Source organism: Paroedura picta, chromosome 9 (assembly GCF_049243985.1).
Source record: "Paroedura picta isolate Pp20150507F chromosome 9, Ppicta_v3.0, whole genome shotgun sequence".
Lineage (NCBI taxonomy): Eukaryota > Metazoa > Chordata > Lepidosauria > Squamata > Gekkonidae > Paroedura > Paroedura picta.
In genome coordinates this window covers 60,038,029-60,291,243 of record NC_135377.1, presented here as the reverse complement: position 1 = coordinate 60,291,243, position 253,215 = coordinate 60,038,029, and the positions used below count along the sequence as shown (strand labels likewise).

The window sequence follows — 253,215 nt, the reverse complement described above, 5'->3', positions numbered from 1 at the left end:
CTTCTAAGTAAATGCCATGCACAATATCTTATATATGAAAACGACATCATAATTGTAAGAACAAATGAAAAAACCCCGATGCAACGTAAGTATAAAAACTACAACATCATTAGCTAGTACACACCATCTACTATGTGATTTAAAAGTTATTTTGTTTTACAAATCACAATATAGCAAAACTTTGATACTGCGTGCAAAACCAAATTACACTTATCCTCCAGAGATATTTAAACACCTCTGAACATCTCATCTTGAAAACCTTATGGAGTCTCCATAAGTCAGCTGTGACTTGATAGCACTTTCCTCGACTACCACCAGGGACATAAAAAGAGAATAAAACTGTCCATAAAACAGATGTCAGACCAGAAGACCATAAAACAGCTGGAATAATAAATAACTAATTTAATTAATTGATAAGCCTCAATTAAAAACCCCAATAAAAAGATATATTTTCCTTGCACATAAAAGACAGTAAAGTAGGCACTTAGCCAGGCTCAGAGGGCATTCCAAAGGTGAAGGGCCACCATAGAAAATGCCTTTATTTCTGCTTTTTACCTTTGAATAGGGTTGCCCAGTTGAATTGGGCTTCCAGGGGTGATGGGGACACATTCTAGGAGCTCCCTGACAGGCTGAAGTCACCTGGAAGTGACATCATCCTGTCAGAGACATGGGGAAGCATGCTCTGGCTTTCTGACAAAACTCTATGGTAGTATTTGCTTCAAACCATAGAGTTTTGCCCCAAAACCAGAGATCGCTATTGTGTAGCAGTATATTATGCAGATAATAGACACTTACCATCTTTTGGGGGATGTTTTGCAATTGATTCCTTGTCTCTGTTGCTCTCCTATAATGCTAGAGTTCAGGGGCACTCAATGATGTTTATGAGCAGTCAGTTCAAGATGAACAAAAGGCTGTACTTTCTTACTCAAGGAGGCATGTAATTATGGAATTCACGCCAGAGGATGTAAGGATGGCCACAAGCATCATGTGGAAATCAGTGGCTACTGTCCATGGTGAGTGATGGAACCCTCCAAACAAGAGGCTGCAAATCACTGCAAGGGGGCAAAATTAAAGTCGTGGCCCACCAGGATGACTGCTTTGGCCACTGTGTGAAACAAGTTGCTGGACTAGATAGACCACCTACCTGATCCATCAGGGCCCTTCTTATGTCTCAGAGCTGATGGAATTCGCTATATTCAAAATGATTTAGCAATTTAATGTCCTTATCAGCAGGGATGTAAGACATCATATCCTCTTCAACAAATTAGTACTCTTGATTGTGATGTCCCAATGGTAAAATCAAAGAGTTCTTAATTGAAAGAAGTACATGTATTTGCTAATGTCAGCTTCATGTGTCCCTAGATTTCCTTTCCTTTTGTATTATAACGACAGAAACCCTCTTTTATCATGACTTGCAAGCCATACTTAGCCATCTCATGAAGATTTTGCATTGTAGTTAGCTGCCAGTTTGTTTGTTACAGACTAATTTTGAGGTCTAGAAATGAGAGATGTTCCTTCTAATTAGGATAAGCCTACCAATGTCCAAATCCATAGTATTTTTGGCCTAGACAATGTGATCTTAAAACAGAACTAGTTTTAAAATAGAGTTAAAGGGTAGATAGATACTCTTCATATTGACCTCTTCATATTTGCAGGTAAAAAATATACAGAAATGTATACAGAAAGCAGAGTCAATGCAGAAAATGGAGCTTCCAATCTTTTGAGAGCCAGCTTAATTTAGTGATTAAGAGCAGCAGACTCTAAACTGGAGAACTGGGTTTGATTCCTCACCCCTCTTCCACATGCAGCCTGCTGGGCGACCTTGGGCTAGTCACAGTTCCCTTCAGGCTGTTCTCGCAGACTAGCTCTGTCAGAGGTCTCTCAGCCCCACCTACCTCACATGTATCCATTATCCTTCAGCTAATGAAAAGCAGAGTATTAAAAAAAATAAAGCTCTTCTTCTCATTACTTAGCTTTGAGCAAGTCATTAGTTCCCAGTGTAACCACAGCATCGCTGAAAGTCTAAGACACCATTGTGAGCATCTTGGTTTTATGCAGTAAGTGAAGCATTTGTATACACAACACAGTTTAGAAATCTTCAGACTTTAACTCTGGACTGTGAATTAATCTCCTTTGATGCCTCCTTTTCTTTAATACACGTGCACTTGTCTTCCATCAACAGTTTTACTTTCTTCTATTTCCTTCTTTGCAGTTTTGTTTCCATCTCACAACAGCAGCTGAAGCCTCTATTATAAGGTTCCCAGTTAAAATGAGAGACAAAACTTCAGTCATCTAGCCGTTCCAATTCAGCAGAACAATAGCAGGAAGAAGTCGTTATCAAATTTTAAAAACAGCATAGAAAGAGAAAGGTTGTTTCTCTCCAAATTACATGGACAATGTCATTACTCTCCTTGGTATCCGGTTCCTTTCTACCTGCCACTGATAGAACTGGAACTCTTCCAGCATTAAGGGTTCCAGACCTTTAAAATGACAGTTAGCGGCCAGCGGCCCCTTTGTGTAACGTAACTGGCTCCTAACCCCCATGGATTCAGTGCCAATTTGCCAACCCATGTCAGTGAATCAATGCTGTATTCGTTGGGCTTGGTTGAAAGAATAGTTAAACAATCAGCATTCCATGAAGAAGCTATGCACCAGCATTTGGCCATGGCAGGGGGGAGAGAAGTGCCGCTCACGGCACTATTAGTGTTAAATGCAGCAATTAGAAACAGGTGGCAAAGATCAAATGGAAGAGGAAGTTGTCCTGCATATGGAGAAGCATGTCCTGAGCTTCAATGAGGTGTGGAGTGAATGTTGATGTTCTCGTTAAAATTGGCAAGATCTGTAGTGTGCATGATTCAAAGGTGTATGAAGAATATCCTGCAGGGAGCCTTGAAGATGTGTATTTAGCATAGTTAGAACAGGAATTTCCTGGTGTTCTTCAACTAATCTCCTCCAGTGTCTTGGTTGGCTCAATAGGGGGCTTCCTGCTCCTTTGAGCACACGCTTGACTCCACAATGGAATGAATACAGAAGAACAGTTAGCAAGTTAGGATTACTCCGTCTCTCTCTCTCTCTCTCTCTCTCTCTCTCCTTTCTATTCAAAGTTTGTTTCTCTCCTTAATGAAACAATTTTATTATTTTAAGCAGCTTGGCGGTCTGCCCCTCTTTGTATGTTTAAACTGTCAACAGTTCTGATACGGAGAAATTCAGTCGGATCTCAACAGATTGCTGCCCTCATACATTACATCATCCACACAACAGCCTGGGGAAGAGTGCCTGTGTCACTACCAGACACAACACAGCACTAGCAAGGGGCAATTAGTGCTTCCAACAGGCCGGGGGGGGGGGTATGTGGGGGGGGGGATATCCTATTCCTTTACATAGAGGTTTGATTTGCAGAAATGGGCAGCTGAAGCTTTTCATCACATGGGATGAAATGAACATCACTTGCTGCAGATCAAAGTGATATTTAAACAGCTAGTTTAAACACTGACAACTCTGGTGATAAAATGAGAACTAAGGGAGGAAACTGAGGGGGATACATGCAATGGAAACACAGAGAGTGGCTCTTCCTCCATCTCTGACTGCAGTTAAGAGTTAATGCCATACAGCACAAGACAAGACCAAGGACAGTGCAGTTTTGTGGGGAGGAATTGCATCACGAAGGACATTTGGATTCACAACAGGAACTGGCTTTCACAGGTTGCTATGGAAATGGAGAAACGCCATTCCGATGGTTATGAGGTATTTGGGAAATGGTTCCTTTTCAGTGGGAAGTCCCCAACTTCCTAAGAGGGATGGGCATGAATGGGTTATATGACCCACGGGCCAGAATGGGCCTTTCCAGGTCTACCTTTGCCTCCTTCTTCCAACATGGGACCCGTTTGGGTCCATTTGGTTTAGGGTCCAATTTGTAGGCTGCCCCAAACCCAAGACCACCCTTTTTAGGTTTGTGCCCATCCCTAGTCACTAATCCCTTTTTACTTCTTCTGCTTATAAAAGCCAAGACGTTTGTAGCACTGCTTCTGTAAGAATTTGTGGGCAAATATTCACAAGTTAATTCCACTGTCTGGCTTAAGAGTACAAAACATTCCAACAGCCGGGAGTCAGGAATGATTACATGCTCTGCTCCAGCCTCCCATTACAGATGGGCAGAGAACAGAATCTGACGGAATAAAAAGTCACCTAAATCACTTGAGAGGCAAATTGCAACCTAAGAGAGGTATCAATAGTATCTGCGGCCCAAAATTAAAAGCAGGGCTACGGCACTAACACTTCTGCATAAAGTTGCAGGCTGCCCTGACATTCCTAATTTTTCTCTCTGGAGAGATTTAATATTTTTATCACTACCACCACCCCCTTGTGTTGCTTGAATTTAGCGAACTGGCAAACACATTTAATCAATCTAGCTTTCTTTGTATTCGTGAAACAAGACTGGTAATAGAGGAAATAAAACATATTTCCATGAAAAGAACAAGAGAGGTGTTTCTAAATTAAGAAATCTAATCCTTGCTCACCGGAAGAGCCCCTTCTCATCTTCAAACATAGCTTTACCATGATTGGATGCCTCACAAATCTGAGAGCCCAAATTGTAAACATGGGCGTAATGTTAATGTTTTGTTGTTGAGTTTGCTTGGGAGAGCCTCTTGTGAGGCTCTTGTGGCGCAGAGTGGTAAGGCAGCTGTCTGAAAGCTTTGCCCATGAGGCTGGGAGTTCAATCCCAGCAGCCGGCTCAAGGTTGACTCAGCCTTCCATCCTTCCGAGGTCGGTAAAATGAGTACCCAGCTTGCTGGGGGGTAAACGGTAATGACTGGGGAAGGCACTGGCAAACCACCCCGTACTGAGTTTGCCATGAAAACGCTAGAGGGCGTCACCCCAAGGGTCAGACATGACCCGGTGCTTGCACAGGGGATACCTTTACCTTGCTTGGGATGTCCTCAGGGGCACTTTTTTACACACGGACTGTGGAAAGGTCCTGGCTGGGACAGAATGCACATGGCCTATTGTACATAGCTTCCTTGGCTGTTACTGTTTTAGTAGAGCACTCATACATATCATGTAGACTCTGGAAGTATTAGCTGCACTCTCACTATTCTTATCCGTGTAGATGGCACATAATGCTACTCAAGCTGAGACAGAAGTCTTATTAACCAATTTACATCTCAATATAGAGCTTTCATGCTGCCTCCAATTTGTGATGTGCAAAGTAAGGTGAAGTACAATATAGTCTGCAATACACAAATAAGGCATAGCTTGATACTTTATTGTGATACAGCGAAGTCATCATTAGATAATTTTTGAATATGTTTCACCTACTGAATGTTTTGTTTGCATGTCCTGATACCAAGGACTTTTATGTTATGCACCTGGATTGGCGGCAGTTCGCCTGCCGTGACAATTAACAGCTCTCACCATGAAGACGCTTGGATATATGCAGTGTGCAAAACAGACACAACATATTCAGCCTAAATTACCTTCACCGTATCAGGGTATAAATACACAAAACAGAGTGGTTGCAAATAGCAATATTCCTTCAAATGTACCAATAGGACTTCATGGAAATTATTTTGTTGTCTAGTACACAGTTTTATGATTATACTAGCAAGAAAGCCTAATGCAACCAAGAATGCAATGGGCACTGGGCCGCAGGGGACACCAGGAGGTGCAGATCTCTCTGTGTCTCTTGGTGTGCTGCACAGCAGGAGGCATAGCAGGTAATCAGTGCTGCTTTGTAGGAGGGAAGCAGGGCTGGTGTGCAGTTTGGAGCAGCTCTCTGTCTGTCTCTCCCTCCCTCCATCGCACCAGGGGGGGCTCTCTCTGTGTGTCTCTCTCTCCATGGCAGTAGGAGCCATAGCAGGTAATAGTGCTCATTCTTAGGAGGGAAGCAGGGCTGATCAGCAGCTTGGGGCAGCTCCCTCTGTGTCTCTCTCTGCCTCCCTCACAGCAGGAGTGATTGAGGGCTCGTGTTCGGTCTGGCAGAGCTCTGTGTGTCTGTCTCTGGCACAGCTGAGAAGAACGTGGCTAGTGTCCAGGGAGGGAGCTGTAGGGGCAGGGCCAATCAGGGTGCAGCCATTGTTGCTGGCTGCACCCTGATTGGCCCAATTCCAATTTGGACAGCCGGACACGTTCCACCCGCCAGGCTGTTTCACAAATTTATAGAAGAACCATGGATAAGGATATAAAATCATGATTTTTTTTCAAGTTTCAGGGAGTTTAATGCAATGCATCACCCCCAAACTGTATATGCTGGAGCCACAAACACACAGGAGAGAAAAATGGGTTTCTATGCTGGGGGGGGGGGGACTACTCCAGTGACATCACCTTGTGTTTCCAACAGAATATAGACATTATTTTCATAATGTAGCCAAAGAAAGTGATGCTGAAAGAACTTTTAAACTGTTGTTTAATCAGAAATGTATGACTAGTAAAGGCACATTTGAGAACGTATTTTAAGGAAAGTTGTAAAGAGCAAGCCTAAATATGTCATTGGAACAAATCCACTTGTCATTAATGTTCTTGAGAATAAACAGCTGGTGGAATCCCATCACTGGATCATCATCCACCTACAGTGAAAGGAGGGAAAAAGTATTATTAGTTATTTATTATATATTTATAATAAATGGCATGCCAGCTCGTGGCGAGTTTCAACACGACTGTCCAGATGGACAAAGTCAGCTGACCAAATAACAATATATCACTCGGCCTCTTGTGGAAGCTATTGATCAGCTGGAAATTTGGCCACTGAGATTTTTTTTTTTTTTACTAGTAGGCTGCAGAGTTAACCATTTGGTTTCAAAGCCTGATATTAAGCATGATGACAGATGTTGTGATCCCTCTGGGGATTCTGTTGTTGAAACCTTGGGTGCAGCTTCCCCTTTCAATTTGGAGTAGGTGGTGACTGAAATGGTCACTGAGCATACAAATAGGATTGCTGCTGAAAAGGATGTTGGAACGGTTGTTGGCCCTGACAGAAGGAGATGTCGGCATTGTGAGAAGCACCACTGGGTAGCTGCCCCGGAAGAGAAGATGTTCAGAGACCTTGCAGTCTGCCAGTCCTTAATATTGGTTAGAAACTCATCAAATGGGAGGAGAGAGCAGAATCTTCGAACAGTAGGTCTTCTACTCTGCTCCGTGTTTATATAGGCAAAACTGTGCCCCTCGGCCTTCTCAATACAACCCCAGAGGCCATGGATCTCGCTGCCAGAAGAATGCCAGCCAGCATTAATTTCACGTTTAGAAAGTATGATGGCTTCAGGCTGAACCAGCTTAGCAAGGGATTTCTGTTTGCCAGGCAACTTATCCAGATACTGACAATGGTTCTACCTGAGGCATAATTGGTAGCGCCCCATGATGGTTTGGTTGTTAGTGATGCAGAAGTTTAAAGCGGATGATGAATAAAACTTCTGTCCTATAGTGTCAAAGCGATGACAACCAGCAGGGTGTGATGGATGGGGTGCTGCAATAACATGGAGGGATTGTACGAATCTTGTTGCAGTCTGAACAGATTCTCAATCTTTCTCGGTGTAGATTGCACTGATGGTAGTTTCGCCCATAATGGAACTGTAAGCTCTAACATTTCCTCTAGCACTGGGAAGGTAACAATTTCCAGCATACCAGAATACAAAAGTCTAAAGATTGTATATTTTGGTCCTTTGTCCGATGTAGCCATATCAATATCTAATGCCTTCACCATCCTCGGCATTTGTTCCCTATGTATAACCTGAAATCATCACTCATGGATACCATGAGTCCCTATGGTATTGTCAGGCTATGGTTCCAAAGCTGACTTGCAACTGCATTGGGATCTCAGAAAACACTCATCTGGTTCATGGTAATGAGATGCAAGATGGACCATCTCTGGTTGGTTCTCTATAAAGTCCCCTGGACTTTGTCCCCAACCCATGAAGATCTGGGGGTAATGTTCTGTCCATCTGCTGAGGTAGGAAGAGGACATGGTATTGCTGTGGAGGGTCAGCTGGATGCCAGCTTAAAGGCAGAAGAAGCTGAGCTCCAAGCCAGTTTGGGTGGGGCCGAGGCCAACAAGGTCTTATCCCAGAGAGCAGCCAACAAGGTCTTATCCCAAAGCTCTATCAGAGCCAGACTTTGGCATGAATTTTCAGCCAACTTCACATGCGCCAGTGTCATGGGCTTCACTCGAGTACAAAAGACAGACGCTGTGCTCATCAAAGTTCAGCATTGTGGTCCCGCCTTTGGAACACTTTTTAAAGAGTCTTGGATGCCATAACAAGGGACCACAAGCCAAAAGTAAAATCTCCAACTTTAGCTGTAGGAGAAGAAGCTCGTACAAGGAGATTTACCAACGAAGAAGAAATAAACACCCACGCAGGAATAAACACAGTAGACGCAGTCCAAAGTGTCTAAATAATGGAGCAAACACAAGAAACTTCCTAATGTTGCAGAGGCGAAAAAGGAACTGAAGGGAACGGGTGGTCTATCTTCAGAGTACATGACACCAATGGTCGGAAAAATCACAAATGCACCAGCTCTAAAGGGACAGGGCGCCCCATTTTGGAGGTTTCTTTCTAGCTAGAACTAAAATGCCTGCAGTCAGCCTGCGCAAGCATAGACCCAGTGTGTGGCTGGATCAGAAGACGGAAGATGAACAAAAGCTGATGCCTGCTAGCATTTAAGTGCCCCAAGAGTAATTTTGTTTTTCCCAGGACAGAAAAGCTTTGTGCTCATCGTATGGACCAAAGATACAATTGTCAGTTCTTACCTTCAACTGACCGACAACCATGCTAAGGATACAATTATCAGGAGTCGGCTGATGATCCTGGGAGGTTATATTGTGCTGAATCTTTTGGAAAGGAAGTCTCTGTTTAAAGAAGAAAATTGTATTAAATGTGCTTCTTCAGTGGACAACACTACAGCCATACCGCACAACAATGAGAGAATAAGGTGTAGTGGCCACAGGGTCAGACTGGGTCTGAATCTCCACTCTGTCACAGATGCTCGTTGAGTGACTTTGGACTAGGTTTGTGCAGTCTGGCGGCCATTCAAACCGGAGGTGGCCAGCGCCATTCCAAAGCAGTCAAAGCACGCCGGAGCACACTACCCTACCTTGGACCCATCACTCTCCCAACCTAACCTGCCTAACAGGGTGAGGGTAAATGATGTAATAAGCTGCTTTGGGTCACTACTAAGGAAGAAAGGGGGTATATGCCTTTTTTAAATTAAAAAATGAGCCCAAGAGTTCTCGGATCACTTCCCCAGAGTAATTTCTTTTGTAATTAGTTCCGTAGGGCCTGCAAGCCAGAGCTGTCCCACCAGGCCTATTGTTGAGGCCAGAAATAACCTCAAGAAGATGCTGGCCTCCAAAAATCAATCCGCAGGCACTACTCCAAGCACTCCGCCTGGCCCCAGTCAGTAATCCCTCTGAATTGCTTAGGCCAAGGAGAAGCAGCCAGAGATTTTTTTATAATCGAACAGACTGCATTTTAAACGTGAAACCAGATTTTAAAATGACATTATGCTTATTACTGGAATCCACTTTGTTGGAATCCACTTTGAGCCCACTGGGGAATGGCGGGGTAAATATATATATAGGTAGGGGTAGTCAAACTGCGGCCCTCCAGATGTCTATGGACTACAATTCCCATGAGCCCCTGTGTTCTATGGCAGGGGCTCATGAGAATTGTAGTCCATGGACATCTGGAGGGCCACAGTTTGACTACCTCTGATATATGGCATTAAAAAACAAGGTAATTGTCTCAAACAAACAATATAACAGCAATTTCTAAGACAGGGTTTCTCAACCAGGGTTTCATAAAACCCTAGGGTTTCTTGACCAGCCTGGAATGGTTTCCTCAATGGGTAGGAGTGAATTAATTTTAAATAAATTTAAAAAATGTGCTAAGTTTTTATCGGGTGATATGACCATATATGGTCATGTCAATCTACCTACCCCTCCCCAAATGGTCAATAAGTGGCCTGGAGAGGCCAGTAAGGGAGGGCCTCTGGGTGGGCATATCCACAACTATGCTTCCCAATCATATTCTACAAGATTGCACCACTTCTGGGGTTTCTCGAAGCCTGAAAAATGTTTCAGGGGTTTCTCAATGGTAAAAAAGTTGAGAGCGGTTAAATACCATCAGTTTTTCCATAATGGCTGTTTTTCCCTGGAATTGCTGGCCTTCCCATGATAAGCAGGAAGCATCTGTCTTTGAAAAAAAAGAGAGAGAAATGCTAATAATATACTTTAAAAATATTGAAGTAAAATGCAAATGAATAATCCCTGGCCAAGGCAGGATACCTTAACAGTGAATCCTTCCCATGTGATCCCAACTTAGCTTCTCATTACTTCTTGTATCCCAGCAGCAGGGAAATATGCCAAGTGCTGAGAGTCAGGATAGTGTGCTGAACCAGGATCTAGGAGACCCCACACGCTCTCAGACTAACCTACCTCAAAGGGTTGTTGTAGGGATAATGATGGAGTAGGGGTAAAATAATATTTTCTTAATTATTGTTCTGGAAAAGAGAAGCTTGGTGTACCAGACTGTTTCGTAACAGAAGGCCCAGAAACTTGTTTTTGACTGTATTTTGAAATGTTACCAAGGCTAATATGTTCTATTCTCAAGGCCGGATGCAATTGTTTATATTAACAAGAGAACTTTTGTAACCTTTTCCCGGTGACTTAGCACAATGGCAATGGGTGGTCCTGTGAGATGTACAAGGGGGTGGAGACCCCAGGTTATTGGTTTGACCTGAAAAGCATAATCTTTCCCTGCCTTCAATGGAATATTATAAAGTATCATGCAATCCTTTGTTCTGTAAACAGGCTTTTTCGGGACCAACCCCCCTGTGTCATTTTGTTCATCTGCAGTTGAATAATATCATAAAAGGTTTTCCAGTCTAGTGGTCATTCTATTTGGGTCTGCACAATAGGCAAACAATCCTAAAAGGCCTCGACCAGGCCCTGGGCCATCAATAAGATGGAGGAGAGGAGAATGATACAAGTAGCTTTAGATACCCACTGGAGAAAAAGGCAAGGTATATAAGTAGCAAATAAATAAATAACCAGACATGAAACTAAGGTGGCAGGGCATCATAAAAACTCACATTATTTATACCTGAATAATCAGAAATTTCAAATAATTCTAAATAGCAATCACCAACAATTAAAAAAGGAATTTGAACTGGCAAAGGAAAATAATAAGATTAATGAGACACGAAGAGCAAACAAACCTGAAACACATTCTAATTTTTGAAGCTTTAAGTTAGTGGTTCCCAAAATTTTGGGGCTGCTGCCCCCTTGGCTCCCAGGCCACATCCCTAGTGCCCCCCCCCCACATCCATACAAACACACACCTCTTTCCTGGTGTTTGGTCTACTGCAAATTCAAAACACACGGGACAGCCTTCTTTTTTGGTTGTTGTGCAGCGGCCATATTTTGAAAGTCATTTGTAAACACCACTCTGGGTCCTCATCAGGGAGAAAGACACAGGGAAAGAGGGGGTGGGGGGAAGCAAGCAATGGAAAATCCCATGACCAGTAACAAGCAGCAGAAGGCTTTTCCAGACTCCCAAAGATGGAGACAGTTGGATAAGGGTTGCCAAGCCTGAGTTAAGAAATTCCTGGACGTCTGGGATGGAGCCTGGGAAGGACAGAATCTGAGGAGGGGAAGAAGCTCAGCAGGAATATGTTCCCATCCAGACCATCTTCTGAAGCTGTTGTTTTCTTCAGGAAGCTAAGCTATGTCGGCCCTGGTCAGGGAGACCACCAAGGAAGTCCAGGGTTGCTACCACCCAGAGTCAGGAACATCTCTTGCTAGGAAAATGGAGCCACAGCAGGAAGACTGCTGCCCCCAATTTCTTCACCACCACCCTGGATCCTTCCACCACCCTCAGAAGGGGCATACTGCCCACCTTGGGAACCCCTACTTTAAGTCAGCAACTGATCTGTTACAGCAATATGGAAATAACAGTTTAAAACAAAGATGATTTGATGCTTACATAAAAGGCTCCTAGTTGTTCCCTACTGGTATCAAACTGCTGATAATACAACTGTATAAAACTTGTTCCGATCTGCTCCCAAATAGGTCTTTCGGCCATTTTACACAACTGCAAAGAAAACAAAATGTCATGGAGTTTTTGCAGCACAAAAATGCGAATCCCAATGGCAAATTACTACCTCACCCATACTGAAGCAAGATCTGCTCAGCTTGCCAGTACAGCCCCCCTGAAAGGGGAGTATATATAGGAATGTACATGAACAAGCATGAACTCAATAACCAAACTGTGGTGCAGCAGTTCAAGAGTTGGGCTTTTGGGAATATGCAAGATATGTAGTGTGCATCATTCAAAAAGATATGAAAAATATCCTACGGGGGCATTGGAGAAGATGTATATTTAGCATAGCTCAGTTAGGAACTTCCCAATATTTTTATTTATTTTATTTAATTATTATTTAGATGGATTACCCACCACTATTGAAAAATCATCCTGCAGCAAGTTATAACACAAAAAGATAAAAACCCTTACAAGTGAAAACATTAAAAACCCCTGAATACTCGGGAGGTAAGAAAATAATAGAAACCCAGCCTCCTCCTTCTCCACCTATGTCGTGATTGGAGACTCGGATTTGAACGAAGCATAAATATTATTTGTTATTTTTGTCTATCAACATGACAGAAAAGGCTGGGATCTACATGCCTAAAGGCTGATTCTGTACTCAGATACCCCATAATAGACCCATCAACCAATTGTGCTCTCCACCAACTTAAGTCCTATCCTATACCTTGGTATTGCCCTAGAACAGAGGTAGTCAACCTGTTGTCCTCCAGATGTTCATGGACTACAATTCCCATGAGCCCCTGTCAGCTGGCAGGGGCTCATGGGAATTGTAGTCCATGAACATCTGGAGGACCACAGGTTGACTACCCCTGCCCTAGAATACACCCGCTCTTCTTCACCTGTAGCTTCTTCCAGGGTTGCAGAAGAGAGCCTGAGGAAGCACTGGGGAAACTATTGCTACCCAGAACTGATGCAAGCCAGTTACAGGTGTGCCTTCTCCCCATCTGCTGTCACTGCTTGGGACGGAGGTCCAGTTATGCATGTTTGGGAGGCCGGGGGAGGAGGGCAATGCAAATGCCAAGCAAGACGGGCTGAGAGGTTTTATACCCCACTTTTCATTGTCCGAAGGCGTCTCAAAGCGGCTTACAATCGCCTCCCCATTCCTCTCCCTCTCCCCAACAGACCCCCTGGGAAGTGGGAGAGGCCGAGAGAGCTCCGACTGGCCCGAGGTGACCCCGCGCCTCCGAGACCGGGCTGACCCATAAACGGATCGCTCTAAGAGCTCCTGCGAACCGGATCTGCCCAAGAGAGCGGGACGAGCCCGAGATGACGGCTGACCCCGGCTTCCCACGGCCGGCGGCAACTGACCGCTTCGCCCCGTCCCAATCCCGCGCCGAGCATGCCGCGATGCCAACCGGAGCAAGAGCCCGGGAAGCGCGCCGCAGAAGGACCGGGAGACCCCGCCGGGAAGGGGCACCGCCACCCCCCGGCCCTCCAAGGGCGCCCCCCTCAGTTGCTCTCCCCCCGGCGCACCCCAACCCCCACGCCCCCTAAGGCGCTGCCCTGCCGCCGGCAGCCGTTTCCGGGTAAGGGGAGAGGAGCGCGAAAGGCACCGAGGCGAGGCGAGGCGAGGCGAGGCGAGGGAAGCCGGCGCGGCTGGAGCTCCAGGACAGGCGACTTCCAAGGCGGCGACTACCTCTTCCCCGGGGTTTGCAGCGCAGCCAGCCCACGTGGGGGAGGACGAATCCTCTCGACAACAACCGCCAGCTCCGAATTTGGCGCCACTCGACGAGTCCCGGGCGAAACTTGCCCACTTCCTCTGCGGCGGATCACCGGCAGGTGGCGCCCGGACTGCGCAGGGACGTCGCCCCTCCCTCGGCCATAGTCGCCTGTGGGTCGTCCTGAGGCAGCGCGTCCCGGGAGGGCGAGGCGCTGGGGGCAGCACGGCTCTGCTGAACCAGGAGGGATGCCAATCCCCCGGTGGGACCTGAGGATCCCCTGGAGGAAATGGCTGCGTGGGAAGGGAGCTCCATTGCATTGTGCTCCAGTGAGGTCCGGCGGCTCCACCCCCGGGGTCTCCAGGTATTTCCCAACCCAGGGCTGGCGACCCTAGCTGAATGCGTCCAAGTCTTTGCCCATGGACATTAGACAGGAGTGGGGACCCGCAAGAAACTTGCAGGGTGGAGGTTTTCCCAGCCCCCCAAGTTGGCTTCCTCCTCTCCCCCTGCCTCTCTCATATTCCTCCTCCCCTCATTCTTCCTCAGCCATGCCTGTCTCTTCTTCCTGCCCCCCCTTCCATCACTCTTCCACCTCCCCCACTCCCCGCAGTGGCCAGCAGGCGGAATCACAATGGGTGACTAGGGAAGTCAGTTCTCCTTAGAGCCTCCTGGAGGCTTGGGGGTGGAGCCTTGGGTGGCAAGCAACCTCAGTAACCATTTTCTCCAGAACTGATCTGATCTAATATCCGGCAAGCAGCCCTCATCTGGAGGTTGGCCCATGAGGGAAATGGCTACTTTGGAGGTTGTGGGGGGAGGGGGTGGTCTGTAGCATTAAACCTATTTCAAGGTCCCTTCATCAGGGTTCCACTCCCCAAATCTCCAGGAATTTCCCAACGGAGTTGACAACCCTATCTCCTTCCCACCCAGCAGCCAGCCTACCTTTATCTGGATCCCTGTAGCAAGCTGCCAGCCGTAGTTCAGTCATGCAAGTCAGGTGATAGCAAGTCACTCAGAGGGTTGTAACAGGCCCAGGGTTGCCAATCTCCAGTTGGGGCCTGGAGACCCTCCAAAATTACAACTGAACTCCAGACTAGATCTGCTCCCTGGATGATTTTTAATTTTTATTTCTTTGCATTATATTCAGCTGAGGCCTCTCCCTGCCCCAAACGCCACCATAAGAATTCCCCAGCCTTGAGCTGGTAACCCTAGTCAAGCCTGGCCCCAATGAACCCTCCCTGAAAGGCCAAAATAGGCTGGACCCTGCCCCCCTCCCTTTTTACTCACAAAAATCCAGCCTGGAACACTCTGGTTGCCTAGCATCAGCCACAGAGGGAATCTGTTTCTTAAAGTTACAAGTGCTTTAAAAAATTATTTTCAGTTTTTAAAAATTCCTGTGTATTTTTTTACAAGAAAGATTTCATTTTCCTGCTCATGTTTCCTGTTTCAGTGTTTGTGGAAAGGTCCATCGTGCTCGTTCACAGCTTGAGTCACCAGATTTAAGTATCCAAAGATATGCCAACTTCACTATTAAAATATAAGACAGGTGAACAAACTGTTTTTATCCACCTGCACATTGTTGGATATTGTTGGGGTCTATCCTTGTCCTTGACTTGGAAACTGCAACTGGTGCAGAATGCAGCTGCTCGGGTCCTCACTAAGTAATCTTGGAGGGCCCATGCCCAGCCGCTGCTGAGACAGCTGAGCTGGTTGCCGGTTTGCTTCCAAATCAAGTTCAAGGTATTGGTATTGACCTTTAAGGCTATATGCGGCCTGGGTCCTGTCTACCTGCAGGACCACTTACTTCCTTATGCCCCCTGCAGGGCATTGCACTTTATGGGCATGAATTTGTTGAGGATCACGGGCCCTTGGGAAGCACGCCAGGCCTCGACCAGGGCCAGGGCTTTTTTAGTCCTGGCCCCTACCTGGTGGAATGAGCTCCCGGAAGAGCTGAGGGCCCCGTCAGAGCTATCTGGGTTCTGCAGGGCCTGCAAGATGGAGCTCTTCCACCAGGCTTTTGGTTGAGGCTGGGTTGAACACTGGGCTAATAAGATCAGGTTCTCCCCTGCCTTTGTAGCATATGGATTCGCCCCAGCTTTACACCTGACTGATACTGCTGGGAACGGGTGAGTGAGAAATATGGGTCTAGCAAGGGATTGTTGTGCTTGCCCTCTTTGCTCATTTTAACTTGTGGTTACTGTACTGTATTTTTATCATTTGTCTTTATTCTGTTGTGAACCGCTGCAATCATTCGCAACTGGATTTCCTTGCATGGATAATACAGCCCAGCTGTCTATGACAGAGAGTGCTGAAATCCAGTGAGTGGATGCTACTCAGGTTATGTCCATCTGAGGAAGTACGGACACTGGTAAGGAAAATGAATGCTGTAATGAGCAAGTTTTTAATGCACTTCAAGACTTCTTGGCAAGAAGCGTACAGTCGTTCTTCCAGAATGGTAAAGTTCTCTGGACAGTCAACTGCCACAATTCATGGCAGAATTCCCTAAAATTCTCACCACCTTGAGACTTTTGCTTGCAAATAAATTCCAACTGCTGCCATGTTTACAAGGTGCAGAACTTCTTCAGAGGACTCCTTTCTATAGCTGATCCAGCTGCACTGCAATCAAACACTTTGCACATGGAATGGACCACTAAACACCAGTAGTTTTGCAACACAATTGCTGAGTCATCATTTATTTCTACACGTACCATCCATTTCCCTGCTTTGTACAGCAAGACAAATGCCTGCATTCCAGAAACCAAACAAAGCGTAAATCATTTATCAGATTTGGGGGGGGGGGGGAGACCTGGGATTTGAACAAAGTCATTTTTCCAAATTTACTTAAGTTTTGTGTTTCTACTATCTGTCTCCAGATCGTTTTCGATTTCCTGTAACTGATATTCCAGTTCACTTTGTTGGTGTAATTCACTTTCCCTGTCCCAGTCTTCATCGTATTTTTCCAATAAATATTTCTCAGGTGTGATATCATCAAAGGCTTTCTTGGCTTTCTTCCTTCTGAGCTTCTTTTGCTTCTGTATCTCAGCCAGTTGCTGCTGCTGCTGCTCTGACAGTCCAACCCCTTTTGTTTCCTTCTCCTTTCTCAATGTTTTGTATTCCAGGATCTTCTGATTTAATTCCTCATGATCAATTCCAAACAGGTTAGAAAGCACAGGGGGATCTGAGAGGTCCAGAGGTTCATCAGTCTCAGAGCCTTCTCTGCTGCAAGAAAGGGGCAAAGCCTGATTATGAATGTATTTATTTATATAATTCAAAATTCATATTCACTATCACATAACATTTGATATTCTGTGAGTAAACCCAAAACGGCATGCAGCTCTGCTAAGACGTAATGCAAAGCTAGCTTTCATATTTCATCCAGTTTTCAAATCTTAAATAGATATAGTCTCGGCAAGTCCCGTTCGTTTCAAGGGGGTGAGAGAATGCCACAGGCTTAGATCTCTACCAATCAGCGGGCACTGAAAGTGCTTAGTTTTGGCTGTAGCCATGCCCTAATGCTAAGGCCTGAAATTTGACATACACATAAAATTGACAATACCCCAAACAGATAACAAAAATTAAATCCAATAGGACCTTTAAGACCAACAAAGATTTATTCAAGGTGTGAGATTTTGAGTGCATAGTCAAATAGTCAAATCACTGTTTTATATTTTATAGTGCAACGAATGAGACAAGCTACAACTCTCAAAAACATTTTCTGGAATAAACTGAGTTTAACTCCTTTAAGGAGTTACTGGACTCCTGATTAATAGCATGAAATTGGGCTTATTAGGCAAGCATATTTTAAAGCAAATGAGTCCTAAGAAATATTTAAGACTAATCTTGAAAGGTAATGAATTGGGAGAAGATGCAATTCAAAAGTACACTTCAAACTATTTTAAACTCACCCCACACCAAACAAAAGCAATTATACAGGATCAGTATTGTTTTTTAAACCTACCTGAATTCATTTTGCTCCAATTCATTTTCTTCTTCTGCAGGCCCAAAATCTGCAATTGCCAATAACCGCTCAATCTGCAATAAAGTCAACACAAACTCCAGAAATGTCCATTTTGATGAAATCTAGATGAGAACACATATTCCCAGGAACCCCTGCTCTGCAAATTATGAATGCATACAACAGTAAATCTGAAAACTTTTTCTGTGATTATCAAGTGATCTGGAATTCTCGCAATAACACAAGTTAGCTAAGGAATCTTTAATCTTCCTCTGAGGTTAAAAAAAATTAAGGACACATTTACTTGGAAAGTAGACAAACATGTCCCATCCCAGGAATAGCATAAAGGCATCTACAATTGGCCTTTCCTTGACTGTTTGTACTTTTCCAAATAAACTACTGAGATTCTAGCCAGAGCTTCGAGTTTGCTTCTTTTGGGGAGATTTGCCATGGAACATGACACTAGAATGGGAGAGCAAAAGAGAAATCTCCCCATATCCCATCTAGGCTAATCTACCCTAGAAACCTACCAAGCACTGTAACACAGTTGTTATAAACAGTTGTAACACATGCTGTTATAAATCTATCTCCAGTACTCTTAGCAGATAATCTATTAGATTTAGTTCTGTTAAGTGAAGCATCTTGCTCTACTGGAAGACTCCTCGCTTGAAGAAATCACTGAGTCTAGGCCAGTGTTTACCTGCTTTCTTCCTTACCTCTTGTACTGCAACATCCGTTTTGTCTCTAACAAATACTATTGGAGGAACATTTCCCATGACCTGATTTGAAATCAGATAATGCCTGCAAAAGCAAAAAAAATCTTTTTAAACCACCGTGTTTTCAAACTATTGTCTTTAAATCCATTGAAATGTTCAACAATGTTTTCAAACTATTGTCTTTAAATCCATTGAAATGTTCAACAATGTCTGAATAGGAAATGACAACAGGATGAAAGCTCCCCCTTCTGAAAAAAGAACAAAACGCAATTCACCCAAGTCATCTTTTGAGGGTTCTGAAAGTGTAAGATGGACCCATTCTAATTCCGATCTGTGCCCATCCCCAATCCACGGGGCTATATCAGCTCAAGTGGGCTTCTGACAAGCCACTCCCCTCTTGTTCATTCTATACCTCTTCACTTCTATACCTCTTAACCTGCATGAAAGTATGCAAATGACAGCAGCCCTCTATTTGTGTGGGTATGACAAAATGAATTTCTGTGCAGTGTCACAGTGAATATTATGGAAACGTGCATATGCTGCTTACAGATCTGGGGGAAAGAGGTATGTATGTACAGAAATACACAGCATTTATCTGGGTGACACAGCAAGCCAGTTCTCAAGCCCTTAGAAAGTAGGTATCAATGGTCTCCAGAGAATATTCAAAGCTGCCCTATGAAGAATTGAAGCACTCATCCTATACTGTCCTGTACTGTCTCCTCTGATGGGTAGCACCTTTCCAGCAACTTTCCACTGCTGACTGCTTAAGCTAGAAGTGCCAGGGATTCGTCCTGGGACCTTCTGCATACAAAGCAAGTTCCCTTCCCAAAGTCTTTCCCTTTCCCATCTCTGCGAAATAGTACCTTATACGTGGAGCACGCTGCTGCAGAATCTTATTAATATGGTCATCCTGTTCTATATTCCCAGTAGTCTTCCAATATATACGACACACTGAAAAATCAGGTGCAAGGGATCCCTAAGGAATTCAAAACACTTGTTACAAATACATATTTTACATGGTAAACAGTTTTGAAGGGCTGAGAGAACAGTCCTGTTCTAGGTAATTACCAGGGAAATGAAGAAGTGGATATCACCTAGAAAGACACAGTTTGGAGAGGAGTTGGGTTTAAAGTTCATTAATATATGAAATGACCATAAACAGAGAAACAGCTAGATTAAAGAACTCTGATACAACAAATTGAAGATACAACAAATTGAAGCTGCATTGCTGTCAACAACCAAAGTTATTTTCATTGTAATACAATTAGCCTCTATTTCAGCAGGAACTAGGATTGTTTAAGATTATGTGTCATGAAGACCTTTTGAACCAGAAACTTTGAAGACTGGGACAGAATCATAGAATCATAGAGCTGGAAGGGATCTCCTGGGTCATCTAGTCCAACCCCCTCCACTATGCAGGACACTCACAACTAGGTTTGTGCGCTTTGGCTGCTTTAGTGGCCGTTCAAGCCTGAAGCGGCCAGCGCCACAGCTTGGAGGGACGGTGCCACTCCAGGCTTGAACAGCCGCCGAAGCAGCTAAAGTGCACAAGTCTACTCACAACTCTATTGCTCATCTACTGTAACCTGCCACCCCTGAAAGACTGGGATATAATCCAACTTATCTAAATTGGCTGGACCTTTTGTACTTACTTTAGACAGTTCTATGCGGAGATTGTAAAGTTCCTCACTGGCCTCAGAAGTATCCAGAATTTCTCTCACAGCTTTAAACAGCAGAACATCCAAAGTTTTCTTGCGTATGCTGTCTTCTTTTTTAACTTTTAACGAGGGAAGATTTAAAGCACTGTTCCAGTCAGAAGGCTTACGCACCTTTAAAAAAAAACAGACTGCATAAGGAGGAAAAAGGCACTGCATGGTCACAGCCAACTTCCAAAAATAGTTCAGGGTATGAAAAAATGACGGCACTGCTGCTGCCGCCTGTTGCCCAGGAAAGGGTTGCTTAAAGTATTGTACCAAGATGTAATTGGCATTCACTTTTATTTCTTACCATTCTTTGCATGGACGAACAGGCCCTTCAACCTTTCCTAATCAGTGTAGTGAGCACATGACATCAAGAGTCATAGGACTGAAGAGGGGAAACCAGAGTTATGGCTTCACCCATGTCAAGGTGATGAGCCACAGCAGTGGTCCCCAACCTTTCTGAGGCTGGGGACTGGCAGGGTATCGGGCCGCGCCCGCGCATCGGGCCGCGCCCATACGGCCGCGCGGCCCGGCCCTGATTCCCTCTCCCCGCCCTCCCGCAGTAAGAAGCTTCCCGGGCCGCAAGCTTGCGGCCTGGGAAGTTTTTTACTGCGGGGGGGGGGGGGGCGGGGAGAGGGAGCCGCGGCACCGGGCCACGGCCCGCAGGTTGGGGACCACTGAGCCACAGGGAAGCCATTTTTATTTTCAGTTTACATTAATTTTAGGCGGTTGCAGAAACTTTTGGCAAAAATCAGCACACACAACAGTAGGTATCAACTTAGCACGGTAAGAGACTAGAAACCGTTGCTCCTGGCTAGGCAGGACACAATGAAGGCTGCAATAGCTGCTTGATGGTAGCCAAAATGGTAACTATCATGGGTGTAGGGAAACATGCAAGGAAAGGTGAACCAGCACGTGGGAACTGGGCGACATATCAAAAGGCTATTGTGTGAGAAGCAAACAAGCCATTTCTGGCTTTAGTGCAATGAATGATTTATTTTACATAGAAGACCCACATGTAGATTATTTGAGAAAGTAATTAGCATATTCATGCACTGATTTGGGTGGACCTCTTGGCACTTGGCTGAGGCCACCCTTTGTTAGAATAAAAAAAAATCACTCTGCTTAAATGGAATTTCCCTGTTGTCTATTCATGGGAGGCCACGCCACATTTGGTCTCCAAAGGCAGAGCCTGCCGGCAGCCTAAGAAAGTGTTCTGGGCACATGAAATACAAGCCGAGAAACAAGAAGAGTGCCGTACTGAGGAACGAGCAAGTGGTCAGAGCCATGGAGAGCTCCACCCATCTTGTTTCCTGCCACGCTTCTCATGATGTGTGCAAAAGGAAGCAGGAGCCCTGGCACCCTTGCCTGCTATACAACCACATTAGCAGATCATTCCAAAAGCTGGGGGGGGGGCTCTAGAGCGGTGGTTCTCAACCTTCTTAATGCCCCAACCCTTTCATACAGTTCCTCCTGTTGTGGTGACCCAACCATAAAACTATGCAAGTGTTGTTTCTGACCAATGGTGTGAAGATCCATTGTTCATGATTGTATATAAATTGTTTTTCCCCCCTGGGGTTTCTCAGTTCAGTTCTGCCTCCTCTTGTCCCACCATGCCGATCTCGCTCTTTTCCGCTGCTCCAGACAGATGAACCCCGCAAGGCTGTTGTGTGGATAGCGCCCCACCCTGGCCAAGCTGCTTGCCCTCCCACGACCCCTGTGAAAGGGTCGTTCTACCCCCAAAGGGGTCCCAATCCCCAGGTTGAGAACCACTGCTCTAGAGGGACTACCAACCCAGCAGGTGGGGATCCGTGACCTACTTGAGGGTCCTGACTCATAAATGGAGGACCACTGTTTTAAAGTATATGGACAGCTTGCAGTCACTACAGGTTCTTTTAAAATTTAAACTCTGCGTGTTCTTACCAGAAAGGATCCTAGGGTAGGTGCATCATACCAAAACTTCTTCCTTTTGAAGAAAGAAAGACAGAAAAAATATTTTATTACTGTCTGTGTGTGTATATATATATACACATATAACACACATACACATATAAATAACTGTACACTTTATGCATTTAAGAACTGCCAAAGCACACTTCATAAAATACCCTTTCAAATAATAAATAACACAGTGTTCATGTTTCAATGAGGACATTTCAGAAGCATATTAATATTCCACGTATATTAATATTCCACGTATTTGGGTGGAAGGCAGGCTCAGTTGGTTGAAAAACTGTTTTATTCCTATCATTCCCAAACAATTCGTTTTATTCTGGATTGGCTATGAGAATATTCTGAGGAAGATATGGTAACTCAGATAAAGGAATACCCCACCGGGGATAAAAAGGAGGGTATAACTGAAACAAATATATAAATAAAAATAGTATTTTTGTATCTGAGGAAGTAGGTTACAAAAGCTCATATTGATAATGCAATAAGATGACTTTGTTTACAAATGGGATTTTTTTTCCTAGGTGTGATAATTTGAAGCTTTGCCAGATCCATGCTGGGAAACTTTGGGGAGATGGGGAGGGCAGGGATCTCAGTGCAGTCTGATGCCATACAGTCCTCTCTCCAAAGCATCCCCATTCTCTGGAAGAACTGATCTCTGTACACCGGTTGTAAATCTAGGAGCCCCCCAGCTAGGATGCGAGCCTCCAGGTGGGACCCGGGGGTCCCCCCGGAATTACAGGTCGTCTCCAGACCAGAGTTTAGTTCCGCTAGACAAAACGGGTGCGTGGGGGGGGGGTCTGCATTGTGCCCCCACAGAGGTCCCCGCCCTGCCCAGGCTCCATTCTCACACCTCCAGGAGGAGTTCCTCGCCTCGGATCGGGCCTGCTCCCCAGGTCCCCCTGGAGGCTGGCACTCCTGCAGTTGCCACTCTCGAGTGGGTCGGGCCAAGCCAAGCCAAGCCAAGCCAAGCCGCCCGCCCCTTCTCCACGGCCTCAGCGTGCCCCACTTACTTCTTTTTATAGAGCAACTTTTTCAGGAGGTTCTTGGAGCCGCAGAGGGGGGCGGAGGCGTGCAGGGCGCGGCACCCGGGGCAGCCCGGCACAAACAGGCCTTCCTCCACGGAATCCTGCCGCCGCCCTCCCGCAGCGGCCGCGGCCATCCCGGGCGTCCGCACTGCCCGGCCTCTGGCAAGAGCCGCGGCTCTGGGGAGGCGTCCCGCGCCCCACATCGGGGCGAAGGAGCCCGAACGCGCCGGGTTCTAGATCGGCCTCCAGGCCCCTGGTTCCGCCCGCCACGCCTGCCCGGAGAGGCTCGCCAGGGGGAGGAGCAGGGGCGACATAGTGCCCCTAGCGGTCGCGAGACGCACTTCACGCAATGCGGCCTTGGCCTTCTGCCGTTCCCGGTTGGGAAATACCTGGAGACTTTGGGGGTGGAGACGGCAGGGGAAGGGCTTCAGTGGAGTATACGGCTATGGAGTCCACCCTTCAAAGCCCGCATTTTCTCCAGGGGGACTGATCTCGGTTGCTTGGAAATTAGCTATAATGCATCTCTAGAAGTTTTAACACCAGAAATGAAACCATCTTGGAGCGGTGGGTTAGAGCAGTACTTTGGAGCACCAGGTTGGATTTCCCCAGTCCGCCTCCACATGCAGCCAGATGGGTGATCATGGGGGAGGCACAGTTCCCTCAGAGCTCTCTCAGCTTCACCCATCTCACAGGATGTCTGTTGCGGGGAGAAGAAGGGAAGACGATTGTAAACTGCTTGAGATTCCATCGTGTAGTAAAAAGCGGGGTACAAAACTCCCACCTCTTTTCCTCTTAAAAAAAGATCCCTGCATGATGATGATCTCAAAGGCTTGCACACTCTGTGCATGCTCCTCGTTGATCCTAATGAAAGCTAACCCATGATTTTTGTTCTTCCTTTGAGCCACCTGCAAGCTCTTGGCTGCCAATCAACTCATCTTCCTCCGTCTTACTATTTTACAGTTGCCTGGTCCCCTCTGACATACATCCATGCATCCATCCATCTATTTTATTTATATACCGCCCTCCCCGAAGGCTCAGGGCGGTTTACATGAAACAACAAAACGGTACAGGTAACATCATTCTGGTAACAATAAGGTGGTAACAACAATAATGTTAACATAATAACAATAACAACAATAACAATTAAAGGGTAGTGAAACTGCAAAGAGCCTTAGCTCAACAAGCAGGAGGGAGGGGGCTAAACTTGCCAGCTCTAGGTTGGGAAACTCCTGGAGATTGGGGGTGGAGCCTGGGAAGGAAAGGGACCTCACTGGAATAACACTGAACTGTTATGGAGATCACCCTCCACATCATCCATTTTCTCCAGGGGAGCTGCTCTCTGTAGTCTGGAGATGAGATGTAATTCCTGGAGAACCCCAGGTTCCACCTGGAGGCTAGCATCCCAATGAACTATTTAGAATTTCGTAGAGTTCAGTGGAGCCAGCTTCCCATCCTATACAAGTTTTCAACATGGGCTACCATCTTGGGTGCTTTTGGTGGGAGATATAGCCCACTGAATTCCCTGCATTTTACCTCTCAGAAAACATGCATAGGACAATGGCCCTCAGAAAACTCCTATGCTTTGTAGGGTTTAACAGGTACCAGCAAAAAGCAATTTCTCCTGCTACTGTGAGGGCAAAAGCTGCCCAGTGCCTTCTGTGTAGCTCTTAAAAACTAAAGAGAGCACAGAAGAGCTTTAAAATCCTGCAATTAAACTCTTGGCACGTGCACTAAGAATGCCAGCCTCAAGGGGGGACCTGGGGATCTCCCAGAATGATAGCATATCTCCAGACTAGAAAAAGTACGTAGTTCCTGTGGAGAAAAAGGTAGATTTGTGTGTGTGTGGGGGGACTCTATGGCATTGTACTCCATTGTTTCTCTGTCCTCCCCAGGCTCCATTCCTATATTTCTAAGCCTTTCCCAACTTGAACCTGACAACCCTACCTACACGTCTCCCCCTGGTGGCCAGGGGGGACCTGGCACCCCAAATATGCAAACATTTCAGGAGCTCCGTAATTTCACTCTTGCAGTTAAAAGTTGGGACCTATAAACAGGTCCATAAAAGATGGGAAAGTGGAACAATTTCCAGCCACCTGAAATGCAAAAAAGGAAAAACCAGTTCCCCTAACCCACATTAACACCCCAAAATTCAGAGCTGACCAGAATGCTAAATTTAAAGTCTGTTATTTCCCCAGACTTTTACATTTTTCAGTGTCCCCACTGGAAGAGATAAGCTATGTGTACATATTTACTGCGAGGTATGTTCATTTTATTTATTAAAACCATTTGTACTGTGCACTCACCTGCCCCATGCCCACCCCACAAGGTAGATCTCAGTGAAACTTCTTATTTACCATGCAAGCTTGGGAAACAGGTGGACTATCATTCTGAATTTTGTTTTCTCCAGCATCCCCAAACCCTCAATTTCAGCTTTCATTTTAGGTGAGTACATTTTGGCCTACCATGGTTGTGCAGAAAATACAGCTGTAGTTGGTGACTGTTAAATTCAAGCCATTAAAATGGGTCCCCATGATGCCTGCCAATAACTTTTCTGGCACCCAAGTGTTTAGAGGAAGTGGGTGGGGTAATGTAGGGCTTCTATTTTATTTATGATATATATTTATATACCACCCTCCCTTGCAGCTCAATAACTCAGTAAATAGGTATTACAATTCCAATAACATTTCCTTATAGCAGTTCCAACACTAATGGTGACAATGTTAACCTATTAACTATGGTCCCATAAATTGGTCGGTTTGGGATTCAGTTCATGGAGATGGGTTTCTGGGGGCCCATTGAGTGTTGTTGGTTCAGCTGACCCCAACCAAATGCCTGGCAGAAGAGTTCCTTTTTTCAGGCCCTACAGAACTGTGGTTGCTTAGGTAGGGTCCTGATCTTTTCAGGGAGCTCGTTCCACTAGGTGGGGGGACAGGACTGTGAAAGCTCTGGCCCTGAGTGAGGTGAGATGAGCTCCTTTGGAGTGAGGGATCACCAGCGAGTTGGAAGTGGCAGAGCATAGAGGTCTTTGGGGAGCATAGACAGCTAGGCAGTCACTCAGGTACACTGGGTCCAGACTGTATAGGGCCTTAAAGGTGATTACCAAGACTTTTAAGTCTGATCTGGAATTCAACTGGTAACCAGTGCAGATGTGGGACCCCCACAGTGTTCCTGTGAGGACCCTGGTCAATGCATTCTGGACCAGCTATAGTTTCTGGACCAAGGTTAAGGGTAGGCCTGCGTAGAGTGAGTTGCAGAAGTCCAGTCTAGAGGTAACTGTCGCATGGATCACTGTGGCGATGTATTCTGGAGCCAAGTAGGGTGCTAGTAGTTTGGCTTGGTAGAATGCCAGCTGCACTATTGTGACCTGTGTCCATAGAGGAGGAGGCATCAAGGATCACCCCCAAGTTCTGGTGGAGTGAGCCACTGATAGCTGTACCCTGTCCAGGTTGGGCAAATGCGCTTCCTGGCTTGGACCCTTCCTGCCCAACCATAGGACCTCTGCCATTGAAGAGCTGAGTCTCAGGTGACTCTGGTTGAGCCACCTCGTCACTGCTTCCAGACATCTGGCCAAGGCTTTTTTGGCAAGTATCAGGGCAGCCATCCATTAGGAGAAAGAGCTGGGTGTCATCTGCATATTTATGACATCCCAGCCTGAACCTCCCCACGAGCTGAGCAAGAGGGAGCATGAAGATGTTAAATAAGATTAGAGAGAGGACCCCTTCCTGTTGGATTCCACATGTGAACTGGTAGTGGCATGATTGTCTCTCTCCAATTGCCACCCTCTATCCCCGATCTTGGAGAAAGGAGATCAGCCATTGGAGGGCTGTCCTCCATATCCCAGCGTATGCCCAACATGGCTTCTGATTGGCTGTTGCTTTATAGGCGGCTGCTGCCATGGCACAAGGATCTGCATTGTGTTACTAAAGAAGCTATGGCAATCATTTTGTGGCTGGTTCCACCTCCTGTGGAAGCCAGTTTGTTGAAGTCCCCACAGTATCAGAATTCCACATGTGTCTGCAGGCTGAATAAATGTCGAGGACCTGTGTGCTGAAAGATCATTACCCTCTGTTGTTGCTTGTACAAGCAAATGCTGTATTGTGCTGTCGAAGTATATTGTTTTGTACCTGAGAAAATGCATTACTCTCCACAGACGGAAAGCACATGCCTTACATCTGTATGTAGCATATGGAACGCAATGGCACAAATATCTTCATGGGACTATTACAGCCTTGCACTAAGCATGATGAAATCTATGTGTCATGTCTCTAGGCCTGCCGGGAACTGGGTTTGAGGTCCAAGGAAAGATTATCAGTCTGCACTCCTAATGCATGGCTAGATCCCGACTGCAGGATCCAGTCAGTTTAAAAGTGAAACTGACCAATAGAGGGCACTGGCAGAAAGATCCTTTTGTCTGTGCATGAATATGTTGGGGTTTTTTTTTGGGGGGGAGGGGGGTTACTCTTCAGTTTTTACTCTTGAACCATCATGCTGGGGTCACAATAAATAGCTGACTACCCTCCCAGTGTCCTGGCTTCCTTTGAACCTACAGATCTAACATTATGAGACTACTGCTGCTGTTAAAAAGAGTTCTGTTTTGCAAATGACTTACACTCTGAAGGATGCAAAGACAAGGAAAGTATAGATATTTTATTATCTTGTTTAAAACACCACAGGAATACACATGTAGATTCTGCTTTATAGTGAAACTAAAAATCAAGGATCACTTTTTTCCCATTAATATTGTGAGAAAAGGTACAGAATAATAAGGTGGGGATGGATCCCATCAAAAATATTTGAATGTGGAAGGGGGGGGCAATTCTCCCCTCTTATGGCAGCCCTCAAGCGCTCTCCCATATTGTTCCTGGAGTTGCTGTGGGAAGGGGAGTCATACTTCCATGCACAAAATTCAGATGACATCCTACCCATAGAATTGCTGTTTTCCCAGCAAGAGATGCAGCACTTTCTACACATGTACTTCATTAGGGATGGAAAGACCCTTGACACCAAGAAGGATGCTCTCCACCATGCTCCTCATCATCAGTTGGCGTGACTTGACAGTGGCACTTCCAAGATGAGGCGTTATTAAGACGTTCTTTAACTTTAACAAAGGATGGTCTCTGGAAGGGGGAGATGGCAGAAATGTACGCAGCTTTTTAGTAGACCCTTTCACCTTTTAAAGTTTTCAAAATTCACAAGAGAGATGAGATTCATATAGGTTTTTATGACAGGTTGTCTTAAAGTTGCCTTAGAGACTGGAGAAACAGTGTACAGGGCTGCTTTAGCAAAAGCCGTTAAGTACTTTATCTCCTTATAGTGTCTGGAGATATTTTGCATTCCCACGACATCTGAGAAGTTCTTTCCAGGATCCTTTAGGGCAGTGGTCCCCAACCTGTGGCCCGCGGCCCGGTGCCAGGCCGCGAAGGCCATGGCGCCGGGCCACGGCTCCCTCTCCCCGCCCCCCCCCCACAGTAAAAAACTTCCCAGGCTGCAAGCTTGCAGCCCGGGAAGCTTCTTACTGCGGGAGGGGGAGGGAGAGAGAATCAGGGCCCCGCCTGCGCATTGCGTATGCACGCTGGGGCGCGTATGTGCGTATGCGCTGCACTTTTGCACATGCGCAATTTCGGCCGTGCATGGCACATGTGCGGCCCGGCACGCATGCGCGATGAGCAGGCGCGGCCGCGTGTGTGCGGCATGCACGGGCAGGCAGTTGCCCTGCCGGTCCCCAGCCTCAAAAAGTTTGGGGACCACTGCTTTAGGGATACTTGTGAAGGGGTAAGGAATTTGTGCATTCTCCACATGGAATGTGCTTCCCTTCAGTGGCACCACTACAGATATCACTCTTCCATAGAGCCTGTTGGATTGTGTGTGCATTGGTCTGACTTTGTCTGAACCAACTGCTGTAATTGAGCTCTATGGCAAGCGGGCTGGTAAATCCTCTTTTTAAAATGGCCAATTGACAGGTGGCCTACAGTATCCCTCCTTTTATGCATAAATGACACCTACAAATCAGATCCAAGTCTTAAAACGAGTTTTGGAATACGTGTATCTCAGTGTGTATGTGAGCCACATGTTGGCAAGTCACATATTACAACTTTTATTTATGCTCCATTTCTATCCTAACCTTGTTTTAAGAGTTTAGAGCTAAGTACACGGGAATGGAACTATATCAGGCACTTTCAGGAAATTCAGCGCTTATGGAGAAGGTACAAGCAATATTCACTAAATTCAAGAAAACAACATATGAATCAGATTTCAACCTAAGTAGCCCGTATGGTTATTTATATTTTATTTATTATTTAACTTTTTTCAGCCCTCTCTCAGCAGACTCTAGGCAGGTCTCATAATAAAAATCACATACTCAAAAATGGGATATAAAATCTAATTAGGTGATTTTTGTGATTTTTTCAGCAAATTGTGAATAAACCTAGTGTGTTTGATCCAAAAATGTTTTATTTATTATAACACAAGGATTCTCAACCAGAGGTCCAGGGGAGAAATTCAGGTGGCCACTGACATCACTAGATGTCACTGGAGCCCCAGCCCCTGTTTCTGCACAGGCCAAGTCTCCTTCTCCACAAGGGAAATGCTAAATGATGATTGACTGGCTGGCTCCTGCATCTTACTTCTGTGCCCGCTTCTCTGAAGGGGCAGCTCACCACTCCTGGAGTTCCTGAATGCCTGAAAAATATTTCAGGGATTCATCCATAGTCAAAAGGCTGCAAAAGACTGGCATAACAGCCAAGGGAATGGGATTACTTTTTGCATGAGGGGCCATTTTTGCCAATCTCCTCCCGCTGCAAATCCCACCTTTATCCTTCCTGTGTGCTGTCTATGAGGATCCTGTGATTCCTAGGGGCAGAATGGGAGGGGGGGCTCAGTGGGCTCTACTGGGAGGAGGATACAGGAAAGTCCCATTTCAGGAGCATCACTCTACATGCGGTACTTTGGATCCATCCCATAACAAATAATCCTAGATGAATCACAGAAGAGAGAAAATGTTTGGGATAGATTATGCCCCAAACAGGGTAATCTGAGCCAAAAGTACACATGGAACTATGGATTCTGAATTCAGGTCAAGCATGTTTTGTTTAATCATTTGTACCTCGGTAACGGCTCAGGATAGGTCACGTCCAAGGCTGCAGCTTTAATAACTCCGTTTTGGAGTGCATCCACCAAGGCATCTTGATCAACCACCTGACCTAAGTTGGGAAGAGAGGAAGAGAGGAAGTGAACTGTAACACTGACTTAATGAGTAACAGCATGCAAGAAAACAAGGATTTTAAAATTCCAGCAATTGAGATGCCCCCCCCCCGCAATTTGTGTCAAAAAGGTCAAGCCACAATGAACACACAAAAACTATTATGATATATTGTGCACATGTAAAACTAAAGACATTGGGGTCTGTACATTTTACAGACATTCCTGATGGATGAATATGTCCTATGAACCACATTAAACCAGATGTAATTCAGCTTCTACAGCCTTCCTCAGTGTTTACAAATACATTAAATATACACATGCATGCAGAGAATATTTTATATTTTTCACAATCATGTGTTGTTATCTCCTATGTGTGCTTAGGCAAGCTTTGTTCTTACAATAAGGAATGAGGCATTTTTGCTATACCTCTGCAGATGTTGATGAGTGTAGCAGTGGGTTTCATGAGCTCTAGCTCCTTTTTCCCGATCAAGTTGCGTGTTTGTGGTGTTAGAGTCACAGTCAGCATCACAAAGTCAGACTGCTGGAGTAAGTCTTCCTTCTTTTGACAGTAAACAGCGCCAACTGCCTGTTCTTCATCCACTGGTCTAAAAGAGAACAGCTTTGGTTAGCTCGTTAGTGAGTTGATGGGTATAATGATAAATGTCATTTTCTGAAGAGCTTTACATAGTTACTTTAAAGGTAAAGGTATCCCCTGTGCAAGCACCGGGTCATGTCTGACCCTTGGGGTGACGCCCTCTAGCATTTTCATGGCAGACTCAATACGGGGTGGTTTGCCAGTGCCTTCCCCAGTCATTACCGTTTACCCCCCAGCAAGCTGGGTACTCATTTTACCGACCTCGGAAGGATGGAAGACTCATGGGCAGCCTCATGGGCAGACAGCATTTCTGCTGCCTTACCATCCTGCTCCACAAGAGGCTTGTTACTTTAGAAATCTCTTATTTCTGAAAACATTTTGTAGTACGATTATATAAGTATGACCTGAAGATTCCACATGACTCAGACAAGTTGCAAAGCAGTGACTGGATCCAAACCATAGTCATCTGCCAAAATGTTATGCCAATGATAGATTTTAGAAATTGACAACATATCTCCAGTTCACTGTGGGGTTAAGAACAAAGCAAAGGAAGTGTGGGAAAATATTATTTTATGTATTATCCTGCTCTCACTGCATTTTTTCCTGCTTATACATAGCATTTCTGCCTTGTGTAACATGCCACGCCCACTACGTATTCTGTGTTCCAAGTTTCTGTGATCTTAGTCCTATTACCTTGCTTATTAAGAAGAAGAGTTGGTTCTTATATGCTGCTTTTCTCCACCCAAATGAGTTTCTAAGCGGCTTACATTCGCCTTCCCTTTCCTCTCCCCACAACAGACCCCCTGTGAGATAGGTGAGGCAGAGAGAGCCCTGATATTACGGCTCGGTCAGAACAGCTGTATCAGTGCTGTGGCTAGCCGAAGGTCACCCAGCTGCCTGCATGTGGGGGAGCGCGGATCAAACCCAGCTCACCAGATTAGAAATCCATGCTCCTAACCACTACACCAGGATGTCTCACCCAATGTATTGCATTGATTTACACGAATCTCAGTGAGAAAGGTGACTATAATGGAAATAAGCATACGTTCCAGGCATAAGGTGGACTAATTAAATCATAATGCCTTTGTGTGCTTGTTGACGATACAGAAATGAACAATTATTAACATTAACCCATGAATACGAGTACAAACTGGTTGTACATTTACAATCTGATCAAAGAAATGTTTACCTCTGGTTCCGATTATGGTAAAGAATGTTCATTTCAAAAGCTTTGGCTCTCTGAGCTACTTTATACCCAATTTGTCCCATTCCAATGATACCCAGAGTTGCGCCATTGATTTCGTCGCCCAGCCAGTCAGCATTAAAATATTTGGTCTCAGGAGAAACTGCAGTCTGATAACCTAGGAATTATAATATACAAAAGCGAGAAATGGTTGGAAGTATTTTTGGAGATCAGTTCCAAAAGTCTAGTATCAGCATGGAGATCAGCATGGAATATAGATTTACATTAACAGGAACTGATCTGCATTCCCAAGGAACAAGTGTCCATCCATGGCTGAATTCGTAGAATCAAGGTGTAAAGGCCCACATCTACCCAGAGGGCATGCACTCCCAGACTCAAAGCCCTTCCTCTGATCTCCAAGATATGTGGATATTTTCTACAGTCACTTAGTGATTAAGAAGAGATACTAAGCACATGCTCAAAAACACTGTTATTTCATCAATTCCAAACTCAGAGGCTGTGACCTGGCTCAAATTAAACCATGCCAGGAGTCTGTGTGAGATTTTTCCTCTCCTGTCATCAATGTCAGTGTTGGAATATACAAGATCTGCAATGAGCATGATGGAGCGGAAGACAGAGAGTGTCCTGTAGGGGGCATCAGAAGAGAGCTGTATTTAGCATAGTTAAATCAGGAACTTCCTGATATTTTTCAAATTATCTCCTCCAGTGTCCTGATTGAGGCCAGAAATGACTCTGAAATTCTAGCCTCCCTGCCCAAAATATCAGCAAAACAACAATCTGATTTTAGAATGTTTTAAAATGATAATTATTATTTTCTGTATATATGTCATTACATATAGAAGGCTGATGGATCACAAATATATTATTATTATTAGTTCAATGGAGACTTCCTGCTCCTATTTATTTATTTGTTTGTTTGTTTGGATTTATATAACTCCCGCTCTCAGCGAACTGGCTTGTGGCCTTTACAGGTATGTGAAATACAGATCCAATTCATAAAATAACGATGTCAACAGTATACAATGTCAACTCAGAGAGCTCCATCAGGGACCGCAGCTCTTATGCGGGGGGCATAAGGAGGTAAGCGGTCCCTTATGTAGGGCCAAGCCACATATAGACTTAAAGGTTAAAACCGAAACCTTGTACTTAATACAGAAACAGGCAGGTAACCAATGCAGTTGCCTCCGCAGAGGCTGGACATGGGTCTTCCCTGCTTGCCTCCAGAACCAACAGACAGGATGACTGCAGACAACCGTTAGAGAGCTAAACAGGGCTCTCTTCTCCTTTCTATACAAAGTTGCTTCCTCAAATAAAAACTATTTTATTCCTTTTAAGCAGCTTGGTGCTCTGCTCCTCTTTGCAGATTCAAACTCTACCAACAATCAAATCCTTTCAGGATGGAAGCAGGAGAGAGGACACATCTTCCCTCCCATGGAACTGGGCCTCTGCACTGCAAGAGATGATAATCTGCACTGTAAACCCTGTAATTGAAGTAATACAGAGCAAGATAACCCAGATGTTTCCCCGTGAACCCCAGGTCAGTGCAAGACACATACACAAGAAATATGGACGGTAGTTTGAGCCACATCAGGTTCTTCTATCTGTATGTAAGTGGGCCTCCATGCACATGACTGCTTTCTTTTTCTAGGCCAGGTCATGAAGTAGTTATACAACTTGTATATGAAGACGTTTCTTCCCAAAGCAGACTGCAAAATCCAAGAGACTGTCCCTCAGTTTTTGATGTGGAACACATCTACTGGCATGACACCCATAGCCCCGCCCCAGGGAGTGTGCCAGTAGACGGTGGCTGGTGAGGTCCAGCGTTGAGCCCCTCACTGTGCCGCTGCCCTCTTCCAAGGCCCTTCCCACCCTCAGGAGAGCCTTGGAAGACAGGCGGTGGTGACACCGCTGCCATCAGGGATCGAAGCCGGGCCTCAACAGCCACCACCTTGACCATTATGTGGGATGCATTCCACATAATAGCCGAGAATCTTGTTGGAAGATTTTTTTTAAGACAAGTAGATAACAAGCTGACTCTTCTTTCTGATCATTGTGTGATTCTTTTTTTTAAACCATATTAATAGATGAACAGTGGTTTATTATTATGGCTTTATATTTCCACTGGCACAATGAGGATTAATCTGAAATCAACTTTCTCACCTCCCTTCTTCTGTTGCAGCTCAAAATATCCTCCCCCCCCCCCAATGCTGCCCATGGAGGACAGTGGACTTCCAGGAACTGAAGTGTGGGATAAGGGGCTACAGTGAGAAGAGAGAAGTGAGACACTCGTGCTCACCGGGTGGAAATCAATCATTCCCTCTGTGGAAACACTGCATTGGATCTGAGCTGTGAAACTCGAATGTATTTTGAACGGGAAGCTGAATGGGAAACTCTCTTGTACCTTCCACAATCCTCCTAGCAGATGCCATCAGCAGAGCCATCCCAAGGTCAGCTGTAGGACTGGCAACTTCACACGGAGTGGTTGCCACTTTCACGCCGAAGCTGGAGATCAATTTCAGATCCAGGTGATCCACTCCCACACCAGAGTTTGCAATCACCTTCAAGTTGGGCAAACTTTGCAGGAGCTCCCGGGTAGCTTCTGGTTTTTTAAACCACATATAAATTGCTTGGATTTTTTTACTGAGATCTTGCTGATTGTCAAGGAATTCTTGCATGGTGATGAGCTTAAGGTGTTTCTCCAGGTACTCGACATGGTTTTCATAGACTCCATCCACACCTCCTATAACATTGATTAGTGTATATGGGCAGTCTTGCTTTGCCATGGCCTAGAAAACACAAACCAGTACCCCAAATTGTCAACTTTGATTGACTAATGTTGAAATATTATTTCTGTCAAGGCAGAAATGCATTTTACCATAAAGGCTTGGGAACTGCATTTTGAAAACCAAAAGAACAGTGTTATTAAAGAGTGTTATGGAACATTTTTCTTTTTATATATGTAAAATATACTTGCTGTAATTATAATTTAAAGGGAAGGTTTTAATTTAAAAGGAAGGTTCCTAACCCTTTTCCTTTGAACTGTTTTCTGCTTGAAATGGTTCCCTTCTGTTGACTTCCAGGAAGAAAAAGGGTTACAAACTTTCTCTCCTCTTGGGCCAGTCTCCCCAGTAAAGTCATAATTCCAGGGACTGCAGCCTTGTAAAAAATAGAAAAGCGTTGATTGAAAGAATCAAGGAACTCTTAACAAGTTGCTCCACTTTTATTCATGGTCATTATCAGGATAGTAACTTTTTATCATTTGAAGAGGCCCGATCCAAAAATGCTACTTGACTTGTTATTATTATTATTACTTGGATTTATATCCTGCCACTCCTCTAAGGCTCGTGGTGAGTAACAACATATAAAACCCTTAAAACCCCTAATACATTAAAACATCCTACAAAAACAAATACACCGTCCAACCCAAACAAACCCGACAGCGGCGGCATTCCCAGGGAGGGGATCAGGGAGCACTGCATATATAGCCCTGAGAGGGGAAGGGGGGAAGGGGGGCCCGATCTTACAAGGAGGCGCTGGCTTCAACCATAGGCCTGGTGGAAGAGCTCCGTTTTGCAGGCTCTGCGGAAAGCTGGTAAATCCTGCAGGGCTCGTAGCTCTTCCAGGAGCTCATTCCACCAGGTAGGGGCCAGGACTGAGAAGGCCCGGGCCCTAGTTGAGGCCAGACGCGCCTCCTAAGGGCCGGGAATCACCAACAAGTTTGTCCCGCAGAGTGTAAGGCCCTGCGGGGGGCATAGGGCAGGTCATGTTGTTTTTGTTGTTGTTGTTGTTGTTGTTGTTGTTGTTGTTAGGTGCGAAGTCGTGTCCGACCCATTGTGATCCCATGGACAATGATCCTCCAGGCCTTCCTGTCCTCTACCATACCTCGAAGTCCATTTAAGTTTGCACCAACTGCTTCAGTGATTCCATCCAGCTACTTGACTAGGGTTGCCATATTGCTGATCTTTTAGCTAAAGTTGCCAACTGACTGGAGAAAAACCACATGACTACAGGATGCCCTATGTACTGCCATAGCAAACACACCCATGCAATTATAAAAATCTTGTGAAATTTGTACTTCACTGTGCTTTCCAGCCTGTCTTGGGTGATCCCTTGCATAAGGTCAGGAGCAAAGGGACAGAATAAATTCAAGGCAGGATTCCAATCAGTAACTGCAATCCAATGCAAAGTAGAGTTAGCAACCTGGTAAACACACTACAGGTGTTAGGCTGCAAGCATGCAGAAGGTGTGCAGGGCAGGATGGGTGTGGTCAGTTTGACCAGCCTCAGCAGACTCCAAATCCACCTGACTCTTCTTATTCAGACAGGATGCATATTTTGGCATGCATTCATACTCTAACTGTATCAATAATTAATACATTCCTAAAAGAAGGGGGAAATAGGAGCGCTCTGAGTTGCTGTAGCATACTACATGCAACATATTAAGCAGGAGAATGAAAGGTTCTGTAGTACAGCGAACTTGAGTAAAAGCGGCTTAGGAATCGCCTTTAGGTCTGAAGCAGCAATACAAAGTTTGAGCCCCGAAGCACCTTGAAGACCAACAAAGCTTTAATCAGTAACTGAAGGAGATGGCATCTGCTGGTACCCAGAGTTGAAGTTTGTTGCCCTTGGGGCTGCCACTGGCCCCAAACCTATTCTCATATCTGTTCATTAACTCTTGCATTTGTGTACTTATTAGCAGCAATTCACAGATCGCGATCACTGCCTTAAAGCAACTTCAGCTATTAGCTTTATTCTAGCCAGCCCATCTTGGCCATTAAACCCCCCACCCCTGCCACCCCCGCCACCCCCGCCACCCCCCTCCGTACCGCTGCGTAATGGCTGAGGTTGTTCTACTGCGCTGTACCTGACCACGTGTGCTGTGCAGACGGAATCTTCTACTTGGAATAAAAGGTGCCGCCGGATGAGCCTTATTCAGAAAACACCTTTGCAGTTCTCCTCTCAGTCCTCTCCAGTTTGGCAAACATAAATCTAGAGCAGCACAGCTTTGGGGGCAAGAGAGATTCAGGCGGGTCTGAAGCAGCAGAACAAAATTTGGGTCCAGGGGCACCCTGAGGACCAACCAAGTTTTATTCATGGGGTGAGCTTTCATGAAGAGGTGCGCAGGGGGGCAAAAGCTTATTCCGGTGCTCAAGGGGCCACTGGAGTCATGCTTCGGTTTGGGGCTTCTCTCTCTCACCGCCTTGTGTGGGAAAGTAAGACGCTGCCCCTGCAGGACTGCGAGGAAACGCCGCTGCTGCCGCCCCGACTACTTGAAATCCTATTGGTGGGAACGAGTCTTTCGTCAACGAGAGTGACGGGGGAGAGGGAAGGTTGCAACTCTGTCCCTTTCCCAGCGCGCAAACGCCCAAGAGTTTAGGGTGGCGGCGTTTGCAGCCGGAGACTCAGCCCCCCCCCCCCCCGGACAAACCGCAGCACCCTTCCAAAGGGGGAGACCTCGCGGGCCCTTTCCCTCCCGCCCCCCCCCCCCCCCCAAGAATTCCAACTACCTGATTGATCCGGACCGTTTCGGATGCCGCCGCCGCCGCCCCCAGCAAGGAGGAGGACTTCGCTCCCAGGCCGTTGGCGACTCCGACTTGCTTCTGAAGCGCCGCTGCGGGAAATGGGCGGCAGAGCTCAAACCCCACGCTTGGCTCGGTGGCCGGAAGGCGTGAAGCGGGGAGAACTCTGTGCCTGGATTGCAAAGCCCAAATGGGTCACCTTTCACCTGGGAGGAGAGGAGGGAAGGGGGGTGGCCAGCTTGCCAGGTCCTTCACGACGGGGATGGAGCCTGAGGGGGACGGGGACGGGGACGGGGACGGGGACGGGGACGGGGACGGGGAAATAATGCCAAAACATCCTTCCAAGCCTTCTCAAACATCCACTTTCTGCAAGGGAACTGGTCTGTGTAGTCTGGAGACAGGGACTCCGACCTCCAGGGATCCCTCAGAATTACAGCTCATCTCCAGTTGATAGAGTTTAGTTCCCCTGGAGGGTGGACTCTATGGCATTGCACCCTACTGAGGTCTCTGTCCTCCCCAGGTTCCAACGACAAATCTCCAGGAGTTTCCCAACCAGGATCTAGCAACCCTGCCCCCTCATACCTCACTGTTGGGCGGGGGGGGGGGGGGGCTGGCAACCCTATCTGGAGATGACTTGTAATCCCAGGCGATCCCCAGGTTCCATCTGGAAGTGGACATCCGTGGAGGGAAGGCAGCTGGAAACTTGTTCTCTACTACAGACAAAAGATGGCAATGTTATCTGAATATGTAATGATGAAAAACTCCTAACAAGAAGAAGAGTTGGTTCTGATATGCTGCTTTTCTATACTAGAAAGAGTCTCAAAGCTGCTTACATTCACCTTCCCTTCCTTTCCCCACAACAGACACCCTGTGAGGTGGGTGAGGCGGGGAGAGCCCTGATATTACTGCTTAGTCAGAACAGCTTTATCAGTGCCGTGGACCCTGCTCGCCAGATTAGCTGTCTGCACTCCTAACCACAATACCAAATTGGCTTTCAAGACCAACAAAAACAACAAGTTTAACCCTGTGTTGATATTTAAGATCATTGTAGGGCATAGGGATGCCAGTGCCTAGGTGGGACCGGGGAATCCCTGGTTTTACAGTTCCCTTCCTGGTGACAGAGATCAGTTCCTCTAGAGAAAATTGGCTGCTTTGGAGGGTGGACTCCATAGCATTATACTCCATTGAGGCCCATCCCTGCCCCAGACCCCACCTACTCCCAGCTCCATCCCCAAAGTCTCCAGGTATTTCCCAACCCAGAGCTGCAATTCCAGTAAGGACATAAGGGCAAAAGTGGTTTCTGAGGTAGGTTAGAGCCAAATGACAAATGACAATATTCCTAATCCTGTACTAAAAGTATCCTAAATGGCTATCAGTGTTCATGGATATGATCTTTGCCTCTCTCTAATTTCTCCTGTCCTATTGAAATTTAGACTGTATGTTCCTTGAGGCAGGGATATAGCTTTTTCTTTTACTCTATGAAGGCCTATGTACATTGATGGCTGTTCAAATACTACTAAATAATAAATACGAAAATCATCAAAGCTACTGAGGGTTTTTCCACAGTGGCTAAAAAATTCATAGCAGCACCCATAACACTCTGCAGAATGTCATTACTTTCACACTGAAATCTGATTCAGGTGCAGAGAATCCTGAGAAAACTGAGGAAATTTACAGTAACCTAAAGTGGAAGCTTAAAAGTCACAGTGACTTCCTCCACTTTCCCATGTCAAAATGATGATGCTTGAGATCCGACCAACGCTGTGTCTCTGTCCACCTTCCTCCACTCCCTGCTGTATTTTTAAAAAGATTTTGAACAAGATTGCATTAAAACAGTTCCAATGGACAGAACATTTTGTCAATTTCATGAAAGGAAATATAGCTGTGGTCAGTTTCAGGCAGGGAGGCTACAAATGTTAATTTCATCCAGCAGTCTTTAGTGACTTTCCCCAAGTACAAAAAAAGAGAATCTTCTTTGTTTTACAACATAGGAGCATCCTAAAGTAATGACTGGATTTCCTTTTTTTTAAATGTAGGGGAGGGAATTGACAACATAGGATGCTTGCCTTATCAATCTTAAAACAAAGGTGCAAGAAGTCACCATTTTTCCCAAGCTGTCTTTAAATTTGCATTACTCCCGAGAAAGCGGTGCGTGTGTGTGTGTGTGTGTGGGGGGAATGAGCCACACAGCATATGGAAAAGAGGAGCACTTGGGAACTTTTCCCAAGGGGGAGGAAGGTCGGAGAGAGGGAGGTTGGTGATGAGACCAAGACACAAGAAAAAGGGGGGTTATGCCATTACATTATTGCACATGCTCAGACTTTTTTAAAAAGAGGCAATGTAGGAGCCAGGACAGAAGTGTAAAATGGAAGCTGTGAATGGACTCCTGGATGGCACTGGGGAGACCCACAAATGTAGAATGCCAGGCGCCAAATTGGGGTCAGCATCCAGAAGTCAATGTGGCGAGAGTGCACTGGCAAATAACAATTGTGGAAAAGGCCTGAGGGTTTTATAGGTTGAAATACCTCAGTTATGGGTGATGGTTCCTGAGCAAGCCAGAGTTGTAAAGAACAACAAAGTGGAACTCGTGAAAGGTGAATTCAGGTGGGTAGTCCAGTGGCACCTTTAAGACCTTGCAAAGTTTTATTCAAGGTACAAGCTTTCATGTGTCACACACAAGCTTTCATCACACTTTGTCAGCTATCAAATCATGAAAGGTAAATCTAACAGATAGGTAAATTTACCTATTGCTACAGGCTGGTTTCTCAGGTGCAGCCATAGATCCAGTAGTATGTCAAAGTATTCAAAAATTCTTAGTACAATTAGTTGGGAAAGAAATGATAAATGTGTCTCAGTACTTTTCCTTTTGCAGTATTTTTTAGATTGTTTTTTAAAAGGGAATTGCACCTCTTATTCCTGGCACTTTCCCACTTGTTTCCTGTATGCAAAATAAGTTTCAGGCAATAGAGCCTGAGGGCATTCTCTGGTATGTTATCTAACTTGAATCTTCTTCATAAGCATTACAAGTTATTAAATGAACATGACAGCGAATGTGTTACCATTAACGGATGAGACTGATACGCCCCAAATTTTGCCACATTGTGATAGAATTTCAGTAAATCCACAGGTATATTTTCAAGTCTGTAGTTTTAATAATGCCTGGAAGTCATCCATTAATTTGAAATCCTTTTTAAAAACAAATACTTTGAAATCCCAGTCAAGTTAACTTTCATGAGGTTCACCCAACGAGAAAAACATGCATGTTGATGTATACCTGACATCAGTTAGGTCACAAATTATGTTGGCAGCAGTGCAACCATTCAAAAACAATAACAAGTTTGAGTATATCTATTTATTTGCTTATTCCTACCAGGAGGTCCCCAAGCAGCTCTTATTGTTCTTTCCTCACAACACTCTTGTGAAGTAGACTGGCCAATCTTCCATGGCAGAATGGGGATTTGAACCTGGGTCTTTCAGATCCCAGTCTAACAGCTGAGACAGACTAAATGCTGAGCTGAAAGGGGGGGGGGATTAGTTTATACCCAAAATTCGTTTCCTTTCCCTCCAGATGCAGGAATGAGTTGTTGAGTTTCTTTCAGAGGAATGCTCAGTGGGTAGGTGATAAAAGTACTCTGCTGATTGAGACCTTCATTTGTTTACTTTGGGGAGGGGGGTAAATTACAACTTACTTCTGACAATCCTGTGTGGTTTTCAAGGCAAGAGATTTGCCACTGCCTGCCTCTGTATCACTACCCTGGACTTCCCTGGTGGTCTCCCTTCCAAATACCGGCCATGGCCGACTGTGCTTAGTCTCCACCATCTGATGAGATCAGGGCCCATTCCTCACTCATTGGATAATGCACTTTCAATGCACCTTAGAAGTAGATTTTCCTGTTTAGCATGGGAAAATCCAGCAGCAAAAGAACTTTGAAAATGCATTATCCAACGTGTGTGGAAATGAGCCCTGGGCAGCCTAGTCTGCGTTATTTGGAGCAGGGGTAGTCAACCTGTGATCCTCCAGATGTTCATGGACTACATTGACTACCCCTGATTTGGGACACTCATTGAGTGCAGAGGAAGGGAGATCCATGAAGTCAGGTAAGGAAGACAGAAGACAGTTCCTCAGTGAAGGGGGATGAGAGTGTTTCATGGGGACCTGCCTGTTTCATCCTGAGATGGTTTTTACTTCTTGAACTGAATGGCCCTTTATTCTCTTCTTGATCTCCTGGTGTCATCCACAATGGAATCTGCCTACACCTATGGCTGCATAGGCCGTAGGTAATGTAAGGAGTTCTGGAGGTAACATAGTGTTTAAATTCTGATTATCGCAAGGAGTATCTGGCACAAAGAAAAGAACATACAGAAACTACAAAATGATTCTTCAATATCTTCAATCTAGAACTGACACAGTTTAAGGGCAGCTGATACTCAAATTGTTGACACAGCTTATTGTTGAGTGCTTATTGTTCTGTCCCATCTCCCTGCACATGTTTAGTCAGGGAAAACTTCACTAGGCATTGGGAGACCGCGAAGAGCAGCCAGTATATTATCTATTGCTTCCTCGGTTATCATACGGGTGGTTTTGTGTGTTCTGGAACCAAGATGAGGAGTTATGATCACATTCCTTAGTTTTAATAAGGGGTGGTCTCTGAAAAGGAGAGAATAAACAGGCAGGCAGTTAAGACGGATGGTTTCATTCATCCTAACAAAGGAAGTAGGTAGGGCTGTTCACCATATAAAGCAGGCATAGCCAACCTTCTGGGCCCATAAGTTGAAAAAGTAGGACACCTGTGTTCTCCCGCACTGCTGGTCCCACATACTGGGAGGGTGTCTACTCCGCCTTAAAGCTGTTTAGCCGATTAAACGGCAACAAATGTGCATATCACCAAAATTTCAACATCGGAAGCAGAAGATGAGACACCGGTGCAAGCACCAAAGAACTGGAGGAGGGGCCAGATCTTACTCAACTCTGAAATCTGAGTCCCCTAAGATAAGGCAGATAATAAATGCTACAACAAGAACAACAACAATAATATTACACAGGCATAGCTGTGGCACAAAAGTTGCTGTATACTGCAACCACAGGATTGCTATGCAAATTAGTAATACTGAATCTTGCAGACCTAACCTTCATTTAACAGCAACACACACTGTTTATTTTACTCCTTGTTTATTTCACTTTGGTTTTTGGTCTGGAGTAGAAGCATATAATACACTATTTGTATTATCTGGATTTGCTTCCTGTTGCAAGGTATGACAGAGGTCTGGGGTGCCAGACTCAGCTTCCATTCCCTGTTCTCTTCTGCATTTTTTGCACAGTGCTTGTGGTCATTTAAGTATTTAAACCTCTGAATAAACAGATGTTTACCTGGGCAGTGGTTCAGGATCAGTGACATCCAAAGCAGCACCCTTGATAACGCTGCTTTGAAGAGCTTCCACGAGTGCATCTTGATCTACAACTGATCCTGTGCCAAGTAAAAGGACATTTAATACAAATTAGTGTCCATCTAGTATAATATCCAATGAAGAGCTAATGCAAATGCTGCTTAAGACATCTAAATTTTGGGAGTCATTTGGGAGAAGCCTACAGTGCTTTTCCTACTACAATGAAGACTGTCAGATGACTCTTTGGAGAACTCTCCTAACATTATCACATCTATCTATCTATCTATCTATCTATCTATCTATCTATCTATCTATCTATCTATCTATCTATCTATCTATCTATCTATCTATCTATCTATCTATCTATCTATCTATCTATCTATCTATCTATCTATCTATCTATCTATCTATCTATCTGGTCTGTGACATGTAGCCAGGTGATCTGAGAATTGTCTGGTGTATTGGTTAAGAGTAGCAGCCTCTAATCCCGACTCCTCCACATGCAGCCGGCTGGGTGACCTTGGGTTAGTAACAGTTCTTTTAGCGCTCTCAGCCCCCACATACCTCACAGGGTGTCTATTGTGGGGAGAGGAAGGAAAAAGTGTTTGGAAGGTGCCTTGGAGTTGGAACTCCTTCAGGTACTGAATAATGGGGTATAAAAAAACAGCTCTTATAGTGTATTATTATTTTATAGGAAGAATTTTATTGTCCACCATCCTAGTGGACAATTAAACTTCTCTATCAACTTCTCAGTTTCATTCTGTCCTTTAATGCTTAATCCATGAAAATTTTGGAATTCTATTTTCATCAGTTCATCCTATAACTGTTGGATTTCTCAACAGAGGAACTTGCTTTGAATAGACAGTCCTTGTTCAATTAGAAATGAAATCTGGCCTAAAACACTCCATTAACAGATGTTGCATCTGTGTCTATTCTCAGTGACACTCTGGGAGTAATATTTATCTGTAAATATCTGTAATTAATTTGTAAAGGATAAGAAATAATCCTGCTAGTTCCTCAGCTTTTAAATCTATGCATCCCTATAACAGGATAACATAAATGGGCATTTTAATGTGACAAATTTTCAACTTATATTGCATTAATCAGCTTGTGTGAGACGTAGGGAGTAATCTGTGGTGCGAGCACATTTTTAAAGCAGCTGTTTCCTGACCTACCTCTAGAAATATTTATGAGAGTAGCTGTCGGTTTCATTAATTCGAGCTCCCTTTTCCCAATCAATTTGTATGTCTGAGGTGTTAAGTTGACGACAAGCATCACAAAGTCAGAGTGCTGGAGCAGATCTTCTATCTTCGCACAGTAGCAGGCACTCACAGCCAGTTCTTCATCTTCTTTCCTGACAGAAAATAATTGTTACACCCCCTTTGACAAGAACTCACTTATAGGAAAGCCAGATTTTTGCCACCGCCGGCTACTCCATTTCATTACAGCAATTGTGATAATTATCTAAGGACTTGTTCTAACAAGACACTTCCATCTGGATAGTGAGTTGTAGGTTACTAATTAATTGATTGATTGTGTTGGTCATTTTTGAGAAATTTCCATTCGGAAAAATGCAACATAGAGAGACATGCTGTGCAATTTGAGCATGTTTGTTTATTTATTTATTGCATTTATATACTGCCCTCCCCTGAGGCTCAGGGCAATTTATATAAAACACAGAAAACAGTACATGGAACTCAGCTTTTCACAATAACATTAACATTAACATTAAACTATAACATAGGTAACAGAGTATAATGATGCAAACAGGTCCAGAGAAGAACACATGGGTGGATTTCTGGGAGGGGGGGAGCAGGGGCCCTGTAGATGTTGCTGGTCACCTGGTCTCAACCAAATGCCTGGTGGAAGAGCTCCCTTATGCAGGCCCTGAGGAACTGTTTTTGCTCCGTCAGGGCCCTCATCTCCTCTGGGAGCTCATTCCACAAGGTGGGGGCCAGAACAGAGAAGGCTCTGGCCCTGGTTGAGGCCAGGCAGGCTTCTTTAGGGCCAGGGATCATTAGTCCGTTGGTGGTGGTGGAACACAAAGCTCTTTGAGGGGCATAGGCAGGGAGGTGATCCCTCAGGTACAGTGGGCCCTGACTGTATATGGCCTTAAAGGTAATTACCAGAACACTCAAAATAGGTGAGTATTCAGTGGGTCTTACACCCTGATAAGTGTGTTAAGGTGTGCAGACTTAAGCTTCTCCTTCCTTGCTACCAAAAAGAGGGAAAACAGAACAAATATTTAAATGTTCATATAAAATCTTATAATAATCTTAACTACATACTATATTCTTCAAGGAAACACATATGTAAGACACTAGATAGAAGCTTCAGTGCAATAGATGAGAATAATATTGCTGTTTACGCTGTACATTCTGACACTATACTAGCAAAGAATTTAATTAAGAGTCACTTGAAATGTGCAACTCTTAAGAAGCCAAATAATTTAAAGAGACAATTAATTGTCTTTCTACGGGGAAAGTGCCTCAAAACATAAAGGGGCTTAAAATAAGGCACACCTTGACTCATCAAAAGAGGAACCCTTGATTCTCTGTAGAGAATCAGCTTCAAGTAACAAAAAGCTGATTTTTTTTACTTATCTATACCTTTAAATGTCTAAGAAAGAATGGGGAGCTAGTTAGATCTGGTGCTAAAGGTCATCCACCTGGGTAAGTTTATTATTGTTTCCACTTTTTCTTTTTTTTAAATGACTGTGATAGATGTTAGCTTTCACCCTCCCTTTACAAAACTTCGCATCCTTTTCAGTTCAGCCAACACCCTGTAACCTATCCCCCTCTTCCTTGTTTGATTCAAGTCCTTCTGCGTTGCTCTTCCCTCCAAGGATTCACACACTGCATCAGAAGCAACGTGAACTAATCACAGGAAATTGTCACATGTCTTGATTCAACCGATATCTCGATTGTTACAGGGAGAGTGGTGTCGTCTTCATCTTGTATGAATTTAAGCTCTTCCTCAGTGCAATTCAGGCATTATTATACTTTAAAGTAATCTACAATTCATAGAATCATCGAATAATAGAGTTGGAAGGGACCTCCTGGGTCATCTAGTCCAACCCCTCTTTCATTTCTTTACTCACAACACAAAGCAAAAATCCAAATTAATAGAATGTTTAAATATTTTAAAAGTGCAGATACTGAAAATGGGTCCAGACATGTCTCTTTACCTTCTGTTCCTGTTGTGATAAAGGATTTTCATTTCAAATGCTCTGGCCCGCAGCGCAGTTTGGTAGCCAATGCTGCCCATTCCAATGATACCCAAAGTAGCCCCAGTGACATCATCTCCTATGATGTTACACGGGAAATATTCAGTGTGTGGGGAAGTAGCCACCTGGCAACCTAAGTGACAAAGGAATAAAGGAGGGGAGGGAGAGTTGTAGAAAGACAAGGTTGTAATTGAAGGGATTTCTGTTTATGTTCGCTCTGTTGCAGAACTTGTTGGGATGAGAACACCTGTTGAGAAGAGGATGGTGTTACCAACTTGACGAGTACAAATGTGCATATTGGGAGCCAGCATGATGTTGTGGTTAAGAGCGGCAACCTCTAATCTGGACAGTCAGGTTTGATTCCCTACTCCTCCTCCACAAGCAGCCTGTTTGAACCAGTCATAGTTTCTCTCAGAGCTCTCGCAGCCCCACCTACCCCACAGGGTGTCTGTTGTAGGGAGAGGGAGGGTAGGCGATTGAAAGCCACTTTGAGACTCCTGTCCCTAGGGATTTTCTCTAGAGTTGTTGGGGTTCTTTTGAGGAGGAGCAGTATTAGTGGCTGCTCTAGTAGCCTGTTTGGGTCCATTGTGTTGCACTTGCCCATCTGTAAACAAAGCAGCATTACAAAGACTCATTCAGGGGAGTCTTGTGTGCTTCCACACAAGTATTTTGCTCTGGCTTGCCTGTCTTACCATAGTACTGTTTTCAGAAGCATTCACATGATGCTGTCATGAAAGCCTAGGCACACTTACTGGACGGGGGTGTAAACTCCACTGAGTATAGTGGAACTTATGTAAACATACAAAGGAAAACTTGGGTGGCATTTACAACTTTGAGTCTTTTTGCCATGTTGACATCTTTGGCTTAGAAGCATGAAAACCAGTGGTTTATAAATGATCTTAGGTTCAAGTGATTAGCTATTACCCTTGAGAATATTAACTTGTTCCAGTTGTTACCAATGAAAGCCATAAATATAAGCTTATACCATACGAAGAAACATTGCATTCTCCTATTCACAACAATCGCTGAAGGAACAGTAATGGGATAGGACTGGAATATGAAGGACCAGGCACAGTGTCACCAGTGTTACCTTCCATGAGTCTTCTAGCAGCTGCCAGCAGCAGGGCCACCCCAATGTCTGCAGTGCAGGTGCGGACCCCCCAGGGGGCATTGGCGATTCTGACTCCGAATCCTGCAATCAGCTTCAGGTCCAGGTGGTCCACTCCTACACCTGAAGTTGCAACCACTTTTAAATTAGGCAGGGTCTTCAAAAGCTCTCGATCAACCACTGGTCTGCACCACCATACGTATATGGCTTCGACCTTGGCACTCAGACAGGCTTTGTTTTCAAGCAACTCCTTCATGGTGAGAAGGTGGAAGTGTTTCTTCAGAAGCGGCAGGTGTGCTTCTAAGACACCAAAGATCCCTCCCACTTCATCCACCAGCAGCACAGGTAGCTCTGGTTCTGCCATGATCTGCCGTGAAAAATGAAAGACAGCTTTTTTTTAAAACAGCAGACTAAAGGAGAGTTTTCCAGCCACAGGACTGTGTTACCATACAGTATCACGAAAGCTCCTCAATGGTACTGCAGCATGGGGTTTTTCAAAATGGCGGTTGGTGACAGCCGTTTGCTGTTTCCAGCAAAGAAGAAAGAAAAAGGTCTTAATTTTTTAAAATAAAAAAAGTATCCTCATTGGGACAGGATGACTAGCCCCCTTCTGAAGTGGACAATGATGGGACTGGAGAGAGTAGGAAAGGGAGGCACCCCAGCCATTTAAACATTTGCCAGCTAAGGATCCTCTCATTTATGGGGTGGGGAGCGCGTCAGGGAGGTGAGGCCAGCTGACCACTTCCTGAAATCTCGAAGCTTTAACAATATTTGAATGGTACTACCACAGTCAAAAGACTGAAAAAGGCTGGTCTAAGATGGAGGGTTGGGCACCACCAGCTGGTTCATTCAGTCACACCCAACTGGCCTCCTTACTGCAGCCTCCCATTCCTAATGACGTTTGTCCATGCGTTCCCAGAATCCTCACCATAGGATCACATAGGCCATCTAGTTCAACCCCCTGTTCAATACAGGATCAACCTAAAGCATAGCTTTTAGAGTGATTGAGGACCCCTCCCCAATAACAGCAATGGAAACGCTGTTTGTATCCAACTGTCTCTCCTCTAAAGCAGCTTTTTCAAACCCAAAGCATGTCCTTGACTTGTAGAACAGCACAAAGTAAAGCTGATATCTGTTATCATTCCTGCTAATCATCTAGATTCTAAACTGGCAATTTCAAGAGAAAGTTAACTGCCCAAAGGCTTTCACCCACGCACAGGAAAATGCTTCCTAATTGCTAATGAACTTCACCCAGACACAGGGAAAGCATTGCCTAGCTACAGCCCACCCCCTTGGAGACTCCCAGATAGGAACATGATGCACAAATAAAATATCCCACAACTGTTCACATGCTCCACACTTTGGCACAGAGAGATTCCCATCTTGCTGTGTCCTACCTCTGAAGGTGCCAGCCACAGTTCTTGGCAAAACGTCAGGGACTAAAACTACCAGACCACGGCCACACAGCCTGGAACACCCACAACAGAGTCAGTATTTTCCAGAGAAAATACTGACAATTTACCTGAGATCACCAAATGTGTTGAAGAGCTATTGAACAAAATGAGTCCCTCAAAAGAAAATAGGTGAGTGCTGAACTTTGAACATTGGAATGTATCAAGTTACTTTTTAAGCTGTTTAACTTTCCAGGAACTGAATCAAAATCTAAGTTCAATTTAGTCCATCAGGTCAGCATTAGGTCTATGCTTTTTCCACTGAAACCAGATAGAATTTAAAGTGACCGACTTAGCCTGGGTGGTGCCATTTGTCCTTTGGGAATTAAAAAACATTCCTGTGTTTTTGCTAAAGCCTATCCCTCTGGAAAATGAAAATAAATCTGACAGAATTAACTGCTGTGTGTATCTCTATCTGATATTACAAAGCTTCTTGTGGCACAGAGTGGTAAAGCAGTCAACATACTGTCTGAAGCTCTGACCATGAGGCTGGGAATTCAGTCCCAGCAGCTGGCTCAAGGTTGACTCAGCCTTCCAGCCTTCTGAGGTCAGTAAAATGAGTACCCAGATTGCTGGGGGGGTGGTGGTGGTGGTAAAACGGTAATGACTGGGGAAGGCACTGGCAAACCACCCCGTATTGATCTGCCAAGAAAACGCTAGAGGGCGTCACCCCAAGGGTCAGACATGACCCGGTGTTTGCACAGGGGAATACCTTTACCTTATTTGATATTAATGTCCAGCATTCTCTTAACAAAATCATTTAAATGCCTACTATATAAACAAAATATTTCCAACAGTAACCTTATTTGCTCAGTCTTTACTCACAATTTGTAGTAATAATACTGCAGTTCTGTAAACCAGAGTCTTGTTTGGGAATTTTTTAAGATATGCTTTTCCTTCTCTCCCTATAGGGCTGCCAACTCCAGGATGGAAAATTCCTGGAGATATAGGGCTGGAGCCTGTGGAGGGCAGTATTTGGGGAGGGGAGACTTCATTCAGGTCTAATGTCATAGAGTCTACCTTCTAATAGATATTTGCTGAAAAAAATGTTTAGTGTCTGTGTGGTCCCGACCCATAGATTAAGCTATCTGCAAATGGGGGTCACATAGAGTCCACCCTCCAAATCATCCTTTTTTGCCAAAGGAACTGTAGTGTGGAGGGAATTCTGTAATTCGAGGGAATCCCCAGCTCCTGCCAGGAGGCTGGCATCCCTAAGCCACATGTTGCTAAGCATATATGGATAATTTAAAAACTGCTCACTGGTCGAGGTGAGACCCGCCTCACCTGCAGACCTGCCTGTGAGCACCTTCCTGAAGGGTTGCAGGCATCCCAGTTTGGGGGTGAGCTTGTGGGGCTCAGGATGAAGCAGGAAATGACTAAAGGTTTCAGTTGACAAGATCGGTTTTGCTAAGGCTCTGGAGTCCAGGTACTGCTTTAGTTACCTGATGGAGCTTTGGCAATGGGGAGAACTATACTCAAAACAAATATTGACATCATAGATGGATCACTGAAAAAAATGTAATTGTAATTAACAAAGCCATTTTTGTTCACCCTCTTTCTTGAGCAGCTAACAAGCTCTGTTATTATGTTCCCTCCCCACTTTTATTCATTCAAAGGCTATCTTGAAGTAGTCCAAAAACAGCAAGAAATCTATTTTATACACATTTTTATTGTTGGGTTCTGTTGTTTCCTACTCATGAACCAAGGTTTGCCATCCAAATCTGTCTGCTGGCATCTTTTAAGTTTTTGTACGGTCAATCCAATTATGCTTTTGATTCTGTCAATTTCTTCTTCTTCTTCTGCAATTATGTGTCATTTGGTTAGTCCATACATGTTTTTAAAAAAATGAATGAATGAATGAGGGAGGGAGTGAAAGGAAGGAAGGCAGGAAAAGAAGAGAGAAAAAGGAAAAAGGAAGATGGGGAGAGAAAGAGAGAAAGAAAAATGAAGGAGAGGAAAGAAGAGAACGAGAGAAATGTGTAGAAAGAAAAAAATCCCCCTCTAGACATGATCAGGAGTCCACATCGATTCTGTGTATGTATAAAAACATGTCTTCCTGCGCATGCGTGCTACTTCCACGAAATGTTCTCCCTCGTGGAGGGAGCCGTTGGGGCGCTTTCAGTTTCTCACAGGTGAGGTGGTTGAGCCTGGAGGCAGAGATGACAGCCGTGACAATCGGGCCAGGTTAATCAACCGTCCTCTCCCTGTAGCCGTGCAGATTGGAAGACGCCGCAACAAGAGACGCTGCTATATAAAGGGGGGGGGGGGAAGAGACCGGGGCAGTCGACTAAAGTACCTCGCGACCGCCCGGCTTCTTCACAACGTTATTCTGGACTTCATAGACAGCCCCCTCAGCAGCTCTACCGCCACCTAGCCCCCCCTTCCTTTTTCAATAATGGACCAGTCCTCATTCTGACGTAGGGCATTCGTACTCCTAACGCTCGTTTCGCTCTCCGCCCGGGAACTCGATCTTCCCGGAAATGCCCTTACTCGCGACGGTCAAATGAGTTTCACTTCCTCCCGTGACGTCACTATGCGCCATAAGTGTGGGCTGTTTTTTCAAGGCCGCCCGCCATAGTCAGTTTTCTTTGGTCGCGCGCGCCCGCGTGCTGGTGGGTCTTTGAGGACTGTTGTAACGTGCGTTGGTCTACCTTTGGTAAGACCCGGGAATATTATTAGGGGGCGAGGAGGAGAATTACCTAGAAAGCCTGGGCTGGTCGGAAACAATGCGGCGGTGCCAGGGAGGGAAATGGGGTCCTTGTCGAGGGCGGCCGAGGAAGGGAGGGGACGTCGGAAGCTGCAGGGAGCAACGGGTTGGCTTGGGTCTGGCTTCAACGCCTTGGCCTTTGCTCCCGCGCTTGCTGGCCCCCTTGTGCCCGGTGCAATCAGGCTTCGGTCTCAGGAAACTGGACTAGCCATGAAAGTCGAGCGTTCGATAAGCATGGGCGAGGGAGCGCGTGCCGAAAGTTTGTAATGCCAGGAAAGAATAGTCCACACGTGATGATCATCCCTATATGCTGCTCAGTCAAGTTGACTTACTGCAAGGGCGAGGCGTGTCGCGTTTCTTTTATTTCTGCTCACTCGCTTTGCTAGCAAACACGTTCTGTCAGTTCTGGCCACCTGTTTCCACTCTAGGAATCACAACAGGCAGCTTGAATGGGTGTCATTCAAACCAGGGTTTTTTTATATGTAGCTCAGTCTTCTGATCACAGCCGGTGCCCTGGAGGAAAGGCCTTCAAGTTTGGAAGCTGTGATAGGCAGGCGATCTTCAGCTTTGACCCTTCATTCCTAAATCTGCATGAATTTGGCTTGTTGCTGGGCTTTCTTGTATTCTCATTCAGAGTGTGATAAAAAAAATGTTGTTTTAGAACTAGCTTTATATGTTAAATTAGCTGCCTCCCTGCCCCCAAGCACTCTAAAACAGGGTTTAATCCAGGTTTAGAATCCCATTGGAGGAACAGGGCGGTTCCAGTTAAGTGGCTGCATTAATGCAACTCAGGTAATTGTGGTTAATTTTAAGGCTTCCTGTGAAAAGGGAGGAAGAAGTGAGGTACCTGTGTAAACCAGACAACAAGCAAGGTGTGAATGCATATGGGCTTCACGTCCACTTAATGTGATGCCTGACAGCTGACATGTCACACACAGTGCCGTGTTAAGTCATCTGTTTGTATTGTTCTGCATCCTTATTCCGGAAGGTTTTATAATAGTATGGTATAAGTAGCAGCATCTTTGTATGTAAATCTGAAAGCAGTGCCTTGTGGCAACTGAAAACAAACATTTGGGGGGGCATGAAACATTAGCCACAATAAATTATATTACACGGCTAAAAGTTAAATTTCTATTTCTTCACAATCATAAATAGTATTAATAACACTTGACATGTGATTTATGGGTGTAGTGATAAAAGAAAGATCTGGTACTCAATCATAAAGGGGGAAGAACAGGAACTGACATCTGCACCCGAGGCCAGGAATTTGGGGGTCATCATCAATGCCTCGTAATCCATGGAGGCTTAGATCACCAAGGTAGCCCAGACAGCATTTTATAATCTATGCCAGGCCCGGCTACTAGTGTCCTACCTGTCTCCAGAACACCTAGCCACAGTGATCCATGCAACGGTCACTTCCAGGTTAGACTTCTGTAACTTGCTCTACGTGGGCTTACCCATGTCCTTGACCCGGAAATTACAGTTGGTACAGAATGCGGTGGTGCGGGTCCTTAACGAAGTCATCTTTGCGGACCGCCGGCTGCGCGCGACTGCCGGGGGCTCCCTTGCCTAGTGCCCGCTGTATTTTAATTACAGTGGGCTTGATTACTAGTACAAGCATAATGCAGTTATTTATGTGAATAAAATACAAATTTAATGAAATCTTGCCTTGATATTTGTTAAAAATTATCCCAGTTATGAATTCCTGCACTTTCTGTCCTTTTACAGGTCTTACATAAGTTTTGAAAATGTCGTATATGCTTCCTCATTTACACAATGGCTGGCAGGTGGACCAGGCCATTCTTTCAGAAGAAGACCGTGTAGTCGTTAATCGTTTTGGGCATGACTGGGATCCGACTTGTATGAAAATGGATGAAGTTTTGTATAGTATTGCTGAAAAGGTACATTGCTCTTTTGATATTGATATATAACCAGTTTTAATGTTGTTTGACTAATATACTTTCAAATACTGTGTAAATCCAGCTCAGAATCATAAAGGTAGGTTTCTTGTTAGTTCTTCTGTATACATTCATAAGAAGATTCTATTGTTATATTTTTGAGATAAGAGTTGGACAATACTTCAGGCCCAAGATGCTTTCTTTATGCGCAAGGACTTCCAGAAACATAAGGTAATTCAGTTTTAACTTATTTAGCCATTAGCCACAGTAGTCTGTGTAGAGTAAATTATGCAAATTCTTACTGAAAAAATAATATATTTATCTTATGTATCCAGAGTGTAGGATTTAATCAAGTTTATATAAGTTCTTTTATCCTAGTGGAAGCTAGAAAAGCTACTTTGAGCATATTGGCAAAAAGGAAATCTAAACTTTGTAAATTGTTAGTGTGATTTCAATTAGCCTTATACATTGAGATAAAGTGCAATAAAACAAATAGTATAACAGCCTTAACAGCCTTGACTGATGCTGCTGACATAATGCATTAATTTTTCGGATCGAATAATCTTCTAACTTGTTCAGGAGGGTAGCCAGGTTAGTCTGAAGCAGCAGAACAAATTTTTAGTCCAGTGGCACCTTTTAAGACCCACAAAGCTTTATTCTGAGTATAAGCTTTTGTGTGCATGCACACTTCAGATACAAGTTCTTCTAACTTGTGTTCATATTTTTCTTATGTGCCAGAATCAGCTTTCCTAATAGATTAAAACAATTTCACTAGTAGAAGGTTATACAAGAAAGTAAGTAAAACAAGGCAAATTTCATGGCATGACATAAAGGTAAAGGTATCCCCTGTGCAAGCACCGAGTCATGTCTGACCCTTGGGGTGATGCCCTCTAGCGTTTTCATGGCAGACTCAATACAGGGTGGTTTGCCATTCCCTTCTCCAGTCATTACCATTTTACCCCCCAGCAAGCTGCATATTGGTGTCTAATTGATGGCTTTTGAGCTTGTATGGTTATTATTGCTTTTAATGACCTCTTATTTTCTTTGAACTTTTTGTAGACTAGGTTTTCTAACTTTCCATAACACTGTAACAGTTGAGTCTTTTCCTTGGGTGCTGTGGCAGCCCTGCATTGCTATAGAACATTCTGGGCATGTTTTAAGAATTGCAGCCATTTTCCATGGTAGGCCTCTTGGGCCTCATGAGTAAAACTGAAGTAGCATCCAGCAGCACATCTAAAATTCCCGTGCAGCAGCATATTACATGGAAAAATTGGTAGTGATTTTCAAGCTACTCGGTGGTGGTTTTTAATTGACCTGCTATGGGGGAGCTTCTCATTGAATGTCCTCTGATGTGTTTGGAAAGCTTGGAACACAGTTTGAAAAACACTGAACGGAAAAGAGGATTCATTTACTAGAAAAGCATGGCTTTATTTTAAAGTAGATGAATGCTAAAAGTTGAATTATTGTGCCTAGTTTAGAGCTGCCAGATCTGGCTTAGGAAATACCAGGAGACTGATCTCTACCAATTGGAGATCAGTTATAATAGTGGGAGATCTCCAGCAACTGCCTGGAGGCTGGCAGTAGCCTAGTTTGGTACGTGTATCAAATAATAAATAGGAAGACGCTATAGTGTGGATCAGTTCAGTAATGCTGACATTACATAGTATGACTTTCATTATCTATTCATTGGTTAAAGTTCCAATCAGAGATGTAGATGCATTATAAATAGTCTTGGTAATATCTCCAGGGAAAACTGTAGTGCTAGTACTGTCATTAAGAACCTGCCTCGAGCTTCCGGGGGGAGGCAGGATATAAATTAAAGGATGATGATGATGATGATGATAATAATAATAAGTGAATGGGGTATTTCCTTCCCATTATCTGGTATCAGTAAGGCTACAGCACAAATAAAATGACAGTTAGGGGCTGCATTCCGTGGCTCCTTTCCATTTCTTAAGGTAATTTATGCACATGAAGAGGGGGACAGGAGGTATTTCCAGTCATTCCCCCTTCTTACTTCAGCATCCATTATGTTTTAGGGAGTCCATGGACCCACAGGACTCAACACTAGGGGACAAAATGGTTGCAGTAGGGGGGAAAGGGGGAATGACTGTCCATAATGTGCAGCTCCACTTGGGCAGTATTTTAATGAGCTTCTTTTGTAACCTAGGTGTAACGTCAGAACATTTTGTAAAATTCATAAAACAAAAACAATTAACTGACACATTAAAAGGCATTTAAAGCTGTCTATTTTGATTACCACAAGGTGTCAGAAAACAAAAATACGTTCCAAGATGTAAATAAACCCCATTATATTACATCGAAGCAGTGGTGAAACTAAATATAATAATTAAACAGGCAGCACCACTAGCTATGAAGCCAGTGAGATATTTAAGTACAGGCGAGAGATGTTTGCTAGGATGACCCTGTTTAACAATCTGACTGCCGGATGAAATTTCTAAATACTGCCAAGCCAGTCCATGACAGGATTTTAGTAAGACATGAATAACTGATAAGGCTCGTCTCTTTAGAAACCACGTGTTAAAGGTAATCTGAAAAGTTGCCTTTTGGAGCACTACAGGGGAATTTGATTAATTGCACTTTAAATACACGGGAATTTGATTAGTTGCACTTTAAAATCATTGGGGTAAGACAATTGAAACTTAATAAGTATTAACCTCTTTTGAAGTGTCAGCATCCTTACCCCTTGATTTAAGAAGTGGGGGAAAATTCATAAACATTACTTGAGTAATTATTTCCTTGCCAGTCAAAGGACAGAGTGTTCTTAGAAATTTTGTTGTAGGCAGACATATTGGCACATAATAAAGGGGGGAAAGAGCAATATAACTTTCTATTTAAAATCTCCCTCTGCAGAAATAGCAGATTAAAGAGGGTGATCGTTCGTCATCCTCTTGCTTACGAGTCCAGTTGGGATTTCGCTGCCATATAAAGTGAGTAAACAGTTCCCATTGTACCATGTATTCATAGTAAGATGTCATACAGAGCTGTTGTCATGATAGTTGGAAAACATACAGTAGACCTGAAGCATTAAAGTTGCTGGTTTCCATACTGGTCATGTTTTCCCCGTAAAAATTGCAGCTCTTTCCTCGACTGCGATATATGTCTTGTCTAATATGGGATTGGCATCCTGAGCTTTAAAGATGACAAAGTTTTGAAGCAAGCTTGACATTTTGTCCAGTTCATCGAGAAATATTTGCCAATATGTGCTCCTAAAGGGTAGCTAGGTTGTGTTTCATTTTGTGCAGGTTCACTTATATTAATGTATTGTGCCAGCAAAGCATGGTCCCATCTGAGGATATTTAAGTCCAGAGTGATGGGCATGGTAGGTCTTGTAGCACTTGTAGCTTTAGGAAAGTACTTGTAGCTTTAGGAAAACGATCCCCTCAGTGGCTGTTGCTTGGCAAGCACAAAAGTTTGCTGGGTGTGAAGCAGAGAAGGAAACAGAGAAAGGTGAGGATATGAGAGATGCTGGAATGAAGCAGGAGGAAATAGTGTTGGGAGGGGATGCGTGACAAAGTAAAGTTTCTCTTGCAAGTCCCTCTTATTGCAAATGGCACCATGCAACTGTTTTCCCGCGGTGAGGCTACCAGGGGCAAGTAAATCTGGGGGGGGGGGGAAGGTAGGCAAGGACAAGAGGGAATGAAGGAAAAGGGAATGAGGATGTAGCAAGAGAGGAGGAAATTAAATCCCCCCCCCCATCCTTGTAGTGCCATAATTTGTTTAATTTCTTTGTTCCTGCATTAGCAATTCCTTTGAGTTGCATATCTGTGTAGCTGACATTCCTTTTTTAAAAAGTTTTTGATTTCTTAGATCTGAGGATGGCCTTAAAAGCTGGAATAGTCCAGATTCCTGGCATTTTTTTAATGTCCAGTGTTCAAAATACAGATCAGTTCCTTGAAACGGGGAAAGCTGCAGCATCCTGCAGAAAAGGGCAGTGTAAGGGATACACAGATGGCTTACCTAATTGGTTGCACCTGCCTCCAACAGGTCACTGAAGAAATCTAGCTGCCCAGTCTGAAGCCTTTAGCAAGGGTCGCTGGGCATCATGTCAATACAGAGAGGAAGGAGGGTCTAACTTGGTAGCACGGGGTCATCTTGGGACTACTTAAGAAGGGTTTCACAGGGTTGAAAATTAAATGCTGATAACCATTGGGAGAAGTAGAAATGGACCTTTTATGTGGCAACGTACATTATACTGGATAAAGTTTCATTTTGGATGTCAAGATCTAGAACATGGACCCTGCGTTATCCTTATCTCTTTAAAATGCTTTTTTCATATTTGAAATTAAATGCTGAGTTCCTATTTCTTTGTGAGCTTGCAGTGCTTGGCTATGAATACTTAGTTACCATACTGTGCTCTAAATATTTTCTCTCCATAGGTGAAAAATTTTGCTGTTATTTACCTTGTGGATATCACAGAAGTACCAGACTTCAACAAGATGTATGAACTGTACGATCCCTGTACAGTCATGTTTTTCTTCAGGTATATTCCCCCCCACACATTTTACTATAACATATACTTTGATAAGCTGTGCAAACGTTATTACACAGTAACCTCTCTTATTGAACTGTATTGACTGTAATCAGTAGCTGACTCTTAGTCCATGCAAGCCATTCTGTTAAAAAGCTGCAGTCTTTAAAATTTAAGAGTAACCCTCTGAGTAGCTTGTGATATTTCTGAAAAATTTTTGCATTGCTAGTTCCAGAGTGGGTGGCTTTTCTGCAGAGCTTTGTACAAGAGAGGAACATCAAATAAACCTCCTAAATTGAATTATAAGTGTTGGGCCACTGGATCCAAGCAGTTGGTTTAAGCTACAGCAGTGCTATAGCTGTAAGAGGCAAAACCAGATGGCAGTGCCTTACTTACCTCCAGCTGTTTTCTTGCTATCTTTTTAATGTCAGCTTCTTTCACTCCTGGGGGCTAAAGCAACCATAAAAGATGCTACAAGAGGGTTTAAGATGAATAATCATGCTTTCGTTAGGCAAGCTGTTTCAGGGCAGCAACCAGAATGTTGGAAGTAATAAAGTGGTCCTGGGGATGGGCTGTGTCTCCATGCAAAGAACTGGAATATTACATATGATCTTATGAGTCACTGCTGTAGAGCTGGAGGTCCTAGATCAGGTTGGAAAGCTCTCAAAATTGCCACATGAAAAATGGACATGCATATTAGTGGCTTTTTAAAACTTCTAAGTGTGGGCTCTATTCAGGGTTAGAACTTTTAGATTAAATGTCATGCATGAGAAATGTAAAAAGGCAAAATTTGTTAGTTATTTTTGTGTGCTTTATATTTGGGAATTATATGAAAAAAATATTAGAACAGCTTTCTGTTTGACATTTGAATGAGTAGCTGCATCTTTGGGGTGGTTCATTATTTGAAACAAGACTGAAGATTAAAATAAGCCCCCAAGGTAACAATTTTGACTTACTCTAAAGCGTTATTATTATGTTAAACCTGTACAGCGGTGATAAGTGGAGAGGGACATGGACACAGCTACTAGTTATCTAAAATACGTAATAACTTAATTAATAAATAGATCATGTACTGATGCATTTCCCCTCTTTTCTTTTCTTAAAGAAACAAACACATAATGATTGATTTAGGAACAGGCAACAACAACAAAATTAATTGGGCGATGGAAGACAAGCAAGAGATGATTGACATAATAGAAACAGTTTATAGAGGTGCTCGTAAAGGTAGAGGTCTCGTCGTATCACCCAAAGACTACTCAACCAAATATAGATATTAATGCTTTACAGTTTTATAAAATCAATGTTTATACATAATATCTTGGCTCGTTTACATCTTTTCACTGTGAATATATTTGAACTACATAAGTATTTTCATGGCACAAGTGATGCTGTTAGCTGTCATATTTCAGAAATAAAGTATGGTCACACTGTTATATGTAAAGAGTTTTATTTCTCATTTTCCACCACAATCATTACAAGTAATGTTCACTGTAAACAAAATGAACTGTGATGAGCTGAGACATAATAGTAACAGTTCTGCAGGGTCCTTCACCATTTACCATCTGTTATTTACTAACGTGTATTTTCCATCAGTATATAAACCCCCAAATTGCATCCTGGCTGTAGGAAATATATAGGAAACACCTAAAAGGGTTGTTTTGCAGAGCTGCATTGTCACCAACACTTTAATATCTTAAATTAGCTTTAATCTGTTTTACTATTTTTATTGATTGTACTGTTATACCTAATGTACACCACCCTGAGATACCTCTGCTGGGAAGGTAGTATAAAAATTAAATAAACATGACAATAGAAGATTTCAGAATCATCCCTATATCTAAGTAAATGTGGCCTTGTTCATGGATACATAAATCTATAAACATCTTTTTACAAACCTGTGAAGACCCCCAGGTTTATGGAAAGATCCTAAAAGTTAGAAACATACCGTGTGTGAAATGTGTGCTGGCAGGGGCTCATGGGAATAGTAGTCCATGAACATCTGGAGGGCCGCAGTTGTGACTTAGCCCTGTTGCTGTCTTAAGAACTGCACTGTTTGTGTATTGTGGTTGGGGTTCAAAACTTAATACAGGAACTATTATCTATTTTTTAGCTAATCAGCTACTGTGGGAAGCCTAGAGGAATGCAAATCTCATGGAGGCTCAATAGTGAAGAATTTGCTTTGTATATAGAATGTCCCAGTTTCAGTCCCTAACAGTGCCGGTTAAAAGGACTGGGCACTCAGTGGTGTGAAAGGCTGAAATCCCAGAAAGCTGCTGCCACTCAAAGCAGACATTCAATAATCTGAATTTGTGTAAGGCAGCTTTATGTGCTCATGGATAAAATACTACAAAACAGCAAATTAACAAGGATTGGAAGTTTATTCACAGTATAATTAAGGAATTGAAACCTGGTTTTAAACCTTGTGCAAATGTGTTGGATAACAGTTTTCCTTCAGTGCAAGAATAAACTCTGGGGTTCTTCATAGTTTTTACTACAGCAAATACTGTGTACGAAGGTAGTTTATTCATCCATCATTGGCAGACTGTTTTTTAAAATAAATTTAAATATATTAAAATAAATTTAAATGTATAATCAGAGGGCATATTCAGACTGTAATTTTGAATACTATGATTTTTTTTCCCACTGTCTTGAGGTCTTCAGGGCTGTGCCAAAACAAGAATGGAACTGAATTAATATTGGGAAAGAAAAGTCACTTCGGCATATCGTTAGGCTTTCACAGGTTACACTCCAGCATTTTCATTCAGTTGGAATGTAATACAAATGGAAAAGAACAGTACATTTTTTCATTAATAAAGCTGCTACCCTTGCACTACAAACACACCAGCTGTCTTTCACTCAGATGCTAACTGGTGGCTTTTATCCAAAGGGCTTTGAGTACACCTTGGAACTTGTTTTGTAAACAACATCATTCATTTATGTTATTTATAGTCTGCTTTTCTCCGAGACTCAAGGTTGATTACAGAGCGTGAGTAAATATGATCAACAGGATGGGACATCCAGTAAACAATGCAACAGAAATCTGAAAACCAACAGAAATCCAATTAAGGCTGCAGACGCAGTCTGTGGTAACAGCTCTCCAAAGCTTGGGTTGGAGGGCTGGTTGGACATCTTTGCCGTGCCACTTGAAGGGATCATGTTAAGCTCAATATCATCTTTTTATTCATTTTTTTTTGTAAAAAGGAGTCCTCTTATATTTGAGCTCATCTTCCTTTCAAGTAAATACAGTAACATCATTTTACAAAGCAAAAGTCTTACCGTTAGTTCTTCACTGGCATTTTGTACTCCGGCTTGTGTCAACAGTCCATTAACATGTTTCTCAAGGTCATCTATATGCTCACCCATGTCTTCCAGTAAAAGGTTAAAAGAACATTCTAGTATTCTGTGTCTTTATAAATGTTCATAGTAATGTAAAAATGGGGAAAGGTCTGTTTCTTTCATCAGGCATGTTTTAATGTTCAATATTTTCATGAAAACCGAAGGTTCAGCAATCATAAGTTGGACTTGTACTGAAAAAATAGGTTGAATTGCTCATTTTAAATGATTATTAAAGTATATAAAATGGCAATTTAGTATACTGCCAAGTGTGCCCTGAAATAACTGTATTGCATAGAAAGTATATCATTACCAAATTGCAACTCCTTAATGTTGCAAAATCCCATTTAATATGAGACACCAATTTTCAGTGTCTGGAAACAGATGAAGTGGAATTTTAATGCAATTGTATTTCTCTCCCAATGTCTTTTTCATGGCCACATCAATTATACACGTGGAGCTATTTTAATGCTTAAATAAATTTTCTTAATGATTATGCAACACTTTGGTACAGATGTGGCTATAATCTGAAGACATTTACTCATTAGAGATAATTTGAAGGTGTCTAACAAAAAATCATCAGTATTTAGGGACACTGTTCATCATTTTTTGTTGCATAGTCCTAGTATTGACAATGGCATTAAAAGTGGCCTTTCTATACGAGTACAATGCTTTATGGGTCAAACAAAAGAGCTTTCAGGTCAGAATAAAAGTCTGCAATGGATAAGGTTTCAAGATAGGCTTGATGTGATTTTTCCCCTTATAAGACCAGCAAAGTTTTATTCAAGGTATGAACTTTTGTGTACATGCACACTACCTCATACACCCACTTGAATCTTTCTGCCTTTTGTTTCATCCTAGGTGTTAATAAATTAAATACAGAACAACAGCTGTACCCAGGCTTCTTTTATTGAGAAAATTCTAACAGGGGATCTTGTTTATATCTTACCCGTTAAGTCTTCATGATCCCTTCTAAGTTAGTGCAGTAATAGTATAATCCTTCTATACCCACTGACTTAAGAGTTGGTTCTTATATGCCGCTTTTCTCTATCAGAAGGAGTCTCAAAGCTGCTTACAATCGCCTTCCCTTTCCTCTCTCCACAACAGACACCCAGTGAGGCTGGGAGAGCCCTGATATTACTGCTCAGTCAGAACAGCTTTATCAGTGCTGTGGTGAGCCCAAGGTCACCCAGCTGGCTGCATGTGGGGGAGTGTGGAATCAAACCCGGCTCACCTGATTAGAAGTCCGCACTCATAACTACTACACCAAGCTGGCTCTTAAATGAGGCTGCATGGTAAAATACATTTTCCCCTCTTCCACAGATAAGACTGTTCAGGAACCTTGCTTCTGAATATAATATAGAGCAGGGGTAGTCAATATAATTTAGAGCAATATAATTTAGAGCAGGGGTAGTCAAACTGTGAGCCTCTTGTGGCGCAGAGTGGTAAGGCAGCCGTCTGAAAGCTTTGCCCATGAGGCTGGGAGTTCAATCCCAGCAGCCGGCTCAAGGTTGACTCAGCCTTCCATCCTTCCGAGGTCAGTAAAATGAGTACCCAGCTTGCTGGGGGGTAAACGGTAATGACTGGGGAAGGCACTGGCAAACCACCCCGTATTGAGTCTGCCATGAAAACGCTAGAGGGCGTCACCCCAAGGGTCAGACATGACTCAGTGCTTGCACAGGGGATACCTTTACCTTTACCTAGTCAAACTGTGGTCTTCCAGATGCCCATGCATTTGCTGGCAGGGGCTCATGGGAATTGTAGTCCACCTGGAGGACCACAGGTTGACTACCCCTGATTTAGAGTACACTATCCTTGCATTGTTTTTTGTATTTGTTTTTAATTTTATCATGACTTTGCCTAAGAAAATGATTATGTAAGATCTTTCAGAATGGATACTTTTTAAATGTGGTAATTATTAATCAAGTAAGTTCTTTACAAACAGCTTAATTAATACTGCAAAATTTGCACTACTAATTTAGTTGTGTAGAGATAACTGAAAAGGATATTTCGTAGAGTTAATTTGTCAGCCAGTGCCTGAAAGTTATCATGGACCTGTTGTAGTAGATTTTCTGCCTGGAAAAATTGAAAAACAATGATGAACAAATAATATTATGCTTCAGGAAAATCTCCATTGATTTGCTGTAATAATAAAATGGCATAAAGAAGTTCACCTATTTTCTTTTAATTGCTCTGAAACAGGAAGTAGTTTTTCTAGCACTGGTTATAGAAAGCTATTTAATTCACAGCAAAGAATGCACACTCATAGAGTTTTATTTCAAGCCGTAGTATATGAAAGGACACAGGAACCCCAGACCACCTAACAATAAAACACTCTTGTTAAAATGCCTGGTTATCTCAAAACATGAAGAGAGAAATAACATATCTAGTACAAAATTGAGAAAGTCTTCACAGGTTTATGATATATCCTCTCTTGATAACATCTATGGGGAAACCAAGCAGGCTAACATATTTTCTACAGGTTTGCCAGGTTGTATCAGTTTGTATATATTTGGATGCCAATGTGCTAATGTATTGTCCATAATCCACTTCAAAATAACTTGAGCTGGCTGTGCTAGTCACTACATTTGACATAGAATCATAGAGTTGGAAGGGACCTCCTGGGTCATCTAGTCCAACCCCCTGAACTATGCAGGACACTCGCATCCCAATCACACCACATGTAAGGTATATTACTGCATGATTTCAAGATGACCGTAAAATTTAAGGATGAACAAATTACTGGCATAATGCTCCCAGAGTAACCTCGGGAGATGAACATTTGTAAGATTCATCATTATTACATACAATTAATGAATCGCCTCATATAAAAATGTGGACACTGAAATTGATTTATTTAAAATATTGACAGGGGCCAGGCAGTGTTATTATAATGTACACACTTTTAAAAATTAAGACTTTTAAACAATATCCCCAAAGTCAGTTTAGTTTTGGTGTTAAGAATTAGAATTCATATGAGAATAATTGCGGTAAAAAACCAATCTATTCATAATCCTTAAAAGGGAAGAAATGAAATTATTATTAGGTTGTAATTATGAAATACTGTTGGAGTTTAATAAATATAAACCATGTAACAACATGTTGCTCTTATGTGATTCTCTAAGCTTTGTAGTCATTTACGGTAAGAAGACTTTACAGGAATGAGAAGTGGGCTGCATTATTTGGTGAGAAACCCACTGCTTTTTGTAAATGATGTAAAGCTCAAGATGGCAAAGCAACTAGCATCCTGTTGAATAAAAATATTTCAGGAGGACTGTCATGGAGTGTGTGAGATGTGGGCGGGTTCCTTTTCAAATAAAACCCTTTTTCCCCCTTGGGGAGACATCTGCATCCTTAACTAGCCCACCTGCAGTGATGGTTCATCCCCTCCCACCACTCTAGTTAAACTCGATGGGGTTTTTTTGCCTAGTGGGGCTTGTTAAGGGTCCACAGTCTGCCAGGCAAACCCAACTGATACCTGGCCATCCTTTTATGTGCATCTTTTCACCTAAGTAAGCAGCTCGAGAGCAGCTCGTCTTACTTGCAGCTCAGACGCCAAATGGCGCTGCTCAGTTACGAAGGGCTGAGGGTTCGCCTGCGGCCGTAGCGCCCTCTCCGCGCCCGCGGATCTGCTTTGTGAATTGCGCGCTTGAGGCATGCGCCAAGCACAAGGCAGGCGGTCCCGGGGCTGACCCCCCGCCCGCCCCGCACTCACAAACTGCGCGAGCTCCCGGGCGCTGTGCGGGTCGCCGTCCGCCATCGCTGGTCCTCCTGCCCTGTAGCCCGACGCCGCTTCCCCCTCGCCGACAGGCCCCGCCCCGCCTTCCGTGCCGCCTTCCAGGGGCGCCAAGCGAAGAGGCAACGAGGGAAGGCCCGGCCGCGAGCGGCGCCTCAAGTGCCGCGGCGGGAGACTCCCTGCCGCGGCGCGGCCGAAGCGGATGCCAGCCTCCAGGTGGGCCCTGGGGATCCCCAGGAGCTATAGCTCATCTCCAGGTGACAGAGACCCGCTCCCCTGGAGGAAAGGGCTGCTTTGGAGGGCGGCCTCCATGGCACAATATCACATTGAGGTCCTTGCTAAGGTTGCCAGCCTCCAGGTGGGCCCTGGGGATCCCCGGGAGCTATAGCTCTTCTCCAAGCGACAGAGACCAGCTCCCCTGGAGGAAAGGAATGCCTTGGAGGGTGGAGTCCATATCATTATGCTCCACTGAGGTCCCTCCCTGTCCCAAATCTTGCCCACTCCCTGCTCCACCCCTAAGGTCACCAGCTGTTTCTCTACCCAGGGCTGGAAACCCTGTGGCTGAAAGGGAGAGGCTTGTGGCAAGGCTCTCCCTCCCCATTTCCTCTCCACGTGCCAAGTAACCTGACAGACTGGTCTGCCTTCGGCTCTTTGGCGTTTCAGCTCTGAGTACAAAACTTGTTCTGCTCTCCCTCCCACGTACATGAGGTGAGATTTCGAAGGGACATGAGGATCATTTTGTTTGTGCTCCAGATTTAATGCTGGCCTCAGCTTTAAGGAAGGGAACTTGCCAATTAAGAAAAAGGTGGGAATGCTTCAGAGCAGGTGTGGAATGACTCTATAGCACTATCCAGCAACTCTGTAGGTGAGTGCTCAGTAGGCTGGGCAAGGGGTGCTAAGAATGCCAGACCCAGGATGGTAAATTCCTGGAGATTTGGGGATGAAGTTTGGAGAGGACCAAGTGGAGTGCAAGGCCATAGAGTCCCCCCTCCAAAGCGTCCATTTTCTCCAGGAGAATTTGTAGTCTGGATATGAGCTGAAATTCTGGGGGATCCCTAGGTCCTACCTGGAGGCTGGCATCCTTAGTGCTCAGTTATCTAGGGTTGCCAGCTCTGAGTTGGGAAATACTTGGATATTATGGGAAGGGCTGGGTTTGGGGAGGGGAAGGATATCAGTGGAGCATAATGCCTTGGGCCCCTTTTCCAAACCAGCTGTTTTCTCTCGGTGAACTGAGCTTCATCATCTGGAGATCAGCCACCACCTAGAAGCTGGCAACCCTGTGTAACATAGTTTTGAGGAAAGGGCTTCCAGACTCCAAGCTAATTTCTTCTCAAGACCCAAGTCTCAAGATCTCTTCTCTAAACATTATGCATTGTACAAATATGGTACGCACCAGTAGGAGACACCCTAGAAAACCACAGCTGTTGAGTCACAGGGTGATCTTATGCAAGCTGTTCTTTCAGCTTTGGAGCCTTGAAATACGCTTATGTTTCTTGCTGAAATTCACTTGGTTACACCATGACTTAATATGCAGAGAACATTTGAAGCACTTGCACTGTGTGTACGATGGGCTCAGTATATAAGGGAGAGGAATTCAAACATTGAAAGAGGAACAGCAAATATATTTGAACAATTTCCGCTTTGTACAGTTGAAGCGCTACAAGCCACTTTACGGGGATGTTTATTTGCATACTTCATTTATAATTAACCTTGAGATTCATGGTACATTACAGAGTTGGGATACAATACAATGAAACAGCATAATTTATACAGTAAACAGTGCAGTGAAAACAATATAATACATGAAGAGAAACCAGATACATATACACTGGAATTTTTTTTACAAAATTAGAAAACAATGCAATCAAACAGCATAATACATTTAATAAACAATGAATGAATAAATGAGCCTAACATTCCCCTAGACATTAAGCTAGAAACTTGTTCACTTTATTAAAATGGCTCCCTAACCATTTCTACTTTAATACAACCCTTTTGTAGAGGAGAAACAAGATGACATGTGTAAAGCTGTTGAATATCTAAGTTGCTACATATTTTTATATTGAAAACTCAGATGTGGTGGCATGTTAAAGAACCTTATTAGAACATAAAACTGGAGTCTACAATATTCCTTTCATCAAAAATAGCAGTTCAACTGAATCATGTGGGCCTTTAATCACTCTTTGCAGTAGCAAAAGTAGCAAAAGTAAAAGTATGTCTTAGCTTCCTGCTGATCATCACACCTGTTATATCTTCAAAGGCACCAGCCATCTTCATAGGTGTATATTTTAATATGCCCCTTGCTCACAAAATCTAACATATAGGTTTCAAATATTGCAGGTACAAAATGGCCTATGAGCCCTGGACCAAAAAACTAAGAGCATCCAAGAGGTGTATGATCAATAGTGCCATTTTTTTCCTAATTCGCAGACAAATAATCTGTCAGAGAACGATATGCCAAAGTACTTTCCTTTCATAAACGCTGAAGGAAAAGCATAGAAAGAGACCAACTTAACAGCCTTTCTATATGTCAGTACAGCCAAAGTCCAAAAATACGCTAGGATCTTCAGCAAGGGGTATATTCCAATAGCAAAAATTGAACAAATCTTACAAAATCTTATAACAGTACAGTTATAACCTACCTCTCTCAAATGCCTTTTTGGTAAGGTGATACAAATCCTGATTCCCTAGTACAGTGGTTCTCAAGGTGGAGGTTGTGACCCCTCGAGGGGTTGTTCGGCCCTTTCCCCATTGGTCGCAGCGGTGGCATGGCGTTGGCCTCCTCCACGCTACCTTGGAGCTCACTGAGGCTGCATGGAGGAGGCCAGCGCCATGACAAGCATTGAGGTGAGCAGGAGCGGCAGTGGCATGCGCCGCCACCGCCACCCTTGTGGTAGGGGTCGCAGCATTAGGGTGGTTAAGAATCTCTGCCCTAGTGTGTTTAACAGATCAGTAGTAAAGCTTTAGACATATTAATTTATCTTCCAATAGCCTGTCCCAATCAGATTTTAAACAGTCACTCTTAAAAGTCCGAGCAGCGGATTAGACCTCAAGATCTTTGTCTTTAACTTAAAAGCTCTTAGCAAGTGACTGTTCTCCTACTTCAGCACTCAATACCATCACAACTGTGCATTTTGGAGCACCCAGAATATTACAAAGGACTACACAATCTGTGGCTATGCTAATTCACACTGCCACCGCATATAACAGCTGGACAGATAATTTCGCATTAAATGCCCAAAAATGGCATCAGGGCATAGTGACCCCCAGTGGCTTTGGCTGAGCTAACTGCAGCCCTTATAGCAGAGTTGAGATTAAATTTCCATGACAGGATGCCCTAAAACTCTACCCCAGGATACCTGAATTGGTCAACCAGTTTAATGCTATGCCCAGCAAGCAACTGTTTTATTATGTTTGTTTTTTATGAAATAGCAATATTAAAAATACTTGGAACAATATTCTTCAAATGATTTTAGAAGCCTCCACATACATACCAGCAAGACTGTATCATCCATATACAGAAAAGTTAAAAGCTTCCAAGATGATAAATGTGGAGGGTGAAACTCAAAATTTCACTTATAAACAAACAAACTCATCTTGGGAGAGAATAGATAATTACTGAACAATGGTGCCAATATACTACCCTGTTCACGAATTTTCTTCATGGTTGGGTTTGTGCCCATCTCTAAGGTACATCCCTATATGTACCAACACTAAAATAAAGGACATCCTAGAGCTGCAGGACGTCTACAGCAATGGAGATCAGGACTAGGACTCCTGCAAGGAGTTTGCGCTACTAATCAGTGCAACTAATCAGTAATTTTAATTACTAGATTCCATGCGGCATCTCAAAGTACTCTCAGTTGCAAAAGTAGTGTGCCATTTGGCCTGGGGAGGGCTGTTGTTGTTCTATGAAAACTGGTTTGGCTAATTTCACAGGTTTTGGGATGCTGGCCATCACGTTCAGAAGTTCAGGACACTGCATTCTGTAGTGCTGTCATTCTCAAACGAGGAACTGTTAAAAATAAGAAGTTCCTGGCAACCATACTAAACTCTCTCTCTCTCACACACACACACACACTCAAATACATACTGTCTCTCAAACGCTCCTGTTCACTTGAGCACACAGATGGCGTGTACCCTGAGGAAAATGTGCCAGAGAGACTTGCAGAACAAGTTATACCAGTACTGTACATGGTAGCTACCTTTCTCTGAACTTTTTGAAGTTCCTTTGGATAATCAGAGGTTTGGGTAAACAAAGATGATATTTACCTTGGCTGTTTGTGCTCATTTAGGAAGGAGGAACTCCGTGGAGTAGGATTCTCAGGTTATTCATTATTGATTTTTTTTTGTATGCATGATGCTTACTATAGTAAACTTCACAATTGATTTAGATGTTCCATTCATCAACACCATTTCAGTTTCACAGACAGAAAGCTAAGAAAAGAATTACTTTTGCAAACTGGTTGATAAAATTCATGTCCAGATCCCAGTTCTCTTCTTAATACTATTCTTTAAAATGTATTATGCGCTGTAGTATGCTGAGGGCTGTGCTCAGAAGCGATAAAATCCCCTATCCAAATGGCTATTCCCGTGGATTGGACATATAAGATAAAAGATAAGGGAAGAGGTTAAGGATGCAAGTTGCCATTGGATGGTGTCCCACATCCTCCCACAACTAACTCGTATTAGTTGTGGGAGAATGTGGGACACCATCCAATGGCAACTTTTCAGAAATTTCCATCTAGCCCAGAATTTAAATGTTTTAAGCTTGTGCTGTTCATGGTGTGCAGTCCTACTGATGTTAGCTCAGCTGGATTTGATAGTCCTGAACAACTTTTTAATGAATAGTTGCATTGAGGAGGGTTTCCTGTTTGCTCCTGCATGATCCTATTTTTGTGTCCTGAGGGGAAACAGAATGCTGGCTGTGTGAAAGGCGTCGAAAATGTTTTCTTGGGAACACTTGTTGGACTGGGTTCCTTTTACAGTAAGGTTGCCTCTATGTTCTGAACTGTTTTGAGAATTCTGTAGATCCACATAGTAAAATATAAATCTCATATATGATTTAATATTAAATTACTTAGAAGTAAGCATGTAGATGATGAGGAAGAAGAAGAGTTGGTTCTTATATGCTGCTTTTCTCTACCCAAAGGAGTCTCAAAGCAGCTTACATTCACTTTCCCTTTCCTCTCCTCACAACAGACACTCGTAGGTGAGGCTGAGAGAGCCCTGATATTACTGCTCGGTCAGAACAGTTTTATCAGTGCTGTGGTGAGCCCAGGGTCACCCAGCTGGCTGCATGTGGGGGAGTGCAGAATCAAACCCAGCTCACCAGATTATCACAGAATCATAAAGTTGGAAGAGGCCATACAGGCCATCTAGTCCAGCCTCCTGCCCAACGCAGGATCAGCCCAAAGCATCCTAAAGCATCCAAGAAAAGTGTGTATCCAGCCTTTGCTTGAAGTCTGCCAGTGAGGGGGGGAGCTCACCACCTCCTTAGGCAGCCTATTCCACTGCTGAACTACTCTGACTGTGAAATTTTTTCCCCTGATATCTAGCCTATATCGTTGTACTTGTAGATTAAGTCCGCACTCCTAACCACCACATCAAACAGTCAGCGGGACTGTTTCCATAGCTAGGATGCCGCCATTAAATTAATTTTGTACAATGAGAAATGTGAATTGGCATTTATTTATAATTTAATTTCTAGCCCACCCATCCCCGCCAAAGTTCGCTCAGCTTTGCCAGGACTTCCTATTTGAAGTTAATCAGAGCTATTGTGTCCACAAGAAAAAGTGAACCTGATGTGGATCTGAAAAAAAGATATTACAAATATTGAAAATACGGACAGGAATTTTTGTGGTGATTCTAGGCACGGTGGGAAACAGCTGCCCTGAGCGCTACAAATTATTAATACGTAAGAGGGATATCAATTTTCAGAATAGGTCAAATTTAATAGTATGTAAAGTTGGAATGCTTACGGCACAGTCCTCTCCTCACTTGTGCTCTCCTCCTGCTTTCATGGTCAGATGCTGTTTTGGGTTGCTAGGGCATTTTGGGTTCCTGGAATTTCTCCTGGATTTGCAGAATCCTTTCTCCTAGTGCTATGTGGCCCCATTGTGTGATTATCATTTTATCTGCAAGGGAAGGTGCGCATGCCATTCAATATGTAGATCTAGCTGGTTCACATTTCTAGAGCAGTGATCCCCAACAATTTTATCACCAGGGACCAGTCAACGCTTGACAATTTTCCTGAGGCCTGGGGAGGGGTAGTCTTTTGCTGAGGGACGTTGCCTCCACCGCCTGAGCCCCCGGCTCTGCTTGCTTTCCTGCCGGCGCCCCTGACTTCCCGCCACCCGCTGGGGGTGCTGCCAGAAGCAGCTGCACAGTGCCACGCTGAGGGGGAGCCCCAGCCATGGTGACCATTGGAGAGCACCAAAGGTGAGCTGGCAGCAGAGTGGCAGGCCAGCCCCCGAGGCAGCAGCTGGGGAAGAGGACGAGGAGGAGCTGCGGCCCAGTACCGACTGATCCACGGACCCGTCCCGGTCTCTGGAATGGGGGTTGGGGACCACTGAGTGCTCTATAACATTGAGGCATTCGGGAGTGGGGGTGGGGTGGGAATTGAATCATACCCTGACCTGGATAGTTCAAGTTAGCTGATCTCATCAGATCTTGTGAGCTAAGCAGGGTCGGCTTTGGTAAGCATTTGGATGAAAGACCATTTTAAAAAGTCCAGGTCACCACTATAACTGGGACTTGACAACAAAAGCATACAGAACAAAACAACTTAGAATCACAGTTTATGAGGACTTTGTGCGGCATCATACTGATATTGAGGTATTTTAGTAGAAACAGTGCTGAAGAAAGTGGGACGTTGCTAGAGGAATCTGGTTTTCATGCTGTACTGTTAATCTCGCTGCTGCCCACAGCTTTACTATTGCTGTTAGGGCTCTGGTATAGCAAGAAGTTCCCTCGCTGTTCAGATATGTCTTGAGAAACAGAGACAAGAGGAAAAAGATAGTGGCTGAAGTCTGATTCCAACAGGGAGATCTTCAGTCTTTGACTGCAGTTTTCAGATTGATTCAGTGTACTTGGGCTGATATATGAGCAAGCATGAAAGAACAAGACACTTGATAAATGTCAGCTGAGATACACGATCTCTGTGTTGTTTGTTACTTAGATTAACATGTAAAACTATTTATAGAACAAATTCTCTTCCCCCCCCCCCAGCTATATCTCAGATCCAGTGAGAGTAATCCAGTATATAACTTGAACTGGGAAAAAAAAATCTGTATCCTAATCAGACCACATCAAATAATATTTAAGTGCAATACATGCCACTTCCCAGGTCATATTCAGATGCCTGGTATTAGTTTGTTATTAACATGCACACATTAGCAATGGACATACTGCATATTTAATACTCACTAACCGAGTTTCACCTCTGACTGATATAGCACTGTGCAAAGTGATTGAGGAATGAAGAACACAAATGAGCTTTCAAGGAGGTAAGGAGATATGGGAGCAATTCTAAGACGGTCTACCCAGAATCCTACCCAAGTGTTCTCTGTGGGGTTTACTCCCAGGAAAGGGTTGCACTATCAGTGTTCTTTCCTACATACATACAACAGACTTATTGCCTGATATATAAATGTTGATGTCTATCAACAGTTGATGAAACTTAAGCAGAGTAACGGAGGAAAAAGGAGATCCAGCAGTGTTTGAGGATTTAATTTCAAATATTTTGACCTCTAGGTATTGAAAATTAAGTTGAATTTTCCCAATATTGTTCCACAGACTGCTTAGGTGTGTTTATATATCTTTTCTCAGTTTTGTTGTCCATATCTTTTGCCAGAAAAGGAAGCAGAAGATAAAAAATTAAACACAGCTTTACATTGCTTGGCAAACTGAGGCCATTCCTTATCCTGCTCTACTTCTACCATCTCCTTTCACTACACAGTTTTGTGACACAACAGTTTTGTGTAATGCTGTGCTGATGCATCAGTTGATGAAAATTGTTCTCAGTTTCAAGTTGTGCTAATAAATAATACAGCAGGACATGCCAATGTGTTGGCCCAGGGAACGCTGTGTATCATTCCAAATACTTGTTTGCTGATGCAGCAGCTCACATGTTTAGCCTGTGAGTTATTTTAATGTGTCTTGCAATATTCAGCTGCTTACTAATTTTTTACTGATACATTTTACATGAAGAAGAAACTGGAATGAATTCTACTTTGGTTTCCTTTCAATAGCACTGTTTTCAGGAACATCAAGATGGCACTGTCTTCTTTTAGTCCTGATTATGTGTTTTCCCTAGCTTTGATTTGCTCTTTTCCAACTTTGGTTAGGCACCATTATTTTTTAAAATTGTGCTGTGAAAGTGCTTTGGATGCCTTGTGGTCAGGAAGGTTCCGTCTACATCTGCATCATTCTGTTTGTCTTAGCCCCTGCAGTTGCTATCTCTTCCTTCTACCAGAAATCTTTTTTTTTGGGGGGGGGTTAAAAATCAGGAATTGCTAGATCACTATAATGTAAAGGTATCCCCTGTGCAAGCACCGGGTCATGTCTGACCCTTGGGGTGACGCCCTCTAGTGTTTTTATGGCAGACTCAATACGGGGTGGTTTGCCAGTGCCTTCCCCAGTCATTACCGTTTACCCCCCAGCAAGCTGGGTACTCATTTTATGGACCTCGGAAGGATGAGTCAACCTTGAGCCGGCTGATGGGATTGAACTCCCAGCCTCATGGACAGAGCTTTCAGACTGCATGTCTGCTGCCTTACCACTCTGCGCCACAAGAGGCTCTGTATCATTATAATATTATTAAGGTCTATAACCACAATGTATTTGTTCCCAGCTTTGATTTGATAAAGGTGAGTCTCTAGTTCTGGGATTCCCAGCCACTGAAGTGACATGGTATGGAGATGATCTAGGCTGTCTTCTCAGCTCCTACTCTTCTGTCCAGCCTACATGAGGAAGAGCCGCCATAGTAGTAATAAAGGTGGGGAGAGAGAGCAAAAGAAGAGCTAAGGGTACGGGTAGTGATGGCACTTTCAGAGGCGTGGCCAGCTGACATCACATCTGGGTCTCCTTGAAGTTTGAAAAATTATTCAGGAGCACCCCCACCATCAAAAGGTTGAAGAAGGTTGCTCTAGCCCCTTTCATTGTGGATTTAGAAGTCAAAAGATGAAGGCTGATTTACTTAGACTTTAATGCTATATCTTTTTGGCTGAGGAAGGGAGCTGGAAGTTGGGAGGCAGGCTTTTGTTTTTTGTTTTCTTTTGAAGAGTTGGAAGTGCTTTGAAAGAGGGATTGTTGTTTGCAGTTGTTGCAGGTTTTTAAAAATAATTTCTGGTAATGCCGGCTGTATAAAGAGATTGCATTGTCCGCAGAATAAAAGCTTGATTATTTCGCTATAACTTCAATTGAAGTTATATCACAGTGTTGATTTTATTGCTTCCTGACAATATATCTACTGAATGACTGCCCTATGAGTATGAACTTAGAAGAGCCTTTTATCTCAGTTGGTTATGACAGTGAGAATGGGGATTTATTTATTATATTTATATACCGCCCTCCCCGAGGGCTCAGGGCAGTTTACAGGGCGGTTTACAAAAAAGGGATGGCACAGAAATGGACAGACCAACCGATGGTACATATGAGCGATGTAACTATATATGGACCTAGAAAGGATGGTCTGCTGCAAAATTGCTGACATTTTGTCCTGCAGAACACCTGCCTGATACAACCGCTGGACACATCATGGGGCAATCCTTGGCCCAACCAACCTGCTGGATCATGGTCAAATGTTACGTTAAGTGGTTAAATAGTTAATGGTTAAATGTTGAGTGTTATATTGGTTTACAGTTAAATGTTAAATGGTTGATGGTTATATATTTAATGATGTTGAGGCAGTTTACAGAGTCCAATTACAGAGTTTATGGTATGGGTTCATACTGGAGCATGTATACATTACGTACCTAAGCTGTAAGCCGCCCTGAACCTTATGGGAGGGCAGTATAAAAATGCAATAAATTGCCGATATTTAGAAATTGTTTGCACTGTTTTGGAATAGCCGTAAAGGTTGTCAAAATATGCAGGAACAGATATTCGAGTTTGTGAAAATATGGCAAAGTTTCTGTTTGTGAGGTTGCATATGTTAGAGATGCACTTATAGATTAGGACTTTCCCCCTCAATTTATTATTCAGTTTTTTTGAATTGAATTTTTTTTAAAGCTTAAATATTGATGGATTCTGTTTTTAACTATTATCAATTTCTTAGGTACCTAAAGTTCAGTTTGTGTGTGCATGTCTATGTACATATGTATTATTATTGTATTAAAATTAAATTTCATGTCAAACAGGTTCATGTGATGTTTTGCTATACATAATTTTATATCAGTTAAGTGGAAAAGTAAATTTGGATTCAAAAATACTAGTTAAACATACACATTTATGTTTTTACTTTTTAAAAAGACACACAGGGAAAATAAACTCCTTCATTACTACCCCCATCTCCACCACCCCACATCAGGAAATGTTAATCTCTATTTGGAAGCCCCTCTGTTGTCAAGTGGGAATTTTTTCCTGTGCAACCAACAAGAGCTTTGGAGTATAAACTGGTTGGTCTCTATGGTGCCACTGGACTCAAATCTAATTCTTCCACTGCAGACTTACACAGCTGCCCTCTGAAATTGTTTGTCCCAAGATTAATATGATGGTAGAAATTCCACAGATGCATTTCCGTGCCCCCCTGCACTGCGCCTGCATACTGGAAAACCTGCACACCAGCTCCCTTTGTTCACCATGGTTTAATGATGTAGCAGGGCGTAAATAGGCTAACTAGATGTAACCTTCTGGACAAGGAAATAACCTCCTGGATTTATGTCTGTCTGTTTCAAAAAGCTTCAGGACTTCCGTGTCTTTGCCGCTTTCCCCACGCCTTGCAAAATATTAAGGCAAAGCTGTGTGGTGTTCAGCTCATGAAACTTTAAAAACCCATAAACAAATCTTCTCTTCATGATATGCTGCCTCACACTTATGTGTGTGTGTGTGGAGAGACAGGGATTGTGGCACAAACCACACTGCCCCGTCAGGAGCAAAGCTATTTCAGATACTTTTCTGCACAGCAACATCCCGAACGTGCTGGATTTCTTCTTGCTGATCACCTTGCCAGGGTGAGCTGGCTGCACGGGACACGGGTTGGAAGCGTCTGGAAGGCATCTGCTCCCCCCGGAGGTGAGTCTGCTGGATGCTTCCCGGCCACTTCCCCATCCCTCCGCCGACGGGCGACGAGCCCCGAGGTGCGCAGCGCCCCGGAGCCCGTCCTGGTCCCTTCCCTCCCCGGCCGGCCAGCCAGCCAGCCAGCCAGCCAGCATCCTCCCGCCGGCAAGCTAGGACCCAGAGGCGAGGCGCGGCGGGCGGCCCTGCCCATTGACGGAGGCGCCGCTGGCTCCCGTGATGTCACAGAGGCTGTGCCGCTTCTCCCGCGCCTCCTGGATGCGACGGCGGCGGCGGCTTCTCCTTGTCCCAGTCGCTGGCGGGCAGAGCGCGCGAGAGGCGGCGGGGCGGCAACGGCAGCGGCATCGGCATCGGGGGCGGCGGGCGACGGGGCTGCGGCCGCTCCGGGGCGATGCGGCGCTCTCGCTGGAAGGGCCCCTCCTCCTGCTCCGGCTCGTAGCTCTCGCTGAGCGGTGGCCGCCCGAGCCAAGGTGAGGGCAGGGAGGCGGTGGCGGCGCCAGGGGGCTTAGGAGACCCGCTCCCCCCGGGGCTGGGGGGCGGCGGGCAGTTTGGCGGAGTTGCAGGGCGCGGGAGGCTTGGCGCGGCGCAGAGCCCTTCGGGAGGGGCAGGAGGAGCGAGGGGTCCGCCGCTTCTGCTTTGTGCTCTCGCAGGGGGACGGCCGCCCCGCGCGGGAGGCTCCATCACTTCCTTTTCCCGGGCTCCGGGGGGGGGGGACTCCGGGCGCCGTCCCCCAAAGTAGGAGCGGCAGCCCCAGACCTTCGGGAGGCGCGCAGCCCTACGCTGGGAGCAGACGGGTGGGAAAGACAGCCTCTCGCCCCCTTCCTCCTCCTGGCCGCCTTGGCCGCCGCCGCTGCTTCCCGAAACTGACCCTTTGCCTGCTTCGCTGTTCTTACCTCCGCCACGCATGGAGGACCTTTGAAAAATGTTTTCACGCGTCCCCATTCAACCCGCTCGTCCGTGTCTCTACGAGCTCAAGGAGATTTTGTGCCGGATTCGCAGGGTTGCCTTTCCTGGTGGGAAGTCTGTGATTCCTCCTGGCACCAAGGGCCTTGCAAATAGTTTCACTGTCGGTCATGACCGCAGGAACCGCCGAAACCCCTTCAAAAGTGGAAGGGCCACAGGGGTGTCAGCTCACAACGGGACAATGTTATTGACATGGCTCATTCACCCCCAATGGTCTCATGTTGTCATCCAGGAAAAGGGGGTTGTGTTTACTGGATCTTATCTTAATAATAACAATAACAATAGAAATTGTTTTTATAGCCCACCCTTCTCAACAGACCGGGAGTAGGTGACCGCAATAAATTAACAATAACTACAAGTTATTTAAAATTAATTAGGTTTAAAATTAATTTGTTTTTTAAACCTTTACAACATAACTAAAACTACCTCCTTCCCCTTTCTGACTGCTGGGGTTGGTTGGTGTTCTGATTGGTGGAGGTGGGTGGGTGGGTTCTCAAGCAGGGAGGCCAGCGTCCTCATGCTGTTACTTCCAGGCCTCAACCATAGGCTGAGCAGAACATCTCTGTCTTAGAGGTCCTCCAGATCTGTTTAAGGTCCCAGAGGGCCCTGATCTCAACTTGGGAGAGTGTCCCATCAGGTTGGGGATAGGGCCGAAAAGACCCTGACCCTGGTTGAGCCCAGTTTTATTTCTTTGGGAAGAGGAGCCTAGTGGGAAAAGCTTGCACACAGTTCTGCTACTCACATTTCAGAGTCTGGTGATCTTGAAGCAAATCTTCCCATTCCCAATAGAAGGGGATCAACATCAAACCAACAATTTCAACGAAACACTGTCTTATTTTATTACTGTTGATTTACAGTACCCTCTTAAGTAGAATGACACCCTTTTTAGGCAATAGATTTGACTCTGCTTAGTGATGCCACTTGATTATCCAGATCTTGAAAATGGACACAGATGTTTGTAAATAGTACCGAAAAATCTCTCTCTCTTTCTCTCATCTGTGTGCCATGCAGCTCTTGTCAATTACATTGTTATGAAAGTTTAGTGTTCTTTGCTATATTTGAGGAATCCTGGAGCCAGGAAACTAACAAATCAATCCTGTTTACCTCAAGAATGAAAAATCACATGAGGCTGTTATGTTTTTGTATTGTGCAAAGAGAGCTTTGCCCAGGGGTGATAAACATGTCCACAGCCTGAAACTCAGTCAGGTAGCCAACTGAACAATAAACATGGTAGTGTGGCAGTGGCAGACATGGAGGCCGAAGTTAAGTTGACCAACTTGTGATGAGATTACCCCCTAATCTTGGGCTTAAGTTAAGGTGACCAGATTTTAACATTGGTAAAGTGGGACACCATTGACCGGAGGGGGGGAGGTTCTGGATTAAAACTTTGGTCTATATGGAGCAACAAAAAGTTTCATAGAATGCACAGAATGCAAAAATAGTATTGTAATATATATATTTTTACTGCAACATAAGTACAATTTTCCAGGTGCCCCCAGATGTCCCTCCAAAAGTGGGACAATCTGGTCACCTTAGCTTAAGTACTCCCTCAGGTGCCCCCAGATGTCCCTCCAAAGGTGGGACAATCTGGTCACCTTAGCTTCAGTACTTCCTCAGGTGCCCCCAGATGTCCCTCCAAAAGTGGGAAAATCTGGTCACCTTAACTTAAGTACTTCCTCAGGTGCCCCCAGATGTCCCTCCAAAAGTGGGATAATCTGGTCACCTTAGCTTAAGTACTTCCTTGTGAGCCTCAGCTAATTTGGTGAGTTTTTCCTCCTCCTTTCATTAGGGCTACCTGAAGAATGACATGCATGCCGTGAGAGGACTGATATGAATAAAAACAACCCAGCTTGAGGAAGAAGTGAAAGGGAGATCCGTTTTCAGCAGCTGCCCTGATGCTAAGGGACTTTCTCCTGCCCATCATGGAAGCAGATGGCTGGGAATGGCTGGTGGCTCCAATTCAGCAGCTGATATCCTGGGGTGCTTCGGCAGCTATGGTGTTTGGAGGTGTGGTGCCCTACATCCCTCAGTACCGGGATATTAAAAGGACACAGAATGCCGAGGGCTTCTCAACGTACGTGTGTTTAGTGTTACTAGTTGCCAATATTTTAAGGATACTTTTCTGGTAAGTTTTCTGGCTTTTCTTTTAAAATCTGTGTGTTTTTCTTCATACAATCACAGAATCATAGAGTTGGGGTAATCTAGTCCAGGGGTAGTCAACCTGTGGTCCTCTAGATGTTCATGGACTACAATTCCCATGAGCCCGTGCCAGCAAACGCTGGCAGGGGCTCATGGGAATTGTAGTCCATGAACATCTGGAGGACCACAGGTTGACTACCCCTGATCTAGTCCAACCCCCTGCACAATACAGGACACTCACAACCCTACTGCTCATCCACGGTAACCTGCCACCCCCTTGAGCCTTCACAGAATCAGACTCTCCGTCAGATGGCTATCCAGCCCCTGCTTAAAAAATTTCCAAAGATGGAGAACCCACCACCTCCCGAGGAAGCCTGGATGTAATTTGTGATCTCTTGCTGTACATTTCTATGCAGTTATACCCTTTGGTAAGCTGATTGAACTCATGATTTGGAAAGTTGCAACTCTGCTTTGAATTGACACCATCCATTTCTTTTGTATTAATTTCATCCCATTGGTTCTGGTCCGTCCCTCTGGGGCAAGAGAGAACAACTCCGCTCTATCTTCTGTATGGCAGCCTTTTAAATACTTGAAGATGGTTATCAGATCCCCTCTTAGTCATCTTCGTTTTAGTTTTCAGGAAACGTGGGACATGAAAGTACTGGGTGTGGGGTGTAAAATTCGCCTCCTGCATGAACAAAGAAAAATGATTTGGGCTGCTGCATTTTGTTCATTGTGGGTTTCTCTGTCTTTAAAGAGATGTCATATTAAACTTGATGAGAATGCTTAAGACAAGCCCAGACACTGGGGAAATATCTCCTTTTTCATTCTAAAACTGTGGGTATTACATGCAGTCATGCTGAGGGTATTGTATGAGAAAACTGGTGTGTCCTTGGCCTGCTGCGTAGGGCAAAAATAAGCCTGAATAAGAACTCTTTTACTAAACAGGTTTTGAATTTGGCTATGGAGCCCCTTACAGCAATGAACAATTTTGCCAAATTCAACCATTATAAGAAAGTTCTAGCACCTGCAAAGCATATTCCAAATAATGTAAACCTTCTACATAGAAGAGACATAAATGTGTAGATTTCATCTTAATGCCTCCATAGATCGTAATTTCTTCTATCTGTCTGCACTGACATATATACAGTAAAAATATTGTGCATCAGCCCCAAGTCAGGTGGGTATTGTGTCAATTTTTGCATAAAGGTACATTGTAGAACTTTTTAATATGTGATATTCAATACCTGCTTTTTGCAGTAGCTTTATAAATTATATTATCACTAGCTTCAAAGCCCGTTCCTAAGAATGGGCCCTGAAAGGGTCCCCTCTGCTGGGCCCAAGCCAGGCAGCTTAAGGTGGCTTTGGGCCGCAGCTCGCAGCCAGATCAAGTGGGGCAGACGGGGGCTGGGCAGCTCGTTATTAGGGCCAGGACAGAGCTCCTTAGCAGGCAGTCAGCAGACCGGGAGGCCCTCGTTAGCAAGCCCTCCATCATGACTCTTCGCCCAGGGCCCTCTCCCCTTACCTGCTGCTGGCTCCAAGCACTGAGGCGCATCTGAGAGCAAAGAGGCTAGAGGCCAGGGACAGAGGGTGGGAGCTGCAGGAGCAGGGCCAATCAGGGCAAATCTGCTGCACCCTGATTGGCCCTATTCTACCTTGGACAGCCAGACATGTCCCCCCCCCCCCAGGCTGTTTCATAAATATATAGAGGAACAACAATGGATAAGGATAATCCCACTTTACCAGTGGGATAGGATCCTTGCCTGACAGAACACTGTCGGTTGCAATCTGGCTCTCAATCATGGAAAAATTAACAACGAGAAATAATAGGATGTGTCTCTTTTGGTCCCCAGCCTAAACATTTATTATGTTACCAATGTTTTTTTAAGGGTCAAAATTCCTCAAAGATTAAATGACGTCACACCCCCTTGCTATCCAAATAAGCTACGCTAGGCTTGTTCTCTCTTGTGAAGCAACAGGCAGATTGCTCCTCAGAACACACATGTGAGTGTTTTCAGGATCAGGATCTAACAAAAATTTTGCTGATGGCTCTTTATTTCATATGGCTTTATGTTCTGTTCCTGAAAACCTGTTAGAAAAATCATTAATGCTCAGCATGGTCAGCGGCAAAAGGAAACGTGTTCACCAAAGGATCCGCTGGCTTGACACGATCAAAGCCGATACAGGGAGGACCACGAACCAATTAAAAGAAACGGTTAGAGACAGGGATGCGTGGCGAAGACTTTCCTATAGAATCGCCGAGGGTCAGACATGACTGAACAGATATCATCATCATCATCATCTGTTCCTGAAATAATCTCTTGCTGTGCAAACTTTCTGGCACATATTGGAAGGCTGAGCTTGGAAGGAACACAGTAAATGTTTCAGTCGGTCCTCTTATGGCTTGTCTATGCAGCCTTATTCCAGGAGCCCCTTTGTGCAGTCCTTGTGTGGCCCATTGTCTAACAAGGGCCACTGAAACTTTTCTTAGCACAGGCAGTAGTCTCAATGATGCATAGTAGTGTACATGCACTACCACATTTACAGCGTGCATCACTAATCATGGCCAGACCCATACATGTGCCACTCTCAGTGTTTTGTTTTGCTGTGGGAAAAACAGAACTTGTCCAGTCCCTACGGACGGATGAAATAGAGATGGAAGTATCTCATAATTCAAATTGATAGATTCAAATGGGTAGCCGTGTTGGTCTGAAGTAGCACAATAAAATCAGAGTCCAGTAGCACCTTTAAGACCAACAAAGATTAATTCAAAGCGTGAGTTTTTGAGTGCAAGCATTCTTCCTCAGACCAATGCAGATGGTTGGATATCTAAGAGTTTAGCTTTCTAGCCATCATGCTGAAGTTGCTGACTTCTCAATATCTGTGTTCATAAACCATAAGCGGAATACTTCCCACATCTATTTCTTGGTGACCATGTTGAGAAGGCTGCTGTAACTCATTTGTATGCAATGCAAAAACAGGGACTTGAATAGGAGCCAAAATTTGCCAGGGACCACCCAAATCCTTCCTTCCTATATAGCCTGAGGGACAGTCTGATGGCAGGGATTGCTTGCTTTTCAGTGTTCTGTGAGTCTGACAGCATTCACTCATTGCTCATGTATTTAAGTCCTAATTGGGGTCGTTTCTACACTAGTCTGTTTTCTCTGCAATTAACAGAACTCATTACCTCAGCTCTTATGGAGAATCCTGATGATGTTGCTGACCCGCTGCCAGGCCATCTTGTCCAGTGTTCTCTGTGTTGTGCCTCCCCCCTTTTGCACAGCTGATTTCCAGTGATCATTTGGGGCTTAGAGCAAAATAGCTGCACTAGCCTGTTCAGCATGGTCAGGTCTGGCAAAATGCCATTGATGTGGCTAATGGCCAAGTTGTCTGAAATGTGGTTGGTGAATCCCTGGGCAGTGCAGAGATATCCTGATGGATGGGCAGGTTAGCCGAAACACACCATAGGGCAATGAAAGGTGCTGGGAAGGAGGCCAGGGGCCCACGCCAGCACTCAGCTGGCACTGGGAAGGGCTCTTGGAGGTAAGCAGCATGGGGGAGATGGGTGTCAGAATTCCAGACTTGTAAACAAGAAAACTTCATTGTGGAAAGTGTATTTATTTCAAGCTGCAGCATCTAGCAGGGCATGGACAGAACTAGATATTACAGGCAAAGCATTACAATACAAAGCCCCATCGCCCCTCCCTTGGGCGGTTGGTAACTCGGGTGTCAGGGTGAGACATAACACGGAGCTATCTCCGTGTCAGGTGTGGCTTCTGGGAATTATGCCAACGTGGCATGTTTTGAGAAGCTGAGGCACTAACTTGAGACATGGCCTTGAAGCTGTGAACAGCACCTAAAACCAAGAAGCTGGCTAAAAGCAAGGAAAATGGATAACTGATGCAGGTCAGGCCACAGTGAACAAACCTATTTCATGTCAGAAGACGCAGGATTCTGATAGTGGGTCAAAACTGCTTTCATTTCCAGTGTAGCACTATTACATGAACAGCAAAACTTAAAGGAACAAGGAAGCAGCGGGAATGTAGTAGTGATACAAACAAATAACATTGGCTAGAAAGAAACCTATCCTAGAAATCCTTGAATGAGGAGACGTTTGCTGATGGGATGCTGAAACTTTAAGCATTCTTGCTAGAAAGTAAGTCCCATTGATATGGATGGTGTTCACCGCAGAATATCCACTTTCATAGGATATTGCTGTAAGGCTGCCGTCCTAGGTTAGTGATGTGCTTTGCAATGAGAAATACGATGCTATGTTAAATGCAGGGTTTATCTGCTAGCTTACTGAAATATAGCAATAGCTCAGCAATGTTCCTGAGTCCTGATGTGGTAAGGGTTTTTGTAAAAGACCATGCATTATTCATGGACTTATTGTAAGCAGTCTCTGCACAAACAGCCAGAAGCATTCTTGAGGCAGGTGAGGAATGGGAAGGATCAGTGGCTCATTCCTGAAGATCAAGGCAGTGTGATGATTGCTCATCAGCAAGATTATCATAATGTCTTCCTCACTGAATGAGGTATGCAGGTGTGAGGTACAAATCATTTTGCTTTAAAAAAAAGATCCCTCCCTTGTACCCAAACGCTGACCAAATTTGGGTCTGTTATACTGTTTATTGAGCCTCTTGTGGCACAGAGTGGTAAGGCAGCCGTCTGAAAGCTTTGCCCATGAGGCTGGGGGTTCAATCCCAGCAGCCGGCTCAAGGTTGACTCAGCCTTCCATCCTTCCGAGGTTGGTAAAATGAGTACCCAGCTTGCTGGGGGGTAAATGGTAATGACTGGGGAAGGCACTGGCAAACCACCCCGTATTGAGTCTGCCATGAAAACGCTGGAGGGCGTCACCCCAAGGGTCAGACATGACTCGGTGCTTGCACAGGGGATACCTTTACCTTTATACTGTTTATTGTTATTGCTAGAATGTTATCTCCTCGGTTTATTGCTATTATTATTACTGTTACCTTTATTTGATATAGTCAGTGTTCGATGTACTGTTTTTTGTTTTTTGTTCCATGTGAACCACGCTGAGCCTTAAGGGAGAGCAGCATACAAATGTAATCAATCAATCAATACATTTCTATGATTTGCACAGAACGGTGTGAATAAAGGTGCTTTCTGAGTGCAGCAGTGAGAGTTGCCAAGGTCAAAGAGGCCTTCAGTTCAGTCTATGTTCAAAATTTCCATTGAGATAAGGGAATTAACATTCAGTAGCTATTATCAGTTTCAAGATTAAAAATAATAAGGAAGGAGGAGCTCTAAGAAGATTAAGTTTGAACAAAAAGATAACATACATCCAACTGTAATAAATTATTGTTCCAGAAACGTATAGTGAAAATTTTCCTATAGAATCGCCGAGGGTCAGACACAACTGAACGGATAACAGTATCATCATGTTATTGTTTGAAACAGAAAAAGAGCAAATGAAAAATATATTATTAAACAATCTAACAGAACCATGATTGGCCAGTGTATGGATACAAGGGAGAGAGGTTCATGGGCCCAATCGATGTTGTTTGGCTTCAGATGACCTTAACCAAAGCTCCATTTTGCAGGCCCTGTAGAACTGCCTTAGTTCTGTTAGGGCCCTAGATCACTTCTGGGAGCTCGTTTCACAAGATGGGGGCCAGGACAGAGAAGGCTCTGGCCCTGGTTGAGGTCAAGTGGTACCGTGCAGCAGCGGCGGGCCCCTCGAGTGGGTAGAAAGGGAGAGGGGTGGCAGAGTTGCTGCATCAGCAGTGGCAGCTCATCAGCAGGCTCCTGATGTCGGAGCGGGGTGTGCGGCTTGTCGGCGGGCTGTTGAGCTGCGTGGCAATGTTGGAGGGTGGTGCACAGCGGCGATGAGCGTGGCTTGAGGCGGCGAGGCAGGAGCGAGGACCGTAGTCAGGGAAGGGTATTCACTGGGTGGCAGGGAAGCGTTTTTCCCTGAGGCCAGGGAAGTGGGGTGAGGTTCCTCCCTGGTGGCCATCCAGGCAGGATGGCGGCTCGGGAGGAGTGGAGTCTGTGGTGCGGCGTTCGGGGAACGGGCCAAGTGTCCAATAGGGAGGCGCGCAAGCACGCCTCCCAATTGGACACTTGGCCCTGGAATGCCACTTGGAGGAGCGAATCAGGAGCCCCGAAGCGGCTCCTGATTCACTCCTCCGAATTTTTATCCTGGACAGAGCCCGCCCTAACTCCTCCCCACCAGCCCTTACTCTTTTATTTAATCCGCTCCACAGGAGCGGATTAAAGATATGAGAAAGCCAGGTTTTAAAAATCCTCATGCACCCTTCAGACACTAACCAAGTGGTATTCGGCAAGTCATAGACTCTGGGCCTAACTTATTGCACATGATTGTTGTCAGAATAAAATGCTCTTTTGACTGCCATGAAGGAAGGGCAGTTTACGAATAAAATTTGACCTAGCTGTTTATGTGAATGCTTTTATCATAATATGAATTTTTATCATAATTTTTAAAATCATAATGTTCATTTGCTGGTAGTGAATCTACACTTGCTAAACCACTTGAAAATTGATTAAGGTATTATTTCCTAATGATAGATTCAGATGGGAAGCTGTGTTGGTCTGAAGTAGCAGAACAAAATGTGAGTCCAAAGGCATCTTTAAGACCAACAGTTTGAGTCAAGGTGTGCGCTTTCATGTGCATGCGCACTCCCTCAGGCATGGAACAAAAAATCATAAGAGTACAGATATAAGGAGAGAGTAAATTAGTAGTAAATTAGTAAACAGCGTCACAACAGATATGCAGCATGATGATGAAGATTGGCTAGTTCCTTGCTAGAATAACAAAATCTGCCCTTTGGGTTCAGATGTTGTTCTCAATAACATGGGGGGTATAGAAATGTTAAGGTAATGATTAATGGCAGATGCCCTCCCTGTTGTGGAAAGAAGTAATTTAAAAAGACTTGGTCCCATCTGTCTCCAAGCAGGGAAGCATCCCCATAAGTGATAAGCCCTGCTGTGTTTGTTTTCCTGTCCGAAGACCAGATTGTTAGATTCTGAATAACATTACATACTTGCATCACATTACAGTCCCATTGTCCCAAATGAAATGAAGAGAGAATTGTAAGAAATATAGGTGCCAGTGTCCATCTTCAAATTGGATCTTGAATTGTGATGAAGTGTATATGAAAGCTCACACCTTTAATGAAATTTTGTTGGTCCTAAAAATGCCTTGGGATTCATGTTTTGTTCTTTCCTAATGGTCATTGCTCATGTATCCTCAGTTAGTGCTCTGTTTCTGCAAACTGTGATTCACCACCAGAAGCTTGTGTACTGTTGTTGGCTCCTCTAGAAGAGGAGGGGGATCCTTCTGCAACTCCAGAGTTGGCTGGCTTAGCCCAGGAGCAATTGAGTAAGTACATGGATGTTAGCAACAGAGAGTGTCTGTTTGCTAGGGAGAGATAGAACTTTCTGGGCTCTTATCAACTTGTAGCAGCCTGAATAGCTCAGTTTAGCTTGAGCTTGTCAGAACTTGGAAACTACATAGAATTGGCCCCTAAGGATAAACTGGGTTTGCTACATAGAGGAAGATAATGTCGAACTGCCTCTTATCTCTTGCTTGTAGTTGGGGACACCTTAAGTTGATTGTGACTGAGTGCCATATTCTTTTTCTTTCTCTTTGTTTGCAAAAAGTTAATTTCTAAAGAGAGAGGCAAATTTAGTATAGCTGGTATTATTATTAGGATCATGTTGTAGGGTTGCATTTTTCAAGCAGAATCCTGATGTCTGTGATGTCCAGTCTGTTCCTCTTTGTAAGATTAACTGAATTGGGACAAATCTAACATGGGATGGATCAGAAAAGTTGGACTTTGCTCACTACAGATTTGTGCCAAGTGATAACCAGGTGCTTAATTGACTTTTAAAAGCCTGTCACAAGTTTCTGTTCTGTATTAGACCTCTTGTTCTATCAATATAAATCTTATTGCATTGTTCTATATGTTGGAGGGTTTTGACTTTAAAAAATCATATATCTTACATTGCCTTGCAATCTGTTCCTGCTTAGCTCCGTGGAACTCACAAAGGCAGAGGTGATGCTTGCTCCTCAGCAATGCCAATGCATGTAGGATTTGGGTCACAACCTGACACCTGGCAAATTGCAGTGATTTGAACGAGACCACCCAAGAGGAATTGCTGCTTTGCTTGTTAAGAGCTTCTTCTAGGTCAGGGCTGTGAATGAAAGCTAAAGCTATTATCCTAATTTACAAAGAGCCTCAACATTGGGGGCTGCAAATTATGTTGAAAAGAACAAAGCCTCCCTGCAGGCTTAAGGTTCTTAAAAATGGGGACAAATAACAATTAGGAAGCAGGAAGAGAAGCAGCGATTTGCCAAATCAGACCAAGTGGTCTATCTATTCCAGTATCCTTTCTCAAACAGGGTCCAACCAGATTTTCTGGAGGGCCATCAACGGGGCATAGAGGCCATGACCTTCCCATGATGTTGCCTCCTGGCTCTGAGATTCTCACGGACACTTTCAGGTCATCTTTAATATAAAAGATGCTGTAGTTTTCGAAAAAGAGCCTCTTGTGGCGCAGAGTGGTAAGGCAGCCGTCTGAAAGCTTTGCCCATAAGGCTGGGAGTTCAATCCCAGCAGCCGGCTCAAGGTTGACTCAGCCTTCCATCCTTCCGAGGTCGGTAAAATGAGTACCCAGCTTGCTGGGGGGTAAACGGTCATGACTGGGGAAGGCACTGGCAAACCACCCCGTATTGAGTCTGCCATGAAAACGCTAGAGGGCGTCACCCCAAGGGTCAGACATGACTCGGTGCTTGCACAGGGGATACCTTTACCTTTACCTTTAGTTTTCGAAAACCTGCCACAGGAGCCATTCATTCATGACATCTTCTGATGGACACTCCTGTGTCTTGGTAATGGATTGGGAGACCGACCAAATTTGTAGGAAATGTAGATTTCATGGCTAGCTAAGAAGATGTATATGAATAAGCAGGCTTCTCTATGTGTGGATCAGAAAATGCAGGCATGGATCGAATGCCTATCTATGCATGCATCCCAAGTGCCAGTGCTGACTATATGCCCCCCTTTTTTTGCTTTCAAAGGGATCTCTGTTTAAATCTGCCAGAATGTGAAGAGGGGAGCAGCATTATCTATGTGCAGATCCTTTTTAATGTACATGCAATTTAGAGCCGGATTGACATGTGTGCATAGGTATGCGTTTGCAGAGTGATCTTGAATGTTCTTAATTTAGTTGCACATCCAGGCACATAAATGTAAGAAGTTGCACCAAAGTTGCCTTTGCATCTCTAGCAGTACTTTTGGCTCCTGTATGGAGAGGACGTTGCCTGTTTTTGCCTCTGTGCTGCATCACACGTGTTTGGAGGATCTCCAAATGTTCAATTAGCGCAATCCCAGAAGTTGCCCTGGTAGATGCCGAGACTGAGAAATGACTCTGAGTACTGTGGTGCTAATCGCTGCATTCCCTAGAGTGGCTTTACAGAGGTTGTGAGGCAGTGTGATCAAGGAGGAGGGAATCCATGAGGCTGCCCCTGTGCGCTTCGACTTGTACAGATGATCTTTGGATCCCAGCCATCGTTGTTTCAGGGGTATAGTAGAGGCCTCTTGCATTCGCACTAGGCTTGGGTGAACTGAAAACTGTGTTCTGCTTTCATGGGCCTGCTAACTGCTATTAGCATAACAAGGCAGGTTTGTATTAAAAGTTATTAAAAAAGATTTTGCCAAAGAAGCTTTCTTTTCCCTGCTAAGTGCAGTCATATTTTCTTTTGACTGTTGAAATACGGAACGACAAGAGCAATAAATGGAAGGCAAAATGGAGACCATATCATACACATATCGTAATACAATACTTCTGCTTTTTGAAAAAAGCACCTCTCCCACCAGTTGTTAGGCTGGGTAGGACTGTCAGGTGCAAGGGGAAATGGAGAAGAGAGGGCACTGGATGTGTGAGTGGGGATGTACAGAAATCCACACCCTTATGTCCCCATGGATCCCAAACCTGTTTTGAGTATATTCTTATCAGAAGTATCAAAGCAAATTCTAGAATCCACTCAGTAATACAGAGGAAAATTCAGGAGGTAAATGAATGTACAATAATATGCTGAAACCCAGACAAAAATTCCACTGCATGTAATGGGGAATTTGTAGAGCTGGAGATCGACGTGAAATAAGCCATGCTTTAATGATGTTTCTGTTTTCCTCACAAATTAGTAGTATAGTAATAATTAACATAAAAGAAAACAATCATGAAACATAAAGAAGATTATAATGGCCCAGGATCTCTAAGGCATGAATCACAATTGGTCCAAGTCAGGGGTAGTCAAACTGCAGGCCCTCCAGATGTCCATGGACTACAATTCCCATGAGCCCCTGCCAGCAAATGGACATCTGGAGGGCCGCAGTTTGACTACCCCTGGTCCAAGTCATTAATCTCCCTGGAGGAGTCATTGGAACAAGGGTTGCTGCTAGATATGAGAAGACCTGGAAAAAAACGGCAGCTCTTTACCAGAGCATATTCAAAATTTTGTGATTTAAAAAAAGAGGAAAATTTGAGGAATTGCTATGGGAGAAATCTCCTATGAAATGTTTTCTGGAATGAGTGAAATGCTTAAAAGAAAAAGAATTAATATTTTTCTAACTCAATATGTGCATCATTAATTTAATAGTCTTGTATAAAACGCATCACATTTGAGACCAGTGCCTGTGTATGCTATAAGCTTATACAAAATATTTTCAAGAATATGTTTATTGTTCAAATGTGAATAATTTTGGCAACAGCATACCACTGTGTAGTTCAGGATAATACATCATTAAAATGTCTAATATTTTCATTCCTGTAAATTTTAAATAAACTGCAGCTTGTATCTTGCCGAGGAACTGGGAAACAATTCCATGTCATTGTTCCCTGGGGAGTGGATTGTCAGGTGGTTGTTTTCTGCCCTGACAGACTGGCTGAAGTGGAGTTGGCTGAAGTTGAATCCAGCCAAGATGGAAGTCCTCTGGCTGGGCCAGCATGTAGATACAGCACCCAGTATTTGATGGAGTACAGAAAACACCAGTGCCTTTTGTCAACAGTTCGGGCATGATTTCAGTTCCCTCCTTATCAGTGGAGACCAAATCATGAAAACAGCTCTCCTGGCATTTTTCTACCTTGTTCCCTACCCCTATCTCTTGGAGCCGGACCTAGCCAGAGTGATCCATGCAATGGTCACCCCTTGTCATGTAGCTTTCCACTGTGGACTCTGTGACTCAGCTAGGCCACTTGCTTGCAGCCTTTGGTCTCTTTCACACCTTGGTTTTCCGGCTCTTCACCCCCTTCCCTCTGTTCCCAGGCTATGTCCTTGCTGGACTATCTATGAAGATTGTGGCTGGAGCCCAAAGTTCTCAAGTGATTGGTAGCAGCTTGGTGCCTGTTGCTTTGTTCTCTCTTGCCTTTGTAGATTAGAGCTCACATTCCATGGGAAAGGGTTTTGGTGGGCAAAACGTGCGTTTGTTGGTGGATGCGGGTGGGAGGGATGCCTGCTGAACACCAGGCTTGGTGTAGTTTGTAGCATTGCCTTTCTATCACATTGCTTCCTCATGTACCCTCTCTGAATTTGAATAAAACGGCTTTGGACTCTTTTCTAAGAAATGCCTCAGCTTGTTACTTGTTCAGCAGAAGAGTATCCCAGGTTCATGACATCTCTAGACTAGACTTCTGCAACTCGCTGTATGCAGGCTGCCCTTGAGACTGCTCCAGAAACTCCCAACTGGTTCAGAACTGCTGGCTGCCCTGAGCTGGTTTCAGTCTGGTGGAGAGAAGTTAGGAGCAGAAAGCAGTTTTTGCATACATTCTACTTCAAGCTGTGCTTCTGCTGCCGCTCCTCTGGCCAGCAGAGAAGGAATTGGAGAGGAAAACATCCAGCAATGCTTTTTGTTTCAAGTCACACATTCCCTACCACCTCACCTGAATATGTGGGGTGGGAGTGGTTTGAGGAAAAAGAGTGTGCGCTCTCTTCTCCAAGCTTTCTCCCCCTACCCTCTGCCGGTTGCTGTTGAGTTCTCATGACAGCTGTAAGATCTTGTTTGTCACTTTCTGAGTTGCTTTGCTATTTTGTTTTCATTTTTAAACACAGAAAACCATTTTTTTTGTGTGTGTGGGGGGGAATAGTTCTTCAAGCTTGGAACTTCCCCAGGGATTGTAGAAAAATCTCCCCATTTATATATGGCTCCATTGCTACTGCACTGTGGTGCCATGTTCACAATTAGATGTGTAGATTTTTCCCTAAATTAATTGCACAAGGGCCTTCCTGATGTTAGGAATCCTTAGGTTGTTTAAAGGTCAGGAACACAACAAAAGACAAGAAGGGGGAATGACTTAATCCAAAATGAATTAAATTAAGAACTGAAAGGAATTCATAATATAAGGACCAATAGTTATATGTCTAAATTGAAGCATAAATATTATAAAATATACAAAAATATACCTGCTACAACTAAAATTCCAGTCTACAGCCCGGCATGAAACCTCCAGTGCGTAAACGGTCTGTGAGAGTATGAAGAACACCCTTGTCTTTCCTGATGTTAAAAGATACTGTCATGCTGCTGTGTTGAGTCACTTGAAGGATAAGTAGAGGCAGTGTAGATTATAAGTAAAGCCTCTCTTTCCCAATACCATGTAGTTCAAAGGTGTAAGTTGTTTTTGTGCTCTAATACTAATAACCTAATATTAAAAATAGTCATTCTGCCATGTTAAAATTGGTGTACCTGTACCTTTTATTTGTGATAAATTGATTTTGTAACTATCAAGTCTAATCCATGTGTTGAAGCAATGCATTGGCTGTTGACCAAGTTTAAATCTAGGGCAAGTCCTTAACAGCGATTTAGTAATCTAAGACTGCTTGTTTAGTAATCTTCCTGAGATTATTAACTTGAACCTACTGAAATAAACTACTGGAATAAATGAAAAAAGGATTTGGGTACGCATATTCCAAATGAAATTTGGGCATAGCTTTAGCAATATATCAGCATGAACTTTGTCTGCATGGACATAATGATGCATTGCATGAAAACTGTCAGTTCCACGTTTAGACCTGATTTGTAGCCCAGTGACAAACCATAACTTGGGGCTTCAGATGTTACAACCAAACATGATTTGTTGCAAACAAGAAGACTTCCGTTTCTGAGTTGCATGCAAGGAGGAAGAAAGGAACATATGAGCCTGACAAATGCAGCTACTGTGTGCAAATCTAGTGGAAGTTTTTAGAAAATTAATTCCCAGTTGTATCTTGTTCCTTTGAGATTCAGTAACATATATGCACTAGGTCATGTAATACGTTGGAGGTATTGAAGGATGGGAACTGATTTGATTAATAGTTTTTGGAAATGCCCTGCGATGAGCATGTATTGAAGATTAGTTTTATGATGCATCAGAGAGTTGACTGTTTTATGATATGCCATTTAATCTACTTCTCATTTTATTTGGATGTTTAAAAGATGTCATGTTTAGACATGATTGTGCATTTATTTGGAAATAGTCAGAATGGCTTAATTTAAAAAAATATCTATAACAGTTTGACTATGTAGAGAATAGGAATTTATCTCAGTTATCCTAATAATTAAATTAATGTTGCATGAATTAGAGAAGGTGGACAGATGGGGATAATTTGCTAGAAAATGGGCAATATAGCTAACATAGAAGAATGACAATACCAGACAAAATTATGTACCATTTTGTTAGAACCAGTATAAACAGTTAATTATAGTAATTAGTACATTTTATGATTTCATTATAGTTTAAAAACATTTTTGTTTTAAATTGCAACTAATTTAAAAATGATGAGGGAATTATCTAATTGTTATGTGGAGACCAAAGTAATGGAATAACCCACTCTAGGGAAGGGGGCTTGTTAAGAAAGGTCAGTAATCTCAGGCTTTCACAGAATTCGAACTGCAAATATGAATAAGTATTTCCTTAATTCAGGTATTTATTTATTTTGTAATGTATTTTATTAAGTTTTGCAGAAAGGAAAAATAAAGTTTGGAACAGCAATAAATCTATAACCCAGCATTAATCAACAAATTCTAAGAAAAAGTCCCAGTGTAATTCATGTATTCATTGTGTTTCTTTTATGTCTATTTATTCTCTAAAAAGGGAAGAGATCTCCCTCTAGTGGTTTTGAATGGTTTTCTGAATGTGGTTTAAACACATTTGCACAGTATCTCGTTTTGTGTTGGTTTTAAAGAAGACATCCCAGTATTTATCTTTGTCATTTCATGATGTCACCTGCATCAGATAAGGTCTGGAAATACCATCCCTCCCACATAAGCTCAGCCTAATCTATTTCTATCCAGTAGCTGTGATTCAGCCATACATACAGGTTGCTTTGCCAAAAATTATCCTGCCGTGCAGCTCTCCCAGTGCCCGCTTGTCTTAGTGAAGTGTGTGCATTACCGAGGAGGGAAGTCATATTTGGCTTGGCACCAAGTGTTCATTCCTATCAAAGGAAAGTAGTTGGAATTAGATCAAATACGGAACTGTGTAGATTCAGCCTTAGACGAGTGGACTGGAGGTCTTGCCCTCAGTGGGTTTTCTTGGAGGAGTCGTAATGTTTCACATGAAGAGTGCTTGTGTATCTGTGGTTCTGAAGGAGTGGATGATATTGTACGACTCTTATTTCATTGTTCTGTGTTACAAGAACTAATGCAGAAATTTAGTATCAGGACTCCTGGTCAACAGTGAAACTTCATCTGAATCATATTGATTGGCAAATTGTGATGATCGTTATATGCGTTTGATGGGAAATGGTATTTTAAAGAAAATAAATTATCTTTATTGGCTATCCAATGACTTGTGACCAACTATGTACTTATACGGTATGGATTTAAAGACAACTATTTATGTTTAGATGGCCAGATCTCCCTCAGTTCAATATTGAGATGCTCTGTCTTTTTTTGTCTTCTAGGTTTGGGAGGCATTTTGAATCCCCTCTACTGTTGCAGAGCATTATCATGATCATTACAATGCTACTGATGCTGAAATTGTGCACTGAAGTCCGTGTGACAAATGAGCTGAACATAAAGCGGCGGTCCTTCTCAGGTTGGTTGAGGTCAAAGATCAACTCTTTCCCCCCCTCTCCAGTCTTCTTTTGCTAAAGTCACACTTTGACCCACAATGTCAAATTGTCTCTTGACAATAAAATACAAAGCACCGGACAGAAGTGGCTTTTATTTTTCTGTTTTTTTCCTGCGTTGTTAAAATGAAATATTTGCTTAGATATTGTTATGCCAAAGGCCTGTTATTAGGGTTGCCAACTTTGGGTTGGAGCTTGAAGATTTTTGGGGTGGACCTTGAGGAGGGTGGTGCTGGGGGGGTGGCGGCGGAGAAACTTCAGTGTGGTATAATGCCATACAGTCCACTTCCAAAGCAGCCATTTTTCCAGATGAACTGATGTTGGTTGGCTGGAAATCTATTGTAATGGTGCAAGATCGACAGATGCTACATGGAGGTTAGGGTTGTGTGCGGCGGCGTCCGAAGCAGCCATACCAGGTTGACACTGCGGGGGAGGAGGGGAGGCGCTAGCGCTGACACACTGGTTGGCGCATACACAAGCACAGAGCTCTGGATCTGCATGTGTGCGCCGACTGACGCGCCCACGCCTCCCCTCCCCCGCTGTGGTGCAATGCTGGCTGCGTCGGCCTTTGGACGCTGCCACACACAACCCTACTGGAGGTTGGTGACCCTGCCGGGTATAATTGCTGAATTGACTGTTCCGCCATCCCACCACAAAACCTGTTAAGGAAGCTCACCAATATATTTAGGATATTTACATTCTTCTAGTTTTCACATTATATTTACTATCCCTTGATTCAGAGCATACAATACAGACATCACATGAAAACCACTTGAAATAGCCTTTGTATGCTGGCTGCTCCAGTCACCAGCCCCCATGCTTGTAGTCTGTCACATAGCTTCCATGTTATTTTTTATTATTTATTTTTGGATTACTGAACTGCTCCTCTCCACAGCCATCTCGGGGCAGCTTACAACAGGTATGATAAAATCCCTATTCAAAAGATAGTTAAAAGAGAAAAACAATCACTATGAAATATGCTAATCACATGTCCTATGATCATTCTCCCATGGGGTTGAATCATAATATTTGGAAGTCTCATTGTTGGCCTGGGCAATGGCCCTGGCAAGGGATTGGACAGGGCGGGGGGGGGGCATTGAGACGGTAACAGTGTGACCTTGGTCTCCACCAAACACCAGCGAGGAAGAGCGCCGTTTTACAGGCCTTTCAGAACTTTCGGAGTTCCGTATTGCCAACTACATTAGGAGAATCTGGCAGTGGTGTTTAGCTTCCTACACAGTTTGGGTGATCCATAAGGTGAGCTGCTCGACCTCAAGAAGAGCATCTTTCATGCTGAAGCTATTTCATGCCACTACTGTGGGGTGATCATAGAAAGTAGACTGATTTTCCATGGAAGGAAGTTGAAGCTCTGTTTTTCTGCTGCACATGTATGTACATGTATTTACAATCCATACAAAGCAATGCATATGTTTTGTAAATCCTCACTCTCATTGAATAAATCTGACTAAATGCCAAAGGTATTCATACAAAGCAGAAGCCATGATTCTGGATTGTTCTTTGTTTCTGAGCCATTCAATCACCTTCCCTTTCCTCTCCCATCAACAGACACCCTGTGAGGGAGGTGAGGCTGAGAGAGCCCTGATATTACTGAAGAAGAAAAAGAGTTGGTTCTTATATGCTGCCTTTCTCTACCCAAAGGAGTCTCAGAGTGGCTTACTTTTGCCTTCCTTTTCCTCTCCCTTCAACAGACACCCTGTCAGGGAGGTGAGGCTGAGAGAGCCCTGATATTACTGAAGAAGAAGAGTTGGTTCTTATATGCTGCCTTTCTCTACCTGAAGGAGTCTCAAAGCAGCTTACATTTGCCTTCCCTTTCCTCTCTCCACAACAGGCACCCTGTGAGGTGGGTGAGGCTGAGAGAGCCCTGATATTACTGCTCAGTCAGAACAGCTTTATTAGTCCTGTGGTGATCCCAAGGTCACCCAGCTGGCTGCATATGGAGGAGCGGGGAATCAAACCCGGTTTGCCAGATTAGAAGTCCACACTCCTAACCACTGCACCAAGCTGGTTTGCTTAACATTCACTCCTTTCAAATTAGGCAATATATTTGGATTTTGTCGGTTTCTTCTCTGTAATAGACAAAGCTGAAAGCAGGATTCTGCCTCAAAACTGGTGCAGGTAAACAGAACAGAAATACTAAGTGGATCTCTTCTTTTGTGTGTGTGTGTAGAGGGGGGGGGGGAGGAGAGAGCATGTTATTGAAATGAGAGAAGTTAGATTTCTGGTCTTGGAAGAAGACCTATATAATTTCTCTGGGTGGCAGAAGTTTGGATTTCAATCCTCTACTGGATTTCTGGATTGATTTTGGTGTTGCCCTTTCCCCCTGTTTCCCGGACAGGCTCAATGGCTCAGAGGGACATCATTGGCTTAGTATGCAGATGGCGCGGGGTGGGGGGAGGGCATTGAGACGGTAACAGTGTGACCTTGGTCTCCACCAAACACCAGCGAGGAAGAGCGCCGTTTTACAGGCCTTTCAGAACTTTGGGAGTTCCGTATTGCTAACTACATTAGGAGAATCTGGCAGTGGTGTTTAGCTTCAATCCTTGACATCTCAACCCTTGACATCTCCAGGTAAGATCAGGCAGTACGTGATATAAAAGACCTCTCCCTGAGACTTTGGAGAGCTGCTGTCAGTCCAAGCAGATAATACTGAACCTGATGGTCTAATTCAGTAGAAGGCTGTTGGACATTGAATCATAGAATCATAGAATCATAGAATCATAAAATCATAGAGTTGGAAGGGGCCATACAGGCCATCTAGTCCAACCCCCTGCTCAACGCAGGATTAGCCCTAGCATCCTAAAGCAATGCTAGCATCCTAAAACATGTTCAATAAGGATACCGTTTTGTTGCTTTTGAAATTATTAGAAATTGCTTCCCGTCTATTATACTCGGGCTATGGGTGCTTTAGACATCTATCCCTTCCCAATGACCTCTGTAGCTAATTGACTAAAAGAACATGGGAAATGTAGACCAATGGAAGTATATATATTTAGAATAAAGAACAAATTGTAAAGAGATGCTTAAAAGTAGTAAGTGATGCAACAAAGACAATATGTTATAAGGAAGTGTCCCCACCGTAGAAAAGCAGCACAGGGTGAAAGGGGACAACCAAAATCGATCTAGAAAGGTTGAATCCTAAACTGCTGCCTGATAGAAAATTTATTAAATCCTAGCTGCTTTAGAGGGATTAACTTTGTGAAATCAAGAATTCCCCCCTCCCCCAAAAAACCGTCTGGTTTGAAGGCTCTGCTGATTGTGTGCAAAAGCCATACTTGGTGTGCAAAAGCCATACTTCAAAGTTACAATTGGTGAGATGTATATTTCTGGCATTTCATGATAAATTGTGGCCTCCTGAAACTTCACCTTGTAGCTTAAAAAAGACACAGAACTCCCCCCCCCCTCTCCAGTTTTTCATGAAGAAATAAGTCCTCCCCCTTTTTCAGTATTATGGTCTCTTCTCCCCCCCCCCCAGTATTCCTTTAGAAATTGTGGTTTGTGAATATCAGAGCAAGCATTCTGTTGTGATTGTTTCATTGAACATTAGCTTTTTATTTTGTTTCGGGACCAGTGTATTTTGTGCTCCTGATAATGAATTAATTGATCCATCACTGCAACAGGGCCATTACGCTTACTGGAAGGATCTTCCTGCACTCAGAGATTGCATCCCTGGAGATGATGTGAGAGAATTCTGTATTGGTATTAAAACTCAACTAGGTGTATTTGGATTCAGTGCAAATGAGAAAAACATCCCCCTTGAAATTAGTCTAATGAATCCTGGCACCACTGAAGTGATGACTGCAAGAATCTCAGTCTGTGAGATTCTTCATCCTTTATACAAAACAACCAGACAGCCTTATCTTAGAGGAGGGACAGTAGGAAGAAACTACCATCTGATATCTAGAACTATTATTGTCTAGATTGTTCTGTCAGCCTGTTTTGAATTAGTTGTAATTTTGAATTAGTTTTGAATTAGTTGTAAAATACATCTAAAATCTTAATTTTTTTCCTCTCCAGTCTTTGTACCTACATATATATTCAGTGTAATGAAAAGTCTGTAAACTCCAAAGTGATGAAATAATTGGCAATTTCATCTTAATGTCACCACTCCTTGACTTGTATGAGGTATAGGTGGTCTGATTGCAATGAAAACAGTCATTGCAAGAGGCTTTCCTCCCATCTTTCCTCCATTAAATTTGTACCATTATCAAACTACATCCAGAGAAAATGCATTTTACACACAGTCCTGCCAAGCAATGCTACATGTGTTAAGGATGGCTCACATGTTGTCCTCAGACACTTATGGGAATACTCTACTTGCTGGGTTGTTTTAACCAGAAACTCAGATATTCCAGATCCAGAGTCACTGAAAGGGTCACAGCTAGAGTTTACAATGTTGTCTTGGCAAGTGCTAGAAGATTTGGGGGGCAGTGCCTATGGAAGATAGAATTTAGGAAGGTTGTCATGTCACTTCTGGATGACTCGAGGCTGCCTTCCCTTGTCTGGGCAACTTTCAGATCAATGTAAATTCTAAGTTTAGACAGTTTCTCTTAGAATATGACCAGCTAGGACATGCAGTTTACTGAGGCACAGGCGACTGCATATTCTCACCTTTCTTTTGTTAAAGGTAAAGGTAAAGGTATCCTCTGTGCAAGCAACGAGTCATGTCTGACCCTTGGGATGATGCCCTCTAGTGTCTTCATGGCAGGCTCAATACGGGGTGGTTTGCCAGTGCCTTCCCCAGTCATTACCGTTTACCCCCCAGCAAACTGGGTACTCATTTTACAGACCTCAGAAGGATGGAAGGCTGAGTCGACCTGGAGCCGGCTGCTGGGATTGAACTCCCAGTCTCATTGGCAGAGCTTTCAGACTGCCTGACTGCTGCCTTACCACTCTGCGCCACAAGAGGCTCACTGCGCCACAAGAGGCTCACTCAATCTGTTTTGCAGAGCATGTCTGTGGACTTTTTCCTTTTAATAAATAATTTTCTATTTTAAATGCAGGTAGTTGTTCTCTGCACCACATAGACCTCCATCATTAAAACATACTATTCAGAACTGGCACCAGGGTATGGGAGCTGATTGATTGCCAGATTGCTAATTCCCCAGGAGTGCACAAGTGTAGTAAGCAATTCTCTTGCTAACCAGTTGTTGTGAAGTGGAAGATGTGAGCTGTAGGTGAGGTCTTTAATCTGCTCCATGAAAGAAGACTAGGAATTCTGACCCTTTCTCGGGTAATTCCCAAATTGACCAGTCATTGACAGTGTACCAAAAAAGCATGAGATAGGAGTTGGGAGAGTGGTTTCAGCATGATCTTGGGGGTCTAGGCATATGAGATGGTGGAAATGGAGTGGGGCCTGCAGGTCAGTAGGGCCATTCTGCCACACTCACCAGGACAGTAACAATAACAACAACAGCAATATTTTATTTATAGCCCACCCTTCTAACACAGGGTGGGTAACATCAATAAAATCAACATACAATATAATTTTTTAAAACAGCACACACAATCAGCCCCCCTAAAATACTCAGGCAGTGGGTCCTCTAGAACAGGGGTAGTCAACCTGTGGTCCTCCAGATGTTCATGGACTACAATTCCAATGAGCCCCTGCCAGCAAACGCTGACAGGGGCTCATGGGAATTGTAGTCCATGGACATCTGGAGGACCACAGGTTGACTACCCCTGCTCTAGAAGGGAGTTGGTCTTCCAGTTTTTCCTTCTCCGAATGGTGAGGCCAGCTATTCACACTCCACAAACTTACTTGTCAGGACAGGCATAAGAACAGCAAAATGGGAGATCACCCTAGATGTTCTCTTGGACATGAAACGCTGCTGGAGGGGCAATTCCTAAATTAGGAGGAAAGAGTGTAATCCATTTCCCCTCTCAAATGGATGGTATATCCTGACAATAATCAAGCTGTTCTTTTGCAATGAGTGGGTCTGGGTAGTACCTGTGCAGATAATTGAATTGTGGACTTTCCAAGGGAAAGTCTGCTTTGACCATGAACTGTTTCTTGGATAAAACGGTTGATGGCCTCTTGACAACCATTGTTTCACTACACTAAGCTCTCTCAAATTGCTGTTCCTTGTTCCTGAAACTTTTACAATGGAACCTTCTTTCAACATTTCTTCTTAGCGAGGCAAGTGAAAAAGAACAACGTAATCTCAATGGCTTGAAATTTGGTCAAGAATCCTGTTCATTAGATTGTTTAATTTCCTCCCTGATCTTTTCAGATGCTTTCAGGCTACCTGTAGTGATTCCATTGCCCTTCCATCTGGTTTCAGAGACAGAATTCCAAGCGAATGCTGGATAGCGCGGGAACTAAAAATCTTCTGGCATGACTACTCACAAGAAAAGCTAACACTAACCTATTGATACAGTCCACTAAAAGTTCTGCTGCTGTATGGAGTCCAATGTGTCTTCTCTTTCCTTTCTCTTCACTTTTTTGAACATAGCTGCAGATAGTAAAGATGAAGAAATCAAAACACCTCCAAAGAGATCCTTTCTGGGTAGGTACTTTACAAATCCATGCTGCATGAAGTTGCCATTGGGAGCACCATCCATCCTGCTCGTCTTTGCCATTCTTTTACTTATATATTTTTGCCACGTTAGAAATGAATGCATGGTTGTCATTTCTACTAAAACGGTGCCTGTGCTGTGTTTTTCCTAACATCAACCAGTTCAGTTTCACCACTGACTGAGGAAAAAAGATGCATTATTTTTCTTTCTCAAGCAGCTTTTCATTCTTTTACAGGCTTTAGACTTTTAAAACTCCCCTTACAGTTCCCTGGCTAAATATGAAATAACTCATTGGGCGGTACTCAGTCTTAAATACTATTTACATCATCTTCTCTTTCATGGCTCTGGCAGTGAGTCATAGGCTGGTTATTTTATTTATTTATCTACTTGTCAGAAACGTAGATGCTGTCTGAAACTGTGAAAGTAGGAAGGATAGATCTTGTGTAACTCACTTAAAGCGTACAGTTCCTTTGTCAGGGGATTTCCATGGTTAATTTCATAATTCAGTAGATTTATAGCTGTAATTCTAGGGCTCAGCTATTGATAGAACAGCTTTCAAACTGTTGAATGGAACCAGAATTGGCTATGACAGATTGCTAAGTCTTCTTTTCAAATGAGCACGTTTAGTTCTTACATCACTTCTGTGCTGCGTGTCTCTGCTACAAGAACAAAACCCCCAATGCTCTTGTCAGCCATATTCCATTTTATTTATTTGTTTATCAAATTTATATCCCGCTCCCTCTCTCCCAAATGGGACTCGGGTGGTTAACAGCATTTAAAATTTAAAAGGCAACAATAAAAACAATACAAAGATATTACAGTGAGCTCACAAATTCCCACAATCGGAGCCATTGCTGTAATACTTTGAATGTGTGACTATCACTGCTATTATTATCAGTGACATCTTTGCTGAATGTGTCTTGGTAATTCTTGCTATCACTGAACAATAAGAGACAACATCTTGAAGTCTGCTTATTACTTATTGTAGTTAGCAGTCACAGTTTCTTAAGAAAGTTGCACTTCTATCACCTCCACGGCAGAATCTATTAAAAATGCATCTTATCCATCTTTGCATTTGAGGACATGACGTTTTCCCAGTGGGTGCTTTTGTTCACTTTTTTGGTTTGGTAAAGCATAATTTCCCATTGCATCTTTTTTCGAAAAAGCTCTACACCTATTTTTTTCTTGCTTGCCAGTTTTCATTATTGCTTTGTAATAGTTTTCACAAGCTGAATGTGCAAAAAATCGACTAACCTGAAGAATGTAAACTGGGTTGAGATTCTTCAACTTTATTTTTACATTCTTGTTACTTGTCGTGTTTGTGGTGCATGGCTAAAACTGTCCTGTATTAACATCTTCCCACTGAGAAGGATTTTTCATTCTGGTACTTAAAGGGAATTATAAGTCAACAAAACTAAATCTGTTGCTAGTGTATCCATTCTTTACGTTATATATTTCTCAGGACTTACTGACAGATAGTTTATAGCACACATGCAGAAAATAATCTGTATGAAATATAAATGGATTGTCTCTTTTTTTCTGGAAATTCAATGCGAATGCAAAATAGATGTAGACTTTTCTGTGTCAAGAAAAATGTTTTGAATTTTTTAAAGTATGTCCGTCGATACATAATGTGGTCAAAACGTAATTGTAAAGGTCAGATAAATATATGTCTGTGAATGTAGCAATCCCTATAGCTAATGTTGAAGCAGCCAGCTCTCTATGCCAATCAACAGTCCAGCACAATCAGACAATTCGCTGACAAAATAGGAATCTTTTCCTAATGAGGCTACTTTTCAGATATATGGGAAAACATTACCTTGTAAATTAGCAAAGAACTTTCCCCAGAAAGGGCACTATGCACAAGAGGCATGTAAATGCTGAGAGCAAATTGAAGAAGAAGAAGAAGAGTTGGTTCTTATATGCTGCTTTTCTCTACCCGAAGGAGGCTCAAAATGGCTTACAGTCGCCTTCCCTTTCCTCTCCCCACAACAGACACCCTGTGGAGTGGGTGCGGCTGAGAGAGCACTGATATCACTGCTCGGTCAGAACAGTTTTATCAGTGCCATGGCGAGCCCAAGGTCACCCAGCTGGTTGCATGTGGGGGAGCACAGAATCGAACCCGGCATGCCAGATTAGAAGTCCACACTCCTAATCACTACACCAAACTGGCTCTCTAGAGGAAGGGGGGAAGCAAAAACAAACAGGAATTTCCATATTATTTCTCTCCTTCCCATCGCTTCCTGCAAGATCCCAGCCTGTCTGGGTAGTAACAGGATGTTGGCTAGCTTGTGTAGACATAATTTTAAGGCACTTCCCGGGGCTACTCTAACTTGGTACTGCAGTTTTAATGTGTGTGTGCATAGTGTGTAGAAGTATGCTAAAATAAGTGTTGAGGGAAAACATATTCCCACAGTCCACAGAAGACTAAATTTTACCCCTTAAAACACCCATGCACACACACATGTTCTACCCAGCATATTAGTGTATTGTAAACTGTTTTGATTGATCTTAAATGATTGTACCTCATTTTCTTGTGCTGATCTACGGCCATAATAAAGTTCTGGCAGTCTGTTCCTCATGCGCATATTTGTCAGCAGTCCAGCAAACCACTTAATGTCCTTGATGGCTCCCCTCACATTACGTCAAAGCTTTTATCTGGCTCTTCCCTCCAATACCTGATTGTCCAGATTTCTTATGCTTAACTGGGTGTGTAACTTTTGATTTTTCAAATGGAAATGAATTTGTATTGGCCTTCAGATGCAAAAACGGTGGATACACATTGTTTTAGGTATATTTTTCAACCTTCCTGTTAATTCTCTACAGAGCTATTCAACAGTTCCTTTTAAAGGTTATTATAATCAATTATTTAATCGAACTCAAGGCAAGGGGTATTTGAGTGGTTTTTAAAGAACTTTCCTTTTAAAAAGCACATGAGAAATTCATCTTAAAACTGTCATTCCTTGAATCAAGAGACAAATATTTATACTACTGCCAGCACACAGTTTAACCATGCTATATGTAATTCTGAATGTGACCTCTAAAGTGCGGATCCAAAAACCTACACAATGGACCATGTACAGACAGGCATGATGTTCCTACAAACCTAAGGGTACTCAGGTCCCAAAATGTTTTTTTATACTGGAAAAGTTTAAATGAAGAATGCCAGTGAGATCTACAGGACATTTTGGACGATCGTGAGTCGGATTCAAGGGTGGCTTAGCAATTTGAACTCCACAGTATGAAAAATGTAGAAAGTGGCAAGGGCTGGCAAGAAAATGGAAGGAAAGCAGTGAATGGGGTATTGGGATCAGGGATTTTTCGACCATACCTAAATGTTTTGGGGCCCAATAGCCCTCACCTGAAAAATACCGGATTAAACACAAATTGCACACTCTGATCTGGAACCATACAAGCCACTATTTCATGTATTATCTATGTACTATGGTGCAAAAAGCCACACTTCAAAAGGTCAGCTTTTTAAAAAGGAAGAGTTATTAGTAAGATGGCTTTTTAAAAAAAATCTAAGAACCAAGTATCTTTCATTAAAAAGCCTGTTTGCTGCTATTTTTTTAAACGGCTAAAATGCACTTGCTCTATTTACCCACTTGAGGGTGCTGATAGGTTTTAAACGAAACCATTGCAAAGTGTCAGGAAAAAGAGAACATTCCTGTAGGATTTACCCCAACTTTCATGAAGAAGAAGAAGAGTTGGTTCTTATATGCCGCTTTCCCCTACCCGAAGGAGGCTCAAAGCGGTTTACAGTCGCCTTCCCTTTCCTCTCCCCACAACAGACACCCTGTGAGGTGGGTGAGGCTGAGAGAGCGCTGATATCACTGCTCGGTCAGAACAGTTTTATCAGTGCCGTGGGGAGTCCAGGGTCACCCAGCTGGTTGCATGTGGGGGAGCGCAGAATCGAACCTGGCTCGCCAGATTAGAAGTCCGCACTCCTAACCACTACACCAAACTGGCTCTCATGCAAATATGCTCGCACATGCATGCATGCACACATGTAACGAGGGAGAGACTGAATGAATGAAAACTTCTTTGCTAACTCTCCAAAGTGATAATGGTGGAAAGTGCCATCAAGTCACAGCTGACTTCTATTCTCATAGAATTTTCAAGACCAGAGACATTCATAGGTGATTTGCCATTGCTTGCCTCTGCATCACAGCCCTGGTGTTCCTCAGAGGTCTCTCATCCAAGGGCTGGCCCTGCTTAGTTTCCAAGGACTAACAAGATCGGCAAGCCTGAGTTATCCAGGTCAGAGAATCCTCCCAATTATATAGGAAGATTATAGGTTCAACAGAGACTTTGTTGGATTGTACTAATTCAGGCTGCTGGTGAAGGGCCTGTTTGTTTATTGTATTTATTTATTTAAACTAGGGGCAAGGCCTGCCTAGGGGCAAGGCGCTAGAGCTTGGGAGTGGGAAGAGGAAGGGGAGGAGTTGTCCAGTCTGTAAGGGCATGGGGTTGAATGTGAGTGGGGGGTTGCGGTGGCATGGTGGCAAATGAGGGCATCCGTGTGGAGATATGGGTGTCAGGAACCTGTGGCTTGGAATGTTCATTGAGTGTGGGAGAGGACTGACCTTTGGGAATTGTGGCATAGTGGTTACAGATGAGCTTTCCAGAGCGATGTCTTCAGATATGTGAAGGGAAAATCAGACTGGAGACTCTTCTTAGGGGGAGATTACATGGCAACCAATTCCTCCCAGTTCTGCATCATTTCCCTTCTTGTGGGAATTAGGCCACAGACACTGAAATGTCCCCCTGCCCTAATACACATAGTTACAGTATACAGGTGTCCACCTTGTTCCTTCTGTCTCCATTTTTTCACTGTTGATAAAATGTTATATGCCCACATGCTTCTTTCATCATTGCTCCTTAGAAGAAGAACTGGATTTTTATACCTTGTTGCTTACTATCCAAAGGAGTCTCAAAGCGGTTTACAAACACCTTTTCCATTCGTCTCCCCACGATAGACAACCTGTGAGGGATGTGGGGCTGTGAGAGGTCAGAGAACTGGGAATGGGCCGCAGTGACCCAGCAGGCCTCAGGTGTATCAAAGCATTTTCCAATCATCTTCCCTTCTTCCCCCCATAGCAAACTCCCCATGAGGGAGGCAGGGTGGAGAGTCTCACATGGAAGCTGGCAACCCTAAGAGGAAGTCTCTCTGTGCCCAGCAGTCTTGACCTTAGTAAGGTTTTTTATACTGGTTTTTTATTTGCCAGGCCAAGGTTGAAAAAAGTCACTTCAGTTCCCATGTCTCTCCAGCCATTTACTTGTTCACTATTTACAGTTTCAGGCTGTAAATATTTATTTAGATGTTCCTGCATTTTCCACACTCACAGGACTGATGCTGGTCTGCCTGTCTGCACCCCAGAATACAAACAGTTGCTGGTAAGGGCTGGCCATAGCCCATAGCCCAGGAGGGACACACCTGCACCACTCCCTCCCAACTGCAGACAAAAAATGGCTCCTTTGACTCTGAGGCATTGTACAATTTTGAAGTCCCACCTCCAAACCTCCAGGAATATTTCCAACCCAGGGGTAGCCAACCTCCAGGTGGGACGTGGAGAGCTTCTGGAATTACAGGTCATCTGCAGAGTATAAAGGTCAGCTCCCCAGGCAGAAAGGGCTACTTTGGACAGGGTTGTAGTAGAGAAGAAACATTTAAGGCCTCCCACACAGGTTGTTGTTGAATTGAAAGACTTAAGGCCTACTGCACAGGTTTGTTGTGCAGATATAATAGAAGACAAAAGAGCCTCTGCAACAGCATCCAGTTTTGTCTGCAGAATAATGCTGTGCAGTGGCCTCAAATCTACAGAGAGTTGCAAAGAAGAAATACACATAGCTTGACTGTGTCTAACCCCCCAGCCAGAGCAGTATTTTAAGTGAGAAGAAGTTTTTCTGCGGCCTCCCTGTCAGCCAACTGTTTGGCAGAAGGGGAAAGCCCCCCCCCCCAAAGGAAGGCCCACACACATGCCCTCAGACTCCCCTGTGTTGCTCTTGGAAATACCTCCCTCCCCTCAGTCATGGGCTGTTAAAGGCTCCTTCCCAGCAGGCCTGAAGGGAGGGCGAGGGAGCCCTCCTAACTGGCCGGAACTCTGGTCTGTCCTGGTTAGGGCCCAATCGGAAGGCGCTTCGCATCTTCCAATTGGGCCCTCACCCGGATCGGGTCTGCCCACTCTCTGCCCAATCTCCGCCCACTTAGGCCTTAGCCTTTTATGTTTATACAACGATAGCTGTATAAAGATAGAAGTTTTATTATCCTGTGTGCTTGAGAATCTGAAAGTGGCTAACAAGTTCCTAGCATGGTAAGGAGAAAGATGGGCCTATGAATATTTTTAATAGATAAAACAATTGAAAAATAAACCAGCAGCAATAATGTAACCAGTAAAAAAGGTGTATGTAAATGAACATAAAAGAGAAGCATAAGAGCAGGGATAGAAATGGGCAAGGAGATAAAATTCATTCAGCCTAGGTGAACAAAAATATTTTGTCTGGGTGCCTATAAGCCTGTAATGTAGAAAACAGGGAGCATGGATGTGTTGGACACATGGATGTGTTGGACTAGATGGACCATTGGCCTGGTCCACTATAGTTTCTCTTATGACTAAGAATTGCAACTTCTTATATTTTTATGAATGAATCCTAAATAATCCCAAGTTTTGCCTCAGTGTTAAAGAGGACTGCTTGGTAGCATGCACTGTATCCCCCTCCATCTTCACATAGATTCAGTTTATATATTAAACGCATGTGAGTATGTAAGTGAATATTTAAAACACTTTAAGAAGCTGAAAAAGATGGGGATGGATCTTGAGAAGAGTTCAAAAATGATAATCCCCCCTTTCTGTTTTAATGGTGGTTTGCATGTGTAGTATTAGAATCATAGAATCATAGAGCTGGAAGGGGCCATACAGGCCATCTAGTCCAACCCCCTGCTCAATGCAGGATCAGCCCAAAGCATCCTAAAGCATCCAAGAAAAGTGTGTAACCAACCTTTGCTTGAAGACTACCAGTGAGGGGGAGCTCACAACCTCCTTAGGCAGCCTATTCCACTCCTGAACTACTCTGACTGTGAAAATTTTTTCCTTATATCTAGCCTATATCGTTGTACTTGTAGTTTAAACCCATTACTTCGCGTCCTTTCCTCTGCAGCCAACGGAAAAAGCATCATGCCCTCCTCCAAGTGACAATCTTTCAAATACTTAAAGAGGGCTATCAAGTCCCCTCTCAACCTCCTTTTCTCCAGGCTGAACATTCCCAAGTCCCTCAACCTACCTATCTTCATAGGGCTTGGTCCCTTGGCCCCAGATCATCCTCGTCACTCTCCTCTGTACCCTTTCAATTTTATCTACATCCTTCTTGAAGTGAGGCCTCCAGAACTGCACACAGTACTCCAGGTGTGGTCTGACCAGTGCTGTATACAATGGGACTATGACATCTTGTGCTTTTGATGTGATGCCCCTGTTGATACAGCCCAAAATGGCATTTGCCTTTTTTACCACTGCATCACACTGCCTGCTTTAGCTTACAATCCACAAGTACCCCAAGGTCTCGTTCACACACAGTGTTACCTAGTACATTAGTGGTGCTCATAGCTTTAGCCAACTGTGGTTTTCCCATGTACAGAAAAACTTTGGAGGGAGTGCTCAATTTGGGACAGGGCACTTCTAAGAGTCTGTAAGTGGGGGGTATTTGAAAATCAGCTCATGGAGATTTCTAACCTGAATGGGAGCTTTTTTAGTAGTATCTCGCTGAAGGTGTATTAACACGAAGGGCGAATCCCCCCCCCACCCCAGAAAGGGAGTTCCAGTTGATAGGTGAATCTACAGAGTGGATACAGATTCCATTCGGGTAAGAAAATGCATACCAGACTTAATATATATTGATCAAACAGGTTTTGTATCAAAGATATGAAAGATAAATTCTAGTGAGAATCTGACTATCACAGGGTATGTGGAACACATACCTGCTCTTGGGCTCCTTGGTCCTGGCCCCCTCCCTCTCTGTGGCAGAAACACACACACACACAGACTCCTTCCCCCCTCCCCCTTAGCCTCTACCCCTTGCCTGTCACTTCCCTAAAGTCCTTCCTGGTCCCTCCCCCCTCCCGTGTCAGACACACATAGATACGTGCAAACACAGACTCCTTCCCCCCACACACCCCGTTGCCTCTCCCTCTTATCTTTCACTTCCTCAGCATCCTTCCTGTTCCCCCCTTCTTCTCAGACACACATAGACACACAGACTCCTTCTCCCTTCCCTTCCCCCTCCTTACCTCTCGCAGCAGGAGCACTACCATGTTCTGCAGTCTGCTGCCTCAGGAGGCTGGCCTGTGGCTGGCAGCCACAGTGCTCTTTCAGGGCTCTGGTACCACCGTGGTGGAGCACTCAGCAGGGCTCAGTGCTGTGCCTCACTGCTCTGGCACCGGCACCATGTCCCATCTTCTGAGGCCAGTCCTGCTCTCCTGAGGTTGGGACTGGACTCAGAAGATAAGCGGAGGCAGTGGTGGTGGCATGAGAGCCCTGAACAGGGCTCAGTGCTGGGTCTCGCCACTCTGGTGCTGCCGCCATCTACTGGTGTGCTCCGTGAGGTAGGACAACGGATGTCACATCCATTATCATTTCCATTACAGGGAGCATGGCAGTAGATGTATTCTACATCAATAACGTATGAGTTATACTAGATGCAGTTGAATTTGTGAATAAGAAAAAGAAACATTTTTTGATTGATGCAGATATTATAATGTTGTAATAATAACATAAAATAAGATAATATAACTTGGTCTTTTAAACTCAATGTAGTTTGGAATATGAGCTGTGGCCCAGAATTCTGGAACTAGATACAAGGCAGACATTCAAACCAGCAAGCAAAGATTTTAATAGATGGAAAATGAGCAGAAGCAATGTTGGCTGAAAAAGGAACATTTCTATTATTAATTTTAGCGATATTCTAGCTACAAAGAAGGCAGGATGCAAGGATTAAAGGAATAAAAGTGGATGGCACAGAATTGAAAATGAAAAGCTATACAGGTGATGTAGTTTTAACCGTTTTGTATCTACAAAAATCATTATAAAATGTAATGGAACATGTTGAAGAATTTGGACCCTTCTCAGGATATAAAATCAACAGAAAAAAGATAAAAATGAAATCTTTGATTGAACAAGAAGAAGATATTATAAAAATTACAGAATATACATTAGCTACCAAATTTATTACTTGCTTGGGAATAAATGTAATGTTTTTAAAAACAATTTTCAGAATACTTGCAAATTCATACAAGCTGAAAAAATCTCGTGAAAGGAAAGATTTTCAGCAATTAAAATGATTTTTAATTTTTAATTTCAAATGGTATATATATAGTGTGTGTGTGTGTGGGTGTATAAGAATTTTTTTGACAGAGTGGCAGACAGGGAAACAATTTTTTTTGCAATGTCGAGAAAAATAATAAGTTTAAAAATATCTCAGGCTGAGAGAAAATATTAGGGGGGCTCTAGCAGTTCCACATATCCTTATCCAGGGGTAGTCAAACTGCGGCCCTCCAGATGTCCATGGACTACAATTCCCAGGAGCCCCTGCCAGCGAATGCTGGCAGGGGCTCCTGGGAATTGTAGTCCATGGACATCTGGAGGGCCGCAGTTTGACTACCCCTGTCCTTATACATGCAACGCTGGCTGCACCCTGATTGGCCCTGCCCCTACAGCTCCCGCCCACCCTCCCTGGACACTAGCCACATTCCTCTCAGATGCACCAGAGACAGAGAGAGACATACAGAGCCCTGCCAGACTGAACACAAGCCCTCATTACCTGCTATCACTCCTGCTGTGAGGGAGGCAGAGAGAGAGATAGAGCTGCCCCAAGCTGCTGACAGAGACACACAGAGAGCTGCCCCTACTGTGACGGCGGGAGAGAGACAGACAGAGAGAGCTGCCCCAAACTGCAGACCAGCCCTCCTTCCCTCCTACAAACAAGCCCTAATTACCTGCTCTGCCTCCTGCTGCGAGGCATACCAAGACACACCAAGAGAGGGAGAAAGAGAGACAGAGAGAGATCTGCACCTCCTGGTGTCCCCTGGGTCCTAGCGCCCATTGAATTCCTGCTTGCAATGGGCTTTCTTGCTAGTAAAATGATATAATTAAATGGCGGGTTTGGTCTGGATTGAAGATTGGATTAAAAATCCAAAACAAAGAATAGTAGAATTTGAATCAGCAGATCTATTTGAAGGTGTGCATAATTATGGATAAAGAAATCGGTCAAAATGATTATAACACAAGAAAAAAGTCACTTAATTAGAGATGGATTATTTAGAATATGGTTCTCACATTGGAATCTGTTGAACCCTCCAAATCCTCCATATGTCCCTAGTAGAAGCTTATCATAATAAGAATACAAGATACAAAAGTGATTTTTAACCTAGTTTATATGCATAAATGCTCAGGGGAAATATAAATGTTGGCAAGATATCACAGATGAAATAATTAATATCTAGTGTTTACTATATTATCACTTTCAAGATTGAAGAAAGTAATTAATATGGAAAGTGGTGCCCTAAGAGACTGTGTTCGAATGGTTGATTACACCTCTTTTATTATGATGATGAATATTTAAATCATTACTTCAGTTTAAAACAGAAGAACAAATGAAAAAATGGATGATTAAATGGATGCTGAACCTTAGAGAGCAAAAACCTATGTATCCAATGGGAATATTTTTGGGGAAAAGGAATTACATTTACAGCCAGCCAGTTGTTAAAAGAACACTGGTATAAAATGTTTTTCACCTGGTACATTTCTCCAATGTACACTGAGAAAATTAAAACTATTAAGGAAAATCGTGGAAATGGCACAAAATAGTTGGAACTCCACCTCTAAAAAAGCAAAAAGATATTGAAAGAAAATACATGGAAAAATGCAAAATGTATTAACATTCAAAATTCCTATGGAAGCCAAGAATATGTTATTGGACATATATCCAGGCAAATTGCCAACAGTTTTAGAAGAGATATTTGAAATATATGGTGACAGTGGTTAGCAAAATGGAAATCTGATGTCAGTCTAACTGTGGAAGGAATAATAATAAACTGGCCAACTATGCAGTTATGGCGAAATTAACATATCCGACAAATCTAAGGAGAGATGGAGAGTTTATTATGAAGTAATTTTAAATAGTATATAAATATATAGCAAGTGTATTAAAGTGTTGCAGGAGAATGAGAATAAATTTTAATGTAACTGTATAAAGAATTTGAATAATATTTGTTTTAATTGTGAGATATATAATAGATTTTTATATTTATTTATTTTTATTTTATCTACTAATGGTTGAAGTTGTTACAGTTGAATCAAAATCGCATAGAACTGGAAGAGACCACAAAGGGCGATCATGTCCAGTCCCACCACTTTCTCGAAGACTTAAAAATCACACCCTCCTGACAGGTGTTGATCCATTCTCCATGTAGAGATGATGAGGATATGGAATATGTAGCAATTACAAAAATTAATAATATAGTGGTAAAATAGATTAGTTATAATGTTTAGAAGTTAGAATGTCTGAAGTAAGGATTATTATAAAGATTATGATGAAGATGACTTTGGGGGGGTTAGTTTAAAAATATACCCTACAATGTATAGTCATTTTCAAATATGATTTGTTATATGTAACACCTTTTCTCCTTTGTATCCCTTTGTGTGTGTGTGTGTGTGTGTGTGTGTGTGTATAAAGAATATCAGCTCTTGTGATGGCCATAGAACAGTCCTTTTCAACCTTTTGACCATGGAGGAGCCACTGGAATAATTTTTCAGGCTTCAAGGAGCTCCAGAAGTGGTGTTAGCTGGCCACACCTCTCTGTCACGCTCCCAGAAGTGACAAGTCACTGGAAGTGACATCCCTACTTAAGTTAATTGGCAGGACTAAGGGGGTGATAGACTGGAGGCAGTTCAAGGTAGGATTAGGCATGCAGGCTCTGCCCCCTCACAAGAGAACCCACTCATACTCCGGAGAGGGTGAGGGAGAACGATGGAAGAGACTGGTTTCCTAGTTTTTGTCCAAGTCCATTATGGCAAGAGGGGAAAGGCCATGGATCCCCTCTGGAGTTCCTGCGGACCTCCTCCGGAGCTTTTGCGGACCCCCAGGGGTCCTTGGCCCCCGGTTGAGAATCCCTGCCTTAGAAAAACAAAGGCAAAACAGATTCTGGCAAATCCCAGAATGTCTCAGATTATGTTATATCATCATCCCAGCCAGTGGGTGGTGGTGTTGCACATTTGAATGCCTGAATTGGTTCTGTTATAGGTTCTTGTTCTGTGTTTTGACCATTTAACTGAAGTTGCTGTTTTTAAGATCCATGCTGGAGACTACTTGGAAGCCTTTTAATTAAAGTTTATCCCTTGGCAAGTATGTTACAACTGGGAGCAAGCGTGTCAAGATGATAAAAGACTTATTGCCTAAGAAGAAAGTTACTGCTTACTCAGAAGGACCTGGAATCAGAAGAAGTAGAAGAAAAGAGCTGTTTTTTTGTACCCTGCTTTTTTACTACCTGAAGGAGTCTCAAAGCAGCTTACAATAATCTAGCCTTCCTCTTCCCACAACAGACACTTTGTGAGGTACATGAGCCTGAGAGAGCTGTGAGAGAATGGAGACTGGCCCAAGGTCACCCAGCTGGCTGCATGTGGAGGAGGGGGGTATCAAATCCAGCTGTTCAGGTTTGAGGCTGCCGCTCTTACCATTACACCAAGTTGGCTTTCAAAAAGTACCTGGCTGACATTGAGCTTCTGCTCTCTCAGAGGGCAGCACTCTACCTGGTAGTGTTGTTTGCGGGAAATGCCAAGGTATTCTGCCTGCAGCTTCCCCGTGCTGAACGTGGTTCTTACAGGCAGCTTGGAAAGCACTCAGAAAGCCAGTGTGAAAGCATCCTCGTCCCTCTGAAATACAGAAAGCAGTAGCAAGCAAGGAGGAGGGAAACTTCTGCATCTCTATTTCTATTCTCTGAGAAAGTGATTGGATCGAACTTTCCCGACTCATGCCAGTTCAAGCGACAATTAAGGTGAAGCCCGACGTAATGTGGAGTTTGCTTTGCAGACAGGGGCTTATATCCAGTGGCAGGCTGGGAAAGGAATCCTGTGTGAAAAGCCTGTTTATCAATGGATCAGCAGCAGAGCTTTGTAGCTTGCTTTGGTAGCAAAGATGCCATTATATATTGTGTGAAGAGCGCCAAGATGGAAGCAGAAGCAAGTGTTTCTTTAATGGTATTTGTCATTAATTCTTGACCTCGGCAGCCTTTCTGAACCCAACTGCCACAGTGGTGGCCGGGTGATCAGCAGAGGCCCACAAGCAAGCAATTCACAAGTGGTCTTGAAGGCCTAAGCAAAGGAAAAAGGCACCAGGGAATCATAGAATCATAGAGTTGGAAGGGGCCATACAAGTCATCTAGTCCAACCCCCTGCTCAACTCAGGATCAGCCCTAAGAAACGACAGCCCTGGAGAAGAGCAAGCCAGGCACCTGCTGCTATGTGAATGAAAAAAGATATTGCTGAGAAGTTTAAAAGTCCAGTCTCAATTTACTTTTATTGGTCATTCTGCTGTGGATTGTTCTGTATGCCGAACACTATACTGTTGAGCCTGGACTCTCTATTCTCTTCCCATGGGAGCAGGAAAAGCTCTCACGCAGATAATGACTAGAAAGCTTCCATGAGCTGCCTTTCAGTCTTTGGTTCACTCTACAGGTACTCCAGACCTCCCATGTGCAATGCCGGACAATAAACACTAAGCAATCTCTATACTTCCGTGCACATTGTGGTCTTGGCTGGACAAAGCTTGTGCATTTGTGCAATTATTCTTCTCAGTCACTTGGGCAAATGGGCTCTTAGAGTCATTTGAGGTCGGGGAAATGTTGTGTGTGGGAAGAGGCTTAAGCCCCTTCTGCCTGCTTGCCATGGCCTCAGCCTGAATCAGCCCCCACGTGGTTGGGGGCCAAGTGACAGTCCTTGAATCATCCATGTGGACTTTATAATGTCTGAATCTGCCCTTAGAATGCATGTTTAATTGTCCCCTAGAGCCTCCTGTGGTACACTGGTTTGAACAAAAAGGGCATGTGCATGTGAACATATTAGCATTCCCTTTCCTTCATTCCCACATTTTGCAGGCACCTAACGTAGATCCGGAAGCAGGGACGGGACTTCTGGAATAGGGGTATGGTTTCCAGGGGCAGCTGAACCCAGGAAATTCTATTTTAAGAAAGCCCCACAAGAAAACAAAAACTTTTCAGTTTTGCATACTACCAGAGAGTGTTTGCAGATGTACATTTTTAAAAAAGTGCTACCCATTGGAGTTTATAGGGATTTATGGCAATGTGTATAGAAATATGTGAAGCATCTCATTTTTGTTTAAATTTATTAGGGAGCACAAAGTTCTTCTCCTCCTTCTGCGATATTAATTATGCTGTCAGGCAGCCCCCTTCTTTCCCCTAATCTAACACTTCTAATACACTCTTCCCTGCTACCCAATTATTTTACTGCTGACAGTGATAAGTACAGTGCCAGCACTGGCTTAACCTTGAAAACTCTTTGGTAGCGCAAAACTACCCCCTCCCATTCTCAGAGTGATAAAGGCATCAGATAAATATGAGTTTAGTCCTGTAGTAAAGACATACTTTCTGAGCAGTGTAACCTTCTAAGGTTTAATGCTGTTGTTTTGCATAAGGATGTGCAGCATGATAACCTAGGAATTCCTAATTGCTGCAGTTTATCTAGTAAGGCATTTCTACAATACACAAGTCCTTGCCAAGCATCACCTTGAAGGTGTATTGTATCCCTGGGATTGTGTGTCAAGCTACAAAAAAGGTTGAGCTAACCACCAGCTAGCAGTCTTCAACCAGGGTTTAGTGAAGCCCTGGGATTTCTTGATGGCCTTGGAAGGGTTTCCCAATTTAAAAAATGTATTAAACATTTATTGGGTGATATGACCATATATGGTCCTGTCAACCTGCCCCACTGTCCCAAAATGGCTAATGATGGGCCTGAAGGGAGTGGAAAGGGGAGGGGCCCCAGGTGAGTGGGTATACAGTTCTACTTCCCAACCATACTTTGGATGATCACCCCACTTGAAGGTTCTTGAAGTCTGAAGAATGTTTCAAGGATTTTTCACTGGTAAAAATGTTGAAGCAGGCTGTTCTAAGCCAATGAATTTGGGAGGGTGTAATTCTGGGTAGGATGGTACCATTGGAGGCTCACTTTACATGCATGCTGGTATACAACAAAAGATGTTGTCCTTCCTTCATTTTATCTGACATGCCATCCTTCCCAGGGTCATCATTTGGTGCTCCTACCAACTTCATTTTGCCCTTTGTACTGTGTGAAAAAGAGATTAGATGGAATAAACACAGCCATTACAACACAGCCAGGTAATCAAAACATTTCACAATTCATTCGCTGATCAATATACTAGATCAAACCTTTAGTAACATTAATTAATTTTAGCATTATGTGTTGTTCTTTTTTATCTCCAGTGGTTCATCTTAATATTTTAATTTGGAATGAAAATGATCATTTCTTGTTGGTTTGGCCAAATTGATTCTGGCTACCCATTTACCCATTCTAGAATGGTCCAGAATAGCTGAAACTGACCCAGTAGAGAACAATGTTGTGAATTTGTCTGGCTATTTGGGGGGACTGAACTGCTGTAGAGGAAGAGGAAGAAACATGCTAAAGTAGCTTCAGATCTGCAAAAAATTCCTGAGGCTAAAATTCACTTTTCTGTAGAAGGAATGAAAACTTTATCAGCTTCTTTGCTGTTGATCATGCACAAGGACACTTGGGATAGGATTGCAGAGCCAATGAGTTTTCTTTTAAATAATATAAAGCTCATTATGTGTGCTTCTCTCTTTTTTTATTAATGCAGCTTCCCTTTTTTGTTTTGAAATGAAAGTACATAGCTGCCGCAGTATTTGATGAGCATGGCCATCGCAGACTGCTTGGCAACAAGGAAACTGGTACTTCACTAGACCCCTCAAGCATGGTTTTCTGTTACAAGCACACAGAGTTTACCTTGGTGTCTTCTGAAATATTGTTAGAGCATCTACCCAGCTGTTAGCTGGACTCTTATAGGGTGGGGAGTTCCATTATGGTCATTACATAAAAGTTAATGTCCATCTGCAAAGAACTTCAAGGGGAAAAGAATTAAACCTGCTTTAAAAAAAAGAGCTTTCTAAACCCTTTCTGGTATCCATGTTGTGCTACTGTAGTGCAGCTTTCTGACCTGTTCCTAAGACACTTTTCACTGCGTCAACAGCTGTCAGCAGCAACTAAACATGAGATTTTCTACCAAAACCTCAGAGAGTTTATCCAGTTGTCCTTGGAATAAAATTTCACACCATTTCCATACTTAGTGAACAAAACAAAACAAATAAGCTCCCTGTTTTGGCACTGGATATTTTTCTTCCTGATGTTTCTGTTCAAGAGAAGGGAGGGGCCAGGGCATAAAGAACTAGCCTGATCCTGCACCCGTCCCTGTCCGACCGGGACTGCTTTTTCCTTAATTGCCTAAATCTGTCTGGAAGCAGTTTGCAGGGGCTTCTCCAGAGGGATTCAATGAGCCGCCTGTGAAGGTTGAAGCAGAACCACTTGAAGAAAAAGAATGGCATGAAGAAATGGCCTTGAGCACCAGGGGAAGGGTTGAATCTGAATCTATAGCAACATGTTGTATCTTGATGTATTTTGATGGAAGCAGATTTGATTATCTGAGAGAAAGTAGCACGAAACAATCTAAACATCAATCCTCTTTTAAATTCTTGGGACAGATTGTACTGTACTACTGCATTTTATTGTTCTTCCTTTTGTGCGGAAAATATTTTACTGATTTATTTTGCTCCATTTATATTTTGTTCCCACTTTCAGTCTAGTGGTGACCCCACGTGGTCTGTGTTGGTCTCCTTGCTTCCATTTTATTCTCACAATAGCCCCATGAGATTGGGTAGGCTGAGAGTGCCTGACTGGCCCAAGGTCAACCAGTGAATCAAAGTCTGCCAGATCATAGTCTGACACTCTGATCAGTATACCACACAGCCTCTCTGTATTTTATATCTTCCTTGGAAAGAAAAGGTAGAAATGAAGACGAGAGGAGAAAAGCAATTACCATTAGGCTACAACTTTAGAAATCTGTGATTTTCCTTGAAATTAAATGAATACCATTTCCTGAGAGAACGTGTCAGTTTTTTTTACTGTGCTTGTCCATATTTTATCATTCTAAATAGTGGAACTTAATGCCGGCAGTTTGCTAAACTTTCCCCCCAAAATGGCGATTCCGGGTACTATTCAAATCTTTAACCTGAAAGAAGAAAAGGGCCACACCAAGTCTAACGAAGAAATTAGGAAAAAACAAAACAATACAAAACTGGTGCTTGTATGGAAAGAACACACAAATATTAAAGATTCTTTTCCTACAAGAACTGTCCCCCCCCCCTATTTACAAGTCTTTAACCTAAAAGTCATGCCTATCACCATCTATGGCAGGGTGGCCAAACTCTGGCTTTCCGGATGTCCATGAACTGCAGTCACCCTGAGACTCTGTCAGTGGACATCTGGAAAGCCACAGGTTGGCCACCCCTGCTCTATGGAGTAGCTATAAGGATTGTCTCAGTACATGAAAACATTGACCATCTTCTTTTATATTTTTCTGAAAAAAATTATTATACAGACATGCCTTGCTGTGTGGCTGATGTGGCACTCCATTAGGAACTGAAACATCCTCCCCTTGAGTCAGGGCTTGGTTACAAGCGTTTAGACCAGGGGTAGTCAAACTGCGCCCCTCCAGATGTCCATGGACTACAATTCCTAGGAGCCCCTGCCAGCAAATGCGGGCAGGGGCTCATGGGAATTGTAGTCCATGGACATCTGGAGGGCCGCAGTTTGACTACCCCTGGTTTAGACTGTTCATCAAGTCATACTTGATCAGCAAGGGCTAACTGGCACTTATGAAAGTAGAGGTCAATGTGTCTTAAGACCGTCTTTGGGAAACTGCTGGCTCTTGATGTTCACCTGAACGCTATCCAGGCCCTGGGCTTTCATGCAGCATTTGCTCTGGTGGGAAGTCCTGTAGAATCAATCAATTACAGAGGTTCTGCCTTTAGAGCATGCTGTACCTGTTCATCTCAATTTATTGGTTTGACATCCAAGGTCTCTTCTCTCCTTCACCTGTCTGTTGTCTTCCCAAACCCTGTTAAGGGCATACATTTTGACCAGACTAAATGCTCATTCCTTGGCAGTTAGGAAAGGTAGGCTCATGCATTTACCTTATTTAGAACGAATCTGCCCTTCCCTTAGGTAAGTTTGGAACGAAAGCATATATCCTTCTGGAGTGTCCTTTGTGCGCTCAGGAGACGTTGTATTTTCTCATATTTGCAAGTTTATTCAGGCATATATTCCTATGACTTCGTGACCTTTTTACTTTGTGACAGGGATCCCAAAAGAACTCTAGAAATTGCAGAATTTTTTTTTTTACTCCTTTTATCTATTGGGTGATAAGTGATTAACAACAACTATCCACTGTTGAAGATTGATGTACCGTAGAGCTTTATTGGTTAAAAGGAAAGGAAATAATGTAATGTAATTAAGGTAATGGAATGACCTGACCTTGATTTTAAATGCTTCATTTTTAAAATCTGCATAACAGCTTAACAGGCAATTCAGAATCCTTCTTTGGGCATACCTGCATTATACATACCCATCTAGCTTTGGGTGCTACCTAGATTTTTGGCAGGAATAAGGAGGGGCAATATGATCCCCCTCCATTTTGGTGCCCCTGCAGAGGACCTGTGATCTCCCTCGATTCTGTTCTCCCCACTCCAGACCTGTTGACCAGAAGCAGCAGAGTGGGGGGCTACCATGGGAAAGAGGAATAATCACCTCCTTCCTTGCACTTGCAGAAATTCTTGGTGGGACTCTAGCCCTAAATCATGCAAATATTTTTGGCAAAGGCCATAGACGTAGAATGGAATATCAGCAGGCAGCAGGCATTTGGAACTAATTATCTGACCATACAGCATGACTTATTTAGAACTGCTTTGTGGAACATCTGAAGTGCATTATCTATGATATTATCAGATCCTAGTTTAGACATCTGAGGGGGGAGGGTAGTAAAATTAGGGACTAATGGCAGAATATTTTTGGAGAAAAATGACATTAATTGAGAGGAGGGGTAGAGTTTATGCCTTAAATGGAACAAAAAAAATCATTATGTACCAAAATAGGCTTCTGATTTTAGAAAATACAGCTGTTTAATTACACAGTTGGCTATTCATTTGATCATTTATAGCATGACTTTGAAAACACTGGGTTTTGGGATTTTTTGCCTCCTTATAAATTACCCTGGTATTAAATTAAGCTGTACTCACATTGTGAATATGCATCTTATTGCAAAGCTAATTCTTTAGCTTCCCTTTCACGCAATGCCCCCAACCACAGATTAGGACAAAAGTTTAACTGTTCACAAGATAGGAATAACAAATGTTTCTTCAGTTACTGAAAAAGGACTTGATGAAGAATGATCTTGTGATTCAACCTTGAGAATTTAGATTCAGTATTGTTGGCTATATTTTATACTGCATGTCTTCAGCTTGGTTTCCATTCCAATCCTTTCTTTCTTGCATTTTTTAAAACAGACTGCTACCTTTGCTTTTTTCTAAGCTGCTTTTGGAAGCCTGTTGAATGTCCTTTCCATCGGTCTCATTCTCCTGTCTGGCCATATGCCATGATGATATGTTCACGTTTATATAATACAATATGTTTTTTTTCTTTTACTACTGCTGTTTTCCATTGTTTTTGCTAATTGACACAAGCTGAATAATGCTGTGCTTTCAGCTTACTGCAACTCAGGTGTGTATAGTAGATTCCTTAGATTTTTTTTTTTCAAGGAACCGATTTTGTAAAACTATCCATTTTATTATTTATATATAAACATTGTCTTTTCAGATTTTGACTTGATCTATTTCTGGCACTGGAGCAAGTTTACAGATTATGTGCAGTGTGTTCTCGCTTTCACTGGAGTCACAGGATATGTCACTTATCTTTCTCTCGACTCAACTATCTTTGTGGAAACATTGGGCTTCCTTGCTGTGTTCACTGAAGCCATGCTGGGCATCCCACAGCTCTACCGTAACTACCAGAATAGGTCAACTGAAGGAATGAGGTAAGGCCCTACATCAGTAACTAAACTGTCTCAGTTGATTTTGGCTGTATTCATTCAATGTTGCCAGATCCCCATTGACTTTTCCAATGAACATGCTTGGCATATGAACAAAAGCAGTTTATTGAAGTAGCAATGTGAAGCTCATGATTATTGTTGCTGAAACTAATTTGATAAGCTGCATGTTGTTGTCAGATGTAGACCCTCATCTTTATCCATGGTTCCTCTATATATTTGTGAAACGGGGGGGGGGGGGGATATGTCCGACTGTCCAGGTTGGAATAGGGCCAATCAGGATGCACCCTGATTGGCCTTGACCCTGCAGCTCCCACCATATGTCCCTGGACTATAGCCTCTTTGCTCTCAGACACACCTCAGTGCCTGGAGCCAGCAGCAGGTAAAGAGAGAGGGCCCTGGGCAAAGGAACATGGTGGAGGGCCTGCTAAGGAGCTCTGTCCTGGGCCAGCTAATGAGTTGGCCAGCCCCCGCCCGCCCCACTTGATCTGGTTGCAAGCTGCGGCTCAAAGCCACCTTAAGCTGCCTGGCCGGGGGCCAGGGGAGGGGACCCTTTCAAGGCCTGTTCTTAGGAATGGGCTTTAAAGCTAGTATTACCTATAAAGTAGAATCATAGAGTTGGAAGGGGCCATACAGGCCATCTAGTCCAACCCCCTGCTCAACGCAGGATTAGCCCTAAGCAGTTTTAGCCCTAAGTAGTTTTATCAGCCCTAAGTAGTTTTATTTGCTTTAGCTGCAAGAAAAATCAGGGACAGATTTATGAAACATAGTTTTATTTGACTTGTCCAGGTAGAGTTATTCTGTATTAATGATTTCCATGTATGTGTATAATTTTAAAGTTGCCTATTGTAAGGATTGCAATGGCTCTTGATTATTTGCAATTAATTGAACTCGATTTGATAAGCGGTACATTGATCACTAGAACCCCAAGAGTCCCCACTCTCAACAAGACCTAAACATGTCCCAACTGAAGAAGACAAGATTCCCTTTTTTCCTAAGGAAAAGGTTGACTCCTCCATTCTCATGGAAAGTGTGCAGAGTAGCCTTGCACCTGGGTGCACATTATGGCATTTCCGTCAAGCCGACCAATGCCAGGCTCAATACCTAAGATTCCTTCCTCCCATGAGTCCATTCTCCCCAAGGGATTTTAGCACAGGACTACACAGGAAAAGCAAAGTTATAGCAGTTACAAACAGATTGAGCAATTTTCTCAGACTCACTGCTGCCCCTCCCCTTTTTACAACTGATCTACATTGACAGCTGGTACTGACAGGTTATTAGTGACATCTTATCACTACCTTACAAATTGCAATCTCAAACGACTATGGCAAGAAGCTGACAAACAGGCAGATCATGACAATTTTACTATTTTCCTTTTCAGTTTGCACTGGTAGCTCATAGTCCCTCTCCATGGCTAATGTAAATGGGATCAGCTAAGCAAAATAGATGCATTTACTTACTTAGCACAATTTATGTAAGTTGTAGATTCTGTAGCGTGTGAGTGGGTGGAGAAGGCAGGGATCAGTTTTCAATTTTTTGTCACTGGCTTGGAACAATTGGATTATGATGAATTTTGTAAGATGAGCATCCAGCCTCCAGTTAAATATAAATTATCTGGAGTCACGGATGAAGGCTGCTGAAAGGCCTTTTCAAATTTCCCTGTTCACCCTGGACACTGATTAATTATGCCTCAGATATGGCTTCTGTCCTTGCTGCCATCAGCAATGCTTGCTGACAAATGCAGTACTCCAAGATGCATGGCATCGTGCATCTGCCTTTCAAAGTTGGGTTCTCTCTAGATCTTCCAGCCTGGCAAACCACCCTCCCAACCCATATTAGTAGGACAACATTCCTCTGACTTTCTACAAAAAAGGCCTCTAGTGGTCCCACTATATGCAAAGAGCCATTCAAACTTTGCCAGTCTCCTCTATGGAAAGTGCTTCACTGCTGGGAAACCCCCCACAAATATTGGCCAGTGGCAATTGTATGTATCTGTTTTTCTGCTTACCAAGAGGCACATGCAGCACATCCCAAATACCACTGTGTTGAGGTTGGATGAGTCTTAAAGGATTTGTTGGGCTGTTTCTAACATGGCGCGGAAAGGCACTTCAATGTCCAAAAAAGCACGAACATAACATGTAGACCGCGAAGCATGCTTGTTTCATACACCGAAGAATTTTCCAAGTATGGAAGAATGCATTGTGTTTGAGACAGCCCTAGCGACTTCATTAAAGAAAGACATGGTGTTTGGCATGTGCTGGGTGGGACTCTTAGCAGACCTAGGAATTTGCTTCACTGTTGCTTTTTTAAATAGAAAAGTTTTCTATTGAAATGGTCTCTTTTCTTGCTAGGCTTCATTTTACTTAATTAAATTTCTCTTCCAGCGAGAGAGGACTTTTTTGAAAATAACAATTTGGGCTGTCTGCCCTCCTCCTTCTAAAGTCATGCCTTTTAAAAATGGGGTAGTTCTGAGTGAATTCTGTGTTTCCTTTAAAGTGTTTATTTTGCATCTACTCTGTCTTTGGCAACTGGGAGAAAAAAATGATTTAAAGAACCAGCCCTCGGTTCTGTTGTTACTGTACCTCGCATTGCCTTTCGTGTGAAGTGCCTTAATTATGTCATTTGATAACACACTCCTATGTCACCTCATGCTTTCTTTTCTGTTGGGACCCGAGTTAACACCTTCTCACTTATCCGTATGTGGTGTTTCATAAAAAGCAACATCTTGTTTCTTTATGCGACAGAACAACATGCAAAGTTTTTCATTAGGGTTATGTGCGGTGGTGTCCGAATCGGCCGTTCCAGGCCAACGCAGCCAGCGCCATGCCGATTTGGACGCGTCCGATTCGGATGCTGCCACGCACAACCCTATTTCATCTCTTTAAATGATGACGGTTGAAGAACATTACAACCAAGCAACTCTGATTTGGGGAAATGTTGGTAGCAGCTGGCTCTGTGAATGTCATGTGACTGCCAGGAGGAAGAGATTATTTTTTTAAACCTTTGTTTCAATTTATTCATAATGGGCCCTTCTAATCAGCACAATTGGCCTTGCATTTGGGCACATGCTTCATTGAACTAGTTTTTGAAGCATTTTTTATTCTGCCCTTTCTCCAGTGAACTCAAGAGAGTGTCCATGGTTCTCCCTTCTTCCACTTTATGCTCACAACAACCCTGTAAGGTAGGTCAGGCTGAAAGGAAGTGAGTGGGCAAAGTTCACCCTGCAGGCCTCACTGGCTGATTAGGTCAGCAAATGCCTGAGACCAAATTTTCACTTCTCTGCCTAGATTAAATACCAGAAGTCCTTTGAATTTACATTTATTTTCTCTGCATAATCTGCCTCTGAGGGAGAAATGTGGACAGGGTCATCATATCTGGCCAGTATCAGGAGATGATTGATAGATAGATTGAATGATTGATTGATTCCTACTGTAATAAAAGTCAAGAATGTTCCCGATCTGTTGGTGGACTACACTGGCAGTAGCTAAGTATCTCTCCACCATATTTTTCTTAAAGAAATAAAGACTCCTTATTAAGACTACTGGATCACAGGAGCTTAAAATGCAAATGGGAATGGTAATCCAGGGCTCTGTTCTGTGCAGAAGGTATTACACAACAACAACAACAACAAATCCAGGTGGTGCAGATCCAGATCTATTAGTGACCATTCTAATCTTGACTTCCATGTACAAGAGCTCCCAAAATAGCACATTAGCAACGGCTATCAAAGAGAGTATTAATTTCTGTTCAATTCAGACTCCTCTAAGGCAGGCAGCCTTTACTATTTATAAATGGGGATTTTAATAGTAGCTAATTGTTTCATAAAAGGGAATTCAGTTTATGATTAATGATTAGATGATGTTTAATATCTTTTACATCATCTGGCTAAAAAAAAAAATCCAAGAAGCAAATGCATCATTTCAGAGCTCTGGAATGTTAGCATAATGAAAGAATATGACTTCGAAGGAAAGGATTGCATGTGCTTCCTAGACGTGTGTGAGGCAAGTCTAGACTTGTGTGCGGGTTCAGAAGTGGCTGAGCATCTTAGAGATAAGGAATACAATCTAAAAAACGAGACCTTTGAAAATTAAATTGAAATGATTCTCTGATTTCCACGGCTGTCAATCAGAAGGCCAGAGAATGAAAATCCAAGTTTTGACCTCACTCTAAGGGAAACCAACAGTTTCTCTAATATGCAGGTATAAACGAAGCAGAAGCTTTTCCAGACCTGTTTGCACCAAGCAAGCTTTGGGCCAAATTGGAGAACTGCATTCCTGACATTCTTACCAAACCATCAAAGTCCCTGGACAATGAGGCAAGATTTCAATTTCCCCCGTAACTGCCAGCCCTCAGAGATCCTAGTGTTTTTATTAGTCTTTCAGCCCCATTCTAGCTTTCACCTCTTGAGAAATTTGCTTCCTTGGTTCTCTCCCTGGACATCATATGATTCTCCATCCCTGCAGTGAGATCACTGGAGAAGGTTCTACTAAATGTCTCCTTTTTTCAGGACTCTGTAAGTGTAACTGTGTTTAGAGCTGTGGGTTTGAGGGCTAGGGTTCTAATATGGTGGAGCCTTTGGCCTAGTAACTGAACTGGAAATAGCTACTCTAGCCATTCCACCTGCTAATATTAAAGGATTTCTAATTATATGTTACAGTTGCAACCTACAGGTAGTCAAAGATATGAAGAACCGTGTGAAGCAAAATAGTAATCCTCTACTTTTCCAGAAAAATGAACAGCAGGATCAAACATAGAACTAGCAGGACTTAATAACAGTATCATTCCTGTTCCAGAATGTAAATTAGAGAACTGAAGCATTCATTCTCAGAAATAAAAATTTCACAATTGAAGAGTATCTGGTATAAAACTGTTTTCAAATTAATTCTTCATCAGAATCTATTGCCATATCAGTGTCCAAGAGCTTATTGAGGAACATCCTTCTTCCAAATTGTTCAGACGGCTCTCCTGCTATTGCAACCAGTCTCCAGGCAACAGAGATCAGTTCACCTGGAGAAAATGGCCACTGTGGAAGGTAGACTGTATGGCATTATGCTCCATTAAAGCCGTTCCCCTCCTCAAACACTGCCCTACTCAGGTTCCATTCCCAAAATCTCCAGGTATTTCCTAACCCTATCATATATACAGGGAACATAGTGATAAAATAAATAAGAATCTTGTGGCACATGTGCTCCATATAATAGTTCTGGTAAGGCCCTGGAGGAGGAGCTGGTCTCATGGCTTAAGTGCCACTCAGCACTTAACACCCACTCAGGGCAGCTGTTCTGCCCCTGAGTGCCTCCTCCTCCTCCTCTAACCTGCTTGCCTGGCTGTCCAGAGGCCAGCCAATCACCTTTCGTCTCTCCCCCCCCCCCCCCCGACTACTCCCTCCTCCTTCCACTTCCCTCCAAGGCTCGGAGGCTGCAGATCCCTGCTGCATGAGAGCTGTGTCTGCGGGTGAGTTCCCTGCCCGGGGTCCTCCATCCTTTCCAGATCCTGGGGGAAGGGAGGGGCCATCCTCAGAGTTCTTCCACTCCACCCCCAATCTAGCACCTGTTGTATTCTTGAATGCAATGGGGTTGGCCCCTAGTTTAAGAATAACACACGTTTTTGAAAATGTTGTGAAGTTGATAAAAGCAGTTACTGTTGGCTGATACAATTCTGTAGTTAAAGCAATCGATAAATAGCTCTATATATTCCTCCTAAATCTAGTTATTTTGTATCAAATGTTCTCCCTGTAAGCCATGACTTCTTCACATAGTAATAATTTCCAGCTCTCCCTGTCAAATAACTGAAGAACTGTATTTAAAATCACACTCTTTGTACTGTATGAAAAAGACAGATTAGATGGGGAGAAGCGTATTTTGCAAGTCCATTGTCATTTTCTGAAGTCATTTGTGTTTTGATGGTCTCTTGTTGTCTGCAGGCTTTTCTGAAATTCTAAGATTACTGCTAATTTGAGCATAGAAATAGGTCCGTCAGGTATGCCACAAAGGTTAATGCAAGCGGAGAAACTTTCCATTAATTTTTTTGTTCATCATTTCAGGTCTGTGCTTCTAAAGAGGAATTACAAAAAGGCTCACTTAATCACTCAATGCTGTAATGGTGCTAATGAATGGATCGTGGTTATGAATTAGGTACACAGGCAGAAGCCAATGAGTCATGGGGAAGAGAGCTTTTAATGCTTCTTGGCAGTACTTGCAGGGAAATCGGAAGGCTGAAGCGTCTGCTTTTGTTGTTTATCCGGTCAGCACAAAATGCAAGCAAAATTGAAAATGTCAACCGTTTCTTCTCCTCCAACTTTCTGCTAGAAAATTATCTTTTGGAGGACTGAATGCCAATGGCCTTTCAGTAGGAATCCTTGTGCTTTTTTCAATCATGCTTCTGGGAAGAGACAGGGGTCCGCTTTTCCGCAAGAAGAATTTACATAGGCTTTTGAAAGTTCTTCTGCACTACAGCTCTGTTTTCATTTATTTCACTATCAGCTTGGAATGCCACTGAGCCGAACCGATGCAAATCCTTCTTTGGCAAATGATAGTTCTGCTATATCGCCTCTGAATCCCTGAAGACATTTCTTTCTAACTGAGCAGTTCTTGTTCACAAGAAGCTCCTAACACACTTCCCTGCAGAAAGTTACCACTTGTTCTAATTGTTCAGGTTTGAGACTTTCCATCACAGATTCTTAAAAAAAAAAAGCGTGCCACAACATCTGATAGTTTGAATAGCAGAGCAGGACAGCCACCCTGAGTGGGTGTTAAGCGCTGAGTGGCACTTAAGCCAAGAGACACGCTTGTCTTCCAAGGCCTTACCAGAAATATTAACTGGAACAGATAAGCTTTCATGTGGATGCATGCTTCTTCAGATACAGTGAAACAGAATTTCCTCAACCATTACACTGAGGTAGAGAGTGGGCAGTAAAGTAACATGCAGAGTAATGTAGACATTTAACAGATTCCAGTTCCAAATGTAAATAAAAGAGGTATAACAGGCTGAGTTTGTAAGGTCACCATTTGTTTGGGTTAAATTCCGAGGGGGGGGGGACATTGTAGGAAATAAAAATATCAGTGGGCCAGCTGTATTCTTAATTGTGGATTTTATTTTAAGACAGTTGGTTGAGATCATAGGGAGTATTAAAATTATGCTGAGAGATTGTTAATCCATATTTGTATTTACAAAGGGGCTGTGTGTGGCTTCCAGAATACCTGCAATAACGGAAATCTTCCTAATATTTGAATAGCACAGGCAGCTCATTGAGCTAGTTTAATAAGGCAAAGAGATAACTCACTGGCATGATCTCAGCTAAATTGAATGAGGGGTTAAATATTTTATTACTACTATAAATTCATATTTTCCAGAGGGGATTGCAGGAAAAAAAGGATTAAAGAAATTTATATTAATAATAGTGGGTTCTGTTATGACCCTCATCCTGCAAAAAATGATCCCCCAAAGCTATAATAATCTCTCTCATTAACTTGTTTGTAGAATTCCAGAACAGACACAGAATATTATTGGGTTTAGTTCTTCTGAGTCCCTCCTGTACTCACAAGGGGAGAGCCTTCGCGTATACAATCCATGGACATGAGCCAGCAGTCATGTGTAGGCAGGGGGGAGGGGGGCAGCACACACAGCTGCTCTCCATGTGCACCCCGGATTTTAATACATATAGTGTCAGTTTAAATGGACTCCGGGGAATGGTAGAGGACAGGAAGGCCTGGAGGATCATTGTGCATGGGGCCGCGATGGGTCAGACGCGACTTCGCAACTAACAACAACTAGTGTCATGTACAGAGGGCTTGAGTGTGCCCTACGTGCCTTGTCCCCTGTCTCTTATGAATACCTCCCCTTAACTAGTAGTATTCCTAGTATCAAATTGAGAGCCACTGATTGGCAGCTTCTGATTTGGAGAACGCCGTTTGGTTTTCCACTCCTCCTCTGTGTGCAGCCAGCTGGGTGATCTTGGGCCAGTTGTAGTTCTCTCAGAGCTCTCTCAGCCTCGCCTACCTCACAGGGTGTCCGTTATGGGCGAGAGGAAGGGCTTATAATCACAGAGGTTTTCTTTTGGGACAGTTTATCCACCTACTAGCAACATGTTTGCTTGCTCGAAAACGGTGGCTAAGACCCTGTGCGACACTTTGGAGTCATTCCATAATAGCATGTATTCTATAGGAGTAACTTGTACATATTCTGTAAGAACAGAATCCAAGGTGGGCTTATGAGGATCAGCATAAGGTTGCCAACCTCCAGGTGGCACCTGAAGTTCTTCTGCTATTACAAGTGACCTCCAGATGACCAAGTTCCATTCCTCTGGAGGGAAAAAAAAGGCTGTTTTGGAGGGTGGGCTCTGTGCTGAAGTCCTTCCCCTCCCCAGGTGTCCCTCCCCAAATCTCCAGGAATCCCCCAACCCAGAACTGGCAACACCTAAGGATCAGTGAGAGGGGCTAAAATTGGAGATGTCAGAGTACGTGTGTGTACATTTAGTTAAGGACCGTCTAACTTTCCCCTCGTGTTTTGAGCACTATCGAGAGATGCCCTTATGCAGTGGATTCCAGACATACCCCCACACCAGTGCGCCCTTTTGCTATATGAAGTGGCCATTGCTTTTTTAAAGGCTGAGCTGTCACATTCCAAGATGATTCTGTATTCGTTTGAAGCATGCAGCCTAGAGTTTGCTCTGGATCTTCTTTCTCTGAAACCTCATCATGTCTTACTACTGAAGCGTGTTCTTCTCTGCTCCCTACATAGCTGGCCGCAGCAAACCATTTGGATTACGTTATCCATTCACTCGGGGATATAGTTTCTGCTTCATGCCAAAGTTCTCAAAATAGCCACTGGAGCTCTTCCTTCCCCATTCTCGTTAACTAGGGTGTTTTTTTTCTTTCTCCTATATAGTTGAGGGCTGTGCATACTGCCAGCTCTTGAGGTTGTCAGCGCTGCAGTAATGCCGTAGAGATTGCTACAAAATGACATAAGACATTCCTTCCAAAGGTTGTGCACAGAAGCATGCTGGAATGAGTTATTTAAATTTAGAACTTCTGATGGCTGATCAGCATTTACACTCTCGGCTCCTGAAGAGGCACTAGTAACAGCTTATTATGAAAGTCCATATTTTTGATGTGCAAAATGGACACATCTGATTGGAAAGGTTTGTAAACTCCCCATGCTTTGAGCCGTATTCCTTTAGCAAAAATGCCGCTTGGAGACTTGGAATGTGAATTGCCTTGGTGCCAAGATGCCCGTCTTAATTCTTTATTGCAGTTAAATTGCCGGTGGTGCCTTGGGCTTCATTCTTTTATATTTTCCTCTACCTTGCTTGGCAACCACTGGGAGTAATAGGGATATTGGGGGGGGGGGCACCATCAACCAGTAGTATGATATCACTCCTGGGGAAATCTTGGAAGTGATGGCAGTAAACTATAGAATTCCTGGCAATTTCTAGAGCAGATTGAACATAACTTGCAGGTTTCCCCTGGAGGTGACAAATGATGCCGGCCAACCCTTACTGGCCACTCTAACAGGAAACAGGAAGCAGGGATGGGGAATCCTCTACCCTTAGTGGGAACCTAGTGGCCCTCCTGCCTTGATGTCAGAAGCTGTTGGTTCTGCCATGTGTTCTTTTATCCCTTTGTGGAAGCCTTTGTCTTTTATATGCCCATATTCCTTTAGCAGCATCCTGTTAGTTGCTTAGCCTTTGGCCATGTCCCGTGCCTGTTCCCAATTGTCAAGCTGGATAGCTTTAGTGGGTAGTTGTGGGGGAATGTCACAGCTGTCCTTGGTTTCCTTTCATCATGCTACAAAGTCTTATCTTTTTCATGAAGAGATTCTATGTCTTTGATCCTGTATAGACCATTTCCTGCTGAGACTAGAACTAAGGGGTGCTGGTGGGTAGAAAGAGAAAGAAGCACCCCGACCCCATTGTTCTTTAGTCTGGTAACGTTTTGATAGGATCTACTCACAGCTTCCAATAAAGTGCTCTTTGCATCACGTCAAGGTCTGTTATTGTGGCAATCAGTGGAAACCTCACACATAGTCATACCAGATATATACTTGGCTTTAAGACTTCCAGTGAAGGAGATCCCCAAAAGCACTTGAGTCTGTTTGATACAAGATGCATCATGTGCATGCTGAGATTTTCAGTTAAATAAACTGGGGGAGCTATCCTAAGCAGGTCTTCTCAAAAGTACAGTATTTGCTGGCGTATAAGACTACTTCCCCCCCCCCTGAAAAACATACCTCCAAGTGAGGGGGTCGTCCTATACGCCGGGTGCACTTCAGTTGGGATAGACATAGCTGCCCATAATGGCCCATCGTACTGTATTTTGACTGGAAATGTTGGGGGGTCGTCTTATACGCCCAGTCGTCTTATACGCTGGCAAATAAGTCCCCTTTAATTCAGGAGGGCTTTTTACCCAGGGAAGCATTCTTAGGACTGCAGCCTTTGTTTGGTAATATGATGCATAAGCTTGTGATCTTGCATTTTCCATAAGGTAAAGGTAAAGGTATCCCCTGTGCAAGCACCGAGTCATGTCTGACCCTTGGGGTGACGCCCTCTAGCGTTTTCATGGCAGACTCAATACGGGGTGGTTTGCCAGTGCCTTCCCCAGTCATTACCATTTACCCCCCAGCAAGCTGGGTACTCATTTTACCGACCTCGGAAGGATGGAAGGCTGAGTCAACCTTGAGCCGGCTGCTGGGATTGAACTCCCAACCTCATGGGCAAAGCTTTCAGGCGGCTGCCTTACCACTCTGCGCCACAAGAGGCTCTTGCATTTTCCATAGCAGCGTTTTATTTCATAATTAACTCAATGGTTACGCATCTTCTGTGTTCAGAAAACGCTTAAATGCTGTGGTGGTGATTTTTCTATCTAGACAATGAGATCCAGTTGGTGCAGTCAGTATTATAAAAGCTCCATTTCCCAGGTAATTGAATTTGGGAACATGTACCTGCATACATGTACCCAGCTTGCTGCATGAGTATCCAGCTTGCTGGGGGGGGGTAAACGGTAATGACTGGGCAAACCACCCCGTATTGAGTCTGCCATGAAAACGCTAGAGGGCATCACCCCAAGGGTCAGACATGACTCAGTGCTTGCACAGGGGATACCTTTACCTTTTTACCTGCATACAGTGTTCTTATTTGAATTTGGGTGTTTCCCTTTACAACTAAAGTGGGCAAGTCTTAGAGAACAAGTTGACTACAAACTCATATCGCATCATGGGGCAGGGGTGTGTGGCCCAGTGGAAGAGTCTCTGCTTTGAATGCAGAAAGTCTCGGGTTTAATCCCAAGAATCTCCAGTTTAAAAGGACCAGGCAGTGGCAGGTGATATGAAAGATCTGCTGCTGAGACTGTGAAAAGTTGCTGCCAGTCTGAGTAGACAATACTGACCTTGATGGGGCAATGGCCTGACTCAGTAAAAGGCAGCTTCATCAGTGATCAAGTATTGAGAAAGACCTTTTAATATTTTGATATCTAAGGACTGTGCAGGGAATAAAATTAGCACTGGCCTTTGTGGCTGACGGCAAGGATGTAATTACAACTAGAGAAGCGACACAGCCAGTTTTTAAAAAACCGTATACTGGTATGTTTCGTCAAACCACTCTACAATTTGGAAAATTGTGTAATTGTGTGATTCTTGGCTGTCTTTTTGCCTTCATTTGCTTATGAGTGTTTATTTTTTAACTTCAGATCTGGCATAACCATGTAGCAAACATCTTGGACAAGCAGAAAAGCTCAAGTAGTAAGTGATTTGAAAGTTCAAAGAACAGGGGGTAAAACAAAATCTTGTTCTGGAAACGAGCAAAGTAGCATGAAGAGTTGGACCACAGACTGATGACACTAATAAAAGGGGAAATTCAATCAGGAATAATGAGTCAGTACATGTTTAAGAGTGGAGACTACAAAAATGAACATTTTACACAGTGAGCTATATCACACCAGGGAGTAATGACCCACTTGAGGGGAAAGGCAGGTTTATCTGTTCATGGGTGGATGGAAGTTCTAGAGGTGGTATAGCTTGTACTGTGGAAACAATTTGGTGTTTATGTCACGACAATAAACCTGCAAGCGAGGATAAAGCCATTTTGTCCATATTCTAGGTTCATAAAGCTGACCCAAAAAGCTGCTTTGCCTTTTAGTAACTATGCATTGAGGGGATTTTTTTTTTTTTTTGCAGCTATAATGTTTTTAGTATGGCAGCATAGATCCCCACAGTATTTGTAATCTGAGTATGTGACACAAGCTCGTAAACTCCTTAAATGAAAACCACCTTTATGAGACTAGGCATATGCACTGTCCTGGTATATACTAGTTCAGCAAATCTCCAGATGGTCCCTGGTATGAAACAAGTACGTTTTGAGTCAGCTAGGGCCAGTGCCTGGACTATGCCCCCCCCCCCCCACAATTGAGCCATTGACTGCTGGATTGCCTTTTAAAATTGAGATTTGTATAATTTTTAGTAATTTTATTGATTATGTTTGTATACTGTTTTTATTGAGCACTCTTGTGGCGCAGAGTGGTAAGGCAGCCGACATGATGTCTGAAGCTCTGACCATGAGGCTGGGAATTCGATCCCAGCAGCCGGCTCAAGGTTGACTTAGCCTTCCATCCTTCCGAAGTCAGTAAAATGAGTACCCAGCTTGCTGGGGGGTAAACGGTAATGACTGGGGAAGGCACTGGCAAACCACCCCGTATTGAGTCTGCCATGAAAACGCTAGAGGGAATCACCCCAAGGGTCAGACATGGTACTTGCACTGGGGATACCTTTACCTTTATACTGTTGTTAGCTGCCATGAACCCTTGGAAAAGTGGGAAGGACAGCCTATAAATCAAACATTAAATAAATAATGACCGTTGAGAAAATTACCACTATAAGTAATTGACAGTCCTTTTCAGCTGCTGCCGCCGCCTGTATCTGACAGATGAACTGAGCAATGTACAGTAACTTAATCTTTCAGTTGAGTGTCTTCCACTTGGCACTGAGTCCTTCTCTCTCATGACCAACAAAAGACTAGGCCCGCTCCAGATCAGGTGGGTGCCCTAATGGACAGGATCCATCTTGTTTAGTTGCAGCATAGTGCTAGGGCAGAGGCAATGGTTTATGTATAACTGTTATCGCTGGCTTTCATTCTTGCTCCAAGCTGCCATTATGTTTGAGATGGCAGGCAGTAATTTGCACATTCCATCTATATCTAGATTCCAGTCTATGGTTTGAATCCGTTTTCTTTTCTAGATTGGCAGGGTGACAGTGGAGAAAGGGGAATGGGTATGCACAAAGTTTGGCCCTGTGTGAACAAGCTATAATTTGGCATTACATCTGACCATCCTTGAGTTGTATTTCTATCTGCTGTTAAAGATGTCCACTTTAATTCAGGATCACGGGTCCAATCAAGTTAGACATTAAAAGTTGCAGCTTGGCTTTGCAACTAATGTTTCAGTTTATATGGCTGTTTTCTCACAGTGACTATCAGCTTTTGGGAAAGCATATCACAGAGATCTGCTTTAAATCTGTTCTTGTGATGGCCTTTCCTCTTGAACCTTTTCCTCCTCTGGTGATTCTTTCAGCTCTTTAAGCCCACACTTGAATTCACTCATTGCTCATTGAAATATTTTAGTTTGGCTAAATAAAACGATGACAACATTGGGAAACTGATACAGTAGAACAGAATGTGGAAGGTTACTGGAGCATGAGCTGGGGTCAAGTTCCCCAAGCAATGCGGTAATGATCATGAATGCTGTGCTGCAGATCATTCTTTGCGGACAGTCTTGTTTGCACAAGATGGAAAATTAAATCAAACAGCAGAATGTACTTTTTAGTCCTCTTAAAGCAGGCTGTCTCAACCAGGCTTTCGTGAAAGCATGGAGTTTCTTGATGGCCCTGGAAGGGTTTTCCAAATGGGTGGGAATAAATTATTTTTATTAAACATTTATCGGGTGATGTGGTCATATATGGTCATGTCAACCTGCCCCCCCCCAATGGCCAATGATGGACCTGGAGGGGTGGGAGGGGGAGGAGCTCCAGGTGGGCATGTCCACAGCTATGCTTCCCAACCATATTCTGCATGATGGTGCCACTTCTGGGGTTTCTTGAAGCCTGGAGAATGTTTCAGGGGTTTTTCAATGGTAAAAAAGTTGAGAAAGACTTCTTAGAGAGAACAGGGACAAGGCACATTTTTTAAAATGTAACTATGTGGCTACTTGAGAGAACCACCTTGTTGAAAATCCTTAGTATAAGACTGTGAGCTGGGGGGGGGGGGAGGCAATTAATTTTATTCTTCATGCTCAGTCTGATCCAAAGCTAGTGATGTAGTACCCCTATCCTTACATAATGCATTTCCTGCAGAAGGTTTGCTGGTTTTGACTTTTTAAAAGGAGTTGTAATATCCCACCCCCAACATAAAAGGTCCAAAGCTTTTATTTCTAAGGACATTTGAAAAGTGCACAGAGCAAATAGATGTTGTGTGGGAAAGTTCAGCCTTAGAGTGCACTTTCAAATGGTACAATTGGAAGTAGAGAAGTAAATATAATGAAAAGGTAACAAAACGATGTGTGAGTGGGGAAATCGTGTTGCTAGTTGTGTGTGCATAACATGAGGATCCCATAAAACTCTCATCAGACTGCATGAGTGGTTTATCTATTGAAATATGTTTATGCTGCCTTTCAGTGATGGAAGAGCATACAATAAAACCAGAACATACAAAACCATCCGAACACTCTAAAAATAACGCTTACACTTAATAAAGTGATATCTAGTAGCAAACCCAATAACAGAAAGCTTGACAACAATAGCCAGATGGTGATTCAGTGAGGGGGGGGGACACCTCCCACTTTGATCCGAGAAGAAAAATAAAATGTTTAAAACTCGACAGAGGAAAACATAGCGAGGAAATATGTTAAACTTGGAGTTCTCCCGTGGGGAAGGCCATGCCCTGGAACTCCCGGACGTTCTTTATCCAAGGCCTGGTAAAGTTTCAAAAGTGAGAACCAACACTTTGAATTGTTCCTGGAAACTGATAGGGAGCCAGCAAAGATCTTTCAGAATGAACCAGATGTGTCCCCAATGTCCCGTTCTAGCCAGCAGGCTTACCATTGTGTCCTGGATCAACCCCAGTTATCTCAGTCCGCAGGTTGCAATGATTGCAGTAGGCTGTTTTCTCACAGTGCCTAGGCATGCTTGCAGCAGGAGTGTGTATGTCACACACACACACACACACTCATTGGGGAAATGTATTGAATGTGTAGAAAAACATGATTGCCACGCAATAAAGTGTCCTCTTGAAGGCAGATGTTAAGATTCCCTTTGACCATTGTGAATTTATTTGCCAACCTCCCTCTCCCCCCATGATCTCTGCAGAAGCCTTGAATGAGTATCAGTTATCTCTTGGCTTGGTCTAGGATCCTTTAGGAATCACAGGTGTAAAAGTCACGTGTAAAGTCAGTTGCATTTTCCTTCTTCTGCTTGCATGTAACAACATGTGAAGTATAAGAAAGAAAACGTGTTTCCTCATATGAGGTGTTGTTCCTTCCCAGTATTCGAGTGCCCTGGATAACTTTAAAAAATACTTGACTAAAAAGTCTACTCTGAAGTGAGAGGGATGAAGGCTTTTTTTGTGCATATGTCTCCCCTGAGCACTGATTGCCATAGCATCAAACACGTCCTGTCATTTTTTCGATTTGCATGCAATCACTGCTGGAAAATCCTTTATTTGCGGCAAATGCATTGCATAACTGGAACATTGCCTTTGCATACCGTTGTTTAAAGTAGACTTTTTTTTTTGAGAAGCTCAGCTATAAGAAAGCCTCTTGCATTAAGGAGGCGTGTTGTCACGATACCACAGTAGTGAATTAGATTGCTGGGAAGTGCTATTTTCGTTGCTTGAGCCACCCCCCCCCCCCCAACACTCTTACCCAACCCAAGCAGTCTGCCAAATGCTGGCAACAACAAGGCTGGCCACAAGAGAAGAGACCAGGAGAGCATCCAGCCCCAGCACATGGCACATTGGAGCAGGAACAGGGCAGAGTTAAGCCTCCAGAAGCTGGAGCCATCCGTGGGGGTGAGGAGTGGGCAGGACTCAGGGAGTCTGATGACCGGGCTGACAAGAAGGTTAGCAGACCAGAGAGCAGAAGCTGTGCCTGTCTCAAGGAAAAGCAGCAAAGATAGCAGGTCAGGGGGCTGGGGAAGGCTTAGGATCACAATGGGGGAGGAGGGAAGGATGGGAGGCTCCAAAGCAGAGACCAGGGAAGGAGTGGGCTGAGAGGCTGGGAAGTGAGTAAGAGAGTAATTTTCTCTGCTACACCCATTTGGAGGCCGTGGGAGCATCCCAATAGTGGGGAGACAAAATGGCAGAAGGCAGCATTAGCTTGAGTGGGATCAGCAAGTGTGACAGGGTGTTAGTTTTTAATGTGCCACGAGAGTCTTCTGAATTTTGTAAATGAATCTTTACATTCTGTGATTTCCAGATTCTGTGAAAGGTGAGCCCCTTACAGAATCTAAAGAATCCTGGATGGAGTTTTTGCGTTATGTCACAATTTGCCTATCAGTACAGCCTTGTTTTATGCTCTCAGTACATTTCCGAAGGGGTCAGATGTTTGGTATCTGAGATGTGACTTTTAGAAATTGTGGGCCTGATTTTTCAGAGTTAGCTGGGATCCAAGTGAGCTTTGGCTGGGATCGCAGAGTCTCCTTAGCATATTTCCTGCTTATTAAAAAAAAATGCCTCCTGTATCTGTCATGAAACAGTTATGTTGTTGTCTGTCTCTTCCCCTTTTCCTGAACTGAGAGGGAAATTGTTCCTGCAGAACAGCTGTTCAAAAAATGGGGAAAATAACCCTTGCCTAATAAAACCCTCCTTATCTGGCCATGAATTTGCTTCCTTCCTTCTTCCAGGCAGATTGTGTGCTACTTCTAGCTTCCTGTCTCTCTGGGGGTTTCTTCTCCTCAAAAATAAAATCAATTCTGAGAAGCCATTGGACTTCACAGAGGGCGACTCTTTATTCAGCACGCAGATTTCTGGTATGCAATTTTGGAAAAATTGGGCAGGAAAAGGGACCTTGTGGGTTTCCACTGGTCCTGGTTTTCCTTGATAGATGCACAAAAAGTTGTGCTAGTCGGAAGGGGAGATAAAAGTAGTGCAGTGAAGAGACAATAATTGTGTAAATGAAGCACATGTGAAGCAGAAATCTCCTCTGCTATTAATTGTAGCTGATGTGCTCAGGAAGAGGCAGTAGCCCTCTGGCCAAGGTGCACGTTGCTAAATTGGAGCTGTCTCAACTGTTTGGCTTTTCTCTCTCCTCTCCCTCCTCCTCTGGTTTGAAATGGGCACACAAAGGATTGATAAATGAGGAAGAGCAATCGCAACCTGCTGTAAAAAAACGTCGGCACTTACCCAAAAAACCTGCCTTTGCAACCTTTGATTATTCTTTTTGGAAGACGGCTGGTCAGAGACTTGTGAGCAGGGGAAGTCTGCCAAGAGAAGGCATACAAGTTGCTTGAGAGTTTGGTTGTGGCTGTTTTATGGGTGTGATTTCTTTTTAAAACCCTAGGTAACTATTTGGAAGTTTTGTAATGCCTTTGTGTCAGAAGTCTGTTGTCAGGGGCAGGAGATGAATACTCGAATTCTGTCAAACGCTACTGGCCTGCATCCATTCCCACAGTCTGATGATTTCTTAAGAGAATTTCCACCAATTCCCCCCCCCCCCCCGCTTTGCCTTCTGTGCTGGAACACAATTTCAGAGGGCTCAAACGAAATCAGGCCCCCATTTTAAGTGCCCTTTGGAACTGTGAACATGGATACAGGCCATTATATTTAAATGGTTTCCTTGTTATGCTCTGTCAAGAGTGGTATTAAACTCTTTCTCTCAGCCCTTCAGTTCTGGTGCACACGGGAAGTTTGAAAGCACAGGCAGGATTCTGCTGTGAGCAACCGTTTCCCGTTATCCAGAATGTCGGGAAACGTGTGGTATAAGCAGTGTAGCAAACAGAAATTATATGCACGCTCTATCCCTTTTGATCACGGTCTGGGATGCCGGCTTTCAGGTGGGACCTGAGGATCCCCTCAAATTACAGCTCATTTCCAGACTACAAGAATCAGTTCCCCTGGAGAAAATGGACACTTGGGTGGGCAGGCTCTGTAGAATGGTACCTCCCTGAAGTCCCCATCCTCCTCAGGCTCCGTCCCCAGATCTCCAGTTTATAATCACCATTAAGCTGTCAGTCATCACGTAGAGCAACCTTACAAAGGATCACTTCCCATGGAATTCAGTGGCTCTTTTTCTGCAGGGAAGCCATGCTTAGGACTGAGGACTCTGTATTTCCCGGGCTCCATCCCCAAATCTCCGGGAGTTTCCCAACCTGGAACTGGTAGCCCTGCCTCCCCCCACCCAATCTCCTGCTGGTAGCCCAGGAAGACCTGGCGACACTGTCCTCGGATACAATTCATGCAGTAGAGAGATATGTGCACATATGTACAGAAAGGCTTGCGGAAACTTAAACTCAGAGCTTTCAGCATTTCCCTCAGTTGTGTTTTGGTTGCAGACTTTTGTGTATATGTGTGTGTGAGACCTCCTTGATCAGTCTTGCCCCACGTTAACGCACAAATGTTATCTGTGTACTTTGTGGGATAGGGCTTTCTCTTCCCATTTTGCCCTCCCATTGCAGTCTCCCAAATCTTGTTTCCGGGATTCTGTAGATCCCCAGGGGTAGCATCAGGCAAAGAGAGGGTCTGCAGCAGGAGGTGGGAATCAGAAATGGCTGCTCCATCTGCCAAAGAGTAGTCATTAAGTTGTCAGAAGTGTGTGCCTTAGATAAATATCAGATATCTCAAAATCTGCATAACACTCAGGACTGGCTGTTGGGCTTCAGTCATAGTCCATGAGTTTAATCTTAAAAGGATGAAGATGAAGAAGAGCTGTTTTTTGTATCCCGCTTTACCTGTAAGAGTACCAAAAGGGCTTACAATCTCCTTCCTTTCCCCACAAGAGACATCCTGAGAGGCAGGTGAGGTTTATGACTGGCCCAAGGTCACCCTGCATGTGGAGAATTGGGGAATCACTTGAGTCTCCAGATTAGAGGCTGCTGCTCTTGACCACTACACCAAACTGGCTCTCTTACATCCCATGGATCACAGTAGCTCTTTTTCTACTTAGTAACCAGGTTTAGGATTGCGCTGCCCTTTGCATCTCTTTGCTGACCAGATTATAAACCGGCCACATTTAGCTTCTCTGTCTCTGCTTCCCTTTCTCTCTCATGCTGGTTAGATGATTGTTGGGCCTTGGCCTTATTTTGTCACATGCATTAATTCAATTACAGCGGCCTCTCCATACACATTGCATAATATCTTTTTAGATTATTACAATGAACTCCAAAGCTTTTACTGGGCACTCCTTATCATCCCATTAAAAAGTCCATCCATTTATAATACAGCAGGACTGTTCCAGGCACTTACAAAATGGCCATTTTTTTTAAAACTGGAGAGACTGTACTAATTAAAACATCTGTTTGCTTTTACATTAGCAGTTCTGTCTTGGACTCTGTTCGCTTTATTCTCACCCATAAATTGGGAGGAAAGCCTAAATAATAATCTTGAAATCACATTGAATAATTAAAAGAAATAGGAGATTTAATGGAGTATTGTACCACATGGCCTTCCTTTAAGTGAATTGTATTCTGCATGGTCAGAGGCACCTGTTTTATTTATATGATGATCTTTGTTTTTATAGCCCGCCCTTCCTGGTTAGCTCAGTGTGAGTAACAAGACATTTGCAATAAACTCTTACATTGATAAATAGCTTTTGAATATTTTAAATTAAAATATATTAAATTATATTATGTTCTTAAGACCCGTTCTTAAGAACTATGTAGAGGGAGCCCAATTCTGTGGGGTGAGTTGTTGGGTTTTTTGGATGGTTTATTGTTTTGTGGCCATCTAGGGCAGCAGTGTTAATTTCCTGGCCTCAACCATAGGCCAGGTGGAATAGCTTTCTCTTGCAGACCCTTGGGAGCTGTTCAAGGTCCTGAAGGGCTCTGATCTCATCAGGGAGAGCCTTCTACCAGGTTGGAGCCAGGACTGAAAAGGCCCTGGCTCTGGTCAAGGCCAGTTTTACTTCTTTTGGGTTGCAGGTCCTGATTCTTTCTATATATGCACGATCCTCTTGTCTGGTGGCTTGATACTGGCTGTACACCAATCCAAAGCATTGTAGTCGTAGCTGAACAAGAAGGCCTCAGTTATAATTACTACTTAGTTATGCCATGCCTGTAGCTCCTGATCTCGCATGCAGAGAAGCAAACAGTCCGATTTACTACCACCCAGGGGAGATTACAGATAGATGCCTATTGAAATATGTGCATGGCGTACAACAACTATCAATAGCAAATTGCAGCTTCAAGAAAATGCAAAGTACAGATATTTTTTTACCCTCCTGATTGAAAACAATAATACACTTATATTGTATTTGCAACTGTGTGTGGTTGTATTGACCGCTGATGAAGATCCAACAGATCGAAACGCTTTAGGTCAAAGTCATTTGTACTATTGATGTATATACTAGACTAATATATGTGTGACCTTAAAGGGAAGTGTCTCTTTTTTATGGTTTTAAAATATTTTAAAATCACCTTGAGCTCTGCTTAATAAATTTTCTATTTAATATACTTCTGTACATTTTAGTCCCTCAACTTTTTTGGTTCTCCCCAGTTTTTCCAGTTGGGTTTTTTGTTCCTTTCTTTTGTCCCATGGATGAATTTCTTTCCCATTCCCTTTTCTTCTCCTCTTACAAGAGAATGCTTTTCTTCCCTTTCCCCCTTTCAGTGTGAAGATGGTACTGATGTGGACCAGTGGAGACACTTTCAAGACTGTGTACTTCCTTCTCAATCAAGCTCCTTTCCAGTTCTCCATTTGTGGACTTCTCCAGGTCTTTGTGGATATGGCCATCCTGATGCAGGTTTACTTCTTCAGCTGTTATCCCCAGAAGCCAATTTCACACCCAACACACCCAGCCAGTACAAAGGCACTTTAAAGCACAAGGCGGAGGCGTCTAGAAGTGACCTCTGTTTGGAACCAGCCTTGCAGTTTCAGCTGCATTTCTGATGGGCTGGAAGAAGAAGGAGAATATGATTACACGGAAAAAGTATCACATCCAACATTACTTCTAATGACTGGTGTTCCTTGGGGTGCATGCCCATTGGAATGGATTTTTCTCTTTAGGGCTCCAGTGAGGGACTCTTTTTGTATCTATGTACATAACTATGAGTCTTAATCATCCATATCTATATGTGTGTGCATGTTTGTATGCACACTAGCATACTTGCAAAGGCTGGATATTAGTGTTTTCAGTGCTATTTAACCAGAAACGTTCAGCCATAAGAATCAGAGAATATTTTGTCTGAACCTTTTATCTATTTATATAAAATATCGATATTGGATAGAACTTTTGGAATATCTGTTGAATATTTTGGATACAAATGATGAAGGCAATGTATTAATCAAAAGTATAAATGCAAAACTGGTTTTTAAAATGGTGGGGGCAAGTGATATAAGATGGGTGGGGTGGGGAGAAACTGGAGCTGGGAAATGAGGGTTGGTGGACGGCATAAAGAATCCTGTTTTATCATTTATGAACATGTTGATAAGCGCATACCCATGTACACTGCTGGACCAGTGTGACCAGGAGACACTTCACAGTAGCTGGATGTGTGGGTGGCAAAATGGAAAGTATAAATTAGAGGTGATGGAAGAAAGGACGGAAGAAAGAAGCCAAACACCACTTGGTTGAGAGGTCTCGTTTCTGAAAGAGCTGCTGACATTAGGGTGGAGGGAGAAATGTTTAGTAAGTGGTGGCATTTTTAAAAGTAGGGTTTACGGCATGAACTGGATCAAAGTGGTAAAGAGGGAAAAAAACACAGGTTGTAGCTTAAGCCTTATATACACTCCTTGTGCCAGTATATTTAAAAAACAGCAACATTGTATATAACCGAGAGAGGCACTAGCTGCATTGGAAGTATTGTCAATATACGTGCCTCTCAAACTATGCGGAACGACCTGGTTTTTCTCTGCTTGGAGAAAGAAAGAGTAGAACAGCCGAGAAGGTGGTCGTTCTGAGGAACCTACGTACAGAGCAGGCCTCTCCCTGGAAAGAAAGCGGGACCTAGACTTTTCTCTTTGTATTATTTAATGCCAAACCAGGCCGTTTTGTATTCTGTGGACAAAATTGTTGCAGTAAACAATTTCTGGAGTGGAAAATGATGTACCTGTATGTCTGTGCCCTTTAATGTTACTGAATGTGGGGGGAGATCCATGAGCACTCTCTGAAAAGGTGAGAGCAAAGTGACAGCCGGGTACGGCTTATGATTTGCACGTGGCATATATGAGGGTGTGTAAAGCATGCTTGCCAATTTCAGACTTTTGCATGTCTGTTTCTGTGACTTCGGAATTAAACTCAAGAAGGGCAGTTTTGTTTAATTTTTGAAGCTCTCTTGCTAGCTGCCAAGTGGAACTTGTTTTGACCTTGTGAGATGCGAGATGACTGCACAGTTGTGTTCCCCTTCAGGAATGGTTCCATCGACTTAAAACACATCAATGGTCACCCAGAAATGTATATTCTTCACTGTCATAGAAATTCTGCTACAGGATGGCAATTTAAGTCAGCGTTAGATCTGCTCAGCGGTTGCTTTGATTATTTGTAACTTCGTGCGTTTGTACAGCTGGTCTTCAAAAATACAGAACTGTCCTCAGACGGACTTCCTCCCTGCCTGGTGCATTTGGCTGCGCCAAATCTCCTCTGTCTCTGCCAAAGAGAAAGCAACATTTCATCACTGCAATGAAATGGAAACCTATCAGGAATTTGTTATTGTTGGTTTGAAGGACTTGTTTGCCGTCTGCACTTAATGCATTTGCTTTCCAAATATTTCATTTGTCAAGTACAGGAAAACCTCCCACTGGCTGAGCTTTGTGGAGGGGCAAATATTGCCAGCGTGGCAGGTGGACGAGAAGGGGATCCGCTGGTCTTACAGCACAGCGTGGGCTTCTCCCACCCCGCAGCAGCCGGTCACGGTTCTTTCCCTGACTATAACTGGCCAATAAACCAAATCTCAGGAAAGCTGCTTTATTGAGAGCTTGGTATGAAGAATGATGGTTGACCTTTGACTTTGGACTCTGGTTGGCTCCTTTGCTTATTTCCTTATGCCTGAAGTGACCTTACCAAGCTGATGTGGTCTGGCATGGCCGAATATGAATGTCCCATTGCTTTGCTTTTGATAAATGTTCTGGCTGTAGGAACATCTGGGCATTTGTCTTCTAAATTATGAATTTCCACCATGGTTCTGTTTTCCTGGTATGCTGCTTTAATGAGGACTGTATTTCTGCAAGATTTCTTACCCTAGCTTGCAATGTGGGCTTTATTTTTTTATGAGATAGCCTCTCCCCCCACTCCTGCCACCGCCATTGTCCTTTGAAAAGGCGGTGAAAAATTAAGCTAGTGTGTATGTGTTTGCTTAGCTTGTGAAAGTGCATCTCTTCGATGCCTCTTTGGGTAAAAAAGTATTATTCAAGGTAAAATAAATAGTATTCCGTCTTCCCCTTTCCTTTCCTTCTTCCAGGGTGTTGTGTACAGGCTCTTACATGCTGTTGATTATCCAGAATGCAAGCTCTATGAATACATTTCCTTCGCAGAAGAGCTGCAAATGCCGGATGGGAAGACATTAGATTTGTGACCAAAGGTACCTTTGACATGTGGCATTTAAAAAGCTGGAGCATGTGGTGGTCAACTTCACTGAATTCTAGACCGTGAAGTATGTAGAGGAAGAATCAAATACCTCTTTTAGGACATTTGCCATAGGCCACATCTTGACCAACATCATTTAACTCCAGTGAGATCACAGCTATCTAAGGTGCCTTTAGAAAATTCTCAGTCATGTTGGCAGTTTTGAATCCATCTCCTGTACAGCAGGGAGACTGTTGTGATAACCCAACTATGTGACTGCCAGGGCCTTTCTCACAGAGTTAGCATCCCCATTTGATGTGGAGGACCCATGTAGGACTCCTGCTTGTCGTGTCAATGTTCTCCCAACCATGTGGGAACTGCACTTGGATAAGTGGTTCCTGGGTTGCTGGAAGAATATCTAAAGGGCACCTTGGTGGCCAGAGAACTGGCCTTTTAAAGTGAGTTTTTTTTATGTGTAAAAGAAATCTGTAACAGTGATCACCGCAATTTAGATATCAGTACGTTTAAATGCATTTTCTGTTGAATGTATGGTATATTTTGTTGACAGTCACACACTGTACCAGCTGCAGTGGGTTTTTTAAAATAAATGAATTCATTATGCATATCCTTTATTGCTTGCTTTTGTTCTTTCACTGTAAGATGGGAAGGGATGTATGCTTGGGTGAGGGTCTCGGAATGTGAGTAGAAATCAGAGTTTGTTACTTTTCTACAAAATTGTGGGCATCAGTGTACTCATGTGTGTTAAGGTGGCCAGCTCTGAGCTAATTTATTTATTCATTCCATTTTATATACCATCCCTCACTATGATGTCTCTGGAGATTTTGGGGGTGGAGCTGGGAGTGGGTGGGATTTTAGGTGGGAAGGGTCTTCAGTGGAGTATAATGCTATGCAGGCCATCCTCCAAGGCAGCCAGTTTTTCCAGGGGAATTGATCTTAGTCAACTGGATATGAACTATAATTCCAGAGGATCCCCAGGTCCCACCTGGGGACTGGCATCCCTTGTGTGTGTCTGTATAAACTCCTGCATAAACTCCTGTTTACATACACCCAAGCCAGAATTTGCCCTAAAGGTAAAGGTATCCCCTGTGCAAGTACTGGGTCATGTCTGACCCTTGGGGTGATGCCCTCTCTAGCGTTTTCTTGGTAGACTCAACACGGGGTGGTTTGCCATTCCCTTCCCCAGTCATTACTGTTTACCCCCCCCCCCCCCACCAGCAAGCTGGGTACTCATTTTACTGACCTTGGAAGGATGGAAGGCTGAGTCAACCTTGAGCCTCATAGGCAGAGCTTTCAGACAGCATGTCTGCTGCCTTGCCACTCTGCGCCACAAGAGCCCTAAAGGTCTTTAAATGCTAGGCCTCCATTGATAGCAGTACTATAACAAAATCTTAAACAGCATCACCCTCCCCCTGCCCTCGCTCATTCTGTTCAGAACATCAGAGTTATTCTTTAATCATTTAAATAGCACTTTTAAAATCTGGTATTTCAAATGTGCTTTTTCCATATGGATAGCTGAAGCCAATTTGTTTGGCCAAAGCACTGTGTAGAGAATCACAGCAAAGAAATGTTTTGAACCAAGTAAAAAAGAACCCCATCCGCTCTCACATTAATTCAAGTAAATAATTGGCTGCCATTTGGTAAGAGTAACTAATGTTTATAAGGCACATTATCATGAATAAATGGAGTCTACTTCTTTATATCATAGAGGAAAGAACTACTCTTATCACTGTTCTTCTTTTCTCCATCATTTGTCTAATAAATGTGTTATTCATTTATTAGAGATCTCCTGCCCCAGTTTATGGACTCACAACATTTCTGTTTTCAAATGCATTTCTGTCTCCAAATAAGCAGATAAAATTTTAATATAAATGGGGCTCAGTCCCAGATTTGGGAATGATGTCATCTTTGGAGGTCTGACCCAAAGGTAGATGGATCTTCACTACTATGTCCTAGAATACCTTTCTTCTGGAGCCGTAGCACCTATTGATAAAGGGATCCTTGAGAAGAGATTCATGGGGGGTGGGGGTGCCTGGATGGAGAGAGAGGAACTGCGTGAAGGTCATTGGTTCTTCATGACCCGCTCCTGATCCCTGATCTAACACATGGAGCCAGTGTGGTGTAGTATACCGCCAAGAGCCGTATGGAAGGGCGGTATAAAAATCTAAAATAAATAAATTAATAAAAATAGTGTTTAAGAGTGGGGACTCCTAATCTGGCAAGCCAGGTTTGATTCCCTGTTCCTCCACATGCAGCCAATTGGGTGATCTTGGGTTCCTCACAGTCCTGATAGTGCTTTTCTGACCCCGAAGTCCTGTCAGAAGCTCTCTCAGCCCCACCTACCTCACAGGGTGTCAGTTGTAGGGAGAGAAAGGGGAGGCAATTGTAAGCTGCTTTGAGATTCCTTTGGGCAGTGAAAAGCCGGGTACAAAAAACAACTCTTTTTCTTGATCCGGAGAAAATTAGTCTCACTTAATGCCTCTGGGAATCACTAGGCCAGACTATCTCAGAACTCAGTCACAGAGGAACAGTAACAAAAAGGCAAATAAAATTATTTCCCTTGGGTCAGCTTGGAAAAGCTTGCATATGTTTTGATTTTAACATCTGTCTCTTGTAGTAGAATAAATATGTGAGAATGCTACTACAGCCAAAAGGAGACATGGGGAGATTCTACTGTGCAGCATGGGCTACACCTCCAGCAATTCAAACCTGGTTTTAATCCTTGTTTGTACTCAAGGATTAAAATCCCTCTATAGTCCCTGGCTAATTTATTTGTTGCTAAGGTCTAAAATCTGAGCCAGTCCTAGACTCTGTATGATCCTTCGCTCCAAGCAGCTTAAAATCTAAAAGATTCAAGAGGTTCAGTATAAAACAACCTGGCTGGTTGTTTAATTTCCCTTGATTTTTACTGAGTGGCAGCATATTGCCTTCAATTCAGCCAACAATTTTTTTTTGGGGGGGGGGGTGAAACAGGAAAATGACATTTAATTTATCTAGGATACCAAATGCAACCGAGACAGAGACTGCTCTGCTTGTGCTAGCTGCCATTATCCAAGGCTCCCACTGGCATGGCAGTAAAGGGATTAAAGTGGCAGCTGCTGCTATTTTACTGTGAAAATTACAATATTTTATTAGTTTTCTCCTACAGCAAGAACCTTGTTGACGCACAAAAATAAGAAGCCTGGAGTGACCTGAAAGATGAAAAGGTGGGTGACTATCCTTCTAAAGCTAAAAGCAAGGAGGGATGGTTGCTCCAAGGAATAATTATATCCTGAGTGAATTTAAAGAGGAGACAGACTGTATAATAACGTATACAGATGGATGGTCAAAGGGAATGTTCTGCAAATGGTTCCAAAAGACACAAGAAGCTGTAGGTTGTGTTGACAGAAATATTAATCGCTTTCTCTGGGAGTGTCCAGCTGGTGCTTCTGTACTGAAGAGCACATTCACAAGAGCACCAGAAATGAAAAAGGGTGAAAGGGTGGAGGGATTTGATTGGCACTGAGCAGGCTTTTGAACTGTCTGCCTGGTCTGAACACGCTAGGCAAGGCTGCTCAGATCTCTGCAAGGTACTTGTGCCGTTTGGAAGTGACTCAGAGCACCGATTCCACACAAAGCATGTCTAGAGCCCACTACTGGAAAGCATGAGAATAAAATTACATGGAAGAATCTCAATAAAATCAGAGTCCAGTAGCAACTTTACGACCAACAAAGATTTATTCAGGGCATGAGCTTTCGAGTGCAAGCACTCTTCGTCAGACTATGAACTCCTTACATGACAGGGAATATATAGCAAAAACTAATTCTGTTACATCAGTAGACTGTGTCACACAACCAAATACAGCCAATGATAATTCTTTGTCAAATTGGCCTTACCCACTGTGTCCCAGTAAGAGTTGAGCTGGGGCTCTTGCAATTTCTATTTTCTAATGTTATTGTTATGATCATGTTAAGTTATTATTGTTATCATGTTATTACTGTTATCACCTGTTACCATATGTTATCTTTATCTTATCCTGTTTCCTGTAAACCACCCTGTGCCCTCGGGGAGGGCGGTATATAAATATAATAATTAATAAATAAATAAAACAGCAAATCAATCCCCTGGAATTCAGTTGTAGTTTACAAAAACACAAGGAGAAACAGGCAGTTTTGGGTTATTGCAACAGTCTCTCTGCTGTACAGGAGACGGATTCAAAACTGCCAACATGACTGAGAATTTTCAGTCAATTGGAGAACAATTTATCTCCTCTCAGGAAGGGCATAGAAGAGGAGGGGGAGAAGAAAAAGGAGGCCAATGAAATACTATAGCAACTGATCTTGAAGGCCAAAGAGATCCAACACCGAGGCAGCAAAGGCAGTATATAATTTGGAGGGAAAAGAAGAGGGCCACACATTGTGAATTTAGTGGCTCGTGAGGAAAATGTAGCTTTTGAACAAGCCCAATTCACACTGATGTGAAGACTTTTATTTCTAAGACAAAAAGGGTAACGGCTTGGGAACTGAAGGGTGTGGTTGTAGGGGTGGTGCCAGGCATTTCAGGAGGGTTGGTGTTGGGTCATTAACCTAAACAAGTAAAAACTGAGTTGTCTAGGAAGGGATTGTAAAACTGGTGGGAGGCAGTATTCAGACCTGAGTGAAGGTATTAAACACTAGTAGCATAAATCCTGGACAAATTAATTGGATATGGTATAGTGTTGTGGGAAAATGTTCACTGTTGAGATTTGGTGTTCCTTGATTTCATTACCTATTTTCTGGGAGTTTTCTCCACCAATTATCCCGAAGCTGACTGCATTTCTAGCTAGCAGGAATGAGTTGTGTGTACTTTGCTTATTTATGACAGACAGAGATGTGTTTACTTCCTCCAAGTTTTTAAAAAAATGTAGCAAAGTAGGTCTCTACACTAAGATGGAAAGGACAGGAAGAAATGGAGGCAGTGCAGTAACAGTTCTTGTATTTTACTGGTGCTTAGCAGATTTGTGTCTCGCCAGCGACTGGGTGGAAGATCTCCTGGGACCCCCATGTACTTTTTCCTTGACTTTCTTGATGGAAGAAAGGAAGTTTACAGATGTAATACATCAGTAAATGCTGTCCTTACACATTAAGCTAAATCAGCTCCCACAGACTAGAGACAAGAAATGGTCGGGGGGTGGGGTGGGTGGGTGGCCTGCACGATACAGATCTGCTTTAACTCAGTAAGACAAGAAACAAGATTTAGGTGTTATGTCTGAAGAATTTTATTGTCAATTTTATTTTAAAACATTTTGGAACAAGTAAGGAGGAGAAAGCAATTGTAAGCCATGTTCAAAAGGATCAACTGCTAGACAGAAGCAAAATAACATTTTTTAAAGTGAAGTCAGTATTTTGGCAGCTAAGACCCCAAACCTGGATTTAAGTGCTTCGTGTTTATATATGTTCTAAATTTAAAGTTGTTCCCTCATATTCTTCCTGACCATTGGAAGTTCAGCTGTGCAACAACCTTCTGCTCCACTAGAACCCTCTGGTTGCTGGGCTGATGGTGACTTGGTTTTCTCAGATATGAAGCATTGCCCTTCCTCCCCCTTCCTGCTCCTCTTGCCTAATGCAGGATCTTCTATTGCCCCCATGTTGAGTCATGGATTCCACCAGGAAGACCCCTACTGGTTCCTTTGTCTCAAATACCTGGATTTTGCTCCCAGCCGACCAGAAGCTGTGCAAAGAATGGTCTACCTCTGCAGAGAAACATCAGTTGTTGCATTAACACAAAAGGACCAAGGAAGCAAGGGTAACATCTGCTTCTCCTATTCTGAGCAAACTTTTACTGTCCAAAGTACAGCATCAGCATCTTCTCCTCCCCACCCTAGATAGCCCAGGCAAGCCCTATCCTGTCGGCTCTCAGAAGCGAAGCAGGGCTGACACTGGCTGGGAGACCTCCAAGGATTTGGGTGGCAGGTCCTCCAAGGAACACTAAGTGTCAAGACACTGAGGCAGGCGATGGCAAACCACCTCTGAACATCCCTTGCCTGGATACCAGAGAATCCTCAGATCTCCTGGTTACACAACACTTGCCAGACAAATAAACAAATGCTGCAGAGTCTGGTGGGAATGTTGTTGCAGCATCACTGGCTCTTTTTGTTCCCTTTTCATTATGTGACATCTTAAGCAGCTCAGCATTTCTTCTTTCTGAACACAGAAGCAGCTGAAAGGTTCCTACTTGCAGGCCACAAAATGCCTACCTACAAGCTGCCATCTGTGCTTGTTGCAGGAGAGGCCCAACTTTGCCTTTTGGTTCTGGGGCAAGGTAGGGCATTTCATCTCCTCTGGCCAGCCACTGAGTTCCCTTAGAGATGCTCTTTTTCTTTTGGAAGGCTTTGGGCATGGGATGCTGTGGAATGCCATACATATAGAAATGAAAGGTAAGAATGGCATTCTGAAACAGAATGCACATTCAGATATAAGCCAAGGGAAACATTGTATAGGTCTACCATCTGAACTAAGAAAAGCTTATTGTGATATAACTATGTACGTTCACTAAGTAATGCATAAAGACCTAAAGCACCCGTCAGCAGGTAGCCAAATATTATGCGGTTTGTTTCCCTTTTATTAAACAGGAAATCAATAAAACAGAGAGGTAAGCTAGAGATGGGTTTGCTGGTCATTCCCCTGTAATATATCCCTCTTCATATAAATGTATCTGTTGCCCTTTCTGTGCATGGTCCGTGAGGTTGCATGACAAAATGGATCCATCAGTAGTGCATGGTTTGGGAAGAAGTATTTTTGTGCAATCTGCTCTTTGCTCCAAAAGCCTTTGCAGTCCATAACATGTCCTTCACCTTGAATCTGAGCTCATTAGTAAAAAATAAAAATCAGCTTTAGCGATTTCATTATTTCTCACTGCACCTGTACAGTAGAAACTTGTCTTGAACTGCCGCTTAAAAAAAAAGACCAAGCAGTCACATTTTTGACCTGAAGTATCTCTGGTGTTCTAAGAAAGACACATTTGAATCGTCCTTGGCGTCATCTTAAAGTACCACTGTCATTTGCGGCACTGCTCCAGAGGCAGGTCTCTCTCCTTCACCGAGGTTCAACACCCTGATTTAGGCAGTCTAGATAAGTAAATATCCACGCCCACTTTTTCAATTCTGTTGCTGCAAGGTTTTAATTTAGTTAAAGTCAAGAACGCTTTGTTCCCTGTTCAGTATCAGCCTGAAGTACCTCTTCGTTCGTCCCTTGTGGACGTGGGGCATCTACTCCCTGAGCGCTGTCATCTGGAGGGATGTTGGTGCTTTCGTCTACCTGATGAAACTGTCGGGTAGCAGCTCGCTGCTGCTGCTCTTTAAGCTCTGTGTAGGAGCGGGAAAAAGTGTGAAAGATGGAGGTGACCGGGAAAGCCATAAGCAAAATGCCACTCAAGATGCTGCTCAGGGCCACCACTTGTCCTGGAATGCTACGAGGCACCATGTCGCCATAACCCACAGTTGTCATGGATATCACAGCCCACCAATAACTGCTGGGAACACTTGTGAATTCATGCTTGGCTCCCATTTCGCTCTCCGCCAGATAAACCAACGGGGAGAAAAGAGCCATAGCGACACAAAGGAAAAGGAGGAGGAGTCCAAATTCCCGTGTGCAGCGGCGCACGGTAAGCCCCAGGGTTTGCAGCCCCAGGGAATGCCGTGCCAACCGCATGACGTACAGGATACGTAGGGCTCTCAGGAACCGGAGGACCAGGCCTACTCTCTCCAGGTATTTGTTCCCAACTCCGCCTCCTCCGGGCTTGCTGCTGTTTTTGGAGGAGGCCATATCCACAAACAAAGAGATGTAGAAAGGCAAGATGGCCAAAATGTCTATGATGTTGAGTGGGGTCTTCAAGAAGGCGCACTTGCTCTCCGCCTGGATGGAGCGCAAGACGAACTCAAAGGAAAACCAGGCCACACAGACCGTCTCCAACACAAAGATGTCACGACACTTCTGGGAACATTCGCCCTGAGGGGAAGGCAGAACAGATGTTTAGCAAACTGGCAAAAGTATTCTTCGGTGCATGGCGCAAATTTCACACACAAGTCATTTGCTTTGATTTAAATCCACAATTAGAAACCCAGAACAGAAACAGATGCCATTGCGTCTCAGAGGCCAAATGGTATGGCAGAAGCCTCCTTCTTCAGAAGCTATTTTATCTGCTTTGTGTCCCACATTCCCTGGGCTGAATCTGAGGACTGTACTTCAATTTTAGGAAAAACCCTACAAAACAGAAGATGGTCCTCAGTGCCGATGGATCACTATCCCCTTCCATGACTGTGGAGCAGCTGCTTCTCCAGGGCCAGTCAGAACCTCATGGGTGGGTGTTATGACCTTGCCAAAGCAACATAAAGAGATCTATCAAGCCTCGATTCAGCATCAGGGCTTGAAACCCTATGCGCACGGATTAAGAGCACCCTGCCATATGGAACAGATTGCAAACAGAGATGCTACTTTTGCATGAAAAACAAACAAAGCCGCTCTCGTAAACAATCGTTCCCCTTCTGTATCTAAATATTTTTAAACGAATCATACACATTTGTTCCTTAAGCCTCCAGGGGTAGAGAATTGTTTTAATGAGTGATTTTCAGTTCCTTAATGGAACAAGGCAGCTTTATTGGTTTCTCACTTATAAGCTGCAAACACACCTCAGAACTTGAATGAGTGGCAATGTTGAAAAATGATGGGGATTTATTTTCTTGATCTCCACTGCCAAACGCAGCCACCGCTAACGGCTACCTTTTTGATATTAAACTCCTGGCGAATGCCAACCACCTCCAGCAAGTAAACAGAGGCATCGTTTAAATGAGAGGCGCTCGTTAAAAGCACTCAGTGTTTGCACTTGCACAGTGGCTCATGTAAACAGGGCTGCTACCTGTGCAAAGCAGCTATGCACACAACATAGCCGCTTTATTTATTTTGAGGTTTATAGACCGCCCTGTCTTCGAAGACTCAGGGCAATGGTACCCTGAGGAAATAAGGCACTGTGCAGGTCCAAAATCCCATGGGTGAAGACTTTTAAAAGCAGTTTCAGGAGGGAGCTGTGTTGATTTGCAATAAAAAAGCCAGATACAAGTCCAGTAGCAACTCAGAGGGCCAGTGTGGTATGGTAGTTAAGAGCGGCGGCTTGTAATCTGGTGAGCCAGGTCTGATTCCCCACTCCTCCACCACATACAGTCAGCTTGGTGACCTTGGGCTTGTCACAGCACTGATAAAGCTGTTCTGACCAAGCAGTTCTGTCAGGGCTCTCTCAGCCTCACCTACCTCACAGGGTGTCTGTTGTGGGGGAAGAAGGGAAGGTGATTGTAAGCTGCTTTGAGACTCCCTCAGGCGGTGAAAAGCGGAGTATAAAAACCGACTCTTCTTCTCATTTGCCAAGGGGACACAAGCGGCTCTGTCCGAACAGGTAAATAAAATCCATTAGCAGCCAGTTGCTAAAATGGCTGTGTCTGAATTGACACAAAAATTCCATTAGCAACCTGCTACTAAAAGACTGGTAGAGGGAATGGTAGAGGACAGGAAGGCCTGGAGGATCATTGTCCATGGGGTCGCGATGGGTCGGACACGACTTCGCACATAACAACAACAACTAAAAGACTGTCTGGAAGGGGCCTCTGTCTCTGGTGCTGACCAGAATATACTTGGTACTATTACGACTTCTAGTAGTTAGGAGCGCGGACTTTTAATCTGGCAAACTGGGTCGGATTTCCCGCTCCTTCTCCACATGTAGCCAGCTGGCTGACCCTGGGCTCGCCACAGTACTGATAGTACAGTACTGTTTTGACCGAGCAGTAATATCAGGGCTCTCTCAGCCCCACCTACCTCACAGGGACGGTTTATGCACTGGAGGTTTCATGCTGGGCTGCAGGCTGGAGTTTTAGTCGTGGCAGGTTGTCCCATCTCTTCCTACACCCACATGGGGGAGAATTTGGCCTGGTGCACCTCATCCACCCCCTATCTGTGCTCCTGATAAGGGGGTGGGGCAGTGAAGTTCCCAGTGCATAAATGGTCAGGGTGGGGAGAGGAAAGGGAAGGCAATTGTAAGCTGCTTTGAGACTCCTTCTGGTAGAGAAAAGTGGCATATAAGAACCAACTCTTCTTCAATAATATCAGGGCTCTTTCAGCCTCATCTACCTGACAGGGTTTCTGTTGTGGGGAGAGGAAAGGGAAGGTAGAGAAAAGCAGGGAATACAAAACAAATCTTTTGAAATTTGTAATGCCATTTCCTCCACTTATCCCAAGTTGAAGGGCATTGCCTAGGATAGAGGATTTCTTCTTACCGGTGTTAAACCCAACTCTTCTTCTAACAAAATTTGAGGGAATATGAACTTCCAAGACTAAAAACTCGGAAGGGAACTTTGACTCTTGAAAGCTTATACCCTTCAAATCTTTTTGGTATCTGAGGTGTTGCTGGACTCAAATCATACAGAAGGTCCCAGGTTCAGTCAATCACATGTCCAGTCAAAAGGGTCAGGTGATGAAAAAAGACCTCTACCTGAGACCTTAGAGAGCTGCTGTTGCCATAGACAGTTTGGTGTAGTGGTTAGGAGTGCGGACTTCTAATCTGGCATGCCAGGTTCGATTCTGCGCTCCCCCACATGCAGCCAGCTGGGTGACCTTGGGCTCCCCACAGAACTGATAAAGCTGTTCTGACCGAGCAGTGATATCAGGGCTCTCTCAGCCTCACCCACCTCACAGGGTGTCTGTTGTGGGGAGAGGAAAGGGAAGGCGACTGTAAGCCGCTTTGAGCCTCCTTCAGGTAGGGGAAAGCGGCATATAAGAACCAACTCTTCTTCTTCTTTTGGAGTCATCAATGGTCTGATTCAGTATAATACAGCTTCATGTCTGTTCATTTGGTCTGCATTTGATATTTGTATGCATTTTTCAGGTATCACCAACTTTTGCCTATGCTGACAATGTCGTTTGCTCAACTGTAGAAAAATATATGATTCCAAAGGGCCTTTTGGAAAGCACTATTCTAAGTATAGTTCCATTTCAGGTCATTTGAGGAAATATAATAAAAGAGCATTTCAATTAGAAATGAAATTCCTTTCTGCTCGATTAAATGACTATCTTCTGAGGAGTGCAATTTCAGATTGATATTCCTTTGCCTCGTATTACTATTATATTTTATATTAAAGGCTTGTGACCGGAATCTGACTTAAAGCCAGAAATTTCTACTTTTATTTGATGAAAAGATCACAGGATAGAACCTGGAACTTGTCTCAGTACATAAGACCTGTTGTCTATTTATAATCAAATTTTGGTTTTAGGTGGGAAGAAGGTTTACTCAAAGAAGTTATCTTTGCTGTTGTAGTAAAACCAATTATACTGGCTATATTGGTCTGTTTCTTGGAAAACCACAGAAATGAAAGGCTGCTGTTGATACAGAATTAGTCAGCTTTTGAAGTGTTTTAATTTAAATATGATTGAGTGTAAATGTCTTTTGCTTAAGAACATTCTGATCAATCAAGAGTATTTACTGCCCATTATTCTCTCTAAGTCAATTTTCTGCAAGACAAAGTAAAAAATGTAACATGAAACTTGACGGGTATATTCTCAAAAGTTGGAAACACAAAAATCAGTTAACAGAATTCCCCCAGACTTTGAGCCAAATCTCATCTGAATCACTAGGGTTCTCTCTCTTGTTCTTATTTGTGTATATACAGATGAGGATCCTGGGAGCTACGAGTTGGACAGCCAGATGACCGAGGCTGGGAGAATGTGCTGTTCTTCAGCAAAATCTTTCTCTGCAATTTACAGTTTTGCTGTAATAAGGCCAGCTACAACCTCTCTTCCAGAAACTACTACCTAGCCAAGGAAAGCACAGAGGAAAGGGGGGGGGAGGATAAAAAAGAAAAGCTGGTGTCATCTGAGTCCATGAATAGCATTTGGCTTTCTTTTTGTTTTTGCTACGACAAATGGCAAGCATCTTTCATGGGACTAATCTGTTCCCTTTTCACACCATTGAAAAAAAGCTTTAACAGATATTTTTTAAAAGTCAGCATTGAATCCTCAGTACTTCTTCTAAGCCCCAACGAATATGGGAAAAGATGTTTCAGTAATTGTGTGGAAAGTGACTATTCAAGGAGAATATGGCTTTTTTTTTTGGGGGGGGGAGGTGAAGTTAAGACAAATTCATAGAGAGTGACTCTGTCAAATGTGACTGCACATCACAACTAAGAGCAAGACCTCCGTGTCCATAGGACATACATTTTTGATGCAGAGAGCTAGGGAAAACAACAGGAGATAGCTCTGCCACCATGTGCCATCTTGTAAGTTTTCCAGGGACATGTAGCTGGCTACTACTAGAGACAGAACACTATTAAATAGGCCCTGATCTGACCCAGCAAAGTAATTCTTATATTCTTAATATAACCAATATTCTACTGAGACAAAATTCCACAGGAACACAAGTTGTTAACATATCTGTTGAAACATGCCTGCTAAACCACATCCTTTCAGTAGATCATAAGCCATTCATTGTCAAATGCATGATTTACCCGCCAAAATCTCTTGTTTGGCTTCATGATCAAGGATTGTGTGCCTAGTGGCTCCTGTAATGCTTGAGCCAAGGCAAATGATTTTACAGCATAGTGTACATGAAATGGTAGCATTGATTTCTTCATTGTTTTAGCAGCCCAAAATGATACCTGAGATACTGGGTGTCAAAAGAGTTGTTTCTTCTTCTTTCTAGTATTTCTTTACACTTGTGACCTATTGCTTTCTGCAACCCTGGAGAATCCACAGGTGCAGATATCATTGTTAATTTGGGAAGAGGATTTCCTGTGCCATTTTTTAACCTTCAGATTTTTCTGAAAACCTGAGGCTCGCTCTGGAATGACAGAAAGCAGTACCTTAGCTCTTGATAGCCCTGTTGTATAGATTGTTTTATCCAGCCTGCAAACCACACATAAGTATAAAGTCTATGCATATGTATATTAGTTGCATTTTTATCTCACTGTTCCTCTTAGGGCCGTAATTCCCCCCCCCCCTCACTGTATTTTATCCCTATCTTAGAACATGTCATAGCATGTCTGGATTACTGGATTAACTGTTAGTACTGCTATGTCCATAAACCGTAAACTGAGGCAACAGTTTGTTCTAAGAGTGAGTGAAAGTCTAATGAAAAGATGAAAAAGAAACTGCTGTAGGATGGTGAGGACTTAGTATCTATGGAAATCCTGAGAGTGGCCTGCTGGGATGAAGATGGTTGAACCAGTAACTGTGTGATCCATAGTTTGGTCTACTAATTTTGATGCTTACAAGTCAATTTTCATTTTTATCTGTTCTCTGGTACGCTGTCAACATTCATGTTGCTACTTGAATGTCTGGTAACATGGCTGGAAGTAAGATGGGCTGACTCAAGATGGTGGCTACTGAATGCTAAAACAGCCATGAGACTGGGTCCTTACTGAGGTTTCATTGACCTCTAGTAAAAAATCCTGTCTGCCTAAGTATTTAATTATAAGGGATGGAGGATGGGATGGTGCTCTGGGTGCCAAGGAGGGAAAGAGGCTGGACTTGATCCGACAGCCACATGTAAGGGTGTCTGCCTGGCCCTGCCCCCTATGCTGCCATGCTGCCTCATGTCATCCCAGGGGTTGCTGGGACAAGAAGTCCGACACTTCCTCCAGCATCCTTTCTGGCGCTCCTCCTCATAGCAGCAAACAGCTCCATCACTGAATCTCAAGTGCTTTTGCCTTACAAAGGGATATTGGTCACACCTCAATAAGGACACTGGAACATCTTCTATTTGGGCATGAAATTGGCCACAGTCTTTATTTTAACAAATGAGCGTGGTGAAAAAGGGGGACAGATCAAGCCCTCTTGCAGTCAGCTGACCGCAAGGCAGCCCTTGTCAGTAGGCCATAGGATCGGAATTGCACTAGAAGATTTCCCTGCACCCCCCTCTTCCCATAACCTTATTTAGACCCCAGCATCATGGTCCTTTGGGGTGTTGTCCAGAAGGAACAGTATGGGCAAACTGAAAGTCAGCAGCAGGAGGGGGAAATTGGCAAAACTGTCGCCCCCCCCCCTCCCAAATGAAAAGCCATTCTGTCCAAGGGGTTGCAGATGCTGCATCCACCAAATGATGTTGTAGGAGCCAAGTCAGTATCTTTTGGAAATAGCTGGAAAACAGTATGCCTGGAAATTGTGGCTGGCAAGTTTAAAATATTTGTCTAAGTACAGCATTATTAAAATTGCTTTCTTTCACGTATCAATAATTAAATGCACAAATATAAGTAGGTCAAGGAGAGATGAGCATTGTACATTTGATGAACATATGAAGTAGCTTTTCTTTTCACAAAATAATGAGCTGACTCTTCATTATTTTTACTCTCTTATATCTAAGATAAATGGAGACTTTCTTTCAGGATGTTCAAAAAGTATTGATTTTTCCCAATAAATAAACGTAAGTCTCAACTGATAAAAGCAAGATACCTAATTGGCTAAAAATCTTTAATCAGCTGAAAGCCTTAGTTTATCTATATCCCATTAGAGACGAGAGGGAGACTGTGTGGATGAGCAAAACTATTACTGATATAGGCACATATGAAAGCTTAATGAGGAATTACCTCAGAGTTTTGGGGGAGAAGGGGGAACAGTTTTAAAATCTTACCTTTATATTTATCCCAAATATTTAAATAATATTTTTTGTGTTTGCCATTATAAAACAACATGATAGTTTCTAGGTTTTGCCATGGGGCATACTCCTTTAATTGACTCAGTCTGGTGGTTACCTAAAGCTACCACAGTAAGCGTAATTAATTACTCTTACTTATCATTAATTATCAACACACAGCTGTTAGTGGTTTTGTTGAACTTGGGGTTTGGAAAGGAAGATGATTGTATGTCTTTTAAGGCCAGGACTAGTATCTGCATGTATGTATATACAGACAGATAGATAGGTAGACAGATATAGACATACACACACTTTTTAATGATGTTTATGGATGTTTATGGTGTTATGGATGTTTCTATGATGTTTATGGAATCATAGAATGATAGAATAATAGAGTTGGAAGGGACCTTCTGGGTCATCTAATCCAACCCCCTGCACAATGCAGGCCACTCACATCCCAATCACTCATCTTTGATGTTTAAGTTTGAATTTTGAATCATTTGTATTGAATTATGTATTAATTTGCTAGTTATCATATAGAGAGGACTGGTCATATTAGTTTTCCTCCTGTTGAGGCAACTTGGTTCACTATTTATAATGTCTTCTGGGATGGGGCTAGTAATTGACAGCTTATTATTTTGAGTTTGGAAATATATGCATCATGTATTTAATTTCTTTTCATCTACCTCTTTTAGGTGTTCATACTTAGTACAGACCAGCCGTGGTCCTTTAATCTGCATTTGTTGTGATGCTTTATACCTATGTGTTGCTATTTATTTTATGACTACTGAGGAAGACGATTGTCAAAATACATTTGGTATTTTATTTATGCTTTGTAAATAAATGGGTATTTTGTATTTACTTAAGCATGTACCCTATTGTTACTCTTTCTACTTTTGAAATGTACGTAGGTTTTGTTTGTTTGGATGATGAATCCATAAGGTCAGGAATAATGTTCACCATCATTTTACACTATACTTCAGGAATGTTGTATTTATATATGGTATTTTTTCTCCACCATGTTCTGCTTTTGGGCTTTGATTTTTCTTGCAGTTGTTCCTTTTTGTATGATTGACTCACACACTTTTTCTGCTTAATGTATCTCATAAGATCACTGTAAGGCTTAAATGGAGAAAGGGAGAATGAAATTATAAGTCACTTTGGCTGGAGAGGCAAGATGGCGGATTAAGGCGCGCCAATGACAGGTAGGCTTCCAGCTATATTTTATAAAGCCAAGATAAATTTAAGGCAACCATAAATAAAACTACTGGCTTTACCCATAAGTGAGATTAGCTGTCAACCTTGTGGACAAGAGTCTTGGCTGTAAGTCACTTTGATTCCCTATTGGGGAGAAAAGTTGGATATAAATTTCTACATAATAAATTTCCAATAGCAAGAGCAAATCTCCCTTCTTACTTTGCAGTGCGACTGACAGAAATGCCTCCATAGCCAGAAATGGTCCATATGGGATCCAAACCAATATATCCACTCTGAAATGTTACAGCTAACTATTTGCATTCTGATGACATTTAAAGTTATTGTAGACCATACCTTTTACACGTTATCTTTCGTTACAGCTTGAAAGCCATTTTCTCAGGGAAATCTCACATTTCTGGTATTTCTGTTCTGCTGCCTGCCAATAACCATGTTTAATCCTGCTCATGTTTTAAGGCATTTGATATTCTCCATCTGAACAGGAGCACAGAATCCTCTTAATCCATTCTGAGTAAACCATTGGGTCCTGTAAACCACTGATCTTGGGAGCATATTTTACATACTGAAAACTGGCTGATGTTCTGAAATATGTTTCCTCACAGTAGGTATAATGGGGAATTTTGCTGGAATAGAACAGCTTCTGATCTCCCTCAACCTGCATGTGACATGTGATGCAGACATATGTCTACTGCAGCAGTTTCAGCACTATTTGCTCCAAATAAATATGTTCAAAAAGTCTGACAATATTTGTATTCCTTTTTCTGCAAGTTAGAGTTGCCAGCTCTGGGTTGGGAAAAACCTGGAGACTTGGTGGGTGGGACCTGCAATGAGCAGGATTTGGAGAAAGAAGGGACTTCAATGGGATATAAAGCCATGCTGTTCACCTTCTAAGTGGCCATTTTCTCCAAGGGAACTGATCTTTGTTGCCTGGAGATGAGCTGTAATTCTGGGGGAACCCCAGGCCCCAGCTAGAGGCTGGCATCCCTACTGCTAGTGGAAGTTTAAAAAAATCTTTCCGCACTCAACAGCTTGATGTTTATGTTTCTAAAAATTCTTTTTACTGCTTTTTTGTTGTATTGTTTTTTAATTTTTTGAGCATGTTTCTTTTTCCATTGAACTAGTCTCCTTGAATCTTGGATATGCAGGGAAAACATTTTAAATACAAATATTAGTACTACAGATACTGCCACTTTTGCTGTTGTCTCCCAGTGCTTACCTCTCCCCTAACTAAGTACTGGTGTGGATCCTGTGGAACATTTCCACTGACTCAAGGATTTCTGCTGGACTCTCTCACCTTCCCCTTCTTGTTGCAACCCCAAAAGCCCAGTGGAATGCTGTGGCTGTGTGTGAGCTAAGAATCTGCAGAAAATGCTTTGTAAAATCTACCCCACTGTCTGGAAGGGAGGAATGAGGAAGGGGAATGCTTCTTGATTAGTTGCTAAATTGCCAAATGCATTCTTTAACTGTTTGTGAGTAGTTGATGTGTACTGTTTTTTTTATCATTTTCTCCCCCTTCTCAGTAAAAGGTTTTAGTCGATATATGGTACTTCAGTTGATGTAGCAGGAGTTTCCAGGCAGAATGGAGGTAAGTATTATTGTCAACTACCAAGGCAAGTCCAGCTGTATGGCATACAAGTAGAGAGTGGACTGTATTTCATTAAAAGAGCAAACAGTATATATGAAATGAATACTGCTTTCCCAGGAAATGGACTGTAACTGAACACCAGCAGTAAACAGACTGTAACATTGTGACCTGGGGAATCTACTTCACATAGTCAGGAATACCTTCTTCCTCTGACAATGAAAAAACTGAACGCAAAAGAGACCAAAAGTGTGAACACAGGAATGAAATGGAAACTTGTGTAGTTTACCATGATATAAAAGGGATGAGCATCCAATATGTGCTAATATTAGAATAGATGCTTCATGCCTTAAGGTTGCCTGATCTCTCCATATATTTGTACATTGTTACAAATGGTGTTTTGTGGTCATGACTGATTACATGTACAATGCGAGCTCTACTCAGGATGCTGAATATTCAATTTTACCTAGAAGCTAACTCTCCTGACACCAATGGTACTGTACAAATGTCTCTAGGTTTATACCTTTAATGTTTGTTCAAAATCCTTGCACAGGATGTGAACCTAAGTAAACCTGTTTATTAACATACCCATGGCATTAATTGCCCCTTTCCCAGTAAGTATGCTGAGAATGGAATCAGTAGATTTCTATAAAGATATCACTAGTCCATTCAAAAGAGCTTTTATTTACTATGTGATCCTGAGTAAGAAAGAGCATAAAATATATTGCACTCTCAATAAGATGTTCATTCATAAAAGTATTTAATAGCAGGCTGAGGTACTGTTATATTAATAGTGCTGAATATAATGTGATATAGCACATCTGTTATTCAAAGACCATAAGAGCAATAGAGTCCAAGATAGCCTGTCTCCATAGGCTAGAATATGCCAGAGGTAATCACCATTGCTTCTTGCATGCATCACTTTTTCATTAAAACTAAATGAGTAGTTCATTCCTAAAATAGCAGGGGGTGATCACCTAATTACAGCCCAATATTGTGAGGCTCACAGGATGTGAATCATTTGCACTTGGCTGTTATTGCATCCTACAAAGATTCTCTGAACTCTTCCTTTCATTGAGTTACACTAGCTACACTAGCTATGGTTTAGTTTCATTGCTATTTGAATATAAAATAAGGTAAGTGTGCTTGTCACGCAAAAGAAGGCTTTTAAATCCCGCTTGTTAAAAGTAAGTCCAAGTTCTTATTTTTGCTGCTGCAAAAAGACAGGAATAAGGAAAAGGGAGAATAAAAATGTGTAGATTAAACCCCCCCAAAAAGACTGAACAGCATGAAGCACACTATATCCACTCTGATGAAGTTTAATTTCAGTACATATGACTCTTTTTCCTCCAGTGTGGATCTCTGATTCAAGACTACTGAACCACATATTCCTTACATTTCCCCTAATTGCAACAGTTCTTCACTTTGTAACATGGAGCAGAATTAACAGCAGACTCTCCTTCTCTAGTTTTGCACAAAAGTAAGCAAAGTAGAAGGTGATTTTTATAAAGTCCACTGCTTCCTGATTAGTTTTTAAAAAATCCCAGAATGGTGAGTTTTATGCACACAGTAGGGGCAAAACCTGTTGAATCCAGGAATACAGTGGGGTGCTAAGACACACACCTGCACTGTGCCCATCCTGGGTGCTGGTCCTCCGTTCCCTGCTCAAACTTGAGATCCAGCATGGTAAAATGGTTAGAGTAGCAGACTCCAATCTCAAGGGCTGGGACTAATCCCCCATTCATCTTCCATGTGCAGGATGCTAGGTTGCCAACCTCCAGGTGGGGCCCGGGGATCTTCAGGAAAGAAAAATACTATGGCATGAATTAACTTGATCTTGGTCACCAAATGACACCACATATACAGTTCTCCTTAATTTTTTAAAATTCATTTTGGGCTACGCCCTCTTGAACTTTCTATTCCTCTTAGAACCATTTCAGTTTTTCTCAGGTGCTCTGTCTGCAGAGTATTAATTTCTACATTACTTCACATATGTTTGTCTTTAATGCTCAAACTGCTGGGTTGGTAATTGGTCTATAATATTATTGTTTCCCCTACTTATCAATTTCCTAGAGACAGTAATATATTGGAAGCTTTGTAACTATCAAAATGTTTTTCTTGATGTGACCTTTCATTCTTTGTTATCAACCATGAACAAGATTGCTACTTTGCAAACTTCAAAAGACTTATCCCAATATCACAACATATGACTCTGTTAACTGCCAGAAGAATTTATGCAGAGAAGTCATAAGGCATGATTCAACTGTACACATATGTATTTTTTAAAGATTCCCACTGATTTAAATTAGAATGAACCAGAGAAATCTCCTAAACACGAGCTAGTTTTATCTACTTTCCTCTTTTGAGAGAATTTATACTCTGAGAGAATCATAAAATTTCTTAAATATCTGCCAGTTTAGACTTAATTTCACCAGTGGTTATTAATTTCTGATACACTCTGAAATAACTTTGTATTCAGTTCAATGATACATAAACATTGTTAGCTCACAAACTCAAGGTCAAAATTAATTGTCTTCCTAAGGCATTGAGATGACCCAAATGAAGGTGCGTAACATTTTTAATGGAAGATTCCTCCAAAGGAAAGAAATCACCATTGCTTCCTCCAGTTTGATGTAAAACATTTTCATGACTAAGATTCATGATTGACTTCCTCCTGATTTTCTGGGTAATTGACCCACAAGCACTGGAATCAATTGGGTTAGGGTTCTTCCACAAATTTGTCTTCCTGGCCAGTGATTTACTTAGCTTACTTGGCACCCAGGGCAGATAATTTTTAACAACCCCTCACAAAAACTTTTTTTTGTCATCAAGTCACTGCAGAGTTTCAGTGATTCTGTAGGGTTTTCAAGGTAAGAGATATTCAGAGGTGGTTTGTCGTTGCCTACCTCTACAGGGCCCCGCAGAACTTATGAGATCTGAGGGGAAACACACAGAAAAATTAGGAGAGGAAGATAGAAATGAATGAGAAAAGTGTGGGAAAGGAAATAAATTAAGAGGGGGGAAAGATTGTTTTATCTTGCCGCAACACCCTAACTACTGCTTTGGAAGATCTGGCTGAGCGCGATGGAAGGAAAAGAAAAAGAGAAGGGCTAAACCAGAAACATCGAACTCATTTGTTATGAAGGCTGGATCTGACATAAGTGTCATTTTGTTGTGCAGGGCCATGTGTGCCATAAAAGGTTATGCTAGGTACCAGAGATATAAATTGTATAAAGGTGATTTCAGAGGCTTAATGGCAGTAGTAGTTGAATAACAACAGCAGGCTTCAGTGGATTAGGTGTGCTATGCAGAGAGGTAGTAGGTGTGGAGATATCAGCATTGGTAATTAGATCTGGGTCTCCATTCAGCACAGGAGGATGCAAAGAATAAATGGGCATAGGTCTGATACTACACATGAAAACATTTAAAAACCTAGGACATCCAGTTGCTGACCTAAGAGTAGTAGTTATCTTACAAAGGAAGTTCAAAGGTAGATTAGAGAGACTGCTGAATTGCAACTGAATGAAGCTGATCCAGCCTTTTCAACCTTTTGGCCATGGAGGAGCCCCTGAAATAATTTTTCAGTCTTTGAGGCACCTCTGAGGTGGTGTCATCTGGCCATACCTCTCAGCCATGCCTCCTGCCCATGGCCCCAAGTAGTGACATGTCTCCAGAACTGGATCTTAAAAATAAGAATGAAAATGTTTGGCTTTAGCAGCCTTTTCCAACCTTTTGACTGTGGAGAACCACATGAAATAATTTTCCAGACTTTGAGGAGCCCCAGAAATGATGTCATCTGGCCACACCCCCTGCCATACCCCCAGCAGTGACATCACTACCCGCACCCTTACCCCTCCTTTGCTCCCTCCCACTGACTTTACTACTACTATGGTGGCTCTGCCTCATGTGGGCCAGAAAGAATAGGGGCTGAAAATACAGCCTGGACCCCTCCAATACCTTGCCACTTCAGAGTTTTTGTGGACCCCTTCAGAGCTCCCGCGGATCTCCCGGGGGTCCACACACCCCTGGTTGGGAATCCCTGGGCTACAGGCAGTAGGAGGATGCTGGCTTAGAGAGCCCCCTTCAGAAACCTTCTTTAAGCAACTCCTGGGGCAGACTGCACCCCCTTCGGTATGCCATTTCTCCGTCTGCATTCTCACTGTTGTGGAATCAGTTTGTTTTCTTCTGCATCTCCCTTAAATGATCAGGATTTTCAATGGGGAGTACTGGCTTCATCAGAGGAGTCACTCCCTCCCCCTTATTTTTTTGCATGGTTGGCACAGAAAGCTGCCAAGAGGTATTGGAGAATTAACAGGACGGTACCTCCCTTGTCCATCTCCTGGTGCATGTTATTCACCAAGGTGACCAGGATTGTTTCATTTCTATAACCAGGCCTGAAAACTGATTGGAATAGATCCAAATAACTGATTGGAATAGATCCAAATAACAATTCTATTGAGTTGAAGACAGTGTTGTTTGAAGGTGATGGTTCACCTTTCCTGTCAAGTGATTGCCAGTGTGGAAAATTAAACAGTCTTCTGCTTACATGTGAATCATGAACCCCCAAACTCACAGGTAAGAGACATTTTCAAGAAGACCTATCTGATCTAAAGTTCTATCATATTAATTCATCTTCAGCTGCCATCAGTTTACTAATGCGGGTTTAAGGTAAAAATCTACAATGTTCAAGCAAAATTCTCATATGCTATGGAGAGGGCTCCTATTGTTCTAATAAGGAGTTTTTAATTGATTGGACAATGGGAATTACACTTCAAAGGAAAATGAACAATAATTATGCAGTCAGTTCTATGTTAACTGGAAGCGATAAACATGCAGAGTTTTTAGCAGGCACTAACGTTGCACACACCTCCCCTCCCCCATTTATGATACCACTAGGTCTCATGTGTCTCCTAAGAGTTTCCTAATATTTTGGCAGTCTCCTTTGTTCTACTGCAAATACTTGCTCATTCAAAGTCAGAGGTTTGTCTATAAATGTGTCTTCTTATACTACTAATAATACTAATACTTAAAATAAGTACTTATCTACAGAAAACAAATGTTGGTAAAAAAAAGACATGTCCCTTTAACATGCCATCTTATAATAAAAATCTAAGCTTCTTATAAGGAACTATTTTGTTAGATAACAAACTGGCATATCATGGCACTCTATTCACTATTTCCATCAGTACTTCCAAAAAAAATCTCAGGTCAATATACATGTAAAACAGTCCAGTACAATTGCTGAAGAAAAGAATCTGTTCACAAAGAAACAATGATCACATAGGAGCCCTCTGGTGTTATCCTAAATCGCACCCCATAGTCTATGCCAATCTACCAAGAGAAATGTAAATTTTTTACAAATTTTGAAGACATGGGAAACCCCCCCCCCCAAATTTTCCTTTTATCAGAAACTAATCCCTTTGTTATCAACAGAATGTCATTATTTGCCTTCATGGCCAAGAAAATAAGGGTTTAAGAGGTTCTAAGAGTAAATACCAAGAACAGGCTTTCCCAACAAGGGTTTCATGAAACACTACGGTTTCTTGACAGTCCTGGAAGGGTTTTCTGAGGGGCGGGAGTTAATTTATTATATATATTTAAAATCTGTTAAACATTTATTGGGTGATATGATCATATCTGGTTATGTCAACCCACCCAACCCTCCCCAAATGGTCAATGTGAGACTGGAGAGGGTGGAATGGGGAGGGCCCGTAGGTGAGCGTGTATGCTTCCCAAAAATATTCTGCATGATCACGCCACTTCTGGAGTTTTTCAAAGCCTGAAGAATGTTTCAGGGGTTTCTCAATCGTAAAAAAATTGAGAAAGGCTGACTCAGAATAGCTACATGTGGACTTTGACAATCTGGAAATATTTTAAATTTCATCAGCAAATATAATCTTATTGCTTATTTTATTACTTTGTTTTGAAATGTTTTGGAATTTTAATCCAATTTGTAATGGCCTATTGCTACATGTAAATAAACTGACTATGATTATAAATTTTTCAGCATACAAATTGTAACATTTGACATTTATGGGATATAAAATGTTAAAAATGCCTTAGTTTTCCACAAGCAAAATTGCAAATATACCCAATAATTGAATAGGAGTGTGCATTCAGTTTAATCCAAACAACAACAACAAAAAACTTCTCAAGATTTTTCAGCATTTTCTAAGCAAAACACAGATTCTCTGATCTGTTTTGGCTGCCGATACATCTGACCTGAACAAAATCCGCATTTTTGGGCTTTTATCTGTGTATATTCAGCTATACAGATCACCTGTCTGTTCTGCTCACCCCCCTGCAAGTGAGGGGAAGCAAAACAGACTGCTGAAATGGCTGCCAGTCATTTAAACCTAGCAGCTTGCTGGGGATGCTCTCCGTGTTGGAGGGAAGCAAAAAGGACCGCTGGAATGGCTTGCAGCCCTTCAAGCTTTACAGTAGAATGGGTGCCCAAATCCAACTCATTAAAAAGATGTGTAGTTTGACTCTGAGACAATCATGATGCACAACATCATTACTACAACCAGCAGGAAACTTAGCTTGTTATTTTCCATGAGAGGGGACTGGTGGACTATGCTAGACGGTTTCTTCCCATTCTTGGGGTGATGATGAATAGAAAGATTTGGGAATCCTTTTGAGAGCCAGTTTGGTGTAGTGGTTAGGAGTACGGACTTCTAATCTGGCATGCCGGGTTCAATTCTGTACTCCCCCACATGCAGCCAGCTGGGTGACCTTGGGCTTGCCACGGCACTGATAAAACTGTTCTGACCAGGCAGTGATATCAGGGCTCTCTCAGCCTCACCCACCCCACAGGGTGTCTGTTGTGAGGAGAGGAAAGCTTTGAGCCTCCTTCGGGTACAGAAAAGCAGCATATAAGAACCAACTCTTCTTCTTCTTCTTCTTTTGGAAGAAACAGTCAGACCTCATGAGGGATGAGACCAACAAAATGACTGAATAACACAAAAACAGAGTCTGAACAGAAACATATCAAGCTTGAAATTCTGCTGCCTTCTTCCTGATTCACCATACATTTTAGAGCCAGAGTGTATTACTAATTTTATTTTCCTTTACTGTGATATTCTTAGTTAGCTGTTGTTTAGTTGCATATTTGTCCATTTTTGTAAAACGGTGACTACTTATACAAGAAAACCCAATTGTTTTCTTTTTTCTGAAACTGCTATTATGATGCTTAGTATGCACCCACGCAAAAGCCTTCCTCAGCTCACATTTACCAAGATAACAGAACGAAGGCAGGGAAATGCTTGCTTGAGTCTGAAATTCTCTCATCATTAAGATTTGCAAGGTGTTCCCCTACATCTATGGTGGCTTGGGAGTAAAAGGGTGATACTTAATTTGAAGACAAATATCTTTAGAGACACATATAAGAGAGTCTTAAGTGCAGGGTATAAGACAAGCACACTGCTATCTCTTAGCTTGCTCATAGCAGCAAAAAGAAACCGCACTACTAAAAGCTTGGGTGGTAGGATGAGGTGCCTGCAGGACTAGTTTTGTCACACAAAAGATGTTTGAAGAGTCCTGACATCTTCCATTAACTACACAAATTTTCCTAGGGCAAACTGCAGCAAGGCTGTCCAAAAACAAAAGAAGCAGCAATAGATAGTGAAGTGGCTATAGTAAATAGATGGCTGTACTGAATAGAAGAAGAACAGTTGGTTCTTATATGCCACTTTTCTCTACCTGAGGGAGTCTTAAAGCGGCTTATAATCGCCTTCCCTTTCCTCTCCCCACAACAGACACCCAGTGAGGTAGGTGAGGCTGCGAGAGCCCTGATATCACTGCTCAGTCAGAACAGATTTATCAGTGCTGTGGCAAGGCCAAGGTCACCCAGCTGGTTGCATGTGGGGGAGCACAGAATTGAACCTGGCTCATCAGATTAGAAGTCCGCACTCCTAAACACTACACCAAACTGGTGGGCATGAACTATGTGAATTCTGGCTGGATTGGGGCTCGAGAGGCGACATGGTCACAGAAGTCTCCAAGCTTTGGGGCACAGCTTGGAAAATGAAACCCACTCAGAAAACATTCTGGCACAAAAATGCTAGACAATGGTGGAGGTGGTGTTTCCCAGCCCTGGAATGCTAGACAAATAGAGATTCTCCAAAGCTTAACGTGCAGTGATGTTTGCGAGAAACAGAGTTCCTAGATCTATATGTAAGATGAGCATATGTTCCCTTTGTTGGTGTTATGGTTTGGGACAGAGAGGGTGTATTCGCAAAAGAGCTCCGCTCCTGAGTGTGGTGGGGGGATTGCTTAGCTAGTTTTCTCAGTCAGGGGCCAGGAAGAGCCAGCTTGATGTAGTGGTTAAGAGCGGCAGCTTCCAATCTGGCAAATCAGGTTTGATTCCCTGCTCCTCCACAGTCCTGATAGAGCTATTCTCACAGAGCAGTCCTTCAAGAGTTCTCTCAGCCCCACCTACCTCACAGGGTGTCTGTTGTAGGGAGAGGAAGGGAAGGTGTTTGTAAGCCACTTTGAGACTCAGAACAGGGTATAAATATAAATCCTTCTTTTCTTTGCCCTGGGTTCCTCTGTAATGTGATTTAGTCTTTGTTTGGTGCAGGGTGGAAAAATCAGAACTGAATTCCTCTTTCACATAGCAAGCATTTTGTTTAGCAAGATTTTCCTACTGTCTGCTTCCTTGGTGGTTTCTTTTTCTTATTTTCATTTTATTTCACACACAAACATACACACGCTGCAGTAAAACAAGGGACTGCTCTCACAGCATTTGGGGGGGGCTGCTTTTGAGGGAGCTTCAGCTTAGTTCTCTGACCTTTTATCTTCCCTACTGGGCTTTTTGTTTTGGGGAGAGCTGTGTTTGTCTTTACTAGGTGCACCTAGTCGCATAGGATGCGCCCTGTCTATTCTTTGGCCTAGAACCCACAATTGATAACATTTTCTCAAAATGCACTTTCCTGGGGGTGCCTTCTTTGGCAGTCTGTAACTAAGACCTCCTAAGTCAAATGTATAGGGAGGCATCTTGGAGAGGCACAATATAACTTTGATGTCTCTGGCTCACACAGGGCCATTCTATATGCTCTTGAATCTGTGCCTGATATCTCCCTTTAAAGCACTTTCCTGGGGGCACCTTGTTTGGGTGTCTGTGACTTGGAGATCCCAAGTCCAATCTGAATGTAACTTGGAGGGCATGTAAGGGGGCTTCCCAGGGAGGTCCATCATGAGTTTATGCCTCAAGTTTACATAGCATACATTGTGTATACTCCAGAACCTGCAGCTGACCTCTCGATGATAAGTGCTTTCCTGTGGGTACCTTGTCTGGGTGTTTGTAACAAGGAACTCCCAAGTTCAACCTTCACCAAACTTGGTGGACTGATAGAGGAGCATCAGGTGGAGATTCCCTGTGATTTGGGAATCTCTAGGACCCTAGGGGGCTGTCCCCATGTCCCAAAATTCCCAAACTTCAGCAGAGCACCTGGGTCTGGGTTTGGATACCAGACATGTCTCAAATCCAAATTAGGCTTTTCCAGTTTGTGCTCATCCCAAGTATTGAAAACTAGCTTAAAAATTAAAATTATGATAAAGAAAGAAAAGAATTGGACAATGATCATTATACAGAATACTACGTGAGTTCCGTCAGAACTAAATTAGCATCTCTATAATGATATTGACTTTCACGTGAAAGGAACAGGAGCCAATGCATTCATTAGGGACAGTTGGAACATAAGCAAGAGAAAGTGTAGATCTCCCCAACTTTCTCATGCAATTTTTCAGCAACAGACTGAAAATGAATTGGTGTTAACAGAAAAATGCTTTTTTTTGCATGCATTAGAGACAGAGCTTTGTTCTCATCTATTATGTACTTACCCGATCTTCTTCTGCTCTGAGATCTGGCATGGTACTAATACAGAGACTAACTGCAGTGATGGCAACAAAGGAGACAGATATAAAAGCAAAGATCTTCCCTGGGATCCCTGAATGAGGATTCTCCACCATATCCCTGAGCTTCCTCATGCACAAACTCAAACGGCTGCTATCCTCAAAGGCACACTGTGGTTCTTCACTAGCCACCATCTCCCCTTCGAACAACGCGGCCTCAGCCATCTCTTCCTCTTTCTGCCGCAATCTTTTCTTGCAGCACCACTCCAAATGTTCTTCTTCTATCCCCCAATAAATCAACTCATCTTGGAAAGACAGAGCACACATTTCCCTGAGGAGTCTTAGCTTCCCAGCGGTCAAAAAAGTCATAATGGTCCTGAAGGCACAAGGGTTGCGGTCGAAAAAAAACTCATTGCAGTTGACATCATAATCATCGCAGATGTCCATGATTTCATCATAGTTGTTGCAAGATTTTAGTTTCCCTAGCCTGGTCAAGGGGCAATTCTCCAACGTGGTCCAAGGGATCTTGTACTTGATGCCACCTACATTGATTATCACGTATCTTGTTTGATCCTCTCGATGGGCTAAGCAGCACAAGTCTTCCCCAGGATGCAGAAGTCTTGCTTTTTTGTAGAATAATCCTTTTTTGGGTTGCACTTCGCAAAAAGTGTCCAAGTTGTTGTAAGAGTAGGAGGTGAACTCGGGATCTGCATTCCCAGGGAGAAGTGCCATTTCCTGATACATGTGTTACGTTCATGGGGGTGCCCAACCTAATCAATGAAACAGAAGATTCTTGCTTTCTGAGGTATATGGAAGGCCAGCCTAAAAAAAGTGACAGAACAACAGTGTTAGCATTTTTACGGAGGCAAAGCACAACTTCTTCCTTTACTGATGCACTTGAAGTTTTGTTTCTCTTTTGAGACTCTTCCCTCTTGGCTACTGTCTCCTGCTTCTCCTGCAGCAAACAGGCAAGATCACAGATTTCTCAATCCTCTGTAAATATAGCTCAGAGTGATCAAATGTGGTGCATTTTTTGTAACAGAACTCAGAGCTCACCTGCATGGGAAAGTTATCCATGTGAAACAGAACCTCTGATAAATTTTAGGACTTTGGGGACACTGCTTCTTATTTCTCTATATATACTTCCACTTTCTCCATGTATGCCAAGGAACAATGTTTGTAACAATTTAATGGACTTTTATTCTTCTTCTGATATGTAGTTATATACAATGGTAGCTTAGTTAACACGGGGCACATTAAATTTTGGAGTATCCCCAGGTATCTGTCTACCTGGGTGTTAATGCAGGGACTGGTTATAATAATTAAGTTATAGATTGGGAGTTCTCATTCTATCTACTTGCCAAGAGAGAAATTTAATACAGGAACCATGCTATCAGAGACAGCAAGAAGTGTTTCCCTCTCCAGCAATTAGCAGCAGATCCACCCCTGGGCTGTACATGTATAAAATACTGGGCATATTACATCGGTAGCCAGCTTGGTATAGTGGTTAGGAGCATGGACTTCTAATCTGGTGAGCCGGGTTTGATTCAGCACTACCCCGCATACAACCAGCTGGGTGACTTTGGGCTCGCCATAGCACTGATAAAGCTGTTCTGACCGAGCAGTGATATCAGGGCTCACAGCCTCACCCACCTTACAGGGTGTCTGTTGTGGGGAGAGGAAAGGGAAGGCGACTGGAAGCTGCTTTGAGACTCCTTTGGGTAGAGGAAAGCGGCATATAAGAACCTTCTTCTACTGTGACCCAAGTTTGCCTAATGAAAGTGTCATAAAAGCTGAAAGTCTGATGCCAGTTTGTCATTTCAATTTACAGTATGTTAAAGCAAAAACCGATCATCCTCCAAACTTAGAAAGACCAGTTGTAACATATGCTTAGTGTATAGTGAGCTGGCCCTCAGGTCAGGTGTAGGATAAAAAAGAACCTTCCAAACCTAGTAATAGGACAGGATTGCTGCCACCAGGAGCTCCACTTTCTTCCGCATCTCGCTAACGCAGCTTTTTCGGCAGCATATGTTGAATCTGTGCCCGGTTGTCGCCTGCAGCGTGCATAATTGGTGATTTTAGCCGCCGCCATTCCACCCTGAATGCAGACCTTCCACTCCACGCATAATGGGCCAATAACAGCACTGAAAAGAGTTTCATCTGCTAATTAACAGCTTGATTGTTTTAATAGGTTTTAATAATTAGTATGTTTTAGTGTTAAATCTGAATTGTACTGTATTTTTACAAACCTGAAATGTAATGTATGAAATGTTGGAAACTGCCTCAAGCTGACAATTTTTTTGTGTGTGGGGGACGGATCCCTATAGGGTGAGCAGTAAATAAATCACAATAAATAATTAAAAGCGTTCGCTGGCAGGGGCTCATGGGAATTGTAGTCCATGGACATCTGGAGGGCCGCAGTTTGACTACCCATGGTATAGGACATTACATGGACATTGTGCCATGGAATAATGGCTTTGAAATTACAAAAGAATTAATATAAAAAATTCTGTCATTAGATGAGTTATGAAATGTATGTCTTTTAACAGAAAAAGTACACACTGAAGAATACCCACAAGGGAAATTCCTTTGGGAATTCATCTCCTGTTGACAGTGGTATTGTCTGCGATGGATTCACTTTTTCTACTCCTAACCAGCATGTCCTGGAGGTTTCTGGATCATCTGTAAGCAAAGTGAAGGCGAGATCTACACCTAGGGATATCAGATAAGAAATGCCAATGCTTTCTTACGAGAGTGAATATCTGGACCTGTTTGTACTGTTGCGCTGTTGCATTGTTTATACTATTATATTGTTATATTAGTTATCCTACAAGCTGGCTCCAGCAATATGTGGACCAAGAACTTCCAGAACTACAGGCAGGATTTCGAAGAGGCAGAGGAACTAGAGATCAAATTGCCAACATACGCTGGATCATGGAGAAAGCTAGGGAGTTCCAGAAGAACATCTACTTCTGCTTCATTGACTAAGCTAAAGCCTTTGATTGTGAGGAGCACAACAAATTGTGGCAAGTTCTTAAAGAGCTGGGAATACCAGAACATCTTATTTGTCTCTTGAGAAACCTATATGCAGGTCAAGAAGCAACAGTGAGAACCGGGCATGGAATCAATGATTGGTTCAGAATTGAGAAAGGAGTTTGACAAGGCTGTATACTGTCGCTTTGCCTATTTAACTTGTATGCGGAGCACATCATGAGAAAGGCGGGGTTAGATGAGTCACAAATTGGGATCAAGATTGCAGGGAGAAATATCAACAACCTCAGATATGCAGATAATACCACTCTAATGACAGAAAGTGAACTAAAGCTTTTAGTTGATGCCCCCCCCCCCCAAATATTGTCTTTCATTCTGTTCTTGACCGGCTCTGGAGGAGTGAGAATAACTGAATCACAGTTCACATCATACCAGCCATAAGGTCTCTAGAATGACTGCACATGTGTTGTATGCTTTCATTTCCCCCCACCTTTTGCCTTTGTGGGTTTCTACCTGAGACTTTCAGATTGCATCTGCACTTAATCCAACCATCACCCCTTCATCCTTTTTTCCTTTGTAGCAAATAAAGTTTAACACCTGAGTTTACAAAGAAACCTGCAACCATCTCTGGAGACCTTGGAGCATGCATGACTGTGAGTTTGTACTACGGCCAATAAAACAGAGCACCCTCTTGCATGACATTGTGTGGCTTAACCTGCTCAGAAGGTAAAGATAAAGATATCCCCTGTGCAAGCACCAAGTCATGTCTGACCCTTGGGGTGACACCCTCTAGTGTTTTCTTGGCAGGCTCAATACAGGGTTGTTTGCCATTCCCTTCCCCAGTTGTTACCATTTTACCCCCCAGCAAGCTGGATACTCATTTTACTGACCTCGGAAGGCTGAGTCAACCTTGAACTGGCTGCTGGGATCGAACTCCCAGCCTCACGGTCAGAGCTTCAGACAGCATGTCGGCTGCCTTACCACCCTGTGCCACAAGAGGTTCATATCCATTCCAAAAGGCTACATGTTGCAACAGCACTTTGAATAATTGGTTGAGGTAAAATCAAAGACTAATTACTAATTTACACAACAAGAAAGAGCAGGTCAGCAATGTGTTTCTGCAAAATATCAGGAGGACAGAGGTCAAAAGGACCTGCTTTGACTAGGCATTTCCAGATGGGGAACTTCGTGTTGCAGAAGGAGGAGAAACTCCATTCTAACTATTGCATTAAGGGAATTAGAAACCAGCATGGAATATTCTCCAGGGACCTTTGAAATAGGAAAGTGACTGCGCAATTGATTTTGTTTTAGAAACAAATCTTCAGGTTCAAGAATTAATCAAGACCTTTCATCTCGCAGAGATTGATTATTCACACTTCACATACAAGTTACACTGCTTTATTACTGCAGGGTCTGTGCCCTCTATGTGATGAGTATCCCTGTTTTCGGAGCTACACAACTTTCTGTCAAGTTGCCTGCCACCCACAACTTGAAATGCCATCACATTCATGAAAATGTCAGGATTAAAAAAAAAGAATTAACAACCATTTTATAAATGACAAGTCCCCCCCCCCCAAGCATTTATTTTCATGCTGCAAAGGACAAGGTATGGCTCACAAAACATACATTGTTCTGCAAAGCTCGAGACACTGATTAAAATCACGATGTCAGTTCTAACCACCCCACTTCATGCTTGCCAAGGTTTTTATTCCCCTCATAACAACAAATGGCGTTATTTTTTAAAATCCCATTACTGTTGGGAAAGAAAATAATGGCTTTCATTTTCTCGGAACCAACATCAACCGTGCACGTTCTTTTGAACAGATGTTGTTGAGAGATATGCTGTACCTGAGGTTTAATACATGATCGTTTTGTTATTTAAAGAGGGATTCAGAGGAATTTATATCCGTTCAGCCACTGTGGCCCGGCTAATCTCAAACGGCACAATCTAAAAACCTCAATTGTTCTAAAAGCCTGTTTTTCTCCCAGTTTATAAATGCATAATCAAATCTGAGTCAGACAGTAGAAGATACAGCCAGCTTTTGTCTACTCCTTACTACAGCTCCCACCCCATATAGTTTGCAGTACAGCCTCTATGGGAGCTCATTAAGGACCCCTTCCTCACTTTCTCACCAGTGGGAAAGCTGCTTGGAGCAAGCCCATACAGTGTTCTTTCCAAATAAATGCACAAGAAACACTTCGACACAGGCTTTAAGTATGCTCATCTTATCCTTGCAAATTACCTTGTGTATTAAAAAAAAACAACACCCTGTGATTACACGCAACTACATTGTCTTGCCTGTTAATTAACTGGGGCTGGGGGGAACAGAGAAAGACCAGGGAGTATTTTAAAAATCACATTCCTTTCAAAGCTTTGAATTTGCTTCTAGCATTTTGTCAAAGTTTGTGCTGTTTTTAGTTTTCTTCAAAAGCTGGTCTTACAGTACAGCCCTTTTGACTTCACTACTTAACTGCTGCTTTGGAGTTGTTTATTATTCCCATAATCTGTGGTTTAAGCGGGAACTTGCAAGGACTTGCAGAAAGCATCTCATTTTCGCCTCCCCCACTATTTCCCTTCCCCTGCCCTGAAAGCCCTCAGAGCCTCTCTTCCTTCCCTGTTTCCTTCTCAACAGCCAGTCTACACGATGGCCTGAAAGGCAGAACCTGGTGTGTGACAGCCAGTGAAAGGCATTGCTAGCCATCACCTGCCCCTCTGTCTTAAGCTCCTCTCCCAGAAGCCTCTAGCAAGGAAAACTAGCCCAGGTGTGTGGTGCCTACCACCAGGACAGGCCCACTTGTGTGTTCGGAAATTGAGTGGTATCTCAGTTTACAATTTTCCCTCCCCACACTATTTCCTATTTCTGTCCTCCTAGCAGCCCCCATATCCTCTTCCCTTTCCCTGCATCATTATGTCCTTCTCAGATATCAACCAACCTACCTTTTATCTGCCTCCCATCTTCAGCTGTATGTATTATTCAGTTCATTTATACCCTCCCCTTTTCACAGTGGGGACCAAAGAAGCTTACATTATTCTCTTCTTTCTTTATTTAGGCACAACGGCCCTGTGAGGTAGTTTAGGCTGAAAGGAAGTGAGGGACCCAAAATCAACTAGAGAGCTTCCACAGCCATGTGAGGATTTGAACCTGGGTCTTCCAGACCCTACACTGAAGCTCTGCTACACCACGCTTGCTTGCCTAAGGCAGCTGCTGTCGAACAGGAGCAAGCAGCCAGGCCTTGTTGAATCATGAAAGTCACCCAGAAGTTGTTGCCAGTCCTAGGGATGCTACCCTCTAGGTGCCAGCTGGAGATCTCCTGAAATTATAACTGAATTCCAGATGACAGAGAAAATGGCTGCTCTTCAGGCTGGCCTCTAAGGCATATTTTCAGCCGAGGTCTCTTCTCTCCCCAAATCCTGCATTCACCAGACTGCAAACTTTGCTGATGGCAGAGGCTGGATACAGCCCAACGACTGCATTCCTTTTCCATGCGAGAGTGCCACTGAGAGAGGGAAGGGAGAATATCCTAGTCAGACGTTCTAGGAGCACACACGCACACTCAAACACTATTTGTGCACATGGTAGGAGCTCCAAACCCAAGATAATAAGCACAGTGGCAATCTCAGTACCTGTTGTTACCGTTCATAGAGCTTCCCACCCCCATCCTTGTTGGAATGTGATAACTCAGCCAGTTGCCTTTTTGTGCTCCTCTTCAGGGCTGGTTTATCCATGTAGCACATCCTACAGGCCCCACGCTTCCAGGGGCCCTGCACAGTGCCTTCCCCCTATGGATCAGGGCTGCCACCTCTCTCTTCCCCCGTTTTCCCTCTTTAAAGGCATTCGGTGTGACACCCTTTTCCACCGGGGGGGGGGCATCTGCCCCCAGTCTGGCTGCTCCCGCCACAAGTATACGCTTCTATGGCCCTGGGAATCCTTAAACTGGCTCTAGTGCTAGCAACCCCTGTGAATCCTTAAACCACTCCTGCTCCTCTTGATTATTTAAATGGGGGGAAAAATCTGATGATTGGGACAAATAATATCTTAATAAAATCTACATAAAGTTATTTTTGCCTCAAAGGAGCATAGATAATAAATTCCTTTTGAATAACATACTGAGGGTTTTTTTAATGCCAGTGTGGTGTAGAAGAAGAAGAAGAGTTGGTTCTTATATGCTGCTTTTCTCTACCCGAAGGAGGCTCAAAGAGGCTTACAGTCACGTTCCTTTTCCTCTCCCCACAACAGACACCCTGTGAGGTGAGTGAGCCTGAGAGAGCCCTGATATCACTGCTCAGTCAGAACAGTTTTATCAGTGCCGTGGTGAGCCCAAGGTCACCCAGCTGGCTGCATGTAGGGGAGCGCAGAATCGAACCCGGCATGCCAGATTAGAAGTCCGCACTCCTAACCACTACACCAAAATGGCTCTCCAGTTAACCAGTGTAGTGGTTAAGTGTGTTGGACTCTAATCTGGAGAGCTGGGTTTGATTCCCCACTCCATAACATGAAGCCTGCTGGGTGACTTTGGGCTGGTCACAGTTCCTCTCAGAGCTCTCTCAGCACCACCTACCTCACAGGGTGTCTGTTGTGGGGAGAGGAAGGCTAAGGTGTTTGTAAACCACTTTGGGGGGTCCTTCAGGTAGTGAAAAGTGGGCTACAAAAACAGCTCTTCTATATTTCAGATTCTGAATGCTTCGCCAGATGAGTGTTTGACTGGGTTTAAGTGGAAATACAAACCTCATATATGTCAATGAGTTACTTTCTCCATCCAGGGAAAGAAGGGACAATGCCTGTTAAGTGTTGTGACCCATCATCTTTTCTCAAGGGCAGCCTGAGTACAACAGTACCCAAACTTCATAGAATCATAGAATCATAGAGTTGGAAGGGGCCATACAGGCCATCTAGTCCAACCCCCTGCTCTACGCAGGATCAGCCCAAAGCATCCTAAAGCATCCAAGAAAAGTCTGTATCCAACCTTTGCTTGAAGACTGCCAGTGAGGGGGAGCTCACCACCTCCTTAGGCAGCCTATTCCACTGCTGAACTACTCTGACTATGAATTTTCCCCCCTGATATCTAGCCTATATCATTGTACTTGTAGTTTAAACCCATTACTGCGTGTCCTCTCCTCTGTAGAACTTCTTCTGCTCTGATGCTATCTAGGTTCCCTGCAGCTCAACCGTTGCAGGGAATGCCTAATATAAAACAGAGCACATTTAGGCTCAAAATACTGTTGCGGAAGGAGGGTCCCCCCCCCCCATTTTCAAGCCAAAACAGCAGGGGGCAGGTATTGTCCAATTGTTGCTGTTCAATGTGTAAAGAATAGTCCATGTGAAGCACCAAACCCCTGGGGAAATAACTCCCTCAGCATTGTTTTGGTCTGAAAAATGGCCAGGGAAGAGGAGACAAGAGCCCTTCTTCCCTGTACAGTTTCATTCCAAACTCAAATGGGCTCTGCTTTATTTTTAAGTAACCATTTCCCCTGCTGCTCTGTGGCTGCAAGGAACCCACAAATTGGGCCTGGGGAGCTCTTTTTAAACCCCCAAATGTCTAGTTTGGCCCATTTTCAGAAGGCGGCATTCACAGCGCAAGCAGAAACGCCAGCCTTCAAACAAAGAAATGTAGCTGCTTTCCTGCGTTTTTTTATTTCTGTAATTCACACAGTAGAGTGCTGGTCTGTAGTGCTTATGAGGACATTTTTGTAGTGGTAAATGGTGGTCATAAAATCTATGAGAGAACGAAAGGGTGAAACAAGCATCGGATAAAAGCAAGAAGGTTTACAGCTTCTGCCAAGAAGAGTGGGAAGAGACAGCACTCAAATAAAGCTCTCTAGTCCAGCTACAGAATGCAAAATGGAATGCTTTGAATAATATGGTAACAAGAAAATAATTTGGTGCTTAGTTTGTACTCACAAAAGCGATCACTGTTAGCGGACAAGGAAATAAAGAAAGAAGGAATAATTAATTTCCCATAGTGGTCTGGGGAAGGAGAATGAGTGAGGGGAAAGATGGAAAAGGATGATCAGACATGCCCTTATCTGCACAGCAGAGAAGATATTCAGGAGGAAAACTATATTGGATGTGTTTAGTCTCTGGCTGTATGGGCTGCAACTAGGTTTGATGGCTGGAGATCTCCTGTTATTAAATCAGCTCTCCAGGCAAGAGAGATCAGTTCCCTTGGTGAAAATGACAGCTTTGGACGGGGAGCTCTATGGACTTATATCCCCACTGAGATTCCCCTGCCCATTCCACCTTCCACAGGCTTCACCCCCCCCCCCCCAAAATCTCCAGGAATTTCCTATACCGGAGCTGGTAGCCCTAGCTGCAGCCCACATCCTACTAAAGTGTAAGACTGCAGTGATTAAACGGTAACTCCGTCAACGATCTTTTGCAAAATTACAGCATAGAATTATCATGTATTTCTGCTGGCGCCATTTGACAAGAATATAAAATAAACTCCCTCCCAACCCCACCTCCAAAGAATATGCTGTATATCCCAAACTTCAGCTGGAAAATGAAGCTCTCTGCATAAATTAGTTTCCTAACAAATCAATACAACATTTACTTAAAGATAAAAGGATAAAACTTCAATATGGGAGAGGGTTGCTCCAGCACTGCAGAGGACAACCAGTAATGAAGTTTAAACAGGCTCTAACAGTATTAATATCAACCACGTTTGTACTTTCCATCTATGCTATCTGTGCTATCTAGCAGAATTTGGTACAGAATCTGAAAAATCAAGGAGACATCTGTGCATACTGAATCATGCGCATTTCTAACACACACTTATGGCATCAGTAACTGTATCAAAATCCAACAAAATTAAACGAAAAGGCAATATTTCTCTGTAACCCCTGTATCTGCATGCAAAGTTCCAGAGGAGCTGTTCCGTGTCTTTCAGGGGCTTTTACATCATAACCCCAAGGAATTGGACTATGGTCACATGACAGACCACTGTGATCAATTTGCCACTTAATTTGCATGCACGAAAGCCACCACTGCCTCTGCTGATGTGGTGGGAGGATGCAGATGGCTGGGAGAATTTGCGGCAAGGATTCACCTGATCCGCTATTTGGCTGGCGGAGGGTGGGCAGGGAAGACGCTGGCAGCGCTCTCGGCATGCTCGGGGGCAGGGACAGGAGCGTCTGCTTGAGATGCTGCCTGGGTTGTTCCCACCTCTTTGCCGGGCTGCCGAGCAAGTCTCCCACCATCCCATTCTCTATTTGTTATTTAGTTAATTGCGTTTATTTCTTTGTCACAGCGGGGTATTCGCATGGAAAGGAGCCGATTACGTAGGGAGCCGGTGTGCGATCGCACTCCCCACAACCGTGGGACCCCCTTAAAGGGGTGGTTGTGACCAGTTCAACACCCAGCGGGTGCTGCTCGTCAATGACCAGACAACTTCAAGATGGAAGCCAAGGAGGTTTGCGCCCTTTGACTATTTCTGCGGTTGTCTCTCCATCTTAGCAACCCAAGCTGAGGACCACGTATTCCCAGTGGGGATCTTGACGTGCTCCTTCACTTGGTGGGTTGAGGGGCAGCCAGCGGGCTGCTCAGGTTCGGACCTTACCATGCTGCGCCAACCTTCCGGTGGGAAGTGCTTTTCATACAATAAAAGCTGTGGCCAAATTTAAGCCAAAAAGCTCACGTAGTCGGGTCTTCCTTCTGCCAATCCGGCCTCCTGACAGCCAACCACCACCACTACTGCTGGGGGCGGGGGAAGAACTGCATGGGCAGTCAGGAGCGTAAGGAAGGCCAGAAAGAGAGAGTGATAAGGCGGGGAAACAGAAAGAGACAGAGAGAAAAAGAGATGGGGTAGGGGCAGAGAGAGAGAGAGAGAGAAAAAGTGATAGGCATGAGGGGGTGTAAAGAAAGGGATGGTGGGAGGGAGGGAGAATGAGAGACTGTGAGCAGCTGGGGGAGAGAGAAGGCACAGGTGAGGGGAATGGGATAGCTGAACATGCAAATTTCTTGTAGGTAACCACTTGTCTATTCAAAATATTTAGGGGCCACATCTTCATTAACAGTGTTTCAGTTCGCTCACAACATTAAAACACACACATGCATGTTAATGAAGTAGGCCCACACTCAAAGAGTTAAGTGTCCTGTCCTCGTATGAAGTTACACAACCAGAGTGTAGCCACAAGCATTTGAATGTGAGAAGTTCAGTTGCAAATCCTCAGTCCAGGGGAGGGGAATATGCAAATTCTCCCGTTTTCCACTGTGACAGTTACCCGTATATACTTGCATATAAGCTGACCCGCATATAAGCCGAGGCACCTAATTTTACCACAAAATCTGGGCAAACTTATTGATTCGCATATAAGCCGAGGGTGGGAAATGCTCCATCATCACAGGCTTTCTCATCCAGCCTTCCCCCTCCCCCAACAAATACAGAAAAGTCAAGATGATGAATAGCTGCTGGATTTGTACCCCACTTTTCACCCACAGAAACCATAAGAATAGTTTGGAAAAAGCGATTAAGGAGAGGAAGAACTGAAGGCAAAAGGGAAAAAAAAGATAAGAGACCCTCAGTCAAACCATTGATATCCTACAAACTGCCAGAGCAACGATTGGATGGCTGGAGCAGGTTTTATTTCAATTACCATATACACCCGTGTATAAGCCGAGGAGGGTTTTTTCAGTGTGAAAAAAGGTGCTGAAAAACTAGGCTTAGATGCGAGTATATAGGGTACTTGTTTTAATAATACACAAAATCATTGTTACTTAAGCAAAATAAAAGTCAGTTTAATCAGTACTTATATAGTTTACAGATAATCTTAAATTCAAGCATTTAGGCATAACTAAGTTATAGGTTCTTGGATGCTAAGCACAGTTGGCACTTGTCAGTATTTGGATAGCAGACCGAGAAATACCTGGGTCATGACATGGAGGCAGTCTAGGGCAAACCGCCTCTAAACCTGTCTTGCTATGAAAACTTCACGAGGAATCACCATAACTTCAATTTGACGGCAAACACAAAAGTATATAACTGACAATAAGAAACTGAATCTTAAAAAGCTTATATGCTTTTACGTAGTTCAGGGGGAAATACTAAATGAGGATTGTCTTACATGTGAGAAATGCATTTAATTTTATATTTTCTGTTCCTGGTTTCTAAATTCTGCTGCATGCTCATAACTATCATGCTGTCTTCAATGAATGCAAAAAATATACAAACAGTAGAATGCTCAGTAGAACAGAATACAAAGTTGAGACATCTGGATGTTTTATACAAGTCCCTTTGAAACAAAGTGCAAGTTACAGAGCACTAGTGCTTGCAGGATCATGATTTTTACATGGATACACTGGTCAACCTAGCCTATTTAATGTCCAGGGCAGATCATTTTCACACAAACACACACACACACGTTTCATTTTATTTTTGCTGTTAAGTCACAGCTGACTTGCAGTGACCTTCTGTGGTTTTCAAGGCAAGAGACAATCAGAGATGGTTTGCCATTGCCTGCCTCCATGTCGGACTGGCTTCGCTTCTGAGATCTGATAAGATCATGGTGTCCTGGGTATATCTAGGTCAGGGCTAGATTGAGACTAATGTGGGAGAGCATTTTTGAAAGCCCAGAAGAACCAATGCAGTATACAGCATACCCAGCAGAACCCAGTGCCCCTGTGGCAATGCTATTTGATGTCAAGCTCAGAATCACAGTCCGAGCAAGGGAAGGTTAGAAGCCCAGCAAAACTAGTGCAATGTACAGTACATAGAAAAATTAGGTGAACAGAGACAGAAATGAATGAGAAATGTCTGGGGAAAAGGAGATATGAAGAGCTTGTTTAATCTTGCTGCAACACCCTAACAACTGCTTGGCAATATCTAGCTGAGCTGGATGCAAGAAAAGGAAGAGAGGAGGGCTATTAGAGAACTTGCAAGCTGGCAAGTACTATAGCAGCTATCAGTGTCAAGGCTTAGTTGTATGATCTGTTAAGCAAGTTTGTTTTGGTCTTGAAAAAAGGGAAGTCAAACTGATCCTAGAGTGCTATTTGCTATGCTTAGACTTCCCTTTGCCCCTAGTGGCGGCAGCCAGCACTGCAATTTTAAAATAAATGGAAATAATGAGGGCCATTTCGCACGGCTTCAAAGTAGCAGAATGGTTGCTATTTGGAAACGCTACTAATTTGCCATAACCCACGACGTCGTAGACAATCTGCAACAATCCTGAAACCAATCAGCAAAAAGCGCTTCGTTGTGGCGCTTTCAGGGGAATCCAGAAAAGTGGATTCACCCTCCGGATAGCGATACACTCCTGCAACCAATCTGCAACAATAGCGATAAAGACCTGTGCGTTACCATTGTTGCTGGTTCTTCAAAGTCCCTCCCCCTGGCTCTCTCCTCCAAACTTCCGGCGAAGCGATCGCCATTTTTTTTTCTCCGAGCGAGCGGGGATAAACGCACCGGCGAGCCTCTTTCTGTTTAGAGGCTTCCCTGGCTTCAGTCCTTCACCTTTAGTCACTAAGCACAAACCACTGAAAAGCCCGTTTGCTGAAATAAAGTCCCTTTATTTTTTACAAATAAATTCAGCCGAAAATGGGGCCCGTGAGAGGGGGGGGGGATTTTTTTTTTATCACTCGAGGCAGCGTGCAAACGATCATACAATCAAACAACAGCTCACATTAGGCATCTGGATGGGTCTCTCCGTAGCAACGAATCTACCTAGATTCGTTGCTATGGGTCGTTTTTTTTTTTTTTAAACCTTCCTTAAAGGGAAAGGGGCTGTTTGGGAGCATGCTAACGGCTGCCCATTGGCTGCTTGACGGCCAGGGGCGGGACGAGCTTGGCAATAGCGCTTCCTTTCTAGCGATTTCTGCCGAGACCGGAAGCCTGTGGGAAACGCTACAAAACGTAACTGGATACCACTACAAAGGCAGGTATGCATAACGACGAATTCCACTATTTTAAATGGCGATTTTTCATTCCGCAAACAATTTGCAACAAAGATCCCTGTGCGAAAAGGCCCTGAATCTGGTTTCCAGGGCCCTCTTCAAGCTCTGCCCTGGGCATGCCACTGTGTGGGTACATGTAGATACTGAGCACTTCTTAGAAATTAATCACTACTGCATTTTGTAGCAAATTATACTTTGTTGAGTACCCTTCTTGCTGGGGGGTAAACGGTAATGACTGGGGAAGGCACTGGCAAACCACCCCATATTGAGTCTGCCATGAAAACGCTGGAGGGCGTCACCCCAAGGGTCAGACATGACTCGGTGCTTGCACAGGGGATACCTTTACCTTTACCTTATACTTTGTTATTATGCCTGCACCACAATCCAAGGCTTCTCCATGTTCTAGCCTTAGTTTGAGGCAGAACAGAAAGCACTGTGTTTTAGTTTGCAAATACAAAAGCGAATAACTGGCCACGTGGAGTGGGTGTGCGCATGTGTGGAGAAGAATCCAGGTTCATTCCTACCATGACAGACTATGATTTCTGAAGTTATCCCATTGCTTTTTGCTGGAAAATTATAGGTGATTGTCTTTTCTAAAAGCTGAATCCCTCTTTAGGGCAGTGGAAATGAAGGGGGGCCCCATTCCAGTTAAACTAGTTATGGGCTGACCAGTCCACTGTTAAGGCCTATCAGTGGAGAGAACAATTATGCTAGGGCTGGTCAGTGGTAAAAGGAAACCAAGCTGACAAAGAACATGGTGGTTACATACAATCGAAATGGATACTGGCCAGAGCACTGAACAACTAAAATAAATAGTGCAAAATTGGAAGATGTGGAGTCAGCTGAGCCATAGGATTACCAAGAGTCAGACACAACTAAATAGCTAACATCACCATCACCATCCTATCCATTCCTTAGGGATATTGTGAAGCCAGCAGGGGAAACAAAAAACCACCCTGCTTTGCCCCCAAGAAGACCAGTTCATCTCGCAATATACCTTGGGACTTGCAGGTCATCAGCATGCGGCAAATGCCTATGGGGGTGGGCATGATGGAGCTCCTTATATGCCGCTTTTCTCTACCCGAAGGAGTCCCAAAGTGGCTAACATTCGCCTTCCCATTCCTCTCCCCACAACAGACACCCTGTGAGGGAGATGAGGCTGAGAGAGCCCTGATATTACTGTTTGGTCAGAACAGTTTTATCAGTGCCGTGGGGAGCCCAAGGTCACCCAGCTGGCTGCATGTGGGGGAGCGCAGAATTGAACCCGGCATGCCAGATTAGAAGACCGCACTCCTAACCGCTACACCAAGCTGGCTAATCACAAGTTCAATTAATGAAATTATCAAAGTGTGTTCTAATGCTGGCTTAAGGCGTCCTATTAATTTTCTCTGCATAACCATCAGCAATCCCAATCAACTTTTGTCTTCAACTGTTATGCAATTCTTTAACATCTTCATACACTTTACACACTGTACTGAAAAATGTCATTGCAGTCTTTAGGTACAAGTTAAAACCCACTTTAAATACCAGAAGGTTCTTATTCCTTTCTGTCAATGAAAAATTCCCTGCCCTTGTGACTTAATACTGTAGTTGATGGCATTTTCTTTCTGTTTTAAGCAGCGACTTTTTCTGCTGTATTGAGGTGATAAAGTGCACTTTATATTCACTCACTTCCCAAGTAATGCATGTAATTAAATATCTTGCACTAGCATATACTGTCAATTGATATATAGTGGGGGAAAAACAATCTCCCACTCCTAACATCTCTAGTAGAATTATTTCTGTTGGAGATGGAGATGGAGATAGGTTCAGATACTTGAGATAACATCTTTATAATGAAAAATAGCTTCCACTTATTGATGGTTCCATGCACTAGAAGGTTACTGAAACCTAGCATCAATATTTCCAGCTTATGAGGTGCCTCCCTCTTAAACTGTATGCAGATAGACAACATATTAGAGACATTCTCGGTGATTCAAAAAAACCGTTCAGATCTTAATTTTGCAGCAGCTGCTTCTGTCTAAGTTTTCCAGGCAGAACTCCAGCAATTCTAGGGAAAGTGTCAAAGATTTGAAGAACATGATTAACATGTAATAATAAACCTGATTTAACATTATAATGGAGTGAGTTTTGCTTATTCTCAGACTCATTTGTCATCCCTTCCCCTGAGCACTTCTTAGAAATTAATCCCCACTGCATTTGTAGCAAATTATACTTTGTTATTATGCCTGCACCACAATCCAAGGCTTCTCCTCTGCCCTTCAAAACCATGTTTTACTCTTGGTTTGAGGCAGAACACAAAACACTATGTTTTAGCCTGCAAATACAAAAGTGAATAACTGGCCACGTGGAGTGGGTGTGCACATGTATGGAGAAGAATCCAGGTTCATGCCTACCATGACAGACTATGATTTGTGAACTGATCCCATTGCTTTTGCTGGAAAATTATAGGTGACTGTTTTTTCTAAAAGCTGAATGGGCAGTGGAAAAACTTCAGGGCAGTGGAAGTGAAGGGGGGCATTTCTGCAAAGGCAGCCCAGCAGGAGGATCTGTGCAGTGCTGCCCAGCCAGAACCAGTGCTACTATGGCAGTGACAACCCAACAGGACCAAGTTCACGTCAGACTCAAAAATCTCTGAAGTGGAAACTGAGGGGGAGGGGATATTTCTGCAGACACAGCAGAGCCAGTGCAATGTACTAGATCCCAGCAGCAGAACCCTGTGCCACCTTAACAGTGCTCAGCAATAGAACTCAGAGCCAACCTGCTAGTGCCCAGCAGCAGAACACAGTGCCCCATTGTGGCAAATGCCAGCTCAACAAGGCTGCCACACAGAATCATGGGCAGTATTGAAGAATGGTGGATAAACACAGTAGAATTGGCTGAAATGGCTAAGCTTACTGCCTTTTGTGGACTTTCTGTATGACATACACAAAAATGAAATAATGATTTGTGGTTTTGAGAACTAAGGAAACAACATGAAAATATAGAAAAAGGAGTGATTCTAGATATATTAGTATAGTGTAATTGATAACTAGATTTGTAATTGTTGTGGATAAGATTGGAAACCACTTCTATTTTCTTTCTTTAAAAAATCTTCCTTTTGTAATGTCTTTTTGTGTGTGTGTTATAGTTTAAGGAACCGTTGAATGAAAGTTTTATTTTTTTAAAAAAAGAAAGCCTACTATCCATTCTATGTCAACAGGATCGTGTTCTAAGCTAGCGATCCCCAACCTGTGGGCCCCGGACCACATGTGGTCCTTCGACTAATTGGGGGTGGGCCCCAAAGGATGCCTTCTCCCCCCCCCCCCGGCCCTTTACTTCATCCCCCCCCCCCGGCCCTTTACAACACACTTCGGGTGTCATTGTCTCCTATCACTCCCAGATGGGACTATCTCGTTGCAGGGAAACAAGCTCAGGGTTCCCATTGATTTGTCATTGTCATGAGTTAAAATTTCCATGAAAATAAAATGTTCTTTATGTTCACTGTTGTGGCGTGTCTGTATCTTATTTTGAAGGGATGTTTAAACATTACCATAGCGATCAGAGAGCGTTAGGGCAGTGGTTGAGAGTAGAGGAGTAAACTACCCCCCCACACACCGGGCCTCAGTAAAAGGCATTGAGTGGTCCCCGGTGAGTGGTCCCCGGTGTTGAGTGGTCCCTGGTGATAAAAAGGTTGGGGACCACTGGCTATAAAGTGAACATTACTTATGTAATAGAAATTTCAGCACATTACAGAAAACTTGTTAAAACACACAAACATCAAACTTGCTTGTAAAGAGGCTCAGAAGCTCCTTGCCTCAACAATAGCGCCACATGTTTATTAGCTGTTGCTTAATAACCTTCACAATGATTCAGCCTCTTCTTCTGACTACTAATATAACTCCATAATATCACCGACAAATTTTCTGCCTATGTTCAGTTAGCAAGTATTCCACCCACACTGCATTGTGGTATGGCTGAGTAATTTTGAGGAAACAATGTATATTAAAATTACATTCCCCTCCCTCCTAAACTTTGCTCTAAATATATTACCTTCTCTTACATTACAGTGGGTTTTACAGAGGTATCTCTGCTTGGAAGTGCTCACTTATTCATTTCACCAGAGGAAGACAACTATCTACAAACAGGGAATAAGATACACACTAGAAGGCAGAGGGATCCAACAGTGCTATTCTAAGTAGAATTAGATCCTTCAAAACTCGTTGACTTAGAAGCATGTAAAAATTGTTTAGGATGGCACTGCAAGTGGATCTGTGCATATGTTTCATCATGCACCACCCCTTTGCTGTATACAGTCAACATCTCCTTCCCCTTTTTGTTCCCATTTATAGCACAGGTTTGTTTCCTTGCATGAATCACTGCCTTAGATAAGGGTATAAAAACCTTCAGCTTCTTTTGAACTAGATATATTGAGAACTTGACTGGGAAACTGCATTTTTCATAAAAGTCCTACAGCACGCATATGCAAGTTAGCTGAGCCACAGGCATAAAAACATAAGAGGATGTTTTAAAAAGAATTTTATAAATTTGCACTGATTTAAATTTGTATCCTTTTTATTTTACAGGAAACCTCTTAGAAGTTGCAATATACACAACACTGGAAGTAAAAACTAGAACATAATCTAAGAAAACACAATCAGAATAATGTAAGAGCCCTGCAGAATCAGACTAGTGGCCCATCTAGTCCACTACCCTGTCTTAGAGTGGCCGACTCTGGACTGCCAACAGGGCAGAGGTGGAGGCATTCCCTTCATGCTGCCTTTGGAAGAATAGAATCATAGAATCAAAGGGGCTTTTTGCACGGCTTCAAAATCGCACAATGGTTGCCAATTGGAAACGCTATTGATTTGCCATAACGCACGACGTCGTAGACAATCTGCAACACTCCTGAAACCGATCAGCAAAAAGCGCTTCGTTGTAGCGCTTTCAGGGGAATCCCAAAAAGTGGATTCACCCTCCGGAAAGCGCTACACTCTTGCAAACAATCTGCAACACTAGCGATAAAGACCTGTGCGTTAACATTGTTGCGGTTTCTTCAAAGTCCCTCCTCCTGAGCCTGTCCTCCAAACTTCCGGCGAAGTGATCGCCATTTTTTTTTCTCCGAGCGAGCGGGGATAAACGCACCAGCGAGCCTCTTTCTGTTTAGAGGCTTCCCTGGCTTCAGTCCTTCACCTTTAGTCACTAAGCACAAACCACATAAAAGCCCGTTTGCTGAAATAAAGTCCCTTTATTTTTTACACATTAATTCAGCCGAAAATCGGGCCCGTGAGAGGGGGGGGGATTTTTTTTTTATCACTCGAGGCAGCGTGGCAACGATCATACGATCAAACGACAGCTCACATTAGGCAGCTGGATGGGTCTCTCCGTTGCAACGAATCTACACAGATTCGTTACAATGGGTCTGTTTTTTTTTTAAAAAAGCCTTTCTTAAAGGGAAAGGGGCTGTTTGGGAGCATGCTAACGGCTGCCCATTGGCTGCTTGACGGCCAGGGGCGGGACGAGCTTGGAAATAGCGCTTCCTTTTCTGCCGAGACCGGAAGCTGCGGGAAACGCTACAAAACGCAACTGGATTCCACTACAAAGGCAGGTATGCATAACGACGAATTCCACTATTTTAAATGGCGATTTTTCGTTCAGTGACCAATTTGCAACAAAGATCCCGGTGCGTAAAGCCCCATAGAGTTGGAAGGGGCCATACAGGCCATCTAGTCCAACCCCCTACTCAACGCAGGATCAGCCCAAAGCATCCTAAAGTATCCAAGAAAAGTATGTATCCAACCTTTGCTTGAAGACTGCCAGTGAGGGGGAGCTCACCACCTTCTTAGGCAGCCTATTCCACTGCTGAACTACTCTGTGAAAAATATTTTCCTGCTATCTAACCTATATCCTTGTAGTTTAAACCCATTACTGTGTGTCCTTAACTCTGCAGCCAACGGAAAAAGCATCCTGCCCTCCTCCAAGTGACAACCTTTCAAATACTTAAAGAGGGCTATCATATCCCCTCTCAACCTCCTTTTCTCCAGGCTGAACATTCCCAGGTCCCTCAACCTACCTATCTTCATAGGACTTGGTCCCTTGGCCCCAGATCATCCTCGTCACTCTCCTCTGTACCCTTTCAATTTTATCTACATCCTTCTTGAAGTGAGGCCTCCAGAACTGCACACAGTACTCCAGGTGTGGTCTGACCAGTGCTGTATACAATGGGACTATGACATCTTGTGATTTTGATGTGATGCCTCTGTTGATACAGCCCAAAATGGCATTCACCTTTTTTACCGCTGCATCATACTGCCGGCTCATGTTTAGCTTACAATTCATAAGTACCCCAAGATTTCGTTCACACACAGTGTTACCTAGAAGCGTATCCCCCATCCAGTAAGCATGCTTTTCATTTTTCTGACCCAGATGCAGAACTTTACACTTATCTTTATTAAATTGCATCTTGTTCTCATTATCCCATTGTGTTCACATCTTGTTGAACTCTGTCTCTATATTCTGGAGTATTTGCCATTCCATCCCAATTTGATGTCATCTGCAAACTTGATGAGTAGTCCCTCCACCCCTTCATCTAGATCATTAATAAATGATAAAAAGTACTGGACTGAGCACCGAGCCCTGAGGTACCCCGCTACTCACCTCCCTCCAGTCTGATGAAACACCATTGACAACAACTCTTTGAGTGCGGTTCTCTAACCAATTTCCTATCCACCTAACTATCTGAAAATCTAGATTGCAGTCCATCAATTTATCCATCAGAACACCATGGGGAACCTTATTAAAAGCTTTACTAAAATCCAAGTAAAGAAGATTGCATAGATGCTAAAATAAAAGCTTTATGTCGCATACAGAAGCAACAATGTTGTGTTAAATCAGTATTTCCCAATCAGTGTTTCTTATGTACTTTACTGAATGCAACGGTACAACCAACTCAAAAGCGCATGTGCGTGAGCATGCAGGCATGCATATATGCATACAACATAGATTCATGAATGCCACATGTGCACTTTCTTGAGGACAATTGTGGACTTTTCTTTTTATAGTGTACCAACAATAACATCTCTTTATCACTCTGTCCCTTGTCTGGAATCACCACCACCACCACTACATTCTTGACTGAAGAAGTGTGCAGGAGACACATTGAACAAAATAAGAAATCTGTGTAGATATTGATTTCTTCAAAGTCTCTTTGTGAGTTAAGACTCTTCGTGAGTTCCTCTGGGCTCATTTGCTGTGTCTTCTAAGCAGGTTTGCTTTAGATTGATGTGGCTCGGCCAAGGAAAGCACACAGGCAATAACAAGGTTATTGAACAAATGAAGGGAACAAATAAACTTGTTAAACACGTTGCTATTTGTTTATAGTACCATCTATGTTCAAATTAAGCGTAAATAACTAACGTGTAATGCTAGCTACTTCCTGACACTGCCAAATTGAGGACTGTGAGCTATCTGGGATTTCTTGGAAACAGAGACTAATTTCACACTTGCCAAGTTACTAGTACATCAAAACATCCTATTAGGGGTTATCAAGCTTGTGTGTGTTCTTGGTAAGAGAGAAAAGTGTGGGAGTTTAAAGGGGGGGGGGAATAATCAGCAAAACTGATATTTTATGATTGCATTTCATTTCAGGGTATAATCAGGTATATCCCCCCATGTTTCATTGGAAGATATTTATAATTTAACTTAATACTGATGGGGAAAGCATGAAAGCTGCTTTCAAGTGAAGAGCAACCATGAGTGGTTCCAAAGCATGGTTCTATACATTGTAATCTGCAAGAAAAGCACTATAAATAAAGTAAATAAATAAGCTCCTGTCTATCATTCAAACAAGTTGTGATCAAAAGTAAAAGAAACCTAATTGGGGGCTATTAATGTGTATATATTAACAGTAATGAGTTCTTCTCAAGTGACGAACAGAACATTTCTAACCATGGATGGCCGTAAGAAGGATCTACTGACAGGAACAAAGGGCAGCAGCTGGATGGATTTAGAGGGGATTTAAGATTACCAACCCAATGGTAGACAGGCAGAGAAACTGGCTACAACACACCAGAAAAGTCCTGCCAGCTTGAAAAATAATATCTGGCCAGGGGCTATAGTTTAATGGCTGTTCTAGGAGCCCTTGGAGCAGCCTTTCTTAACTTTTTGTACCACTGAGAAACCCCAAAACATTCTTCAGGCTTTGGGAAACTACAAAAGTGGCATGATAGTGCAGGATTTGCTTGGGAAGCATAGCTATGTACATGCCCAACAGGGGCCTCTCGCATTCCCACCACTTCCTGGTTCATCATTGGCCATTTGGGGAGGACTGGGTGGGTCAACTTGACCCTATATCAGGCTTTCTCATCCAGAGGTTCGTGAAACCTTGGGATTTCATGATGGCCTTGGGTTTCCCGAATGGGTGGGAATTAATGAATGTTTAATATATTTTTAAAAAGTGTTAAACATTTATCAGGTGATATGACCATATGTAGTCATGTCAACCTGCCCCCCATGGCTAATTATAGGCCTGAAGGGGGTGGGAAGGGGAGAGGCCCAGGATACACAGCTGGGCTTCCCAACCATATTCTGCATGACCCACCACTACTGGGGTTTCTTGAAGCTTGAAGAATGTTTCAGGGGTTTTTCAACAGTAAAAAAGTTGAGAAAGGCTGCCCTATATGGTCATGTCACCCAATAAATGTTTAACACATTTAAAATATATATATATATTAAAATAATATATATATTTTGGGAAACCCTTCCACGACCTTCAAGAAACCCCAGGGTATCACAAAACCATGGTTGAGAAAGCCTTCCTTAGGCTTCTGATACCATGTCATCATTATTTTCCAATCTTTTTAGAAAGAACCAGAAAGGTATTGCAGATAGTATAGTAGCTCTGAAACTCAAATACTTTGGCCACCTCATGAGAAGGAAGGACTCCCTGGAGAAGAGCCTAATGCTGGGAGTGATTAAGGGCAAAAGAAGAAGGGGACGACAGAGAATGAGGTGGCTGGATGGAGTCGCTGAAGCAGTAGATGCAAACTTAAATGGACTCCGGGGAATGGTAGAGGACAGGAAGGCCTGGAGGATCATTGTTCATGGGGTCGCGATGGGTCGGACACGACTCTGCACCTAACAACAAAGTACCTCGGTAGGATACAGAAGGTTCCAGATTCAATGGCTGGTGTCTCTAAGTGTAGAGGATCCAGTACTGTGATATGACAGAGCTCTATCTTAGATCCTAGAGAGCTGCAGCCAGAGTGCCTGTATACCAGCCTTAATGGGCCAATGGTGTGCCTTAGTACACGGCAATTTTTAATGTTCAGGCAGGCTCAACCTTCTGATTGAGAACATTTTTCCAGCGAGGTCCATTCCATGAATAGCCTAATCCACTTCTTCCTTCCTCCTTCAACATCCTGATTTTATTTTATTTTTGGTTAAGGCTTAATTTGTGAAGGCACAACACATTTGCCCTTTATTGAGTTTATGATCACAGTAATGCAGCCTTTGAGAAAAACCCTGCTTGCTCGATGCATTTTCTAACAGCAGGCTACGGGATATTGCAATCCTCCTGCAATTACTAACAATGAAGCCACACATACTTTGCAGTCAGATTTTGTCCTCGCCGAGTATAGCGTTGACTGTGGTTGTACCCCCTAAAGGAGACCTTTCTAATAATGTTTGAAATATCTAAGTACACAAATCCCATTAAAATGTACAATAAAGTGAGTTTTATCCCCAATCTGAGTATTTTTCTTAAAAATGTAACAGAACCAGATCGTTTTCAAGGAAGTCTTCTTTAAAATACACATTTAAAATGCATAAACAAATAAAACTTCATAACAGATTTTTGCTTAAATATTTTATTGACAGTACATACCAAATATGCATGCTATGGGATTTAAAGAAGCACACTACATCCAATCCTATATAGAGTTAACACTTATTAAAATTATCTGATGTACTTAGTGGCATAATAAAGCCCAGGGGGATGAAATATTTTACAGCTATGAAAGTGGGCAGTTTGTTCTTTCTGAAAATACTTATTCAAGTTAAAAAGCCTAAACCATTGTGATATGCTATACCAAACTGCTGACACATGGTTGTCAGAGAACGGAATAAATATAATGGCCATATTTTTGGTGGTGGAAAGGAATAAATATAATGGCCATATTTTTGGTGGTGGAAAGGATTGAAATTGAAGGTATGTAGTAATATTCAAGAGCCTCTTGTGGCGCAGAGTGGTAAGGCAGCGACATGCTGTCTGAAGCTGTCTGCCCATGAGGCTGGGAGTTCGATCCCAGCAACCGGCTCAAGGTCGACTCAGCCTTCCATCCTTCCGAGGTCGGTAAAATGAGTACCCAACTTGCTGGGGGGTTAATGGTAATGACCAGGGAAGGCACTGGCAAACCACCCCGTATTGAGTCTGCCATGAAAACGCTATAGGGCATCACCCCAAGGGTCAGACATGACTCGTTGCTTGTACAGGGAATACCTTTAGTAAAGGTAAAGTTTTCCCCTGTGCAAGCACCGAGTCATGTCTGACCCTTGGGGTGATGCCCTATAGCATTTTCTTGGCAGACTCAATACTGGGTAGTTTGCCATTCCCTTCCCCAGTCATTACCGTTTTACCCCCCAGCAAGCTGGGTATTATGTGTTATTTAGTAGAAACTGTTTACTATGCAGTATGAGTCTATAAATGTCTGTTGGGACTCAAGTCCCACAATGCTCAATGTTGCTTACTCCTAGGTAAGTGTGCATAGGATTGTACCTTTGGCAGTTTGCATTTCTGGTTTGAATTCTGATATCTCAAATATCACTGTGATTCTTCAGTCACAATGCATGTAGGACTGTAGATGTCCTTTTGTTTATGTTTACTAACTTCCCATGAGTTAACATTGATTGTTGCACTTCAACCAGGGATGGTTTATCCATGCAGCACATGTAGCATGTGCTATGGGTCCCACGCTTCTAGGGGCCTCTTTCTCAGGACTGAGGGAGCCAGAGGAAAGCAAGCTGTGATGCGGTGGCAGCTGAAGTCCCGGAAAAGGAAACAAGAGAGAGAAATTGAGGGACCCAAGTGAAAGGGAGCTGTGATGCAGTGGCAGTTGCACCCCTGGAGAAGGAAGCACAAGAGAGCCAGTTGCTTGTGGGCTGGAAATGAATCCTGCAGGGACCCGTTTTTAGTCCTGGATTAGACGACATATCTGGATTAGACGATCATGACGACTGAACCCTCTTGGTGCAAAATGTATTTTAGATTTTAATACTCTATATGTTTACAGTATACACAGGAATTATCGTTAACTAACGTGGCTGACTCTTTAGGTAGCATTACTGTTTAGATAATGCTACCTAAATATCTGTATGCTAACTACACAGAATTGATCTTTTCCCATGCCTTCACATCCTTAAGTACCTAGCAGATTACAGTACATGGCTGGCAGTGGATTGAATGTATGCAGCACGATAGGGGCATGATATGAAGGCCTCGTTTATCACTTTCAAGTACACAAGGGATGCACTAGCTAATTTTGCAAACAGTGGACTGAGTTTCACGCTTTTGCTTCCATCTGAATTATTTTTATGTTGCTATTTTTAAATCAGTATCTGCAATTATTTTTATAAGTTATTGTTTATTATTTGAGCTACCTTTGTTGTAAACCACTGGACGGATAATTCCAGCAAAATAAGATAGGACACTGATCAAACTGAAAAACTTGCTTATAGACAGCCTGATAAAGAGTATTCAAAGAACCGCCACTTAGCCATCTAGCTTGTCCAACCAGAAACATTTGACGATTCAAAAAGATAAAAGTTACACAGATTTGGAATGGCAGGTTTCAAAAAACACACACATTACCAATTCCCAGAGGTGTCTCCTGAGTTTGCTGATCAGAGAGAAAACTTTCAGATAAGCTGTTCATGCAAAAAATTAACTTCAGAGAGATGGAAGACTGATTTTAAAGCCCAGGTCTGTGTAGGGTTGACAGCTGTTCAAACAGATGTCAATAGGAATTCTTCAGGCACTAGTTACACTGATAGTATGCTCTTGGTGTGCTGTAGGCTATTTCACCTAAGTCCATGGACCATTTGCTAAGCATGGCTGGGTTATCCAGTGTGCACATGAAGTATACACCAGATTATCCCAGCTTTTATCTAGGGAAAAAACTCACCTGGTTTTGTAATTGTAGGCTGCCACATTCCAAAAAAATTACAGGATATAATTTGGATGAAATAAGATAAAAAAGTTATCAGTGCACTGATGGTGGAAGATTCCTTATGTCTACACAGTCATGGTTCCATTTACGCATTAAGGACAGGAGAGTTATGATATAGATCAGGGGTAGTCAACCTGTGGTCCTCCAGATGTGCATTTGCTGGCAGGGGACTCATGGGAATTGTAGTCCATGAACATCTGGAGGACCACAGGTTGACTACCCCTGATATAGATCACTTCAAAAACACAGTGAAGATGAATGGCAAGCAGTTGTACACCACCATTCCTTCAGCTTTTCCAACAAGAAATGAATGTAAACAGTCAAGACCAATTCCACAAACATGATGCAATTTGGTCACCAGCACCTCATGATTAAAGGTATCAGAGTGGACTCATGCATAGACTCAAGAGTCTACAGATGGAAAAGAATGCAGTTTCTCAAATATGTTTTGAGACAATTATAAATGCATTTTAGGTTGCATTTATGGTGCTCAAGCTGTAATCAATTTATAAGCTTTTAAAGTGCCGTGTTCTCTTTGTTGTTTTTGCTATTACAAACTAATATGATCCCTCTTCTGAAATTAAAAAAAACAACTGTTGACCAGACTGTTGACACAAGATGTATCTCAGTGCCATGCTGGACTGAAAATCAAATCAGTGTGGCTTCAGAACACTGATGGAATCTAAGAATAATCAACAACCAGAAGGGAAAACTGGAGATGACAGTTGCTGGCAAGTGTAGCGCTGCCTGTTTTTAAAAATTTTTTATTAAAAGCATAGCTGAACAATTGTAAATGTAGAGCTGCCTGGCATTCTTAATGAGGTCTTAATTCCAGCCACCAAAGACGACAGTCTCCATCAAACCCATAAGAGAATTCTGCTTAAAACAAATATAGGTCTGGTGAAAATTATTCATATAAAACAAGGTTTCTTGATAGCCTTGGAAGGGTTTCCTGAATTGGTGGGAGTTATAAAATTTAAATATATCTTTTTAATTTGTTAAACATTTATCAGGTGATATGACCATATATGGTCATGTTGACCCAACACCCCCCTCTCAAAATGGCCAATAATGGGCTTGGAGGCGGTGGGAACAGAGGGGTCCCGGGTGGGTGTGTACACAGCTATGCTTCTCACCCATATTCTGCACAATCCTGCTACTCCTGGGGATTCCCAAAACCTGAAGAATGTTTCAGGGGTATCTCAATGGTAAAAAAAAGTTGAGGAAGGCCAATATAAACAAAACAAGACTGAAGTGATGACTTGCATTTTAAGTTGGAACTCCCCAACCCAAACCAAACATGTGATTTTTGTCAACATCATAAACAGAAAATCCGTTTCAACAGATGATGACTCAACTTTACGACCAAGACTGCTGGGATATACTAGGTCATTCAACAACCAGAACTAACTGGTCCTACAAAATGCTGTACATTGGTAGCCATGGAGAAGGATTATTTTGCTCCTGGCTATTTCCAGACTTCAAAAAATGATTTGGGCAGTATATGGCCAGCTTTAGAGCAAGCTGAGAGCTCTTGTGCTCCAGTTGACTTCCTTCCAGCTTCATCTGTATCTATAAACCAGGGAAGCATGTTCTGGCAAAGTAGAACAAAAAGACAGGCTATTTGTATCTGGGCCAAAGTAGGTAAGCTTGCTGGAAGATCCATTATTAGACCTTTCCCCCCACCAACTGTTAAAAGCATACAATGGACCTGGAAAGGAGACAAATCAGGCTGGGGGGTGCAGCTTAAGGAAAGGAAGATTTAGGGCAGGGATAGTCAACCTGTGGTCCTCCAGATGTTCATGGACTACAATTCCCATGAGCCCCTGCCAGCGGTTGAGGTTTTCCATAGCAGCAAGTTACTTGCAGTGTCATGCCAGGAATGTTCCAGATTGGCCCTATTTTTCCCGGATGCTGCTGTCCTTTATAATGAATGGCACATATGCCTACAGCAGTCCAGGAACGGCCAATTTTTGTGGTATTCGTAATGTCCTGTATTCTGCTCCTCCGGGTCAGCCATCCCAGTTTGCTTTATATGTGACTATCTCAAGATCAGTCCCCTCCCCCAATATAGTCACTCTTTTCATGCGGGCCAATGGGCCCCATCTCTCTAGGTTTCAGTTTGTTATGTGACCTTATATTGTGGTTTTAGGAATTCAGCATGCATGCTTTTTGAATTGGTACTGCTATGGTGGCCTTGGAATTAAGTTTCAATGCAGAGTAAATTTGCACAATAGGCTGATAGAAATCTGCAACATTAGTATCATATCGCCCTTCAAGTCACCTACATTGCTTACATAGGTATCCTTAAGTTCATGCAGGTCAGTATAGTTCAGAGTGGATCAGGGGCCACAGTATCGTCCATTGAGCAGGGAGGTACACTGTGTAGCCTGGATGGGGAGAAGCCCCATTCAACAGTTGGTTGTGAATCACTTGGTTGGAGCACTGTTTAATACACTCACCTTCTCTCCTCTCTACTGTTCCACGGCATGCATCAAAGCTTAGACCTCCAGATGCCTTGGTCATTCAATTGCGGGGGGGGGGGGCACCATCTCTTGGAACAAAAAGTGATGATACCATTGTGCTCTATTGCTGCAGACTTAATTCTCTCAATCCCTTAGACTTGCTTGATTTGGTCTGGCCTCTTGGAGCATTGCAAGTGGTGTGACAGTATTCATCTGACCGTGTGGACTCGGCTAGGAGGAAAACATGCAAGGTGGTGGTGCAAGTGATTGGATAATTGGGTGGGTTACTGGCTACCCAAACATGTTTTAGGTAACCTGTTGGATCAGAACAAGGGTCTATCTAGTTCAGCATTCTGTCTCCAGCAGTGACCAGTCATCTGTTGCAGGGCATCCTTAGAGCAGAAAAGGCAAATTCTGTTGGATAATATTATTGTCTTTATTTATATCCCCACTTTTCACCCCACTGGGAACCCAAAGCAGCTTACATGATTCTCCTGTCCTCCATTTTATCCTCGCAACCACCCTGCTTGGTGTAGTGGTTAAGAGTGGCAGCTTCTTTATCTGGTGAACCGGGTTTGATTCCCTGCTCCCCCACATGCAGACAGCTGGGTGACCTTGGGCTCATCACAACACTAATAGAGCTGTTCTGACCGAGCAGTGATATCAGGGCTCTCTTGGCCCCGCCTACCTCACAGGGTGTCTGTTGAGGGGAGAGGAAAGGAAAGGCAATTGTATGCCGCTTTGAGACTCCTGGTAGGGAAAAGCAGGCTATAAAAACCAACTCCTCTTCTTCATCTGTGAGGTAGATTAGACTGAACATGTATGACTGGCTCAAGGTCACTCAGCAAGTTTTTATGGCACAAGTTAGAATTTGAGCCTGGATTTTCCAGATCCTAGTCTGACACTTGAACCATTTCACCACACTGGGTCTCTTGAGTAAGTTTTCAGAAACTCCTCATTCTTTCAGTAAGTTTCAACAGCTAAACTGAAACTGAGCACGCACCAATCCTGCCATCTGAACATACCTGCTGTTTTCACAGTCCATTTGCAATGCAAACCTGTGGATTCCTGGACATGTTTGGAAGTTTGCCTAATAATTAACCACTGTATGCAGCCAGGCTACGATACAGAGGAGAAGTGCTAGACAAGCCCTGCAGGCTCCATTCGGGCAACAGACTCATGAAATTGGTCCCTTTCTAAATTGTCTCCTGAATGCCATCTGTTCAGTCTCACTGTGCTGACTTTAATGTGTATTTCTTGTTCTCTGATTCTTGTCTAATAAGGGATCGGAAGCAGCCGGTGCATGGCAGTATAGTGTATCAGCACTTCTCTGAAACAACTGCCTTGTTCTTCACCATCTGAGCTTCCCGGAGAAATAATGAAGTCCCTAAATGCTACAACTGTGGAGAAAACTTCAGAACTATAAAGCAAATACAAATGTATGCAGCAATCTGAATCTCTCAATAACATGGTAAGAGGGTACTGGGAAGAGCTGGGACTCATCACCTAACCACCAATCAGGTTGGCTGTCCCGGTTGTCCCATTCCTGATTGGCTGTCAGTCCAACAAACACTGCAGGCATCACTAACTGTTTATAATTAAAGAATCATATTATGTCAACATTCAGAGTAAGAGGCATAAGAAAGTTCATTTGCATCTCTGAAAATATGCACCGACATTATTGATAATTGACATAGAAATTACAACATATAATGTTTCTGGGGCCCAAACAGTATTGCAAATCTTTTATTATGAAGTAGCACACATGAAGTCTTAATATAAGTAATAAATATATGCAAGAATACCCTGCAAAATTGTCCAATTGTTTTAGTACCCTGTTACAAATCTGCACATGGTTAGCACCTAGATAACAGGCGACTCTTCACCTCTATCATTCCCCCTTCTACAAACCATGTTTAGGAAATACTTTCATCTCATAAAAATGTTCCCTGTCATTTCCTGCCTACCATATACCTTAACTCAAAGATTTCATTTATCCTTTTAGAGATCCAAATTTGGTTCTATATTATGCCTCACATATCTCAAGAGTTACAGGCTACAGACTCCTAAACTACTAGGTAATTCTTACATGCTACCCTACTTTGCAGCTCCAAGCAGACTGAGCTTTCCCTTTTAACTCAATAAATGTGAGCAATGGGCAATTTGAAGAGGACTGCACATATTAAGCTATTTAATCCATGCAAATCCACAGCCGTATTCTTCCTCTAGAAAGAACAGCCTACCTGTAGCTCTATATCCAGCAGCACAAAAGATAAAAACCTCACTGAAAATATTACAATAATCGTTCAAGGGCTTTATGGAAAGGGTTTTTTTAAACCACAGAGCATATTCATATTCTTGATATTTTTCAAAGCTCTGAAATAGGAAAGGCAAATGCTATTTATTTACTTTTCAAGTCTGATTTCATGCTTTGGGATGGGCGGTATATGCCTAATCCTTGGTGACGAATCCTCTCAGATAAACTGGAGACAAGTGAAAATGTTCTTGTGTGCCGTTTCAAAACCATAACATGTTGAACAATGCAGCCCATGAGCTGCTATTTGCTGCAGATCATTTTAACGTGAATAGGGCTTGTGTGGCTGAAACAGCCTTTAAAATTGCACTTTAAAATAATGAGAGGGCCTCAGCCAGCATGCTGAGTAGTAAATTCCAGTACATACAACCCTTCAAACGCATTCACTACCTACCCTTCCGACTCTATGATTTTATGAGTGCCTAGTCAGTGAATCATGGGAGAATCTATCTTCTCCTGGCACCACATGCATTGACAATACAATTTCTAGAAGTATTTCATCTTATATTCACACGTGATTTATGCTGGGCTTTTTAACTTCTCAAATCTGCAATTCACATGTAAAGCGACTACATTGGTTAGAATGTACAGTCCGCTTTAAAATATATTTTAAGTCCACATTAATGGTCACAAGTAAGAGATTAAACTATTTACAGTTCCACTCATGAAAAATGGGCTTGCTACTAAGCACAGAACGTGCATTCCCCAAGGCAGGTAGAACTGTCTGACAAGGTCAATTGTGCATTAAGAACATTGAAATATGAAATAACCCTTGAATTACAGGATTTTTAGGTGGGGGAGGGGAAGGCTTCTCTCTAAATAGGGCAAAGAGTTGCTTTGTTGGCATTCACTACCTCTGCAAGAATTCAAAGCATTCAACACACAACACATCACTGTAGTGAAGCAAAGCAAGGCTGAGCCTTTCAATTTTTAATGGGATTAAAATAAATAAATAAAACACATTACTTAGAAATGCTACTGGGCAATGAAGTCAAAGTTGTGCCACTGATTGCCAATGATGTAAAAGAAAAAAGTCTCAAGTTGGCAATGGAGAAGTGATTTAAAGTTCAAAACAATATCACAATATTAAAAATAATTTCAAAACCGATTCCATTTTCAATTTCTTCATCAGTGAATTCTCAATATTGTAATAACTCAATCTTCTCTAATAATGTCTTTATGGTTGTTGGAAATAACTTAGTCTCTTATAATGTCTTGGGTATATAGTTCAATCCCAAACTGGTCACATAAATTCAAATTTGTAGGGGTCTACTAATATTAACATCACTATGTGTAATTCCTCTATAGCACCTAGGCAGCATCCCAGATATCCCAACAACTACAGACCACACAACCCTCTGAAACGGAGAAATGAACTTACAGGGGGAAACATTGCAATTTCTCAGCCACTCATTGTTGGGAAAACCTCAAACATACATCTCATGACTGCTCACTGGAGCGATACCATCTGAAATGTGCTTGGAAACATAACAATTCTCCTTCCCCAAAACAAGGAGACCCTCCCCCCTTTTCCAGATCATCTTGAAACCAGGAACTGCGATTCAACTGGAATTTTAATCTGACTCTGATTCCATTTGAATCACCTGCAGTCATACAGACAGTATGTGGATGACACCCAGCTCTATCTCCTGATGGCTGGCTGGCTGGCTGGATCCCCTCCAAGACATTCACCAGTTGTTTGGAAGCGGTGGCTGGATGGGTTAAAAAGAGTCGCCTGAAACTCAACCCCTGCAAAATGGAGGTCTTGTGGCTGGGCAGAAGGGGGCAGGATCAGGAAGTGTTTCTTCCCTGCAATTGACAGCTACACCACTGACCAGGAATTTGGAGGTGATTTTTGATGCCTCATTATCTATGGAGGTTCAGATCACTAAGGTAGCCCAGATAGCATTTTTCCACCTGTGGCAGGTGCTGCCGCTTATCACCCTACCTATCCTCTGATCACCTGTCCACAGTGATCCATGCAACTTCCAGGTTAGAATTCTATAACTTGCTCTATGCAGGCCTGCCCTAGTCCTTGACCTGGAAATTGCAATTGGTACAGAATGCAGCTGCACGGGTCCTCACCGGTTCATCTTGGAGGACTCATGTCCAACCATTGCTGAGACAGCTGCACTGGTAACGAGTTTGCTTCTGGATCAAGTTCAAGGTATTGGTTTTAAACATTAAGGCCATATGCGTCTTGGATCCCACCTACCTGCAAGGCCGCTTACCTACTTATGCCCCTGCAGGGCACTTCCCTCTGTGGGTATGAATTTGCTGGTTGTCCCGGGGCCTCAACCAGGGCTAGAGCTTTTTCAGTACTGGTGGAATGAGCTCCCACAACCTGGTGGAATGAACTCCCAGAAGAACTGTGGGCCCTAACAGAACTCTCTGGGTTCCATTGGGTCTGCAAGACGGAGCTCCGATGCCAGGTGTTTGGATGAGGTTGGGTGATGGTCTCGAGGTGATATCAGGTCACCACCACCCCGCCCCAGATTCCCAGACTGGTTACTAGACCATTGAGTGATCTATGTCCCTTGGGTCACATTATCAGGGTTACATATTGTGTGCCATACTGATGCTGGTGAGGAGCTATATGTTTCAACTACCATTGTTTCCATATGACTTTGTAATTTTGTAGTTCTTGGGATTATTAGTATAATGCTATGATGTCTTATGATGTTTTATCTATGTATTATGTCTTGTTTTATTGAGTGTAAATCACCACTCGCTGGCTGTGCTGGGAGTGGCAGTATAAAAGGGAATAAACAAATACATGTCATAAGTCATTTACTTGCTGTCTAAAGTTTGTATCACACAAAATATTTCTCTGGGTGGAACAGATTTCCATACACAGAGCATGTCTTTGCCTTCCCCACTCCTACTACTGTTCAAAATTTCCCCTTGAAATGCTGCTCTTGAGAGGCTGGGGACTCAAAGAAACACCATGGTGACATCAAGAGCCACACGGTAGGGAGGAAATCAGCAAAAATGCCCTCTTCTGCAGAAATCACCCCGGGACATACAAACCACAGGCCATATTTTAAAACAACATGAAATACAAAGGAAAAGTAACTAATCTGCTAGCTATTCCCTGAACTTGGCTGTATTCCTATCTTCACATCATTCCTACTTTGCTGTAGTTAACTTTTAGAAAACGGTACAAAGCATTCTTGCTTCAGCAGGTCTTTGCAAGACTACCTAAAAAATTTTTAAATTGACATTCTGTTGTCAGGGTATACAGTCTTTTTACCATTTCATCCTTTTATTACATTCAGATGGTTTTATAAGTGGTCTTTAGTTCTGAAAAAGGTAGGAGCTTTAGTTTCTTTAATGATTATCTTTGATATATGATGCATTGAAGGTGTTCTGCCACAAGTCTTGGAACATTATAGTTGCATAGTGAAACAGAAGTCCAATGGCCCTTCCACCAGGTATTTGGTTGAGACCAGGTGACCAGCAACATCTACAGGTGACCAGCAACATCTATAGTCTGTTACCTCTGTTATAGTTTAATGTTATTGATATGTGAAAAGCTGAGTTCCATGTACTGTTTTCTGCGTTTTTATGTAAACCGCCTTGAGCCTCGGGGATGGCAGTATATAAATGCAATAAACAAACAAACAAGGCAGACTGCATTTTGTGTCTATCACCTGAAATAAACAGACATCCAGCAAAAGCTGGCTGGTTTTAAGAGCACAGTGCCCGAATAACAATAGCTTTCCCACACGTTCTGAATGTGTCCTTTTTGTCAAATCTCCCCTAATTCAGTTGTCCTTTATGAACATTACCAATGTGTAATGGACGTATGATTCTGTCGTATGAAAAAGAACCAGAAATGAATGGCCACTGTAGTGCAGTAGAGTCACCAAAGCATAAAATACTGATCTACCTGAGAGAACTTGGATTCAAATGCCTATTTAGTCATTAAGCTCACTGTGTGACTTTGGGCAACTCAGTATTTCTCAATCTAACTTACTGCATGGTTAAATTGGGAGAGACAATAACATGGGAGAAAACATACCCATTATCCTGCACATTGTGGAAACAGGGTGGGACACTATTATTTATTATATTTGTATACCACCTTCCCCAAAGGCTCAGGCCTGTTCACATAAAACGGAACAGAAACCATACAGATAACTTAGATTAACCATAATGAGTGAAGTAAAACAACAAGCAACATGGAAAAAGGTAGAAAAAAGGTGGGAAACATTAAATTAACTCATAATGCTAGCCGTGGGTTGGGTGGAGTTATGGTAGGTGCCATAGGAGGGGGCTCAGGAGGAGGGCCCTTGGGCATAGGTCGACCTCAACCAAATGCCTGCTGGAGGAGTTCCCTTTTGCAGGCCCTGAAGGACTGTTTAAGTTCCGTCAGGGCCCTGATCTCCTCTGGGAGCTCGTTCCACCAGGTGGGGGCCAGGATGGAAAAAACTCTGGCCCTGGTTGAGGCCAAGTGAGCTTCCCTGGGGCCAGGGATCACCAGGAAGTTGGAAGTCTAGAGTGTAAGGCTCTTTGGGGGTGTAAGCAGAGAGGCACTCCCTCAGGTATAATTAGTAAAAATAATGGACCACTATTTCCCCCCTAATGGACCTAAAACTGTAAGAACATTCTTTCTCATGTGAACAACTTTGCAGCTATTCCATTTTTCCATGTATGTCAGTTTCTCCTCCTATATCACAGAGTGAGAATTATCCCTTCATGAGGTTTGATGCACTTCTAACAAAATGTGCCAAAACGAGGAAAAACAAACGGAGGTGTCAATAAAAATTTACCAGAGATTCCTTAACAAACACTGTATAAAACTCATGAATAGAGAGACTACCTTATTGGAAAAGGTAATCAATGAATTTAGGGAAAGACCACCTTTCTTCCAGTGGCTAATTTTAATCTCATTCCTAGAAGCAATGAAAGACTCAGTCACACCACATCCAATTATGGGTCAAAAATAAGGGAGACCGATACACTTCAAGGCCACTATTTAACAATATGTCTCCCACTTGGGCACTCAATTTGTGTGCTGGCAGCTGCTTTGCAGGGAGCTGTTAAATGAGAAACTGCTCCAGGACTAACACCAACTTTAAAAACTCCCTTAAGTTTACGATTTGGCAAAAGACAGCAGAGCGATGTCCTCTACATCAGGGGTAGTCAACCTGTGGTCCTCCAGATGTCCATGTACTACAATTCCCATGAGCCCCTGCCAGCATTTGCTGCATTTGCAGCATTTGCTGGCAGGGGCTCATGGGAATTGTAGTCCATGGACATCTGGAGGACCACAGGTTGACTACCCCTGCTCTACATGCACACAAACTAATTTCCTGTTCATTCTGGATGAAAAACAAGCCGCTCACATTCCTGTTTCAGTCCGTAGCATAACAAGCTCAGAACCGAAACTAAGGGCACAAATCCTGTTTGCCAATAGAATTTTAAACGAGAGGTTCGCACCAATCAGCAAAAGAGCTATCCTACAAGCTGCAGGTCCCTGAGGGAGATGGATTCTGAAATTAAAATGTTACTTGCAATACAGTGAACACGGTGCATGCCACAGGCAGTGTCTCCTGCAAATGCTATACGTGACATCCACTTATTAACTTAAAACAGTATGTCCATTTCTTGTGGGTCGGTGGTGGGCACTGATGGCGTAAGAGGGAAGGCACACCGATTTCTTATCAATTTAATACAATAGAAGGTTTATTCAAGTGGACCACTGTGGTTGTTGACGCTTTTCAAATAAATGTACGCAAACAAATGCAAAAAAGATTCACTTAGGAGAAAGGCAAAATTAAGTGCTATACATATCTGGAAAGTAAAAGTGGATATTAATTACAGCTTACAGTCATCAGGTTCTCTTCAAAAGGAAAACCCATCATTTTCTCATAGCTAAGGAGCCTCCTTTCTGAACTCTCAGGCTTATTATATTCGTAAATATTATTTAAAAATACTTATTCTGATTCCAAGAGGATATTGGAGCAACCATCCTGGAGTCCCCTTCCAAAACACTTAAACCAGATCAATTTTTCATGCTGGCAGCTCTTGGGGCCACTCATTTATGCTGATGCAAAGGAGGGAACTAGAGACTGGCTGCCCTGTTCTGCAAAAACCATCACCCCCCCCCAAACCAGAGCCACTTTGCCCCACACAACAGATTATCACCTAAATAAGAGGTCTACTCAGAATCCTACACAACGGTGGCCTACTCTCGGGAAAGCGATTTTTGGAACGCACTTTGAAGGATCCGTGGCTTAGTCCAGAAATGTATAAGATTCTGGACAAAAGGAGATCGGAACTTTTGGAACAAGAGAAACCGTAAGCTTTAGCTCTATGGGTCTTCGCTTATTTATGGACGGGAGGGCGACTGGAAGCCAGATGCGCTCCTCCCTAAAGTCTCTGCTCCTGCCTGACGGAGAAGGGGAGTTAGCGGGAAGCAGGAGGCGGATACTCGCCATTGATTCAATGGGACGGGGACAATTCAGTTGATGCAGACGGCTCGCGGGCACCCACCTCGGCCAGAGCCGGCGGAGCCCCCGAGGGCGAGCTAAGCAGCAGGGAAGTTCCTCTCAGCCTCTTGGCAGCGGCGCACCCAAAACTCCGTCCAGCTGCCCGAACCCGCCACGCTTGCAAGGCCCGCCAGAAGGAAAAGCAGCAGCAGCAGCAGCAGCGACCCCCCCCCCTTTAGCCCTCCGCTTCCAGGTGCGGATTAGCTCCTTGCAAACAAGGGGTCCGCACAGACAGGTAGGAAAAGACGCGCCCCTCCGCCCGTGTCCTTGCCTGGAAGAGCCCCGGATCCCGGGCGGGCTCCGCTCCGCGTGGCCTCGACGGCTGCAGGTCCCCGGACTCGCGCTGCTGTACCCGTCGAAGCGGGAAAGGGGGCCGTCGGACCCGGACTCCCAAAAACGTCCCCCCCCCACGCCCCCCAGCCGGCGGCTCACCTGCAGCGTGCAAGCCGCTTTCGGCCAACTCCGCCAAGTGCCGGCCCGGAGACACGCGCTTGGACTGGCGGCTGGCTCCAGCGAGGCTGTTCGGCGCCAGGTGGACTGTCCTCCCTCGCCTCCCCTTCCCTTCCCTTCCCTTCCCGCCCGGCGCGGAGAGAGCGGGCTCGGCCAAGGGGGCGCGCTCGCTTCCCCGTCTTCGTCGCGCTGCCCAGCGAGCCCCGGCCGGCTGCCCTCCTCGCGCGGCGGCGCTGCAGGTGCTTCCCCGGCGGGCTCCAGCGCTAGTGCCGGCACGAGGCGGGCGACCAGGATTGCCGCCCCGCCGCAAGCGCCGCCCCCCGCGCCTCCCGCCTGGACGGAGCGCCCCCGCCGGCCCAGCCCGGCACCCGCTCCCGCCCTTGGTTTGTGCGGCGCGGCTCGTTTCTGCCCCCCGGCCCCGCCCCCTTAGTCCTGGGGTCGGCCGGGACCGGGCTTCAGTCTTTCTCTATGGAGCCTGCTGGGGCGCCAGCCTCTCTCCTCCCCCTTCCCCCTCTTGAGGGACACCCCTGTCCGCCATGGGGAGCCCCTCTGGCCCCAGTCTGGCTGTCCCCGCTGCAGTTGTACTGCAGTGTACCGTGCCCACGTCAATAAGTTCAACAAAAAGGAGCTGCTTTCGGTACTGAAATCAGACCAAGGAGAAGAAGAGAGCTGGGTTTTATACCCCCGCTGTTCACTGTCCAAAGGAGTCTCCAAGTGGCTTACAAACACCTTTCTCTTCCTCTCCCCTGTGTGGTAAGTGGGGTGAGGGAGCTTGGCAAGAACTGCTCTGTGAGAACAGCCCTAAGAGACCTGTGACTGACCCCAGGACACCCAGCTGGTTGCACGTGCAGGAGGAGCAGGGAATCAAACCCTGCTCTCCAGGTTCGAGGCTGCCGCTCTTGGACCACTTCACCCTGCTGGTGCCTTGTCTGAGTTTTGTAACATGGTGCCTTCATCCTGAAGAGGATGCTATGGCTTTTAAAAATTTGCTTGGATCACTTAAACTTGGCAAAGAACCTCTAGGAAGTAACCTTTAAGTTTTCCCGAGGAGGACTTTCCCCTGTAAAGTAAGGTTGCCAGTTCCTGGTTGGGGAACACCTAGAGATGTGAGGGATGGAGCTTGAGTAAGGGAGGTTCTTCAGCCAGATACAGAGTCCTCTCTCCAAAGCAGCCCTTTCTCCAGGGGAACGGATCTTAGTCCTCTAGAGATTAATAGCTGGAAACTTCCAGGTGCCACCTAGAGGCTGGCAACTATGGTAATGGTACAGGCTTACACTGATCTATGCATGCCTTTCAACCATCACTTCTCTTCTGGTGCAATGTCCCTCCTCATCACCACTTATTTAAATTAACCCCCCCCCAATTATTCTGTTGTTTTCATGGCCAACCCCTTTCCTGGTACTCAAAGATGTAGGTTTCCCCTTTCACCTCACAATCTCTGGTTCTCTGAAACTGCGAAGTACCAAGACCTGGTACTTCCAACTTTTATCAGGGGGTTTATTCATAATGTAAAGTGAGTTTTCTTCCCTGAGGTACCCATATCCTACCAAATTTTTTTTTTTTTTTAATATCCTGGCTCAGTGGACATCAGTCTCGGATCACTGAATTAAAAAACTAAAAGGACAGGAGGAAAGTTTAAAAGGAGTTGTGCTAAGTTTAGTTCCCTGCTGGTTTTCAGTGATGAAGGCAAACAAGATAAAGAGGGGACCAGTAGTGCAGAATGGAATTGACATGAGATGTAAAGAGAGAGAGACTGGGGTGGGAAGGCATACTGCCTTGAAAAATGTTTCCCTTTAATATTTTAAGCTTGGCAAGGTGGTTAAAAGCGGTGGCTTCTAATCTGATAAGTCGGGTTTGATTCCCTGCTCTTCCACATGCAGCCAGCTGGGTGACCTTGTGCTTGTCACAGCCCTAATAGTGCTCTTCTGACCGAGCAGTAATATCAGGGCTCTCTCCACCTCACCTGCCTCACAGGGTGTCTGTTGTGGGGAGAGGAAAGGGAAGATGATTGTAAACTGCTTTGAGACTCCTGGTAGAGAAAAGTGGCATATAAAAACCAACTCTTCTTCTTTTAGTAACAAAGTTTTTTGGGATAACCATTTTGGTAGTCTCTGGAAGCCTAGCATTAGAGTGGCAGCTGAACTGCATGGACCTTCTGCAAGCCACCAAACTTAAGGATCACTTGGGGTTGATCCATTTGGAAGAAGAGTGCAATCCACACAGGGTAGTTTTTAAAAAAACTGCCAAGCTCAGGACCAGTGTGCAGGATCAAATTAGATAATCACGAAGATAAAACCATGCAAATTTGGAAGGAAGGGCAGGAAATTACTATTACTAATCGGCAAAAATACACGCACCCCCCCATTTTTTTCAGTTAAGTGGCACAAGACTGAAAAAAGTCTTGTCAATTGTAATGTCAGGTTTCCCCCCTTTGACTGCATTCCTTTCTATTCCCTTTCATTCAACAAACTAATATGAAAATGCATGTACAAACCATAAGCCACAAGGGTTCATGTTTGGGCAAATGTTTGTTGCAGATTTGGAGGCTGTAAGGCAGGGGTAGTCAAACTGCAGCCCTCCAGATGTCCATGGACTACAATTCACATGAGCCCCTGCCAGCATTCGCTGGCAGGGGCTCATGGGAACTGTAGTCCATGGAGATCTGGAGGGCCGCATTTTGACTACCCCTGATCTAAGGAATGTCCTGTGCTGAAGTAACCTCTGCAGGTTTACAGGAATCAAGCCAGTGCTCAGATCTCTAAGTATTGTCTTTCTTTTCCAGGAAAGAGTCTTATAGGAGCAAAGTTTGATACCTCCAAATATGTGTGGGGCATCATGGCATGGATCTTTTAGAAGCACCTCCTGTTCCTTCTGAAGGTGACCCCATCGGGAGTCTTCACTCTTGGTTCATCCCTCTCCACAGTGACAATCACTGGTACCCAATCTTTGCTTGTTGCTGTATGGACTTCATCACCTTTTTGGTGTGGTGGCAGGTGCTTGGTTCCTCTAGCATAGTAGAATTTCTGTTGGTGTTTGGGGTGGCAAAGGTGTTCATGTACTCCGTGGGGCAGAGTCAGGGACAATGCTGCAGAAGTTGCAGGCAATGTAGTACACAAAAATCATTCCATTAACAATTGGCCAGGAGAGAAGGGAAAGCCCATAATCAAATTATCTCAGTGACTGAGCCAAGACCAAATGGGGCTCAGAGCTCTTTTGGAGTATTTTTAGGAGCATAAGATTAACAATTTGGACCATGTGCTCAACAAACTCATTGGACTGAGGATACCAAGGATTGGAGTATGTCAAGATGATACCCCATTCCTTGGTGAATTGCTGCATAAGCTGACTTGCAAAAGGGACATGATCTGAAATCACTTCCCTGGGAACGCCATGACAAGCAAAGAGAGACTTCAGCTTGGCAACAACAGGAGAGGCTGTTTTGTCTGGAAGTAAAAATACTGCAGGGTACCTAGAATAATAATAGGTTATCAAGAGGTAAGAGTGGCCTTGAAGTTAAAAAATGTCTGCGGCCACCTTGAACCAAGAGAGGTCAGAGACAGCATGCAGTATGGCAGGTGGCCACCCCTTGCTTGATATGGGCATTCATGTTGAGTCAGTACAGGAGATGTCGAGCCCTTGCTTTAGTGCACTGGATTCCTTGCTGTGTTAAGTGTAATAACTTCAACATGTTGTGTTTCATGCCAAATGCCTTGGGGCATTTGGGCCAATCATTAACTAGTGAAAAAAAACGAGGCTGCACCAAAGCAAAATGAAGATGAAGAAACAATATTGGTGCAGAGGGAAATCAAGTCTTTAATAACTATACAACCCCTACATATTTCACATGCAGTTTTGTCAGGGGAAGATCTAATGAAATATTTAAAAACAGGACATGCTAGTTACATGGTTTTTAACAAATGGATAAAACACAGGACTTTCACAGAGCCTGTACAGAGTACAATTTGTAATTAGTTGTTATTAAGAAAACCGAATCAATAGTAATATATACCATATATTACATATTTACAAAGGAATCACAATTTAAATTGTTTGTTAAATTGGACACTAAAAATCATACTGCCCTTTCAGATTCTTTTTAGTTCCATTCCCACACATAACTAGAACAAAAAGCTGTTGAGGCGTGTTCTGGCTTTTATCTAAATAAGCATCTTAGAGGAGATGTTCTCATTTACCCCATTAACATGCACAGTTTTTAGCTTCAAAATCCATAAAGCTTCTTTTCTCAAAAGAATTCTATCATCCTGTCTATCAGATCTGAATATAACCCAAAACAAGAAGTCTGTGGGCTTGTGCTTGTATTCAATGTTCTACTGGAGGAGCACCAATCCTTTTTTGAGATATATTACTTTTATGTTCAGAGTGTCTTATCTTAAGAGATCTACTCACCTTACCAATATACATTTTCCCATATCCACAAAATTTTGCATACACCACATGATCACTATTGCTCATTGTGAATTCTTTAAGATATTGTTTATTGTCAACGGGATTAATGAAATATTTCATTGACTTTGTATTTTTGCATAAACAGCAATGCCCGCAGGGAAAGTGACCCAATGGAGGGCTGGATCCTGGTAGAACAGCTTGTGGATTCTTCTGTTGATAGGGGTTGCAGTGTACTAAGAGATCTTTCAAGTTAGCTTGTTTTTTTTATAAGCAACAATAGGTCTTTTATTTCACATTGGAGTATCATTCAATTTGTTCCAAGTTCTGTAAATGTTCTTTTTTCAAGGCTGCACTTATAGAATTGTAAGTCAGACTCCATACAAGCCTTCCAAGGCCATTTTTCTTCCCCTTTACCCATTAAAATCTCACTTTTATCTTTAGCGGTGGCCTTGATAAAAGATGTTTGTAGAATCCACTGTGGGTATCCTTGCTCTGCAATGTTTCCTGTAATAGTGATGCTTCCCTTTGAAATTCTTGTAATCATGTACAATTTCTTTTAATTCTGAGAAACTGAGCAAAAGGTATATTATTTCTCAGATGTGGTAAGTGGTGGCTGTCATATTGAGGAGGGAATGTTTCTCAGTTGATTTTTCATATGTTCCAGACCCAACGGGTCCTGTCACGAACCACCAAGGCAATTCAGTCCACCTGCTGGCAACATGATTATGAGACATCCTGGGATGTTTTAAAACCAGAACCCGCCCACAGCCAGGGTCAACACCATGGGTTCATGCCACTATAGAGGCTGGTCATATTCCAGAATGGGCCCCCATCTGGAGCTACCATGGCCTTTCAGCCTGACTGCTTACAATGTGATTATGAGGCATGGCCAAATCATCCTGGGGTTTCGGAGCTTGGGACGCATTCTAGAACCATCCCTGACTTGTCTTGGTTCCTGACACATCAGGAAACTTCAGTCAGCCAAGTACTGTCCTCTGCTCAGCATGAGCAAGGAGATGGGGTGGCTCATCAGAGTCCACCTCAGTACAGGTCCCTGACTGCAATGGCTTGGCCATTCATTCCAGTTCAGCCAGAGCTATTCCCTGTCTCTCATTTCACTGGCAAGGTGTTTGCTGGGCAATGGCTCTACAAACCAAAGTGACTGCAGAAGGATAACAGCACACACCCAGCCAGCCCTTTCCCGGAACAGGATGGCCACTTGTAACTGCACATAAGCCTTCTCAACAGAGCCTGGTTCCAGGAAGGTACAGTCATCCACTGTGCAGGTGGCTCCCAGGCCACAGGCAAGATGGGGAGGTTATATTTGACCTGTAGTTATATTGTCCATTCACAGTACCATGTACTGTTCAAACAAAAATAGGGGACTTAGGGTGATCCCAGGGATCTGGAAGCAGCCTGTGTAAATTGCCCCATATTACGTGCACTTGACAACTGGAGAATGGGATGTTTGTTCCATTTGCCAAGACACCCAGTGATGCCATTGAGGTTCTGGTGCTGGAGGGGGGGGGCTATTTTTATTTTGCCCAATCCACTGGCAGAGATTGCCCTTGGCCAAACATTCCTGGGAACAGGATGTTTACAGTTGGGGGGGGGAGTTTGACATACTGTTCCTGTGATCTATCGCCCTCTCTCTGTATCTCAGTTTGGGTATTTGTGGTATGGCAGCATGCTAGAGAAGTTCACAGAAACATAGGAGAAATAAAACTGTCTAAGTCAGTGATCAACAGCTTCCACCCCACCATTTTCTGCTGGCCTCATCTGTCTCCATACAAGTGTGAAACATTCCTGCTAGTGAATTGCTGGACTGGCAACTATCTCATCCCAAGACCAGGGAGTTAAACTAAAAATTCCATTACATATCACTCTCATTCATTCATTCATTCATTCATTCATTCATTCATTCATTCATTCATTTATTCGTTCATTCCCTTTATTGGCATTCCATAGCATTACAACATATAAGAGAGGAAAAGTCAAACAACTGGAGATATTTATAAACAGCAGCAAAACAATTGCAATAAAATATGCTGTGTCCAGTCTGCCTATTCTGTAAGAACAATTTCTAACACTAGCAAAATAATATATTAAAGCATGGCGATCGGTTTTTGGAACCAGTACCTGATATACAGGTCTCCACCTCCAAATGTGTCGTCTGACTATATTCAAAGATCAAGTGTTTTGGGAAATCAATGCTCCTTCAAACTTCAAGCAGTTTTTAATTTTGCTTTTGTGGGTGAGAATTTGCCATGTGGGATGTATTCTTGGTCCAAAATATATTTAAAGTATGTTGGTACATGCAGTTCTCAATAGTATGTACTCCTCTGCTGTTTTGATCAAAAATATTACCATAGGCTTAGGAATAATTTTTTTATTTGCCCAGAAGAGCTTTTTCATGATAAAGAGCTCCACTCGATATGGAGAATGGGATTTATTTACTAATCTTTTGTTCTGAATTTCATTCTTTCTTGGTGCTTTAAAAGTGAGTTGAGATTTAATTGGATGTTACTCTGATATTTGCTAGCAACAGAGTACAGAAAATTATACCACGTATACAGATGTTTGTCTTATGTTTTGTGCCATGTATTAAATTTGAAGTTTCACAGTGGTTAATTGTCTAAGAAATGTTTACAATGGTTTAATATAAAGGGTTTCAATCATATACAGAAAATGATTTTTATATATAGTTGCAAAAATTACTTTATTTATGTGGTATTTCACCCAGTGATCAAAGAAGTAAAATTGTAGATGCAATGCTTCTTTTTATATGAATTAGATTATGCTGGGTATAGTTCATACTTTGCAAGGCCAATGACCAAAACGCATGGTTTCTTCATGTTACAGATTTTGGATTTCTTGTGTGGTTGTGGTTTATTTTAAGAAAAGTTTTGAAAAAGGTTGCAGAAAATGCAGATATGAATCATAGAATCATAGAGTTGGAAGGGGCCATGCAGGCCATCTAGTCCAACCCCCTGCTCAACGCAGGATCAGCCCTAAGCATCCTAAAGCATCCAAGAAAAGTGTGTATCCAACCTTTGCTTGAAGACTGCCAGTGAGGGGGAGCTCACCACCTCCTTAGGCAGCCTATTCCACTGCTGAACTACTCTGACTGTGAAAATTTTTTTCCTGATATCTAGCCTATATCGTTGTACTTGAAGTTTAAACCCATTACTGCGTGTCCTCTCCTCTGCAGCCAACAGAAACAGCATCCTGCCCTCCTCCAAGTGACAACCTTTCAAATACTTAAAGATGGCTATCATGTCCCCTCTCAACCTCCTTTTCTCCAGGCTGAACATTCCCAAGTCCCTCAACCTATCTTCATAGGGCTTGGTCCCTTGGCCCCAGATCATCTTCGTTGCTCTCCTCTGTACCCTTTCAATTTTATCTACGTCCTCCTTGAATATGGCAACCTTACCCTTTCCCCTCTCTCACATGCAGGATTTTTGGCTGAGCAGTCCCTTTATCTATTTTCTTTATTTCTGTAAGTTTATGGCTGTTCTATCCTGTTACATTATTGTACTTTTATGCACATTATTTTATATTTATTGTACTCAGTCCAGGAACTTGAGGAAAGAAACAGGATAATCCTCTTAACAATCTTCTGAAATGGCCTGCACGTGTCTTCATAATATTAACAAATAAACAAAATATTTTATTCAGCATAGAGGGGGAAAGGTCAGGATAAATAAGGATAATCTTAGTCCTTATCTAGAGCCTCTTGTGGCGCAGAGTGTTAAGGCAGCCGTCTGAAACCTTTGCCCATGAGGCTGGGAGTTCAATCCCAGCAGCCGGCTCAAGGTTGACTCAGCCTTCCATCCTTCCGAGGTCGGTAAAATGAGTACCCAGCTTGCTGGGGGGTAAACGGTAATGACTGGGGAAGGCACTGGCAAACCACCCCGTATTGAGTCTGCCATGAAAACGCTAGAGGGCGTCACCCCAAGGGTCAGACATGACTCGGTGCTTGCACAGGGGATACCTTTACCTTTACCTTTACCTTTAGTCCTTATCTATGAATTGGAACCAAACTGTCAGTAGATGAGTAGCTAGGAGATTTGCTAATTCGTTTGTTGGGGGACCAATAGCACACACATTTATACCAAATTTTTACATGGAACATTTTTTTTAAAGCCCTGGAATTAGCATGCCATAAACTGACAGACCTACATTGGACAAACTACATCCCCCGTTAAAGATTCAGCAAATTTCAGCAGCAAAATCAGCACCCAAAAATACAGTCCCAATGACAAACTTATCTGCTTTGACGTGGTCTTCATATTCTCCAAGGTTCCAGTAAAGCAGGGGTCCCCAACCACCAGGCTGTGGCCCGGTACCGGTCCGTACCAGGCTGTGGCCCAGTACGAGGCTGTGGCCCGGTCTCCCCCCCACACGGTGCAGCACTCTCTGTGCCAGGAGCGATTGGTTGCTTCGGCGGCCAAATCTCTCAAGCCTAGCTGCGGGCCTAGGCTTGAGCGAATTGGTCGCCAAAGCAGCTGATTGCTCCCGGTGCAGCGAGTGCCGCACTGTGCGGGGGGGAGAGAGGTGCGGGCGCTGACGCACCCATGGGCACAAACCCACAGGCACGGCAGCTCCGCACCTGCGTGTTTGTGCCCACCGGCGTGGCAGCACCCGGTCCTCCCCCCCGCAGACCGGTCCCCAGCTCAAATAAGGTTGGGGGCCGCTGCAGTAAAGGACACCGTTGCACTCATTAACCAGATCTTTCTGGAAGACATCATAGTTCTATTTCAACAATGTCTAACCACCAGCTACTTTAAATAGAACAACAAATTCTACAGTCAGATAGATGGAGTTGCCATGGGAAGCACCCTCAGCCCAGTTATAGCATATTTTTACATAGAACAGTTTGAAAATCAGAACCCCATAAGCTGACTGTGTGGTTCTTATTCACAAATATGGACTAAAATTACCAGATCACGGCCACAACAGCCAACTCTGAGCTAATAATATTTTTACAAACTACAGTTCATACGTTTCTAGCAATTGAGAGTTTTAAACTATTCACAGATTCTTTAAGATGACAGACTTTTGTTTCAGTACAGTATATTTTGTTATTGGACTCTTATGGTTTCAGAAGGCAGGGATACACTACCAGGCATCCAAATTCCTCTCAGCACCCTCCACTCTTTAGAGCTGTCTCCCTTTTAAACTGTGCTGGGAATTATTTCTCTGAACTAGAAGATCCATCCCCTTTTCTGGCCCAAATGGGGGTCTTCAGTGATTTTCCCATTCCACTTTGCCAACCTTACAAATCCTCAGTCAATGCTAAACTTAATTATCTTCAGCAGTCAATTTCTTTCTTCTCAACTGACACTATCCAATGCAATCTGTTTGAGCAGCCTGGCACTTAAAAGAAATTAACCCTTCCCCATCCATCTCCTGTTTACACAGCACTTATGTGTTTTTAAAGTGTAGTGCATCATGCCAGAATACAAATTTTGTAATGGTTTTCTAAACATCTTTAAACCGCCCGTGGCGCCATGGGCGCCATGGACTAAATAATTCGTTAAGGCCTGCCGAGGCGGGATGTGTCCGTGATGAGGAAGGGTCCGGATTGGACCCTTCCTCACGACAGACAATCGGAGGGACCAATCGGCAGGCGCGAAGCGCCTGCCGATTGGTCCCTCTGATTCCCAGCCCCAGCAACTGCGAGCCGCACGCAGCGCGACTCGCAGTTGCTCCTGGCCTGATGCGGCGAGAGGCGCGAAGCGCCTCTCGCCACGTCAGGCCGCCGCCCGAGGGAGCCCCCGGCAGTTGCGCCGCCCGAGGGAGCCCCCGGCAGTCGCGCGGAGCGCGGCTGCCGGGGGCTCCCTGCCTCTCGCCGCGTCAGACCTCCGCTGCCGCAAGAACGCCGCCATCAGAGCTCCGACGAAAGGACGCGCTCCTGGCCCCTCCAGCAGCCGCGCCAGCCCTGCCCGCCCATTGTCAGCACCCTTGTGCCCCCGGTCCGCAAGGGACTTGCAATCTGGCCGCTGCCAACTTTTCCGAGCGAGCCACCTCCAACTCGGGGAATGCAGCGCTCCGTGCAATGGCTGCAGAGCGAAACTCCTTGCCAGCTGCCCCGTCCTGGCGGGGGAAGCCCTCCTCCCCAGGCGAGCAGCTCGCTTCGGGGAACAAGGAGGCTCGACCGCAGAAAAGCCGCGATTAGGAGGAGGAAACTTGCTCGCCGGGCGCCGCACAGCCCGGCCGACCCCTGCAGCCCCCCGAGGCAAGCGCTTACCGCCCGCAACCCGCGTGGCCGTGCCGTGGTGCGCGCGCCGCAACCTTCCCCTGTCGTCCGGCGCCTGTTGTGTGTCTCCGCTGCAAGCGAGCGAGCGAGCCCCGTCCGGACTCTGGGGCTCAACTTCCCTTCGCCCTGCGCATGCGCCGTTCCCACGGCTCCCCTCTCTTCTCAATTGAGCTGCTTTGCATACGCGTCGCGTTGTCCTATTAAGGCAGAGAAGGGCCGAGCGAAGCGGCCGGCCGAGGCCCGCGCCTAGTGACGCCACCGGCTGTCATCCCCCGCGCGCGCGCCCCCAGCAGGCTGCGGGCGGCTCAGAAGCGGCAGGTGATGCGCCGGTGGGCTCGCACAAGTTAACACGCGGCGTGCGGCGCTTTCCAGTCATGCAAAGGCCGGCTGGCCAGCTGGCAAGTCGTTTGCGCGCAAGAACGCCGCCATCAGAGCTCCGACAAAATAACGTGCTCCTGGCCCCTCCGGCAGCCGCGCCAGCCTTCGCCCGCCGCTCACAGCTCGCCGCCGCCCCGGGACGCCTCCAACTGCTGCTCCCGCTATGCTTCACACGCCTACACTTCCTCGCACGATCCAGGTACAGCCCGCACCGCCAAACGCCCACAGGAGCCCCCCGGACAACGCCGGACTGTCTCGCCCTCTCCTCCACGGCCTACAGTCCGCCCACAGACCACTGCCACCCCCCCCCCAAATCCAATGCCACCCTAGCGCCCGCTGCATTTAAGCTGCAGCGGGCTTAATTACTAGTCTAATATGAAACAAATTCTCAGGTAATCAGAAATGATCCAGATTTCTATCTTATGAGTTGAGGAAACTGACATTATAAACTAGTTGCAAAGTCCGTTCATAAAAAGGCACCCCCCAGGCCCCCGCAGGCCGCAGCCAAGTCCCTGGGGCCCGGCAAGCACTCTTGCCATCTCTGTGAGGCAGCGAGAGCGCTTGGAGGGCCCTCGGGAAGGGAAATTCCCCCCTCCCCTTGCCACTGTGGCCACTTCCCTGGGGCCTGGCAAGTGCACAAGTGGAGCGGTGGAGACTTGTGGATGAGATGGCTCCAGCAGCCAGGCACGTCTGTGAGGTGAGGAGTCATTGCTCAGTGAGGGAGGGCGGGAGCCACAGGGGCAGGGCCAATCACAGTGCTATTCTAACTCGGACTGCTGGACTCGCTCCTCCCCGAGGCCAGTTTCACAAATATAAAGAGGAGGAGCCATGGATAAGGATAAGGTTAGTTCAGTTTTTTCAGTTTTTACTGATTTAAATAGTTTTTCCTCTAACTTTTTGCTACTACTCTGAAGGCAGTTACAGAATATTTTGTTATGATTATTATAAATGCAGCCTACTGCTCTTTTATGTGTGGAAGTGGGAAAGAGCTATTATCGAGCAGAATAGAAAAATCCTGGATTTGTCCAGATGACTAAAAATTGATCAAGTACAAGAAATGTAGTTTTTGGTAGTCTCCAGTTTGTTAATGATATAAATCAATAATAGATTACTGTTGAGTTCACTTCTAGTATAGAGTGTTTCCACATATTTTATTATCTGTTTCTGGCAGTTTTGTGTATTATAAAATAGTTGTTGTTGTTGTTAGGTGCAAAGTCATGTCCGACCCATTGCGATCCCATGGACAATCATCCTCCAGGCCTTCCTGTCCTTTACCATTCCCCGGAGTCCATTTAAGTTTGCACCGACTGCTTCAGTGACTCCATCCAGCTACCTCATTCTCTGTCGTCCCCTTCTTCTTTTGCCCTCAATCGCTCCCAGCATTAGGCTCTTCTCCAGGGAGTCCTTCCTTCTCATGAGGTGGCCAAAGTATTTTATGAAATAGATCTTATGTTAAATCAGAAATAATTTCAGGCTTTTGCATTTGGGAAAAAGATTAATGGGGCTTGAGATACCTGACTGTGTTCTTGTAAGGAAGACCCCTTAGAAATCTTTAGGAGCAATTAATGTAGAGAAAAGATGTAGTTGATAAAGATAAAAATGAAACTAGACATTGAAGTGTGTTGAAGGCACCTAAAATAAGTCTGGAAATGTTTTCATCCCTACAAGTACATTCACACAAGCATCTTAATAATTATCATTTCAGATTTGTATCCCCTTGCCATTCTGGAGTTTAAGTTTCCATTTTGGTAATTTTCAGAAGTCTAATATACTTCCTATGGAAAATCCAGTAATAGTTTCAAACATACCAAGGAAAACTGTATAAAAAAGAAAATGCAGACAGACTCAATTGGATGCTTATTGCTAGCCCCTCAAAGTATATAACAGTTGCCTGATCTGCACCCATCAAATGTTGTGTTCTTCACATTCCCTTGCTCCCTCCAAGGCTTTATTAGATTATCAATCCCAATATAAAATACAAAAGTGATAAAAACAGAGCAAATATGCAGTCACTAGCGTTATGAATGGACAAAACAGGAACAAAGATGTAACTACTGTATAAAAAAATAAGCATTGCATCTGCATGAGCAGATTTAATAATTTTTGTAATTAAAAGGCTTAAAAGTCAAAGCCTAAATAAGTTTATTGAGGTTCTGCATTTTCAATCTGACCGAAGGCACTCATATCTCCCCTCCACATTGCCACGGAACACAGTCTGAAGGCTCCAGCCACACACTTCAGGAATTAATCTGTCTGACAGTTCTAGCACAATCTTGAAATGTAATTTCCTTCTATTTTGGGAGTACCTAAGAGAGTTAAATCTCTTAGATGCCATCCATTCTGTTGAAACTTCAAAACAGAAGGATACATAAACAGACATTCTTTCTGACATTTTCAATAATGGTGTCACTCTTAGATTGATAAATAATACTTGAGTGTTAAATGGCACTTAAACTTAAGCAATACCCATTGTTTCCCCTAAGGAGTGCAACATGACTAGTGCGAGTTAGCATTGTACATTTTCTAAAGAGAAAACAAAACGACATAATCATACTAAAATTCCAAACAGTTCCCCTTGAAATGTACTAGTGATATCATGTATACTAGAATATCACATCAAGTGGCATATAGGCTACAATACTCTCAGTGTGATTTTGGTGTACTGCATTTATCATGCATTAATATTCATGTTTCATGGCTGTTGACAAGCTCCAAGACACTTTAGTTCTCATGTTTATCAGATAAGAACAAATGACTGGCCTAGACATTCCCAAAGATGTTATCTTTTTCTGCATGTTGACAATCCATCTCTTAGTGCTTCCTGCAAGTACGTAAACTATAACTGCTGCGTATGACAGTAAGAAATAATGTGCCACTATGAGTGGAGTAAAAATAGCCTGGATTTCTGTATATTTCACAGCTGTCAAGAAACAGAAAGGTTCAAGTTATGATTCTCACTCTTTCTCTTCCCCATGTTTGCATTCATGCCTGCAACAGCAACCCAAGTGCCCCATTCTGGATGTTGAGTTGGGAGGAACAGAATCATTCTCACGGTAGCTATTTCTACTAAGATCCTGTAATAAGGCCCTGAGAACATACTTAAAACCATTGTTCTCCAGTTTCTCTGCATCTAAAAATAGTTTAAATTTTAGACATACATACTTTTTGCTTACTCCAAATTAACCACCAAACTCAACAAAACCTCACCAAAAATTGTAATAGTTGCAATATATTTTGTAACGAGTATTTAAAAAGTTGGAGACAGTAGATTTGTCTAGCACATCATTTACTTATGTTACTAAAAATATACTGGAATCTAGTGACTCCTTAAAATTGACAGATTTATTGAAGCACAAGCTTTTGTAGGCTGTCAGATACATAAAACAGATTCTCAGTCAGTAGAATATAGATACAGCACAAGGAAAGAAGGGGGGGGAAACAGTTGTCAACGTATGGTTAAAATACCATAATACACAAAATATATCTTCAAGTGGGTCACCATGTTGGTCTGAAGCAGCGGAATAAATTTAGAGTTCAGTGGCACCTTTAAGACCAACAAAGTTTTATTCAAAGTATGAGCTTTCATGTGCATGCACACTTCCTCATTAAATGTGCATGCATATGAAAACTCATCCCTCCACCAATACCTTGAATAAAAATGTGTTGGTCTTAAAGATGTCACTGGACTCTAAATTTGTTTTGTTACACAAAATATATGTTTAAAGTGCTATCAAGTCACAGTTGACTTTAGCAGACCCCTGCAGAGGTCTTTCAAAGAACCTGAGAAGCAGAAGTAGTTTGACATTGCCTGCCTCTAGAGGGTCATCTGTGGTAGCTTCCCTTCCAAGTACCAACTCTTCTTAGTTTCTGAGATCTGATGAGGCTATACCAACTGCCTTCTGTCCCATGCAAAATATATGGTTTATAGTCTATGATGTTACCCAAATTAGATGTTTGAGAAATTTAGCTAGTGAGAGGGGTAACAATGGGATATCCACCACTATATACCAGACTTATTCTCTTTTAGAAATTCTCATAATGCCAGTCCAGAATAAAAATGGTGTTATTTATTTTTAAATAATTCAAAAAGTAACCTACAAGATTGCACACTAAAGCAAATGAAACATACACATAAGAATTTAAACTAAGGAAAGCAGGGTTGAATGGAACTTAAGAGAGGGGATAGAGGGAGATTATAGCTACTAATATGACGTGAAGAAGAATAAGGTCAGTGGCTCTATTTTCCAATTTGGAAAAACAGAAATGCCCAAGAAGGCAGTATATGCAGGATATCCGAGGAAAACACACATATGAATGCTTGTATTCAGCTTAATTAGGAAAATTGTAACCCTGGGCTAAGGTTTGGCACACTAGATCCTGGAACAATAAAATGCTCCACAAAGCATATGTGAAATATACTGGAGTATAGATTTAGGTCAGTGTTCTCCTTTGATTCAATTCCTATGACACCTCTATTTTACAATTTAAGTGCTTCATTGTTTCAAAACCAGGGCATATAAAAAAGCAAAGCAAAATCATGCAATAGGAAAAAGGTGACTTTCCTTCTGAAACAAGTGTGCAAGGTGTAGACAAAGTCAACTGTACATGACATAATACAGATGCTTTGATGAGACATATCCCTCCAAGGGAAGCCATTTTCCTCCTTCCAGCTTCCATCTCTGTGTCATTAAAACAATAAGCTAGGTGGCATGTTAATTTGACACTTTGCTTAAGTGCAAAACGTCTAAGACTGGAAGTGGATGTAAAAGAGGAGTGAGGACAGTGAGAGAGATGCACCTAAAGCTTGGCAATCGACTGAGCACTCAAATTGTCCAACAAAGATATTTGGGCTGCATCTGCATCAGCGTTGTTTTCTACCCAATCCAATAGTTGCTTCTGTCTCTTACAGGTTCTAGTCAGTTTGAACTCTGTCATCACCACCAGCAATCAATCAAGAGACAGAGCTATCTAGTACTTGTTGTGCCTCTTGCATGCTCCATAGTGCTAGCCTGGCAAGCTCTGCTCTGCTCCAAAATCTTATTATGGATAAACTGGGTGCTGGTCCAGACCTCTTTGATTCCATGGCCACTAGACTGACAGGAACTTTGCAAGCGTTTTTATTAAATGGAAAGAGAAATCAGGTAACCCAGATGTACCCATTAAGTTTTTTGGGTTCTTTGCTTTAAGCTCAGCTGCTATAGTGCAGCTGTTCTCAATACCATTTTAATCAACAGAGGGACTCTCAGAATCTCCATCTTACGATGCAATTGGCAACCTGGTTCCATATGGCTAGATAGGGTAACTGCTTGCAGGTGACAGAAAATGTTGTTCAACTGAAGGGTAGTTAAGGTGACACCAACATTTGGGCAGAAAATGGTCCCACAAATATTTTGTATAGAATTTATACATGCCCTACCTGTTTCCGTTATCCTTGCCTCTTAGTTTTTTTTTTTAATTTCATTTTTTGTTTGTGTTCTTGCTTTGCTGCCTATCTGTGAATGTAAAGTTGGAGTTCAAAAGAGGTCTATAAACAAATATTCAAGGGTGTCGGGAAGGCGGAGACAAAGGAGTTATATCGCTAAGAAAAGTTGAAAATGGTTGCTGTAAACTGTATTTAAAAACAATCAGGGCTGATTTGGTCAGTCCCTGTTAGACATGTTCATGTGCCCAAAAAATGCAGCTCTTCATGTGAGGGAGGGGCTTCTGAGAAGAAAGAAAGGTCAGCAGCAGGCTAGTCCCACACAAGAATACGTAGGATGTGGAGCCAATGATGGGAAGGGACTAGTTATTGCCAAAACAATATTTGGAAACTGGCCCAGAGTTACCAGCTCTGGGTTGGGAAATACCTGGACGCTTCCTGCATGACTGATGTATAGGAGAGTGAAATAATATTTTTTTATTATTGTTCTGTAAAGAAAAGCTTAGTGTACCAAACTTTTGTAAAAGAAGGCCCAGAAAACTTATTCCTGTTCTTGATTGTATTTTGGAATGTTACCAAGGCTGATATGTTCTATTCTCAAGGCCAGAGACAGTTGTTTATATCATGCCATTGTTTCTGTTACCAGAGGATTGAGAAAGAATGGGAAATTACCTTTTGTAACCTTTTTCCGGTGACTTAGCATAACGGCAATGGGTGGTCCTGTGGGATGTGCAAGGGGGTGGAAACCCCAGGTCATGGGTTTGACCTGAAATGCATCATCTTTCCCTGCCTTCCATGAAATATCACAAGATCTCATGTAATCCTTTGTTCGACACACAGGCTTTTCTGGGACAACCCCCCTGTGTCATTTTGTTCTTCTGCAGTTGAATAAAATTATTAAAAGGTTTTCCAGTCTAGTGGTCACTCTGTTTGGGTGCTGCACACTAGGCAAACAATACCAAAATGACCAGACTGGGCTATCATGATGGGCTTATGATTCATTTCCAGTGAGCTGATGAACTTTGCTGCACCCATTTTGGAGCCTGCAAGAGGGAGGGACTTCAGTAGTCCATCTTCTTAAGTGGCCATTTTCTCTAGGTGAACTGATCTTTTTTCTTATGGAGATGATTTATAATAGCAGGAGAGCTACAACTACTACTTGGAGGTTGGCAGCCCTAAACTGGTCTTGAAATTCAAATAAAAATGAATCCATATAAGCAATATGTCTTTTTTTCTGAAATTATACAAATATAGAGAGGAACCATGGATAAGGATATATAGCAGACTATTATTGTAATGGCTATTAAACTTGATTTAACTTGGTTCAGATTTAATTCTGACATATTATTTAGAGGATTTTCTTATTATGCATTCAAATGGAAGATATTATGGTGGCCACTGAAATGTTTTCTTTAAAGAAATAATGGTTGATTCATTGGTATCGCAGGAGGGAAAAGGAAAGGTAGAAAGGTACTTTTTTGTGAAAAAAAAGTCAAATTGATGTTTCTTAAAAACACTTTCCCTTCAGTTTAGAAACACTAATTGGCTAAAAGCTTTTTGCTTTGGCCTTTATACAGTATAATCAAAGCTATTTAAAAACCAATGCTTTACAATAAGAGCCATTTAGCACTAGCAAACCAATTCCAGGCAAATACTAGATCCGCATGCAAACATACTGGAACATAATAACAAGGAGCCTATGGGATGTATTTTGCAAAACCTTTCTGCTGCTGGCACATAGCCAGTTCCTTGTATGATTTGGTGGAACATCATGTCTAATGTGAACAGGACTTAAATTGAGTAGAGATTACTCTGTATTGTTCCAATTTTAGTATATATGCTGTCGAAGTTAGCATGGCAGAGATTACTAAAGCTGTAGGAGCAGAGAATCTTAGGAACATGGCTGCCAGCTGGATGTGATCTGGGATGTGCTCCAGGATACAGCCAGCATGTGACCCTCCAGGTTCTCAGCCTGTGGCCCTGTTAGCTATACCTGGTGCATCCAGGGCTAACCCAGGAGTTGGAGTTGCATTGTATTTCTGTTCCTTCCTTTAGGTAATTTATGGTTTTTTTAGTAACTGGCTGCTAATAGATTTTCCAATCATTTCAGACAGACCTGTTTTAGTAACCAGCTGCTAGACAAATTTATCTACCTGTTCAGACAAACCCACATGTGTTGGGTTAGCAAAGGGTGGTTGAACCACAACTGATGAAAATGGCTTTCTTCCTGTTTTCACCTCTTCCTTGTGCTTCTGAACTGCTGTGTTGTATAAAATGTTCATAGCACTTACTGCAATGCAACTTCTAACTGCCACCATTTTTCGCTGTGTGAGCTTCTTGGGAATTCTTTTTTTAACATTCTAAGTTGAGTGTTATAGCAGTAGAGTGCTAGAGCGGTACCATTGAGATTAATTGATCATTGAGATCAAAGTGAGACTGGCTGTTGTTACTTAGAAGCAAGTGGAAAGAAGCAGCTCATTGAGCCGTGGTTGCTCAGGGCATCAGTGACTGGTGTGGCATATGTTGCTAATCTAAGAAAAGGTCTGTAGCAGATGTCCTGAACTTCACTTATCCATAATCAGACCTGAATGGCTGGTGAGTGGCATGTTGCCAAGCGGATCACAGATATATATCTCAGGGAGGCAAACTTCACCTCTTGTGAGTTGAAGTTGGTGAGTGGTTTGTGGGGCTAGTCTTGTGGGGCTAGTATGCAATCAGTTATGGGAAAGATGAGTGGGGAGAGAGGAGCTTGGTAGGAGCAGAAAACACTAAACGCATTGCAATGTGGGAGGAAGAGAGAATCCAGCAAACCCTGAGATCCTCTCACAGGATCAGAGGAGATGGCCAGACATGGCCATAAGCAGACAGCTGAGGAATGCTGAACTAAACCAAAAACCTTGTGGCTTGAGCTCAAGCGAGTGATGGCTCCGTAATTCAAGGAAAGGAAATTCACCAGCCACACGTCATAGCAGTATATCTGCTGAATCTGTAAATATTGGCATTTAAATGTTTTGATATAGGTTCTTTTCTTGGAGTTCCTTTCTGAACCTATTAGGGTTTTTTTTAAGGTTCATGTAGGACGTAAGGTCAACATTAGCATGGGCATTTCTGGAGATCCTGGACAAAGCCTGGGGAGGGGAGGGTTCTCAAGCCGTATAGTCCACCCTCCAAAGCTGCCATTTTCTCCAGGGGAACTGAACTCTATTGTCTGGATATCAGTTATAATTCTGGGAGAACCTGAGGCCCCACCTGGAAGTTGGTAACCCAACCATATACTTTTCACGTTTTATGGAGAGGGTGTTCTATTTTATCCTCACAACAATCTATAGGAGAGACGAGGCTGAGGTATACCTTCTTCTGTTGAAAAGCCTAAAGCATGCATGAGAAGAATCTGTCCAGCTGCTGCTTGAAGACTGGCAGTGAGAGGGAGTTCACCGCCTCCTTAGGCAGCCTATTTCACAGCAAGACTACTTTGTGATTTCCACCCCACCCCCCAATCAGTAGCGTTCTACATGTAGTTTAAAGCCATTACTGTGGGTCCTATCCTCTGCTGCCAACAGGAACCGCACCCTGCCCTTTTCTAAATGACAACCTTTAAAATACTTTAAGAGAGCAACCTCTCAACCCCCTCTTCACCAGACTGAACATTCCCAAGTCTGTCAGCCTTTCCTCATAGGGCTTGGTCCCTGGCCCAAGATCATCCCTGTTGCTCTCTTCTGCACCCTCTCAATTTTTTCCACATCCTTTTTGAAGTGAGGCCTCCAGAACTGCACACAGTGTGGTCTGACCAATGCGGACTATGACATCTTGATATTTTGACGAGCCAACCCTCTGTTGAGCCAACCAAAGACTTCCTTTGCCTTCTGTATCACAGTCCAAAAGTAGCCCAAGATCTTGTTTACACATACTACTACCCAACAATGTATCTCCCATCCAGTATACATGCTTTTCATTTTTGGGACCCAGCTGTAGAACTATGCACTTCTTATTGAACTGAATCTTGTTCTCATCTGCCCACTTTTCCAGTATGTTCAGATCTCAAAACTTTCTGAAGCATTTTCATCCTACAGAAAAATTGCTCAAGGCAATGATCCCTCTAGGTTCGAAGCAAGTAAGCACTGGTAGAAAAGACAAACATCAATATTTCCTATAGGTACACAGTCAGGGAAGCAGTACTAAGGAGGTGTACCCAGAAGTAAACCCTATTTTATTCAGTGGGGCTTACAGCTAGGAAAATACATTTCAGATTGCAGCCTGGCTGTCCATTTGTCAAAGGAAGGTTATGGTATTGTGCTGTGTTTATCTCACTAAGGACAGAACGGGATAGACAGACAAAATGGACATGCATTGATTTAGACCATCTGCTTCCTCCATGCCACTGGGACCAAACAGTTTCCTTCTAATTGTAATGGCCAACCAGAGACCAGCAGGATCAGTGCACATGGCAGAGATGAATAAAGTAGCTGGAGCAAAATATGCTACCTTAGTTGATGCCTGACATAGAACAAATTGAGCATAGGGCATTTTTTTATCCAACCTCTTTTCCTTGTGCCCCCATCCATTTATCAAAATAAACATTTAAAAACCTACAAAGTCTTGGCAGACTGCGACCTTTTTTATCCAAGCCGTGACAAATCCTCCTAGAAAAAGAATCCCAATATTATCTATGCAAAGCATAATAATAATGTGAGTAGATAGTTGAAACACCGAAGGCACAGTATACAATTTAAGAAATCAATTTATGAAGAGGAAAATCAGAGTTCTGATCATATTTAAGCATAAAAGGGAGAAATATTTCTAAAAGTGGCAAACCCCACAAATAGGATATAGATGTAAGATTCACTAGGCAAATACCTGGCACAAAGACTCATGTTGACCTGCAAACCCCCCCCCCCCCCCATGGCCGACGATGGGCCTGGAGCGTGTGAGAAGAGGAGGGGCCTCTGGATTGTTGTATCTGCAGCTCTGCTTCCCATCCGTGTTCTGCATGATCACACCACTTCTGGGGTTTCTTGAAGCCTGAAAAATGTTTTAGGGGTTTCTCAATGGTGAAAAAATTGAGAAAGGCTGACATAGAATTTAGGATCTTTAAAGAGACAAAACTGGTCAAGAAATCCAGCCAAGTACCTCTTTCATGTAAAACTTCCCTTCCCAATACACTTTTAACACACAGCTGTAATGATAAGGTGGATTGCAGAGGAGAAGGTTCTGTCTACACATGCCTTTGAGTATAAAATGTTCTGTGGAGCTAGTGAGCCAAGCAAAAGTTGTTGCCATAGAAGACCCAGGAAGATAGTCGGGGTCTCTGTGAAGACCTGGCGAGTGTGGCTGTTGTCTTTAATTGGGCCGACCGGTTGATGCTCGCAGAATATTCTTTCAAGCTAAAACTGAGCCATCAGAGCAAACCATCAAAACTCTAAAAAAGGAGGAAAAAGCAAAAGCTGAGCTATGTTATACTGCATGCTGAGCTCATTAATATTTCAAGGTTACAGATTAAAAAAATAACTTGAGGAGTTGCGATAGTATTGTAATTAGGAGCAATGGGCTGTATGCGAATAGAGTTCTAGACACCTGGAAAACTTTTCTAGAGGTTATCGGTAGACTTTCCACCACTGTTGCTATATTTTTAATATATGTTTATTTCTTCCTGTTTGGGGTAATTAAAATAAAAAACCCAATATATTTTTTAAACCCTGCATTCTATATATTCACCAGTATTCTGTTTGATTTCACTGTTTATTTTTAAATGCTGAAACATGTTAGGTTCCTGGTGTAAATCTGAAACAATTCGAGGGTGGTAAAATTGGAAAGCATTTGGGATTCTGTAAGAAGGTGATCACCTTGAAAGGGAAGTGTGATGTTGTAATTTAAGGCTTCTGTTAACAGCTTCCATTCATCAGCCTCAGAAGGCATAATGTTAGGATAATTGCAACTAATTATCCTTGTTATGGTTTTACAAAGAAAACCTCTAACTTCATTTCAGCTGTTAGTAGTAACATGGAACAAATGTTTAAGTAAAGTTAACTGTGGTTGCCTTTAAAAACTGCAATTTAGCTTTATTTACTTACTTACTTACTTACTTACTTACTTACTTACTTACTTACTTACTTACTTACTTACTTACTTATTTTAGTGCTTTCCCCCCTGCTGGATAAACAACTGACAATGGCTGGGCCCTGGATGAGATAGTCCAGCAGCTAAGGGGGAGCTGGCTGAAACTGAATCCACTGAAGATGGATCTCATGTTGCTGGGAAGGACTGAGAGGCTAGCTGGAAGGTCACTCATGACACTCGATGGTGTCAAGCTGACAGCTGTAGACTCTGTAAAGAGCCTCAGGTATAGTTGGATTCTGGAGTAACAAGTGCCCATGGTAGCATGCCTGTCATGTTTTCACCTATGCCAGGCCTGCTAGCTGCGTCCTTATATGTCTGGGTTGGACTGAACCACATTGAAAATGCTTTGGAGGTTGCAGGTGGTCCAGAATGTGGTTGCCAGGCTTCTGATTAGAACATCATTATCATAGTCAACTCATATTTCTCCAATTCTGCAGCAGCTGCACTGGCCACCAATTAATCTCCAATTCAAGGTATTCACCTTTAAAAGACTTAACATAGGACCTCATACCTGTAGGACCACCTGTCCTGTTACAATCCACCATGTTCCTTCTGGTCACCCTCTAGGGGTAATCCTACCTAAGCCATAAACTCAAAGGGCATAACCCAGGAAATGGTCAAAACACTTCAAAAGTTCCATTGACACAAGTGACATTTGCACACTTATCTGCTTGAGATTGTAATTTTATCTCAAACTTTGAGCAGTGTCTTTGAACACTTCACAAATAGCTGTTTCCCCCCCCCCCCCAAACACTAAAAATTGTTTTGCACATGTGTGGTCTCTTGCTACTTTCCCTCTGTGGTTTCTGTCCCCCATTCACTCGGCCCCTGACTGACAAAAGGGGGTGCTTTCTGAGTCCTGATGGTATAATGGTAGATTGTCTCTATGGCCATTCCAGGGACTGGCTGATTCCCGTGGCTTTTCTGCACATGATAAATATAGTGAAATGCTTACCTGGTGAAGATACTATATTCCGAATGCTCCGCATGATGTTGCCAACCTCCTGCGTCTGGCCAGCAAACTACTCGCTACATCTGCCATTTTAAAGTGTGAGTTGGAGAATCACATAAAGTGGATTTCCCAACCTAAAAATTGCAAGCTACAGGAGAGCAACCAGAAGACCACCAACAAAAGAAATGTGTAGAGGTGAAGAAGCGCTCTCTCTGCCTCCTATGTCCTGCCCTCGCACCCACCTCCCTCTCCCTTCCTCTGGGCGACGGGAAGTGCTTTTTAAAAATGGAGAACTGCCTGGAGCAATGAATAGGTGGACACGCATCTCCGCTGAGATTGTCTGTGCCTCTATTAATACACGGAGGGGCATTTAAATGAATAAGTATTTTTTTAAAAACAGTGATCATTTTAAATAATTTTTTTTCATTTTTAAGGTCCACCGCAATACCATGTTTTTAAAAATAGAAAAAAAAATCAGGGCCATGACACCCCACAGTGCAGTGGAATCTTTCCGCCCCGGCTCCCATGCGGGAGCACAATTCCAGGGTGGACGAGGTACACTGGGCAAAAGGCTCCCCCGTGGGGAGCCAGGAAGAGGCAGGGCAAGTTGCCCTGATGAAAACACCAGGCTGCAGCCCAGCATGACAATGTCAATGCGGTAAACATCTCTGACTTCTTTACAGCCATTTCCTCTGGTGCCCATTATGGCAAATTGGTAAGACAACTGCAGATCACTTCATCCTCCAGACTTGGCCATACAGGTCATCCTTTCTTGGCAGAAACCAAGCTCTGGGCTCTGCATACTGGGAAATACCTGTTTGGAAGATTATAAATACATTCTTTGTAAGTGACCCCCATCTACCTGGGATTTTGAACAGCTTCAAACAATTTCCCTTACCAATTCTCAAAGGTCACCATAACTTGTGGAAGGGACATGCAACTAGGGGGCCTTACTAGCAGGGCATTCAATGGGGACAGAGAAAAATTAAAATGTTCACAAATTTCTCAGTCTCACAATAGGGAATGTTCCATGATTTTCTGAAGACTACTGGAACCATCATTAGAGTAACAATTAAAATGAAAAAAAAACCCTAATCTGGTATCTCAGGGTTGGGTCCTGTCCTCTTATTCCAGTACCACAATACAGACCCACCTCTCTCTTGGTTCATAGCTGATCTACTAGTCTTCTGAAAGCTTGTGGAGGGAGGTGGGGAAGGTAAAAGGGACCTCTTCTGCTACAGGAACTATCTCTTAGACCAGGTTGTAGCAGAAATGATTAAATGAATTTGTTCCATTTCCCCTGGGTTGAAGGCTGTTCCAGTTGCACATGTGTGTCATTGTGGCCCGCAGGATCCTGCTACTTGGACCATTCACATTTCACAAGGGTGAAGGCTGTGTGAAGCATGAAAGAAGGAGCATGCGGATTTGAGGTCTCCATCTAAATCACACACACAACTGCTGGACCCGAATGCCCAGCTGCCTTGAAAATCCTTTTAGAATCAATATCCAAGCCTAGACAAACCAGATGTCTATCAAAACCTGGATTTAGTACATTTCGCTGTCAATAGCTTGGAGCAAAAGTCATCATCTCATTTTCATCTAACATTAACAACCTTCCCGGACACAAATGCATTCATACACAAATGAGCCTGGGATGAAGTCAAGGACTATGCTTTTAGCTCCCCTCCCCCCCTCTCGCTGTTGCTGAAAGGAAACTGCTCCTTCCCTGAGAACTTTTTATGAGAGCAACATGCGCCTCTCTCTCCTGAAGTTCAACAGCACAATAGCCTAGAAATCCAGCTGACACAAGAGCCAGCTTGGTGTAGCAGTTAAAAGAGGCGGCTTCTAATCTGGCGAGCCGGGTTGGATTCCCTCCTCCTCCTCCACATGCAGCCAGCTGGGTGACCTTGGGCTCACCACAGCCCTGAGAAAGCTGTTCTTATCAAACAGTAATATCAGAGCTCTCTCAGCCTCACCCCCCTCACAGGGTGTCTGTTGTGGGGACAGGAAGGGAAGGGGATTGTAAGCCGCTTTGAGACTCCTTCAGGATTTTGATAGATTGGGACAGGTTTTCTCTTTTTTCTATTGAGACTCCTTCAGGCAGTGAGAAGTGGGGTATAAAACAACACCATGTGGAGGAACTTCAGTGAAAAAACCACACTAATTCTGAATGAGAGACTATCATAATTAAGTTGCTGTACAGAAGTGGGCCTGTTTTCTGTGTACAGGATGTGTGGTTGTTACTCTGGTGGTGGTGGGGCTGAAGAACAAAGTTAAGATGGCAAAAGTCACAACCTCTAGCATAGTTGGCAGTGCTATGTTCAAACAAAACTCATTTGAGACCTGCCCTCAATGACCCAAATGGTATTTAAACCACAGAGGAGCACTTGGTGGTTCGCTGTAATGTTCAGCCTACCCTGTGACTTGCCCTTTCCAGAGTTTCCATTACCTTCAGATTTTTATGCACCTGCATTACAAAGGCCAAGATCATTATATATTAGATGGGCTTGATGGCCTATAACGCCAAGTCACCCTCCCAACGTTTTTGATTTCCTCACTACAATCGCTTTCTTTGTGCCGGTCCACTGGAAAGTGTTTTGCACTTTGTTAGGCATGTTATTAACACGCTGCTGGCCAGCTCTGCTTAACTGATGCCACTGAGTTAATAACTATAACCATATTCTCTATAATGGCATAACTACTTTGGGAGATTACATGTGGGATGTGAGCAGGAGGGGGAATGGCTGGGCACTTTCAATTCTTTGCCGTAGGGTGCAGCATCCATTAGAGAACCAGTACCACTGAGAAGCGAAATATAAGTCTTAAAATAAAAGCAAGCTGGTTTTCGGGAAGGCTTTAAAAGTAACAATGGAAATTATGGAGCGGAGGGAGGAGGAAAGAACATGGGCACGGATAGAATGCTTTTGCACAGAAAAGCAGCAAATGCTGTGCGATTATAAGGAGCCATCTGCACTTTAGGTACCATTCCCAAGAGTTACATAAGGAAGCCCCCCCCCCCCCATATGGTTTCCCACATTTGTTTCCTGTCATCGATTTCCTTTGGGATTTTCCCTTAGATAAACAATGGGATCAGAAGCCTTAGCACAGGGTGGCCAAACGGTGGCTCTGTGGATGTCCATGGACTACAATTCCCATGAACCCCTGCCAGCATGTGCTGGGAACTGTAGTCCATGGCCATGTGGAAACCCACTGTTTGGCCACCCCCTGCCCCAGCAAGAGAAGCCCTCTAGTTTGCCTGAGTTGGATCACATGGTTGTTGCTATTCGATGAGCTGATCGAGAGTGATGGAAAGGAGAAGGAGAAATGCCGTGATCTGGGACTATCCCTAGAAAAAGATATCTGCTTGTTATTGGCTTCTCTCCTGTGCTTTTAACAATAGTCACACTGAAAGTTAGCAGGTGAAGCTTTGCCGGGCAAAGTTTAAATCCTGCACAATGTCCTGTTGTGAAAGGGCTTGCAAAGGAGTTGGAAGTGCCACTGCTAGAAGGCTAAGAGATGCGTTGTTAAGAAATTGTGATTGAGCTTGCTGCCAGGCTAGCTTTCAGGTCAATGAAGTACTGTTGTTGTTGTTGTTAGATGCGAAGTCGTGTCCGACCCATCGCGACCCCATGGACAATGATCCTCCAGGCCTTCCTGTCCTCTACCATTCCCCGGAATCCATTTAAGTTTGCACCTACTGCTTCAGTGACTCCATCCAGCCACCTCATTCTCTGTCGTCCCCTTCTTCTTTTGCCCTCGATCGCTCCCAGCATTAGGCTCTTCTCCAGGGAGTCTTTCCTTCTCATGAGATGGCCAAAGTATTTGAGTTTCATCTTCAGGATCTAGCCTTCTAAGGAGCAGTCAGGGCTGATCTCCTCTAGGACTGACCAGTTTGTTCGCCTTGCAGTCCAAGGGACTCACAAGATTCTTCTCCAGCACCAGAGTTCAAAAGCCTCAATTCTTTGACGCTCGGCCTTCCTTATGGTCCAACTTTCGCAGCCATACATTGCAACTGGGAATACCATAGCCTTGACTAAATGCACTTTTGTTGGCAGGGTGATGTCTCTGCTTTTCAGGATGCTGTCTAGATTTGCCATAGCTTTCCTCCCCAGGAGCAAGCGTCTTTTAATTTCTTTGCTGCAGTCCCCATCTGCAGTGATCGTGGAGCCCAGGAAAATAAAATCTGTCACTATCTCCATTTCTTCCCCATCTATTTGCCAGGAATTGAGAGGGCCGGATGCCATGATCTTTGTTTTCTTGATGTTGAGTTTCAAGCCAACTTTTGCACTCTCCTCCTTCACCCGCATCAACAGGTTCTTTAGTTCCTCTTCACTTTCTGAAGTACTGGGTAAGCCCTATTTTGAGGGAGATGGGAAAGCTTTGCTTCTCCTGCAGTTGGCTCTCTCTAAGCTAGCTTCTCTCAATTGTTTTACCACTGAGAAACCCCTGAAACATTCTTCAAGCTTCAAGAAACCCCAGAAGCAGTGCAATCATGCAGAATATGGTTGGGGAGCATAGCTATGGACATGCCCGCCAGGGGGCCTTCCCCTCTCCATCCCTTCCAGGCCCATCATTGGCCATTTTGGGGGTGGAATTAACATAATCATATATCATCATATCACTTGATGAATGTTTTTAAAAATATATTTTAAATTAATGAACTCCCACCCATTTGCGAGTCAAGAAAGAAAGCCTGCTCTAAGCCGTTTGTTTCCCTTTGGCCACCCAAAAAAGATTATGCTGCGGATCGTGGTTGACACTGAATGAAAAAGGTGGCTGGATCCAGCCCATAAATCATGTTTTCATAAAAACATTTCATTTTGAAATCTTATTATATCTGTGCTGCTGATGTGAGAATTAGATATCGTGTCCTTCTACATCAAGGACCTTCGTGAAACGACACAATAAGCAAAGGCACCTGGGCAGAACTCCACATTCGAAGGAGCTTGTCTCCTTTATTTTCTGTATTCTCATCTAACTCGATAGCGTTGCTGTTCAAATAGCAGCAACGTGTGGAGGAAGGAGTCCTTCTAGTCCGAATGCGTAGTCCACAATAACATTCTATGCCAGATAAGAAAGGATATTCGAGGAGGCTGTCGCTTTAATAGTGCTTGGCTTATTCAAAGAGCAAAGAAGCTGAGCTTCGATGATTCAGATTTTTCTGATAAAGATGACTAAGAAGAAAAGACGGCTTTCAAAAAAAGGAACCACCTTAGCACCAAGTTTTAAAGCAGGGCCTCAGAATAAGGCAACTGATCTGATATTAGATTCCAAGATATACAGTTTGAACCACCATCCAGATGTGGTGTTGGCATACATAACAGTGAACCTAAGACCAAGTGCTGTCACTGGCAGGACTGTGGGCAGTCTCAGGAGCTAGCCGTGTTGGGCAGTAGTAGTGGTAGTAGCACCTTAGAGGCCAACATTCCCTTCCTACTAGTAGGCATGGAGAGCTGAGTCCTTGTATCACAGGCAGAAGGCGGGAAGGGTGTTGCTATGAAGGAATTCAGGATTCAGAGGTGCAATGTGCATAGGATAGATTGAGGTGGGTCGCCGTGTTGGTCTGAAGGAGCAGAACAAAGGCTGAGTCTTCCAGAGGGACCTTTGAGACCAACAAAGTTCTAGTCAAGGTATAAGCTATGGTGTGTATGAACACTTCAGATCAGAAGAAGTATGCACGTACATGAATGTGCATAGGGATTAGCTTGATTCAAGCAGAGGGGAAATGCTTGGAGGGCAGAGAATGAGCATCTGTAGAGAAAGAGGATCACTAAACTAGTAATTGCTGCTGAGGAATTCCAGGTTCATCCATGAGAGTGTCTTGGTCTGAACCAAGGTTAGTGAGGACAGCATCTTCTTGCTTCTGTTAAGGGTAATTCCTTGTCAATCTCCAGATTGCTACTCTTTGGGCAATTTCCTTCTTCTTGGCACTTCTGCCCTCAGTCTTACCCACTCTCTCAGCTAGATATATTGTTAGGAACCTGTCTCTCCTCTTTCCTATCAAGTATATTAGTACCTAAATAAACCTTTATCAGGTTGTGTACCATTACTGGGGTGCTCTGTTGATTACCCTGCCAACAAAAACTGACCCTGCCCTGACAGCATTCCTCCTGTCCCCTCCAGACTACTGATCCACTGTCCCTAGACCTGCCGTCCCCTTTCAGCACCTTCTCCAAGCTCTGATGGATGAATTGTTCCAAACCACAGATTCCTCATTGGTCTAGATACCATATCCTGACATAAGCATTTTGCTTCCCAGAGTAAGCCCCCCCCCCCCCGCCCCTGTGACTAAGAACAGGAAGCACGCTTTGGTATGGAGGAAACACAGGAGCACAAAGAGGCTATGTGGCACAGAGTTATGGCTGCTGGGAGGCAGTTCAGTGCAGGTTTTGCCTGTGAGGTATTATAGCAGGGAGCAGCAGGCGAGAGAAGAGACTGTTGAGAGAGGTGTTAGGGCAGAGGGTATACAATGAGAGGAGAGCCAGGAAGCAGTTTAGGGATGTGCACTATGATTAAACTGAGCCAGATACATACCTGAAAAACAAAACGTGTTACCTATGCCCCTCCTCTGAGCAGCAATCAGATCATCAGAGAACCAATGTATGCACTGTGAAGAATTGTTTCTATACCTTTCTTCTGGAAAGAGGACCGTTGGATGGATTTAGCACTGATATTGGTTGCTGAAATGCCTACAATACAGGAAAGAAAAGCAGCCTTAAAAGGTTATTGGAGCTTTTGCAGGAGTTTGAATTGGGGCTTTTGATGCATGGTCCTTTTTTTATTTAAGGGAGGGGGGACTTAAGTTATTCACAAATGTAGCTACTGTTCAGAGGGCGTGGAGCTTTAAAAGCTTCAATTTTGCCCAGTAGTACTGCTGTTTGTCAAAACAGTAAGAGATGCAATAATGTAATCCATAGACGTGCATACATGGCTTTCAGCACTCAAGAATTACATGACCCAAAATAGCAACAGCAATTGCTAGTCTAGTTCTTTCTTCATAACCTGGAAAAGAAAGGTCTTGATTAATTTACAGTTGCCTACATGTGTGCAGGGCTTACTGAAAGAAAGAAATTGATGTACAGAGACTATACTTTGTTTAGCACACATCAAGGAAGGTGATACACTGGGTTCCAAGAGCACATGGACAAATCAACTCTAGATGTGTGCTGTCTTAGGGGAGTGACTATTATGGCATTAATAAGCTTTGCCCTCTCCCTGAAGTGATTAGCTGGGTACCTGCAGGGTTACTCACAAGAAAGATTGAAGCATGCTTTAGGACAGTGGTCCCCAACCTGTGGGCCGCGGCCCGGCGCCGGGCCGCAAAGGCCATGGCGCCGGGCCGTGGCTCCCTCTCCCCGCCCCCCCGCAGTAAAAAACTTCCCAGGCCGCAAGCTTGCAGCCCGGAAAGCTTCTTACTGCGGGGAGGGCGGGGAGAGGGAATCAGGGCCGGGCGCGGCCCGATGCCCTGCCGGTCCCCAGCCTAATAAAGGTTGGGGACCACTGCTCTAGGAAATTTCCCAGTGATCATTCCCTAATCTCTTCAGCTATTGGGGTACATATGCACAGAATACATGAACTTTTAAAAGCTGATCACAAAATGATATGATTAGGCTGATCCTGCATTGAGCAGGGGGTTGGACTAGATGACCTACATGGCCCCTTCCAACTCTATGATTCTAAGTAAATGTAACCACAATTTCTGCAGAAGTCACTGCACCTGGTAAGTGTTGCTAAATCTGCAGGACTGCTGAGCCCTTGGGCAGAGCTCTTGAAATGACAATAAAAACGCTGCAGAAACCACAGCAGAGGTGAAATTGTCCAAAACAAAGTTAAAATTGGGCCATCAATTTTCCACAAGAAGTTTTGGGATACTTTTATTCCTGCAGTATTATCTTGTATTCTCAAAGAAGAAATGGCCTGTTTTTTTTACCAAGAGATAATATTGGTCTCATTTGATAATTCTGACTTCAGTGTTATCACAGATGTTACAAATTGCATAAGCAATTTTTGTCAGTGGGGTGAGACTATATTTCATTTTTTTTCATAGGGTTGTTGTGATTCGGATGCATGAACGCATGAAGTTACCTGAGTCAGACCCTCGGCCCATCAAAGTCAGAATCTTGGTCTACTCAGAGCACAAGCAGCTCTCCAGGGTCTCAGGGTGGGGTCTTTCCTACCTTATCCTTTTAACTAGAGATGCCAGGGATTGCAAGCAGATGTTCAGCATGAAGAAGGCATGTCAGCCATGTGCATATCTATTTGACTTGTTGTATTGAGACATTTATGACCCACTGCCCTCCGCCAACAGGGATCCAAAGTAGATTACAGCATTCTCCCCATTTCTCCTTTCTTTTAACAACCCTGTGAGTTATAGGCTGAATGACTGGCCCAAAACCACTCAAAAATCATAGACTAATAGACTTGGAAGGGACCTCATGGGTCATCTAGTCCAACCCCCTGCACTATGCAGGACACTCACATCCCAATCGTGCATCTACTGCAACCTGCCACCCCCTTGAGCCTTCAGAGAATCAGCCTCTGCAGAGTTGGCAGAGTTGGGATCTGAACTATAAATCTCCCAGATCTTAGTCTGACGCTCTGACCACTACACTGTGAAACTCATACTGAAGTTGTAATGTCTTTCTTCTGGGCAATGGCTATTTGACACATTTCCAAATACATTTTGGAGGGTGAGAACCTGCAGCTAAATTCTGATATGAATTCCTGAACAACCTTAAACCTCACTGCCATTTGCTGTGCTGTTTCCAAGACTGAAGAATTAGGTTGATGAATACTACCATAAATGAAGGCGCCTCTTAATATTTGTCTTTAAAAGCCCCAAACAGGGCCTATCAATATTTTAGTTTCTCAGCAGGCCTGTGAAGAAATTCTATAGAAATCTGTATGTATATTATTATTTTTTAATAATGAAAACACATTTAAAACCTTTTGTGAGGTATGTATGGGTTAGCAATTTGTTACAGAGGGTGGCCAATGGTCAATGAGTGTCAGAGCAGAATGGAAATCTGAACATGCATTTTCCACAGCTAAAATAAACCTCGAGAATTCCTCACATCACACATTTAGCTCCTCTGTTTTGCCATGAGCTAAACCTTCCACAGAAACACAGTACTTTTTCAGTACCTTATTGAAATGATACTGGTCTGGACAGCCAAATCAAGGAAGTGAATACTTTCCGTTAGATCTGGGGGTCAAGGACACAGACACTGGAATTGTTGTAGCTCTGTATTGGTGACGACACATGATATAAATAGTTGCAAGACTTCAGTAAAAGATCCCCCCAACAAACCCCAACAAAAAATGGATCGACCCACAGCTGCAGGCGATTGGGCACACAATGGTTTAAATCGACTGGATCCTGCCATGAGCCAACCAATCTGGCTGCAGCTAGACCATTTGAATCTACTGGCTCCCATGGGGAAGCCAGCTAGACGTCAGCCAATCAAAGGCTGAGAGTCTCGATTCTGCCTTGGACCTCCAACAGTGTGTGGATCCAGTATCTGTCCATGGAGGCCCAAGGCCTGCTTCTGTTCTGGCTTCATTACCAATTTACAGGAAGCATCTGCAAAAGCCACCCTTCGTCAGCCTTAGGACCCATATCTCAAATGGGCTTAATAGAGATTCGGTTGCCTCAAAGTGCTGCTGAAGAAGGAGACTAAGCACTGTGATGTAGTCATGATATAAATAAATGATTCCTAAAAATTAATGCAGAATTAAATGGCTTCCAGTTTGTGCCTAAAGTATTTGTGAATATACTGCTGCTGTAGAAGCACATTTAACCATAAAGATTTATAACAAAGCACATTTAACCCAAATTCATGCATTAGATTTTCAGTAAGACCAGTCAGCTGCAGAGCAATCCCTCCCCCTCCCCCCCCAAAAAAAGACTTGCCAAAACAAGTTGTAAGAAAAGACATTCCCTACTGTACAAGAAAGGAGCAATACCCTTTTAATAGGTTTTCACCATCCACGCTTTTTAGAAGTACCAGCATCTTGGGCAAAGTGAGCTCTAATAGATGTGAGTCTGTTCAACGCAATGCAGAATGTGTCCTGACTAGGCAGCAACTTTGGTTCTTGGTGGCTCATGTAGACCTATTTCTTTATTCATATGTGGGGAAACATAAAAACCAGCCTTTTCTTTAACCATCTTGGTTTCTTCCTCTCCACTGTGTGTACCGCCGGCTTCCTTATCAGTTCATCTGGCTTGGCTTGGCTTGACATGTTTAGGAGTGCAGGATAACTGCATTTTTTGAATGGATCGTATGCCATGTTATGTAGCCAGAGTATCTAAGATAGCCTGGCTGCCAGGCAAGAGATGTTGGGAGGTGGTTTGTCTTTGGCCAGGTATTCCTTGGAGGTCATCCTTCTGAGTGCCAGCCTGGACCAACCTTGCTTAGCTTCTGAGATCTGGTGGGATCAGGCTTCCCTGGGCTATCCAGGTTGGGTTACAACTGCAATGACAAAGAGCCTGTGAAGGCTATCTTTCCCTTAAGCTACAAGAAGTGAAAGGACACAGTTATTTCCAACACTGCAAAGTTGTTGGCAGGAGAAAGGAACACGAGCTAAAGGGAGCTGGGGGATACCGGATGGATCTAAACACAGGACCCTTTGTCATAATAAAACTAAGCAGGATATAGAACTATTTACGGTAGTCAAATAGAAGGTGCTTAAAATGCATTATTTCTGGGTGGTCTTATTTATGAGGGAATTATCCAGTGCCCCACACTGGAGGGGAAAGCCAGCAGGGAGTAATACAGTGCATGACCTACTATAGAATCCACCAATTACATCACCCAGTGTGTAAAATGAAAGGTGATAGAATTTTCACCTGTTTCAGTTTTCTCTGAAAGCAAAACAGTCCAGGTAGCTTACCTGTGTTTCAGAAATGAACTATTCTTTTCATGCTTCTAGGTAATAAAAAAAAATGGCTCCATGTGATTCATGTAGAGAGTTCTATTTGGGAGTTGTAATTTTTTTTACAAAAAATGATGTGATCTTCATTTTAATATTATACTATAGCATATCTAGGCAAAGTTAGTCAGAAGCAATTAAATGAAATTATCAGGGGCCAGAGGGCAAAGAAATGGGAGGATGCAGAAAAAAAATCAATTATATCAAAAGTTTTTTTGCTTCCCCCCAAAGTGGAGAACCATAATGATAAAGGGCTTACCATGTAACTTTGCACAAGTAGGAAAGCAATACTCAGAGCGGAGTGTTAAGGGAGCAGTTTAGGGAGCAAGAATCAGAGGGGAGTATTAGGGGAGCACCTGGGGGGGCAATATTCAGAGCTGATCAATTAGCCTGATTTTTCAAAGCGTCCTCAATTAATTGAGCAGCATTTTTTTTTGTTAAAATGAGCACTTCCCCCAACAGTGGGTGTTTTGGGAAGTATTGATTTAAAATGTTATATCTCCTTCTTTCTTTTACAGCAGGGAGTGCCTTTTCTTACTTGTTCTCCAGCCAGCCAGCCAGCCACCCAAGCAATTGGTTGGGAAGGTGCAATGCGAAGATTGCGGATGCATTACAGGTTGACTCCCCTTCCAGACCCTGGATCTGTGGCATGGGAGGCGATTGGCATTTCACACTGCCGCCAGCCAAGAGGTTGATGGGGTGTATACGTTACTAGGGCTGACAAAATACTGTGTGCCAGCCCTCCGTCATCTAAGATAATGCCTACTATGAATTCTCGAGAAATAAAGGACCCTTGTTTCCTCCGAGGTATCATTTCAACTATATGCAAAATGTATGCAGAAGTAATAAATACATTTTTTAAAATTAAAACTCCTAAGATTAATTGACAAAAAATTCCTAAATCAAGAGGCTCCCTCTGGTAATTACCCATTAAGATGTGGAAGCATTTGTTTAAACTTTAAATAGCTAATTTTCTCATTTTGTGCTTTTAGCCTGGAATTATTTTTGAAGTATGGATGCTATTGGTGGCTGGCTGGATTACGAAGGGATGCTTTAAGCGAGATGTACTATAGTTTTACAGAATTGTACAGAAAGAACGCCACCCCTTTAGCTTCTCCATCAATTAATCCTCCTTCCAAATAAACACTTATGCGAAACAGAGACGTCTTTGTTATTTTAGCAGGGCACTTTATATAACAAGAAAGGCAGGGTAGAAGAACATAGAGAGGCCATTAAACATTTAAAAGGGAGAATATTAATATGCAGAAGGATACTTGCGGAAAGTCAGTCCTCGTAAAATTTATCATATTGCTTTGCTAAATCTTGAATTTTAGGTTAAATAGAATGGACGCTAAGAAGAAATACCAATTAATTATTTAGTCCAAAGACACTTTGAATAAATTCAAAATAAGATGTAACTTTCTTTGTACAATGTTCATCAGAGGGGGGGAATATCCACCAGTAAAGTAAATGGGTTCTAATAAAGTATGATGATGATACTATTGTTGGAATATTGTGCATGAGTCAGGAGCATGCGAAGACTACCCTACAGGGGGCATCGGAGGAGATATGCAGCTAGCATATTTAGATTAGGAACTTCTTGAGGTTTTTCAAATATGCTCCTCCCATGTCTTCTTTGGCTCAGTTGGATACTTCCTGTGGAGACTGCCACACTTCCTCCCTGCTTGCCTCCAGAACAGACTGAATGAAGTCAACCGAACAGTTAGACAGCAAGGCCTCTCTCTCCTCTTTCTATACAAAATCGTTTCTCTTCTGAATAAAGCTATTTTGTTCTTTTAAGCAGCTTGGTGCTTTGAAATCTTTGCATATTTACACTCTGACAACGATTGTGAGGAAGCTCAGCCAAGCATGGTTGCCACTAGGTCGGGTTGCCAGTCTCCAGTTGTTCCAACAATGAAACAAAGATGATTTGTGTCTCCGTTTTTTTTCTTCTAATTTATTTGTAGTCTTCACCAAAGTGCTGTCTGGTAAGAACTGCTTTCAAAATATTTCCCTCAGTGGCAAAGACATCACAAGAGGTCTAATAGACCCTGGAGTAAATTTCAAATAGTGAACACAAACTTCTCAAAGGTGGTACCTACAAGCCATGAGTTATAATTTTCCAAAATTCTGTCCCTAGGGGGACTTGCTCGCCCCCCCCCCCAGGGCAATGAGCTTGAAAAAAAAAATGACATTCCTTTATCATCTGGAAGTGACATAGTGAAATCAGTGATGTTGGGGGATGCTCTGGTTTGGGGGCAAATCTCTATTGTACGAAGCTAATTCTACTGTAGAATTTTGCCCCCAAACCAGCCCAACATCACAGCTGGGTGATGCAGAAATATTGCTCCCCCTGGCTTCTTCCCTCCTCACTTTGGGTACGTTCCCCTCATCCCCCACTGGTTGTTTTGAGGAACCTGTAAGCCCTGCCTCTAGGTGTGCAGAGCCTGAACCAGCCTTCTTCTTCAAACAGGGAACAATGTCTTATCCAAAAAAATCAGAGTCCAGTAGCTCCTTTAAGGTGCTACTGGACTCTAATTTTATTGTGCTACTTCAGACTAACATGGCTACCCATTTTAATGTCTTATCCAGTTAATGAGGAAGAGGAAAATTATGGCAACTGGAGATTATTTATTTATTTATTATTTAAACTTGTATACCGCTGTTCGCCAAAAGGTTTCACGGCGGTTCAAAATAAAACATTAAAATCACAAACCCCCCCATAGGTTCCCATAGGGCCCGGGACAACCAGTAGATTCATACTCGCAGGGCGAAGGGCCTTGCGGGGGGGCATACGCAACCAAGTGGTCCCACAGGTAATCAGGCCGCGTATGGCCTTTAGATAGCTGCATACTTGAAAATAGGCCCCTTACCTGCCAGTGTGAGGAAACACCAGGGAAACTAGAGTTGCTTGCTACAGGGCACAATTACCTTCACCCCCCCCCCCGCCTCCTCCAGCTTGCTGAGTGACCTTGAACCAGTCACAGTCCTCTCAGAGCTCTCTCAGCCCCACCCACCTCACCAGGTGTCTGTTGTAGGGAGAGGGAAGGCAATTGTAAGATGCCTTAGACTTCCTAGGGTAGAGAAAAACGGAGCATCAAAAATAACTCCCCCCCTTCCTATTTTAATTTTTAATATATTTTTTAAATTTGTTAAACATTTATCAGGTGACATGACCATATTTGGTGATTGGTGATTCTGATGGCCAATGATGGTCCTGGAGGTGGTGGGAAGGGGAGGGGCCCCAGGTGAGTGGGTACACAGCTACGCTTCCCAACCATATTCTGCACGGTCGTGCCACTTCGGGGTTTCTTGAAGCCTGGAGAATGTTTCATGGGTTTCCCAAGGGTAAAAAGAGGTTGAGAAAGGCTGCTCTAAGTATTTCCCAGCGCAGTCGGCAGATCTGTGGACTAATCCAAAACCCATAAAGGAAAATGCAGAGGAAAGTCAATTAGCTTTTTTAGCATGCTGAAGATGCAGCCCACTTATCAGATTAACTTTTAAAATGTAAATAGGGGAGCAACTTGTCTTTTCATCAGTTAAACAGCTGCACTGGAACTAAGGACATCTGCAGAAATTTTTTGGGGGGGGGAAGAGACTGAGATATCATTCTAGATCTCTTGTTGACTAGTTGAAACTGTGTGTCAGGATCCATTTTAAAAAACCACGAAATTTAGAGTATGGGGTGAGTTTCCTCTTTGCCCTGCCCTGTAGATACCCATGACTGGAACCCCAAATAAATTCTTACCTACCTTCAGTTTTGCTGGGCTACAAAAGACAAGTACAGCTGAGTTTGAGGTCAGAAGTTTTTCAAGTGGGTGAAAGTGTTAAGATTTAAGAAGTTGAATGGAATGCAGAGAGCAAACTGCTATAAGGGTCTTTAGTTCATAAAGTTTAAAAATACATCACAAAGTTAATAGAGTACAGATTACACAATCTAGAGAATACCCCAGTATGGAGAAAAAGCGCGAAAGATAGTTAACATTCTTTAAAATGACATCTTCTTCATAAGAGTGTAGCTCTCAAAATAAAGTGTAGCTCACAATAATTTTCCATAACAACCTGCCCACATGATTTGTCTCTGTCACATTCTGAAATTCTATTTTTACATTTCAAAACGTAGTTTTCCAATCTACTTTTTATTAACCCCCAGTGCACAAGGCACAGCCAGATTTACTAGATAGCTCTTCTTTTTGGCTGGGAAACACAAGTTTCCTAAAGCAAATAAAAAGCCCTGGAACCTGTTTGTGCTTGTCCTTTTTCTCCACGATATATGCCACGGGTGACCAAACTGTGGCTCTTCAGATGTCCAAGGACAACCATCACCATGAACCCTTGCCAGCAGGAAGGTTTTCTTAACTAAGATTAGTGTCATATTTACTCTCATATGGAATTGCCTGATTGTCATGGTTATGATTATTTGGATTTATCCTCGCCCTTGATCTACTGGATCTCCACACTCAAAGGGTACGTTAGTGTTCAGTAGTGTCCAGTTGCTTCTGACTTAGGCAACTCTATGAAGAATGTCCTCCAAAAAATCCTGTAATAAAAATCCTTGCTCAGGTCTTGCAAATTGAAGGCTGTGGCATTCTTTTCTGAGTCATGTTTCTTCCCCTGATACCTGCAATTTTTCAGTAAGCCTTGTCTTTTGGCTAAAATAGGATCTCTCAGTTTGGCAATCTTAGCGTCCAGGGAGAGTTCAGTTTATTTTATCTAGAACAGGGGTAGTCAACCTGTGGTCCTCCAGATTTTCATGGACTACAATTCCCATGAGCCCCTGCCAACACAGGTTGACTACCCCTCATCTAGAACTCATTTGTTTTTTTTGTAGTCTGTAGTATCTTCCCAAACGCCATATTTCAAATGAATCAATTTTCTTCTTGTCTGCTTTCTTCAGAGTCCAACTTTCACACTTATTCATAATAATGAGGAATACTTTATTTATTAATTATATTTGTATACTGCCCTTCCCTGAGGGTCAGGGTGGTTCACATGGAACATAAACAACACATGGAACTTGTTTTTTTCATAACATAACATATAAGTGGACTGTAACAATAACAACAACAACAATGGTAACCATAACTGAAGGTAAGTCTAATTCAGAACAGTTTCAACAGATCCATGGTTCAGGTATATGGGAAGAGGTTCAGGGGCCCTGCAGATGTTACTGATTCTGGTCAACCTCAACCAGTGCCTGGTAGAGGAGCTCCCTTTTGCAGGCCCTGTGGAACTGTTTTAGATCTGTCAGGGCCCTGATCTCCTCTGGGAGCTCATTCCACCAGATGGGGCACGGGACAGGGAAGGCTCTAGCCCTGGTTGAGGCCAAGTGGCCTTCTTTTGATTGAACAGAGAGGGAGATAAAATACACCATTGTTTGATACCTTTGCCAACGGGAAACCATTTTGCTTCCCCATGTTCTGTACTAACAATATTCTTGTCCAGATTATAAATTGTGCATGAAAACAATTATGATCCACACATTCAAAAGCTTTGATGTAATCTATTAAACAAACCCCCTTCAAGGATCGCTGCCTTGTTGTGGCAAGGGGGCTTGCGTAGTTCAGTGAAGCTATGAGCTATACCGTGCAGGGCCACCCAAGACGGACAGGTCATAGCTGAGAGCTCTGACAAAAGGTGATCCACTGGAGAAGGCAATGGCAAACCACTCCAGTATCTTTGCCATGAAAACTCTATGGACAGTTCCAATAGGCATAACGATATGACGCTGGAAGATGAGCCCCTCAGGTCGGAAGGTGTCCAATATGCTACTGGGGATGAGCAGACGGCTAGTACGAGTAGCGCCAGAATGAATGAAGCGGCTGGGCCAAAGCCGAAAGGACGCTCAGTTGTGGAAGTAACTGGTGGCGAAAAGACAGTCCGATGCTGTAAAGATTTTTATTCCATAGGAACCTGGAACATCAGATCCATGAATCAAGGCAAGCTGGACGTGGTTAAACAAGAAATGAGAAGACTGAACATCGACATTTTAGGAATCAGTGAACTAAAATGGACAGGAATGGGTGAATTTAATTCAGATGACCATCAGGTATACTACTGTGGACAAGAATCTCGCAGAAGAAATGGAGTAGCATTCATAATCAATAAGAGAGTAGGAAAAGCAGTCTTGGGATACAATCCCCAAAATGACAGAATGATCTCAGTTCGAATCCAAGGCAAACCATTCAACATCACAGTGATCCAGGTCTACGCCCCAACCACTGCTGCTGAAGAGGATGAAGTTGATCAGTTCTATGAAGCCCTACAACACTTTCTAGAAGCAACGCCCAAAAATGATGTGCTTATCATCATGGGGGATTGGAATGCTAAAGTAGGAAGCCAAAAGATAACCGGGATAACAGGCAAGTTTGGCCTTGGAGTACAAAATGAAGCAGGGCACAGGCTGGTAGAATTTTGTCAAGAGAATACAATGGTCATAGCAAACACTCTTTTCCAGCAACCCAAGAGACGACTCTACACATGGACATCACCAGACGGTCAACACAGAAATCAGATTGACTATGTGCTCTGCAGCCAAAGATGGAAAAGTTCTATCCAGTCAATAAAAACAAGACCAGGAGCTGATTGTGGTTCAGATCATGAGCTTCTTGTTGCAAAATTTAGGCTTAAATTGAAGAAAGTAGGGAAAAGCACTAGGCCACTCAGGTATGAACTAAATCATATCCCTGACGAATACACAGTAGAGGTGACAAATAGATTTAAGGAATTAGATCTGATAGACAGAGTGCCTGAAGAACTATGGACGGAGGTTCGCAACATTGTACAAGAGGTAGCAACTAAAACCATCCCAAAGAAAAAGAAATGCAAGAAATCAAAATGGCTGTCTGAGGAAGCTTTACAAATAGCTAAGGAGAGAAGGGAAGTGAAAGGCAAGGGAGAAAGAGAAAGATACACCCAATTGAATGCAGAATTCCAGAGAAAAGCTAGAAGAGATAAGAATGCCTTCTTAAATGAACAGTGCAAACAAATAGAAGAAAACAATAGAATGGGGAGGACCAGAGATCTTTTCAAGAAAATTGGAGATATGAAGAGAACGTTTCATGCAAAGATGGGTATGATAAGGGACCAAAATGGTAGGGACCTCACAGAAGCAGAAGAGATCAAACAAAGGTGGCAAAATTATACAGAAGAACTATACAAGAGCGAGCTTAACATCCCTGATGACCACAATGGGGTAGTTACTGACCTGGAGCCAGACATCCTGGAATGTGAAGTCAAATGGGCCTTAGGAAGTCTGAGCAACAATAAAGCTAGTGGTAGTGACAGCATTCCAGTTGAACTATTCAAAATCTTAAAGGACGATGCAGTAAAAGTGCTACACTCAATATGCCAGCAAATTTGGAAAACTCAACAATGGCCACAGGATTGGAAAAGGTCAGTTTACATTCCAATCCCAAAGAAGGGCAATGCCAAAGAATGTTCAAACTACCGCACCATCGCACTAATTTCTCATGCTAGCAAAGTTATGCTCAAAATCCTACAAGCTAGGCTCCAGCAATATGTGGACCGAGAACTTCCAGAAGTACAGGCAGGATTTCGAAGAGGCAGAGGAACTAGAGATCAAATTGCCAACATACGCTGGATCATGGAGAAAGCTAGGGAGTACCAGAAGAACGTCTACTTCTGCTTCATTGACTATGCTAAAGCCTTTGATTGTGTGGAGCACAACAAATTGTGGCAAGTTCTTAAAGAGATGGGAATACCAGAGCATCTTATTTGTCTCTTGAGAAATTTATATGCAGGTCAAGAAGCAACAGTGAGAACTGAACATGGAATCACTGACTGGTTCAAAATTGAGAAAGGAGTTCGGCAAGGCTGTATACTGTCGCCTTGCCTATTTAACTTGTATGCAGAGCACATCATGAGAAATGCGGGATTAGAGGAGTCACAAATTGGGATCAAGATTGCAGGGAGAAATATCAACAACCTCAGATATGCAGATGATACCACTCTAATGGCAGAAAGTGAAGAGGAACTAAAGAGCCTGTTGATGCGGGTGAAGGAGGAGAGTGCTAAAGTTGGCTTGAAACTCAACATCAAGAAAACAAAGATCATGGCATCCGGCCCTCTCAATTCCTGGCAAATAGAAGGGGAAGAAATGGAGATAGTGACAGATTTTATTTTCCTGGGCTCCAAGATCACTGCAGATGGGGACGGCAGCAAAGAAATTAAAAGACGCTTGCTCCTGGGGAGGAAAGCTATGGCAAATCTAGACAGCATCCTAAAAAGCAGAGACATCACCCTGCCAACAAAAGTGCGTTTAGTCAAGGCTATGGTCTTCCCAGTTGCAATGTATGGCTGCGAAAGTTGGACCATAAGGAAGGCCGAGCGTCAAAGAATTGAGGCTTTTGAACTCTGGTGCTGGAGAAGACTCTTGCGAGTCCCTTGGACTGCAAGGCGAACAAACCAGTCAGTCCTAGAGGAGATCAGCCCTGACTGCTCCTTAGAAGGCCAGATCCTGAAGATGAAACTCAAATATTTTGGCCACCTCATGAGAAGGAAGGACTCCCTGGAGAAGAGCCTAATGCTGGGAGAGATCGAGGGCAAAAGAAGAAGGGGACGACAGAGAATGAGGTGGATGGATGGAGTCACTGAAGCAGTAGGTGCAAACTTAAATGGACTCCGGGGAATGGTAGAGGACAGGAAGGCCTGGAGGATCATTGTCCATGGGGTCGCGATGGGTCGGACACGACTTCGCACATAACAACAACAACAAATTAAACAAAAGCATTTTCTTCTGATATTACTTTCATGTTGAATGAAAATAATGCCAAATATGCAAGCTTACAGCTATTTACACATTAACACCAACAAAAAGTTCCTCTCTCTCTCTC

General features: G+C 43.4%; 8 protein-coding genes across 29 annotated transcripts; 2 read left to right on the top strand and 6 right to left on the bottom strand.

Annotated features, from left to right (window-relative positions):
• Nucleotides 1–6,386: 6,386 nt before the first annotated feature.
• Nucleotides 6,387–14,137, bottom strand: LOC143845026 (nuclear transport factor 2-like). Of its 3 annotated transcripts, none has more exons than XM_077352990.1 (5): nt 13,729–14,137; nt 11,973–12,080; nt 10,110–10,181; nt 8,738–8,836; nt 6,387–6,563 (listed from the first exon to the last, which is right to left on the bottom strand). In XM_077352990.1, exons 1-5 carry the CDS (start codon nt 14,068–14,070, stop codon nt 6,450–6,452), a joined length of 735 nt encoding a protein of 244 aa, XP_077209105.1. In that variant the 5' UTR covers nt 14,071–14,137; the 3' UTR covers nt 6,387–6,449. The 3 variants fall into 3 exon arrangements, with proteins under 3 accessions (XP_077209105.1, XP_077209108.1, XP_077209107.1); XM_077352993.1 differs by having other exon boundaries at nt 13,646–13,798; XM_077352992.1 differs by lacking the exon at nt 13,729–14,137 and adding an exon at nt 13,401–13,501.
• A 2,271-nt stretch (nt 14,138–16,408) lies between these two features.
• Nucleotides 16,409–23,406, bottom strand: RBFA (ribosome binding factor A). Of its 2 annotated transcripts, none has more exons than XM_077352989.1 (7): nt 23,082–23,406; nt 22,042–22,084; nt 20,071–20,247; nt 19,282–19,394; nt 18,419–18,503; nt 17,706–17,779; nt 16,409–16,963 (listed from the first exon to the last, which is right to left on the bottom strand). In XM_077352989.1, the coding sequence occupies exons 1-7, from the start codon at nt 23,297–23,299 to the stop codon at nt 16,585–16,587; spliced, it is 1,089 nt and encodes a 362-aa protein (XP_077209104.1). In that variant the 5' UTR covers nt 23,300–23,406; the 3' UTR covers nt 16,409–16,584. The 2 variants fall into 2 exon arrangements, with proteins under 2 accessions (XP_077209104.1, XP_077209103.1); XM_077352988.1 differs by having other exon boundaries at nt 16,409–16,966; nt 23,082–23,404.
• A 4,322-nt stretch (nt 23,407–27,728) lies between these two features.
• On the bottom strand, nt 27,729–37,800 carry LOC143845019 (putative 2-ketogluconate reductase). 5 transcript variants are annotated; one of them, XM_077352969.1, is made up of 7 exons: nt 37,602–37,796; nt 36,959–37,372; nt 34,497–34,881; nt 32,081–32,252; nt 30,723–30,901; nt 30,199–30,295; nt 27,729–28,213 (listed from the first exon to the last, which is right to left on the bottom strand). In XM_077352969.1, exons 2-7 carry the CDS (start codon nt 37,202–37,204, stop codon nt 28,060–28,062), a joined length of 1,233 nt encoding a protein of 410 aa, XP_077209084.1. In that variant the 5' UTR covers nt 37,205–37,372; nt 37,602–37,796; the 3' UTR covers nt 27,729–28,059. The 5 variants fall into 5 exon arrangements, with proteins under 5 accessions (XP_077209084.1, XP_077209085.1, XP_077209087.1 ...); XM_077352970.1 differs by having other exon boundaries at nt 36,959–37,097; XM_077352972.1 differs by having other exon boundaries at nt 36,921–37,372; nt 37,602–37,791.
• Nucleotides 37,801–40,743: 2,943 nt separating this feature from the next.
• Nucleotides 40,744–51,253, bottom strand: LOC143845015 (putative 2-ketogluconate reductase). Of its 6 annotated transcripts, none has more exons than XM_077352959.1 (6): nt 51,080–51,253; nt 47,315–47,699; nt 46,186–46,357; nt 44,174–44,352; nt 42,982–43,078; nt 40,744–42,261 (listed from the first exon to the last, which is right to left on the bottom strand). In XM_077352959.1, the coding sequence occupies exons 2-6, from the start codon at nt 47,694–47,696 to the stop codon at nt 42,105–42,107; spliced, it is 987 nt and encodes a 328-aa protein (XP_077209074.1). In that variant the 5' UTR covers nt 47,697–47,699; nt 51,080–51,253; the 3' UTR covers nt 40,744–42,104. The 6 variants fall into 6 exon arrangements, with proteins under 6 accessions (XP_077209074.1, XP_077209075.1, XP_077209073.1 ...); XM_077352960.1 differs by lacking the exon at nt 51,080–51,253 and adding an exon at nt 48,855–48,915; XM_077352958.1 differs by lacking the exon at nt 51,080–51,253 and adding an exon at nt 48,730–48,909.
• Nucleotides 51,254–51,267: 14 nt separating this feature from the next.
• Nucleotides 51,268–59,313, top strand: TXNL4A (thioredoxin like 4A). 3 transcript variants are annotated; one of them, XM_077352964.1, is made up of 4 exons: nt 51,268–51,439; nt 53,219–53,391; nt 57,789–57,892; nt 58,986–59,313. In XM_077352964.1, exons 2-4 carry the CDS (start codon nt 53,239–53,241, stop codon nt 59,155–59,157), a joined length of 429 nt encoding a protein of 142 aa, XP_077209079.1. In that variant the 5' UTR covers nt 51,268–51,439; nt 53,219–53,238; the 3' UTR covers nt 59,158–59,313. The 3 variants fall into 3 exon arrangements, with proteins under 3 accessions (XP_077209079.1, XP_077209080.1, XP_077209081.1); XM_077352965.1 differs by having other exon boundaries at nt 51,313–51,395; XM_077352966.1 differs by lacking the exon at nt 51,268–51,439 and adding an exon at nt 56,263–56,339.
• Nucleotides 59,311–65,360, bottom strand: HSBP1L1 (heat shock factor binding protein 1 like 1). 2 transcript variants are annotated; one of them, XM_077352968.1, is made up of 4 exons: nt 64,929–65,360; nt 63,223–63,289; nt 61,157–61,251; nt 59,311–60,543 (listed from the first exon to the last, which is right to left on the bottom strand). In XM_077352968.1, the coding sequence occupies exons 1-4, from the start codon at nt 64,971–64,973 to the stop codon at nt 60,538–60,540; spliced, it is 213 nt and encodes a 70-aa protein (XP_077209083.1). In that variant the 5' UTR covers nt 64,974–65,360; the 3' UTR covers nt 59,311–60,537. The 2 variants fall into 2 exon arrangements, with proteins under 2 accessions (XP_077209083.1, XP_077209082.1); XM_077352967.1 differs by lacking the exon at nt 64,929–65,360 and adding an exon at nt 64,755–64,922.
• Nucleotides 65,361–76,435: 11,075 nt separating this feature from the next.
• SLC66A2 (solute carrier family 66 member 2) lies at nt 76,436–145,425 on the top strand. Of its 6 annotated transcripts, none has more exons than XM_077352951.1 (6): nt 76,436–76,657; nt 78,940–79,224; nt 94,213–94,346; nt 100,854–100,907; nt 120,882–121,098; nt 141,908–145,425. In XM_077352951.1, exons 2-6 carry the CDS (start codon nt 79,046–79,048, stop codon nt 142,113–142,115), a joined length of 792 nt encoding a protein of 263 aa, XP_077209066.1. In that variant the 5' UTR covers nt 76,436–76,657; nt 78,940–79,045; the 3' UTR covers nt 142,116–145,425. The 6 variants fall into 6 exon arrangements, with proteins under 6 accessions (XP_077209066.1, XP_077209069.1, XP_077209065.1 ...); XM_077352950.1 differs by having other exon boundaries at nt 76,439–76,657; nt 78,940–79,275; XM_077352955.1 differs by lacking the exon at nt 141,908–145,425 and adding an exon at nt 116,221–116,317 and having other exon boundaries at nt 76,443–76,657; nt 78,940–79,275; nt 120,882–120,992.
• A 4,624-nt stretch (nt 145,426–150,049) lies between these two features.
• On the bottom strand, nt 150,050–210,160 carry KCNG2 (potassium voltage-gated channel modifier subfamily G member 2). Of its 2 annotated transcripts, none has more exons than XM_077352948.1 (3): nt 209,879–210,160; nt 172,079–172,912; nt 150,050–152,780 (listed from the first exon to the last, which is right to left on the bottom strand). In XM_077352948.1, the coding sequence occupies exons 2-3, from the start codon at nt 172,832–172,834 to the stop codon at nt 151,968–151,970; spliced, it is 1,569 nt and encodes a 522-aa protein (XP_077209063.1). In that variant the 5' UTR covers nt 172,835–172,912; nt 209,879–210,160; the 3' UTR covers nt 150,050–151,967. The 2 variants fall into 2 exon arrangements, with proteins under 2 accessions (XP_077209063.1, XP_077209064.1); XM_077352949.1 differs by lacking the exon at nt 209,879–210,160 and adding an exon at nt 174,040–174,113.
• Nucleotides 210,161–253,215: the final 43,055 nt, after the last annotated feature.

Coding starts and splice junctions, on each gene's coding strand:
- SLC66A2 (XM_077352950.1), top strand. CDS start 79,046: ATGCTAAGGGACTTTCTCCTGCCCATCATGGAAGCAGATGGCTGGGAA. Junction 79,276..94,212: donor ATTTTAAGGATACTTTTCTG/GTAAGTTTTCTG, acceptor TTTGTCTTCTAG/GTTTGGGAGGCATTTTGAAT. Junction 94,347..100,853: donor AAAGCGGCGGTCCTTCTCAG/GTTGGTTGAGGT, acceptor TTTTGAACATAG/CTGCAGATAGTAAAGATGAA.
- TXNL4A (XM_077352964.1), top strand. CDS start 53,239: ATGTCGTATATGCTTCCTCATTTACACAATGGCTGGCAGGTGGACCAG. Junction 53,392..57,788: donor TGTATAGTATTGCTGAAAAG/GTACATTGCTCT, acceptor TTCTCTCCATAG/GTGAAAAATTTTGCTGTTAT. Junction 57,893..58,985: donor ACAGTCATGTTTTTCTTCAG/GTATATTCCCCC, acceptor CTTTTCTTAAAG/AAACAAACACATAATGATTG.
- LOC143845015 (XM_077352957.1), bottom strand. Junction 46,358..47,314: donor TGCTAGAAGACTCATGGAAG/GTAACACTGGTG, acceptor TTTGTCACTTAG/GTTGCCAGGTGGCTACTTCC. Junction 42,262..42,981: donor GATCCTGAACCACTGCCCAG/GTAAACATCTGT, acceptor TCTCCTTTTCAG/AGACCACCCCTTATTAAAAC.
- LOC143845026 (XM_077352990.1), bottom strand. CDS start 14,070: ATGCAATGGAGCTCCCTTCCCACGCAGCCATTTCCTCCAGGGGATCCT. Junction 12,081..13,728: donor CTGCAAACCCCGGGGAAGAG/GTAGTCGCCGCC, acceptor TTTTCTTTGCAG/TTGTGTAAAATGGCCGAAAG. Junction 8,837..10,109: donor CCATTATGGAAAAACTGATG/GTATTTAACCGC, acceptor TTCTTTAAACAG/AGACTTCCTTTCCAAAAGAT.
- HSBP1L1 (XM_077352967.1), bottom strand. CDS start 64,871: ATGCCTCAAGCGCGCAATTCACAAAGCAGATCCGCGGGCGCGGAGAGG. Junction 63,290..64,754: donor ATTTGGCGTCTGAGCTGCAA/GTAAGACGAGCT, acceptor CAATTTTTCCAG/GCAGAAAATCTACTACAACA. Junction 61,252..63,222: donor TGACAAATTAACTCTACGAA/ATATCCTTTTCA, acceptor TTAACCTTTTAC/TGGAAGACATGGGTGAGCAT.
- LOC143845019 (XM_077352969.1), bottom strand. CDS start 37,204: ATGAAAGCTCACCCCATGAATAAAACTTGGTTGGTCCTCAGGGTGCCC. Junction 34,882..36,958: donor TGCACAGCACACGTGGTCAG/GTACAGCGCAGT, acceptor TGTGTTTTCTAG/GCCATGGCAAAGCAAGACTG. Junction 30,902..32,080: donor TACCATAATCGGAACCAGAG/GTAAACATTTCT, acceptor GTTCTCTTTTAG/ACCAGTGGATGAAGAACAGG.
- RBFA (XM_077352988.1), bottom strand. CDS start 23,299: ATGTGGGGCGCGGGACGCCTCCCCAGAGCCGCGGCTCTTGCCAGAGGC. Junction 20,248..22,041: donor CTACCCTAGGATCCTTTCTG/GTAAGAACACGC, acceptor TTTTTTTTAAAG/GTGCGTAAGCCTTCTGACTG. Junction 18,504..19,281: donor CAGCGTGCTCCACGTATAAG/GTACTATTTCGC, acceptor TTGCTTTTGCAG/GCATTATCTGATTTCAAATC.
- KCNG2 (XM_077352948.1), bottom strand. CDS start 172,834: ATGTATCAGGAAATGGCACTTCTCCCTGGGAATGCAGATCCCGAGTTC. Junction 152,781..172,078: donor TCAGAGCAGAAGAAGATCGG/GTAAGTACATAA, acceptor CCTTCCCCTCAG/GGCGAATGTTCCCAGAAGTG.